Source organism: Leopardus geoffroyi, chromosome B4 (assembly GCF_018350155.1).
Source record: "Leopardus geoffroyi isolate Oge1 chromosome B4, O.geoffroyi_Oge1_pat1.0, whole genome shotgun sequence".
NCBI lineage: Eukaryota > Metazoa > Chordata > Mammalia > Carnivora > Felidae > Leopardus > Leopardus geoffroyi.
The window spans coordinates 115683340-115971697 of record NC_059341.1 but is presented as its reverse complement, the minus strand read 5'-3'; the positions used below and the strand labels follow the sequence as shown (position 1 = coordinate 115971697).

The 288358-nt window shown below is 41.7% G+C and overlaps 1 protein-coding gene, 3 long non-coding RNA genes and 2 pseudogenes across 5 annotated transcripts in view; 5 read left to right on the top strand and 1 right to left on the bottom strand.

Moving 5' to 3' along the window:
* Positions 1 to 49907: 49907 nt before the first annotated feature.
* On the bottom strand, positions 49908 to 226448 carry CRADD (CASP2 and RIPK1 domain containing adaptor with death domain). Of its 2 annotated transcripts, none has more exons than XM_045466899.1 (3): positions 226273 to 226448; positions 224649 to 224952; positions 49908 to 52107 (listed from the first exon to the last, which is right to left on the bottom strand). In XM_045466899.1, the coding sequence occupies exons 1-3, from the start codon at positions 226399 to 226401 to the stop codon at positions 51806 to 51808; spliced, it is 735 nt and encodes a 244-aa protein (XP_045322855.1). In that variant the 5' UTR covers positions 226402 to 226448; the 3' UTR covers positions 49908 to 51805. The 2 variants fall into 2 exon arrangements, with proteins under 2 accessions (XP_045322855.1, XP_045322857.1); XM_045466901.1 differs by lacking the exon at positions 226273 to 226448 and adding an exon at positions 225051 to 225240.
* Positions 117032 to 118106, top strand: LOC123592058 (annotated as a pseudogene).
* Positions 199098 to 212697, top strand: LOC123592059. The gene is made up of 4 exons (XR_006709569.1): positions 199098 to 199544; positions 204204 to 204309; positions 205926 to 206109; positions 212361 to 212697. It is a non-coding gene; the product is annotated as an uncharacterized LOC123592059 (long non-coding RNA).
* A 5046-nt stretch (positions 226449 to 231494) lies between the features above and the next one.
* LOC123590693 lies at positions 231495 to 233743 on the top strand. The gene is made up of 3 exons (XR_006708929.1): positions 231495 to 231714; positions 233169 to 233351; positions 233433 to 233743. It is a non-coding gene; the product is annotated as an uncharacterized LOC123590693 (long non-coding RNA).
* A 34709-nt stretch (positions 233744 to 268452) lies between these two features.
* Positions 268453 to 270834, top strand: LOC123590444 (annotated as a pseudogene).
* Positions 270835 to 287533: 16699 nt separating this feature from the next.
* The window catches only part of LOC123590730, an 8218-nt gene continuing 7393 nt past the window's right edge, over positions 287534 to 288358 (top strand). Inside the window, exon 1 of the long non-coding RNA XR_006708952.1 lies at positions 287534 to 287887. This is a non-coding gene — a long non-coding RNA (uncharacterized LOC123590730). The remainder of the gene's footprint in view (positions 287888 to 288358) is intronic.

Genomic DNA, 288358 nt, shown 5'->3' with positions numbered 1-288358 from the left:
CAGTGGGCAGATACCAGGGGCCCCAACTCCTCAGGTCTTAGGTTTGGTGGAAAACCCACACTATAAGGAAAGGCTGTTCTGATTTGTTGTTGCTGTGGAAGAATGTGAAAAATGCTTTGACCACTACTGAGCATGTGTTCTCTTTCTGTGTGTGACCAAGAGCAAGCCCAGGAGACGTTGGGAAACAAAAAGAGGTAAAAAGAAAAAAAAAAAAAACCTCAGGGAATTCAGCCTCACATTTGGAAATCATGTTCTCCTCTACCATCATTATTGACAAAGGCAAAGGTGCTGGGCATGCGTTATGATTCTGGCATTTGAGAGCAGGTGGGGCCAGGACAGTTTTCATCTGGGCATGCCGGCACATTTCTGAGAGGGCAGCCAAAGTAAGCCAGCCTTCTGCATCCCAGAGTCCTGTCTCCCCCACCCCACCCCCCCTCTTCCTCCAACTCCCTTCCTTCATCCCTCCAACAGCAATTAGCCAAGATCTCAGGGAGACTGAACTTTAGGCAGGGTGGAAGCCCCCCCCCCAAGCTTTTTTTAAATTAAGTTTTTATTGAGTAAAATATACGTGTCATAAAATTTACCATTTTAACCAGTTTTCAGTGTATAATTCAATGGCATTGAGTACATTCACATTGCTGGCGGCCATCACCACTGCCAATCTCCAGAACTTTTTTCATCTTGCAAAACTGAAACTCTATACCCATTAAACAATAACTCCCCATTCTTCCCTCCCCCAGCCCCTGACAACTACCTTTTTTTTTCTTTTCTGTCTCTATGAATTTGATTACTCTAGGGACCACATCTGAGTGGAAACAGGGTATTTGTCCTTTTACGAATGGCTTATTTCGCTGAGCGTCATGTCCTCAAGGTACATCTGTGTTGTAGCATGTGGTGGAATTTCCTTCCTTTTTAAGGCTGAATACCCCCTAAGCTTTTAGAAGTTATGTAACTATATTAGTCTGTTAGAGCTGTCATAGTAAAATATTACAGACTGGGTGCCTTAAGCAACAGATACTGATTTTTCTCACAGTTCTGGAGGCTCGAAGTCCAAGATCAAGCGGTCAGCAGGTTTGGTTTCCTCTGAGGCCTCTCTCCTTAGCTTGCAGGTGGCCACCTCCTTACTGTGTCCTCACATGGCCTTTTCTCATGTGTGCAAATCCCTGAGCCAAATTTCCTCTTATCAGTTCACCAGCCAGTTTGGATCAGGGCCCACCCTAATAGCCTCATTTCAACATAATCACCTCTCTAAAGGCCGTATCTACAAAGATAGTCAAAGGCTGAGGTGCTGGGGGTTAGGGCCTCAGCATATGAATTCTGGGGACACACACCTCAGCCCCTAACAGTAACCTTGCTGAGAAACTGATGCTTCAACTGGATGAAAACCATGGCGGCCACCTTGTAGGGTGCTGGTTCAGCTGATGCCCATGGAGCACTTGGCATAGCACCCGAGCCCAGCAACTTCTCTGTGGGATCAGCTAGCTTTATTGCTTTGTTTTCCCAAGTCTTAGCACGGGTCCTTCCAGCACATATTGGGTGCTCACCTACCGACGTGTGTTACTTCTTCCATCTTGGATTGGGCAGAGGCTGGGGCAGCTTGAGGAAGGAGACTGGGGATCACAGCATTGTGGGGAAAAGAGAAAAAATGGGGTGGCAAACACAGACTTCACAACCTGCTAACCCCCCTGCCCCAGCTAACCTGGGATTACAGAGCTGCCGTATTTTAATGACGAACAGTCATAGCAGTTACAATGGACTGGGACTGTGCCAGGCATTGAACCAGGCCCTCTAGAAAGTCTCATCTAATCCTCAAGTAGGATTATCATTCCTACTGCTCAGATGAGAAAACTGAGGCCCAGAGAGTTTAAGTAGCTGGCATCACATAGATGCCAAATGCTAGCGTCAGCTCCAGACCCAGAAGTTCTGTTAGGTGAGCCCCAACACTTCTGATGACAATTACATAAAAATTACATATGCCTGTGACTAAGGATGGTAAAAGTACTTATATAATAAGGGGGTATGGTTAGAGGCAAGGATACCGGCTAATTTTTCTTTCACGTAAAATTTTCCACTTCTTCAATAGTCTGTGGCATTTATTCTTTCTAATTTAAGTTGTTTTAGGAAAAGACGGTGCATGTTGGGGCACTTCTCTCTTAAGGATTAAAAGAAAACCACATATACTGCCTCTCGGGGATGTCTGCAGAGCTATCCTGTTCGTCCACACCTGGGATTTTAAGAACAGGCAGCCACCCGGCCCCTCACAGCTCCATCTGTCTCCAACAAGGATAGATTTTCAAAACACTCAGGGTTTTTTTTCCTCTTAGTTTTTGTGCCTTCTCTTTCTCTGCTCTTTTTTTCCTTCCTCACTTTGTTTTTAAAGCCACTCATGTAAGTGAGCTTGTGTCAACTTGGAATATGCGTGCTGTAAGCTCTGGGTCCCTCATGTTCCAACGTGAAGATGGATGTCTTGGATGTGAAGAGTTCTGGGAAGAATCACAGAGGGTTGGGTTGTTTTGTTTATTTTCCTGAGCTCTCAAGGCAGTAAGAAAACCCTAACCTCACCACACCCACCCTTCCAAACCAATGTCTAAGTTTTTCCTCTGAGAAATCAGTCAAGTGACTATAGGGCAGCAAGAAGATCCCTTCGATATATGTTGTCTAACTTCCTGGGTTCCGTTAAAATGACTGTCTTTTTCTTAAATAATTTCTGACATCTTTGTCCTAAACCTTAGACAGATTTTGATCTGGAATGATCAACTTCCTAGGAGACGTAGAACATCAGAAGTAACTAAGTATCCTCAGGGCTCCCTCCACCATGACCCAATCTTACTTTTCAGCCTCACCGAGATCTCAGGGCCATCTCCAAGTCACTCACCCGTGTCCACACCAGACTGGCCGTGAAGCCAGTTACACAGCTCCTTCTGAGAAACGTGGCTCTTCACACTGGGAGGCCGCCGTGCCTGCCACAACTTCCGTGCTGAGTCAAAGGCATCTGATAAGGACCAGACCTGAAGAGGAAACCGTGAGGTGGCCCAGGGTCAGCACACGGCCCCGTTAAAAGCCTGAATGCAACACACAGTGAATATAGCCACAGAGACAGGCAGGGAGAGGGAAGCTGGGAAGAGAGAGAAGCAGAAACAGAGGGTGTCTTGAGCAAGGGAGAATTGCTACGTACAGAACAGTGGTTTCTCTTCTTCAGAGGAGACCGCACTCCAGTAGCTGGAGTTGCTATGGTTTCCTGAATCGTTTTCCAATTCTCCATGAGGCCCGAATGTGTAGCTGCTGAGATGGTTTTCCTCGCTAACTCACTGCAAGTTAAGTCTATCTCTGTCAAAAAGCCATGTTTCCTGAGGTATCCTCAAGTTTATCATTGGTTTTTGGTTCGTGTGTGTGTGTGTGTGTGTGTGTGTGCACGCGCGCGTTTCCAAGTGGAAAGAGCTCAACGCTCTGGTCTAAAAACGGATCCATAATCTTGTCCCCCAGACCTATTCTTTCTCATGCGTCGTCTATGCCTACTTTTGGTATCACGGTCCCAATTCTCAGGTTTCTCCCAACACCTTACAAGAGTCTAGCCGTCCGTTTGCCAGCCCCTATCAAGTCTATCTACACAATACGGCTCCTAAATCTCAGGGTTGGTAACCCCTCCTCTCACATGGCACCACTTCCCCCACTTCACTCTTAGGTGTAACTGATCACTGCACTCTTTCCCACTTACCTAAGCAAGGCTAAAAGCAATAACAGCTCTGTTCTTCAGAGGCTTGTTATACACACCAGGTACTGGGATAAACATTTTGCATGCCTTATCTCATTTAATTCTCATAAAAAATTTTTTAAAAACCCTGTGAAAACATACTATTGGTTTTTCCATTGTACAGGTAGAAAAGAGGCTCAGAGGGAGGTGAGAAGCAGCCTGGCTTCTCCCTTCCCCCAGCCCTCTGGTGCTTCTCTGTGGCCTCCCACTTGCTGACTCTAGCTGCAGCCAGTCGGCAGGGCAGCCAGGGAAATGGAGTTTGCAGGAGTCAGCTCCTTGTGCTGCAGAGCAAAGCACAGGACAGGGGTTGGATCTGAGACCAAATTGACTGGCAAGTAGCCGCTCCTGATTTCACAGCAAAAAAGGAATGTGTTCTGACTCTGAGAGCCCAAAGCATTTGATCTAGAAATTTCCATCTGCCCTTAACACTTTTTACCATGTAGTTACATATTTGCATTTGTGTATAACATACATTTGCTAGTCTTGTCTCTTTTGGTCCATAGGCTCTATAGGTTTACCGGGAAGACTCAAGTGTGAATTAGTGTCACTCTTGTCGTGACACCTTACCCTGTGCTTTGCTCAATAAATATTTATTAAATGATGAATGATATTCAGTGCCTGTGTTTCTCCAGGCTGAGGTACGTAGCGGTGGATCAAGGGGTATGCCAAGCCACAAAACAAACACCTGACATTTCCCTGGAGAGCCAAGCTCACCGTATGGGAAGAAATTTTAAACATAATTTTTATATAAAAACAAAAAAAAATGTATCGTCAAATTTACGTGATATTTTAAGGATAAACTGCGTTTGGAAAGTAGGAGGCTCTTCACGTATTCATTTTCTTTAGTATTTTCTCTTCAACAAATGTTGACTGATCATTCTCTATACAGCACTCTAGGCAGACATGATTCCTGCCTTCAGGAATTTTATAAATCCTATATCAACAAAATTCTATAGCGGACCGGAGAGCAAATGTTTTAGGCTTTGTGGGCCAAACACCCCTCGTGGCATTACTCCAGCATAGGAAAGCAGCCATGGACAATAGGTAAACAAATGAGTGCCCTCCTGCTGCAGTAAAAGTGCATTTCAAAAACAGGCAGTGAGCTGGATTTGGCCAGCGGGCCGGAGTTTGCTGACTCCCGGCTAGTGGGGGAAGACAGACATTAAATCATTTCAGATGCTACGTTGTTAAAGAATATAGTACTATATGCTCCGTGGGCAAAACTAGTGTAGGTCACTTGGTCCCAGAGCAGGACCAGCTCCAAGGGTGTGCGGCCTGTGCAGCCACACAGGGCCCACTCAGAAGGGACCCCGTCCTTGGTTTAATGCTCTGTCGCCGCAGTCTTGAAATTCTTGATAACGTTATTTTTGAATTTGGGAAGTCAGCAGGGACAGTGGAGCATGCATGCACGAAGAGGCGCTGTGCCAGGTGCTGGTGAACGCAGCGGCAGGCTCAAGCCCACATGCACGGCCCGGTGCAGAGCGAGAAGCTGGCCTGGCCGTCTGGTGAGCATGCGCACACTTGGGGCTGTCGGAGGCCCGCGGTGTTCTGAGGGGCGGCCCCGCCTGGGACCTGGGCCTTAGACCGATGGCAACTTCAGCAGCAGGTGCAGTGGGTGGGGGTGCGGGGCAGCAGTGGAAGCCGTGGGAGAGGAGAGGGGTTCCCTTGAAGGGCAGCGCTGCGATGCACCCTAGAAGACCGGCTTGCCTGTCTTGTCGCCAGAGCCCGTCCCCAGAGCACCTGCAAATATTAACTGTCTACTCCGAGTACCAGGACGGGAACTGCTGGGGCTCAGCTAGTAAAGTCTGTCAACAAACTATTACAAAACAGATGTTTGCACTGACATTGCAATAAAGGATATCAAGGAGTTGTTAAAATTCTTCAAAGATTTTAGAATTTCTAAGTTTCAAAATTGGTGTGACATTGCAAACCAAATACCCACGGGCTTAGATGCGGATTTTTTAAAAAAACTCTTACAGACTGTCCTAATTAACAGAATAGAACAGTATCTTCACACAGTTTTAGATAAACCAACAATAACAAGGAAGATAATTTAAAAATTAATTTTCCTTGTATTTGAGGATACAGTGATCAAATGCACAAGGAGGCATTTTGAATTTATACAAAAATCATGAAGCTGCTTTTGGTTCTTGTATGACCTCCAAAAATTGCAGGAATTGTCAGAGGAAATATTAACATTAAAATATTAAATTTGTATATCAAAAAACCATAGAATTAGGGGCACCTGGGTGGCTCAGTTGGTTAAGTGTCCAACTTTGGCTCAGGTCATGATCTTGTGGTTGGTGAGTTTGAGCCCCATGTGGGGCTCTGTGCTGACAGCTCAGAGCCTGGAGCCTGCTTCAGATTCTGTGTCCCCTCTCTCTCTCTGCCTCTCCCCTGCTTGCACCCTGTCTCTCTCTCTCTCTCAAAAATAAATAATAAACATTAAAATTGTTTAAAAAATCATAGAATTAACATGATTTCCATAAGATAAATACTATGTAAATTGTATTTATTTTTTGCTTATAAATAATATAAATTCACATATTCAACTCAGAACATACAAGTGATTTGTATGAAGAGTTAACTCTTTTTGGAAAAAAAGTTCCATAGGAATCATTACCTCTGATGTACTAAAATTCATAGTTCAAAAAAATTTATGGAAAATGTATCCCAGTGTTGTCACAGACTATAAAATATGCTTACCTTCCCCAGTCATAGTAGATTTCAACTGTCAAAATTAAATTTATCAAAATGTTTTTGTGACCTTGCATTTACTGATGGCTACTAATATAGCTTCCAATTGCGTGAATTGAAATTGAAGTTGGTAAAAGTAAAAATGCTTACGACCTAATGAATGAATATGTATGAAAGTAAACCAGAAAAATCTTGATATCATATTAATCTATACTATTTATTGTCTTATATAAAATAAAATGATGACATCAAAACATGTTTGGGCCATTAAAAAATTTATATTGTTATTCATATGTCATTACCATTCTTACTACGTTTTATAAATAATAAAATATTTTCAAAGGAAAACTTTATAACTTGCCTTTAACTCTCCTTTCTTACCTACTTTGGGAACAAGGGGCCTGTATTTTCATTTTGCACTGGGCCTTACGGATCAAGCAGTCGGCGCTGGCCAGGAACGTGGGCAAGCTTTCCTGAGGAAGTGGGAAGGCCCAGAAGTGAGAGGGAGCTGCTTGTCCCAGAGCAGGTGCAGTTCTCAGAGTGTGGCCCCTGTACCATCAGGATCACTGTCATCTGGGATCCTGTTAGCATTGCAGACTCGCAAGCCCCCACACAGAAACTCTGAGGGTGAACCACAGCACTCTGGTTTTAACCCCCAGGGGATCCTGATGCCACCCCAGGTTTAGAACCACTGAGAAGAGTACAGCGTGGGCATTGGGAGGTGTGGGAGGAGGCAGGACCCGGTCCTGAAGGCAATAAGGAGGTGATGGAGGTTTTAAAGCCAAGTCCTCACACAGGTCACAAGGCCCTCAAGGCTCTGTAGGTCCCACCCCCACCCCCTTCCTGATCTTGTCTTCTACCACTCTCTGCCTCAGCCACACTGACATCCTCTGGTGTGCCAGGTACTGTCCTGCCTCAGGGCCTTTGCACCAGTTACTTCCTCTTCCCAGAATGCTTTTACCCCAGAGCTGTCTTGCATTCTTCGGATATCTGCTCGAAGATCACCTTCTCAGGAAGGTCCTCCCTACCATCCTATTTAAAAATGCCCCCCTTGGTGCCTGGATGGCTCAGTTGGTTGAGCATCTGGCTCTTGACTTCGGCTCAGGTCATGATCTCACAGAGTGAGAGTTCGAGTCCTGTGTCTGGCTCTGTACTGACAGCACGGAGTCTGCTTGGGGTTCTCTCTCTCTCCCTCTCTCTCCCTGCCCCTCCCCTGCTCACTCTCTCTCAAAAGAAAGAAACTTAAAAAAATAAGTAAAAATAAATAAAAGTTCCCCCTCAATACACACACACTCACACCCTGATACCTCTTCCCTGTTGCATCTTTCTCCATCACACATACCAATACTTATTATATTGCTTTCTTAGCCTCCGGGTTAATTATCTACCTTCCCCCATTTCCTACTGGAATGCTAATTCCATGAAGGTAATGGTTTTGTTCTGTTTCATTTACTGATGTATTCCCAGAGCCTAAAAGTGCCTGGCAGAAAGGGAACACTCAGTAAACACTGACTGCATGAACAAATAAAGAGGTTTCAATTCAACTAAACACACAACTATAATTAATAAGAAAAGGGTTCTCATGACCTGTTTAACAAAGTTGCTAACAGTTGTCCTTCACTTGGGGCCACAAGCTGGGTTTGGTCCTAGACCACTAGGGCTCTGGCAGGGGGCAGGGGGAATCCATGCCCTCACTTCTTCGCCCGCCATGGTTGAGGCCACGTGACTCTTCCGCCCAGTGGACCGTGAACACAAGAGGCGTGCGTCAACGCCAGACCATGGTAGTCAATGGGAGTGCTTCCTCCACTCCTTCCTTCTCAGTTGGCTGTGACCACGGAAGCCTTGTGTGGCACCCCAAAGTCGATGCCTGGAGGAAAATATCCCTCGACTTTCTGTATGGGAGAAAGAAGCCTTTGCTGCTTTATCATGGAGATTTCTGGGCTTATTGTTACTGCAGCATAGCCTCGCCCAGCCTGCTGAGCCTCACTACCAGTGTCACTATCAACAGCGACAGAGAGCAAATTCAGAAAAAAAAAAACGAGTCTTCTATTATGAAGGATAAGTATTTGGTGGCTGTAAGAAAGATCATGTACCTCGTTGACGAGTATAAGTATGCAAAAATGGTGCCCACACAATGCCCCAGTTGCAAAACACAGAAACAGCAGAATGAATGCATAGAAGTATACAGATTGGAGGTAGACTCTGCCACGGTAGGCTAGGAAATTAGCCCGTCAGAATTTGAATCTCAGCTCTCCCACTTGCCTTGAACAGGTTAATTAGCTCCCCTGGGCCTCAGTTTCCTCGTATGTAAGTAAGGATGATAACATTAGCTACTTCAGAGAATTCTTGAAGGATCGGGTGCAGTCAGGGAAGTGAAGTACCGGGTTCGAAGTGCTTGACATGTACCAACTCCTTAAACCCTCACAGCAACTCAGGGAGATAGGTCCTATTTTATCCCTATTTTACAGACAGTGAAACAGATGCACAGAGAGGTTAAGTAACTTGCCCCAGGCCACACAGCTAGTGAGTAATGGAGCTGGGATTTGGACCCTGCAGTCCAACTGCAGGGATGAATGGTGAGCTGGGAGTCAGGCACACTTGAGGCAAATCTCAGCCCCAGCACTGACTAATCGATTGACTTTGAGATGACAACTAAACTTTTTGGGGCCATGATTTCTCGTAAATAAGGGAAATAGTAAAAAAAATGTATTTATATATATATATATATACACACACACACACACATTTTATATGTATACACACATATATTATCTATATATATACACATACAATACACACACACACACACACACACATACACATACGACATCGTGCGTCAGTTGGGATAATGTATATAAGGTACCCCCACTCCCATCCACCTGACCCAGAGTAGACACTCAGTAAATGTCAGCTATTGTTGTAACCATTAACGTCCCACAGGCACACAGCCCGAGCGTGTGTGTGTCTGAATAGTCACAGAAAAGTAGAACATTTGGTCTCTCTCTTCCGCTCCCCACTGGAGATAATGGAAAGACCTATTCCCCTGTCCGGATGTTACACATCTAATAGAGCAGACCAGGTAACCAGAGGCAGCCCCTTAGCAATTCCTCCCATCGCAGGTGATGGAGAGCCCCTAGGCCGGGTCCCCCTCCTTCCTATCACCACAACCACCACTAGGGGCTTCCCCTGTGAGGCCTGGCTCAATGGCAGTGGTGAAACTTCAACAGGAATGTCTGGCCTCTGTAAGGGAAAAGGTCACTTCTGCAGCGGGGGAGGGGAAGGAGAGTGAATTACAAGATTTTTCTTTCAATGTCACATCTTTGCCTCTTATTTACCACATCTTCAGAGTGCCCGGGGAACAGTGCTGGGAGGGGCGGGCAGAAAATCCTGCCCCTTCCCGATGCTCCTTTGGCCCTATTTTGGGAGCGAGGCTGACCGGAGGAGCGCTGGCCGAGGCTCCCCAGATGAAGTGGAGGGCGGTCGCTTCGGACAAGGACTGCCTCACCTCCCAGCCCGATGGCTCGCCGCCTGCCGCTGTCTGAACAAACACAGCAGGCATGGGAAGGTCACGGACTTGCAGGAGGTTGGCAGGGCCCCGGGCCTTCCGCAAGGCGTGACCACCTCCGCTGAGCGCTGAGAACGTTTCCAGATGACTGCGGAAGCCACTGGGCCCCGCGGCCCAGCGAGCGCGCGCAGCTCCCCTGCCCCGGGGCGAGGACCAGGCCTGCAGCCAGGCGCTGCCATTTCTGAGCGCCGCGCTCCAGGCCGGGCTTTCTGCTTTCCCTGCTGGAGGCCCGCCATCCTTACTGAGTGAATTTCCAAGAAAGCAGTTGACAGGCTTGGCAGCGCTATTCCTGGAAATGTTCAATAGGCCATCTTCTGGCAGGGGCTGCCGCTGACGGATGGGTCGGAAGGGGAGACCGCGTGCTCAGCGCCATCTCCGCCGGCCTATTCCCAGGTGCCCCTGAGCCACTGCCGTCCCCAAATACCACGGGCTGGTGGCTGGCGGGGGGGGGGGGGGGGGGGGGGCGGGCCTCCGCGGAGCTCGCCTCCTCCCCGGCAGGGCAGGGAGGCTGCCAGCGGGCTTGCTGCTAAATGAAGACAGACGCCCTGTGACTATAAATTATAGAACACATCAGCTCCGGCTGATGCACTGCGTGTCCCGCAGTAAACCCTGCAGGGGACACTTGGCCACCGCCAAAGGGCACGCTCGACAGCGCCTTTAACTCTTGTAGCAGTCGCAGGGGAGAGGCCAAGCTCGTCGCTGGGCAGAGGAGACCTAGGCAACTCGCAGGGGTTGGAATTTCCTTCTGATGCGGAGCAGGGAGCGGACCGGGGCTTCTCGGCCTCCGCACTAGCGACATTTGGGGCCGGATACTGATTTACTGGAGCCTTACGTGCATCCTAGGATGTTTAGCAGCGCGCTTGGCCTCCATCCACCAGCTGCCAGTAGCACTTCCTCCTGTGCCGCCCCTCCCCCAGTTGTGACAACCAAAAATACCTCCAGACATTGATTGTTCCACGTCCCCTGGAAGGCAGGTGTAGGGGAAAGGAGATGGGGACTCTCTGCCGGGTGATGCCGGTGAAGACAGAGACGAGATCTCACAATTTGGTCTCCAGCTGAGCTGTGTTATGCCTGGCAAGTCACAGAATGCTTGGGCCTCAGTTTCCTTGTCTCTAAAATGGGTAGAGAGAGAAGGACAAACGCGAGGAGTGTGGAGATCAGTTGAGGTAACGTCTGGTATTGCACTTTGAGGTAAAAGGTGTCACATAAATGAACGTAGCAGCAGAATATCTGATGCTTGAGTCTTTCCCTACCTCAAAGGGCCTGGCTTCCTCTGAAAGGAGAAAAATAGCTGAATATTTATAAAATTCCCAAGACTCTTAAATTACAACAAACGAGTGTTTTAGAAAGCTTTTTTCTTTCCTTATTTTTCTTCCGAATTCAAACAAGATTAGGTATGCTATGGCTGCCTGAGGTTAATGAACATGATTTCCTTTTGTCCTCCTTGGAAGAGGATTTTTTTTTTTTTTTTTTAAATCAACACCCTAGGAATTGCATCCCTCCAGTGAGAAAATAGAAGGTAAGGAAGCGGGAGTGTGTGACCGGGTGCCCCTCTATTTTTTTTTCACAAAATTAGCATCTTTTTCTTCATAATTAGTGACCAAGACTGATCAATGAAATGCCACAGCCCTATAGAAAGATACTGTTGCTTTAAATGAGTTTTGCTGTTATATAATTCTCTGGCTGACTTCATCCCACCAGCTTTCAAGGAACTATAAAGAAATCTTTAAAGGCTAATGTTTCTCCTTTTGCACTGGCAGAAAAAACACAAAGGAAATGGGTAACCTGAGCTTCCTCAAAGAGCTGAGTCCTTAAGGACAGGACTACACGTGTCCCGCCCCACCTCCCCCTGTCTTGGTGTCCTTATCACGCTCCAGGGAGCCTGGGCCCTTCCTTTGCGGCTGTGCTCATTGGAAGACCCAAGGCCACATTCGCTTTGGGAAATAGGACAGCGTGATTAATCAAAGAAAACAAAAAACAGCTCGGTTTTCCATAATGGGCCCATCGAAGGGCTTTTCTAGGAAAAACCCTGATCAAGCTGTTCCTTCTGTTTCCCTAAAGGCTGACAGCCGGGAGTGGGGGCTGGTGGGTACAGGAGGAGGAACCCATGGAAGTTTATTCCCAAATAGTCCCTTCCCAGAAAACGACTTTATTATTCTAACTAGCTCAAAGCACTGAGCATCCACTAACAGCAAGGGCCCTGTGGAAGAAAGCAGGCCTCCTCTTCCTGAGGCATCATTGTCCCTGCACCAACCAAAGGTACTTGCTGACTTCTATGGAATCATTCTGATCAGACAGGCTTCCCAGAAGGGGACCTGGGGAGACGGGTCAGAAAAGGCAGCCATGTGGCACTGTTATAAAACCAGCTGGCACATGCTTGCTTCATTAAAAACACAGGGTAATTCTGGAACGAGGTAAAGACAGGGCTGGGACTAGGGTGAGGACAGTAAGGTATCACCCCCAGGGCTAAATTTAAGGGCACCAAATAACCCCAGCAATCACATAAATAATAGAAATAGTATTTTGATGCAATATTTAAAAACCCCAAGATGAATGCCAAAAAATCCATGATGGACAACACATCAAAATTTAAAGACAGGATTTGGTTTCACAAGCATCATGTGTCTCCAGTGAACAGCACTTGACTTCAAGTGGTCTCAGCTTTAGAGGGTCTCGGTGAAGCAGAGTAACCAGAAGCCGGGACTCAGAGTCAGGGACAGAATATCAGCCCATGGCTACATGGCCTGCAGTGTGTCCCCAGTCTCTCAGAGTTCTGGTTCTCACTTACAAAGTGGTCTTAATATCGGCCACGCTTTCCTCACAGGGGTTGTTAGGACCAAATAAAATCTTGTTCATGAAAGCATTTGATAAACCCTAACCTATGGTATTCTTGAAATGTGTAATAGAAAGTATAACAATAATACTGGTACTTGTAGTAGTAGGCAATATGGGGCGTTTTTGGCGAGGGAAGGAGAGAAAAAGCAGGAGGGAGGCAAAGGCTGTGCCCCTTGGCTGTGTGGTGGGAGGTGGGAGGAGCTAGAGTCTAGATTCTGACCCGAAGCCAAGTCTCAGTTCAGCTGGTCACGCTTGCAGAGCTCTGGCCCATTTTCCAACTTCTCTGTGTCTCAGTCTTCTCAGTCTTAAAATGGGGGTAATAATGGAATGACCATGAAGTAATGTGTGCATGGCACTTAATATAGTCTGGTACGAGCTACATGTTAACCACTTACACACACACACACACACACACACACATCTCCCTGCATTCCCACACCCCTACCCCAGGCCTCTCCCATTAAGATCAAAGAAAAGGAGGGATGCCTAGGCTACTCGGTCGGTTAAGTGTCAGACTCTCAATTCTGGCTCAGGTCACGATCTCACCGTTTCATGAGTTGGAGCCCTGAGTCAGGCTGTGTGTGTGTGTGTCCCCAGCCTCTTGCAGCCTGCTTGGGATTCTCTCTCTCCCTCTCTCTGCCCCTCCCCTGCTCATGCTCTGTCTCTCTCAAAATAAATAAATAACAACTTAAAAAAATAAGAGGAAAGGAGGAGAGAAACAGGAGAGGCAGGAAGAATATAACCCAAGATTGGAGGAGGCAAGAGAAGAGAATCTGGGGGTGGGGAGGGTGGAATACAGAAAGGAAGAAGGAAGAGAAGCAGGTGGGGACAATCAGGTCCCATTCTGAGCTGAGAGCCCTCACAGAGCAAGTCAGTTCCAGTTTCCCAGGAAACATCTGGAGAAAGAATCAAGCTCAACGATGTACTTAAGATTTATCTGTGATGACACACATAGCTCTGATTCATTTGTTTTACCTGCTGTAGAATATTCTAGAACATGCCTGCATTTATAATATCCTTTCTCCCAAAGGTGGACATTTAAGTTGTTTAAGGGGGCTTTGATCCTCTCTGGAAAGTTTGATTTCTTAATATGGGTGGAAGATACGAAGTTCAATCTCACGGTCTCTTTTTTTCCTATGTCTGAAACAGCTGAACTCATCTAGAACTCCTACTGATTCTGCCAAACTTCCAGGCCTTGTCCTTCAGTTCAAAGGCAGGTGGGATTTCTGGGAGTGGATGCAGGTTCCAGCCGCCACCTGCCCCACAGAAGAGACAGCTCCCCTAGTGGCTCCGCCTGCACTAAGCCACAGCTCGCAGACCTGTGGCTTCCCAGACAGACTCAGTGACCTGAGATCTGGCCCTGACCTGGAAGCCGCGGGGCTGGGCCCCACAGGCAGTTCCAGACCCAGAGCTGGGATTTCATGGAAGTCTCCGAGGAGAGATGCTTCAGGGGAAATAGTTTTCTCCTTGAACATCTGAGCTCCTCTGAATGGAATCTCTGTACCTTTCATAATGGAACAAAGGGGAAGGCTGTTTGCAAGTTCGGGGCGGCGAGAGTCACAGTTGATCCCCTGGAAATCAGTCCGTGCATTTCCTTACCAAAGAACTGGAGAAAGAAGTGCCAAGAATCCAAAAGAATAAATCTTCTGGACACAGTTCCTGTTTGCCTGTGGAATGTGTCGCTCCTCCTCTCCTCTCCTGCAGTAGCTTTGTTTCCTAGAGACTGTTTGCTTTGGCTACAATCAGAATCAGTCTGCATTCCCCAGAGTCCACCTGCTCCAGGCACTGGCCTCAGACAGCCAGCCTGCCGCATGGACAATCCCCTAATCCACGACTGGTCTGGGATTTCGGGCAAGGACTAGGGTGAAGGGAGTGACGTGCTAGACTTGGGCACAAAATGTGAGGGGACACCCAGAAACTCAGTAACTGACATACGTATATTTTAACGCGATATTTTAAAAGCTCAAAGTTAATGCAAAAAAAAAAAAAACAAACAAAAACTCCATGATGACCAAAGCATCAATATTTCAAATAGAGGCTGGGTCCATGTGGAAACTCCTGAGTTGAGTGCAGCCCGGAAGTGCTGGGGTCAGCCTTTCCTTTGTGAATCCTGGTCCCATCTCGGCAGGCCAGGGAAGAGAATGTTCCCACCACCCCCGGAAACACCCATCTACTCCACAGCAGGACAACAGGGTCCAACCTCTACCAACCACCGCAACCCACGATCCCCTGCCCATAGACCCACTCACAGCTCTGGGCCACTTCCTCCCTCCTGGCTGCTCAGCCTCCTGCCCCTCCCCCTCTAGGACAATTCAGCCTCATCTGAACCCCATCCTCACACGTGCTTAATCCCACACAGTACGTACCATGTATAATAGTGTATTAACTATTTACTCCAGTGGCCCCAAACTGACTGCTAGAGGGCATCTTATTTAGCTCATAAAACTTTAAAAAAAAAAATTAATTACTTGCCTACATTAAAAAATTAGGAGAGTCTCACAAAAAAAATCCAAATTTCTTGCCTGTTTCTAAAAATCCAAATTTCTTGGGGCGCCTGGGTGGCTCAGTCGGTTAAGCGTCCAACTTCGGCTCAGGTCATGATCTCGTGGTCCGTGAGTTCGAGCTCCGCGTCGGGCTCTGTGCTGACAGCTCAGAGCCTGGAGCCTGTTTCAGATTCTGTGCCTCCCTCTCTCTCTGACCCTCCCCTGTTCATGCTCTGTCTCTGTCTCAAAAATAAATAAACGTTAAAAAAAATTTTTTTTAAAAATAAATAAAAATCCAAATTTCTTGCCTGTCTTTAAAAATCCAAATGTTTGACAACTAACAACAATAATACCTGTTTGTTGAGAATGTGCTAAATGCTGAGCACAGTACTCGGTACCTGAGATATTTTTTCTGTTTTAACCGTCACTGTCATTCTATACTTACAATCCCCATTTTACAGATGATGACTGCGGCTCAGAAAATTGAAATAACCTGTCCTGAATCATACACCTAATAAGCAGGTTGACCAGACTCAAGTCAGAGGAGTTTGACTCTAAAGTCCATGCTCCCATGCTCCTGTATCATCCACTATCCTGAGGGCGTGGACTAAATGACTGGCACAAAAGTGTTCCAAGAAGCCTGGAAGCCGCTGGGCAGAGGGCCCTGGTGAGTGCTATCTGGTGAGGTGGCTGGCTCCGCCCCTAGGGCTCCTGCTTCTATCAGAGCAGCTCCCCCCCTCCCTTTTTAAAAACCATTTTATAAATTGGAGTCCCATTCAAGAATTCCTTGGGAAAAAGAATTCCACTGCTCAGAAACAAAAAGAAAACAAAGCCCTAAGCCCAAGTGATCTTTTTAAATCTCTTCTCCATTTACCATGCTTCCCTGGACCAACAGGAAAACTTTCTCTTCCCACCTTTTGAGCATTTGGGTGCTGGTCAGGCCACCTCTTACAACCAGTGAATGACCATGTGTCCAGAGCGTAGGAGCCACGGGGCCAAGACCTCTCTCCAAGACGTGCTGAGGGTAGAGAGGGGCCATGTGAATCTGTGCTGAGGCCAACACAGGCTGGGAAATGCTGCATTGAGGACAAGGGTGCGGGGTAAGGACAGCAGGAGCCAAGAGCCACTGAGCCTGGCAGAGGCTGTCCCTGCACTTCTCTTGGGTGAAATCTTTTAGCGGTAATCATGAACTGCAGTCCATCATGGCTGTCTGGGAATTGAGTGTATTCTTTATAAAGTGTCAGGAAGGGTGACCTCAAGGCAGTTGAGTGCAGTGGAAAGAGCTCAGGGAGGAACCAGAGCTGAACTCTGTCACAGCTTGGCACTTCAGGATCTTGGACATATATATATAAAGTGTGCGTTGCCTCTCTCTACATACCTTAACCAATAGTTCTAGGGACACAGGGAGACTACTTTAAAAAACAGAAAGTGACTTGAGAATGACTGTCTGTCTTAGTGACATGCATGTGGTCTGACAAGTGCAAACCAAGAAAAAAGTGGGAGCTTCTAGACCTTCTCTGAAGACAGGACTGCTGAAGGTAGCCTTGCCAATGTGATGTTAGCCTTGACTTCAACTGCCATCCATTTGCTAATGTCTCAAAAAACCCCTGTTCAGATTTCTCTCCTCAGATTCCAACCCATAGTTCTTACTTTGTATTGAACAGCTCCACCTGGGTGTCCCATACACTCCTTCAGCAATTCCCTAGATGGCATTCCTCCCCATCTCTCTGAAACCTGCTCCCTCAGCAGCATACAGTTCAGGAGATGGCATCCCCATCCATCCATCCCAGAAATCTGGGAGCCATCTTGGACTGCGTCCCTACCTCATTTCTTGTGGTTAATCCATGTCAAGACTCAATCCACCCTTTAAGGAGCTCTTGAGTCTACTTCTCTCCGGGTCGAATGGTGTGACTCTGGACTAGACCACCCCATCTCTGACCTAGATGATGACAATTGCTGCCTATTAGTTATCCTGCTTCTGATCTTGTCCTCCAACCTGTGTCTCATGCTCCAAATCACCAAATAGGTCTTTCTGAAATACATACACACAGAATGATGATCTTGCTAGAACATAAGTCTGATCGTCTTTTATCATGCTTAAATCCCTTTGATGGTTTCCCATTTTTCTTAGGATAAAGTCCTAACTCTTGACCATGGTATGCAAGGTTAGCCCCTGTTCATCTTTCCAGTCATGTCTACTCTCGGTACTCCGCCCAAACCGCATCTCTTTCAGTTCCCCAAACACACTCCACTCTTCACCTCATCCCTTTGTATGTTGTGTTCCTCCATCTGCTGAATATATAGCCCCTGTGATGGTCAATTTTATGTGTCAACTTGACTGGGCTAAGGGATGCCCAGAGAGCTGGTGAAACATTATTTTTCAGCATATCTGTGAGATGTTTCTAGAAGAAATTGTCATTTGAATCAGTAGACTGACCCAATGCAGGTGGGCATCTTCCAATCCACTGAGGGTCTGAATAGAACAAAAAGGTAGAGGAAGGATGAATTTGCTCTCTGCTTGAGCTGAGACATCCATCTTTCAACCAGGACTTACATTTACCCTGGTTCTCAGGCCTATTGAACTCAGACTGAATTATACCCCCAGTTGTCCTCGTCCATAACTTCATTCTTGGCCTCCGTAACTATATGAGCCAATTCCTTTGGTAATATATTCATATATGAATATATGTATGAATATGTATATGTATACATATATATACATATATAGTCATATATACATGTTCATATATGTATATTCATATATATATTCATGTATTAATGTGTGTGTGTGTATATATGTATATATATACAAATATATATATATATATATACACATATATACACACATATATATATTCTGTTTCTCTTGTGAACCCTAATATAACCCCATTAATTCCTATTCATCCTTTGGGCCTCAGCTTAGATGGCATTTTATCCAGGGAGCTTTCACTGACTTTCCAAGACTGAGTGGGATACCTCTCTCTTGCATTTCCACAGCACCTTGTCCTACTTTCATTTTAAGTCCTATAGGTTTTTTTAATTTTTATTTTTATTTTTTGAAATTTATTGTCAAATTGGTTTCCATACAATACCCAGTGCTCATCCCAAAAGGTGCCCTCCTCAATACCCATCACCCACCTTCCCCTCCCTCCCACCCCCCATCAACCCTCAGTTTGTTCTCAGTTTAAGTCCTATTGTAATGCACATGTTATAATTCCATGTTGTTGACTTAACCTCTTTTCCCACCAGGAAGCAAACCCCATGAAAGTTAGCATATATTCTATTCTGTTTACATTTGTATCCCTTGAATCTAGGTCAGAGACAGACACACAGTATATGCTCAATAAATTCTTATTTTTCCGACTAAAGTGATCAGACTACCAAAAGAATGAGTCACCTTTTAACAGAAACATTAAGAATACTACCAGGAAAGAGTATGCTTGCTAAGGAAAATATTTCAGTCAGATGTGCAAGTCAGACTGTGCTCTAACAGTACCAAGAACTGACTATTAATGCCTTGGCAATTTGCTAACTTCTCTGCTTCCTAGAAGTCCACATATTTTGGGAATTTTTTTGGTAAAAGCTGTGAAACAAAATAAATCTCTGTCTATGTATTTGAGAACTTCCTGAGCTCAATTTCTTCTTGCCAGACATGGCTTCAAATCCTTGTTTTAGGTCCTCTGTATCTTGTTATGACTTTCTATACCCTCCACTCATTAATGGCCCTAAATTGAAATCTCCCCTGAGGACAATGTCAGAAAAGGAGCTGTCATTAAAAGTGTATCTGTGCCTTGTATCAAGAGGCAGAAGTGTGAGGCTTTTTAAAAAAAATTTTTAATCAATGTTTTGACCTTGCTTTTACCTGACATTTCCAAACTCTGGGCAATTGGTTAAGCTATTTTAGTTACTGTGTTTCTCCACACATCTCTCATTTTCTTTTCAAAAATTTTAATATTTATTTATTTTTGAGAGGGAGAGACAGAGTGTGAGTGGGTGAGGGGCAGAGAGAGAGGGAGACACAAAATCCAAAGCAGACTCCAGGCTCTGAGCTGTCAGCACAGAGCCCATCGTGGGGCTCCAGCTTAGGAACCATGAAATCATGACCTGAGGCGAAGACAGATGCTTAACCGACTGAGCCACCCAAGCGCCCCTCTCATTTTCAAACACAAGTAAATAATAGATTCAAAATGATTTGGACTTTCCCTGGTGTGAGACTATAGAAGTGCAAAGACCTGGATTCAAGTCTTAACTCCACCATTTATAAGCTCGTGACCTTGGAACAACTATCTAACCTCTCTGAACTTCATCTTCCTCCTCTGGAAAGCAAGAATGACACCAATCTCACTCCTTACTCTCTGCCTTGAGTGTGGGAAGCACCGCATAAATGCTTATGTCCTTCCCAAACAGTTCTGCTATTAATTATACCCATGACCATACGCTGGTCCCTATGGAATCTCTGTGGACTGAAATAATTTCCTATGATAATAAATCTTGACTGTTGGCAGGAGCAGTTGCCAGTCAGTCTCAATATCTGTACTCAAGAAGCTAAAACTTTTTAGATTCCTATTAAATGATACGATTGTTAGCTTTTTTCCCTCCAAAGTAGTACTCACATGCTCTGCTCATTCTTGTGGTTGTGGGGAGGGGAAAACCTCATCCCACATAGAAAACAGAATCACTGACCTCTCAGTATTTGAACTCAGGGTTCAGAATTCAGCTGGACCACCATCAGTGGAAACAAGGAGTGGGGGGATACAATGCCTAAGAATGGAGAGTCAAAAAAATTCTGGAGGTAGTGAAATGTAAGAAGCCAGGGCATGGCCATTTTAGCTTGGCAACTGGACACCTTACAGATTTAGATTTCCAAACATTGATTCCCTACCTTTGCCTAATACCTACACCCTACAGAGATCTTTCACAAATAGTACTTCGTTTCATCCCTACAACCATCCTGAGAGGTTGGCAAATATTACTATACCCAGTTTTTAGAAGAAGAAACTGAGGAGAGCATGCCTAGATCATATACACTTATGCAGAATGGAGCTGATACTTCACATGGGGCTTCTGATCTAAGACCAGAGTTCTTTCTACCATACTCTGCACTCTTCTTGCACAGCTGGGGAAAAGGAACCAGTCTTGGAGGAAGCATACATTCAGGAACCCCTTCATAGTGCAGAAAGAGGAGAAAACACCAGACTTGGGGTGAAAAAGACCTAAGCCTCATTCCCAAACATTAACTCTTGGGATGGCAATTTCCTTACTTCTGCAAAGAACAGGTAGCAATAAATGATTCCAGGTTCTCTCCCATGTTTCTATTTCTCAAAAGTGCATCTTCAGTTATTTTAATGTAAAACCTAAATACCTGTGACACAGTAAAAATGACCCCCCCAAAAAGGAGTACATGACAAGATCAACAGAAATTATGGTCTCTTTGACCCAATATGACCGCTATGGCTGATTTTGAAAGTTGGGATTTTCACTCATGGCTTCTTGGAAATAGGCTTCATTAACTGCAGTTAATCTTTCTACATTTCAATTCCCTTATATGAATGACAGACATTACCCAATGACATTGCCTTCAGCACAGGAAATAAGAATTTTTCAATTCCTTCCTTCTTGCCATCTTGCCTCTTCCTAGACTCCCACCCCCAACCCAAGGGAAGAGGACTCACTAGTCTGAGTGGTCAGAGCCTGTGACCAGGGCAAGGGTGTGGTCCCTAGGCATGGTTCTCTCTCTTCTCTGTTTCATGCAGTTGCGTGGGCATGTGGGTTCAGCTCTCTTACTCTCTGACTCCTCTATGCAAGGGCCCAGGGAGATAAATCAAATCACTAGTTATTTTGTAATCTTTCCCCCCTGCATCCTTCTAGAGGGTACTAAGATGTCAAAATTTAGATTCAGGAAGGAGTGAGAGGTTCTGTTTAGGCCCCAAGGCCTAAGCCATGTGCTTCCATTCATTTTAAATCAAAACCTATAATGGGTGTTATTAGCTGTTGGCTCAGTTATTTGACTCATGTCCTCTGCCTACCTCTTTCTAGAGAACTGTGGTAGCCAGTCTCCATGACCATCCCCAGTGAACTCCTACTCCTGGTATTCATAACTTTTTGTAGTTCCTTCCCACACTGCACCAGGGTTGATCTGTGTGACCAATAGAATATGGCATAAATGACGATACATAACTCCTCAACTAGTTATAAAGAGCCCTCTGGCTTCTGTCTTGGTTGCTCTGTTTCTCTTGGATCATTTGCGTTGGGGAAAGCAGCTACCATGTCTTGAGAAACCCATGGAGAGACTTCTGTGATTCTTTCCTAGAACTTACCCCTCTCTTTCTGCTCCCATCCCCCATGGCCAGTACCACCCATTATATCTCATTATCCCTATATGAGTGCTTCTCTGAATTTCCCCAGCTCCTTGAGACCAGGTATGGGCATTTCTTACTTGTCTCTGAATCCTCAGTGCCTAGCACAATACCTGGAACATAGTAGGCTCTCAATAAATGCTTTTTGAATAAAGAGTGGAAGGAAATTTAGTTTTACATTTAGCTTATAGTCATACCTCGTATTTATTTATTTTTTCCCTTTTGTTCAAGTATCAATTTTTAACAGGTTTATTGAAATATAATTGATATATAAAGAAGTGCACATATTTAATGTGTACATTTTGGTGAATTTCAACCTATGCAAATACAGGATACCATCACCACAGTCAAGGTCATAGACACATCCAACACAGCATCTCCCAAAGTCTCCTTCTGTCTCTTTGTTGTTGTTGTTGTTGTTGTTGTTGCTGTTGTTGTTGTAGTTGTTGTGGCTTTGTTTGTTTATATGGTAAGAACACATACCATGAGATCTACCCTCTGAGCAGATTTTGAAGTGCACAATACCATAATAACTGTAGGCGCTATGTTGTACAGCAGATTTCTAGAATGTATTCATCTATTATAACTGAAAGCTGGTATCCACTGAATAACAACTCTTCATTTCCCCCTCCTTTTGGCCCCTGGCAAGCACCTATTATATTCTCTGCTTCTATGAATTTGACTAGTTTAGAAACCTTATGTAAGTAGAATCATGCAGTATTTGTCCTTCCGTGTTGGGCTTATTTTGCTCGGAATCATGGCCTCTAGGTCTATCCACATTGACACAAAGGGAAGAATATCCTTCTCTATTTAGGTTGAATAACATTCATATTTTACATGTCAAAAGTGTAGGGTTTGAATGTTTTCCAATAGAAGCCAAGTGTAGCCATCTATACTAGATTTCACAGACATTTAAGATCACTAAGTAAGTCTGTGTGTAGAAGTAAAAGACAAGTCTAAGAAATCTCTTGAACTTACATAGGGGTTTCGACTCTGTCTCCAGATTTGGCCTCATACTTTTAGTTCCAGTGTGTACCACAGAGTTAAGCCCCTCTTCACAATGGAGAACTATATTTTTTCCCTTCTTTGTCCTTATGCCTAATTAAATTATATCCAGTGTTTATCAAATTATATTTACTAAGCTGAATATTTTGGCCCCAAAGATGTATTAATTCCAAGTTTCTTACTGTTGCCACTTTGGGTCTGTTTTTACTCAATTATACAGTCTCCTGAGATTGGCAGATGTTAATTCCAAGGACTGAGTGGACCTCTAAGAAGAGAGAGGATGGAGAGGAAACCACAGAGGCCAGGCTGACATTTTGTTTGTCTCCTAAATCTAGATTCTGAGAATCGGGCTAACATTGAGCCAAAAGCCCCAGGAAATCTGCTTTCATCTTTCTGTGCACTCCTTCTCCTTCCCTCAGAGACAAAGCAGTCTTCACAAGTTGATCATTTGATTATATGTGGGTGCTCAAAGTTCAAAATCTTTAACTCCGAAAAATGCCAAATTTATTTTAAAGATGGATTATGAAGAAAAATTATCAGGAGGAGGACATTATATTCATGATGAATCTAAGAAAGTTCTGAAAGACAGTCAAATGTCTATATGCAAAGTTAGGTGAGTGTGTGTGTGTGTGTGTGTGTGTGTATAAAACCCCTTCTTTGGTATACAGTGCAGGGTTCTCTTATCTTCCTGTGATAATCTCCTAGAAAGCCATTTTACTAAGAGCACAGAGTTCCATTTATCCAGTTTCTGAGGACTAGTCTCAGGGGTAACAGATGTAATACATATTGGTGATAACACAAGGCTTCTCTACTTAAATCAAACATCCAAAGTAAGACAAACAGTAAGACAAACATACCTTCTCTTCTGCACATGCTGTGTCTGCATATGTGGGGTGAAATACTACTTTAGTAGTGAGAAATTCAGCTCTTTTGAAAGTCTTCACTCCCTTCCTCTTCCTAGATGATTCTGGGATTTAGATGTGCAACAAACAAAACAACAGAAAGAAGAGGAGAAAAACACTTTTTCCTGGAAGCCACAAAAGACCAATTTCTCTTTTTTTTGAGCTTTGCAGAACACACATAAGACAGAACACATCTCTAAACAGCTCTGACATATTTATCAGCCACGATGCTTTCTCTGTTAAGAGAGAACAGACACAAAACTATTGTTGCTGCCAAAAAAAAAAAAAAAAAAGTGCTGTTTGAATCCTTTGCACTTCCTCTTTGCAAGGATGACTTGGGCTTCATTAAATCATCACCAGAAGACAAGATCTCTGTTGCTTTGGGACAGACAGGCCAACGAATTAACTTTGCCACCTCAATGTGGTAAGAGGTATCAGATGTTGACCATGTAGCAATTGGCTAAAAATGATAATCATCTCAAAAAGTGCATTAATAGTGTTTATACTTTCTTGGAACTGGGGGTAGCTTCCCTGAGCCCTTCCCCCACCCCAGCTTCAAAAAAGAAATTGCTAAATATTTAATTTTGTGTTTGCCTAAGAGTGGCTAAACCAGTCACCCAGTGTGGTGCTTGTCCTTACTTCTGAGAAGGCAGCCTGTTACTCAGTTTGGTTCTAACAAAAACAAGTCTACTGAAACTAGTAAGGGAGAGAAGACTTGTCAACAAAGGTCAACTGGAATCAATATTGACTCTGAAAATAGGGTTTTCTAGAAAAGCCACAGAACAACTGAAAGGCACAAAGAAATCTTCTGGGTTCCAAAGGAGACCCAAAGACTCCACCTGTCTGGTTGGTCTCCAGATATCAGAGAGTGAATCAAAACTTGTAGAGTGCTTGTAAAAGCTTCCTCTTTAGAAGCATAGCTTGGGAAAAGGGTGGGCAGGGATATATGGGGGATTTTGTAGGGGTCAGATGCTCTGTTCTTATGCTCTGAAAGTGGCATGTTCTCAACCATATTTGTAAAGTCACAGTTGTTAAGATGATCGTGAAGGATGTTAGAAGAAGCAGAATGAAAAGCAGGATGTCAACTTGCACAGTCTCAACCCTAGGCTTGCCCCCTAACATTAGAATGTGATGAGAACTCTAATATCTTCCCCCAATCTCCAGAGACCACAAAGCTGGAGCCAGAGCCAATGAAAGAATAACTCTGTTCAAAGCATTGCTCTGGAGTGTGCAAACTATCTATTTGGCTCTGAGGCCACAGAGATCTGAACTCTACCGGCCATCCCTCTTCCACTTGAAGAAGAGAAAGGAGAGTAGTTTAGGATGGCGGACTGAGCCCACATAGCTACTTCCCTTCCTCCCAGTGAAACAGGATACATAAAATAAGACGAAATCCCAGGCCTTCCCTAGAAAATGCCAGCTGAGTGGAAACAGAAGAATTCCTGGGAGGTAGCAGACTAGCAAAACTACCAGAGAGTTAGGAAACACAACTGAAGAAGGGGGCTGCTGGGTGAATAATTCTATAGCCTGTAAGCTTCCTCAGGACAAATGATCATCGGTCTTATTCATGACTGTGTCCCCTCTGCTTTGGAGAGCTCCTGGCCCAGAGCAGGTATTCAGTAGTGACTGTTAAATATGATTATGTGGTTTTCCTAGGAGAAAAGTAAGTTTCAGGCCAGGAGGAGAGGATAGAAGTGTATTGTGGGATGCTTGACTGGGGAGTTGAAGCACTGACAGGCCAGTGCCCCCCAAGTTGCACACAGGCTGTTTGGTGTTTGCCCAGGCTCTCTGAGGAAAGTAAAGGGTCAGTCATGGGGACTCACAGAATAAGGATCAGGGCCAGAGAGAACAGAAGGGCATGGCGTACATATTATTGAATTGTTAATTAAGGAAAGGCAACTTAGAACAGGTGTGAAATCTCCTGAGGTGTTCCAAGGCTGGTAACTTTCCCTACTTGCTTATTTGGAAAGTGCCACCAACCTGCTGGCCTATTCCCCCTGCCCATTAACCTTAGAGCACAACACATCTGCCACAGTTGGTTGTCACATTTGGAGGGCAAGCCTAGCAAGGGATGTTGGAAGGTAACCTCAACAATTACTCAGGAAATGATGCCAGTTATCAATACTGATCCATTTATGTATGAAACGAACACCCAGAATCACCAGACTTTTGGACCAAACTCAAGTCCTAAAAACTGAATCAGTAGAGAATGGATCTCGGAGGAAAGAGCAAATGCAGGAAGCCAAAGAGAATGATGAAAATGTTTTATTTAGTATCTGAATACTCTGGATATTATATCACACAACAAGAGTAAGCTGCCATAGAAAAAGCAAAATCAGAGAAAAATAGAGGCATCTTAAAAATTAAAAATTTGATTAATAAATCATAAAACTCAATGCCAAGAACGAATTACAGAATAAATACAACCGAAAAGAGAACTAGTGATTTGGAAGACCCAATCAAGGTATTTTTCCAAGAGCATAAAGCAAAAAGTCAGAGAGAGAAAGAAATTATGAGGAAAAAAAATACAGATTTTCCCAAGGAAAAAAATATGTTTAATAGGAATTTAAGACATTATAGATAGGATAACAGGAAGTCATTAATAGAAAACTACTCTCTCAGGCTAAATAAGGACTCAAGTCTAGGTTAAATTTAAAAAACCATGAGGCACCTGCATGGCTCAGTTGGTTGAGCTCCCAACTTCAACTCAGGTCATAATCTCACAGTTTGTGAGTTCGAGCCCCACATCAGGCTTGCTGCTGTCACTGTAGATGTCCACTTTGGATCCCCTGTGTCCTTCTGTGTCTGCCCCTCCCCTGCTCCCATTCTCTCTCTGTCTCTCAAAATAAATAAAAACATTAAAAAAAAAAAAAAAAGAAAAGAAAAAGAAAAAACCAACAATTCTGGGCCTGCTATGTCCCAAGCAAGAATACTGAAAGGAGAGGTACACAGATATCTTCCACTGATGTTTCTGAATTCAAAAATTAAAGAGAAAATCCTAAGCATTCAGTGGTGGGGTAGGATGGAAATAGTTTCTTATAAAGAGATACCTTGGGTTAGACTGGTAATAAACATTTCATTTTTACTACTGAATGATGGACAACAATGGAATGTCTACATACTTTAAAGAAATAGGATTTCAAATCAACCAGCTATACTAGCTTTTAAGTGAGTGAGGAAAATAGAGACATTTTCCATGTACAAGGATTTAGAATACATACAATAGAAGTACAAGGTTTTCTGAAGCATTTCACTTACAACTAAGTAAAAGTCATTTCTTCAGTTGAAAAACCATTAGCTACTAGATACATGGAATTACTTTCCCTCCACTCAGGAAATTTTATAGTACATATGTGACCGAAAGAACAAGACAGGCTAGCAGTGGTGTAATTTAAACTTAGGCGAAGTTTAAAAAAAATTTTTTTTAATATTTACTTTTTGAGAGAGAGAGAGAGAGAGAGAGAGAGAGCGCGCGAGAGCTCGAGTGGGGGAGGGGCAGAGAGAGAGACACACACAGAATCCGAAGCAGGCTCCAGGCTCTGAGCTGTTAGCACAGAGCCCGACGTGGGGCTCGAACTCACAGACTGTGAGATCATGACCTGCGTGGGAGTCAGACGCTTTACTGACATGTTTCCTGAACAAAAATGACTTCCGGAAAAATAAACAAACAAACAAACAAACAGATAAATAAGTATTTCCCATAAGAAGACTTAAAAATAAATAGGAAGGTCTGTATCAGGTTTGTTTGTATTTAATAAGATGACTCAAAGCAACAGTGGCTTGAACAAAAGAGGTTGTTTCTCACATAAAATAAGCCTAATAGGTAGTTCAGGCCTGGTATAAAAGGAAGAGTGTTCTATTCTGTCACCCCCTAACTTTCTGTTCTGTCATCTTCAGGCCTAAATGACCTTCTTCAAGTCATCTGATGGCCCAAAAGGGCTGCTGGAGTTCTACCCATTATTTCCACATTCCAGATAGCAGCAAGGGCAAATGGGCATTCACAACTGAGAGAACATCTTTTATTATTTTTTTAATATTTATTTATTTTGAGAAAGAGAGCACAGGAGCAAGGTGGAGGGGGGGAGAGAGAGAGAGAAAGAGAAAGAGAGAGAGAGAGAGAGAGAGAGAGAGAGAGAATCCCAAGCAGGCTCCACCCTGTCAGCATGGAGCCCAATGCAGCGCTCGATTCCACTGCAAGATCACGAGCTGAGCAGAAATCAAGAGTCAGACGCTCAGCTGACTGAGCCACACCCCCTGAGGTAACATCTTTTAAAGACACTTCTTGGATCCCCTTCAACACTTCTACTTACATCTCATTAGCCAGAACTTTGTCACACGCTCATACTTAGGGCAAGAGAAGCTGGAAATTTAGTCTTTTATTCTGTATGGCAACGTGCGCTGAGCTGAAAATCCATGCTGTGTTTCAAAGGAGGAAGGCGAGAGCAGAGACTGGGAGGTCACTAAGCAGTATCTGCACAGAGCACCACTTTGTTGACTAGAAAGATTCAGTCTTGTAAAATTCAAATTTCTTCAGGTAAATCTATAAATTCAGTGCAATGCCAATGCCTGTTTTCCCTTTTAATTTAAAAACCTGAGGTAAGACCTGATCTAGTAATACACAGATCTTAACCATTACAGCTTAATGAATCCGGACAAGTGCATACAGCAGTAAAAACAACAGGCCTGTCACGACCCAGTGCCCCTGGGCAGGGCTTCATCCTATCAGCGGGGGTCTGGGTAGAGGAGGCCAGACCTGGTTCTCTCTGCCGTGCCTGCCTGGAATAGAACTCCAGCAACACGGGGCTGGGGACGAGTTTTAAAAAGCCAGTAGTCTGCCCCTCTGGGCCTGAAACCATAGCCCCAGACGGGAAGCCCAGAGAAGAGGGCGCCCTCCCAGGTTCTTAGCTCACACACCCGAGGTGGAGCTCTCGTTCTTGCCAAGATTTAGTAGATTTTCTTGAATAAATATTTCTCTATTTGCTGTATGCTTTTTGCCCTTGGGACAATTTCCAGAGACTTGGCATGATTTATTTAAAAAGGTATTTTTCACGAGTTAAATTGTTATTTTCCTGGCAGAGAGGGTCTAGGAAGGCCTGGCTCCACCCCTGCGACCCCATTCGTCATCGCTGGTGAACAATTTTCCGACATTCTTGTCTTTATTCTCATATATATGACGTATTTTTTATCTGGCTCTTTTAAAGATGTTTTTCTTTATGCTCAATTTTTAGCCATTTGACAATGAAGTGCCTTGATAGCGGTTTCTTTCTTTCTTTCTTTCTTTCTTTCTTTCTTTCTTTCTTTCTTTCCTTCTTTCTTTTTTTCCTGCTTGGGGTTTACTGGGCTTCTTAGAAATATTTCAGCCAAAACTTCCTTAAATATTCTTTGCCCCATTAATTCTCTCCTCTCCTCCTGAATAACACATGTGTTAGATGCTTATTTTTCTATAGATAATTGAGGCCCTGGTGGGTGTTTTGTTTTGTTTTTTCCTTTTTTTCCCCCCTTCAGTTTGGTGATTTTTGTTGACTTTTCTTCAAGTTCTCTGATCTTTTCTTCTGTCATATTCATGGTGTTAATTCCATGCAATATTTTTTCAGGTATTGTATTTTTATTTCAGATATTGTACCTTCCAGTTTTATGATTTACACATTTTTTTTTTAGCATTTTCATATATTTCCTTAAATCCCCATGTGTTCACATTTTTTCCCCTGTAAATTCTTTAACATATTTGTAACGGTAATTTTAAAATCCTTATATAGGGGGCAGCTGGGTGGCTCAGTGCGTTGAGCATCTGACACTTGGTTTGGGCTCAGGTCACGATCTCAGGGTTAGTGAGACAGAGCCCCCGCATCGGGATCTGTGCTGACAGTGCAGAGCCTGTTTGGGATTCTCTCTCTCTCTCTCTCTCTCTCTTTCCTCTCCCCAGCTCGCACACACATGTGTGCACACCCTCTCTACCTCAAAATAAATAAACTTTTAAAAAATAAACAAAATCCTTGTATGTTAATTCCAATATCTGTGTTGTCTGTGGATCTCCTTTTATTTTCTGGGTTTTGGGAGGTTTCCTCTTGTTTTATCAGGGGTCATATTTTGCTGCTTCTTTGTATGTCTGGTAATTTTTATTGTATACTGGGCATTGTAAATGATACATCGTGGAAACTCCAAATTCTGTTATCTTCCTCTGGTGAGTATTGGCTTTTGTTCCAGAAAGCAGCTAAATTTCTTGTGGATAACTCTAGTCCTTTGCAGGCTTGTTTCTTGGTTTTATTAAGTGAATTATACTTTATTTTTTGCCCTTAGTCCTAGGATACAGCTCATAGTCCTGGGATGTGGTCCTTACATGTAAAGCATGATGCTTTTGGTGCACCACAGGAATGCAAGAGATGTTTCTCAACTCCATCTAATTTGGTAGGCTTTAACTTCAAACTCTATCTCCCTAGAACCAGGCAGCTGATGAGGTCTCTGCTCAGCTCTTTCAACCGTCCAGCTGTTGTTTTCTACTATTGCTCCTTGGAGTCTTGCCCTGGGCATTTGCAGTTGGGAAGAGTCAGCCAAGGTTCTGAGAAGATTTTGTACATAGATCTGGGGGCTCCCCCACTGTTACTCCGAACCTTCTGGGACTTCCCTTCCCCCTTCAACTTGCAGTTGCTCTGGCAGCCCTGTACTCTGGCCTCTAACTCTTTAGTCCAATAAGTCTAAGTTCTACACATTGCTCAATGTCTGCAGGGGAAAAGCCAGCAAAATGTGGATTATATGTCCTCCAGTTTGTGTCTGTTTGTGGTCCTTTTCTAGGGCCTTGAAGTAGGTCTATAAGCAAAGTTTATAATTATTATCAATGTGAGATTTAGTCTAATCCAAACTACTCTGCCATTACTTGAAGCCGGAAGCCTTTATATTTTTTTAAATATAAAGGAGATCATGTTATATATTCTATTTGATAACACTTTTTAAATTGAATAACATATTTTAGATATTGCTATGGGTCAATATATAGTGATTGACCTTATTTTGCCTGATACATGGTGCTTCAAGTATTCAATTCTAAGGCCGTACAACAAGAATAAGCTTAAATGGAACTATGAGTTATGAGTTAGACCTCTTTCAGTGTTCCTTGAAAGATACTAAATTACTTTCTTTTGAGTACAACTCCTTATGAACACTGGACTGTAAGAGCTCTTTGCAGATCTACAAAATCATGAATTTAAACAATCCTCTATTAATGTGCATTTTGGTGGTTTCCAGTTTTTCCTATTCCAAGCAATGATGTAATAAACATCCTTATACATTAATTTTTTTTGTCTTTCCTACAGAATCATTATCCTAGGAGTGGAATTGATAAGTCAAAGTAAATTCATATTTAAAATTTTAACATACAATTATAAATTACTCTCCAATAAAAGCTATCTCAATATATACTCTCCAACAGTATATGAGAATGTTGTTCAACACTGGATATTATTAATCTTCTAAATCTTTCCCATAAGATTAACTATGCATATGACATTCATAAGATGGGGAGTATCCAGCCCTTTTTGCTGTTCTCTATCTTGATTTTGAGCTATTGCCCCATCCAATTTTCTGACATCGTGTCTCAGTCTTGCCTTTCCTTTGAAGGAAACAATCAGTGCTGTCTTCTGGGCTCCCCATCAAAAACAATTTGGATTCTTCCAGCCATGCTTCCTCTGACTATACCTGCAAAACCTCATTCCTGGTCCAACCTGGCCCAGAGCTTTATCCCCCAGTGCTGCTCTACTATGAATATTCACAATTGACCGCAATCCTTTCACATTCCCTCATTTACTTTCACAATTTACTTCATTTCTCAAAATTTTAAATAGACAATTTTGTCTTTGTGAATTAAGGTCACTGCAATTTCATTTTAACCTACAACAATTTTGCCAACTTTGTCAGTAAGAAATGCTTTAATATGCCTCCAAAATTATTGCTGTAACTTCCTTGTCTTTCTTACCTTTAAAAAGTAACCATGGGGCGCCTGGGTGGCGCAGTCGGTTAAGCGTCCGACTTCAGCCAGGTCACGATCTCGCAGTCCGTGAGTTTGAGCCCCGCGTCGGGCTCTGTGCTGATAGCTCAGAGCCTGGAGCCTGTTTCAGATTCTGTGTCTCCCTCTCTCTCTGCCCCTCCTCTGTTCATGCTCTGTCTCTCTCTATCTCAAAAATAAATAAACGTTAAAGATTAAAAAAAAAAAAGATATAAAGTCAAGATAAAAAGAGAATTGGAGGGGAAAGGATAGCTAGAAAACATTGCAAGTTAAAAAACAGGAGGAAAGGTAACCTACCTAGCAGACCCAGGAAATCTAAGTCCTAAGTGAGCAAACTTATAAGCTTGTATAAAACCCAAAGCATCAAGAATTAGAAGCAATAGGAGTCTGTAATTTGGGAATGAAGGGAGGACAGAAATCTAAGGGGAAGCTAGATACAACCCTCTTTCCCAGCAAAAACCCTCTTCCCTACTTTGTGCAATCAGGTGACTCACTCTCTTTCTACGTCAGCAGAAAATGAGGTTTATACCCTGGAGAGAGTATAAACAGGTCTCTGAGATGGGAGACACATGGCATAGTTGAGAGAAGCAACAATTTTGGAAACAGAAGGATTAAATAATAAATATTAAGACACTCCCCTATAGCTCCTCGCTCTCTTCCATCACTTGGTTCCCATAATACTGTGCAGGATATAAGGCAATTCTTCTCTGAAAAACATCTGACAAGCCAAAGGAAAGATCTAAAGACACTGACACTAGAGTTATCCAATTAAACAGCGCAGCCTGATCTGGTGGTCTTTCAGTCTCACCGACCAAACTGAGTTGTCATTAAGTTTTTCAGTGTCCCCATTTTTTTTTTTAAAAAAGATGTTTATCCATTTATTTTGAGAGAAAGAGAGAGAGAATGCAAGCAGGGAGGGGCAGAGAGAGAGAGAGAGAGAGAGAGAGAGAGAGAATCCCAAGCAGGCTCTGCATAGCCAGCATGGAGCCCAGTTTGAGGCTCGATCCCACAAACCATGAGATCATGACCTGAGCTGAAATCAAGAGTCTAATGCTTAACCAACTGAGCCAGCCAGGTGCCCTGCCCCTGTGATGTAAATGTAATTGAACAACCATAGATCACCAGATATTTGAAGAAAGACTTAAACATGAAAGAGATTAAAAACAAAGAATTAATTTGGAGAAAACAGAAATTAAATAATAAGATGAAAACTATCAGAGAGCTACAAGGGTATGCTATAAATGTGAAGCAGTAGGATTATGTTTTAAAAGGTGAATTCATAAAACAAAAAAGTCTTAGAAATTTAAAAAATGGTATAAACTAAAAATCCAATTAAAAGGTTGGAAGAAAAATTTGACAAAACATTACAAAGGATGACAAAATGACAGAAAACAGGACAGAAGAGATCAGAACATCTGAGGACCAAATCAGGAAGTTCAATATCCAAATAATATGAGTCATGGAAAGAGGAAAAAATTAAAAAATGGAGGAAATAAAATCACTAAATAAATACTTCAAGAAAAATTCTTAGTATTGAAGGCTATTGTCAGATAAAAGGGCCTATCACGTGTCCAGCAAAATGAATAAAATATATTAGTCAAACTATATCATATTTAAGAATATTGGAGTCAAAGAGAAAACCCTAAAAGCTTTGAGAGAGTAAAAAACTGGTTAAATTAAAAAAAAAAATCAGAATGGCTTCGATCTTTTCAACAGCAACTAAGGAAACTAGAAAAAAATCTGCAAGTAAGTGAATTTTATAGAATTTTATGTCAAATGAAACTAGCAAAAATTAATATTAAAAAAAGCAATAATTAAATAATGTAAAGCCTTTTCAGATAGGTAAGTTCTCAAACAACATACCCACTATGCAGTGTTCTCAGGATGCAACTGGAGGAGCTATTCCACAAAAATAGGGGAATGAAACACGAGAAAGACATGGGATCTAGGACAAAAGGAACCCACAAGAGAGAGGTGAAAGAAACCCCCTGCATGTTGGTGAAGGGAAATCTCGTGATAACAACCATACTGCAGGTGTAAAGAACAACTAGTCTAGATTGGAGCAAATCAGAAGACTCTGAGAAAAACCTGGGAGGACAAAACTGATAGAATGCCTAATGCATATGAACATTTTGAGAGGAGATGAAATAAGGATGAATTAGTGATAGATACATAGAAAATAAATAAGACAAATAACTCCAGGTAAAATCAAAAGTTCCTTAAGGAAAAGTAGTCGTAGTTCAACATTTATATTATTATATTAATTCTGATCCAATCAAAATTATGATATAAACATTGGAAGAATGAAGGATGGGAAGTGTGTATGTGGAAGAGAGGTAGCAATGGAAGGTAAGATGTCTCCATAGTGACTCCATGTGAGAAGCCAGTAAATAATGCCCAAAGCTTGAAAAATCAGTGACTCAGCAATTCCACTCCTAGGTCTGTACCCGAGAATTGACAACATATATCCACACAAAAACTTGTACACGGATGTTCGTAGCAGCTTCCTTCATAATAGCCAGAAAGTAGAAACAACCCCAGTGTCCATCAACTGTTGAATGGATAAACAAAAAAGTGGTATACCCTTTCAATGGAGCATCACTCAGCTTACAGAAAGGAATAAATTACTGACACATGCTGCAACATGGATGAACTCTGAAAACATTACTCTAAGTGAAAGAAGCCAGACACAAAAGGCCATATACTGCATGATCCCATTAATGAAATGTCCATAAAAAGCAAATCCATGAGATGGTAAGTAGATTAGTGGTTTCCAAGGCTGGGGACAGAGGACATGGAGAGTGGCTGTTAGTGTGTTTGGTGTTTTGTTTTTTTTAGGATATTGAAAATGTTCTAAAATTACATAGTGGTGATGGTTGCATAACTCCATGAATATATTTTTAAAAACCAATGAATTGTACAATTATTTAAAAGGGTAAATTTCATGGTATATGAATTATATCTCAATATAATTGTCATAAAAAATCAAGGGGTAGCAGCTATTAAGAGATATAGTGGATCTGAAATGAAACAGCTAAATAAATTGAAGTGGGTTCCCTAGTGGACTAAATTTAAATGAGGGAAGTGGATGGTCAAAGGATGTTCTTTGTAATCAGTCATGTAAGACTATCTGACTCTTTATAGGGTTGCATTACTTCAATGGAAGTAAAAATGACATAATCAGTGACTGAAGAGCAAGTCGAAAGATCTGGAAGTTCTTGCCAATCCCCTAAGCTGGCAGCACGGACTGTGGCTTTGTAAAGTCTGGACCACGTGAGTTGCCTTGAGTATGACTGTTGCCCCTTCACCAACAATGGGCAGCATCTCCATTGACGTCCTGATATGTTCATTTAACTTGGCAACAATGGACACAAGCTACATTGAACAAGGTGCTGTTCATGTCTTGTCACCATAGCCCCCTCACTGCCCCAGCACCTGACACATTGGCTTAAATATTTTTTTGAATTAGTGGAAAAATGAAACAAGTTCTAGGCAAACTAGAGGCAAATGAAATAATATTGAGGTCTTAGAATATTGGGGTCCTACACATAGGGCCTGGACAGTATATGCTGTCCGAGTGTGGTGAAGGGCCAGGTCACAAGAAATGGCACCTCATTACCAGTGTTGTAGAACCGGCACATAGAATTTACAGTAATATTTTCAGGTTACGAGCTATTGTGTCTCATGCCAACCTCTTTCTCACTGTTTCCATAGTCATTGACTAGCATTTGTAAAATAATCATTGATAGCTTTCGCCCTGTTATCTTTGACTGTGGTTCATTGAATAAAGGGGCATTACTGAAAGGTGACATCTTAGAGAGGAAAACTCAAAAGCAAAATAAATGGTCCAACAGAGCCACCAAAATGGAAGGCTAACCTATGACAGAGCTCAAGGACCAAGCCTGAGGTAATGAAGCAGAGAGTAGGGGACCAGAGCATCCTCATAGGAACCTTCTGACCCCCAAGTGAGAGTGGGCCTCCTTTCAGTATGCTCTCATAGCTCACTGATCTTTTTCTTCTTATCATTTGTTGTAGCTTATAACTCTTCACTGGATTGTAAGCTCCATGAGGACAGGATATATGCTTGTTTAGTTCACTGTGATATCCCTCACCAGTGCTTGGTACATCATAGGTACTACAAAAACTTATTTGTTGAATGAATGAATGAATGAATGAATGAATCAAGGAAGAGCAGAAAAGTCTGAGGTTGCATGTGAGATGTAGAGCCTAGGGAAAGAAGAGGAAACCATAGTGGCTTGATGTGGGATGCCAACAGCCTGGACATGGGAAGGAAGAGGTTCACAGAAGTGCCAACTGTACCAGGAGACTGGAGCAGTAAAGACGCACACACATGAGTTTGTGCCTGAAGCACTCACTATGAATCTTAAATACTGGGGCCATTACTGCCTGAGCAAGCCCTGTACTGCAAGGGAGGCCACCATGTTTGGAGATCTGTTTAGGTCACAGTCGGTGGGGCCAGGAAGGGAATTCCTCAGATTGTTACATGTTACAAACTTCAGGTTGACCAATATTGACTTCACATAATCTTTGCTGGAATTAACAAACTCAGATGGCAGATCATGTCCCAATCCTGTGAGTGATTTAAAAAGATAAGCTGTTTGGAAGGCTGGATGGCAGTCATAGTCAGCTATAAAGGGCAGGGCGATTGTTCCTCAGAGGGTAGAGTGGGCTAATGACATTTCACTTTGGAAACAGTTTTGGCGTCTACTCCTTGGAGACAGAAGGAAAGCTTTAGGGTGAGGACAGAGAGCAATGAGATTCTTTAGTGATGTCAAGGAGGAGCTCAGATTTCCTTTATCTAGATCAAGTAAGAATACTTACTCCCCAGAACACTCAGATATGATGATAACTTCTTAGTACTGTCCCCATAATTGTGGGAAAAAGAAAATTTAAACCATTTATCTAAATCATGGTTGCCAGGAATGGAATGTGGAATCCTCATGCTCAGAGAAAGGGAACAGGCCCCTTCTTGCTGAGAATCTGGCTTTTCCTACACTTTCTCGTGCAAAGGCTATCAGGAGAAGGTTATGAATAGAGTCCTTTTCCTTCAGCCAATGAGACAAATGCTCTATTCAAACCCAAGCTGTGCCCTGCCTGCAGACTGTCTCAGCCAGGATTATCTTGGCTTTTGATGAAATCCCACAGGGCAATAACCACAACCTCACTTTGCTGTGCCACATCACATGACTTTATGGTTGGCGCAGCAGGAGATATTAAAGACCATCTATTTTATGAACATCACTCACTTAATTTCTGTAATAATGACAGGAGAAAGGCACTGACACCAAAAATCCAGCAGGTGGACTGGAGACATGTTTAATATAAAGCTGACGGGGCCATTCTGGGCCCCTGGCTGTACCTCCGGAGGTTATAAACAACCACCACCACAACAACAACAACAAAACAAAAACTCAGGCAGACCTGAGTTCAGATTTTGGCATTGCTATATATCTTAGTGAATGACCTCGGCCAGGTTAGTTAACTTCCTGGAGCATCAGGTTCCTGACCTGTAAAATAAGAGAAGTGAGGCTAAAATCCTGGCTCCTAAGGTTGTCAGAGGATGAAATGACGCGAAACTTAGTTGAGATCACCTTCCATGTGCCTGGGTCATATGCCCCATCAGTGCTGCTTCCTCTCCTTTTCTCTCCTCCCACCCTCTGCTCAGGGTATGTGAATGTGGTGCTCTGGCAGAGTGAGTCCATTGAGATGGAGCAGGAATTTAGCTAAGGGGACGTGTTCTAGCATTGCCTTAAATAAGTAGCAGGACACAGTCTCTATGCAGCCTGTAATGAGGTAGGGGGAAAGGAAGCATATCCTGGGTCACCTGTTCTGGAGAGTTCTTTCTGTGCTGATGACTACAGCAGGTCCCCTCAGCGGAGCCTGGGATGCTGTGCTTCAGCAGCTGCAGCTGCCCCCGGGAACTGCTCAGCATCAAGGATGTGGAGTGTAGGAACATTTAGACCCAGCATCCGTTGACTCCCTCTTTCCACAAATATTGAAAACCTAAATACAAGACAGACACCATTCATTCATTCACTCATTCATCAAGTATTTCTATAACATTTATTCTATGCCTGACACTGTTCTAAGCACTTTACTAATACTATCTCAATGACTCCTCAGATCAGTGCTGTGAGGGTGACACTATTATCTCTATTTCACAGGTAACGAAAGTGAAGCACAGAGAAGTTCCAGAACTTGCCCAAGAAACATGTGCATAAGACTGATTTTTACTCAGTGACAGTTAACATTTATAGTACCTCATTGTTTGTCTAGCGGGGATGGGTAAGCATACATTCATTTGTTCACATTTTCATTCACTGAGACTCATTAATCATGAAGCTTGTGCCAGATTAGGAAAGGCAGGGTCGACCACAAGGTACAGGTCTGCCCTCGTGGAGCTGACAATCCAAGGAGCAAATGCCAAGTGAGCCTCACTTGTATCCTATGACTTTGCAACATCCTTGGGTCAAGGATGCTGTCGTTTCCAGTCGAACAGTCTTCTTTATATAAAATAAATGACTTTTCTGGGACATTAAACATGTGGCCTTTGCCCTTATAAGGCCCATACTAAGGAGTCCATCAGTTGTGCTTGTTTAAACTTCATAGTTTAGAAGAGAAAGTGCATGTAAGGCTAATGCACCCATCAGAAACCCAACAGAGTATAAGAAGGGCCCAGTGTTCCCAACTTCCTATGTGTATCACTAATGAAGAATATTTTGTATGAGGTGTTAGGTATTTATTTCTGTGTGTCCTGTAAAACATATATACGACAACAGTGACTCATATTTCAAACATACTATTGCTTAAAGATTTTTTAAAGTGAGTTGATTCAAAAAAAGTGTTAAATTAATAACGGCACAGGTGGTATATTCGATACTGAAAATTAACAAAGTGGCACTCAGCTGACCGGAGTTTGGGAAGCATACAGCAGCTCCCATTGGGGGATGATTGGCATTTCAGGCAAGGCAGCTCTTCACTGGGTGGGGCGACCTCCCACCGTGTCAAATGCTTACTATGGTACCCCCCACGCATGGGGACAACCCCTTCCAAAAAATGCCTCCAAACATTTCTAAATGCCACATGGTGAAGGGCTGGGGAGATGTAGTGCCACTCCGGTTAGGAACTACTCCTAAAGATTTTCTGGAGGCCCCTTTAGGGAGAAAAAAAAAGCTATTTTCAGATTTTTTGAAATATAGAAGGAAGAGAAGAAAAAGTCAAGTTCGATTTCCAAGTGGCAAGAGGTACCAGAGTAAGCAAATTGAGAACCCAAATGGGAAGACAGCAAATATACAGAAACTCCTGGCAAGAGTGGGGACAGACTGAGAAGGCCTGGGGCTGTCGACAGAGCCTTCTGGCTTGGGGCTGCTGTTATGGGGCAAGAGCAGTTCCTTCCTGCTTGTCTTACAGGTGCCATCTGGCATCTGACAATGACCAGAGAAAGTGCCCACTGACTGCTGAAGAACAGGCAATACAACCTATTGCCTGAACCAAATGCAATGACAGCAAGCCAGGAGGACATTTTGCAAGAATACAAGGATCATATGATAAAACAATGTGACAGACTCATCAATCATTAAAGCAAGAAAAGAAGGTCCTGGAAGACCACAAATCTCTTTCCAAGTGACCCACAATGTGCTGCTTACAGTGAGGAGGAATCATGAGAAGAGGAGAATAAATTAATGCTATTCGTATGCCACCCAGGAGACTATTCATGCCCTTTAAAAATCTTGATAATTTTTGGCACCTTTGAGCCACTAGTCTTCCCAGCACGCTCTATGTTTGAGTGTCCTCTGCCTCAGTGTGCCTATAGAATGAATCTTTCCAAAGATGGCAACAGGTGGTCTCATGGAGAAAAGTTTTCAATGTAAAAATAGGTTTGGGAAATACTGCCCGTTTCCATCTTGGAGATTCACAATGCATGTTAGCATCTTAAAGGTTTTGACAAAATTTCTTCTATTCCCTTGGTAATCAAAAAAGGTGAAATTCAAACGCTTCTGGTTTTAAAAGTTAGTGAACTTGTCCCACTGAACCCAACTGATGTAATCTTCTTGGGAAGCAAGCTCATCACCACTGTCCCTAGTCTCTGTCTTATCCATCTTCACTTCTGGGCCTCCTGTCGCATTCCTCCTCCCTCTAGAAACACCCTTCCCCAGCCTTTCTACTTATCTATGGTCTGTCAGGCCCCAGCTCAAAGATTCATGTTCTATTTATTGTACCCTACAATGGACTTTTTTTTACTATGAACTTTCTTAGAGCTATATCTGTGCAGGGCGGTGTCATGTCATGTTGCCTTGGGATTATTTTCTGGGTGTGTGATATAGAGAGTTTGTAAGCAGCTTTGCTTCTTTTCAACTTTTCAAGGGAGTCTGTTATTGTCCTATGAATTATAAGGGCCTTATTAAAAAAAACACTTCTTGATACACATCCTGGTGGATGTGCCAATGGCTGGCTTTGTTTCCTTATAAAACCACTTAGACTCTTTCTGTCTCTATGAATTAGCAGCCATTGCATAATGGTTGAAAATATGTATTCACATTTTGTATGTTTAATTACTCTCACATTCCTCAAATTAAATGAAATGTCTACTACAACAGATTTTATCTAAAACTGTATAATGTTGGGGAGTATTCAAAGCCAAAGTTAAGAATGTCCTCCTGGAAATGGAATTTGGCCTTTTACCCACATGAATCTTAAGAGTTTATTTTTATTTTTAGTATATTCCCTACCTTCCTCACCTCCCCCCCCCTGCCCCCCGCTCAAAACCCCTGCCTTTCCCATGGCCTTTCTCTTAACAGTAAATAGTGATTTCATCCTTCTATTTGTTTAGGAAAAAAATCTTGTCATTTCATCATTGATTTTTTTTTACTTTTCGTTTTTCTTTTTCTTTTACAGAGTTGGGGGAAGGGGCAGAGGGAGAGGGAGAGAGAGAATATTAAGCAGGCTTCATGCTCAGTGTAGAGCCCTATGCGGAGCTCAAACTCATGAGTTGTGAGATCATGACCTGAACCGAAATCAAGAGTCAGATGCTTAACCAACTGAGCCACCCAGGTGCCCCTGATTTTTTTTCTTTTAACATCACACCCAATCCATCAACAAATCCATTTGGCTCTACCTTCAAAACATTCAGAATCTGACCATTGCTCCCACTCTCCATGTAACAGGTTGTGTCCCCTGGAAGCTGACTCTGAGATGGAGTTAAGTGGACAGAAAGGTTATCAAGGAGTGCTCCTGGGATTAATGCCTGGGGAAGGGATGCAAACAGGCTTGGGCAGAAGGAAAAGTTGGGCTGTGATTTGGTCACCCCAAAGGCCTGTGCTGACTCCACGAGGAGCCCTGAGCTGGGACAGCCCTTAGGAGTTGTCTTGAAGTGGGGTGAGGGGCCACGCCTTTGTACCCCTTACTGGTCACAGGATGCAGACTGCCCTGGGAAGGGGGGATGCCACTGGGCAAAGCGCTCTCTTCAGAGGAGACAATCCTTGAAGACGGCTGCCAGCCAAAGGCTATTAGCTGGAGACCTCCCAGCTGCTGGAGAAATCAATCTACCATGCCCGAAGAAGAGCTGAACAGTGTATCTCACATTCACTACACTTTGCCATGACCATCTTGATCCGAGCCCCCATCTTCTCGAGAATGGTGCAATAGCCTCTCTACTGTTTCATTCAGCCCTCTTAAAATGTTAGCTAGCTCAATCCTTTGCAAATGTAAGTTAGATGATGTCATGCCTCTGCTGAATGCCATCCAGTAGCTTCCCGTCTTACCCTGAATAAAAGCAAAGTCATTACAGGGGCCCGTCAGATTCTCGGCCTCAGCCCCTAGTACTTGCCCTCTTGCCCACTGCACTCTAGCTGCTCTGACCTCCTTGTGATTCCCTGAAAACGTCTGGCAAGTTCCCATCTCAGGCCTTCACAGTCTTTTTCTTCCCTCTACCCAGAAGATTCCCTCAGGCCTCAGCATGGCTCCCTCCCTCACCTAGCAGACTTTACTGCTGTCACCTTCTTACTGAAACCTTCTCTGGCCAACTTTTTAAAAGACGACATCACTCCTTCCTCTGGCTCTCACTGTCCCTTTGTGTGTTCTTTTTCTCCATAGAGGAGAGCTCCACGAGGGCACGAGTTTTGGACTGGAGCATCGACTGCTGTAGCCCCAGCACCTGTACCCATGCCTGGCATTCAGTGGGTGCTCAAAAAGTACATGTTGACTGAATTTTTGTAAGTCACAGCCTTCCCATAACTGGTGCAAATTGAAAATCGTTCCATGTGTTCTCTGTGTCTCTAGGAAAGTCATAATAGCTTTGTTTCCTTTCCTTTTGTTGAGCTTTGATCGTGTAGGCCATTCATTTTTCTCTACCCAAATTAAATGAGGCGACAGCTTAAGTGTCTTTTATAGAACAAGCAGTCAAGACGCCAGAATTCTGATTTTACCTCATATCCAACTCTTATAAAAACAATTTTTTCTTCCAAATTTTGTTAGGCTCTTAAAAGCTAAAGAAGATACAACTTTTGACAGTGTTGAACTTTGTCTAAACCCTGTGCTCCCTGACAGCAGTGATTGTTGAGAAATCCCCCCACGCTTTTTTTGTTTTAAGAAATGGCTAACCACCACAATGGACAACTCAGCCTTCCCATATTCTAAGACCCACCTCCATTCTTCCTCATTATTCCCACAAGACTTGTGGATGACTCCCTTGTTTACTTGCCTCTATAAAATTCAGGCCTCCTTCCTTTTCTTTGAGACATTTCTCATTAATAAGTGTTCCTCCTATTGCAATAGCCTGAATAAAATTATATCCACAAGTGACTGGTCTATTGTCTTCCACACTATCATAAAGAGAGGACTTGTGTTGGGAGAGTTTATTTTTAGCCTCAAAGATAGTGTTGGTTGGAAAATCAGCAGCTGACAAATAGTAAGTGACAAAAGAACTCCTGACAATAGAATAGAGACAAGCCAAAGGGTCCACGCTGTCAGCAGAAAGCCAGCATGGAGCCCAGTTTCAGAGCTGGGAATAATTACTTTTTTCCAGAGGCTGACAGAAACTTGATTCAAGCAGATGGCTGGACAAAAAGATACTGTTGGAAATAATTTCCCAGTATATAAAGTAGACGAGACTGTATATAATTTGCCCCTGAAAATCAATGATCCCCAAAGTGCTGGGCACAAAAGTCTCAGTCCTCTCCTGTGTAAGATCTCTGGTTGTAAAGAGTTGGGGCTGAGGCAGAAAGCTCCTAGAAGCCGGAGATTGTCATGCACTGCATGTCTGCAAGCTCTTACCTTTCCAAGAGGTGAGTCTAGGAGGACCACCTGCCTGCCTTCCCATAGGGCAGACGGTCTATGACCAGCTGTGTAAAGATCAGAGCTCAGACAAATGGTTTCACCATTATTCCCATACTGTGGTTAGCCCTTCATACCAGGAACTACATGCTAGCAAAATCCAACAGAAACATTTAGCTTCATTCTGTTGGACACAAGGCTTCCAAATACTCTACAAAACCAGAAAATGACCAGTCAGGCCTAGATGCTAACGAAGTCTGATGCCAGGGACCTTTTGACAACCTAAAGATTTAGGGTTCTTGGGATGAATGAACTAGATGCAGGTGTGGTGGTAATCTCCTAAAAATTAAATGCCAACTGTTGTGTGTGTGTACACATGTGCATTTTTTAAAAGAATGATTCCTCAAAGAAGCCTGCATTCTTCTTGCAGATCTCACAGCCTTTTCACACCCTTAAAGGGATCTATGCCCCCTAAAAAGAACCACCACCTATCACAAATATTCTGAGCCTTCAAGAAATATTCCCTACACAGCTCCCCCAACCCCCCATCAACGGCCATGACAGCCAGAGGCACTAAGTTCACCACTCATCTATGAATGGACTTACTCACTTCATTTGTGGACACTTGGTCTCTTCCTGGGATCAGCAATGAGCCAATAAGTCATGCCAAAGACTGTGGTATCGGCAAAGTCCTGATTAAATCAATACATCTCCTAGAAGCTGATAAGAGGGAGGTTTTATGCCACCAAAAGAAAGAATAATAATTAGTTGATCTAATCCATTTGATATTGTCTCACTCTATTTGTGCTGCTATAAAAAAAATATACCACTGACTGGATAGCTTATAAAGAACAAAAACTTACTGCTCACAATTCTGATAGCTGGGAAGTTCAAGACCAAGGCACCACCAGCATGGTCATGTTCTAGTGAAGGTCCTCTTCTGGTTCAGAGCTGGGGCTTTCTCACTGTATCCTCGCTAAGCAGAAGGAGCCAGGAAGCTCTGTGGGGTCTCTTCAAGAGGGCTTCACCCTTGTGACCTCATCACCTCCCAAAGGCTCCATCTCCTAAGACCCTCAACTGTAGGGGTTAGAATTTCAACATATAAATTAGGGGAGGAGGAACACACGCATTCAGACCATACCAGATATTTTCCACGAATATTCTCCATGAAGAATGTCATTTGACACTGCAATCAGCACTGGCTAAAGACAGAATGTGAATATGAAATGGAGACATGTAAATATTATCAACACATTGGGTCTATGTTTTTTCTAAGTACTCAAACCTGGATTTCACGGCCTATGTTTTGAATTAATAATAGCTTTCAGAACCATTGCCATATATTTTGCATAATTTTAACAAACAAGGCTTACTTGGCTCACTGAACTATGTCTTTGTGAGACTTTAATTTTTCCTACAAAAACAGTAAATGCCAACAAGATAGACATCCCTGTTCTTCTAAGCCCTGTTTATGAGTCTAAGAAGTAAACAGGCAGTTATTACATTAAAAACATTCCCTGTATGCCAGCAACATCTAATTTTAATCTGTGGGTCTTTCAGGGGAAGAACTAAGGGCTAGAAATGGCACAGAGAACCCCCAAATGAGCCTGATATCTAAAATCTGAAGCCTGATTCCATTCTCCTGTGGATAAATAAACCACATGTTTCTCAATGTCTTGCTGTCTTGATGTACGGAATGGGATAATATTGGCCAACTTAGTCTATAAATAAGGTTCTCTTTATTTCTAAATCACTTTGAGGCAGCACCAGGGAGGTATCCTGTAGACCCATGGCAAGAAGTGCTATTTGTCAAATTGGGCATGAAATAAATTAAGTGGAATCCTGGTGTCCATACACATTAATGTCCCAAAGGAACCAACATGCCAACTTGGGCAGAACTTACAAAACCTCAGTTGAGGTGCCACCTCCTCTGTGGCCAACTTAATTGCTCCTTCCTCGGTGCCGGCCAAAGAATATCAGAATTGCTAGCTGTTACACTGGTCTCCTCAGCAGGCTGAGATCCTATAGGGCGGGAACTAGGTCTAATTTATCTTTGTATCTCTGGTAGCTTAAGCAAATCAGTAGCTCACTGTTTGTAGGGATTCATTTAATGATAGTCAAGTGTTAGATCAGAATCCCACCCCAATTCTGAATATGCTCTGAAGTGTGCCTACTAGTTCCTGTTTCTTATTTTTAGAGTCCTGCTAAAAGTACTGAGAAACCATGCACTTTGTTTCCATATTGCAAATCACGGCAGGAGAAGGTGATTCTGACCCTCGCACTTCTCAGGGCCCCAGCAGGGTGAAGAATGTTAGAAAAACCCTGATAGCTAAAATAATTCAGCACAATGATTTAGCGAAACATTTTTTCTCTACCGGACACTGTTATAAGCTTTTATCTTGTGGGATCCTCACTGTGACCACAGGTGGGTACTGTTACTGTACCTATTTTGCATATGAGGACTCTGGCACAGAAACGTGTCCAAGAGAGGGAGCCTCTGGAGAGTATTCCCCATGCCTCTCACCTCTGAATCAAGGCAGAATGAATTGCTTCCCCTCTGCATTCCCAGAGACTTGGTACTCAGGCATGGACCTTATTGAATCGTGCTGTGATTAGAGATCCATGTTTCTCACTGGCCAGTGAGCTCCTGTCGGACTGTGGACTTATTGGTCATCTTTTTGCTTCCCCACCCAGCACAGAGACAGGCTTATAGTAGCTTCTCAATACATGTCTGCTGAGTAACTGGATGAGGGGAGTCTCTCTCCAAAACTACCACTTCTGGGGAATTCTCCAGAGAAAGGGATGAAGACAGACTCATTCTACTGCCTCAGTTGCGTGTGTGTGTGCGTGTGTGTGTGTGTGTGTGTGCATGTGCACGTGCCCCAGCAGGAACTTCCGCAGTGACCACTGATGTTTGGGGGAATTAACTGGCTTAATATCTCAAACCAACCCATTACACTTTGCTCACGCAAATAGTTTTTAAATAACTTTTTAAAAGTTTTAGAAAGCGTAAGTAGCTTTTAAAAACGTGCAACGTTAAGCTGGGCAATTCCTCTTCTAGGAGTTAATCCTAGGAACCTTCCTGGCTGTACGCCCATAAATGTAAATGTCTGTGGGGGCTGAGCGGATAATGCAGCAGGCAGAGGAGCTGGGTAACAAGTGTGCATTCTGTCGAAGGTGAGGATGGTGACACTCTGCAACAGGTCTGCCCGTTAGTGCGATGGGACAGAGGAGATCCAGGGTAACCAAACTTTGTTTTTCAACAGGGCCCAGAGATCTCGATTTTAAAATACTGGTTATAGTAGACTGCAAAAAATGTACCCACGTTATTCCCCTCCCTCTCCCAACGCCCTTTGGGAAAGCCTTCCTACGTAGACTCTGGGCTGGCTTTAGGACTCACTTTAGCCAACAGAATATTAGCAAAAGGGATGCAAACAGAGGCTTGACAAGTGCTTGCACACTAGGGTTTGCCTCCTTGCTGCCCATGGGGACCCCCACCACCACTGCCAAGTGAAGAAGGCAGGGAAACCTTTTACAGAGATGAATGACCCAGACGCCTCTGTTGCTGCAGGCAGCAGCATGTCACTTTCCAGGCGTGCAAGCGAGCCGTCCCAGATCAGCCAGCCTCAGCCAGCCCCCCAGCCGACCACAGATGCAGGAGGGCCCACAGAGATTAGCTGAGGCGACCCAGGTCAGAACAGTCCAGCTGGCTCCAAGAATTGTGAGCCAAGTTGTAAGCCAACACACCTTGGGGTGGTTTGCTATATAATAAAACTAACTTATCTGGCGCTAAACAAAGGAGGGATCCAATTCATTGTAACTTCTGGTGAATGTAAAGATTTAGCAACAAGGAACTTCCTTGCATCACATCGCTGCTTACAACAGTCAAAAAGCAAAAACTACCCGAAGATCCATCTTGTATAATGGGAAATTGGTTAACAAATGATGGCACACACGTATGCTGGAATCGTATGCTACCACTAAACACGAAGGTGTAGAACAGCAGTCACACACGGGTCTGTCATATTTGGTGTGCTACCAAATTTGGATCAGCACAATATTACCGCTCCCTGGAACACATTCTACTCTTGTAGAAATGAACACTGAGCTGAGTGGATCGCACAGTGCAGTGGAGAGGGCTTCTGACTAGGGGAAGAAATAAAAAGCTCAGAATAAAGCCCAGAATGTTTACAGGAAAGTGCTCAACTTTGCTTTTTCAGGACATAAGTGTTAGGGAGGAGCAGCAAAAAGCTCTACCCAAGCAATGACATGGCCCTAAAAGAGGATCAAACACTGGGATAATGGTAGATGTTTTGACAGCGAAAGACAGTCTTACGTAGCTAGAGTCTTTTAATTTCTCCAGGCATGCTGCCAAAAATTATAGGACTTGGAAGTGTGCTCCAAACACAAAGGATGCTGAAAATCACTGGTATAGAAAAATCTTTAATGACATGGAAAGATAGCTATATGTTAAATAAAAGAAGCCAAGTGTAAAACAGCATGTACAATACAATCCTATTTTTTATTGAAGTATAATTGACATATAATATCCTATTATTTTCAGGTACACATCATAGCGAATTGACATTTTTACAAATTATGAAGTGATACCCATGATAAATCTAGTTAACGTCATACAAAGTTATTACAGTATTATTGACTATGTTCCCTATGCTATACATTGTATCCCCATGAGTTATTTATTTTATAGCTGAAAGTTTGTACCTCTTAATCCCCTTAATCTATTTTTCCTGCCCTCCCAACCCATCCCTTCTCCATCCTCCGTAACCAACATTTTATTTTCTGTACCTATGAGCCTGTTTATGTTTTGTTTTGTTTGTTCATTTATTTTTTAGATTCCACATATAAGTGAAATCATATGGTATTTGTCTTTTTCTGTCTTATTTATTTCACTTAGCATAATACTCTCAAATTTCATCTATGTTGTCATGAATGGCAAGATTTCCTTATTTTTTATGACTGAGGAATATTCCATTCTATATATACGCCACATCTTCTTTATCCATTTATCTATCGATGGCCACTTAGGTTGCTTCCATATCTTAACTATTGTAGACAATGCTGCCATAAACAGAGGGGTGCAGCTTTTCCAACTAGTGTTTTCATTTTTTTCTGGGTATATTCCTAGAATTAGAATTACTGGATTGTATGGTACCTCTATGTTTAGTTTTTTGAGGAATCTCCATACTGTTTTCCACAGTGGCTGCACCAGTTTGCATTCCCACCAACAGTGCACGAGAGCTTCCTTTTCTCCACATCCTCACCAATAGTTGTTATTTCTTGTCTGTTTTGATACTAGCCATTTTGATAGGTATGAGGTGACACCTATCTCACTGTGATTTTGATATGCATTTCCCTGATCATGGGTGATGTGATTTTCATGCGTCTGTTGGCCTTCTGTCTGTCTTCTCTAGAAAAATGTCTATTCAGGTCTTCTGCCCATTTTCTACTTGAATTATTTTTCTGGTGTTGAAATATATGAGTTCTTTATATATTTGGGATATTAACTCCTTATCAGATAGAGATTTTGCAAATATTTTCTCCCATTCAGTAGGTTGCCTTTTTGTCTTGTCGATGGCTTCTTTTGCTGTGCAGAAGCTTTTTAGTTTTGTGTAGTCCCAATACTCTATTTTTGTGTTTGCTTCTCTTGCCTAGGGAAACATATCCATACATACGTTGCTAAGGTTGATGTCTAAGAGATTACTGCCTGTGTCTTCTTTTAGGAATGTTATGGTTTCAGGCCTCACATTTAGGTCTTTAATCCATTTTGAGAATATTTTTGTGAATGGTGTGAGAGAGTGTTCTAGTTTCATTTTTTTTTTTTTGTATGTAACTGTCCAGTTCTCCCAGCATCATTTGCTGATGAGATGATCTTTTCCCCATTTATATATTCTTCCCCTCTCTATTGTAGATTAATTCACCATGTATGCATGGGTTTGTTTCTGGGCTTTCAGTTCTGTTCCACTGAGCTATGTATCTATTTTTGTGCCAGTACCATAATTTTGATTATTATAGCTTTGTAGTATATTTTGAAAACTGAGGTACCTACATGATACCTACATCTTTTAATTTTGTGCGTCCTTTACTTATTATAGTTATAGTTGATTTGACACAATCCCATTTTCATTATAAAAATATGCAGCCATAGGAAAGTAACTGGGGGTAGAGACTAAAACTCGGGTGTCATACTGGTTATCTTTGAAAGACAAGAGTAGGGGTAATGTTTATTTTGTTTTTATTCTTGCCCAGTGGTATTTTTCAAACTGCTATAATGAGCATGCATTATTTTTTATACAGAGAACAATTAATGAAAGTTATAGTTTTTAAAAACTAAGAGGGCATACTCATGAACGCACATGCATGTGTATCCCAAACCAAAGTGGAGCAAGACTTTATCTTTTTTCGGTCAGTGCTTGCAAATGCTCTGCCTCTTCACTGTACTCCTTCAGAATTCTATGGGGGGTAGGCAGCCTCTGGAACTGTAGAATCTTCCACCCTGCAAAAACACACAGACTCCTTGCAGGCGCATCGCCTACTCAATTCTCTTGGGAGGTGGGCAGAGGCATTCAGTATCACTTTTCACGGCCACAGGCAGAAATGAGGTAGTGATTTAGATGCTCTGTTCTTTCATTCTGCTAATCTTCTGCAAGAACGTGAGCAGGCCTAGCAGGCGCGACTGCTATTTGATGGTGGAGGCACCCTGCTCGTTAAGGGCAACAAGTCAGAGCTCTCTGATGGCCCTGGCAGCCCATGATGGGCAAGTTCATCACAAATTGTCCTTCACTGCTGACAGAGCACCAAGGTGTCTTTGTGCATGGCAGATTCCAAGAAAATGGTGGGAAGATGAGCTAGCTTATCATCAGACCCATTTCTAAAATGCCATCTAGTCAGAGGCAGCAGAGCCCAGCCATACTCCCTTGGCCATAAATGCGGTGAGAACAAAAGCCAAAGCAATTCTCTATTAGCAAACCCAGGGGACAAACAGCAACATAACAAGTCCAAAGTTCAAAATGACAGGCAGTTTATTGAAGATGCCATAGAGGTTCAGTCTATCACTAGCACAGTGATGGGGCCAGAAGTCTGAGAATTTTACAAGACAGTGAATTAATGGCTGGGCTACACAATGGAAAATTAAAGCTGATGGGGCCAGGAGACCATCCTTTTGAACTGCTTGTTGAACTGTGAAATAACTGATCTTTTTTAGTAAAGGGAATAGGGCTGCCAGACATCTGAGAGGATGTTATCGATGTGCCACGGTCACCTTGGTGAGCACTCATTTCACGTTCAATTCTTCCATTCTATATTCTCATCCCGGAACACAGCGAGGTAAAAAGCCTAATTTTTTCCCTTTGAAAAAAATCCTCGGTTAAGTTAGGATTAGGAAATAGATTCCCCGATTATTCAGAAGAACAGATCACAGATTGGGACTGTTCACCTGTCCTTCTCTTGATTGGACCCATGGTAGATTTAGTACGTTACATCACAGGTTCAAGCTTGGCAGGAAGCATGGTAATAGCACTTCCTCCTGCAGTGTCCTCACCTGTAGCCACTATTCGGCTTTGCCTGTGAACTTTGTCCATGTGCAGCCACAGCAGCAAATTAACAGCTCCCATTTTCTGAGAGCTGACAAAGGGCAAGGCACTAGACGAGCCCTTGGCAGACATTATCTCTTTAACCATCACAAAAATCTTGGAAGAGGGGACAATCATTTCCTCATCTGTAGAGGCTTAGGTTAGAGAAGTGGAGTGATTTGTCCAAGGTGATGCTGCTAGCAGGAGGACAGCAGGACTCAAGCTTCTTCGAGGGGCATGTGAGAAAGAGGAGAAGCAGCATGGAGCAACAGGAAAGGAGCAGGGCTCCAAAGACACCTATTCTAGCTCATTCGGCCCCGGAAAATCATGCAATTTCACTACAGAAGGAGGCTCACCTCTCTTGCCCAACTGCTTCATAGGATTTTTATGAGGTCCAAACGAGATCACATACATGAAAACTCTTGAAAACAGTGAACCATTTGACAAATATCATGTGTCATTAATAAAAAGACAGAAGACTAAATCGTACTCCTTTAGAGCACAACACTTAAATCCCTACAATTTCAACAGAAAGACCACACCCTCTTTTGTCCCCCAACTAATAAAGCCTTTAAACAAATGGCACAGTTATTTTCTTAAGCAATCTTTTAAAGATCAAGGGCTCAGGTGTGCATGCTGGTACCTGAAGTGGTCTTGCAGGGGAGCTTCAGTGTCTTAAATTTAATGCAGACACCCTGCCTATTTACCTTGACTGGAGAAAGTAAGAATTTTGTTATTACTTGTAATTCTGTTTCAAAACAAAAATGACTTCTGTAATTACGCACTTTTAAACTATGCACTACAGGAATGAGAAAAACAAACAAACAATACTCTCTCATGAAAGGGTCACATTATATATAGTAATTCACTTTTTATTATCATCATCATTAATAGCAAAGCGCACAGTTCAGTTCCCAGGAAATATAAAAGTGGATGCTTTATATATAGGACACCTGCATGTAATGTGATAACACAGTAGGTTTTTTTTTGTGTGTGTGTGTGTGTGTTTTTGAGCCAGTATGATTTACCAGTTTACTGAAAGGCAACCACACAATTAAAACCTGCACAATTAAAACAATGCAATCTTCAAGCAATTAAAAACAACCAATTGTCAATGTGGTAGAGCCACTGAGTAATCTGGCCTTTCAAGTAATATCAACTGGAAATCCTATTTTCTCCTTTTATCTAAGAATCTTAAAAAGAAAACAACAACAACAAGAACAACAACAACAACAAAACCCCCCGAAAACTACCTGCCCTGGGAGAAAGTCAGGATTCTGCACATGCAACTTGGGGACATGCTCCCCAGGGGTGGATGGAGGGAGACACCATTATTCCAACATGTGCTGGAGCACCGAGGGGTCCACCTCCACGGCCTGAAGGCCCCTCTGCAAGCTCCGGAAGGTGGCCTGCTTCCCGTAGCGCTGCCGCCAGCGGACGAAGGCCTCCACCATCTGTGACTGCACGTTGTGGGGGTGGTTGGCCTTACAGCGGTAGACATCCGTCTGGGACAGTCCCAGAGACAGCACCACGGGCTCCCACTCAGGGCCCAGCCTTTGCGCCAGCTGGTTAATCTGCTGGTCGGATGGGGAGCTGTTGAGGATGTGTGGGGGGATACCGGTCATCCGGTCATCTGGGGAAAAGAAAGACATAAAGGTGAAAAGAGCAAACACATCAGATGGGGGCAGACATGAAAACTGTGGGAGGACAGCCCAACACTTCCATACGGAAGGGCCAACTTTTCCTAGTCTTCCTGGGGGCTGCTCAGTAAAAGGCCATAAACAGGAGTTTACAAAACACCATTTAGCATCTATGAAAATGTTTATTGCAGAAAATGTGAAAATAAGAAAATGACAATACTAGAAATCCCATCAGAGAAACCCGCTGATAATGATTTGATCTACAGTAAAACCTTGGTTTGCAAGCATGTTCCAGAAACAAGCTTGTAATCCAAAGCATGTGTATATCAAAGCGAATTTCAAGAACCATTGGCTCAGTTGTGACCATGTGACATTCGGCATCACATACTACTCGTATTGCAAGACATCGTTCATCAAGTCAAAATTTACTAGAAATGTTTGCTCATCTTGCGGAACACTCGCAGAACAAGTTACTCACAATCCAAAGTTTTACTGATATTTCTTTTCAGTTTTTTTTGTATATAAAACATACATTTAGGATTACCTGGCACCTAGTGCTTTATAACATGATTTTTTTCACTTCCATATCCTTTATCAGAGAGGCCAAGCAGGGGTTTCTGTGGGGAATTAAGAATGCCAGCCTGGGCCCCAGGGGTGACACTCTCTCCTGCAGGAATGGCTAGTGCTGGAGGGTAATGGGCTACATGGAATAGCTACTCTCTCCTGATAAACTTGAACACTACCCAGAAAAGTTGCGGTTCCTAACAGAAGCAGAAGCAAAGAGGCCTGCTCAGGAAAAATAAAACTTAGGGGCCACGAGGTAGCAGGAGGAGAGTTACCACCCTGGCAGAGCCCAGTGGAGGAAGAGAAAGCATGTGCTGTGGAGGGGCAGTGAGAGAACCTGACCTTGCACCTCCTAGATCCCCGTCTCCCCGAGGCCAGTCTGCTAAGGAACTCTGACACTGAGTGAGTGACTACAGACGGGCTAGGCATATCCAGTAAGAAGTACCATCACAGTTACGATGTAGAAGGCCTTCCAGAGGAAGGGGCTTAAAGCTAGGCCCTGAACATGAGGGAAAGAGCCCAGTGAATGGAAAGATAAAGAAGTGTGTCCCGCACAGAGGGGACTGCCTGTGCAGAGGCCCTGAGGCAGAAAACCATGGTAAATCGAAGAAAAGAAAGCAGTTCGGGGTAGCTAAGCGCAGAGAGTCAGAAGGACTCCAAACATCCCAAGTTCTGGGGCTGCTTATTGGTTAGGCCGGGACTAGAAGTGAGGTTTTCATATTCCTGGCCCAAATGTGTGCACGACAGTCCTCTACTTGTACTACACTTTGTCACCAGTATTACAGGGATCTGGAGTCAATCCTACTTCACACTCACCAGCTCATTGTTTAGATTTATGAATTCAAGAAGAAGGCACAAAGCATCCTATTAGAACAGCTAATGTTTTCCACCGCATGTGCCTTTGGTCCCGAGGCACTTGCCAGTATCTTAGGCAAGTTGCAAGTTGCTGAGTTGCAAAAATACGGTTAAGGACTCTGGTGGTGTCGAGACTATAATTTTTTTTTTTTTTTTTTGGAAATGATTAAGAAGCAATTAGAATAATGATGATACTACTGATAATATTTTATATTAACAGTAATGATTTTATAGCTTTTATAAAAATATGGGCACTTTTATAAAAATGTGGGCTCATTGAAAAAAGCCCTTATTCCTTATTATTCAAGGAAAATAAAAAAAGTACAAAGAAGAAAACAAGGCATCCAGTATCCCACCACTAGACTTACAGTTGCCATACATCATTCTGGGCATTTCTTTATGCACACATACTGCTAAAAGGGTAATATAATAGCTTTTGTCTCATAAGAGTTATTGATTTTTGCTTGAATATAACAGAAAAAAAAAAGAAACAGAGATGAAACTAAATGGCTTTCTGACCTACAGTCAAATATTTAAACAACAATGACAACACGTACACCCAAAAGATTTAATGCTGAGAAAAAAAAGTATAACATAATTTATATATTTTCACATATAAGTGGTAAACTATATATTTTCACATTAACACTCTATAATTAACACTTGATATTTCCTGTTCATTCCCTCATGATTTTTCTTGCTTATATCATTTTTATTGTGTTGGGTGCATAACATTTTTACGCTTCTGTAGCAATAATCTGCCACCCTTGCCCCCCACCCAAGCTGTTTACTCTTAAAACTACATTATAATGGTTTGAATGTTCACCAAGGCTTTTTTGTTGTTGTTTGTCTTAAACCATGACTTTTCTACTTCTGAATCTGTTCTTTTGATTTGAGTCAGTTGGGTCAATTTCATCACAGGGTGATGTTTTTCAAGAAATGCTCATGGCCACCATATTCTTTGAGTTCCTTCAGATCAGGACTGTCTGCTTTCTGCTTTCACTGTTGAATAATATGCAAACAAATTTATATATTGTTTTACTATTACACTTTTAAAAGTTTTTTTTAATGTTTATTTTTGAGAGAGAGAGAGAGAGCAAGCAGGGGAGGAGCAGAGAGAGAGAGGGAGACACAGAATCCGAAGCAGGCTCCAGGCTCTGAGCTGTCAGCACAGAGTCCGATGTGGGGCTCGAACCCACGAACTGCGAGATCATGACTTGAGCCGAAGTTGGACGCCCAACCGACTGAGCCACCCAGGCGCCCCACTATTATACTTTTACATTATAAATATAATTCTATATTATTTAAATAATTTTATTCCTCTCCTAAGTTTGTAGACTGTGCTCATATTTTATGGTGGGGAATGTTGGTATGGGGAATTTGGACACCAACTTGACCATCCCCCATTTTGTAGAACTTGTTTTTTCTGTCCGAAGCTTATGATCCTGAAGCTTTAGACCAGAGTACATCTTGGCCATTCTCTATCTTCTTTTCTAGGTATGTAGGATGATCTTCTGACTGAAGATTTAGCCCTTCTTCCCTTTCAGAAAAATCTTCCTGTGTTGTATCTCTGCATTCTTTTTCTGTTCCAGATGCCGGATGGCTTTGCCAATCTGCCATGGCTATCACTTTCTGTCTTATTACCTTAACTCCCTTCCTGTGATTATCTCATGCCTCTGCCCCATGCCATTCATTTGATGTTTGGTTATTTTTATGCTGTTTTATTTTGCTTTGGGTTTTGTTGTTGTTGTTGTTGGGTTCAAATCTTATATTGTGTTTTTATTTCTCAATTTCTTTTCTTGGCTCTTCAATCTAGCTTTTAAAAATTCCATTCCACTTCATATCCATTAGGATGGATATTGTCAAAAAAAAAAAAAAAAAAAAAAAAAACAAAGAAAAACCAACTCCAGAAAATAACAAGTGTTGGTGAGGATATAAAATGGTACAGCTGTTATGGCAAAGAGTATGGTGGTTCCTTAAACAATTAAAAATGGAATTACCATACAACCTAGCAATTTTACTTCTGGGTCATAGTCCTGAAAGGATCGAAGCAGTGACTCAAAGAGATATTTATACACCCATCTTCACAGCAGCACTGTTCCCAATAGCCGAACAGTAGAAGCAAACCAAGTGTCTATCAAGGGATGAAGGGATAAACAAAATGTGGTAGATTATACATTAGAATATTGAGTCTTAAAAAAGGAAAAAAGCCTGACTCGTTCTATGTGTGTGAAATTGGAAGACATTATGCTAAGAGAAGTAAGCCAGGCACGAAAGGACAAGCACTCTGTGATCCCAGTCGTAGGAGCTACCTATAGTAGTCAATCCCACTGAGATGGAAAGAATGAAGGTCACCAGGGGAGGGGAGAGGGGAATGGGGAACTGTTCAATGGGTAGCAGGTTCTGCAAGATGAAAAGAATTCTGGAGGTTAGCTGCACAATATGAATGTACTTAACACAATGGAATTGTACACCTAAAAATGGAAAAGATGGCAAATTTTATGTTATGCATATTTTACCACAATTAAAAATAAAAATTAGGGGCACCTGTGTGGCTCAGTCGGTTGAGCATCCAACTCTTGATTTCGGCTCAGGTCATGATCTCACAGTTCATGGGATCGAGCCCTACATTGGGCTCTGTGCTGTCAGACAGCTTGCTTGGGATTCTCTCTCTCTCTGTCTCTTTTTGCCCCTTCCCTACGTGTGCACGCATGCATGCACCCTCTCTTTCTCTCTCTCAAAATAAATTTAAAAAATAAAAAGTAAATAAAAGGAGGGACTAATCTTATAAAAATAAATAAATAATGAAGTTTAAAAATCTCATTGTTTTATCGTAACTACACTGAGTTTTTATTTCCACTGAATCGATACTGAGCTCTCCTATAGCATGAAATATTCGTGAGGTTGAGTTTTCTTGGGTTGGGTTTCCACTCAGGCCACACTGGTGTATGTTTACTTTCTGCAAGCCGTGCTCCTTTCTTTTTTCTCCTGTAGCATTTTTGCACAGTTGTCACGACACTTATCTTCATCTTGCTCCCATTTAACATGAGCATCTCTATCCAGGGCTTCTGTTTGCTCTCTTATGGTAAGCCAAGGTACCCTTGACACTTTCTCCCTCTGAGCTACAACTTGGGGTTGGCTGTTGCCTTCTATGCAGTGTTCTGCCACGGAGGAGAGATAGGACTCACTAGCCTGCCCTTGCTGGGAGTGCGGTGCCCCGCTCTCTCTTTTGGAAGCCAGTTAAATGTCTTGTACCGAGCCTGCTTTGCCTAGCCAGGGTGCACTTACTCCTGTGGTCTCTTTCCTGTAGCTCAGCGTGGAGACTGGGAGATGGCCTGCGTTTGGTTGCCTTCCTGCCTCTGCTGAGGGTGCTTCTTGACATTTACCAAGGCCATCCACTCACCTCCTCCACCAGCTTCTTTTCATACTGATCTGAATTAACAGGAGTCCATAGGATTTTGTACACTTCCCTTCTTTTCCCAGGATTGCTTCTGAAGGGTCAGGGTCTGGTGTTTCTTTCCCTGCCCGCCCCTTTTCAAAGCACATGGCATAAAAGCCGTGATTGGGTTTTGTTGTTGTTGTTGTTGTTGTTGTTGTTGTTGTTGTTGTTGTTTGGCTGCCACTGGCGAATGTTTCTGCTTTTAACTTTTTTGGTTCAGTTTATCGGGTGTCGGGGAGGAGCCTGTGACTGCTGCACTCGGTCATCATTCTGACTCCTGGCCAACTATTAATGCAACATACGCTTTGGGCCAATTATTTGGGAGCGAGGGCGGTATTTGCTCTCATTCCTCTACACTTCAGGTCACATATGCCTTGTGAATACTGCCACATAACTGGGAGAGGGCCAGCAATCTGTGGACACAGTCTGGAGCAAAGATAACTGGCACACGAGCACGACGCAGCCAAGGGCAACTCAAGCCCTTCCAAGGAGACCTTACACACAGAAAGAGAGAACAACAGCTGTTTGTGCTGTCTGACCTCTATCAGGAAAAGAATCCTCACGAGGCCTTTCCAACTCGTGAGTTCTGCTGAATACGAAGTTATTTAAAAATGAGAGTCCTAAGGCTGGAGTGTCAACATCCAAGGATTTACTGCATAAAATCAGGTCAAGCTATAAATGAATCCACCGTGACCATCTGGACACTGCTCCTCAAAGCTTGCTGTGCGTACCACTGGGGGTGTACAAGATGATATCAGGTGGTACACGGGTGAACATTCTGTATTTGAATTGTCAGGTACCTACTTAAATACAATTAGAAAAGTATAAATACCATTTCAAACTCATGACTGCAAAAATCAAGACAAGCAAATGAAAGTACATTACAAAGTGGATATAGGATGACAAAACAAGTGATCAAAAAAGAAACATAAATGTTTAAATCAACAGTAAATTTAAATTAAAGCACGAACTTAGCGGCACCTGTGGTACAAAGATACAGCAAAAATTGTACAAGCAGAACCCCAATGACAGAAGTGTGGGGGACGTCGAGTGTTTCTACAAAGAGTGCTATTGGCACTTGAGGCAGGGAGATCCGCTCGGCAGGGCTGTCCCAGTGCACAACAAGGCCTTCAGCGTGCACTTACTAAGTGCGAGTAACACCCTAGCCTGAGCACACAAGTCCACATATCCTGGGCTGAGGCAATACTGTTCCTGATTGAGAACCACCAGATACCGTGGCATAAGTATCCACTAGTTTTAAGTACCCTAAAGCAGGGATTCTCTCCCTCCATACTGACAGAATGTTCTCTCTTATACAGATCCTAAATCCTTCCCGCAACTCTTCAATCCCATTTCCGGTGAAGTTCAAACTCCCATGTTTCAGAAGAAACAACATTCCCTGACAAACGGGTCTATCACAATGAAGCCATGCATTTGAAGGGATAAATGCCCCCCTCCCCAGGTCTGCTCCCCACCCTCACCCCGTCCCCTCCCATCCTTCCACCTCCCCCCCGCCATCTTTGTGGTCATGACATGAATAAAAACAACATAATGTTCCCCTCTCTTTCTCTATCTCCTCCTCCCTCACTCATACCAATCAACAGCTGTTCTGGCCTCAAACCAAAAGTCTCCTTCCCAATTCTTATTGCATTTAGAGTCAAGTACAAAGATTCACACTTCACTTTTTTGTTTCTTATAGGTCACTTGTCTCCCAAACTCATTATGGGCAGAGATCATGTCTTCTACTTCTTGCCCTCCTTCTCCAATCTTTAGCCCCTTGCTAAGCAGAAAATGGAGCTCAGTGTACAATAACTAATCACATTCTTAAAAAGTTGCTCCAAGTCAAGTTTCCAACTCATCATCTACACCAGCTCTGTGCTTCTGACTTTTTCATTCGTTACAGAAAAAGAAGTCATCTCTTCCAACAAATCTCTGTGCAGACAGCACCCTGTGGTCTATCCTGGCTGAGTATGTAATCTCTGAGTGAAGGAAAGCCCACGAGCCCATCCTCCCTGGTAGACCTCTCTTTTTTGAGCCGTATTCTATAATATGCAGCCACCTTAATGGTGACCTGCAAGGAGGAACTATACAGGATTCCAAAGCACAGTTCAGAGAACGAAGACTATGGAAGGTCACAGAAGACATGCAAGCAGCTGTTGGGAGACTCAGACACATCTATGCTCAGGAATCTACAATAACGGAAAGGATTTCAAGGATAAATTCCTTTAACTATAAACTTCTGTAATATAACCAGAGATGTGAGTACATAGGAGTTCCTTATAAGAGTGACTCAGCTGGACATAGGGTTGCAGTTTGAGAAACTATGTATGTCCCTTTGCAGAATTTGGTAACATATCCCTCTTGCCAACTCACTGCTGTAGTCAGCCGCTATCACTGCTGCGACTATCATTATGCTTTAGGTTTGCTGGACCAGAAAAAAAGTTGAGCTATGAGACTTCCCCCTTCTAATGTGGCCACTGTTGGAGTAAAAGGCTAATCCCTGCCTCAAGGACATGTGAGGCCTCTACTCAGGTTGCGTCCACTGATGTTCCACTGACCAACGCAAGGCATGTGGCCAGGACCAGTGTGACAGGGAATTAAGTCTTTTCATAGGGTGGGAGGAGTAAAATTTTGCCAAAAGCAATAATCTATAAACACTGACCCAGCAATTGCACTACCAGTTATTTCTCTAAAGGATACAAAAATGCTGATTTTAAGGGGCACATGCACCCAATGTTTATAGCAGCACTATCAACAACAACCAAATTAGGGAAAGAGCCCAAATGTCCATCAATTGACGAATGGATAAAGAACATGTGGTGTGTATATACGTGTGTGTGTGTGTGTATATATATATATATACACACACACACACATACATACAATGGAATATTACTCAGTGATTAAGAAGAATGAGATCTTGCCATTTGCAACAACGTGGATGAACTAGAAGGTATTATGCTAAGCGAAATGAGTCAGAGAAGGACAAATATCATATGGTTTCATTCATATGTGGAATTTAAGAAACAAAACAGAGGAACACAGGGGAAAGGAAGCAAAATAATATAAAAACAGAGAGGGAGGAAAACCATAAGACACTCTTAAACACAGAGAACAAACTGAGGGTTGCTGGAGAAGAGGAGGGTGGGGGGATGGGCTAAATGGTGATGGGCATTAAAGAGGGAAGTTGCTGGAATGAGCCCCGGGTGTTGTATGTAAGTGATGAATCACTGGGTTCTACTCCTGAAGCCAATACTACACTGTATGTTAACAAACGTGAATTTAAATAAATAAGTTTTTAATTAAAAAAATGAAAAAAATCCACAAGTGTACAAATACATTTTTTTAAACCTAGATGAACTGATACTGGGATATATAAAATATGAAAATCAGTGGCGGAAAAAATAGAAAACTCAAATGGGTCAAAGTATTAATGAAATACATTGAAATGGCAATCAAAGCACTTCCCTGCTAAAGAGCCCTAGGCCCAGACAGTGTTCTGGTGAGCTCTATCAAATGTTCATGAAACGTTTCACTTCCTAGCTTCTATAAGCGATTCTAGGAAATAGAAAAATAACAAAAGTTATGTAGCCTATTTTAATTAGGCTGCTTTACTTTTTGTTCCAAACAGAATAAGGAGAATACGAGAAAAGAAAGATTACAGGTTCTTTGCAATTATTATTTTAGATGTAAAAATCCTAAATATTCACTGAGTAAAAAAAAGAATCTATTTAAAATAATATATTGTGAGCAAGTAGAATTTATCCTGGGATTACAATAATTTCAATATTACAAGGTCTATCAATTAATTCAACATAGCAATCGTCCAAAGTGGTAAGTCATTATTATCTTACTAGATGCAAAGAAGTATTTGATAAAATTTGATAAAATTATGATTCCTTAAAAAGATATCTTTAATTAGGAATGTGAGGAACCTCCTTAACTTGGTAAAGACTGTAAAAACCTTCAATAAGTATTTGGTTTAATTGACAGCTTTTAAACATTTTCCTTTTAATGGCAGAGACAAAACAAGGATGCTCGATGTCACCACTACTGTTGCATATTGTCGTGGAGGTCCGAACCGGAGGTATAAAGAAAAAGAAATTAGGTACAAACATTTGAAGAGAAGAGGTAAAACTATCACTGTTTTCAGGCTAGTTGATCTAATATGTAAGAAAAGGCCAAGATCAACAGATAATCCATCAGAACAAGTGAGAGGGTTGAGTAAAATTGCCAGAAAACAAAAATAAAAACCAACAAACCAGTATTTCTGCATTCTAGCAATAATCAAACACAAAATATAATAATAAACAGTAAAATTAAACAATAAAATTGTAAAGTATCTAGAGATTCAATTAACAAAGATCACACAAGACCTCAATGGGGTAAATCTTAAGCATTTATTAAAAGACATAAAGCAAGATCTGAATAAATGGGGAGTCATTCGTGTTCTGGGTGGGAAGGCATATAATAAACATGACAAGTCTCGTAATGACAATTGAAATTTCATAATGGGGAAAGGAGAGGCTATTTCCAAACTGGGGAGAGCTAATTATACAGAAAAAAATAAAACTGTACTTTTGTATCACACCATAAACAGTGATGGATTCCTTGTGGATAAAGGTCCAAACATAAAAGGTAAAACTACTAAGTTAATAAAAATAACGGCGAGTGTCTTTATGACCTGCAGTGGGAAGATCCTTTTCAAAAGATAAAATTTTTTTTACATCAAAATTAAAGATTTCTGTGCAATGAAGGAGACCCTCATCCAAGATGACGGAGCAGAATGGGTCTACACCCCAGGAGGGAAGACTACCCGGACGGTAAACGGTAGTCCCGAAACCAAGAGAAGGAAGACAAGCACCTCCACGGGGAAAAGGATGAAGGTGGGACAAGGCGATTCAAATAAGAGGGAACTCAAAAGAGACAGAGATGCTCAAACACAGAAATTTAAGAAATAACAACAGAAATAACCATGGCAGATCACTTTATGTGCCTGGAAATCTAGACAATGCCAAGCTCTGGCCGAGATGTGGAGACGCAGGGACTTTACTGGGCACTGGGCAGCCAGCCATTCTACAAGCCAGCAGCAGGTGGGCAACTGGAACGCAGTACACGATCTCGTTCTCACGCACGTGTACCCACGAAAAACCCTGAAAAAGCCCCCTCAGGGACATGTACAAGGTTGTTTATACAAAGTTGCATTATTTGTGCTAGCAAGTACACATATGCCTTCCAACCCGGTTCTCCTGTTTGGGGGTTTATAGATCCCAGAAAAATTCTCGTACAGACTCGTGAGGAGTCATGTACGAGGCTGTTTATATCAGGTAACGCTGTGGGAGGAAAGGAGCTCGAAGCAATGTCAGAGCTCACTACTAGGGGAAGAGGCAAACATGAGGGAGTACAAAGGAAATGCTGGACAGTTAGGATAAAGCAAAAATATAAGAAAAAAGAAGGAGACCTGTAACAATGGAATACTTAGAATGTATGTTGTAAAACACCACCACTGGTGAAAACACACACAAATGAAAGAACATATCCGAGACAGAAAAAAATGGTTTGTCGTGGGAGGGAAGGGAATGGAGAGGCTGGGGATGCCAGACTGAGAAAGCCAACCTGACCGGGCACCTCCCAGGGCCTGCGTTAACCTGGGTCCCTGAGTATAGCGTTTCTGCAGAGACGTCCCTTTGGCTGAGGCGCCGGCTGCCTGGAAATGAAAGAAAAGCACCTTAAAAAGAAAACTAATTAGAACCACTTGTTCTGATAGATAATCACAGAGAACAATGTGGTCCTCACAGAGAGGTGGAGAAATAAACTGGTCTTTCTAAAACTGATTCCTGGATAACGAAGTGACCGCCTACTCCAATAACAAGGCTGTGTTGCAAAATACAAGTAAATCAGACTTATTGCAATGGAAAACTTGATTTGACTATAGTCCACGGAAGGTCAACAACAAAACTACTAGCAATAACTGAGTTCTCACTGAAATAAAAGAGGGAAGGGAGGACGGTGGCCACAGCTCTGGCTAAGAATTAGCAGGTGTGGGTCCTATCTAAATTTGAATCTGCCATCAACTGGCCACATAACATGGGGTAAGACACTTAGCCTCTCTCAGAATGTTTTCTCATTTGCAAAAGGTAAAACCAGATGATTGCCAAAGCCTCATTTAGATTATATTATTATACTATTATTATATTATTCTTAGCTAAGATGATTGTCAAATATATAGGTAAATCGGTAGACATCTTATTCTTGAACATAGAAACAATTCAAGAACTTGTTCTGAGCCTTTCTATAAAAGTCTTGGCAATCTACCTAGTTGGTGTAATGAATAAAATAAAGATACCAGCAGTGCGATACCAAGGGTGAATACATGGAACCGTCTGCTTCAGATGCAAGCAAAAAAAGGATGCACTGTTTCTAGAGAATTGAAAAACAATAATAAAACCACTAAAAATCTGTTTTTCATATCAACATGTGCCAAAAATTCTAAACAATGCAAATGACAAAATATCTCTTTTCTCTGGGGTGGAATGCTTTCCTGCCGGGTAGTCTGTCCTGATCCCCTTGACCCATTTCTTGATATCAGTTACAGGAACGCCACAGTAAAAAGATTAGTACAGAACACTGAATTCGTTTACACATAAAACTAATTTTAAACAACTGAACAGAATCTAATGTTATATACCCCGACTATATCAAAACAATACAAGTGATCAGAATTAAAGCTAGATTCTAGAACAGAAGATAAATAGTGTATCTTGACTTTGTGATGATAACAACGTCACTAACAAAAATCCAGAAGGGAAGAAGGACAGACTGTGAGAGCACCGATGATCTCATTTATCACAGTAGGGAGGAAATCAACACTTCCTAAAATGGAGAGGACGGCAGTCAGGATAGACTATTATCTATGGTAGGAGAGAAGCCCTGAATCTCAGTGAGGCCCACATGGCTCTTCAGGGCATCACCTGCACGACCTGGGTGCGCACTCTATGCTGCATTGATATTATGCTCCTCCATATTCACAGAAGCGTCCATGCTCACCAAGACGGAAAAGAAAGGCTAAGAGATAGGAGATCTGGCAATTAAATACATCACTCCATAAGTGACCTGCTCACTTCTGCTCACATTTTGTAGCTAAAGCAAGCCACAAGGTCATACCTAACTTGAAGGGATTGAGGGAGTACTCCTATATCCCTGAGGAATTCCTATAGGAATTCTCCTATGTCCCAGGATGGGGAGAGACCTGGGTGAACAGCATTAATGTCTCCCGAGAAACATAATTGGGGGGAAAGAAAATACAAAAACATCAAGTTCTTCATCATCTCTTAACCACAGACGAAAAAAAATAACATTTCTTACTATGAAAAAAAAATGTTTATTCAAAGTTCAGTAATTTCTTCTCACTTCATTTCTTTTACTCTAGTTAAATTCAAATAAAATTAAACGTAGTGGTTCTTAAATTTAAAAATCAGCACGTATCATATAACCATACTTTTCTGAAAGTATTTCTCCTTCCTCCCTTCCTCTTTCTTTCTTTCTTTCTTTCTTTCTTTCTTTCTTTCTTTCTTTCTTTCCCATCTCTTTCTCTTATCCACCCATCCATCCATCCATCCATCTTCCCATCTATAAACATGCTTAAAGAGATGTCCAACAGGATGTTCACTTATTGTTGAGGCTTACTTCTAAGTGATAGAATTTGTGATCTTTTCTTTTTACTTCTCTGAATTCCTGGGATTCTTTATATAAAGTGAGCATGTATCATTTTTATAAACATAGCAAGAGTCATTATTAGAATATGAATGAATGAGAGGAAACACCGGACCTTCTATCACTAAGCCTTAAAACCACTAGAGAGTGAGAAAGAGATGAACATGGCTTTACATTGCTGTAGGAAAGGACAGGGGATTTTAGGAGCAGAAAATGTGGTATTTCATGATCATTATATCTCGTTTGAAATTACAAAATGGGTAAATGCTGATAGCTTCAGGCCATGTAGCTGGTTTGAATCGATTATGTAAAGGACATACATTTCTCTGTTTTATCAATTTCTTGAAAAGCCCTTTATATTTTATTCAGAATAGTTGTTGATATATATTCAAGGCTGATACATGTCATTCCCACTAAATATGCAGTTAGTTGCTTATTGAGTTTAAAAGAGATGTTCTTTGGAAATGGAGTTGGTTTTTCCCATTTAAAAAATAATGGACATTAAACACAAAAGAACGATTAATAAACTGAAAAGGGAAAATCATAACTTCTAACAAGAGCCTATTTACCCATTACACACAGTGGGGACGGGGATGAGAGCCCATGAGAGCCCACAATACTTCTGGAAGCCCATGGAAATGTTTTAATTTCTTTTAAAATGAGAAGAAAAAAGGAACTTTAGGTCAAAGAAAATATTTGAATGTATAATATTAATATACACATCTTTATAACAAGAGTCATAAAATGTAACTTTTAATATTTTTTTATGGAGGAATGGGCCACAAAGGCAAGAGTGCCTCCAGCCCATTCAAGTCATAATGCAGCCCTGCTTCTAACATCTCTAAGTTACAAGTTCATTGGCAGGTGGCAAAAAATTACTTGGTTTATTGAAACATGCTTAAAAACTACCTTTGGAAATTAAAAACAGAGTGTGATTGTTGAGAGACAAAATTCCAGAGTGCCTTGTAGATTACCCAGAGTGCGCAAGTGACTAATGCAAATTCTCAATGTTAATGACAACACTGCTTTTTCGTAGGTAATAAGCAAATGACATTAAAGATTCCTTCATATGGAAGCTCCACTATATGGATATAAAGTTTTGGGTTGTCACCTTTTTCTAAATAGGCAAAATGAGCTCCTTAATCACATTATTTTCCACAGATGATTGTTCTTCAAAATTTTCAAAATCGTTTAAAAATGTTTGTAACTCTATTTTAGTCCTCAAGATGGAAACATCAATATTTAAACTGATACCCAAACTACAAGAAGCAAGCTGCCCCCATGGTCCCTTGATATTATCTTTGTGGCTGATTCCCAGGCAGGAAGGGGTAACGGGAGTTAGTTTAAGAAGCCTCAACTGCATATTATAAATTATAAAATAACTCTGATAGCTATGTGTTCCTTATCAGTATTAAACCTGCCTGGAAGAAGCGTAAGATCACTGATGAGTGCTTACAGGCAGCTGACTCCAGGCATCAAAAGTACATTCCTTTGACAGTTCCACTGGGCTGAGCGGCTTGGCGATAAGACCAAAGAAATAAAAGGGGATGGAGACCGTGTAAATTTGCCAAGCGAAATCTTTCAAAGTTATGACACAATAACCTTAAAAGTGAAAATTTCAGTCCTCATACCAGCAACTGAAGGAGGGGCACGAAGTCAGGTTTTTTAAGTTGCTGCTTTCCCGCAATTGTAAGAGACTATTCGTGTGGTGAGTGACATAATCAAGAATCAAAATCACTTGGATAGATCGATGGAATGATACTAACAAGATTTAATTTGTGTTGGGATAAATGTGACATCCTACCAAGCTTAGAAAATCAATCACAAAAGTACAGAATGTTTTCAGCTTGTCTTAAATGCAGTTCAAGGGAAAAGGTTCTGATGTTTTCATTGCTGGCAAAGGGAATAGGAACCCAGCACACGCACAACACGCCGCATACAAACAACAAAACACCTCAGTTTGGAATCAGAAACGAGAAGACGATAGTCTCACAGAATTAACACGAGTCAGTCACACGGACCACTTCCAAGGTCAATGATCTGGCTGCACACTATATGGACAGAGATGCGGGACCCTGAATCTCAGAGATTATACAGACCTTGAACACCGGGTCTGCCCAAAGCCAGTAACCTGCAAGCACACAGGAAGTCAGGCACCCACCACAGTGAACCACAAGTGTTAGCAAGACAGAAACTGTGTATCAGTCTTATTCACAGTGAGGACCTCGCACATGTCTGGTACTAACAGCTCCCAAGAAATTTCTTTTAAGTCTTTAGTTAAAAAAAAAAAAAAAAAAAGTATGGAGGAAGTGCATTTTATGGAGGGGATGCATTCCAAACATCTCACACAACGCCAGACTAAGCACAGGGGTACTGCCATGGAGCAAGAGCTAAGCACAGTAGAGAATTCCATTTGGCTTCAGAACTTTGTGATTCTTCACAAAATTGGAATTCTCTAGGATTTGCAGGACTTCAAATTTTGTGCCTAAAGTACTACTTATCGATGATTTCAAATGTGTCTAATTTCACGTAAGATGGAACGGTACTCTGAAAATAGATGCGTTAATTTAGCAAATATTAACTGCGGCCTACAATGTTCCTGGTCACCTCTTAGCGCTAATAATGCAGCAGGGGGCAAATTTAGCTATTTATGCAAATCATTTGCAGTGTGCTTAACACACCTCTGTGGAACTTTGGGAGTGAAAACGACCTATCTGGATGAATTCATTTATCTCACCAGGAAAATAATGCAGGAACTAAAATCAGAAGAATTAAAGTCACTTGTTCATTCTCACAATTAATAGGTGACAGAGTTCAGTCAGAGCCATCCACAGATACCTCTCCTAGCAGGTATTCAGTGTCTACTTAACAGTCACAATCAGCAGCTGAAGTTAACAATTTATGGCAGGATCTCAGAAATAACATGGGGTAATTGTTAATAACTATTCTTTTAATCTCCTTGTTCTTCTCAAAAAAAAAAAAAAAAAGAATATTTTTCCAGACTATGCTTTTCTGTTTTTTAACCTAAAATTTTTTTTATTATTGTATTTAAAAAAATTGTTAAGCTTATTTGAGAGAGGGAGGGAGAGAGAGAGAGGGAGGGGCAGAGAGAGAGAGAGAGAGAGAGAGAGAGAGAGAGAGAGAATCCCAAGCAGGATCTACACTGTGAGCACAGAGCCCGATGCGGGACTTGAACACATGAGCCGTGAGACCATGCCATGCCATGACCTGAGGTGAAATCAAGAGTCAGCCACTTAACTGACAGAGCCACCCAGGTGCTCCTTTAACCAAAAATTTCTTTTAAAAAAATATGTATTAGAAGCATGTGCATGTATGTGTGTGTAAAACTGAGTGAAAAGTTTAACAAAACAAAAAAATACTTACCTTTTACTATATGATATCCTATTTTATTTTAGTCCTGATTCAACCATTAAAATGATTTCATGTTCCACAAACAGGTAGCAACAGGAAATCTGCTGAACGCTGTTCTACAATATATCCAGCTGGCTAATTTCTAACTCTACATTCAATCATTAGCTTGTATGTCACCGCCTCAGAGAAGCCTCCCAGGACTCTTCCAAGTACAACCAACCACGCCCTTCTTCGAAGCCTGAAATGAGTGACAGTGAGAATACAGGCCAAGACGCAGGGTTCAGGAGAGAATGGGAGGTGACACTGGAATGAATGTCTAGGCCACGCCTAAGCCCCACACTGGAATGGGAGCCCCTCGAGCACAGGGACGGAAAGGGTGCCTCCCATCGCTGATCGATTTCCTGGCCACCTGAGCACTTCCTGGCACATGACGAGTACTCAATAAGCAATTGTTGGAATAAGTCCTTTAGGGAGCTGATGAAACAGCTGACCCCGAAAGCAAATAAAAAAGCCCATCCATCAGAGGCTGCACACTGGTAGCCAATGGACTTCATTTGGCCCGCAAACATGTTTCATTTGGCCTATGCTGTTCAAAAAATACAGAGACAGCATTTGAAAATCGGGAGCTTTAGCAAAATTCCAGATTTGTGGCTTTGCTGGTCAGCTCACCAGTGTCATCCTCATGCTGGATACCCCCCAACATCCACTCTCTCCCACAATGCACGTGAAAGTCCAGTTCCTGGGCTGCTTTCCCTTGTCCTGGATCGCTCAGGCTCTACAGGTGTTTAATCTGTGACTCCTATACCAAAGCCATAGTCCACGACAGTCTACTGCTTGGCGAATGAGCCTGCAGCCATCTGGGGAAAGAAGAGCATAGCAAAAGGGACCCTTCTCACCCAAGAAAGCATAGATCCTCCCAATTATCTATGGTCTTTGCCCGGTGGGGGAAATCTGCCCGAGATAATTGTCGTCTTCTCTGCCTCTGGGAGGAGATTTTTTAAAAGGGTGAATTTATAGGAAATAGGGACCAGAATTAGAACATTTTATTTTTCCTTGTATCCTTTGGCACTGAATAACACCATTTTGCACAGGTGGGTTTTCAATAAACTTGGAAGTGAGGCTGTGGAAAATTTTTTAAATGCTGTACTGGTCTCAAAATTCCAGTTGTTCAGATTATAAAAGTGATGTTTGAATACCTTCCTCCCATGGACACAGCCTCATGAAAGTCCAACAACTCCCAATTGAAATCATGCTCCATCAAAATCCCAGCATATTTTTAAATAGGAAGTGAGAAGGTAATTCTAAAACTTACAAGGAGATGTGAAGGAACTAGAACAGCCAAAATAATTAAAAAAAATTTTTTTTACTGTTTATTTATTTTTGAGAGACACAGAGAGACAGAGCATGAGCAAGAGAGGGGCAGAGAGAGAGGGAGGCACAGAATCTGAAGCAGGCTCCAGGCTCTGAGCTGACAGCATATAGCCCAATGCGGGACTCGAACACACAAACTGTGTGATCATGACCTGAGCCAGAGTCAGACGCTTAACGACTGAGCCACCCAGGCACCCCGAACAGCCAAAATAATTTAGAAAAAGGACAAAGTTGCAGAATTACACTGCTTGATTTTAAGACTCGTTCTAAAGAAATGAAGACAGTGGAATGTTCGTGAAAAGACAGAGAAACAGATCGCCGCAACAGCCTGAAGTCCAGAAATAGATCTACAGCTACGTGAGCCATGGATTTTCAACAATGGTGTATAGGCAGTTCGGCAGAGAAAGGAGAGTCTTTTCAAATGATGCTGAAACACCTGGGTATCTGTGTGCACACACAGAAAGGGGAGGACTTCAGCCAGCCAATTACAAACTTGAACTCAGAATGGCTCAGAGTTCCGAATGAAAAACCCATAACTAGATAACCTTCTGCAAGAAACATTAGGTGGGAAACACCTGCAACTTTAGCTTAGGCAAAGATTTCTTAGAAATGAAAGCATTTCCATAATAGAAGAAGATCATCATCAAAATGTAACACTTCTCTTTGAAAGACACAACTCGAAGAATGAAGAGACAAACTACAGACTGGGAGAAAATGTTTACAAATCATATGTCTCATAAAGGCCTTATCTACAGTACATACAAAGAATTCTCTACACTTAATAAGGAAACAACCCAATTTAAAGATGACAAAGACTTGAATAGTCTCTTCAGCTAAGAAGATATATAGGTGGCAAATGAATACATGAAAAGATGCACAACACATCATTAGTCATTAGAAATATGCAAATTAAAACCACAGTGTGATGCCATTATATACCTATTAAAATGATAAAAATTAAGAAGACATATCCGATGTTGGCCAGGATGTGGAAGAACTCAAACTTATAGGCACTGCTGGTGGGAATGTATAGTGGGGACAGCCACTTTGGAAAACAGTATGGCAGTCTCTTAAAAAGTTAAACATATACCTACCATATAATCCAGCCATTCCACTGCTAGGCGTTTACCAAAGAAAAAAGAAAGCCTGTGTCCATACAAAGACTTGTACGTGGACGTTCACAGCAGCCTTATTTGTAAGAGCTAACGATACGAGTGTCCATCAACAGGTGAATGGAAAAACAAACTCTGGTATATCTATACAATGAAATACTATTCTGTAATAAAAGGTCATGAAATATTGATATGCGCATCAACATGAATGAATCTAAAAATGATTATGCTGAAAGAAGCCAGGCAAACAAGAACACTGTATAAATCTATTTCTATGAAATTCTACAAAATGAAACCAATACCAGAAAGCATGTCTGCCTGGGGATGGGGTAGACAGGAAGAAGAAGGAATTACAATCAAATAATGAACGTATCACCCCAAAAGCTTCCTTTTGGGGTGATACGTTCATTATTTGATTGTAGCGACGGTTTCGTGGATGTACACATGGGTCAAAACTTAACAGACTGTACACTAAGAATATGTGCAGTTTACCGCATGCCAATTATCCCTCAATACAGTGATTTGTTAAAAAAAAAAAAAAAAAAAAAAAAGACAACAGAACAAGACAAAACACCAACCCTTCTTGTTCCCTGGCCCCACATCATGGTGTGAGGTCCTCCTTCCTAGGCTGCCCCATAACACTGCACGCTGGCCCCACTGCTGTCTTCATCACTGTGGATAGCTATCATCTAACTACTGGACTGAGCCATATGAAACTGCCAATATTCTACCATTTCTGGTCTAAAAAACGGCAGCTTCACCCGGTTCAACCTAAGTGCTTGCTGTCCCCCATACCTGATGGTGAATTCTCTGAGGTCCGAGGACAGTCTGGCCCAAGGATGTTTGCTAAGTGAATGCACCACCACTTTGGAAATCCTTTGCTCTCCAGCCAGCCCCTCTCTGTTGGGTCATCACAAGCAGCTGAGAAAAGGGGCCCTGGGGGAAGGGGGCTGCCTTTAATCCTCATCCCTTTTATCCATTTAAAATCACTCGAACACTCTGTACTGTGAAACCTCCTTTTTGCATAATTTTAAAGCTTCCCATTTGAAAACGATCTTTCAAAGCAACAGAAACACACCCCTAGGTGCTGGAAGCAGAGGATGTAGCTTTGAAAATGTAAAAAGTGTTAAACATTTAAAGCAACCATAAATCAAAGGAAAACTCTGATTCCAGACATCTCTCTGAGGAAAAATTCCAGAGGCTGCAGTATTTTAAAATAATATCATGTGCTTTGGCCCCAGCCTTGGCTGCTTCTCCCTTGGAACAACAAAGAGAACCGCACCAGCCATCACAGGCGGTCTTGTTATATAATGCAGTTAATCGCACATCCTCTCCCCTATGGGATTTAACCTAAGTTTCACAGTGGTCTATTTTATTTAGCATTGATAGTTTTATTCGTTTCATATTAAAGAGATCTTTCCACAAAATTGGCTGCTCTCTCAGCCTTGGCTTGAGAAGGAAAAATATCTGAATTAAAAATCTGTGCAACAGATGGACCTCAGTTACAAAGAATATCTCTGGCTTCAGAAATTCCTCACAGAGGCAGGTGTGAAGCCTGTTAATAAGTTCCTGGCTTTCAGATTTTCCTGAAGACGATGTAGCCCTTCCATTTATGCATTCTGTAGGCAGAACAGAATGTAAAAACACACAGCTCTATAAACACGTGTCAGATTCTAGGGATGTATTTGCCTCGCTATTTGTTCATTTATAAGGCACTGTACTTTTACTAATGGGAAAAACAATACCATCAGGCAGACCGGAGGAGGAGGGAGAGAGGGGAGGTGTGGGGCCACTGACAGGCCCCCTCTCCTGTGTTCAGGGTCCCGGGGCCGCGAAGGGTCCGAGAGGTGGGGAGTGATTCACCTGGCATCTTATCCACTCCTCCTTGCTGCAGTGGCTCTTTTCCAGGGAGGGGTTGAGAGAGGGCTGCACCAAAGAGGTTCTCGTGGCCTCCTGCTGCTGTTCATCCTCCCCTTAACCCAAATCTCCCCTCCAGCTACTAAGTGGATGACAGAGAGGAGAAGCAAGGGAAGCCCTTTCATTCTCTAGTGTGACTAATATGACAAATGCCCTGCTCCCAACTTATAAACGGTTTCGAACACGGTCCTGGGCGGTTTCAGAGAGTTCTCCTATAGAAGTGTGTTCCTCCTTGTATCATTTTAAAACAAGGAGAAGGGACGGCAATGGCAACACTTTTACTCTTGAGCCGCCATCAGGAGATAGGTGTTATCATCATTCTCTTTTTATAAAGAGGGTGTTAATATTAGGAGAAGCTGAATAAGTCTCTCCAAAGCACTCAGCCTAAGAAGTGACAGTCTGGTTTCAAAGCCGGGTCTGTCTGGCTCTGGAGTCTGCTCTTCCGATGAGGCTCTGTGCTCTGCTGTCTCTGTCGGATTAGATGTGTGTCCACAGATCCCTTGCGAAAGAGGATTACTGGGCAGTAATTTCGTGCTGGTTCAAATATGGTTCCCAAACTGTTCAGATGCCCAGAGACACCTACTAAATGGTTGAGCCTGGAGCCAGCGAGGAGGTCGCCTACAGAGAAGGAATTATTCATTTCACAGCCTGAGTTTCAGGGGCAGGTGTACCCTAATAGATACTATAATACAAATAATAATACATATTTATTTAATAAATAATACATGATTGATTTAAAACAAGCCCCTTATAAATCCACATTGGCAATGTCCATCTGACTGAGAAGATAATGTGAGCATTTAGCTGACAAGTAGACGAATGGGCCCAAAGGAACTTCCTGTAAAGTGTCCCCACCAACATGTCCCATTTGTGTCAGGGGCAGCTTTCACCTCCCGCTGGTCAGTCACGCTTCTTGGACAGAGCAGCGCCGTCTCACCGATGCAGGAGACACAGATGCCACAACCAGCATCTAAAACTTTAATAAATGAATACAGTGACTTCCCAGAGGGAGTGCCTTCAGGAATACCACTCAGCAGAAAGCTAGGTTTTAACTTCAGCTACGATAGGACATTCCGAAGTATTCTTGGGTGTTAACACAATAGTTCCAGAAGTAATCTGAGCCCTGGGAAATACACTCAAAGTAATTTTTTTGACTTTCTTTCCCCAGCAGCAAGGTATTTCCTTAAAAAAAGAAAGGAGAAAAAACCCAAAACAACAACAGAAAACCACATGTAATATTCTTTTAGCTTACTTACTGGCAGCATTGTGTGTGTGTGTGTGTGTGTGTGTGTGTGTGTGTGTGTGTGTGTTCCAAAGAGCATAGAAGCAGCTTTTATGGTTAGAAAATTGAAGTGCTATCAAACCTAGCAAATTATAGGGATGAAAAATAAAACAGCTTATCTACATATGTCCCATCTGCTTTTGGTTTTGTGTTTTGCACAATCAATTACTGGAAGCATTGGAAAGTATGCCGAGACACTGAAAATGAGACCCAGGGTGTGTCATAAGAGCGACCTAGAGGTGAGGGTGATGTCGCCTCAGAGCCTGCACCAGAAGGCAGAGACTCGCAGTCGAGTTTCCAGGAACCATCAGTGCAGGGTATTACAAACAAAAACACAACTCACCCCCTGGAGCCAGTGTTTTGGGATATAGTAAAAAGCAAATTTCCATCCACTGGGGAATCGCCATCCATTTCATTATGTTGTCAGAGTGGGTCACTGTGTTCTCCACAACTCGGTATTTTTACTGCCGAGAGCAGTTGCCCCCGAACTGCTTGGATGGCGGACTCTTTGCTATTTGGTAATTTCCCAGACTTGTGCAGCTGGGTTTTTATGACGGCAGCCCTTTAAAGTAGGGTCTCTTTGGACCACTCCGTTCCAACAGCCTGCTTCCTTCTCCTGTGACAATCCCCCCTTCATATCCCACTCTTACTAATTACCTGGTTCTATGCTCTCCCCCTTGCACCCCTCCTCTTAACTAGATCCTTCTCTCTACTTCTGCCTGAACCCCAGGCAAGGAAAAAGGCCTCACTTTTAAAAAGACAAGCTTAGGGGCGCCTGGGTGGCGCAGTCGGTTAAGCGTCCGACTTCAGCCAGGTCACCATCTCGCAGTCCGTGAGTTCGAGCCCCGCGTCAGGCTCTGGGCTGATGGCTCAGAGCCTGGAGCCTGTTTCCGATTCTGTGTCTCCCTCTCTCTCTGCCCCTCCCCCGTTCATGCTCTGTCTCTCTCTGTCCCAAAAATAAATAAACGTTGAAAAAAAAATAAAAAATAAAAAATAAAAAGACAAGCTTAGACAAAGATGAGAATAGCAACAGATTTTACACTTCGAATGAATAAAGTCAATGCCTCCTGAACTGAAGAAGTATTGTGACAAACTAACAAACATTCTTAAGCTGAAAGAACTTGGTGGCAGAGAAGTCTTCGTGGAAAAAGAAAAAAGTTTCTTACTCCTGTTGATCCAACCAACTAATGGAAATATATCATTAGTGGAAGTAATTTAGTCTGAATTTCGAAAATTACTTTTGTCTAAGAGCAGGGAGTGGAAGACTATTAGTTATTGTTTAATTTTAATTCCAGTGTAGTTAATTCAGTGATATATCAGTTTCAGGTGTACAATATAGTGATTCAGCAATTCTGCACATCACCCAGTGCTCATCAAGCTAAGTGTACCCTTGGGGCACCTGGATGGCTCAGTCAGTTGAGCATCTGACTCTTGATTTCAGCTCAGGTCATGATCCCAGGGTTGTGGGATCAAGCCCCGTGTTGGGCTCTGCAGTGAGCAAGGAGCCTGTTTAAGATTCTCCCTCCCGTTCTCCCTCTGTGCCTCTCTCCCAGTTGTGTGCTCTCTCTCTCTCTCTCTCTCTAAAAAAATAAATAAAAAAATAAGTGTACTCTTAATATCCATCACCTATTGCACCCATCCCCCGCCCCACCCCAGTGTTACTTATTGATCCATTACTCACTCTTTTAAGTATAGTCTCTATGGGGAAAGACAGAGGCCCCATGGATTCTAGAAATAAAATCAACAATGTGAGCCTATTCTTCTATGAGCACATTTTGTTTGTGTAAATCACTATGTCCATTAGTCGGCCATCAAAAGGAGAGGACTATGAAATTATAAATCTGACTTCCATTGTTGAGCAATGGCTCAGAGATCTGAAAGAGAGGATTTGGTTTCCACATCTAGGTCTAGAGGAAAATATTTCTCTTACTGATAAAATATTCTAATTGCCTTGGCTTAATTATGAGAGAGTGTTAATGTATGCATGAGTTCCAAGATACACTTGAATACAGATAAAGGAAGTATAATTAAGTACCATTAAACATTTTTAGACCCTAATGAGAAACAAAAAAGAGAATAATACAAGAGAGACAAAGCCCAGAAGGTGAAAGCATGTCACACTGTACCCCCCTGCCCCCCGCCCATGGCTTGCCTTTGGAGACAGGTCCTGTCACTCCATTTTCCCCCTTATACACAGCCTGCCTCTTTATTAGCTTAGGAGAAAGGAGCCCAGGGTTGCAATGAGGATGAGGTCTTGAGTCACTCAGGACTCAGAACAGCTTCATGGCAGTTTCCTGACCATGATTCACTAGGGAACAAAGAGGATGCAGTATCCAGGAGGATCTGGTAGCTGTCGTGGCTAATTTCCCTATGCGTGATGTGGCCTCTTTCCTTAAAGAACACAGGACGACTTTATCTGATTCGAGACTCTGGGGCTATGTTTCATCCAAGTTCCTCTTGATTGGTCAAGGCTATTGTTTGCCAAGTCAACTGCAAATTTCTCTTTTTGCAATCATCGATTTGTCCATGGTAATTTTCAGGATGTGACAGCATGGCATGGGGCACTGAGCCCACAGATCTGCTCTCTGGTCCTTTTCCTGCCACTCACTCCTGTCTGTGTAACAGACTCACTGCTGTCTACACCTCGATCTCCACATCCCGGGAAAGGTGGCAGAGCCCAGCTGGCTTTCCACAACTCCGCAAGGAAGAGGCCGTTCCTGTCTCAAAAGCTGTCCGGATTTTATTTTCCCTGTCCTTTTCAGTCCTCCCTATCTCTCCACTTTACTTATTCGGCCTAGAGTCTCAAGCAGTGTAGGTGATATTCATAGAACACCATCCTGGCCCTCCAGACTGTATGTTCTAATTTTCACATTGCTACAGATATAAGCAAAACTAAAGGACGCGTTGGTTAGCAATCACAGCAGAAAGAATAATTAACCCAGTTGCATATTGTGTCTCCTTTCGGTCTTCAACTGAGAGGCCTCTGTGATTCAGTAGAGACAGCAGAAGCCACGAGATGGTTCAAGACCCAGAACAAGACCTGGAGACTGATGTGCCACCTTTCTAGCCTCAGCTTCCCTCCTGTCAAATGAGCTTAGGGGCTGCAAATTCAAGTATCTGCCAGGGCCTAGCAGGGGTCACAAGTGAATATAAAACGTGGAGCAGTGGCAGCGAGGGAGAGAGCGCCGCTCAGCGCCAACCAAAGCCCTAGGAGGAGGGGGAGACAATGTCTCCACATCTTGTAAACTTTGGGAAGCCAAGAATCCAGGCTTTAGGTGAAATCTCGATTTTAATTAGGGTCAACTAAACATTGGTTTTACATGCTGTGATAGCCTATCTGCAGGCTGGCTCCAGACTTAAGTGTCCAGCCTATCGCCTCTGTACTAGGCAGAGTGCCCCTCAGCTCTATCTTGGAGCTAAAGTTCCTGATCTACCCAGAGCTAGTTTTTGCAGTAAAATCTCTTATTAGTGGCTATTAATGCCAATTACTATACCATTGTAGATGGAACCCAGATTTGATTTAGAGCTCAAGGGCAACAGGAAGCCATGAAAGACTGGGGGTCTGGGTGATATTAGAAAGAAGTATGGTGAGATCCAATTTACATTTTAATAAAATCACTCTGCTGGAAGAATGAACTGGAAAGAAGGGCCAGCGCACATGGCTGAGCAGGTGTTGAGGCACAAGGACACCAGCCACCCGAGCACATGATGGGGGAAATCCGGCCTCTGTCTGCTTATAAATACCTGGTCCCAGTTGCAACTTCTTATGTGGTCAGTATATATTTTTTCTACCCCAAGCTGCCCTGTAGGCTTGCTGGCCTTAAGGCAGAGGTAAAACAATAAGGCCAGTTGGAAAGTTACTGCAGGGGAGAGATGATTGTTTGAACAAGAAACCAGTCACCAGGCAGTGACCATGGAGAAAAGTAGATGGACTCCATATTGAAGAGTAGAGTGGACATCTGTTGTTGGCTGATTAAATATAAGGACCAAGATAGAGGCATCAACAACAAGACCGGGGGTGCTGGTCTTGCCACTGCTGGTATCGAAATGGAGAAAGATGCAGGAGAAGCAGGTAGACGCAGGACCCAGAGGGCAGCTTTTTGAACATGTTAAGCATAAGATGCCTAGGGGACATCCTAGTGGAAATGCCAAACAGACGACTAGATAGATATGCAGAACTCAAAAGGGTCTGGGTTAGAGAAGAAACCCCTTCAAACTCTCAAGTTTTCTTTGCTCTTTATTTTTCAAGGTCCCTGCTGGGTAACTCTAATTTAAAATAAGGTAATCCATACACTGAGGCAGATTTTCCATCACTTTGTCTCCTTTGCATACCAGGTGCAACCCACTGTCTGCTCCCTGCCTTCTTAGGCATAGCAGCAAATACTCGAATGGTGCTCTCTCGCCCTGTCACAAGTGCTTACTGTGTATCAACCTGCTCAGTTCTCCCGTCAGCCCAATGAGATAGGTACCATATTGTCCTCGCTTTCTTAAAATGGAGAAAGAGAAGCACAGGGAGGTGAAATGGCTTGTCTGAAGTCACATAGGGGGTAAGTGCCTTCAGAAGTTGGCTTTTACCTACCACACGTTAAGTCCCACTGCCTCTCCAACATCCGAGATGGTGTTCACAGCTTCTTTTAGTTACCGACCCCCCGCCCTCCTTCCGCACTACATACCCCTCCCTGCTTCCTCACCTGAACTGGCGACCAGAATCCCTCACTAGCTTTATTTGCCTCACATGAGCTGGTTTCCAGACACCCCCCATTAGTTTTATTTTCCTGTTCTTGAACCACCGAAGTCTGCTGCCACGGACCATGTGTATGAATGAGTCTTCTCTTCTAGACGAAGGGCAGGAAGCAGGCCCTGTGTTTATTCCTTCCGAATCCTTTACAGAGCTGCCAAGTGTAGGCACACAGAGCAAGCCCTCTAATAAGGACAGGGCCAGACCAAGTAGGGATGATAGGTCTGCCCATGCGGATAACAGGGGTTGGCTGGGAATATATTTTTATCTGTCACAGCCCTAATTAAGGGAAAAGGCCTTATCTTGTGGCTAGAAATGTCAACATAATGGATTGGCTAATTGTTCCTTCTGTAGACCTTCTCCGGTGCTGTCTCCAGGTCAGGACGCTGGAGCTGGAAGGCACCTTACTTGGCTGATCTGGGGCCAGGTTGTCTCTCACAATGTTTTTGGTCCCTGCCCTGTCCCTTTGGGGTGTTTTCCTGGGGCAGGGTTGCTGCCCCCTTCAAGACAGTGAAGGGGCAGAGCCCCCCTTTGTCTCTCCCACTCTGGGGTTTTCTTTCCTGCCCTGTTCCCCAGAGGCTGGGAGTGGTTAGAGAAATACCCACCACCCGTCCACTTCCTGCCAGGGGCCCGGGTACACTCCTTTGCACTGTCACCAGATCTCTTCTCACTCACCCCCCACACCCTCCCCGGGACAGTAGAGCTCTTCCCACTCCACAAGCCCTGCGTGCCCCTCTCCCCAGCTGGCCTCTATCATCTCCACGCTTCCCACCTCCCGACCCTCTGATGTGTCAAGAAAAAACTGGTCCAGGGGCGCCTGGGTGGCGCAGTCGGTTAAGCGTCCGACTTCAGCCAGGTCACCATCTAGCGGTCTGTGAGTTCGAGCCCCGCGTCAGGCTCTGGGCTGATGGCTCAGAGCCCGGAGCCTGTTTCCGATTCTGTGTCTCCCTCTCTCTCTGCCCCTCCCCTGTTCATGCTCTGTCTCTCTCTGTCCCAAAAAAATAAATAAAAAACGTTGGAAAAAAAAAATTAAAAAAAAAAAAAGAAAAAGAAAAAACTGGTCCAGGGAGGGAGACCACCCAGAAGACGCAAGTTACCTGCAACGTAAGTAACGTTGCAAGAAAAGCCTGTGTAGTGGGCACATCCCTATTCAGGAAATACAGCCTCAGACAATCTAACTTGTGGAAGAAATTGGGAATACGGGTTGCCTCTGAGGAAGGGGCTAAGGACGGAGAGGCAAGGCCTGGAAGGGAGGCTGACCTTTTTCACGAAATGCCATTTTGTATCACATCCTCTTCAACTATAAATACTTAAATGTTTCAACAATAACTCTCCTAGTTGTGATTCCAGGTGTGGTACACAACTTCCTGATAAAAATCTGGCTCCTAATGCAAGGTTTTTCTGTGGAAATAAAAATATGCTGGCCTGCAGACATAAATATCTGTGCCTTCCAGCACATTAATGAACAGGTGTTCTGATTTATACATTAGTCTCTCCTAAGACTGGGTGTCATGAATCAGCTTCTCCCACGCCATCTCCCAGCCTGTTCTGCCCTCAGTCTGAGATTACCCTTGACGTGCAAAGCTGAGGAACAGACCTGGAGGGGGGAGTTCTGGCAAGGCTCTGCTCCTCTGCAAGGCCCTGCCTAAGTGGCCAGGCAGCCCCCTTCTGGTCTTGGGAAGCAGCTTTTCTTCCTATGGATCGCGAAGGCTGCTCTCATGTCTGGATCCCTGGGAGATGACAGGCGAATGGGATCCCCCATTGGCTGAATGGTGACCTGACAGAAGTTGAATGTCCCACATTCCCAGCTTGAGCTTCCTGAAAAAGGAATCTGAGCCATCAAATGGAAAACCAGTTTAGAAGTCTGAGGGCCACATATAGTGGAGTAGAAGCCCTCAACATGTTTTACGATGAGGGACTCCCACCTGAAGCACATTTGTGGTGGAGGGTGAGGGGTGGGGAAAGAACGTGGCATGGAAAAGAAAGATGAGCACACAGAGGCAGGCAGGTTACTGCCAAGAAAGAAAATTCTGCCTGGCAACCATAAATATAAAGATGACAGCTACTGGGACCTGGAGGAGGTTACTTAACCTCTTTGGCCATACTTCCTTTTGTGGAAAACGAGGATAACTATACCATCTACCTCAAGTGGCTGTTCTATTGATTCAGTAGGACGATATAAGTAAAGCACTTTGCCCAGCCAGGCTCCACGTTCTCTGCCCCCCATACCCTCCATCCCTACACACACACAGCCCTGAACATAACTCTTAGGAATTATGAAAACACATTTCAAATACCTCAGGGCCAGGCAAGGCCTGGCCAGGAACAGTCCTTTGAAACACCAGGTCAGAGGCTCTGATGGGCCCCCTTACAAAATGAGGGGGCAGTAACCTGGACAGGGAAGGGCCTTCGACGATCACCTGGTCTGATTCCTTTTGTACGTGCATTGCATAAATGAGCCAAATGAGCAGATGAAGATGAGAAGAAAAAATAAATTACTTAAAAAGTAGTAAACCTGTGACATTCTGTAGTCAAGTTCTGTATACTGAGCCCTTGAGCGTCTGGCACTCAACCACTTCTCCAAATCCCAACCCCGGCTTCCAGGTCATCAGCCCTCCCTTCCTGGGCTGGCTCTTTAGCACACTGAACTATGTGAGCAAGACTTCGCAGAAACCCTCCGTACTTTTAGCGCCTTTGACGCTAGCACAGGGAGGAGGTGGGTGGTGGCAAACGCCACTGCGGTACCCCCAACCCCAGCCGTTGTCATCTCACGGGAGCGCATCCTCTAGATGGGAGTCACTGCGCGGGATGGGAAGTCATGGATGGGGTGCCTACGTGGCTGAACTAGGTGGAGGCAGAAAAGGCGCTGAGAGCCACTTCCCTGGAGCTGCACTGTCCAGTACAGGAGCCACCAGCCATGTGTGAAATGAGCCTTGCACAAATTGAGGGCTGTGTGAAGTACACACCAAGATTTTGAAGTCCCAGTGAGAAATAGAGTGTAAAGTATCTCATTAATACTTGTTTGCCATTCCTTTCCTGTTGAAATGCTAATATGCTGGGTATATTTGGTGAAACAAACTATATTATTCAGACTAATTTCACATTTCTTCTTACTTTTTTAAATGGAGCTACTAGAAAATCTAAAATCACGTTTGTGACTTACGTTGCAGCTTGCATTATATTTCCACTAGAGGACGGCGCTCTAGAACCGGCTTTCTGTGCCCCCTCCCCTCTCACCATTGACGTCCTCATGTCAATTCTTACCCTCATGCATGAGCAGCGGTATGGGTGGTGAGCTAAATAGCTACTCCTGGGCCTTTGTTACTCGGAAAAAGAAAGTAAACTAAAATCACGTTCTATTAGTTGGTGGGATATTGCCTACCTACCCAATGATCAGAGCCAGAAACATTTCTGGCCTTATCATGCCAGGCCCCCGCTTCAGGCCCCTGGAGCACGGGGCAGGGAGAGAGAACCAGCCCTCACAGCAATAGTGGGTTCTAGATGCAGCTGAGCTACTAACCAATTACTGGGTTTTCTTTCTTTCTCTTCCTCTTCCTTTTCCTCTTTCTCTTTCTCTTTTCTTTTCTTCACTTTTTTCTTTTCTTTTCTTTTCTTTTCTTTTCTTTTCTTTTCTTTTCTTTTCTCTCTCTCTTTTTCCTATTTCTTGGCATATATCTATCTCATCTTGGCTACCAGACCCAAGGCTCCTTGTAGACAAGGATCACATTTTTTGTGCATAGCACACAACTACATGCCCATCTCCCTAGGAGACCATCGGTAAATCTCTGTTGAATGCAATGCATGAAAGACTTAACGGCCTTCAGTTTACTCACCAGTAAAAATGAAGGCATCAGATTAAATAATCACATATGCTGAGAGAATTTTAAAACTAAAAGGGAGCTTAGGATCCTCTGGCCCAGTGGTTTTCAATTCAATCAGATACAATGCCTTGTTAAAAACTTTTTATCATAGTATATTTACTGATAAAAAACCTACCAATATTTTTAAACAATATGCAAATTATAATACAAAGGAGCAATGAAAAGAAAATAACTTCTAGGGGCGCCTGGGTGGCGCAGTCGGTTAAGCGTCCGACTTCAGCCAGGTCACGATCTCGCGGTCCGTGAGTTCGAGCCCCGCGTCGGGCTCTGGGCTGATGGCTCAGAGCCTGGAGCCTGTTTCCGATTCTGTGTCTCCCTCTCTCTCTGCCCCTCCCCCGTTCATGCTCTGTCTCTCTCTGTCCCAAAAATAAATAAACGTTGAAAAAAAAAATTAAAAAAAAAAAAAAAAAAAAAAGAAAATAACTTCTATAAAATGATACATATGTCAATATATAAATACTCTGCATGACTCTTCTAAAAAGCAATTTTGCCTCAGATTCATACACCTGTGGAATCACCACGAATGTGACATCGATAACACAGACTATTCTGTGTTATTGCTGTGTTTTTGACTCAAACATCATTAGTGTTTGCTATTGGTGATCTGATTTTTCTGAAATGATGAATAATTCTTGGTAAAGTTTTGAAGAAAACAAAGTACAATCTTACCTCTACTTGTACATATTCCTGGAAAATTCAGTGTATATTTTCAAACGAGAAAAATACACATCTATACGGAAAACAAAGTTACATTTAATATCTGGCAGCAGATATGAAAGCCGTGCAAGTTGTGGGATAATTCTTTGCAGGATTGTCCAGAGTACTGTTCAACAGCTGGGCTCCTGCCCATCAAATATCACCCACACCTCCCTGCCCCTAATCACTGTGACATCTAAAAAAACACCCCTGCAGACTGCTAAAAGCCCCCAGGGGGGTGATTCCAATCTCTGTGGAGAAGCCATGACAAGCCAAACTTTTGATCACTGGCATAACTTGAACAAATGTGGGGGTCACAGATACCAGATCGTCATCTCGTTCATTTTCTATTTTGAAGACACAGTTGCATTGATCCACTATCAGAGAATGAATGGAACCATGAACTTAGGTTTCACAATTTGTGTGGCTGATTTCATGCACCCCTGTGGGTTCTATCATGTTGCAAGTTAGAAAAACGACTTGTCCTCTGAGATGTTTTGCCCATGTCCTTACTTGACAGAAGAGGCCCTGGGGTTCAGGCTGAGCTGGAGAACCCAGGCCTCCTGGCTGCCAGTTCCACGTTTTCAGGCTTGTTTCCTCTGGCATACTCCAAAGTTTCTAGGACGTCACAGCAGAAGTTGTACTAGTTGCAACACTTCTGACTCCAGTTCCAGTGTTTGCTTTCAGGGCCTTGGTCATTAGCACTTACACATGACTCTAGGATTCATGACGAAGGGAGATTAAATATTTAGATCCTCCAAGCAAGTCGAAATGCACTTGCACTAGATCTCTACTGGGTAATCCCACTTGAACCTTATTTATTCTGGGGGATGGGGGGGGGTGGAGTGTGGGCTCTACTCATTTTATTCAGAACCTGCATAAACAGAAGGTGAAGTCAGCTCCTCTCCACCCCCTTCCTTATCTCAGAATGAGATATCCATCCAGGTCCTCTGAGGATTTGCCCGGACTTGCTCACAGCACAGTGCGTGTGCTCAGTGGGAACAATCTGCTCATGCCAGGAAACTAGATCCTGTTTGAATGACAGTAGTTATGAGAAAACAGTATGTCTACAGCCAGCACCAAAGTATGGCTTGTACTTGGTGGCTGGCACTGACCCACCAGAGAGTCGCCAGGCAGCTGAGAAACCTCATATGACCGCCAGGCCCCGACTACTGACTTTGCTTTCCCCTACCTGTCCAACCCTTTGATTTGAGCATTTATCTGCAGGCAATATTCTGTGGCTTCAAGTCAGCTTCTTTTCTGTGACCCCCTCAGCAGGTGGGGGAGGGGGTGGTTCTGGCTTGCCCTGAACTACAATCTGCTCTCAGATTCCCCAGAAATACCTCTTCTTCAAACACATACTCTTTCCCTTTCCTGGGTAGTTCTGAGCTCACCCTGCCTCCCACCCTGGCTCAACTCCATACCCTTCCACAGTCCAGTAGTTCCCCAATATCCACAGAACCCAGGGCAAGCCCTAGTTCTGCCGGCAAGTGACTCTGTTGCTGACGCTTGGACCACTGAGGTCCCTTTGGCTTTGAGATGATCTGTTATACAGACTCTGGTACATGAGCTAGAGACCTCAATCTAAAATAGTTACAGAGGTGGGACAAAAGAAACCAACTAGGGGCACCTGGGTGGCTCGGTCGGTAAGCGTCCGACTTCGGCTCAGGTCATGATCTCACGGTCCGTGAGTTCGAGCCCCGCGTCGGGCTCTGTGCTGACAGCTCAGAGCCTGCAGCCTGCTTCGGATTCTGTGTCTCCCTCTCTCTCTGCTCCTCCTCCACTCACACCCTGTCTCTCTCTCAAAAATAAATAAACATTAAAAAAAATTAGAAACCAACTAGACTGGTCATTAAGACTTTTCCAACAGGCATGGATAACGTAAATGTGAGAGAAGGTATAAAGGCACACATATGTGCAGGAAAAAGAAAAGGACAAGAGAGAGAGCAAGTTTCTGTCCCAACTTCCCCTGACTGCTTGCAGTTCCATGTCTCTAAAATGAGCCAAGAAAAAGCTGCCAAGAGAGAGGTAGAGGACAAGGACATAAATGTAACATTTAGTTGCAGCGCTCAGTAAAAACCCAAAGACTATTTAGTGCATGTTCTTGACAACTTCTCTGCATTGTTGTACTGGATTCTGTGGGATTTGGCCACTTTGGACATTTTTGCATGGCTAGATTCTTAGCATCGACTGAAAAAAGGAAAGAGACTCGGACACATTCGATTTTCAGTCACAGAATAGGTGTTAGTTCTTATTTAATTATGCAACCCCTTGTATTCTATCAGATGTCGGCAAATTTAAAATGTGCACCATTTTAATGCTTTGTCATATAATTCTTTTATGCTTAACATGTGTCACTTAAATTTATATTTCCTGCCTATTCTTCCCACACTAATTTGAACCATACAAAAAAAACTTACAAAGAGGAGAAACTTCATGCAAGACAAATAAGGATATTGTATCGGGGCAGTTCTTGATTAAAGGCAGAATTTTACATAACAATACAGGATATATGGCAAAATCAACTCAAGACCTTATATTGCAATCGCATTATATAACTAAGCAAATCCAGAACCAGAGTTTACACCAACCGTAATTCACGGACTGAAATAAAACTCAATGAAACTTGTGCCTGAGCCAGAGTTTGCTTTGCTTGGGTTTGGCAACAAATTATTAACTTAGCATAGGATGGGTGGCAGGGGGAGAAAACAGACGCTTCTTTGAACCAATCCATGATTATAAAAGACAACTAATTCTCATTTGGTAACCAGCTGGATTTTTAAGTAATATTATCACTTTTAATTACAACTGATACATCTAACCCAGACAGAAACTATGTCTAAATGATACTATTGGAACTTAGAATAAGAATAGAAATGATAACAATATCTATCATTTATTAGAGCCTAGCATATACTAGTTAGTAGCTTAGGTCGTTTAGATACATCCTTTTGTTTGATCTTTTGAGGAAACTTTCTTTGCGTGTTTATTGAAGTCCACAGTTTACATTAGGGTTCACCCTTGGCACTGTACGTTCTATGGGTTTTGACAGGTGCTTAATGCCATGGATCTACCATTACAGTATCATACAAAATAGTTTCACTGCCCTAAAAATCCTCAGTGCTTCACCTCATCATTGCTTAGCCCTTTACCCCAAACCCCTGGAAACCACTGAGGTCTCTACAGTTTTGTCTTTTCTAGTATGCCATACAGTTGGAATCATACAGTATGTAGCCTTTCCAGACTGGCTTTCTTCACTTAGCTATATGCATATGTTTCTTCCATGTCTTTTCATGACTTGATAGCTCGTTTCTTTTTACTGCTGAAAAATATTCCATCACGTGGATGTACCACAGTTTATCTATTCAATTACTGAAAGGCATCTTGGTTGCTTCCAGTTTTTTGGCAAATTATGAATAAAGCTGTTATAAACACTAGTGTGCAGGTTTTTTGTATGGACATAAGCGTTCAACTTCCTTGGCTAAATACCTAAGAGGAGGGCTTCTGGATCATGTGGTAAGACTATGTTTAGCTTTTTTGTTTAAAGCTTATTTATTTATTTTGAGAGGGTGAGAGAGGGAGCAGGGGAAGGACAGAGATAGAGGGGGAGAGAGAGAAGGAATCCCAAGCAGGCTCTGCACTGCCCGTGCACAGTCTGATGCGGGGCTGAAACTCACAAACCTGAGTTGACCTGAGCTGAAACCAAGAGTCAGATGCTTAACCAAGTCACCCAGGTGCCCTATGTTTAGCTTCTTAACAAACTGCAGAACTGCTTCCCTAAGTGGCTATCCTCTTTTGCTTTCTCATTACTTAATCTTTTAGCAATCCTTCAATGTATGTATTTTACATCTGTTACTCAGATGAGAAAACGGAGATTCCAAGAAGTTAAATAATTTGCCCAAAGTCACACAGCAGAGTAAGGGCTAATGTTGGGATTCACACTTGGGTTGGTCTGGCTTTCGAGCTGGTGACCCTTCTATCAAACTATGCTGCATCTCCAAGCAAAACTCACATTCAGCCAGGGCAGGGTCCTTCAGTGGTGCTTGTGTATGTAGCCAGTTTCTACTGGAAATATTAGTGTCCCTGTCCTGAGCCTAAAGCCAAACATCAGGGAACTGTCTGATTGCACAAGTCTTATAACTTTCCTCCTCTGCTGAGCCATGGAGTCACTCTCCCTTTCCTCCTTGGCCACAGCTCCAAAGAGGGGCTACAAGGCCATGTGAACAGGGCAGAGGGCAGGTGTTAGAGGTAGATACACCTGAGTACAATTCCAGCTGTGGACAAAGACAGTTTGCTATCATTAACCTTTGCATTATCACTCCATAAAAGTACTTTCAGTAATGCAAATACTAACCAACCACCCCCAACTCCCCGCATCAGATTTCTGAATTCAAGGCATCTTTCAAAGATCTAGAAAACCAGCAGCTGGCTATTCTAAGATGCAAGACTGGGGGAAAATGTCACTGGCTGCCATTTGTAAGTTGTTTTGTCAGAAAAAAAAAAATTAAGACCTATAAGCTAAGAGATTTAGTCACTTAAAAATGTTTCTCTATTTTTAGCTCAAGACAAGGGAGTTTTACATTGCATTCTTGAAGTGTGATCTGAGATATTCCTCATTCTCAAGCAGGGCAGAAATCCAGACACACTTGTACATCAGGTAACTGATCACCATAACATACAGTGTAGGTGTGGGGAAGGAGTGACAGGCAGTGATGATTGAGGGAAGCAGGGGCTATGGCCAGCCTATGTTCACTGTTAGGTTTGAGGTCTAGCCGTCACTTACTTAGTATGACCTTGAGGTGGAGACCATTCTACCACATAGAAGTAGGGGATAGTATTTCCACATAATAATACACATATCAGCCACACTGTATTCTGCAAAGAGCCCGGTGAAATTCCCTGTTCTTAAGGCACCTCAGTTATCTCTCTTTCTCTTCTCTTTTTGGCAATTCTAGCAATGTTAGTCACACCAGCTTGCAAAGGGGCACAGAATGTCCTACTTTAAGAGAAAGCACAATTTGGTAAAGCCTGGAGAAATAGCTTAGTAGCTTAAGAAGAGGGATGCTTGCTCTCATGGATAGTACAGTTTGGTTAGTTTAGAGAATGTGCTTTACATAGCAATTTGGATGAGCCTAGAAGTACTGCCCTTTGATGGCGGTCTTTATTTAAAAAGTTTATGTAACGTTTTGGCTATTGGTAGAGGTTACAGGAGAATATTTCTTTGGCTAGTACTTGTATTAGTGGCTAGGTTTCTATCAGGGAGGATACAGGTTGAGGTGAAGGGATGAGACTGTTGAATATGAAAGCAGACTAAATTCATGAAAACCTTATGTCCATTTCTTTATTTGCCAGATAAGGGCTCTGGACTTAATTCATACATATTTCCATCTGGGTAGGAAAGGGAAAGAAAAATGTATAAACCACTTATGCCAAGATGCCCACTCATCTTTATTCATTCAATAATCAAAACTGAATTGTAATCATGAAGTAGTGAAGAAGGGCAAAAAGTTGTACAAATTGGATCTTATGTCTATAATGTGCAACCAACTGGGCCTGAGGTCATGGGTCCAGCATGCCAGAGTCTATGTCATTAGAGAATGACAGGAGGAAGGGGATTTATGATTATCCAGTCTGGCCACTCAACTCTCCTCATTCATATAAAGGAAATGGAAACCAATAGCTTCAAACGATTTTCCGAAGGTCACACAGCTAATTTATGGCAAAGATGGGGCTACCCAAATACTTCCATCCCCAGCCCAGCCAGTGTTCTTTCCCATACATCCAGTTCCTAAAACTGAGGTAGAACCATTCCCTGGGGTACAATGAGTGTGCAAGCAACAAGATAAACATGGCGTATTTTCCTGGAGGGTCGATTTTATTAAATGATAAACATTTATATGTCAAAACAAATATGAATATATTCTGGAATAGAAATTTTAAAAAATGTTTAAGATAAAAAGCTTTCACAAAGATTTTGTGCTTGAGGTGACCTACTACAGTCTACCTTCCAAGACCCTCCTAGTCTGAGGCAGAGGTTCTTCAGAGAAACTTGGGAGAAGCATTTTAGAGTATGCATTCATGGTGTTTAGCTATTCGATAACATTGGTTCACTCCGAGATGAACAGGGACTGGACCTGTATTAACTAAAATCACAAAGAGCTGAACTAAAAGGATACAATTGCAAAGCAGTCTGAAATACTGTCACTTGCCAGAACCTTCTTGTCTCACTGGCCTTCTTGAGAAACTGGGTAGCAACAGTATTGGAATAAAGGGGAGAAGAATAATTTCAAGATACAATAAAATCAGACAAATCTACAAATGGCATGACATCATTTCCTCCACGGAACTTCATACTTACACTGGCCAGTCAGGATACCCTGTCCCTTCCCTTTATGACAAAACTTCTTGAATAATTTGTCTAAATGAGCTACGGTAGCCCCCCCTTAACCATGGTTTTGCATTCCATGGTTTCAGTTACCCCTGGTCAACTGTGGTCACACACTGTCAGAGGGTCAAGAGTCACCTAACGCTAGGTCACAATGCCTATGTCACTCGCCTTGCTTTATCCCTCATGTAGGCATTTCATCCTCTCACATCTCAAGAAGGGTAACTGAAGTACAGTAAGATATTTTGAGAGAGAGACCACACTCACACAATTTTTATTATAGTATACTGTTCTAATTGTTCTTTTTTACTATTAGTTGTTAATCTCTTACTGTGGCTAATTTATAAATTAAACCTTATCGTGTGCAGAAGAAAAAACATGGCATATATAGGGTCCAGGACTATCTGTGGTTTTAGGCATCCACTGGGGGTCTTAGAATGTATTCCCCGTGGAGGAGGGACTACTGCCTTTCCTAGTTTTTCCACTCCTCCTTCATGAATGTGTCACAGAAATGAATGAATAATTGATTTAAAATGGCGACTTTAACCAATAAATTTATAAATAAAATAACTTTAACTATACTAGATACAATATCAGACATAGTATATTATTTCAAATTCCTTTCTGAGTTTTGTGAACCAACCCAGTTCCATGATGGAATTTGGAAAATAGCCAATGACACTAAAAATGACTTTTGAAAAGTTTTCTCGAAGGTTTTTAAAAACTTGGTTTCCAAATTATGGGGCTATAGCCTGTTTAGAACCTAGATACTGAAGGGGGTGACGCGTTTAACCCTAAAGACTCCACACTACATTGTACCAAATTCAGAGAACATTTTTTTTTTAATTTTTTTTTTTAACGTTTATTTATTTTTGGGACAGAGAGAGACAGAGAATGAACGGGGGAGGGGCAGAGAGAGAGGGAGACACAGAATTGGAAGCAGGCTCCAGGCTCTGAGCCATCAGTCCAGAGCCTGATGCGGAGCTCGAACTCACAGACCGTGAGATCATGACCTGAGCTGAAGTCGGATGCTTAACCGACTGAGCCACCCAGGCGCCCCCAGAGAACATTTTTAGATAGTGAATATATACTTTATTTCCTCTTCATTTTCTTGAAAGACAATAGTATAGTATACTACAAAAGTTTCTGGGTCCTATTCTGTTATTAAAACTGAAATTACCTAGGCAGAATGTTCTATTCATATAGAATGGAATAAACAGTTCATGTGTATATGTCTTAATTCCTCACTTTTTACACAACGCACCTGTACTATTAAGCGCAGGTGACCAGCTCGTACATCTGTGCCCGGAAGTCACTAAAAGCAAGAGTCACTCTGGTTTTCAGAGCCCTTTCTTTCCTTTGTTCTGGATTTGCCTCTTCCATTCCAGGTTCTACCACATCCAAACTCTGTGTTTCCGCTGTCAGTGTTTTTGAATAATCTTGGTTTCCCCATCTTGATCCCCTGTGCCCTCTAAAAGACTATGGCTGTGTTCAACCCTGTGGCTCTCGAGCTGCGCTGGATGGGTTATCTAAAACCCGACCAACACTCCTTATATTCCAGCTTCTCTCAAAGTAGAATACAGGCCTCAGAAATTACATCTCTTCTATACTGACACAAACCAAAGATACTCATTAAATAATTTTTATTGTCTTAATCAACGGCTAGTAATCGTATTTTCCCACATTGATGGGAAGCATCAAGTTTATACCAAAAGGTCGTATAGGAAAAAGGGAAGCTGCAAAACCCAACTTTAATGACTTCCACACAAATATTTCGGAGAAACATTAAAGTTTCTAAAATTCTAAACACTGAATTCTCAACAGTAAAATCACTAAAATCAGTGAGGACAAACAATACTACTCTACTTTAACTACTGGCTTCCTGGAATATATCAAACTTGTATGGGAAAAACAAGCTTGACCACTATGAGTAGTTGAAATACTCTCCCAAGAGCAAAAGCACTTTCCAGGGCATCCACTTGTTACACCATCCCTTAATCTCATGGTTTCCTGTGTTTGGTCAGGATTCCTTGGTATAACTTGAGCTTCAATTTTACTCATGTTGCCAGAGCTAAGAAAACAGAATTTCACTGTACTTAATCGAATCTAGGAAATAAAGAGATACATCTCCTACCATTTCTTCCTGGAGTTCTACAAACAAAATTACTATAAAATCTGAATCAAATTCCATAATAGATAGTATTTCTGCCACCTGCCTTTATATCTGGTCACTACAATGCAGTGTCCACAGTTTTCAAATGCATTGCTAAACAGCCTTGAAAACACACAAAAACCCTAAAACATTTAATATATTTAGTATACTTAGTACCCCTAAGTTAAAACAAGCTTAAAATAGCAGAGAGTCAAGAAGATATTTAACTATTTAACTATGTACTTAATTATAGCGTATTTACCTATGTATGTGACATTCCCCCTGTGATGTCAAATAGGAACCTTAAATTTAACATGACCTAATCAGATGTATTTCTCTCTCTCTCCTCTCTACCCCAAATCCAGTTCTTGACACAAACCCTGCTGCCCAACCTTCCTCGTGTCAGCAAATGGTAGTACCTCCTACCCATTTCTCAGACTAAGACTTCTTTGGTTCCTCATTTTGTTCAGTTTTTTACAGACCATATTTTCTTGTCCTTCCTTTTAGTGAACTAATTAAGTTTTTGTTACTTTTCCCACTGCCATCTCTTAACAGTATACAGTCTACTGATAAATTTTAAACACACGTTTAAATTAAAACTTTTAGCACACAGCTACAGTATATTTACATACTCCCCTGAACAAAACAGTACCTGTGGAATACCTTCTACCCCCCTCTATCTCCTTGGCCTCTCTTTCCCCCGTTTCTGCCACTCCCTCATTTTAAAAATCATACAGTTTCAGCCCCAGGTGATTTTTAAGCGCAGAAAATTCAGTAACAGTTTTTTAAAGTACAAGTGGAAGAATAAAAAATTCTCCTTCTGCCTCTGTGCTTTCCCCGAATCTTCGATCCAAACCTGCTCCACGACAGCTTTCCTGATTCCATCTCCCACTCACTCAGGGCACAACCTTGGAACCATCCTGTGTCTTCTCTTCGTGCCACATCCTGGTCCAATCCGGAAGGAGATGGTGCCGCCTCTCCCTTCAGTACACAGCTAGTCCCACCACATCCACCACCTCTTCTCTGAAACACCTGCTCCGGACCATCTTCACCTCATACCTGGATTATTCGGCCCACTACACCGGGCCCTCTTCCTCTTAATCCTGAGTATCTACTCTTTACACAGCAGCCACGGTGACCTGTTGAAATCTAAGTTGGCTCGAAACTCTGCAACGCATCTCCATTTTGCTCAGAGTGAACACAAAGACTCCTCCCAGGGGCCTATAAAGCCTAGAGGGCCTGGCCTCTGGTGACACCTCTGATCTCCTGTCCGAACACTAAGTCTTTCATTCACTCTGCTCTAGCCGTCCTCTTGCTGTTTTCCACACGTATCAGCCATGATTTCCACCTGGGGCCTTTGCTCTAGCTCTCCTTTATGTGGTCCCTTACACACAGCTAATTTCTTCGCTCCTAGGTGACTGGCTCAGTGTCGCCTACCCCAACCACCCTAAGGAAAGTTACGTTTTGTATCAACAAGAGCCAAAGTATGGAAAGAGCCCAATTGTCCATCGATGGATGAATGGATAAAGATGTGGTATATATATATACAATGGAGTATTACTCAGCAATCAAAAAGAATGCAATCTTGCCATTTGCAACTATGTGGATGGAACTGGAGGGTATTACGCTAAGCGAAATTAGTCAGTCAGGGAAAGACAAAAATCAGATGACTTCACTCATATGAGGACTTTGAGAGACAAAATAGATGAACATAAGGGAAGGGAAGCAAAAATAATATAAAAACAGGGAGGGGGACAAAACAGAAGAGACTGCTAAATATGGAGAACAAATTGACGGTTGCTGGAGGGGTTGTGGGGGGGGGGAATGGGCTAAATGGGTAAGGGGCATCAAGGAATCTACTCCTGAAATCATGGTTGCACTATATGCTAACTAATTTGGATGTAAATTTTAAAAAATAAAATGAAAAAAAAAAATGAAGGTTACATTTTGTTCCCATCCTACCCATTTTCCCTAGCCTTTAATACACCTTGTCTTTCTGCATAACACTCAGCACCTTCTAATATACCATATAATGTACTTATTTATACTACTTACTATTTATGATGTGTCTCCCCTGCTGTCCAAGGTAGAATGTAAGATGCTCAAAGATCTTTGCCTGTTTTCCAATATAAACCAGGTACCTAAACAGTGCCTGGCACACAGTAGGCACCTAATAAATATTTGCTGATTCTGGATGTACTGATTGATTTTTCTGTAGATGACTTTAGGTCTCAACATGAACACCACTTCCTCTGAGAAGCCATTTCTGATCAGCCAAGCTAGAGTTGCCATGCCAGTCATAACACACAGGTGATTTTTGTCATGGCGTTATCCTGTCTCACATGTTCTCACAGATTTGTGTTCCCTGTCTCTCCATCTCCCTGCTCCCCAACTTCACAGAGGTACCACTTTATCCGTCTTCATTACCAGAGTATTTCTGGTACTTAAGACAATGCTTAGCACATAGCAGACACTCAATAAATGCCTCAGATCGTAAGTTGGAGGACTAGTTACCTGTTTCTTCATCTAGCATAGCAGCCTGCACGAACTTAGGGGGCTGAGGTCATGAGTGATCTGAGGCTGCCCCTTTGGGGGAAGCCCTTCTGTCTCTTCTGTCACCTTTTGTTGGAGGGAACTGCCTGCACCCAGAATGAGCCTAGTGCACCTTCAAATGGACTGACCCATGGCATCTAAACTGATCTAAATGGAGCATCCCTATTCTTTCCCTCAGTCTGTCTTATCTGTCTCTTCCATATGCCTCTTACTACACAGCCTTCATCAGGTCCACGGTGAATCCCAGCAGCCTTTATTCCAGCACTCCTCAAATGGACTTTCCAAAGGGATAGTTTTATGGAAATGAGCTCCTATATCCTCAGCTTCCATATGTACCCTTTTCTAAAACTGCCTGACAGCTTTTCAGCAGTAACAACATTTTTTCTCCCACCCTACAAGTCCTGCTATTTATAGATCTCAAATCTCACCATGGTGCACCACCCTAAATGATTCCAAATATTGGTTTGGGAAAACCTCCGGGCTTTTCTGTTTCTCTCTGTCCTCTAAACAGGTCTGTTGAGATGAGCCTGGCCAGTGTTGAGAAGTTCTGAATTCAGAATAAAGTAACAAAATAGTGATGTGGATTATTTTAAAGTAACTGTAATGTTAAAAAAAAAAAAAGAAAAGAAAAAAGAAAGAAATCTGGAACCACCAGATGTGCTGGATATAGTCTGCATATGTTTTTTATTGATTCCTTTCAGACTTAATATGTTATTCGGTGAGGTCATTAAAACCTATTTTATCGGGGCGCCTGGGTGGCTCAGTCGGTTAAGCGTCCGACTTCAGCTCAGGTCACGATCTCACGGTCCATGAGTTCGAGCCCCGCGTCAGGCTCTGGGCTGATGGCTCAGAGCCTGGAGCCTGTTTCCGATTCTGTGTCTCCCTCTCTCTCTGCCCCTCCCCCATTCATGCTCTGTCTCTCTCTGTCTCAAAAATAAATAAACGTTAAAAAAAAAATTAAAAAAAAAAACCTATTTTATCAAATCATGTCATGAAATAATTTACTCCATGCATGATCAATCTTTACCTTCTTTCAACTTATGAAATGTATAATGTTTTCTACCTTCTATTTTTAAAAATGACGAAAACATTTAGATGTCAAGATAAAAACTCAAGAAAAAATGATGTTTTAAAAAATCCTAGGGACAACTGGGTGGCTCGGTTAAGCATCTGACTTCGGCTCAGGTCATGATGTCACGGCTCCTGAGTTTGAGCCCTACGTTGGGCTCTGTGCTGACAGCTCAGGGCCTGGAGTCTGCTTCAGATTCTGGGTCTCCCTCTCTCTGCCCCTCCCCTGCTCACGCTCTGTCTCTCTCAAAAATAAACATTAAAAAAAAAAATCCTTGTAGGGGCTATCCAGCAAAGAAGTTAGAAGACCACTGATCTACACTTACTTCTCTCACGGCGACGCTTCCGTTTTGTGAAGATGAGTTGGAAATGAGTTCTCTGGAATCAGCTTACTGAATCTATCAGAAACTCCTTCAAGTTTCTCACACACGGACAGCACCCTCCTCTGACGTCCAGCACTCAGCAAAATATTTCTTATTTTACATATCATTTAGGATAGGAGAGAGTGTCAGATGACTATATTCAGGCACTAACTACTATTTAAAAACTAATCTGGCCTGCATGGTGAAACTGTCAGCAGCCCAAAAGTCTGACCTTGATCTTTTACAAACATCACATGTCATACTCTGGGATAAAGCAACTACTACGCTTTGCCTTCACAGCACTTCTCAATAAGGAGAGTCAAGGTGTGGAGTGGGGGAGCAGAAGAGAGGCAGAAGCGGCTCATCCAGTGGGTAGGAGACACTTTGTTAGCATTCAAGCCACCAGAGGACAAAGAATGACAGTGTGTCAGTCCACCTCCTTTGTTTTTGTAAAGAAGGCCAGCTACACCTGTCTGATGGTAACTGACGTTTTTGGCAGCCGAAAGAAAACAGAGGTGTACCCGGAATATTTCCCAAGGCAAGAAAATATGCTGAAATACCCAATCAGCTCATTACCAAGCATGCCGCCCTTGCCAATGTCTAAGAAGACAGCAACTCACGCACACGGTGTTCTTTCCTTTATCAGGCCGGAGAAACCACAGCATCCTTCAGGGACATACACTACTTTGCCCAGCCAAGCATTTCTGGGTAATTTCTGAAGGAACCAAGTACTATGCAGCATTAATATGATCCGTGTTCTCCTCTTTCCCTCTGGCAGGCATACCATCATAAAGACACTTGTTACACTCTGTCCCAGAGCCAAGAAGCAGGCCGCTGTATGGGCAGTAAGCAGCTGGATATGGCTGTAATGTCCTAATTCCACATAACAAATCAAGGTGGGTTTCTGGCCATCTTACTAATATATATTTCTTCAGGGAATTTGTGAGGGGTTTTCCTATATTAACTAGCTGTTGGTCTTTTTTTTTTTTTTTTTTGCATGTATACAAAATACTGTTGTTGTTCCTTTTCAGTGAACGACTCAATGTACTGGGTAAGAGAAAAGGAGAAAAGCGTGTTCCGCTCTGAGGACTAGCTCAAAAGAAAAAAGGGGGGGGGTGGAATGGACTATCAAGTGATGTAAAATCTCTGTAATAAATATAAATTATTAAAATAATTTATTAAAACTTTTATTATTTTTTTTAACATTTATTTATTTTTGAGACAGAGAGAGACAGAGCATGAATGGGGGAGGGTCAGAGAGAGGGAGACACAGAATCTGAAACAGGCTCCAGGCTCTGAGCTGTCAGCACAGAGCCCGACGCGGGGCTCGAACTCACGGACCGCGAGATCATGACCTGAGTCGAAGTCGGCCGCTTAACCGACTGAGCCACCCGGGCGCCCCTAAAATTTTTAATAAAATAAATTATTTTGACCCTATGTAACCCCTCCAAAGGAATTTCTATGCTTTCATAATTTCCCATTTCTTGTTACTTTAGTTATATCACATATTTGTCAAGAAAAGAATGACTTAGAAATCTCTTTCGGATCCAATCAACTTCAGTGTAAGGCTGATACCTGTATTGCAGGATGGCAAGAGAGGCACACCTCAGAATTCCTAAGCACGAGGATGGCATGATTTGATCTTCAGAACTGCTTTACAGCTCTAGCAAGGGAATTCCTGCGGCTTTAAGAATCTTTACCACAGAAAGATAACCAGTGCCCAGCTCAGCAGTGACTTCTTTTTATTTTTTTAAGTTTATTTTTATTTATTTTGAGAAAGATACGGGGGAGGGGCAGAGAGAGAAGGAGACAGAATCCCCAGCAGGCTCCACACTGTCAGCACAGAGGCCCACGTGGGGCTCGAACTCACGAACTGTGAGATCATGACCTGAGTGGAAATCAAGAGTCCAACCTTACCCAACTGAGCCACCCAGGCGCCCCAGAGATGACTTCTTGAACTCATCACAGTCCTTAAAAAAGCAACATGAATATATTCTGAGAAATCTTAAAAGCAGGAGCTGTTATGTGGGCTGACTCACCATCCTTAACTACCATTTATTAGGTCTCCCCACCCTTATGTGGCAAGCGTTATTAATCACTTTTTAGAGTTCCGGGAAGTTAAGGGTCAAGGAGGTCGATGCAAGGTCAAAACGGACTCCATGGCCAAACAAAGACGTGACCCAAATCTATGAGTCTTTCATTTAGCTTTGGGTTCCTAGTTGTGTGTTTCCTCCCTTTCCTCCCTCTCTCCTCTCCCCTCAGCCCAGCCGTGAGGTTTTATTTTCCTCCTGTCCTGCTTGGTGTGACTTAGAAGGTTGACACCCTGAGAGATGAAGCAGCTAGCCACATTTCAACGGTACAGGAGGGGTGGCGATTTAGAAGGAAAGAAAAGCTCAGTGGTGTCGCTTGCCCAAGGGCTGACCACAACACTCAGTGGCTTGTCCTGATGAAAGCACCATGAGTCCAGCGGACATCCAGGGCCACATTTCATTGTTCTCCCACCACACTGGAACGACATTAGTTCCAGCCGGATCTCACACAATCTGGATATGTCAATGCTTGCCAGATGTCCAGACGAAAACTAAAAAGATCCCCACGGCAGTAGCTGGTCTACACCTGGCTATACGGTTCCAATATCCACATATTTGGAATCATACATATTGACTAACTAAATGTTTACATTTTCCCTGGAACGTCTGGCATCATTTCCCCAGCCTAAATATATTTCGGCTACTGAGGAACATCCTCATTGACATCATGCCTGTCAAAATGCACTAATTAAGCATCTATGCTTCTAGAGATAAATGCCAGGCATTAAGGACCTCTAAGTGTATCTATTGTACAGAGATACATTAGACAGGGAGAGAAAGAGATAAAAATGTAAGGGCTTTTTGGTATGAGTTTTCTATTGCTGCCATAGCCAATGACCACAAACTTAATGACTTAAAACAACATTTATTTATCTTATGGTTTATTATCTTACTGTTATGTAGGTCAGAAGACCAACGTAAGTCTCGCTGAGCTAAAAATCAAGGCATCAATCAGCAAGGCTGTGTTCCTCTTTGGAGGCTCTGGGAGAAATTCCATTCCTTTGTTTCTTGCAGCTTCTGGAGATGGCCCACATTCCTGGGTTCATGGCCCCTTCCTCCGTCTTCAAAGACTGCAACAGTGGGTCAAATCCTTGGGGTCGCATCTTTCCAACCCACTCTTCTGCCTCCCTTTGCCACTGTCTTTCATGTGATTCGACTGGGTCCATCTAGATAATCCAAGATAATACCTGCATCCCCAAATCAGTCCCTTTTGCCACATAAGGTACTCATTCCCAGGTCCTGCAGGTTAAGATGTGTACATTTTGGGGGGGCCATTATTCTGCCAACCACAGATGAGTTTTTGTTTTGTTTATTTTCCATTTCAGCTGGAAGTAATTTGAGACCTCTGCTTCTCAGAACGCCAGGAGAGACAGATCTCCTGAGTTAAGACTTGTTAACAGCTTATTGGCAAGGCAAGGCACTTATAGTTTTTTGGATGGTTTTAGATGCTTAGTGCCAAAAGGTGGATGTCGAATGGCTTTAAGAGAGAAACTATATTCGTTAAGTTCTTTTAAATACAGCAGATATTTCTTTTCTTGCTCACAAACAGTACTGGGTGGGCAGACAGGTTGGAGAGCTGGCTCCTACGCATTACAAATGGGACTGCCAAGCTTTCTGCACCTCTTGGTGTGATACATTTGTGAGCTTACACTATCATCTATGAAGTATTCTTGCCTGAAATATTTAGCCTGAGTTTAATCAAGCCCCTAGATCTAACTACTCCGCTTACGGGAAATACAGGGGAAGGAAAAACACACCAAACACCACCACAAGAATAAAATCACCCGAATCTACAATGTGTGAAACTGTACAAGTTAAACGACACATCCACTTTAACAGTGTGTCCCGAAACAAATAAAATACGGACTTTAAGTTTAATGAAGAAAGCACCATCTACTTGTTGCCGCATTTTCTGCTAATGAATTGCTGTAAGTTGGTATATTCAGAGAGAGGACCCATATATACACCTGCTGGCAAAGTAAACAAAACGGCCCGGGAGGCCGTGGCAGAGGCTATCATGCTGCAGCTGCCTATGGCCCTGTCACACAACCTCTGTTCCCGTGGCACAGAGACTCTGAGTTGGCCTTTTCTTGGTGTGGTCATTCTAATCCACAGACTAAACCACCTGGGTAGTACTCTCAGTGATCCAGAACAAAAGAGTCATTACTTCGTACCTTTAGTTTATTCTCATGATCTCAAAGTGAAGGACCCTAATTCATTAAGTAACTGAAGAAACTGAAGACGTATTCCATAAACATGTCTTTCAGGGGCAACTTTCCACTGCAAGAGAACTTAGCAGCCTGGACACGCTCACTGCTCAGCGCTGTGACCCTCTAACTGAAGTCGCGGTCGTGACTAGCCAGGGAGGGTCGGGAGCGACAGGGCACTTCCCGGTTAGAAAGAGCACGTGACATTCCAGGAAGTGTCTGGTTGCACGCAGATTTACATGGATGTGTGTGCTGGGTTATAACATAATGTAAATTTCAAAAAGGCTGACGCTTCAGATGACTGACACTTGTTGTCACTGACGTCACGGTGACCGACACGACTTCAGAAACTGAAATCAAGAGGCAGGGGGTCCATGAGAAATGATCCCAAATAAGGCAATATTAATTTTTGTTTGAATGTTTAAATAAAACTACCTAGTACTCATGGGACTCATAGATCCCCTGAGTCCTGAGACCCATTTGGAGAAAGAATAATGTAGTTCAAGTCCCTCATATTAAGGTTAGGATACCAAACTCAGACAGGTAGGAATACGTGCCACCTCTCCCTGCCCCTCACTCTGTTTGCTCAGAATTCTGTCTGGGATCTCTCTCTCTTCCACAGGCTGTAGGAGGGATGGGCCCCCAGGCCTGCAGGGCCAGGTTACCAGACTTGCCGTGAGCTGGCAGCCGACGTGGGCAGGTTTTCCCAGGACCACGGCGAGAAATTCCTCAGCATTCCTCGCCCAGCCTTTCTGGGGCTCACCTGTCCCAGCTATCTGAGAGCTCAGCAGGGGTGCATCTGGAGGGGGTGGGCTTGCGAAAGGAGTCAGCCACACGTTCAGCGTAGCGCTTTAATAATATTACAGTAATACCCAAATTACTATTGCTATCACACTGACAGTAATTACAATAATACGGCAACAGGAAAGTAACAGTACAGTAAATCTGCAACCACGCAGATCTCACATGTCCAGGATCTGAGCTCTCTCAGTGTCTTCCAACCTTAGAGAGGAAGGATAATGGCTAAAAGCCCAGCCTGTGGCGTTCAAATCCCAACTGTCAAGATTACTAGCTGTGTGACGTTGAGCAAGTCACTTGACCTCTCTGGGTCTCTGTTTCTTCCCCCATCAATTGAGGGGAGGACCTAATAATAACAACTGCTATGTCACAGGGTTGTTATAAGGGTTCAATGAGTTAATCCCTGCAGTGCTTAGAACAGTGACTGACATAGCTATTATTAGCATCGCCAATATTATTTCTCCCTCTGCCTCTTCATTTGTGCTTCATACCAGCAAAAAGACAAAGACAGTAAAGGTACATCTTTACTCATGCCCCAAAGGCATTCATTCAGCAAATATCTGTGGGAAGCCACCAAACACAGACAAGACACACTTTCCTGCCTTCAAGAAAGGTATAATCTCCTGGGAAACAAAGAAAAATTCATATGACCGGTTGCAAATACTGTGCCAAGTGTAAAAACCGAAAAGCATACAAAGCGCTGTAGGACCAAGGAGGAGACAGCAACAGAGGTTACAGGGGTGGGGTGGGGGGAGCCTCGGTGAAGCTTAAAGCCAGAGGCCAGGGGGTGATGCTCCCAATGAGGCCTCAGCGATGGGGAAAGAGACTCTGTCCCGTCTTGAACAAAACTTCACTGGTTCCCCGTAATCAATTCCGCAAAGCCTGGAAGACGCTACTGGGCTGCGAAACCAAAAACAGCTGATGCACAGGATGCGGAAACTGTGAGCTCAATAGGGAAAGCTGCTTAAAAACAGCAGTTGCCTCCTCTTGGACTTTCTCTTCATGCAGCTCCACCCTGACCACCTGTCTGCCACACATTCTAGACACATTTGGCTGAACGTGTCCCTTTGTCTTTTTAAGATTGTTCCTGGTACACAGTTATGTAATATCCTTTGTGCAATGAAAACATTTGTAACAGAATTACGGACAGAGCACACATAAAATACAACATCAGCAGCGGAGCTACCGAGGTAGCTGGGCTCGTGTGTTAGCTGGAGCTCTCACTGTCTTTCAAGATGTAGGGAAAATTGGCTCAACCCTCCACCAGGTCTGCAGCCTCTGGAAACCGAAAGGCCTTCTCCACATTGTGGCGAGATCATGTTCTCAGGGCCTCCTTTACTTCCCGGGCCCCCGATGGCATGGATGCCGTCTCCCCGCTGCCCCGCACCGACTGAGATGTGAGCGTCTGCATCTCGGGTGCCCTTCCTGAGATCCACTCGGCGCTGGATGTGCACCAGCTCAGTACACTGCACGGAAAAGTCAGGGGGCCACCCGGAACAGTGCCCTCGGGGTCCTCCCCACAGTCTTCTGCACTTAGCTGGGACCCCGTCCCTCCTCCGCCCTCCCCTCTCCTGTTCTTGCACATGTCCCCCTTGCTCTCTGAACAACAAACGCTTTCCCTTGACTTCGTGCAGAGTAGTTGTGCCGACATCCAGACCTTTGGGGCCTCGTATTCTTCCTCCAGCATTCATCAAGGAGTTTTTCCCAAGATTATTTCCTTCATAAAACAAATTCTGATGCCAGATGTTCAGATAATAGTGTATCCATTTCCCCCTAACATTTCTATGGAAGAGGAGGGGCGGATACCGGCAGAAGCAGCAACAGTGCCAGGCAGATTCGGCCGTGGCCAGTGCAGACAGCGGAGGTGGCATCAGGACATGTCACGTGACCTCAGGCCTAAGCTGCTCACGAGCATGGGACACATGCCGAAGGGGAAAAAGAGACTTGCAACGGAGCTCTGTTAGAGCAGAAGTGCTAAGAACCGGCAAACTGAAAATTATTAACGTCAAAGAGACCCATTAACCCTAAGACCTCAGGAAACGGGCTGCAAGGAAAAACTCCTACGAAAAATTGTAACCTTGACACGGAATAGCCCCAGAAATGGTTTCATTGGTCTACAAGTAAATACTTAATATTTATAAGGTATAAGTATTATTCAGATGACTTATATGGGAGTTCATAAAGAATGATCTTAGCAAAAGAACAGATTTATATCTATACTGCAAAAGAATGTCAATAACAAAACTGTTAGCTATGGCAGAAGAGAAAATCCCAACAGCTTAATTTTACCTCAAGTTTTCCCTTAAGATAGAATTCTTTGAGAAAGAACCCAAAAGTCCTTGAAAACAGAACGTACCCTCCTACGCTCTCTATCAAATAAACACACATAGCTATTATTACACCCATTAGAAAAATAAATAAAAATTGGTGATTCCAACTCATCCCCTGTCTAGGAGATTCCTGAAGTACTTGCTAACCTACTCTGAGACATGACAACGGATTTCACTTTTGTCAGAAATTTCCTTACGTCCTCCTCAGAGAAGACTAAAATTTGTTCAGATCCCTGGGTCAGCCCTGGCCTGTCCCAGTCTAACAGTCAAACTGGTAACAACGCACTGGCCCAGTTATTTTATACAAGGCTGTTCAATTATCATATTAAAATTAAGACTTGAGCATAGTTTTTAGTTATACAAATAAAACTGGGGAAGGACCTTTCCAGCAGTTGATCTCACTAAACTAGAAATTTGTGAGCTGTTTGCTACATGAAAAGAAAAATAAAGGGGAAAGAAAGGAAGGAGCAAATTGACAACTAAAGACAGACAAAGAAAGATAAGAAGAAACAAGAGTGTCTTAGATCAAAGAGCAAATGGAGCTGGTGAATCTCTGTTGCTCTTTGCTCAGACCTAGCTCTGCAGATGAATGGTCTGAAGCTCAAATACTACCAGAGAAGAAGACGTGGCGAGCAACTATGAAATATTACTGTCTTTCGGAGAAACTGGGAAACTAGACAAGCCCCCTGTGGATGGGGCCCCCGACAGAATCTGACAGCTGGAAATGACAAAGAAACCAAAGTACAATATGTCCTTAACCTGTTTGAAAATGTCGAATAAGGTTTTTACCCAGTACGCAAGAACAGAGTCCAAGTGAGCAGGTGACAGAGGATGGGGAAGAAGTATGGGGTAAGACTGCACAGATTGGTCCTTGGGAGCGAAGTTCTTTGACCCTGAATCAGAAACACAAGTCTTTTGTTCCTTCATGCAAGAAGTTCTAACCTCCTATATGTCCAAGATATTATTCTAGGTATTGGGGAGACAGCACACACAAGACAGACAGGGAATCTGCTTTTCTGGAGTTTACAGGCTAGGAGCAAACAATAAATACACAAACACACAAGCACACACATGCTTTTGTATAAATTAAAAGAAAACAAGCTGTGGGCAGGAGTATAACCTGGGATCACGTGGGCACTTTGGATGGGGTAGTTAGGGAAAAGTCTCTCTCAGCTTACTGAGCTGAGACCTAACTCACGAAAGGAAGCCAGCCTTCTAAAGTGATCTACATACCAGCAAGAGAGAAGAGAACTGCAAAGACCTTGAGGTTGGTCACCCACATGGTGTATCTGAAGAATAAAACAGGGGCCAGTGTGACTGCAGTAGTGAGCCATGGGAGAGGGATGGGAGGTAAGGGACAGGTATAGGCAGGAGCCACATCATGAGGGAGTTTGTATTTTCTTCTAAGAGCAATGAGAAGCCAATGGAGGATTTTAATCAGGGGAATGACATTTATGTTTTAAAAGACTGCTCTGGCTGCTACCTGTGGTTGATGGCAGGGGCGAGCACAGAAGCAGAACGACAGGTCAGGAGGCAATCTGGAAGTCCAGAGGCAGATGTCAGAGGTTTGGACCGGAGTGGTAGTTTAAGAGATGAGAGAAATAGATAGATGGATGTGGGTACATGCGGAGGTCTTTCAGCAGGTGATACTGATAGACTGGATGGGGGAGATGAGAGGAAAAAAGCAAGCAAGGATGATGCTCAGGTTTGAGGCTCAGTTAGGTGTATATAATGGGGTTCCTTGTTGAGACGGGGCTAACAAGGACGGGCCGGCCTCACAGAGAAAGTGGAGTAAGAGTTGTAATTTGGGTGCATTAAATTCAAACTGCCTCTCAGACATTCCAGTCTGGAAGTCAGGGTTAAAGACGTCAGCTGGCAAACAGAAGATACATAAAGCAATAGGACCCACTGAAATTATCCAGAAAAGGAGAAAAAGAAGTCCAAAGACTGGGCGTTAGAAGCTTCCTAATAGAGGTCAGGAGGAGGAGGAACATCAGTGAGGTATAGAAAATAACAAGAAAGTGTGGGTTGACATCAGCCAAGAAAAGAAAATATTCCATAAAAAGAGTGACCTATAATATCAAATGTTGCTAAAAGTCAAGTAACATGAGAAAAAGGCACGGACTGTCATAAATCATCACATATGACAAGATGGAGGTCAGCAGTGCCCTTGACAGAGGTACAGCCAGGGGGCTGGAAGCCTCATGAGGTGGCCTGAGCACAGGATGAGGAAACAGAAGCAGAGATACAGAGGGTTCTTTCTAGAAGCTCTGTAATGAAGGAGAGGCAGAGAAACGAAGTAGGTAGGACAGGGGTCAGGGAAGGTGTTTTGCTGTTGCTGTTGTTGTTAACTTTATTGTCAAAGATGCAGAGCAGAGAGTAGAATGAAGCCCTAGTGTCACAATCTCAACTCCTCATCACACTTTTTTCACCTAGTCCCCCACTCATTCCCCACTCTCCACCCACAGGGTTATTTTGAAGCAAACCCCAGACGTTATTTCAAGGAAAGGTTGTTTTGGGTTTAAGTGAGGAAGACTGTTCTGAAACACAGAAAACCCCATTAAACAATTGTTTCATGGAGAAAATTCCAGCTCTACTGCTTTAACAGACTGACTTCAATAAAAGGTATGAACTGTATCTTTCCTTTAAAGCAAGAATTCTCAAACTATGGCCCACAGCCAACCATGCAGCCATGAGGGGCTTACAGGTGAACAGCAAACTGATGGGAAGACCTAAGCCCTTCCATCGGTTCTAATGGTGGAAAAGGAAGTCCAAGATCATGGTCTTTTGTTTGCTTTTTCTATTTTTGGTTTTCGTTTTGTGCATGAATAAGTAGTATAACTTAGTAAGTAAGTTGTCTAGGATTACTATAATTAGGACATTCCTAGAATTTGCAGATGACTCTCATTCAAAATTATGCTAAGAAGTCTGACTGCCACACAATGCCTAGTACTGTTGCAGAATATATACGTATGATTGGAATTTCTATAAATTGAAGGAATTTCACCCTAATCACCCATGCATGTCTTGAGCTGCTTACTGTTTGCAATTCTTCTATTCTTGCTTTTTGGCTACAAATTACTTAGCTCCATCAGCAACAATTTAGTGTATTGTGGGTTGTTTGGGTAAACCCTCAGTATATAGGGATGCATATTTATATCATTGATATTAATTTGCCACTTGTTCATTCATTGGTTATCTGCAGTACTGGCTACAAATATTTGAGACACAGAACTTAAAACAGAAAATTCTATATACTCTTAACCTCTGTGGATCGAGGGGAACTTGATCATTTTATTTCAGTTGTGGAAAACCTTAATCCTGTTGAGACGTATAGCAGTTAAGATCACAAACTAGAACTCAACAGACTCTAGGTTCAAATCAAGGCTTTGCTACTTAGTAGCTGTGTGACCTTGGCAAGTTAAGTCACATAACTTTTCTGTTCCTTAGTTTCATTATCTGAAAAATGGGAATAACAGTACGACACAGAGTACTCAAACAGTGTAACTTGTAATGACAGTGACAACTTGTATCTTTAAATGAGTGGGATGTCCATAACTGGAACACTACCAGGCACACACTACGCTCTGTATTTTAACATACATATTTTGCTACTACACCTGCTACCACAAGTGGTACCAGTATTATAGTTTACGACACCAGCGTTCCATGAGAGGATGCTGAAAATCAGTAAAACCTAACTTGAAATCTATATAAGTGATAGACATAATAGCATAAGTGTCAGGTTTTATTACCAAACCGATTTCACCCACAATATAACCAAACTACTCACTAAGAGTCCTAGTATCATTCCCTTCATGAAGACTGGACCAGCCTTGGAGCACAGCAGAAAGCAGAGGAAGGGTCTTCAACATCCTATCACATCTTTCTGCAAGCCTCCCCTACTTCCGAACTACGTGCTCTCCAAGCCCCCAAGTACCCTTATTTTGTCCTAAGTCCTTTACCGTAATACTTGCCAGTATTTACCATGATAGTCACCCATGAATTCTTTCTCTAGGACCTTCTACCCCTAGCTATGTGTAAGGGGAAAAAATTGACAATTTTATTTCTTTTACAATTTACAATTACTTGTATATAGCTATTAACATCTTAAGAGTCTCAGAAGTATTTCTATTCTCAAAAGAAAGTTTTTATCAAAAGTTCTAATTACTGGAAATTTAGGCAGAGTAAGAAAACTAAGTAAAAAAAAATTAAGCAGCCTAGAACACCATAGCGCTTATTTTGGAAAATGGCCTTAACTTAAGGAAAAAAAAAAAATCCATTAGCACTATTTTCATAGTTTGTTCTGTTTTGAGACAATGCAGTTTTGTTTGACCTAACTTTTCTCTACAACAGCTCCTGTGGTAGCAGAGACCCCAATGTTTGAGTGAAAGGAGGAAAGAAAAGGAGGGGAGAGGCAGAAATTAGCTCTGTATGCCCAGAAAGAGAATGTGTGTGTATAACATTTTACTTTGGAGGAGATGCTGATACTCAATAATCACTATTAATTAAATGACTGCCTTCTTGGGGGGGGGGGTATAAAATATGATTATTATTCATAATGAATTCATACCTAGTCAAAATTTGAGACCTAGAGAGACCATTCCTAAAGTCCAGGGCAAACCTGAGGACTGAGCATGCTTAAACCTGAAGAACCCTGTTAGTATTTCAAATTTACCATAATCTTTGATTTTTCTAGCACAAATATCCCTTGCCCAAAGAAAAGTTACTGGATTAAGCCACAGATTTCATCTCCTAACTTATTATAAGAAGAATTTTAGAGGATTTCTATCAAGGTCATAAAATTATCAATATTCATAAACTATAGTGTCTAAGTCAGGAGAATATAAATAAAATAGAAATTCACAACCCATGAAAATATAAACACAGTTACACAGACCCTGATTGTTATGGCTAAGCTTTAGGTCTATCTCTGAGTTGCTTGGGAGCCAAAAGAAGAAAGGAACAGCATCTGCTACAGTTATCAGAAAGGATAATAGATACTATTTCCACCCAGAGAAGCAAAGCTCTTCCTGCAGCTGGGCTCCACAAGAAATTTTTGAAGTGGACTTTGTGGCCTTGAGTAACAGAGCGGACAGGATCCTTGGCTCCAGCACCTCAGGCCAGGGCCCACAATGCTTGGGAGTTTCTGCAGAATTCCATCAGATCACAAGTTCCCCGGGTGGGCTTATATTCAATTTACAAAATTTACACAAAATTTACACAAAATTTTGTAAATTGTAAATTTACAATTTACAAAAGCAACACATGAACATGATTTTCTAAACCCACATCTGCTACCTAGATGACAAATTCAAATGAACTTTAAAGAGTTCAGACTACTTTTACATATTGAAAGAAATCCAATTAAAGGCTCAAAACAGAGAATTTGTGGGAGGGGGAGGGGGAGGAAGGAGAGGAGGAGGAGGAGGAGGAAAAGGAGGAGGAAGAGGAGGAGGAGGAAGAGGAGGAGGAGGAGGAGGAGGAGGAGGAGGAAGAGGAGGAGGAGGAAGAGGAGGAAGAGGAGGAAGAGGAGGAGGAAGAGGAGGAAGAGGAGGAGGAGGAAGAGGAGGAGGAAGAGAAGGAGGAGGAGGAGGAGGAAAAGGAGGAAGAGGAGGAGGAGGAGGAGGAAGAGGAGGAGGAAGAGGAGGAGGAGGAGGAGGAGGAGGAAGAGAAGGAGGAGGAGGAAGAGGAGGAGGAGGAGGAAGAGGGGGAGGAGGAGGAAGAGGGGGAGGAGGAGGAAGAGGATGAGGAGGAAGGGGAGGAGGAGGAAGGGGGGAGGAGAAGGAAGAGGAGGAAAAGGAGGAGGAGGAAGAGGGGGAGGAGGAGGAGGAGGAAGAGAAGGAGGAGGAGGAGGAGGAAAAGAAGGAGGAGGAAGAGGAGGAGGAGGAAGAAGAGGAGGAGGAGGAGGAAAAGGAAGAGAAGGAAGAGGGGGAGGAGGAGGAGGAGGAGGAAGAGGAGGAGGAGGAGGAAAAGGAGGAAGAGGAGGAAAAGGAGGAGGAGGAGGAAGGGGGGAGGAGGAGAAGGAGGAGGAGGAGGAGGGGGGGAGGAGGAAGAGGAGGAGACAACGACCACCCCACGAAGAACCTGAAAAACTATGTTTGGTTTTTCTTTCCAGAAGGCTATTCTCTATAGCAAACATCCTTCCAAAATTTCCCTCCTTGCAGATGATAAAGCTATACAATTTTTAACCACTTTTTTCATGTACGCCTGACATAAAATAAACTGTACGTATTTTAAGTATGGAATTTGGTACAATTCGATATATATATATATATATATACACACACACACACACACACACACACATATATGTAAAACCATCACCACGACCGAGATAACATACATATCCATCTTCACCTGAAGTCTTTGCCTGCCCCTTTGCCATCCCTTCCTCCCACCACGCCTAAACCCCTCGCCCCAGCTAGCCACTCACGTGCTTTCAATTTCTAATGCTACGTGATTTAAAAAAGCAAAACACACACACACAAAAAAAAACAAACAAAAAAACCCCACCTGTTTTTTAACCAAAAACTAAAATCTATACTTAACACTATTGTTTTGCATGTGTTCCATAGTCATGCCCTGGATCTTCCAGACCAACCCATCACCTTATGTTCTCTCTAAAATTATACACTATAGGAAGTCGAATACCATGACTTCCGGTTCGTTCTCGCAGAGGAGGCTGTATCAAGGTGGCATGCAGAGTTCACTCGAGAAAGATGGAGCGACCACCCTGGAGGCTTCACTTTCCGGGGCAATTTTCTGGAGATAAAATAGCCACATTCTGAAAACAAGTGACTGCACCGGGTACTTCTTAGCCTCTGTTTGGGGAGAAACATGAACCCAGACTCTCAGACAAGAACTTTGGCCACTCTGAGAAATCAGGAGATTCTGTCAATGTAGGATGTGTGAAAATAGAAGGAATGGGGGCGGGGCTGGGGGGGTCCACCAGCACCGTCTCTGACCTTGAGAAACTTGGCTACTCAAGTTAAGACATGCAAATAACCCACAGGAGGAAGAAGAGATAAGAGCTAAGGGCTGCGAAACAAAGTCTCAAGAGCTCCCAGGGAGAGCTACGTCTGTCTCGGTGCAGCTGAGTCGTCATCATCAGAAGGACAATAACAGCAACAAGGCCTAACATCCCCCAAATGCTTTCACACACCCAGGCCCCCCGCAGTGCCCCACAACAGTGCTGTGAAGAAACAGGGTTACTGATCTCCCTCGGAAGGTGAGGAAATTGAGGTTTAGGTAGGTCAAATGACCCTGAGGAGAGCAGAGCGGGGACCGGAAAGTGTTGTCTTCTGATTCCAGGGTCATTGCTCTTTCTCCTTCCCCAGACAGCATCATCAAGAGGTGATGGAACATGGCAACAACCTCGGAGCCTCCCCCGCAGAACCAAAAACATCATTCTAACAAGGGCTCAATGACACATTTGGGTAAGAGGTGCCCTGAGATCGATCCTTGGACCTGGGGGACCACACACGTGGTGACCAGGTGCCGCGGCAGAGTATAGACATACTCCAATGGTCCTAAGGTGAACAATATTTCAAATGTACCAGAGATGCTCACCACTTCATGAAACTCCAAATTATCCTTTAAGAAAAGAGTAGGACAATTGATAATACTACTATTAATTATATTCAGGTTACTTATCGAGTAAGTTTACATTCTCACATATTAAGGCTTCCCTGGGGTGAAACGTATCTATCATCACCATCATCATGATAAGTGCCTGATAATGCCTGGCATGCAGTCAGCCTCAAAAGATATCGGTGGAATGAATGAATGAGGTCAACAGGCCACACCACAGAATTCTTTATTTCTACTGTTAAACATTCTGACAGGAAATTTATTTGTCCCCAAATCATGGTAGAATAATCACGGTCAACAATGAGGCAATCCTTTCCAAATCAGATAGCTTTAAAGAACTTGTTATAAACATGTATTTCTTTCTATTAAATTCTTCTGAGAATGGATCTAATTTGTTTTATTTTCTTGGAGGAAATCTATCCCTGAGCTTGAGAGAATGCTATACGATTTTAAAGGGAAAAACAAAACAAAATTCAGTCTGCTAAGAGGTTAAGTACAAGGATCTTTAAGCAGACATACTACACAGGGACAGATGAACCCTGCTTCTTTCAAAGCAGCCCTGTTGGGAAGCTATAAATATATTCCAGTGATACTGGTTTTGAGCAGCACACCTGCAGAATGCCTCTTTTGGAACTACCCTTACCTCTGTGATCAGTTTAGTGACATTAAAAAAAAAAGAAAAACTTGTCATATTGCTTTACGGTCCTGGCCATCTTTTAACCAAAAATGATTCTAGCCAGTTTGATTACCACCTGTGTGGCAGACTTAGTCATGAAGTGTTCTTGGCCAGAATCAAATCAAACCCACCTTCTAAGGATGAATACCATCAGCATGAAAATCTTCAGCAAAATGCACCAAGGGCTCTAAAGACAAATTCCAAAGGGAGACTTCAAAGATACCTTGAACAACATCACGGGATGGCCTGTGTAGCCTCTCGAGGCGAACTCATACACAATTCTGTACAAACTGGAATCTAAAGAGTCAAGACAGTCTTGTACGTAAGTAACAACTGCATTAGGTCTTAGCCATCTTTATATTATTCCCTTGGAATAGTGCCCTGTACATAGTAGGACATGTAGCAAATTCTTTCCAAAATAGATTTCCCTTGGGAATAATCAAACTATGAAATTACCACCAGTAACAGCAGGGTCTCCAACCACTAGACATTTTTTTCTAAGAAGGAAATGCAGTGTTATATTTCATCACTGTCAAAAGTAGTTTTTAAGAGTAACAGACCATCCTATACTGCCTCCTATACCCACTGGCAAATAGGAAAAGTGTCCTTCCAAAATGGTGTCTTTTAAAGACGAAATCTTTATTTTTAAACCACTGAAATGTAGGTTGAAGAGATTTCAAAATCTACGAAAAAGCACTGGCATCGACAGCATTCTTTTGTAAATTTTGAGCAACTCACCATCAAGATAAAAATGAAAAAATTACAGGGGATCTTCCACCATGACAAAGGTAATGGAATTAACATTTAGAATGTGGCTACGGTGTGTTAAGTACCGTGCAACATGTAATCTTCAGGAAACCCAACAAACGAGGTACAGCCATTCTTACTTCTACAGATACAGCAGCTTGAAACTCTAAGAAGTTAAATACAGATATACAAGCGAACACATTAGAAGGCAGAGCTAAGGTTCAAACTCAGGCTTGTCAGAATCTAAAACCTTGTCCTTTACCCCTTAAGTTTGAAGTCCATCCCAGAAGTCTAAAGCAGAAGGCCCATTGGCCAGCTGTGTGTCACCAAGAACAGTGATTTGATAAAAATGAAAAAACTTGACAATGTTGGGGTGGGGGGATGGGTGAAACAGGGGATGGGGATTAAGAAGGGCACTAGTTGTGATGAGCACTGGGTGTTGCAGGAAGTGCTGAATCACCATATTGCACACCTGCAACTGACATTACACGGCACATTAACTAACTGGAATTTAAATAAAAACTAAAAAACTAAACTAATTAACTAACTAAATAAGTGAACAAATAAATAAATAAAATAGAACCACATGATCTAACAATTCCACTTCTGGGTATTAAAAAAAAACAAACAGAAAGGACTTGCCAATGTTCAAAAATAAGGGGTTTTACGGGGCACTTTGGTGGCTCAGTTGGTTAACCGACTCTCAGTTTCAGCTCAGGTCATGATCTCAGGGTGTGTGAGATCAAGCCCTGGGTCGGGCTCTGCACTGACAATGCACAGCCTGCTTGGGATCCTCTCTCTCCTTCTCTCTCTGACCCTCCCCCCACACTCAAAATAAATAAACTTAAAAAAAAAATTAAAGTAAGGGGTTTTACATAAATTATGGATTTGTACTTCTCGTATATCAAATTCACTTCACTCATCTGCCTACACAGGCCGGGCAGATAATGCCTTTAGGTCTGTGACCCCTGCCATTCTCCGTTGCCTCCCCAACACTTTCTTTCAAGGCAAAAACCAAAACTAATATTCCACCCATATCTTACCTGGGTATTTCACAGGAACTTAGAATCATACCACTGTGATGAAGTAGACCATAACTACTGAGGTCAAGTGCAAGCCTTTCATACAGAAGTGAAGGCCAAAGAGTTAAGTGACCAGTTCATCGTCACAAGAAATAGGACTAGATCTTGAATGTTCTTAATCTTGTCTGCTCTGCTACCCAGCTCCTCTCTGATAGCCAAACATATGTCTGAGTTAATGACCTACGAAGTGGGGTATCACTATTCCTCCGAAATTCTGTTTGATACTATTAATGCATGAGCTTGCGTTTCTAATAATCACTGCTCGTACTGCCAAAACTTCAAATCTGTTTTCTTTTATTCGCCAAAGCGCTCCTATGCACAAATCGCTCTGCTTTTATGGATCCGCTCCTTGGCCTCCCTTCCTGTTCTGCCAGAAGCTGCCAGCAGCACTTGTGGTTGAATACCGCAGGGTAAAAGAAGGTGTGAAGGAAGCTCCAAAGAGCACCCTTCACTTCTCACTCACAGGTCGAGGACTGGAAGATGATACCAGTGGGTAACTCAAGCCTGCTACCCTCCGGAGAAGACATCGTTTTAATTCTGAAGTTTTTACAGTTTTATTAGAGAAAATCAGTTTGAGTCATTCTCAATTATGACATAAATGCTAAGGCATATTCCAATCATATAAGCTGGCAAAGCTTCCTGTCCTTACTTGCAAAGGTACTGAGTTGATCAAATTTAAGTTTTAAAACCTTGTCTCCTGGACCAGGAGAAGATACTAAAGAGACAGCTTGTCAAACTGCAAGTTATTTTTAGAGGTGTTTGTAGCATATGCATTAGCAAACATAGTTCCTATTTTTTTTTTTAAAGCGAAACGTCACGTTGGACTCATTCCAATGTTTCTATATGTGACTGAAGCCAGAAACAGCATTTGTGAAAAGACCACTCTTGAGGGAAGTACACCACATTAATAATGAGTTGGGCCCGAAAAGATTTTAGGATTTCAAAGTAAGCAGTTTCCATGCTTCTCTAATAAATCAAGAGAGAATAGACACTCACTTTACTAAGCAGGAGAAAATTTTAGATTTCTACCAAAATGCTATTTCTTTGCCATCTGTCTTCATTCCCGACCTGATTTCTTTCTGGTCGTCTTGAATGAATATCCATTCTTATGGCCTTAACTGTCTTGCAAGGTAGCCAGGCCAACTGGCTTTCCCACTGGACTGCAAATCACTCTGGAACCCTGTGTTCTAGCAACAACTGCGTATCTGACATCAAATACCAGAGATCTGCTACAGGTGCTTTGTCAATCTCTTCATCTCCTTCTGTTTGGCTTCACGTGTCTGCAGAACTATAAAATGGCACTCTGGCACATAACCCAGCTTTTGAAGGTGCCCTCATGTCCACCAAGGGACAAGCCATGGCAGTGTGGATTACTGGGTGGGATTACTTCCTGCTGATGCTCTGAGACTGTACAGGGGTTGACAGCAAAGTCTGGGGACTCAGAAAGCCTGACTCCAGAGCTCTGCCATTCTCCATTCTCTAAGTGTGCAACCTTGGGAAAGTCACTTAACCTCTCTGCGCTTTAGCCACCTCAGCTCTAAAACAAAACTGCTAAGAGGGTTAAACATTAGTAGGTATTTAAAGGACTTAGCACAGCTCCTGGCATACAGCAAGATTTAATATTTATTATTTATCCATTTTTGGTGCCTTCACTGGCATGCCCCGGATATGAGCAAAATTTTGTCAGTTAGCCTGACTACATTTAGTGCCTTGATTCTTGAAGGAAACAACAATGTCAAACCCATTAATATAATTTTCTAGGCTCTCAGTCAGACATCTCTAGGGCATAAATCACCGTGTGGGACCAGCCAAGAAGAACCACACTGCAGGTGCTTTGGAAAGTCACACTAAATCTTACAAAGCAGAGGTTATGATTCCCGCACGCCCTGCAGCAGGAATTCAGTGATGTGGCTTGCTATCATGCCCTGACTGATGACTGCTATTGCTCACATCCAGAGCGTCGCATGTGACAGATGACAGTGACATGGCTGCACGTGCCCATGGGCACGCCTGGGTTTTACAAATGCCAAAATACTTTTGCAAGAAAGTAAAGCAAACCATGGCTTGGGGGAAGTTCAGGATTTTACTTGTTTGTTAGTTTTTGAGGGTTTCCTTATTGCGATAGTCCTAAACGTATTTTACAAACACAAGAGAAAGGAAATCAGCCATTTTTCTCTGGCCTCCATTTCTAGTAAAAAGATGATTCAACATTGCTGTTGAAGAGCAAGCATAAATTAACCTTATTTGGGGGCTTAAAGTTACAATTTATAGACTTTTACTTTTTTATGAGTATGAAGAAAGTTGCTACATCTCAGGCTCATCATGCTTTGCCTTTGATCAGGTCTTGGTAATTATTCCAATAAGGAAGACACTTTGTGTCTTTCTCATACACAGATGCTACTCCATTTGATTTACTCAGTGTTTAAAATGTACTAATAAACAAAATTAAAAATAAAATAGAAAAATTATAAAATCAAAGGCCCATTTCTGAGAAGCAGCATAAAATAATGCCTAAGAATTCAGATTTCAGTGACAGACAGATGTGGGTTTGTGGACAAGAAACTTCACCCCTCTATATTTCAGTTTCCTCGCCTGTATGGGGACAACAGTAGTGCCTAAGTTTTGTAAGGCTGGCAGCACCAGAGTGATGCCTGGTGCAAAATGTGGCTGAGTAAAAGACAAGTGAAGCAGAAGGAATGGAAGAAATGGAAAAAGGCAGGGAAGCAGGAGAAAAGGGAGTTAGCCAGGACTCCCCGAATTACACAAATACTGGCTAAAATCCAGGCTTTTTGCCAGGATTTGGCCTCTAAAATAGCACAACTTGATTTTCTTTATTAGGTAGATTTTCCATATTCAATAAAGGGGAGAGAAAAGTGTAAAGAATCCCCTTGACATACCACCAAACTTCAACAACTGTTACTTCCTACCATTCTGATTTCATCTACTTCCCTAAACACACTTTTTTGTTTTCTTTTGATGGCATAGTTTTAAAGAAAATCTCAAGGCATAATATCAACTCAACAGTAAGTGCTCCTGGAGGTAAAGACTTTTAAAAAAATAATCACAGGGGCACCTGGGCAGCTCGGTCGGTTAAGAGTCGACTCTTGATCTCAGCTCAGTTCTTGATCTCAGGGTGGGGAGTTCAGGCCCTGCATTGGGCTCCATGCTGGGTGTGAAGCATACTTTAAAAAAAAAAAAAGCCACAATACCACTATCAGATCAATAAAACTATCAATAATTTCTTAAATAACACATAATAGAGTTGTGTTTCATTTTCTCCTATTGTTTAAAAAAAAGAAAGGTATTTTTATATTATTTTTCTTCAAATCAAGTTCCAAACAAGGTTCACACCTGGCATTTCGTTTATAGGTCTCTAAGTTTCGCAACATATAACCATTCCCCCTTCCTACACCCTACTTTTTTCTCATACATTTATTTGCTGAAGAAATTGGGTCATTTGTTTTGTAGAACTTCCCACACTCAGGACTGGGCTGATCGGTAGCCTTGTGGTGGTATTTAACATGTCCCTCTGTCTCCTGTATTTCCTGTAAACTAGCAGGTAGATATGGAAACTTGGTAAGATTCTGGTTCTAATATGTGCCGAAGGGATGTGGGCAGAATACTGCACAAGTGGTATTGTTTCTTTTCAATCAGATCACGTCAGGAGGAGTATGATGTTTGGCTATTCTACTTTTAGTGATGCTGAGACTGATCAGTGGGTTCAAATGTCGTCAAGCTGATTCTCAATTACAAAGCACCAATTTCACTTAAGATTTTAGCATCCATTAATGACTGTTGCCTAGCTCCATCATTTCATTAGATGCTGCAAGACGGTGGTTTTCTATTTCTAGCTCCCTTCTGCATTTATTAGCTGTCATTCTCTATAAAGAACTTACCTGCCCTGGCACTTCCTTTTGTGGGGGGGCGATGAAAATGGAGGGTGCGCCCTGAGGCGTCAGGCACACCGCGGGCATACAAGGTGGTGGGGTGCTGCCTGCCCAACCCCAAATGCTGCACTCTGCCCCTCTACGGCACATGAATCTTTGCACCTAATCATGTTGTCGCCAAGTCCCGTTTCTGGTATTTTGTGTTTCAGCCGAAGAAGATGACGTCTTCAGGGGAAACCGTCTACTGTGGACAGGTATTCGAGAAACCCCCTTACGGGTGAAGAACTCTGGTACCTGGCTGTCCTATGGCTCTCGCAGGGGCACCCACGCCAGGGGAGCACCGGAACCTGACCACTGCAGGTGCTGTCACCCAGTGCCAGCGAGGCATGGGCACCCCGCACCGCACCCGGGCCCACTCCATCCAGATCATGAAGGTGGAGGAGACTGCGGCCAGCAAGTGCTGCCAACAGACAGTCAAGCAGTTCCACGACTCTGAGATCAACTTCTGGCTGCCACACCGGGTCCCACCGTGCCACCACAAGCCCCACTTCCCCACCAAGAGGTCCGACGCTTTTTTTCAGATGCAGAGCCTCCTTGTCCCCAGGTCTGCCCAAATTCCCTGGGAAAACCAAGAAAAAAGAACTCACCCTGAAGTACTGGCTGTGTGTGCATGTGTGTGAACACTCGTATCTTCCTTTCTTCCTTATACCGCAAGGACCATACTCTGTAAACACCTCGCCATTTTACTTGTATAGTTAACAATGGATCCCGAAGATGACGTCATGGCAAGATGTAGACGTTTTCCTGGTTCCTTCTTATAACTGCATATTATGCCTCTTTATGAACGTACCATTTGGTTATTTCAACCATTCCTCTATTGATGGATATTTGGAAGGTTTCTAATATTGGACTATTACAAACAATATTGTATTAACTTGTGTCTGTACCATTGTAGATTTGGGGCACAACATTTAAATGAACTGTTCGATCCTCTCTTAAGTTAAACATGCCATCTTAAAAATGGTATTTTCAATGCACTACATTTAACAAAAAGAGGCTGAAACCCAAGATACAATATGGCAGAGAGTAAAGCTTTTCATTTTTTGTTTCCTTATTTTTAAATGTTTCTTTCTTTATTTTGAGAGAGGGTGTGTGCAGGCATATGGGGGAGGGGCAGAGAGAGAGAGAGAGAGAGAGAGAGAGAGAGAGAATCCCACGCAGGCTCCACACTGGCAGTGCAGAGCCCGACATGCAGCTCAGTCCCACAAACCATGAGATCATCACGCCTGACCAAAATCAAGAGTGGGACGCTTAACCAACTGAGCCACCCAGGCGCCCCAGAGAGTTTTATAAAGTGCAGTCCATTATACACCCGCATCACAATCAGTCTCCTGGAGTATGTGACAAAAATGTGAATTTCTAAGCCCACCTCCAGGCCTTCTGAACAGCCGGGTGTGAGATTCCCTGATATAGTGGGGAAATTGCTGTACTCAGAATGGAAAGACTGCCCTCTGGGTTCAGTCGTGAGATCTGAGCCAACAAGACCAGCCCTGGGTTCTTTAGGAATGATTCTTCATATGCTGGAGATAATAAATAACTTCCCTACCAACTTCACGGGATTTCTGTGTAGTTCAAATGCAATTATGTGTGAGAAATCAGTTTGAAAACTAAAGTAAAATTAAAATGTTAACATCTAGCAATAGGAAAGGCTTTTGCTCAAGCAATATCCCCATCTTCTCCCTCAACAAATATCCTACTTACACATTTAATGTTAAAGACCCATAATTTTCCCCAAATGCGCACTTTCCTTCCTTGATTCATTTTTGAAAGTTCACGTAAAATAACTTGGCCAGTTGGCATCCAAAATGCATTCTTTATACAAGACACACTACTCTTCAGGAATACCCACTCACCTCTGTCTAGGATACCATAAGGCAGTCATGACAAAACCTTGATCCAACACGGAGAGGAAAAGTAACTCAAGGCCACCACGGGTCTGCCTTTGATTAATTTTATACAAAGGTGGAAAACGCCTGATGCTTCAGAAATCATTGCCAGTAATGAGACACACAAAGAAAGAAAGAAAAGCCCAACCTACCATCAATGTCCTAAAGAAGAATTTGTTCTGCCATAATTTGGTGCATGGTGTACTTTCAGTCTGGTTCTATGAAGCCAATAAATCCAGACAGGTTCAGAGTCTGTTTATTTTTAAATGACAGGCAAAACCGCTATAATTTTTGTCTTCTTTCCAAAGGAGAAGACTATGCACTGTTCAGTAGTAGTTTTTTCTTAAGGATCCGGAACAGTTCCTACCATGTGACTGTGAAAGTCATTCCTCCAGTACAGGGCTTGAAGTACAAGGTATGGTCAAACAATGTGCAGGGGTAAATATGAAAGCTTTCAAAAGAAGAGGGGGGGTGGCTGGGAAGAAGCACTGGTGTTTTTTACATCTACCCTGAGGGGGAAAAAAAAACTTTAGTTAACACCTATTGATGAGTCAAAGAAATAAAAAAATACCCCTGATGCAAGACGAGAAAGCTTTAGACGACTTTTCAACTGTTGGATCCGAGTCAAGCATTAAACATCCATTTTCAGAATGCACGTTAGGGGTTCGGTTTTTGGTGGATAATTGATTTTAAATGGCCTACTCTCCGAATCAGGAATTTACTAATCACAGATGGAGGTACTACTGGGATAGGGGTGTGTCAAACCAGAGCCCCTCTTCTCTATGAGCTGTGGCCTCAGAAACAAGTATCCCTTTCTATATGAATGTTGATCTCCCGAGCACACGTTCAGGTACAGAGCAAACAGTGAAATCAAATTATTTTCTTTTCAGAAACACACTTCACAGTGGTACTGTATTTTGGTGAGGTGAAGTGTTACGTTCAGAAAAGGCATAAGCAGGGGAATTATTCACTTTTCTCCCTCTTGGTGAGAACGCTTTCACGAAGGGAAGGGGACTTCAGAAGGCCCTTAAAGCTCTGTAAGTGAGACCAGCTGACAGAACCGGACAGGGAAGATCGGCCCAGCCCAGACAGTGGGATACGGGTGGAGAGGATCCAGACTTACCGGTGGACAGTGGTGACAAAGCCTGCGTCACAGATCGACCCAGACCAGAGGGACAGGCAGGACACACACCAGAGTGATTAGAAATGAAAACATCGGGAAAACCCAAACAGTCTGTGGATGAGCCTGAAACTATGAGTGAGGCGCTTGGCCTTTATTCAAAATAACACTTGACATTTATTGAGGATTTGACTGTGGGCTTTTTACTTTAAGAACTTTTATCTGGGTGAAATTCATAATCAGCAATCCTGTGATGGTGGTACTTTCTCATCTGCCCTTTTCAGGTGAGGAAACGGAGACACAGGGGTAATTTATCCAACATGACATGGCCAGGAAGAAGCAAAAGCCAAGATTGGAGGCCTGGCATTCTGACTCCAGAGCCCATGATCTCAACCACCCCTCAATGCTGCCTCTCTAGAAGAAAACAGGGAGAGTTCCCATAGGATACATTGGAGAAGAATGGCACAGTTAGCCTGGTAGAAAGATGAATTCTTCCGTGGTGTTCAGACCTGTTGTGGGAAGTAACAGAAGACACAAAGACTAAGGTCTGATAGGCAAAGTGGGAAATGGCCTAGCACTGACCAAAGAGTTAAACAGGGCCGAACGCTGAGGATATCATGTAAGATGATCACAGTTTCAGTATCCTTTGAAAAGTGGGATGCCAAGGATCCACCTCAGTCTGTGTCTGTGTTCTGGGCGAGGGAACAGCAGGTGACAAAGGGCAGGGATGTCAGGGAGAAATGAAAGAGCAAAGATGCGTGCAGTCCAGGGAGGCTGCCTAGTGTGACAGCAGGAACGGGAGATTTGGACCCAGGGACAATTGGGTTGAAACCTGGCACTTTCTCTTTATTTCTATGTGAGCGCATGTAAGTTAGCTCTCGTGTCTTTGTTTCTGTACCAGCAAAGTAAGAGTTGTTGTTGTTGTTGTTGTTGTTGTTGTTGTTGTTGTTGTTGTTTTTAACTGAGAGCATTATATAGGATTAGATACATGCTATATGCAAAAGTATTAGCATAGTGTTTGACATGTGTGAGGCATTCCAAAAATATTGGAAGGGAAGGGAAGGGAAGGGAAGGGAAGGGAAGGGAAGGGAAGGGAAGGGAAGGGAAGGAGGGAGGGAGGGAGGGAGGGAGGGAGGGAGGGAGGAAGGAAGGAAAGAAAGAGAGAGAGAGCGAGAGATAGGGGAGGGAGGAGGAAAGAAAGGGAGACCACCCACCAGCTGCTACATCTTACAATGGGGAAATTGGCAGGAAAGGCCTCAAAAGTAGCCAGAAAGGGAAGCAAGACTGCAGCCATATCACAAGTCCTATGACACAGTGCCTGCATGCCACATTCGCCACATAGGATACCAATGCCTGTATTGGCCAGTCCTATTTCCAGAAGGGTCTGCCGGCACATAACAAAAATGGTTTGCCTGTTCACTTATTCCTCCCTTTGCTCATTCAACATTTGTTATAGCCACAGAGCTTGGCTAGGAAGAATGCACAATTGAGGAGATGCGAGAGACAGGACCATCATGATGTAGTGGTCCCCCTGCAGCTCTGTGATCATCCACCTAGTGGCTACATACAGCAGAGGGATCCAGGCAAAACACAGTGACGACCAAGACATAATCTATAATTGCCCCCAATTCACTTACGATCTACTAGGAAAGAGACACACGAATACATTTTTACAACACTCATATGATCACTGCCATGAAGTAATTTGGAACGGGGAGGGAACAGTGACAAAATCTTATAAAAGATTTCATGACTGTCAATACTTTCATATCAGGGTCCATAACTGTTACAGTCAGACAAGACCATATAATGGTTACTCCAACATGACTCTCTATGCAATTTATTCAACACTCATACGTTATCAGTCCCTTGTTCATTTCATATTGTTAAGCACAAGTGTGCACTGAACATCATAAAACTATTCTCTGTTATATTCTTTGGGGGGGGTGAAAATATTTTACATGCACTTGATCAAGAAAAAATGGTTGTTTGTTTGTTTGGGGGGGGGGGGAACTGTTATAGTCTTAAAACGCTGATGTTACCACTAAATTCACTCAAAGTCTGGTCCCGAATACCAGCTATAACTTCCAGCAATGTTTCGTTTCAACAATAAAACACAGTTAATCCCATTACTAAGTTATTCATTACTGTGGAGAAATGAGCTATTTTCAAAGAACCACTGCTTGCTTTGAAAAAGTGAACATACAGCTCTTTGCCCTGGCAAAAATTTCAGAAGCGTTGCTTCCAATCTACCTGTAGGGCAAGATAAAGTTCATTTTATTTCAAACTTCCGCAAGATTTTAATCTCAGCATAATCAGGTTATATGCAAACAGTTTCCTAACCAAAATTTGACTTCTCTTCTTTCAAGATCAATAAAAACCACATAGAATAGTGCTATTGGAAGTTCAGGCAGTGGTGACAACCAATCATTTCACTGGAATAAACTGAAGGGACCATAAAATAGATCCACTGCCCAACCACCCATTCCCTTTGAACAACCAAGGCAGCAATTACTTTTCAGAACTGGAGACTGCACATGCTTTTCTTGGATAATAATGGAGCCACAACAAAAGAGTCTTTGATTTTTAAGATTTTGACAGTACCCAAAGGCTATCCTCTTTTTGATTACGTACGAGACAGAAATGTCTATAATCATAGAATATTAGAGTCAGAAGGTCATCTTCTCCATCACCTATCCAACGTCTGAATCTCCTCTTTATATCTCTAACAGATATAATATAATCTCTTATTGAACCTTCCAAATTATTAGAAAGCATTTCGTTATATTGATATGAAATCTCTTTATTTGTAACTTCAACTTACTGCTCCTACCTTAAGCTACTGGCCACTATACACACTATGTCTAATTCCTCCTTAAATCTCAAAAAGTAAGGTATAAATAGAGATTAAAGCCTAAAACAAGAAAAAATATGCCTAATTCCTTTAAAGGAGTCCAAGTTACCAAGCCAAGATGAATTCTATTTAGGATACTGAATTAACTGACAGATGTATTAAGATGTGGCATACTCTGAAAAATTAAAGAGAGAGCAAACAATCCAGATTTTGAAAAGGATGGATGAATCTGATTCCCTAAGTCATAGATTAATGAACTTAATGCCTATCCCTAGCAAAATTTAACAACAAATTATTATACAGATCAGCATTTCTGAAACCGTGCTCTCATGAGATGACACCTATTCTATTAATTTTTAAAGCATCTTTAGAGTTCTTCAGAAAACAGCCTGAGGAAAGCTGAAACAGAATGTTCATACTCACTTAGAAGGCAAAAAATACCAGGAACCTCAGGGGTTTACCATGAACAACTTAAGTCAAAAAAACTTCATTTCCTTTTTTGATAGAGTCGCTATCCAGACAGATAGGGGGACTGCCACAAACATGGTATTTTGATTTCAGTAAAGCTCATCTATCTAAAGTCAATAATCTGTATAAAGTGGCTCAATTAAATATGAATCTGCCTACTGAGTCTACATTAATTCAACTTGTTTACCGGCTTTCTGGAATCCTCTATCGAATGACAGGAAGAAAGAGAAGGAAGAAGGGACGAGTCTAATTTGGCGTGCTTTGTGAAGCTAGGCCACTTTTTGAGAATCCTTACTTTCATTCACAACCATCTGCTTGCGTAGCACAGTCGCAAGCGTGCTGAGGGTCAGTATCAAGCAATTTGTTCTAGACAGTCCAAAGTGAACCTTTAAAAAAGTAATCAAGGCAGGCCTTGTCTGTGTTTTATCATTTTGATGTTCCATTTTCCTTGTTTTCCCTGAAATTACACACTGTGGCTCTTGGCTAACATCTACAGGGTACTGTTTGCTTGTTTATGTGTCTTACAATATAATTTAAGCTGCAAACACAATCCTGTTTAAAACCACTAGGTACTGATAGGCATGGGAGTCAGGGTGTCCAGTCAAAAGAGCCAGACTTTGAACCTCGTCAGGCATGGATCTGAATCCTAGCTAATCACTTAACGGTTGCGTAGCTTCAGGCTTGTTATTAAATCTTCCTGAGCCTCAGTGTCCTTGCCTATAAAATAGGGTTGATGATAATACGTGCCACCCACAGTGGTCATAAGTAGTAGAAAAAAAAAAGTAACTAAATTCTCCTTCCTCATACTCAGTCCTGAGTGGAAACTCAACAAATTGTAGTTGTGACTATTATTATCATCACCAATCTTGTGTGCTTCAATTTATTCTGAACCATGTTTATGTTCTACATTCCAGTTTGAAGATCACTTTCTTTGATAGAGAAAGAGAGAAGCCAAATAGTTGAGTGGGTCTGCTTTTCGTCATGCTAACATTAGTCCATCCGCCCCAAGCAACTAGCTTAGCCCTCACTTGTTCTTGTTTTGCACATAGCTTTTCAAGAGGCTTTTTCTGCCGTCTTTAGCGCTCTCTCCAGCCTCACCTCGGTCTGAACTTGAGCGCTGCAGGTTATTTTCTTACGAGTTTTAGGCCACTCTTCCGAATTGGTCCTTGAGCATGTGCTCCACTTTCAATCTTGGATACATGTTCTCTTAATACCCAACTCACTAAAAACTTCCTTGTTCTTAGAGTGGTTCCCTCCCTTTTCTCCTTCACCCCCCAAAATTGTGATTTTTGCCCTCAGAATTCCCCTTCCCTCCTTCCTTTCTTCCTTCCTTCCTTCCTTCCTTCCTTCCTTCCTTCCTTCCTTCCTTCCTCCTTCCCTCCCTCCCTCCCTTTCTCTTTTTGTAGTGCCCTCTTTTCAAGTCTCTGGACATTGAAAAATACCTATCCTTTCTCTATATTTTCCTGAAGTCACCATTACTGTTTGGTTATGTCCAACTTTCCTTTCTTTGGCAGTTGCAAAACATTACGATCACAGCCATTCCCTCCCAAGGTTTTAGTCATTTCTACTTCAGTTACAGTTGGTTAGAACTAAGTTCACAGTAATATTTCCATCTCCTTGCTTCCTCGATCTGTGGTTTAAAAAAAGAAAATGGCAGAAGGACTTCTGCTCTCCATGGACTGAAACATTTATCAGACATGGAGAAATTTCAAGTCCTCATCAATGACTGTATCTCGGCTTGTGGCAATTTTGACATTTTGCTAAATCTAAGCATGTGCAGTATCACCAACCAGCCAAGTAAGACTCTCACTCACTTGTCTATACTGACCTATAATAGTTATTCAGGCATAATCAAAATGTTTTGGTGCCACTGTCAAGAGAACAAGCTGTGCTTTGAAGTTCAGTCATGACAGTTCACGGTCACAATGTGAATGGGGTTGGAAACAGATGAAAGTTCGTACCCCCAACTCTGTACGTGGTAGAAACCTTGCTCTCACATTCTTTGTTCATTTTGTGTGTTTTCGCTATTTTTTCTAATTTAGATATAATTGACCCATAATTTCTTACATTGTTGACTTCTTCTATGAATTCATTACAACTTCCAGAATCCTAATACAAGAAGGAATTCTAATACAGGCCATAACTGACCACCCTTAAAATGTATTTAAGAGAAACAACCCCCAAATCAAACAAACCCAAACCAAGCAAAAACTCTGTGTGGCTACGTTAATGGTTAAGATTTAGCTAATAGCCAGAAATAAAGAGCAATTTTAATTTCCTTGCAGTTTAATCTGTCTTATTAATTGGAAGTTTTATTCTTCATTTATTGAATGTGAGGGAATTCCCTAAGAGAGGGTTTGCCTTTCAACAATCAGCTAAACATACTTAAGTTCCCCCAGAGGTCTAGATATTGACATATCCAAATTAAGATCACCAAGCCTGATAAGTGTAACTGAGCTTAGTTACTTCCCAGTTAACTGCAGGCTGGAGACTAAGAATAGAAATGCATATAAAAATATCTGCCAGTTATTCAACTAGTACGCATGGGCCAGAATAGCTCCCTTCCCTTCCCTCGTGCTCTGAATCACCAACCAAAGTGTCTCTCACTGCTAAAGTTTCTTCAGCAAGTCAAAATAAAATCAGAAGAAAATTTATTTCTTATAAAGGTTTAAAAGTGGGTAAGGTTCCTATTTACATCCTAATCGAGCACAAAGGCTCGTGGTTTTTTATCCATGGTAGATTCTTAAATGGAGTTTTAGAGAATAAAGTGTATTCCAGGTAGTAAATCAAATACAGTGACCAAGAAAAAGATTTCTTGTGGAGGCTGCTTTTAGGCAACCAACTTGAACAATGGAAACCTGAGGAAGGTAGAAGGGCCCACAGTGACCCCCCCACCCCCCTGGCTGAATATAAACAGGGCCATTTGGCAACCCGCCTCAAAATATCCATAGGCCCTAGATGACCACTGAGTTACTTACACCGGATACAGGTGCCAAAAAATGAAAATTCCATATGTTCCTAGAGCTCCTCACCTTCCCCCTTTAACTACAGCCTCCCACCACCGTCTCCTGGCAGACAGCCTCTGCTTTGCAGTCCTGTCTGCTGCTCCTTTGTGCTGGATTCAGTAAATTTCTACCTCCTTTGTTCTGCCTTACATGAATTCTTTTACCACCCATGCCGCCAGCCTCCACCCATTCAGGAGACCCCACACTTCTGCCTGATACAAAATAATTTTGCCATTATGTCAATACGGACCCACACATGTGCCATCCTAGGCTTCTAAAGCAAACCGTTGGTAAGCAAGGAGTAGCCACCTAAAAAGATTAACCTCCAAAATGTAACCACGGAGACCTACCTGAGGCTCTTTCTGAGGCTAACCTGAGACCTGAGAATAATAAGAAAGTTTTGGATGTTACAGTTTAACCTACTCTGTGCTACAGAGCCACAGTGATGGGTAATGAGGACACAAAAGGGTAAAGAGTGTTAAAAAAGCCCCAATTATAAGGAAAACTGGGCCTTCACAGAAAGGTATGTTGATTTGCCCGTAACTTTCAGCGTTTGCTGTTAAGTTTAAATCTCTTTCCCTTAAGCTAAATTTTATCAATCAGTACAACTCAGAGGCCACTTAAAATCATAACTTCCTTTTAAACATTCTTATCATGATAGTTGCTGGCAAACACATTCCAAAAGAACAGTCACTTCCACTATGTAGAAAAAGCTTAATTGCTGAATTTAAAATGGACAAGTTGCTCTTATTCACAAAGGAGGGCCTCACTGTCCTTTGTGACCCTAGGCCTTCCTCCCCTTCTCCTTGACTCAGCAGCTGAGCTCAGCTTCCTCTCCCTGACCTTCCTTTTCCAAATGCTGGAGCACAGCAGGCATTTCTAGGTCAGCAAAGGAAAGTATTACTGCCTTCCAGGAGAACAGTATCTTCTGTGTATTCAAAGGACTGAACAAGGACAAGGAGTCGGTAATTCAGCGTACTAACCCCCATTCTCACCCTAACTAGGGCATGGCATTACCTGCCCCTTGTCTCCATTCTGCTAGGGGAGAAACCCCACCAACCAACTCTGTAGCTGCCTATCATCAACCACCTGAACACAGCTCAGCTTTGCATAGAGAAATACCTTCCCCATCAAATTCCCTGCCACACTGCTGTAACATTGTCTTCCTGCCTGTCCCATAAGCCCATGGTAATGGCCACCTCCTCATCCTTTCCATCCCATTCCATGAATTCCGCCACCGCTCATTTTTTCAACGGCTTCACTGACAAATAATTCACATACCATAAAACTCCACCATTTAAAATATGCAATTCAGTGGTTACTCACAGAATTGTGCAGCCACCAGCATAATCTAACTGTAAAATATTTTCATCACCCCCTACAAAGAAATCCTGTATCTGTTAGCAGTCACTTCCCAAATCTCCCCTGCCCCCACATCCCCGCCCTGAGCAACCACTTATATACACTCTGCCTCTATTGATTTGCCCATTCTGGACATTTTACATAAACATGTATGGTGTTTGTGACTGGCTTCCTTCACTCAGCATAACGCTTTCAAGGTTCATCCACATTATAGCATATATCAGTACCTTATTCCTCTCACTGCTGAGTAACTTTCCATTGTGTGTACATACGACATCTGGGTCATCCATTCAACAGCCAATGAACATTTGGGTTGTTTCCATTTTTTGGCTGTTATGTATAATGTGGCTACATACAAGTCTTTGTGTGAACACGTTTTCAATTCTCTAAGTCATCACTGATTTTTAGTAGGCTCTCTCCTCTTTGCCTGTTCTTATCTGACCCAAAGTCCAGGATCCTCTTTAAAATGAAAAATATTGGGGGGAAAAAAGGAATCCACGTACACTGTGGATAGAATGAAAATAAGTGCAGCCTTTCTGGAGGACAGTTTACCAATATCTATCAAATTTTTAAATACATGTACTCTTTGGTCTAGGAACTCCACTGCAAGTACCCTACCAAAAAATCTCTCCGTAAGAAGTTTGTGGATGGCTACAAAAATGTTCTCTGAAGCAGAGTGTGCAATAAATAGCAAAGGATTAGGAAAAAAACCTTAAAGACTGTTCATTAAGAGTCATGGAAAAGTCCTACAGTGGATGACAATGCCATGGGTTAAAATAATAATAATAACAAGATAGAACTATGTGGCAGTATGAAAAGCTGTCTTACATAACTAAGAGACTTACAGAAAAATGCATATATTAAATGAGTCCACGTATATAAAAAAGGATACATCTGCATGTGCTTCTTTGTCCACATGTCTAGAAAGATAACATTTATTTTCATTAGAATCAGAGGTTTCGGGAAGAGGGACAATGACTTTGCACTTCATATCCTTTTTGTACAACTCGAATTCTTTCTATAAGACTGCTTTCAGAATTTAAGGTGTATGTTTTAAAACAACACAAATTCTCTTTCCAGGAGTCCTCTGATACTCTACTATGAGAATGTTAGGGAGAGTGTGAGAAAATGCTCGCCAAAAAGAGAAGAGACGCACCAAAGAGGAGCGGGGTGCTGAAAACAGACATCTCTTGCTTGCTGACTGATTCCAGGTAACCCTCAATCTAACCATCGAAAGCCGCTTAGATTCTGACTCCTACCTGCGTTCCCAGGGAGACAGTATGGCACTAAGGGAGAAGGACAGACATCAGACAAGACTGGGTCCCAAGCCATATATGCTGCCACTTACTAACAGTGGAACTTTCACTACACCTGTCCTCCCCCAAATCCTCTTGGCCAGACCACAGAATAACCCATGCTCTTTCACTATGATGTAACAGTAATGCCAACTCCCAAGCATTCCCATCAGTCCTACAAATTTCGGCTCCAAATAGTACCTGTCAGAGAAAACTTTTGAAGATCAACTCCCAAATTCAGACCTATATACGTGTTTGCACATCCTCTGCAGTGGGTGCATGTGCTCCCCCCTCACACTGATTCAGTCTTCTGGTATTTCCGGCCTCTATAAACTCTTCTAAGGGTCTGTACCTAACCAAAAATTATGCAAGGCCCATTGGGCCTAGAAGGATGGTATCAAGGACTTGTGGGCTCACAACAGAGTATTTGTTTTTGATGATCGATCTGTATCCAAAGGTTGTCTTATGCAATTGTTTACTTGTAAAAACTCGACAAAATGATAAATGAATGGTAAATATAAGTGCTCAATGCTCATCTTATACAGGAGACTTGATCAGGATTTTGATCTGTTTATTTGCATTTTTCTCCCCATTTTTCCCAGGGTATAGCCACCACCGGCCAAAGTTATCCACACAGATTACAGAAATACAGATGTGTCTGTTTCAGAGCAAATCAAACTCCCAATAAATGAACCCATTCTTTAAGATCCAATTCAAGTACCCACCTCCTCCAGGAAGCTTTCTTTACTCCCTTCTCCCTCCCACCCCGGCAGCTGGTCACTTCCACCTCATTGCTTCCAGGGCACTCTCATTTTATGTAGTAATTAGGGGGAAAATATTTGACCCCCTCCTTAGGCTGTGAATGTTCCTGTCTTAATCACTGCTCCATCCACACTGCCTCACATAATTCAATACACATACACGGGGAAGAAAGAAAGATTGCTCAAACACAGGAGTGGGTGAGTGAAGATTAATTCTCACCCTCAGTATAAAACACCCACTGGCTGTGGAGACTCCAGCCCCTGCAGTGTCTATCCCACCACCCTAAAATACCAAATCCTCCTTCCAAGGAAAACTGAAGTCCAACAATGATCAGAACAACATGTTTTTAAATCTCCATCTTCATATGCCAAAAGGCAAGGGCAACCCTATGGCAAAAAAACAAAGAATAATGTTTAAATAATTAAACGCAGAATAAATAGCAGGATTTGGGAAAAGTGGGTTTAAGTTCTAGTCCTGTCACTAATAGCTGGACTAAATTCTCCAGGTCTTCAGACTCTTCATCTAAAGAGAGTAAAACTTGATCACTGCTAAAGCCCTCTATCAGCTCTAACACTCTAGGAGTCCGTGGAAAAGAAAATGAACAGAGAATCCATTCTTTCTTTCTTTCACTTACATAACAGATGTTACTGGATGCTTGTAGTGGAGGACTATGTGTTCACCAAACAAACCCATTTTGTTTTCCTCCTAAGACAGACATTTCGAGGGCTAACTTGAAAGTAGGTGTGTCTATGGAATTGAGTTCCGGCCAGTGTGAAATGAGTGAAAGTGACATACACCAACCCCAGCCTGTCCCACAAAGCCTCCTGTGCGATCCACACGCTCACAATCTTCCGTCACCTCCCGGCCAGAGACAGATGACCCAATGAAGGTTCCAAGGTCTTGGGGAACGCCAGGAAGTCTGGGTCACTGAATGGCTGCATGGAGCAGGGCCCTCCCTCCCCACAGCAGAAAATGAACCAGTGAGATTTGGGGGTTCTTTGATATAGCAGATAGCCTGCTCTAAGCAGTACCTTACATACATGATCACCTTTAACCCTCCCAACAACCTGAGTGGTAGATATTACTATTTACATTTTACTGGTGAGGAAATTCTCGGAGAAGGAAAGTAATATGTCAAGGTCACATAGCTTCAGAGTGGCACTGGCAAGATTTGAACCAATGAATCTCTAACTCCAAAGTTCACCTTCTTTATTTTTTTTTTAATTTTTTACTTATTTTTGAGAGAGAGAGAGAGAGAGAGAGAGCAGAGGAGGGGCGGGAGGGGGGGGTGCGCAGAGGATCCAAAACTGGCTCCTCGCTGACAGTAGAGTGCCCAAGCAGGGCCTGAACCCACGAACAGTGAGATAATGACCTGAGCTGAAGTCAGATGCTTAACCAACTGAGCCACCCAGGCGCCCCCATCTTCTTTATTCTGTATCACATACCAAAGCCCCTCTGTACCCTCCTCCTTGCTCCTGGGTACCTCAGACTTGTTGCTAATAGTTCACAGGTGCTATTCCAACACAAATAAACTTGTTACTGAGAAGTAGTGCAGAATATGTCAAGTAGACCTATCTAGAAACTGCAGGCAATGGAAGGCCAGAATCTGGCTTTGCTGCAATCAAATATGGAAGTAAGTCTTGTATCTGACTCAATTTGGCCTACAAACAGAAGATTACAGCATCCAGTAAGACCAGATAACCAGAATTACCAGTAACATGCTCTAGGAAATAATCAAGAGATAACCATACCATTTTGATTTTCCCTTCAAGGAGTCAATTTGACATCATTAAGAATGACATTTAAATGCTAATCGAAAAGCAGTGTTTCTCTAGACAAGCACTTGCATGTTAATTAATTCTGAGGATAAGAAGACCAGCTTCCAATATGAGGTGTCAAAGGAGACAGAGCTCCTTTGGGGAGGAAGATAAAAGGCTATGGCAAAGACATAATTAAATTACCTGGTTTCAAAAGTTTTAAAAAGAAATGTTATCCTTTGCAATGCAAATTCATATTGCTCTTTTGTGAGGACTGCATTTTAATGAATGGACCAAAGTACAGATTTCCAACATCAATGCCCTTTTAATGTAGTACCCTTATCACAGATCAAAACTTTTACCAGAACAGTAGCTAATGAGCTCACAGAGAATGTCAATACTGGAGAGAGAAGCCTAGTGCCCTAGAAGCCAATATACCACAGACACACTTAATTGTCATAAAGAATATCAGCCTCAATTTTTTAACATTTCTTTTTAGAGGAATCATGTAAATAAGTACAATAGCCACAAACCACAGACTGAGAAAGATGTTAGGTTGAATATTTTATGTTAGGTTACCTCAAAAGGTAAATTTTTTTTAAGATTTTATTTTTAAGTAATCTGTATACACAGCGTGGGGCTTGAACCCACAACCCCGAGATCAAGAATCACACATTTCACTGACTAAGCCAGCCAGGTGCTCCTAAAAGACAATTTTAACAAAGCATACATTCAACTTGCTAAAATTATACCATACTTATTAGCATATTATAATTTGTATTGTGTTAACTTTTACTGTTTACATGTAAATGTATGGATCTCATCTTAGCCCTGCGAGATATATGATATACACTGTGCTCTGTACAGATAAATGAAGGCCAAGGGAGAGTCTATGGACTAACCGAGATCTCAGAGGTAGAAACTGGTCTGGCCAGGTCTAGGACCCAGGCTTCTGACTCTAATTTCAATGATCTTACCACTCTATTACATTATCTTTCTTCTATCTAGTTGCTACTAGTCCCTCCTGTCAAGCACATTATTGCTATGATATTACTAAATATGTGAAGGACATAAAGATTTGGGGAATCATCACAATTTGAAACAGGGTTTTCTTTTTGCTCTTCAACAAAGGCCCATTCTAGTAACAAAAGGATTCTGGTTAACTCATGTGTTGTACAGATGTATATTTTGTAAATATATGTGACAAAGGGTTTTTACCTAAGGTATAAAAAAAAAAAAAAATAGAAAATATGCAAAAGCTATGAACAGGCTATTCACAAAAGAACTACAAATGGCTTGCTCAATTCCATTAGTACTAAAAAATGCAAATTGAAAGAACAATGAGTTATTATTTTTTCCCATCAAACTGAAAACTATTTTTTTTAAAAATCACAAATTCCCTAGGTTGACAAGAATGGAACCTATTATAACAGTGGGTGAGAGTTTAAAATGATACAATTCACAGGGGAAGATAAATTCCAGTTTTCCAGTTTTCCAGTTTCAGGAGTTAATTACAAGTAAAAAGGTATTGAAAATGGATATACAGGGGGACACCTGGGTGGCTCAGTCAGCTAAGCATCTGACTCGATTTCAGGTCAGGCCATGGTCTCGTGGTTTGTTGAGTTCGAGCCCCACACTGGACTCTGCTCAGAGTCCAGCACAGAGGCTGCGTGGCAGCCAGCTCTCTTCCTGCCCCTTCCCTGCGAGTTCTCGCTTTCTTTCTCTCAAAATAAATAAATAAACTTAAAAAAAAAGTTTTTAAATGTATATACATGAATGCTCATACCGTTTATAACAGTAAAAGAATAGAAATAAACTATGTTGTAACATAAAGTTACTGATTAAATTTTGATGTTAACCACAAAATTCTATAGCCATTGAAAAGAATTAGAAAACCAAACAATTAACATATGAAACACTGAGTAAAGAAGACCAAATGAAAAGATACCCCATGCATACAAACTGAGACGCTCAATACTGCTAAGATGTCAACTCTCCTATAGATGTGACTGTCAAAGCAATGGATCTACAAGTCCAAAGCAGTCTTTTTTATTCTTACATTACCTTTCTTAATCCAAAGCAATCTTGATCAAAATCCCTGAAGTTTTAGTATGTCTCTGAGTATGTTTGTGGAAACTGACAAGCTGGTTCTAAGCTTTATTTGGAAACGGAAAGAACTAAAGAGTATCATCAGGAATTGGTACAAAGAAGACTTGTCTGCAGTTTATTAAGCTACAGCAATCAAAACTTGCATTAGCGCAAAAGAAATGCACCAATGAAAGAGAAGAGAAAGTCCAAAACCAGATCTGTACATAGATTCCTACTTTATTTACAGAAAAGATTGCACTGCACAGCAACACAGAATGGATGGTCTTTTCAACAAATGCTGCTTGATCAACTGGATATCAATGTGCTATAAAATGAAACTTGAGCCTAACTTCTCACCATACACATAAATTAAATCCAGGTAAGCTGTAGATCTAACTACGAAAAGTAAAACAATAAAGCTGATGTAAGATAACCCAGGAGGATATCTTCAGGGCCTTGGGGTTGAGACAAAGCAGATTTCTTAACTAGGACTCAAAAAACACGAATAACAAAGGGGCAATTCGTAAATTGGATTACACTAAAATTAGGAACTTTCACTAACCTCTATCAGAAGAATAAGAAAACCAAACCACAGAGTGGGAGGTGATATTTTTTTCTTTGAGGTATTTTTAACACATGTAACTAACAAAGGAACTTAATATCTAAAATATATGAAGTGCTAATAAATCAGAAAATGTCTGGCAATCCTACAGAAAAAATGGGCAAGACACTTAAGTAAGTACTTCAAACCTCTTCCACCCCCACCAAAGACACCCAAATGGCGAATAAGCACGTCAAAAAGTGTTCAACCTCATTAGACATCAGTAAAATGCAAATTGAAATCACAAAATACTACCATACACCTATCAGATTGGATAAAATCAACACAACTGACAATACCAAGTGTTGCCAAAGATACGGAGCAATAGAAACTCACATATGAGTTGGTATGAGGGGGTATAAATGGGTGGGAGTATAAACTGGTACAGCCACCAGAGCGGTACCCCCTAAAGTTGAACACAAACATACCCTGTGACCCACTAATTCAATTCCTAGATACGCAAACAACAAGAACTAGAACCTTCCTGGGTATCCCAAAAGCCATGTACTACAAGAATGATCGTAGCAACATTTTTCCCAACGGCCCCAAACTGAAAACAACCCCAACGGCTATCAACAACAGACTAAGTACGTATCTGGCATTTCATTTCAATGAAAAAATGTTCAAAAGCGATAATGAATGAATACATGATACACATTAAAAACACGGATGAAGCTCACAAAAAGTGTGGAGTAAAAAAGTAAAAAAAAAAAAAAAAAAAAAGGTACAGATGCTTCTTTTATACTAAGTTTGAAAACAGTGAGAAGTGGCAATAGCAGTTATCTCTGGCTGGGAAGTGAAGGCTATGGGGGGCTCCCAGGGGACTGGCAATGTTTCTTGACCTGGGTGGGGGCTCCACGGATGTGTCTGCTTTGTGATCATTCAAGGATCTGTGCACTTTTCTGAACATATGTTATACTGTCATAAAATACTTTAATCTGTATTTATTGGCTTGGAAATGTGTCTACGATGTATTAAGTGAAAAAAAAAAAAGTAGCTCGGCAGATTACATGATTCTTTTGAGTTATATAGAACAGAAGCATGCTTCTCTAACACATGTGGGAGCAGAAGTTAATCGCTTGATTTCAAAAGGTAGTGAAAGTGAGGATTCACAACAATAAAATAAAATAAAAATAAAAACACCTGCTGCCCACAACATCTCGTATTTTCACTTAACACTAAGGACCTGAGTATTTGCTTACTAGAACTCCACGCCATCTTTCCTGCATAAGTCATATCCTACCCCATCTTCTCCATTTCAGCTTTAGTTTTGTTAACATCAAACAAAAATGTAAATACACTTGTGAAGCAATACGAATGTGGACTCCTTCATGACTTCTAACATTTCTTCTCAAATCTTTTATAGCTATTTCACCCACTGTGAATTCCAGAGCAATTGTTGTAGAGATTGCAATTTGCTAAAGCATTCAACCTAATTTTGGTGGAGAAAACTGTTCTATTTTTATACTCATATTTCACTGGTTTATGTAATATTTAGATTACGTAACTGCAACAGTAACTTCAACTGGCATGAACAGGGCTAAAAAAAAGCACAAGAGGCTCTTAGCAAGCACACCATTTTGGGTACACTAAAGACACATTTGTTAGCAGAATGCATTTAGCCTTGGGGCGCCTGGGTGGCTCAGTCGGTTAAGCGGCCGACTTCGGCTCAGGTCATGATCTCACGGTCCGTGGGTTCGAGCCCCGCGTCGGGCTCTGTGCTGACAGCTCAGAGCCCGGAGCCTGTTTCAGATTCTGTGTCTCTCTCTCTCTGTGGCCCTCCCCCATTCATGCTCTGTCTCTCTCTGTCTCAAAAATAATAAACGTTAAAAAAAAAAAAATTAAAAAAAAAAAAAAAAAGAATGCATTTAGCCTTGAGAGTACTTCACTTGCTCTCTCTCTCGCTCGCTCCCCCCAAAAAAGGGGGGTAGCCCCTGGGTGGCTTAGTTGGTTAAGCATCTGGCTCTTGGTTTCAGCTCAGGTCTTGATCTCTCGGGCTCACAGGTGTGAGATTGAGCCCTGTGTCAGGCTCCATGCTAGGCATGTAGCCTGCTTAAGATTCTCTCCCCCTCTCCCACTGCCCCTCCCCAGCTCACGCTCTCTCTCTCTCTCCCTCTCTCGGGGGTGAGGGGGGGAAGTGCTTCTTATATATATACTTAAGTCTTTGCATAAGAAATATAGAGTATATATTCCAAAATGTTAATACTGGTTTATCTTCATTGGAAGGGTTTCTGGTAATGTTTAATTTAATTTGCTTATTTCTTCACAGAACTTGTATTCATACATTTTTTTCCAAGTCATAAGAACCTTGTTATGAGAGCGGTTTAAGAAAGTTGGTGGGGGTTGGGGGAACTAGATGACATGAACCCTGCCCTCCTCTAAGCGAGTGTGACATGTGATGATTACGGCCATTGAATCAAACAGATCAGTTGAAACCCCAGTTCTGTCATGTGCTAGGTGTACATCCTTGCACATGCTCCCCCTCTAAGACTCAGACTTCTTTTCTGTAAAATGGGGATCATCCCACCTACTGCAAACAGCTGCTGTGGGAATTAACATGATAGTGTAAGACCTACAGTGAAATCACAGTGCTTCACACATAGTAAGCCTCAATAAAAGTTACCTTACAAAACAAAACCAGGAGGGAGGGACCAAGATGGCAACATAGAAGGCTCCTGAACTCCCCTCCTTCCCCAGACACATCAACTGTACAGCTATACAGAGCAATTCCCTTTGAGATAAATCCAGAAACTAGCTGAGTGACACCTAAACATCAGGCAAATGAGAAAATCCCCACATTAAAACTGGTAGAGAAGGCAGAGCCACATCTTGCCATAATCCCACCCCCAACATCTGTGCCATACAAACAGGAAGGAACTTCCAACTCCCAGCTTCTCCCCGAGCAGTGAAGGATTTGGACTATACACCTAGTGCCCCAACTTTTAAGACTCTCACCCAAGGGACAGGCTCCCGAAACACTCTGCTCTGGCAGCCAATAGGGCTTGTATCCATGAGACTCCTAAGTAATATTATAGCAAACAAAGAAGTAGTTCTTAATGGGCACAGAAGCACTCACCAAGGCTATCCCCCAAGGGTTCAGTGCAGAGAAATCAGGCAAAAACATCCATCACTCAGTCTTTACCTAGAAAGGATCTGAGTGCATACTTTACAAGCTGCTGCCTGAGGGTCCAACTTTAATTTGGAATGCATCCAGGGGCTGGCTGCAATCCGCCTAGAGCCTGGGGAGCTAGCTGGAAGCCACTTCCCCCACCTTCCCCCTCTGGCCTACTACTGTGATAAAACCAGGTCACCTGCATCTCTCTGGAAGGAGCTTGAATACAGGTCTGGCAACCCAGCTTCTGGGACTGCCACCTGACACAAGCCCCCAGACTGCCCAGTTCAGGGCTTACATTCCTGAGTCCCGCAGGACTATAGCAAACAAGGAAGCAAAGAAGCAGTTCTTAACAGGCACCCATGAGCACTCGCCGTGGCTATACCCCCAGGGCTCAACACAGAGAGAACAGGCAAAAATGCCCATCTCCTAGTTTTCACTGGAAGGGGTTTGAGTACACATTCCCTGAGCTACTGCCTGAGGATCAGCTTCTAATTAGCATGCTTATAGGGGCTGACTGCGATGATCCTCGATCCTCCCGGGAGTCCAAAAGTGCCAGTGGGCACTTCTTCCTCCTCCCTCTGGTTCACTCCAACAATAAAACCAAGTCACTAGTATTTTCCTGGAAGGAGCTTCTCTACACTATCTTGCGCCCTAATTTTATGGCTGACTGGAGGAATGAGCCCCCAGATCACAGAGCTCTGACAGTCAAAGGGACATGCATTCACAAGTCCTTTAAGACTATGTAAATAGAGAAGTAGTTTTTAAACAGGAGCAGGAGTACCCACCCCCCACAGCTATACCCAGAATCAATGCAGAGGGAGCAGGCAAAAGTACCCATCTCCCAGTATCTCCCTGGAAGGGGCTTAAGGTACACGTACTCAGAGTATATATACTTTCCCACCTGCTGCCTGAGATAAGCCTGCATCCAGGTGCTGACTGCAATCCTTCCCCCCTTTAAGACACTGATGGGTCTTTACACATACTCAGCTACTGGGAACCACTAAGAACAAAGATGGCAACTTGGACAATCACAAAAGTTTGAAAGACAACCAGGAGCTCAGGCTAGGCTGATTAACAAGGTTCATCTTCTACATAAAACCAGTCTGTCAAGAAGGGGAGAGGTAGTTTTACCTAATGTGCAAACACCAACATAAAGAGTCAAGGATAACGAAAAAAGAGGGCAATATGTTAAAAAAAAAAAAGAACAAGATAAATCTCCAGAAACTAATCTTAATAAAATGGAAGTAAGTGATTTATCTGATAGAGAGTTCACAATAATGGTCATTAAGATGCTCATTGAGGTCAAAAAAACAATGAAAGAACAAAGTGAGGATTTCAACACAGATAGAAAATATAAAAAAGTACCAAACAGAAATCAGAGACCTTAAGAATATAATAACTGAACTGAAAAATTCCATAGCAAAGTTCAACAGCAGACTAAATCAAGCAGAAGAAAGGATCAGCAAACTTGACAGGGCAGTGGAATTCATCCAGAGGGGCAAAAGGAAAAAAGAATGAAGATAGCTTAAGGGACTTATGGACACCACCAAGTGGGCCAGTATTTGCATGATAGGAGTCCCAGGAGAAGAGAAAGAGAAAGGGGCAAAAAGCTTATTCAAAAAAATAATGGCTAATAACTTCCCTAACCTGGGGAAAGAAACAGACATCCAGAGGCAGGAAGCCCAAAAAGTACCAAGTAAGATGAATCGAAAGATCCACAAATATTATATTTAAATTGTCAAAAGTTAAAGACAAAGAGAAAGACACTTCAAAGAAGCAAGAAAAAAGCAACTCGTTATATACAAGAGAGGCCCCCATAAAACTATTAGCAGATTTTTCTTGCAGGCTACAAATAAATAAAATGATATATTCAGAACTGAAAGAAGAAAAACTACCAACTAAGAATACTCTATCCAGCAAAGTTATCCTTCAGAATTTAAGGGGAGATAAGAGTTTTTTAAACAAACAAAAGTGGAAGGAGTTCATGACCACTAGAATGGCCTTATGAGAAATGTTAAAGAGTATTCTGAAAAGAAAGGATGCTAATTATTAACAGGAAAATAAAAGTACAAAACTCCTTGGTAAAGGTAAATACATAGTTAAATTGAGAATACTCTAATGATGTGACGGTGGTAGGTAAATCACAGCTCTAGTATAAAGGTTAAAAGACAAAAGTAATTGTAAGTACAATAATTTGTTAATGGATACACAATACAAAAAGATGTAAAATGTGATATCCAAAACATATAATGTGGGGGGAAAGGGAATGTAAAACTGTAGAGCTTCCATATGCATTCAAAGTTAAGTTGCTATCAACTTAAATTAGACTGTTATAAATATGTTTTATGTAAGGCTCATGGTAAACCAAAAAGCAAAAGCCTATTCCAGATACACAAAAGATAAAGAGAAAGGAATCTAAGCATACCGCTACAGAAAATCATCACATCACAAGGGAAGAAACCAAGAGAAAAGGAAAGAAACTACAAAACAGCCAGAAAACAATAAACAAAATGGCAATAATAAGTCTATACCTATCAATAACTCCTTTAAATGTATGACTAAATTAGGGGCACCTGGGTGGCTCAGTCAGTAAAGTGTCTGATTTCAGCTCAGGCCATGATCTTGTGGTTTGTGGGTTCAACCCACACGTCAGGCTCTGTGCTGACAGCTCAGAGCCTGGAGTCTGCTTCGAATTCTGTGTCTCCCTCTCTGCCCCTCCCCTGCTTGTGCTCTGTCTCTCTCTCAAAAATAAATGTATGACTAAATTGCCCAATCGAAAGACACAGAGTGGCTGAATGGGTTAAAAATCAAGATTCAATCATATGCTGCCTATGCCTATTAAGAAATCTACCTTAGCTTTAAGGACACATATAGACTAAATGTGAAAGGATAGGAAAAGATATTCCATGAAAATGAAATCCAAAAGAAAGTAGGGGTAGCTATAATCATATCAGATAAAATAGACTTTAAGTTAAAAATTGTAACAAGAGGGGTGCCTGGCTAGCTCAATAGGTACAGCACATACCTCTTGATCTTGGGATTGCGAGTTTGAGCCTCATGTTAGATGCAGACATTACTTAAAAAAAAACAAAATCTTTAAAAAACAAATGTGTAACAAGAGACAAAAAAGACCATCATATAATGATAAAAGGGTCAATTCATCAAGAGAATATAACAGTTGTGGGGTGCCTTGGTGCCTCAGTTTGGCTTCCGACTTAGGCTCAGGTCATGATCTCTCGGTTCATGGGTTCAGGCCCCACGTCAGGCTCTTTGCAGACAGTTTGGAGACTGGAACCTGCCTTGGGTTCTGTCTCTCTCTCTCTCTCTCTCTCTCTCTCTCTCTGCCCCTCCCCTGCCCATATTCTGTCTGTCTCTCAAAAAGAAGTATTAAAATTTTTTTTTAATTAAAAAAAGAGAATATGATAATCGTAAATATTTATTCATTTAACATAGGAGAACCTAAATAAAGCAAATATTAACATACCTGATGAGAAATAGTCAGCAACACAAAAACAGAAGTCTTCAGTATCCCACTTTCAACAATGTATAAAATATCCCAGACCAAAACAAACAAATAAGCAATGCAGAAACACTGAACTTAAAATTACATGTTAGACCAGATGGACCTGACAGACATATAGAGAAAGTTCCATCCAATAGAATACTCATTCTTCTCAAGTGCACATGGAACATTCTCCAGGATAGATCATATGTTAGGTCACAAAACAAGTCTTAATAAATTTAATAAGGTTGAAATCATATCAACCATTTTTTCTGACCACAATGGAATAAAATTAGAAATGAATTGTAAGAAGAAAACTAGAAAATTCACGAATATGTGAAGACTAAACAACATGCTCCTGAACAACCAATGGGCTGAAGAAGTCAAAAAACAACAAAAATCAGAGCATAAATCAATGAAATTAGAGACTAAAGAGACAACAGAAAAAAATCAATGAAACTAAGAGCTGATGTTTGACAAAATAAATAAAACTGACAAACCTTTAACTAGATTAAGAAAAAAAAAGACAATGACTCAAATGAATAAAACCAGAAATGGGAGAGGAGATATTACAACTGATAACATAAAAGCACTAAGGATCATAAGAAACTACTATGAACAATTATAGTGCCAACAAATTAGATTACCTAAAAGAAATGAATAAATTCCTAGAAACATACAACCTACCAGGACTGAATCATGAAAAAAGAGAACAACTAAACAGACCAATTACTAGTAAGGAGACTGAATCAGTAATCAAAAAATCTCCCAGCAAAGAAAAGTCCAGGAGCAGATGGTTTCACTAGTGTATTCTACCAAACATTGAAAAAAAAAAAAAAAAACCACATTAATTCCAGCCCTTCTCAAACTCTTCCAAAAAAATAGAAAAGGAGGGAACACTTCCAAACTCATTTTCTGAGGCCAGTAGTACCCTGATACCAAAGACAAACAAGAACACTATAAGAAAAGACAATTACAGGCCAATATCCCTGATCAATACAGATGTAAAAAAACAAAAAACAAACAAAAACCCAAAACAACAACAAAACAAACAAACAAAAACTCAACAAAACATTAACAAACTGAAGTCAACAATACATTTAAAGGCTCATACAACATGATCTAGTGGGATTTATTCCTGAGATGCAAGGATGGTTCAATATACGCAAATCAATAAATGTGATATACACATTTTATCCTATAAAATGAAGGATAAAAGTTATATTTTCATTTCAATAGATGCAGAAAAAGCATCTGACAAAACCCAATATCCTTTTGTGATAAACATTCTCAACAAACTGGGTACAGAAGAAATGTACCTCAACATAATAAAGGCCATATATGACAAGCCCACAGCCAATAACACACTTAAAGGTGAAAAGTTGAAAACTCTTCCTCTATCATGGGAAACAAGCAACAATGCCCACTCTCACCACATTTATTCAACATAGAACTGGAAGTCCTAGCCAGAGCAATTAGAAAGGAAAAGAAATAAAAAGCATCCAAAATAAAAAAGAAGAAGTAAAACTGCCTGTGTTTACAGGTGGCATATTATATATAGAAAACATGAATGCCTCCACCAAAAACATTGTTAGAATAAATAAATTCAGTAAAGGTACAGAATGAAAAGTGAATATACAAAAATCAGTTGCATGTCTATATGCCAACAATAAATTATCAGAAAGAGAAAATAAGAAAACAATCCCATTTACAATAGCATCCAAAACACACACACACACACACACACACACACACACACACACACACACAGGAACAAATTTAACCAAGTAAGTGAAAGACCCATACACTGAAAACTATAAGATTTTGATGAAAGAAACTGAAGAAGATGCAAATAGAAAGATATTACGTGTTCACAGATTGGAAGAATTAATATTGTTGACATGCTAATACCACCTAAAGTAATCTACAGACTCAATGAAATCCCTATTAAAATTCCAATGGCATTTTTCACAGAAATACAAAAAAAAATCCAAAAAGTGTATAGAATCACAAAAGACTCCAAATAACCAAAGCAATCTTCAGAAAGAATAAAAGTGAAAACATCACATTTCCTGATTTCAAACTATCTTACAATAAGCTATAAGATGCAATAATCAAAACAGTGTGGTCATTGACACAGAAAACCCAGAAACAAATCCATACATATATGGCCAATTTATTTTTGAGAAACGGCCTAGAATATAAAATGCTGGTAGTTTCTTCAATAAACGACAGCTGAAAAACTGGACAGCCACCAGCAAAAGAATGAAACTGGACTACTGTCTTAACAATATACAAAAATCAATTCCAGATGGATTAAAGACTTGAACATAAGGTCTGAAACTCCTAGAAGAAAACATGGGTAAGCTCCTTAACGTTAGTCTTGGGAATAAATTTTTCGATTTGAAACCAAAAGCAAAGGCAATAAAAGCAAAAATACATAGGTGAACTCCATCAAACCAAAAGGCACAGCAAAGAAACCACGAACAAAATGAAAAAAGGCAACCTACCAAACGGGAGAAAATACACTAAAACCTTGGACTGTCAGCAACTTGTTCTGTGAGTGTTCTGCAACACAAGCAAACATTCCTAATAAACTTTAACTTGGTAAACAAGAGATGTCTTGCAATGTAAGTAGTACATGATGCCAAATGTCACATGATCACAACTGAGCCAATGGTTCTCTCTCTCTCTCTCTCACTGCAGGATTGTGGGTGATCATCTCCCATGCTCAGGCTACGGTGTTTGGCAGAAATCAGTGGTGTTTCACAATGCTGGAAGGTGCCCACAACTGGCACTAGTGTATTTCTTGTCACTTCAAAGCACCTATGGATGGTCCTTTGCTTTTCCATACAAGGGTACGCTTGGGAATGCTTTGCTTCATTCTAGGTTAGGCTGCCTGCAGATATAGACCCTTCCTCTGCTGCCTTATCACCAGTTACATTAAATACAGTACATGACAAGAGTTTATTAATACTGTACTGTAGTCAATCCATGTGAGCATATACAGCGGCCCCCGTGCGGAAAAAAGTTGAAAAGAAAGGTGGTAAGAAGAAGATGATTACAGTGGAAGTTAAGAAGGAAACCATCAAGAAGTATGAACAAGATATGTGAGTGGCTGAAATTGCAAGATTTTATAAGAAGTCTATGTTGACCTTTTGCACAATATTAAAGAAAAAAGAAGAAGTAAGGGCACTAGATGCAGCAAAAGGAGTCACGAGAATATCAAAGCAACGGCCATGTGTTCTGGAAGGTGTAGAAAAGTTGCTTCTGGTTTGGATAAATGAGAAGCAACTAGCAGGTGATACTGTGACTGAGAACTTTATCTGTGAGAAGGCAAAGGCCTTGTACACTGACCTCGTAGGCAAACGGCCAGGTACATCAACAGAAAATGAAGAAGGCTTCAAGGAAAACAGGGAATGGTTTGATAATTTTAAGAGGAGAAGTGTTCTGAGGCACAGAAAGGCTGTGAGTTTGGACGCTACGGCAGCTGAAGCAATTGCTACCAAGTTCTAGAAGCTCACGGTTTCTCAGTGTTACCTGCTGGAGCAAGTTTTTGACTGCGATAAGACAGGGCTTTTTTGGAAAAAGATGCCAAAGAGGACCTACATTACAGAAGAACAGAATGCAATGCCTGATTGCTAGCCTATGAAAGACCTCTCACCCTCTTGTTTTGTGCGAATGCAAGTGGGGATTTCAAAGTGAAGCCCTGGCTCGTGTCTCATTCCAAGAATCCACAAGCCTTCAAGAAATACAAGGTGCAGAGCAGCTAGTTCAACATTATGTAGAGGTCCAATAGCAAGGCTTGGGTCACTTGTATCTTGCTCTTTGAGTGGATCAAAGAGGTCTTCTGTCCTGCAGTGAAGAAATACCTTTTAGAAAAGAATCTGCCACTCAAAGCCTTGCTGGTTATAGATCATGCTCCTTCTCATCCTCCAGGCTTTGAGGACGATTTACTGCAGGAATTCAAGTTCATTAAGGTCAAGTTCCTTCCTCCCAACACCACTCCAATCCTCCAGCCCATGAATCAGCAGGTCATTTCGAACTTTAAAAAGCTTTACACCAAAGCACTATTTCAGCAATGCTTCAAGGTGACTGAAGGAACAAACCTTACCCTCCCAGAATTTTGGAAAAGTAATTTCCACATCATGAACATCAACAAAGCCTGGGATGGGATCATCAAGAGAACCCTCAATTCTGCTTGGAGAAAACTGTAGCCTGATTGCATTCTTGGACATGACTTAGAGGGGCTTGCTCATGAACAGCTGCTGCCAATTGTTGATGAAATTGTGTCCTTGGAGAAGACCACAGAATGGGAGGTGAATGAGGAGGGCATTCTAGAGCTGGTGGAGGAGCATGGCCAGAAGCTGACCACCGACAAACTGACGGATCTGCATTGTGAGCAACAGCAAGCGGTGTGGAGGAGATCTCGTCTGCAGAGGAGGGGGAGAAAAAGGCAGAGGAGTCCCTCACTTCAAATGAGATAGGGAGATGTGTAAAATGCAGGAAACAGTGCAAAATTTTGTAGAAAAGTACCACATGAATAAGACTGTAGCAGTGCGAGCGATGAATCTTTTTTTTTTTTAATTTTTTTTTTTTTAACATTTATTTTTGAGACAGAGAGAGACAGAGCATGAACGGGGGAGGGTCAGAGAGAGGGAGACACAGAATCCGAAACAGGCTCCAGACTCTGAGCTGTCAGCACAGAGCCCGACGCAGGGCTCGAACTCACGGACCGCGAGATCATGACCTGAGCCAAAGTCGGCCGCTTAACCGACTGAGCCACCCAGGCGCCCCGCGATGAATCTTTTTAAGGACAATGTAATGTCGCCATTTCCACAAAATCCTCAAAAGAAGGCAAAAGTAAGTGTCTTTGGATAGGTTCCTTGTTAAAGTTGCACGAAAAGGAAACGATTTCATTGAGTCAGTAGATAGCAGTGATTCCGTTAGTGATGGTGAAAGTTGTCCTACACAATAACTCTCCTCTCTCTTGTCTCCCTCACACCAGCCACAAAGGTTTTCAAAAGTAAGTACAGGTTAACTTGTTTATGTTTCTTTATATTTTGTATTTTCTTTATTATTTTATATATTACAGTATCGTAATCATTTTTATATGAATATTTTTGTTGTAGAATGAATTATCTGAGTTCCCATTATTTCTTATGGGGAAATTCGCTTTGATATTCAAGTGCTTTGGATCACAGGCATGTTTCTGGAACAAATTGTGCTTGCAAACCAAGGTTTTACTGTATTTGTAAACCATATATACAATAAGGAGTTAATATCTAAAATATATAAGAAACTCAACTCAATAGCAAAACAACCTAAACAACCCAATTTTAAAAATTGGCAAAAGACCTAAAGTAAACACTTTTCCAAAGAAGGCGTACAAATGGCCAACGGGTACATTAAAAGGTGCTCAAGCATCACTAATCATCAGTAAAATGCAAATCAAAACCACAACGAGATATCACTTCACACCCGATAGGATGGCTATTATCAAAAAGACAAGAGATAACAAATGCCTGTGAGGATGTGGAGAAAGGGATCACTTGTGCACTGCTGGGGAAAAGGTAAACTGGACAACATGGAAAGCAGTATGGTAGTTCCTCAAGACACTGAAAAGAGAAGGAACACATGATCCAGTAATCCTACTTCTGGGTATATACCTAAAGAAAATGAAATCATTATCTTGAAGAGATATCTCACTCCCATGTTCATTGCAGTGACATTCACAACAGTGAAGGTATGGAAACAACCCAAATGTCTGTTGACAGATGAATGAATAAATGGTAAATTTATATATAAAGGGAATATTGTGCAGCCTTAAAAAAGATGAAAATCCTGCCATGTGAAACATGGATGAACCTGAAGGACGCTTATGCTATAGAAATAAGTCAGAGAAAGACACTACTGGATGATATCACTTGCATGCAAAATTTAAGAAAAAAAAGTAAAATTCAAGTAAAAAAGTAGAATGGTGGTTGCCAAGGGCTGGAGAATGAGGGGAAAGGGGAGAGGGAGGCAAAAGGGTAGAAACTTTCAGTTATGAGATGAATGTGATCTGCGGATCTAACGTATAACATGGTGACTATAGTTGATAATACCGTATCGTATAATTGAAATTTGATTTGCTAAGAGGGTAAAACTTAAGTGTTTCCATAAAAGAAAAAGGAAAGAAAACAGATTTTAAAAAAATAAAATCTCAAATTGTTCTTAGTAATCATTTTGTTGGTGGTAGTATCAGTGTTGTTACATTAAGACTATTGTATGTATGTTGTAGAATAAAGTAAATGATTTTTTTTAAATGAAAGGTGGGGGGGGGGTAGAGAGAAACAGAACAAATGTATACATAATGTAACAAAACAGATGAAAGGCAACACAGCACAACCTACTGGCAACACGCTGAGGAAACACAAGGTGAGGTATGAGGGACGTAAGGGAGATGAGGTTAATGAGGGAAGGCTTCTTAGGTAAGAAGGGGCTCCAGTTAAGGCTTATAGGAAGTGAAGAATAGAAACCAAGAGTTTAACACTTCACCTATCTCTAGAAGGGGAAGGATATAAAGAAATCACAAATAAATTTGTTGAGACCCTTTACATATGTTTGAAGCTTGGAACATATAGATAAACCAGAAGAAATTTTTTTTATTCTTTGTGAGTGTGAGACTTAGTATCTTGGAGAGCAAGGCGATGGGCTTTCTGCCTAGAACCACAGAAAGGACAAGGACTTTGTCTCTGGTTGGTACAAGTGAGAGGAAGAGAATCATGGAAATGGACCAAGCTCATTCTATATCCTTCACTTGCAACCACGAGACCTGATGCGCACATCTCTAAACTGAGCCAGCTGTCTCTAGGGAGTCCCCACAGGAAAGTTTCTCTCCTTCAACTGGCCAATCTTCCTCTATAATGTTCCAGGCACTGTCCTGGGTCCCTGGAAGAGAGATGGATAAAACAAGTTCACTGCCCTCGTGGAGCTTATATTCTAGGTTTGATTCTCTACTACCCAGCAAAGGATAGTTGATGGCATTTACACTTAAAATATCCATTTTCTGAGAATGGGGAATACCCAAGAAAGAATGAAACATGACCACCTTCACCAGGATCAGCTTCATTTTGGAGTTAGTTTTAACCTTGGCCAAAGGTAGAAGAGAACTAGAAAAAAGCATTAGGATCCTTGCCAGTTCAATAAAGGGACTGGAGGACAGTAGCCAGAAAAAAGTCCCAGAGTGGCCACAGGGAGGTGACCATTCAAATCAGATGATACAGCCCAATGGACAACTCCAATAAAAGTATCTTGTTACAGGTGACAATTGGGAGTCTTTTAGCTTTTGGTTTTTTTTTTTTTGTTTGTTTGTTTTTTTAAACGTTTATTTATTTTTGGGACAGAGAGAGACAGAGCATGAATGGGAGAGGGGCAGACAGAGAGGGAGACACAGAATCGGAAGCAGGCTCCAGGCTCCGAGCCAACAGCCCAGAGCCTGACACGGGGCTCGAACCCATGAACCGCGAGATCGTGACCTGAGCTGAAGTCGGACGCCCAACCCACTGAGCCACCCAGGCGCCCCTTAGCTTTTGTTTTAATCAGAAAAAGCAGTATCTGTAATTATACTGAGCATTCCCTTATTACACCCCATTAAAAGACTGCATTCTTGGCTAAATTGTGTGCAGCAAAAGGCACTGTAATAGGGAAGGGGCGGGGGCGGGGGTGGGGGTGGTGGGAGGTGGGATACGGGGGGCGGGGGGGGGGGAAGACACAGCATGGGTGCAATCTATCCACTAAGCTTGGCCCTAGAATCTTTAGATTCGCTAACAAAGGCTTATAGTAAGTCTCAAAAATAACCAGAGATTAGTAACTTAGCTAGTTTAAGCTGTCAAAAGATAAAGGATGTCAAGGGCAACAGGCAGGCATTCAGAGTTTTCCATTAGATATTTACTAACTGTCTCTCAAAAATTATATTTCTTTATAATGCTATTATTTCAAATATGAATGATTTAAAAATCTATACAAATGTTCCTCAGAAGGCATGTCTACCTTTTCAAGTCATGTCCATTTTAATCACTTTTAAAGTGTTTATGTGGTTCTTAAACTATGCCCCCAAGGATTACTGGTTAGAGTTTCTCAATCGGGACCAAGATATTCATTCATTCTGCTAATATCATACATAGCAGTCTTTTACTAATTCACAGAAAATAAGTTAACAAATAAAACATTCTCAATGTAAAGGAATTTGCACGTATTTTTTTCCCTTAAATTTATGGCACTACTTAATGCTCTTCCTAAAGAATCCTAGAGAAAGATAAGGGAACCGAAAACAAATTTTATTGGGAAAAAAATAAGGACCAGCCCATCACGCTTAGTCCAGCATCTTTTTTGTTTCCATTCACGTGTGCGATTGGAGTTGTGTGTTTTATATTGCAAATTTTTAAAGCAATCCAAAGAGCACGGCTAGGAGACCATACACTACCTCACCCTCCCTAAAGGGGCTCCCCTTCTCCACACTGATGCACTATGGACACCATGGGAAGGCACAGAGAATACTGGTGCTTACTGGGAAAAGTACCGCTCTGGGAATCAAATAACCGGAGGTAAACCTTGGATCTCAGTTTCCTCATCTCTAAAGTGGAGAGGATATTTGTCCTGCCTACTTCCCAGAAGGCTAAAAGGACCACGCATTTTATTTTATTTTTTTTTTAATTTTTTTTTCAACGTTTATTTATTTTTGGGACAGAGAGAGACAGAGCATGAACGGGGGAGGGGCAGAGAGAGAGGGAGACACAGAATCGGAAACAGGCTCCAGGCTCCCAGCCATCAGCCCAGAGCCTGACGCGGGGCTCGAACTCACGGACCGCGAGATCGTGACCTGGCTGAAGTCGGACGCTTAACCGACTGCGCCACCCAGGCGACCCTGAAGGACCACGCATTTTAAAGAGCAGTGTAAACTGGGAAGGGCTACACAAATATAAGACATCATTAATACTATTATTATTAATTTAAAACTTCATTAAGGGGGCGCCTGGGTGGCGCAGTCGGTTGAGCGTCCGACTTCAGCCAGGTCACGATCTCGCGGTCCGTGAGTTCGAGCCCCGCGTCAGGCTCTGGGCTGATGGCTCACAGCCTGGAGCCTGTTTCCGATTCTGTGTCTCCTTCTCTCTCTGCCCCTCCCCCGTTCATGCTCTGTCTCTCTCTGTCCCAAAAATAAATAAACGTTGAAAAAAACAAAAAAAAAGATGCTCAGTCTTTATCAGTCTCTAGATTGGACCTAGACTAAATCTTACATTTCTAATTTATAACCACACTCATGATTTAAAATGTCCATTGAGTCATATCTCAATATCTGAAATTCTGAATTAGAGAATTTTACTGATCCCTTATGTTCATTTGCCCATGGGGGTTTCTTTCCCAAATAATTCAAAACTGGATGAGTGCCTTTCATTTATATGAAGTACTTATCCCCTTTTCCACATTCATAGAAAGAATTCCACAAAGATACTTTCCTTGCACATAAAATTACATCAAAAACTTAAGAGATAAAATGAACTTTTATATACCAATGATCTCCATTCCAGTCCCTGTAGTCAAAAAAAACAAAAACAAACAAAAAAAAAAAACAACAACAACAATAACAATTACCAAATATCACAAAGAAGTCTACAATTAGGAAGAAAATTGTTCTATACCACAGAATCTTTCCTAGCATGAAGGTGATTTCTTGAGCAACTGAGACTCAGACCCTCCTCCCAAAAAAAATTAAAAAGAAAGAAAAAAAGGAGACAGAGACACAGAACGAGCATGAAGAAACATGATAATTCAAAAGTCTGAGATGACTTTATTAAAATCCATTGATAAAAGAAAGACTACGAAGCACCCCTTCTATATGCTCTTTGTCATCAAAGAATACCGTTACACAAACCAGAAATTCCCAAGCTACTCAAGTCCTTCTTCTCCTTCTTTTCTATCCCTAAACATTTCTAGAATTCTGTCACTTCCCTCCATCCACACAGCCATGATCGCCACTCACTGGGGTTACTGTGATCGCCTTAAACAGGTCTCCCTGTTTCCAGTCCCATCCTTTCCAATTCACTGTTCACAGAGCAGCCAGTGATTTTTCTTAAGCCAGAAACCTGATCATGTCTGATCCTTCAATCAGAATAACTCAGCAGGAAACAAGTCCTAAATCCATAATGTGGTTTACAAAACCTTCCAAGTCTAAGCCATGCAAATGGCTTCAGTGTCATCTCTCAACCCTAGCTGGTCCCTCACACTCTGAACCTGCTAACCTTACTGAACTCCTTAAAATTCCCTGCACAGGTCATATTTTCTCTCTGCCTCTGGGCTGTAGAAATAACAGAGCAACTAAAAGAAATAAGGCTTATTTCTCTCACTTAACAAGGCCACAAGTAAGTGAGAGACGGGTGAACATCTCAACGCTTTCAGAGCCAGTGAATCTTTTATTCTTTAGGCCTCTCTCTCCTTCAAGGTCCCAGACGGAAGCCACAGGCACTACATTCATATTCTAGGCACAAGGAAAGTAGGAAGAGAAACTAGAAAATGGGGTGGGACTAAGAAAAATAATAACAGTAGCCAAGAGCATGTTTACTTTGGGTTAAACACTGTTCTAAGTGTTTTATTTATACTCATTTACTTCATTTAAAGCTTTGAGGTAGATATTCTATTCTTCGCTGTGCAGGTATAACTTGCCCAAGGTCCCGTGACTAGTAAGTGGGAGATCTAGGACTCAAACTCAGAGTCCCTGTGCTTTAACTAGACCCACTCAGCCTCCTCCAAACAAACAAAACTAGCCTGTCAAGGATCTGCTATGAGGGAGCTCTCTCTCCAGCCTCGGGTTATAAAGTCCACCACTCTGAACACTGACACTAACTCATGCATCACTGCTGAGACGCAGCAGTCACACGAGCCTGGCATCACCCCTGCCACAGAGTGTTGGCGTTGTGCACGAAGCCTGGGACCAGTTACACATAAGCACACTAAAAAAAAAAAAAAGTGCAAAACAAGCAAGAAGACAACTGTCCTCCCTATTTTATTTTTTTGACAATATTTTGTCAAAGGAGATGCTGGACAAAACGAAAAAAGAAAAAATTTCTAAACTTGAATCCAAAATGCTAATTAGAAGAAGGTACTTGTTATTCATGAGATTCTCATCTCAAGTTCAAAAAGTCAAAATGAGAGAGGCGGTTTATCCACATTAAATACACACACACACACACACACACACACACACACTGCTTTGACTCACAGACCCCTGTAACAGAGCTGTGAATTTGCCGTTTTCCTGCTGGCAGACTTTTTTTAATAGAGAGGAACAAAGCTTCTGCTCATTTTCCCTCTCTTGGGTCACCACAAGTTCACATCAATGTCTCAGAACTTAAGCCTCAGAAGAAAGACTGGCAGCAGTACTCCAGCTCAAGTCAGCTCCCACCTTGACTGCACCTCCTATTTGCCGTGTGGCCTGAGTCTCAGCTTCCTAATCTGTAAAAGAAGGAAAAGGCCCACTTGGTGGAGTTGTGGTGGAAATTAGAAAAGATAATCATGAAGTTCAAGCACAGCATAGCACTCAAGACAACATTATCATCATTCTCCAGGCAGCTGAGGGTTCACAGTTGCTTACTTTCCAGTCACTGAGATTCTTTTTTTTTTCATGTTTACTTATTTTTGAGAGACAGACAGCATGAGTGGGGGTGGTGGGCAGGGAGAGAGGGAGACACAGAATCCAAAGCAGGCTCCAGGCTCTGAGCTGTCAGCACAGAGCCCGACGCAGGGCTTGAACCCATGGGCTCCGAGATCATGACCTGAGTTGAAGTCAGATGCTTAACCGACTGAGCCACCAGGTGCCCCGAGCTACTGATATTCTAGTGGGTGTGGAAGCAAACATCACATGGAAAGCAAATCTCACTCACATGTTGCTCACCACCAATGGATGAGAGCGGCACAGCTGGGACCTGCCAACAAGGAAACCGTTTGTTGGGTTTCTTTTGGTTTGGATTGGGGGTTTTTAGGTCACATGTTCTTTACTATTTTAGCACTTGGGAAAGGGATACATTTAAAAAATGAAACTAATCAATTCAAATAAGAAATGATATATATATATATATATATGTGGGAAAGTATTACATTGTATCTGGAAGGAACTGTTGAGAAATGACTCATATCACTGCCTCTGGCTAGGGCACTGAGGGACTAGAACACAAACGAGGAATACAAAGGAGACCTTCAGCATTTGTAACCTGTGTACCTGTTGACAGTTCAAAATAAGTAAAATGTGAGATATTAAATCAACACTGAATAAAGTCCTACGTATCATTTAAGGTCCAGCTCAACTTCCACCTTCATTCAACCAAACATTTGAGAGCCAAGCCTATGACCTAGAAGGCCTCTACTGACCTCGTGGCTCTTCCTGCTGGCCTCCCCTTTCTCTGAATGTCCATTCTTCTCATCTCCATCATTTAGCTCCCAATTACATCTCATATACTTATTATCTGGTTCAAGAAAGTCAGGCATAAACTCATACTAAGCGGTGTAAAACTGAGAACTTTTCCCCTAAGGTCAGGAACAAGACAAAGATGTCCACACTCACTGTTATTCAACATAGTACTGGAAGTCCTAGCCACAAAATCAGACAAATAAAAGGCATCCAAATTGGCAAGCAAGAAGTAAAACTCTCACTATTTGCGGATGACATGATACTACAGATAAAAAACCCTAAAGATTCCACCTGGCTGTGGATGCTAGAACTGATAAATGAATTCAGTAAGGTCACAGGATACAAAATCAATGTACAGAAATCTGTTGCATTTATATACACTAATAATGAAAGAGCAGAAAGCAAAATTAAGAAAATAACCCCATTTAAAATTACACCGAAAACAACAAAATATCTAGGAATAAACTTAACCAAATAGGCTAAGTACTCTGAGAACTATAAAACACTGATAAAAGAAATTCAAGATGACACAAAGAAATGGAAAGACATTCCATGCTAATGAGTTAGAGCTAATATTGTTAAAATGTCTACAGTACCCAAAACAAACTACAGATTTAATGCAACCCCTATCGCAATACCAACAGCATTTTTCACAGAACTAGAACAAACAATCCTAAAATTTATACGGAAGCACAAAAGGCCTCAAATAGCCAAAGCTATCTTGAAAAAACAAAACAGAACGAAACAAAACCGGAGGTAGGTATCATAATTCCAAATTTCAAGTTATATACAAAGCAGTAATAATTAAAATAGTATGGTGCTGGCATAAAAATAGACACACAGATCAACAGAATAGAACAGAAAACTCAGAAACAAACCCACAATGATATGGTCAATTAATCCTTAACAAAGGAGGAATGAATACACAAGGAAAAAAGACAATATCTTCAACAAATGGTGCTGGGAAAACTGGACAAGTACATGCAAAAGAATGAAACTGGACCACTTTCTTTCACCATACACAAAAAATAAACTCAAAATGGATTCAATACCTAAGTGTGAGACCTGAAACCATAAAAATCCTTGAAGAGAGATAGGCAGTAATCTTTCTGACATCAGCCACAGCAACATTTTTCTAGACATGTCTCCTGAGGCAAGGGAAATAAAAGCAAAAATGCAGTAGTGGAGCTACACCAGCATAAAAAGTTTCTTAACAGCAAAGGAAACAATCGACAAAACTGAAAGGCAACCTACTGAATGGGAGAAGATACTTTCAGACAACATAGCCAATAAAGGGTTAGTATCCAAAATGTATAAAGAATGGATACAGGGGCGCCTGGGTGGCTCAGTCGGTTGATCGTCCGACTTCGGCTCAGGTCATGATCTTGTGGTTCGTGGGTTCGAGCCCCACGTCGGGCTCGGTGCTGACAGCTCAGAGCCTGGAGCCTGCTTCGGATTCTGTGTCTCCCTCTCTCTCTGCTCCTCCCCGGCTTGTGCTCTGCATCTCTCTCTCAAAAAATAAATAAACATTAAACATTATTTAAAAAAAAAAAAAAAGAATGGATACAACTCAATACCCCAAAAAACCAAATAATCCAATGTAAAAATGGGCAGAAGACACAAATAGTCATTTCCCCAAAGAAGACATACAGACACATGAAAAGATGCTCAACATCACTCATCATCAGGGATATGCAAATAAAAACTACATGAGATATCATCTCATACCTGTCAGAATGGCTAAAATAAAAAACACAAGAAACAACAGGTGTTGGTGAGGATGTGAAGAAAAAGGAGCTCTATCACACTGTTAGCAGGAATGCACACTGGTGCAGCCATTATGGAAAACAGTACGGAGATTCCTCAAAAAATTAAAACTAGAACTACCCTATGATCCAATAATCGCACTACTGAGTATTTACCAAAAAAATTTACCAAAAGGAACAAGACTTCTTCTTTATTGCTCTCAGCCTTAACCCAGAAATGATGGCAATAAATATTTGTTAATGGCTTGCCTAACATAAGCCAGAGAGTAGTAGTTACAACTGATCACACCATCTTCAAATTTCTTTATTCAGTTATATATCATGATGGAACCCAGAAGAGGCAGACTATCACTTCAAAGACTATGAGTCCTTTCTTGAGCTAAAAAAAAAAAAAAAAAAAAAAAGCTTCAAGTTATTAACCTTTTCAAATTTATTTTAAGCTTATTGGTCTTTTACTTTCTGCTGAGTTGAATCTTTGTTCTAGGTTTTTATTGCAGTAGGGTAGTGCTTCCTTTATTTATTTTTTTTGTTTCTTTTTTTTTTTATAATATATGAAATTTATTGTCAAATTGGTTTCCATACAACACCCAGTGCTCATCCCAAAAGGTGCCCTCCTCAATACCCATCACCCACCCTCCCCTCCCTCCCACCCCCCATCAACCCTCAGTTTGTTAGCAATCTCTTACTCGACACATCCCCAAAGGCAAGGGAATTAAAAGCAAAAGTGAATTACTGGGACCTTATGAAGATAAAAAGCTTCTGCACAGCAAAGGAAACAACCAACAAAACTAAAAGGCAACCAACGGAATGGGAAAAGATATTTGCAAATGACATATTGGACAAAGGGCTAGTATCCAAAATCTATAAAGAGCTCACCAAACTCCACACCCGAAAAACAAATAACCCAGTGAAGAAATGGGCAGAAAACATGAATAGACACTTCTCTAAAGAAGACATCCGGATGGCCAACAGGCACATGAAAAGATGTTCAACGTCGCTCCTTATCAGGGAAGTGCTTCCTTTAATATTAGGAAGAAACAGCACAGAAGATGGAAGGAAAGCAAAGCTCATCCTCCAAAAAGACACTGTAATTTTTTGAGTTCACAGTATTTATCTGCCACTCCTTTATATGAAAATGCGACAGAATTTTTCTGAAAATCAACAAGAAATACATCAGGACCCAAAGCATACTGAGCAACAGAGAATTAAAATTGGGGAAATTACTGAGAATTTTTCCTCTGTTCCTATTTGTCACAAAATGGAACCAGTGCTCTTACGCCCAATTTGGTCCCATAGTGAATTTTGCTGAAAATATGCAAGTCCACACTAGGCGGTACAACCCGACAGTGCGGTAATGGAGGCATGAACCTGAAGAGTTGTAGCAAGTCAAGGCGTGTCATACGAGCTATGTCCTACAAGAGCAGATGGAGTTGCCAGAGGACAAAGGGAAGGGGATCACAATCCAGGCCAACTTCCCTCTCCCTGCCCCACCAAACCTGCCCTTCCTTCACTGCCCCGACTCAATTAACAGCCACTCCACCAACCCAACTGTTCGGGCCCCAAACTAGGAGTGGCCCCTTGACCTCTCTCATAGCCCCGCACCCCACTTCCTGAGAGTAACCACTTCTCACGGTCACCTCCCATGCTGCCTTAGTTCAAGCCACCATCATCTCTTGCCCAGGACATGACTAGAACCCCCTAAGTCATCTTCCTGATGACACCCTTCATCTCTTTCCTCCCTTCACACTACACACAACCCCAAAGTGATCTTTTAAAGAATGACAACCTGATGATACCACTCTCCTCCACACACTCTCCAGGACAATCAGAATAAACCCAAACTCACATTAGAGTTGCCCAGGGAGTTTTTTTTAAAAAACGCTGACGGTTGAATCTCACCACATAGATTCTGAGCCAGCTGCGGGACCGCAACTGTGCAGCCAGGGTTAACACGCTGCCGACCTGCCCCATCTCCTCTCCCGCCACTTCTCACCTCGCTCCCTGAACCCCAAACACAGCAGCCTCCTCTCCCTTTCTCATACGCCCGGCTCAGCCTTACGGCCTCTGCACCGCAGGCCCATCTGTTGGGACCAATCTTCCTCTTGCTCATTACTTAGTTTTCAGCTCAACTGTCCTTGGCGGGGGGGTCTTCCCGACCCTGTCAAAAGCCACCCAACACAGTGCATGCTATCCCCACATCCTCACTAAAGACACCAGGAGAAAACAGCAAGTCACATGGAAAGTACGGAGCCCCCTCACACTCGCCCCAGATAAACAGCACCTGCAACAGGGCTGGTGCTCAGAGGATGCTTGCTGAATTAATGAATAAACAAACAAACCAGCCAAGACATGGATGCTCAAATGTAAGTTCCTACTGAGGAGCCACCATCCTACATCTGGGCTCTGGTTCGACCCGCTGTGAGTGGTGAGATATTAAGTGCTAGCAACTACGGAGTAGAGGAAAGTCTATAGACTCTCAGACATCTCATGTTTTAAAAACAGACAATAAGAACTGCTAGTCTTAGGTTAATTTCTCTACAAACGTGAGAACTAGAAGACTTCTCACAGCAAAAAAAAAATGCCTAAACAAATAATCTTCTAGATGTATTAGCCAAACTCCTAAAAGTGTGGCCTGGTATCCAAGACCTTCTATTATAAGGCAGACCTTCCCTTACATGCACTCTCCCCTCCAGTCATACTAAGTTGGTCCTTTTCCAAACTCACCTCACGCCTCTCACCCTCCATACCTTCATCATCCTACCTCTGGCTCTAGAAATTCCCTTCTCTCCAAATCTCCATTTGTCCAAACTCCAACCATTCTTACAAGTCCATATAAAATATCATGTCCACAACATACTTCTCAATCACCTAAGTCCTCAATACTCTGTTTTGTCCCTTGTAGTATAGATCATATTGTGGTTTCCATGCTTCCACTCTGGCCCCCTAAAATATATTCTCTATACATCAAACAGATCGGACTTTAAAAGACAAACTCCCACCAAGCACTCTCTTTCGGCGGCTCTCCAGTGTACCTACAACCCCAACTCCTTATGGCTCCAGGCCCACCTCCGTCTTGGATCTCATCTTGGACACTCCTACCTTGCTCACTCCAGCCATCCTGACTGTTGCCAGTTCTGCAGAGTGGCCCGTTCTTCCCCTCAGGGCACTTTCCCCTTTGTATTTACTTCTCCCTCTGACCAGGACACTCCTCTTGGCTCTCCCCAAGACCGGCTTCCTCTCACCCTTCAGACGTCTCCTGAAATAGCCCTCCTCAAGGAGCCTGCCCAGTCCTCCCTAGGAAGGCAACTTCCCCCCTTCGCTGTCTGTCACTGCAAAGAGTATTTGTTTCCTTCACAGCCCTTTGTACAACCTGTAACTCTTTGCTATTTACGGGCTTGTTTCCTGTCTCTCCATTAGCATATAAGCTTCTAGGAGATGGTGATCATGCATATATTGTCACCACTATTACACTGTTCCCTCAGTTCCTGGCAGGCAGGACGCCTGGTATATGGGGGGTGGCGGAGGGGTGTCAACGAATGAATGAATGAACCATGAATGCAAAAAAAAAATCATGCCTAATTATTAGCCTCCACAAGTAGATGAAGTCATTTTTCTCAGAACCACCACAGAACTTTGTTTTCTATCTCTCGAGTAGAATTATTCTCACTGAGTACCTCGTACAGTTATTTGTGTGTGAATTTGTTATCAACCAAGCTAGATTTGTTCTTAATCGTCTTTGTTTTCACCACAGCACCATCCATATTAAGCTCAAAAAAGAAGGATAAAAGGAAGATCAGGAGAGAGGAAACGAGGAAGAAGAGAGAAAACAAAGGAGAGGATGAAAGGGAAGGAAATCAGAAATCATAAGAAAGAGATAAGGAAGGAAGGAAGGGATGATAGGGAACACGAATATAACACATAGATTAGTAAGGTGATGGTTTGCTTGTAACTGTAATTATTTGGCCAACACTTCTATATTTTTCCCTAGCCTCTTTTCTACCTTCTTTCCATTTCAACTGAACATCCTCCCGTACCCTTGTGCTGCTTTCACCTTGGGGCCTAGATGGACGAGCGACTATCATTCTCCACTTCTTTCGCGGGGGGGACTGTTAGCCGGTTATATCTGCAATCAGCACACTGACTTTGCAAGGCCAACAAGGGTGGCTGCCACTCCCAGCATCCGGCATCTGGGGGAGTAACTAACAAGGCAGTCTGCTCCAGGTCAAAGTTTATTTTGAAAAGAGTAGACTACCAACAATTTCCATTCCTGGAAACCAAATGAACAGTCTTCGTTGTTCTCACATTTTCCTTTGGCCACTTCTTTCTATCTGCGTGGAGTCGAGCTGCGTGTTTTCCTGTACTTCCTGTTGTTTGTTTTTCTGGGATCAGACGGAGGGAGGGCGCCTGTGAATGTATCGTACCAAAGGGATTTTTCAGTAGGTTCATAAAAGAGAAAATCATGGTTAACAAGTTCCTTCCTTGGCTATAGTAAAAGAGGTGGTGATGAGGCGAGCAGCGGGCGGAGGAAAAGGAAGAACGAGATGAGGAAAGGCTCTCAGTGGGCAAAGTGCAAGCTAAGCTGGAAACAGAAATGATTTCAAAACAGCCAAACAGTATTCTCTGGTGACTAACATGAAAGATGAAGAGCTTCAGAAAGCAAATAGTGGAGTTAGTTTTTCATCTAAAGAACCCAAGAGGAATTTTTCCCTTTATCAAGTACCTAAGCAAAGAAATACGGAAGATGTTTGTAAATGTTCAGAAAAGCTAGGTAAAGGTTTTATTGTTATTCCTTCATCTATGCGATTCTGTTTAACTGTAAAAGATTTTTTTCTCTTCTTGTGCAATACTCCCCATTCCCTGTGCCCCCCCCCCAACTCCTAGGCAAGATTATATCAACAATTATTATTTCTTTGGTTTTTTTCCATTCCAGTTACATCATGTGCAGTAAAAGTAAACATACTTATAACACTGCATGTTGTGTAACACAATACAGTTCTGCATTTTGCTAGTCCTCAAAACTTAAAAAGTAATAAACACTCTGCACTCCCATAAAATTAAATGCCTTGGTATTTCAAGTTCTTAGTATAATGTTTCTTAGCCCTTGCATTCCCAGAAACCTGTAAGGATAGCTCAGAAGAAACAACTATAAAAGCACAACAAAAAATGGCTGTAAAACGATTATGAGAACTTATCTGATTTCATAAGAGTGAGCTGTGAACAGTCCCAGCCTAAAGGTTCCATACTTTTCTTTCTTATAATAAAATAGTATAATAAGATTGGATACTTAAACGGTGTACTCCCAGGATCTTAATGAAGCTTTTGAATATAAATTGATATACAGTGGTATCACATCAAAATCTGCCAAATCTAAAATTAATGATAAATCAGGTAAATCAAACTAAAAACAAATCAAACAATTTGAGTAATGCCAAATGTAAAACCCCCAACTGTATCTAAAACTCTGAAACACTGAGGCGATCTTATTTTATTTAGAAATGTCATGAACTATAAAAGAACCACAAAAATTTTAACTAGAAGAAATGAATCAAATTGTAAATTATATTTCTTAGTATCCTGTGAGAAATATTTCAGTCATTGAGTTGAAGATTTGTGTTCACTTCCTGAAAAATTGTGGAGTTTCTAGAAAAGCCTCCAAATTATCTTTCTTTGGTAAATTATATAACAAGAATCGCAAGGGGCAATAAAATCTCATGTTTATTGCTAAACGTACATTCTGACAACTCTTTAGAACCAAATTCTAATTTCTAATCTCAGACACCTGGATTGCTTGCCCACAGGGTAGGGACTGGTCTTCATTCTTCATTCCTTATTGGTAATGCACCTTTCAGAGCAAACCAACCATGGTCCTAACAGTAGCAATGAGGATTAACTGATACACCTGACTCCTTAGCAAACACCAGTGTGGGGTATGAACACACATTACTAAACTCTAATAATAGGAGCGATGTACCACAGAATCTGTTCTACCTCAATTACATACTGAGTCCAACCACCCTTTACTACCTGTACCACTTCTGCACCTGCCCAAGTCACCATCTTCCCTCACTTGGACAACTGCCACAGCCTCTTGACTGGCCTCTTTGCTCCTTCCTGATCCTCAACAACCCATTTTTCCACTCCAAAGCCAGAAGAACCTTTCAAAACTATCTACTAGAACATGACACTCAGTGCGCCTGGGTGGCTCACTTGGTTATGCGTTCGACTCTTGGTTTCAGATCATGATCTCATGGTTGTGAGATCAAGCCTCACATCAGGCTCCATGCTGGGCATGGGCCCCGCTTGGGATTCTCTCTCTCTCTCTCTCTCTCTCTCTCTCTCTGCCCCTTCCCTGCTTGCATGTGTGTCCATGTGCACATGCTCTCGCACTCTCTCAAAATAAATAAATAAATAAATAAACATTTAAAAAAATCCTACTTCCTGCACATTTTCTCTTCCCTTCTTCCTCCTCCTTATCCTTCTTTTCCCATAGAAACAGACTGGGTGAACAACATCCTATGGTTGTTTTCTCCTTTTCAGGCTCTGATGAGAATGGGGCTAAGAGAATTGGCCCCTAAAATTGGCACATTCTTAGTAGTGATATTACTGGAGTCATTAACACCTCACTTACCCAGAAGCCACATGTCTGATGAGCCAAACTTTCTAAAACACTACTGGAGAAGAACCAGAAATTATAGAAATGGGAAAGAAGACTCAGAGATATCACAAAGTCCTCACATCAAAGTTCCCTCATATTTGGGTGCCTGGATGGCTCAGTCTGTTGAGCATCTGGGACTTCGGCTCAGGTCATGATCTCACGGTTCCTAAGCTGGAGCCCCACGATGGGCTCTGTGCTGACAGCTCAGAGCCTGGAGCCTGCTTCGGATTCTGTGTCTCCCTCTCTCTCTGCCCTTCCCCTGCTTGTGCTCTGTCTCTGTCTCTGTCTCTCTCTCTCTCAAAAATAAATAAAATGTAAAAAAAATTTTTTTTTTAAGTTCCCTCATATTTTAGACAAATCTAATAACCCCAGGCATCCCTTTTCCTACATATAACCAGAGAGAATATATTGTTGAGGATGGACCTCTTGAGGCAGGCACACGGCAGTATCAGAAAGTGAACACTATGGGGCGCCTGGGTGGCACAGTCGGTTAAGCGTCCGACTTCAGCCAGGTCACGATCTCGCGGTCCGGGAGTTCGAGCCCCGCGTCAGGCTCTGGGCTGATGGCTCAGAGCCTGGAGCCTGTTTCCGATTCTGTGTCTCCCTCTCTCTCTGCCCCTCCCCCGTTCATGCTCTCTCTCTGTCCCAAAAATAAATAAACGTTGAAAAAAAAAATTAAAAAAAAAAAGAAAGTGAACACTAATAGCCTGCCATGGAGGAGATAACAAAACTATGAAAAATAAACATGAGAATTTAAAAAACCAAACGATAATATATGGTATTCAGTGTAATGGAAAAACTCCACCTGGAGTAAACCCTAAGTGTATCACTATTTACAGCACAGTATTTCCAAAATGATCCTGAAATAACAGGAAGACGTTAGATGGTATTCCAAATATTTTCTTAGGAAGATGGAGAAATGCACAATATGTTTTAGTAAATTTTCCAATAAAATGGTTGCAACGGTTTTAAGAGATGCTGTTTAAAAGGTTATAATTCATTCATCCCTTAGACGAAAAATTCACTCTTCTGTGACAATGGTAATAACATGAATAAAATATTGACTGGCAAAGAAATTACTCTTGTTTAAGTTGAGTTCCCCTGCCAGTGGTGTGCTTATCTCAAGAGGGCACTCAAGGCTTCTCCCCTGCCAGTGTGCCAGAGGAGGGGGCATCCCGGTACAGATGAACGCCAGGAAGCTACGAGTTCTCAACAGCTTGCAAGCTCCCCGGATACCTGACAAGCTAAGAGGTTGAGGTTCTATGCCTGTCCGGCATGTTTTCATCAGCTTTTCCCCATTGGACTCACTTCCTCTTTAGATTTTCCTCCCTCTTCCATCCTGTATACAGAAGCTGCCTACTACCTGGGAAGACTTAGCCGTTCTTCATTCAAAAAATATTTATTAAGTACCTATTACAGATCAGGCCTTGTTTTAGATGCTGGGGATACAGCAGTAAACCACGAAGGCCCCACAATGAGTAGCTGATGCCAGCTCTGCCCTAGGCCCTCATTGTCATGTAGGGTACGGGATGAAATTAGGACACAGAGGAGGGACCTTCCAAATCAAAAGGAGATAAAAGCCTGCACAGAGGAAACGCTGGACTTCTCTGAAATGTGGCCTCCTAAGCCCACCACTCTCTTGTGAGGGATAAGGCCACATTCAGGAGCTGTATCCATTTACCATCAGATAGAGTCTTTGTCCTGACTGGTTAGCATACATCTTTTACCCAAGATAAGAAAAGCTACAGACCTTAGTACATGTCTGTGTCCAAATGTTCCATGTCTGCTAACCCACTAATCCACAGGGGACTCTGGCTCTCACAGTCTAAACTCACAGAGTTAATGTGACCAGTCTATTTTTCCTTAAGACTTAACAGGAGATACGGTCTCAGTAGTTGGCAAAACAAGGTATCAAAATTCCTCAGTGATCACTATCACAATCTAATATCCCTGCCTTTAATGTTAACATGGCTGATATCCTTTTTTTTTTAATGTTTATTTATTTTTGAGAGAGAGAGAGACAGACAGAGCACGAGCAGGGGAGGGGCAGAGAAAGAGAGGGAGACACAGAATCTGAAGCAGGCTCCAGGCTCTGAGTTGTCAGCACAGAGCCTGATGCAGGGCTCAAACTCATGAGCTATAAGATCATGACCTGAGCCGAAGTCGGCCACTTAACCAACTGAGCCACCCAGGAGCCCCAACATGGCTGATATCCTTATCTAGCAAGTCTAAATAGAAAGACCTTGAACCCAAAGGACCTCTACATTATGACTTAACTAGATAGTCACCATCCCCAGTCCTTCATGCTAACTATATGCCACCTGGAAACTGTCAGCAAAAGCCCTGCCTTACCCTCCCCTGTAGTTCAGTGGGAATAAGGGCCTAGGAAAAGTTATGGCCCACACTTAGCAAGTAAAGATGCTTTCAAGAGTTCCTCAGCATAGGGCAAGCAGTTACTTGCCTGTTCCTCTCCTGCAACCTTCTGCAAAACTATCCTCCACTTCCTGCTTTTTCACTACCTTCTCCAGAGTCAGGTGCCTACGTGGACTCTACTGTTGTCAGATAGTCAGAAGTTCCTGCTTTGTTGCTATACCTCTTTGGATAGAACTTCTGAGATTAATAGTAACCATAGTTTTTATACAAATATACAAAATGATTCTGTTATCAGTGGAAACTGAGAACAGCAACTAGATATGGGTATACTTTATAAAAAAAAAAAACAAACAAGCTTTTTTGTTAATTTGTGGGTAAAAGGATCTCAGTTTTAGGATTTAAAACATCAAGCCTTAAAAAACTGTTTTAAAACACAGAAGTCTTTTTGTGATAGCCAGCCTGCAAAACGACCCAATAATTCTTGCCTCCTAATATTTACACCCCTTTGTAACCCTCCCACCCCACCCTACTCAGGGTGAACTGTGTAACCAATAAGATATTCCTGAAACAACAGAGGAGTGTGACTTCCAAGAGTAAGTCATAAAAAAACATTCTGGCTTTCACCTTGCTCTGTGAGACTATTCGCTCTGGGGGAGGCTGGTCTCCAGGCTGTGAGGATACTCAAGCAGCTCAGGAAGGAGCTCAGATGGGAAGGAAGGAAGACCTGTCAACACCCAGCCCCATGTGAGTTGTGTGTCAGTAAGCCCATTGACAGTGATAGCATGGGCAAGAAAGGCATCCCCTGGGCCCAATTACTTGTGGTGAACCCTGATCAAAGCCAACGTTCTGGCCGGACCAGCCCTTGTGGTTCTTATGACTGCAGGATACACACTTCAGCAAACTATCAGGGAACTTCAAAGAATAAGATTCTTTACTCACAAGCCCTGGAGGATATCCGACACACCCAATGGCCACACACCAAGATGGCAGGTAGAGAGGAAGGAAGAAGAGCTTGAGGCTCTGCCTTTATCGGGTCTAAGGGCTGGGTGCCTAGGAGTTCATGGCTTCACTCCTTATTGGCAAATTTAAAGCATTAAGGCATGAGAAGGGAGAAGCAGAGTCACCCAAGTGGTCAGCTATCCAGGTTACCAGGGGCTTTCTAAAAGGGGAATTTCATGAATGGGGGCAGCCTGGTTCCTTATCTAGTTGTTTTGCTAGTAGCTGTGTTACACAGCTAGAAATACGTTTATTCAAGATGGATGTCTTTGAAGTAAATGCCTCAGCAATGAAAAACATAATGCCAAGCACTTACATCACAATAAAAAAGCCTAATGCTGGACACTTACGCTACATGAGTGGACCATCTGGGAAGTGTATTCTCCAGAAGCATGCCAGCCTTCACATCACTCAAGTCCCAGTTGACGTATTGAGATGTCATGAGAGATCCCAAGCCAGAGCTTCAGCTAAGGCCCTTCTAAATCCCTGACTAAAAGAAAATGTGTGACATAATAAACGCTTACTGTTAGCTGCTGCTAAATTTGGGGGTAGTTCGTTATGCAGCAACAGATAACTAATATAAAACTTTATACCGTGAAGTTTCCAGCTGACAAATGAACCATTCGATGTTAACTATCAATTCATACCAGATCCAGCTACTACATACATTTGAATAAACAATACACATACACCTGTAGTCAACAGCAGGAACTCAAAAGTCAGACGAATTGGGTTCAAAGGTATGTTCTACACTGTGTGGCCCGAGACAAGTTATTCATCTGTCCAGTCTTATAAAATGGGGATGATAATAACAGTACCTGTCTCATAAGATTGTTGTGAGTAATCCTAGTAAAGAACTATGTCAGGAATGTAGTGAGTGCTCAATAAATGCTACTTACTATGATTATGAGTAAATGAAGTTATTCTTTTTAAAAGGGTAAGAATGACAGTAGAATGAATTGGGAAAACACATTCACTTGGCTGCTGATTCTTTTTTTGGCTTCTGCAACATATAGGAAAGGGGGAAAAAGGAGCCAAGAGACCAGAGAAGGCAAACAAGATTTGGATTAATAAGCCTTAATCACATCTAACCAGGGAAAAGGAGGTTGACCATATAGTTTGCCATAAAAACAGGGATAACTCTGAGAGTGAAAAGGAACCCTACTGAGAATAAAATAGGACGGTCCCTAACAAAGCAGGTATGTAAACATCCTTCAGTGACTACAGTGTGGGAAATAAAACAAAAACTGTTGAAGATGAGAATAAAGCTCTGGACAGGAGATTCAAATTCCAGAGCTATCCTGAGAGGAGCAGTCAAAAGTAAAAATTTAGAGCCAAGCATGTCAATAAAGCATTATGCTAGAGCCTTGACTGAGATCAGTTCTAAGATTCCTTTGAGCAGCAATGGAGAAGTTAAGAGTTTACCAAAAGGTACCAAATAAATGTTTTATGCCCTTAGTTTTTCTCTCACTGTATCATATGTTCAAAAGAGTCAATCTTCCTTAGGTTTTTAGTGGGGCGGAACACGTACTAATGTAGGTTTCAGTTAATAGCGACTTTAAGTGAACTTCCAGTTTCGACAAAGAGGACAGGAAAACAGCATCAGGTCCTGACAGCTTGCCTTCATTGTCGGTAAAGAACCCTTGAGGAAATAAACACTAAGCATGCTGAACTTCCAAATGCAACTGGAAGTGACTTCCTATGCTTTGGGTCTAGCAATTCTTTATGGTAAACAATTCAGACTCTACTTTTTCCTATAATTATGTTCATGCTCTTTTTTTTTTTTTTTTAAGCAAAAAAAGCAAGACTATATTTGGGGAAAGACTCTCAAGCTTACTTATTTATTTTGCTACCATATAAGAAAGAGTATGGTAAATACAGGCCCATTCCCAGGGTCAGTTCAATGAGAGCTCTCCCTGAGACTGGCTAAAATTAAGATTATTTACATTGAACTTGAACAGGGGCAGATGCCCTCAGAGAACCTCTTAAAGTACAGCTTTTCTGGAAGCAAAATTTTTAACTATGTATCACACTAGAATTCCCCTTATTGTGACATCTATAATGTTTCTATTCAGAAGTTATGTGGTAACATATAATTAGGTAATTTGGATAATGACATGTACGTTCAGGTCTAAGGACTTTACTGAATGTGAATGCCAAAATATATTTTCTAAAAGGCTAAAAATACAGTCGATATATAAATATGTAGTGAGCACATGTCAAAGACCTATGTAACTTATTAATGGGGAAAACAGCAAGATGGTAAAAAAAATTGTTATAGCGAAAAAAAATAGTTATAGTGAATTAAAAAAAAAAAAAAAAACAAGATCGCTAAATTACATACAAAACCAGCTAATGTTCTATAGGTCAATAAAACTTAACCCTCAGGTTATCTCTTCTACCTAACAAAAATCATTTGCATCACAACAATCTTCTGTAAGTTAACTTCTAACTTTAACAGAGTCCGGGTACTAATTAATAGCAGTTAATACATAAAACAAAGTTACATTGTCTAGAGAATGAGATGACCCACAAATTTACATTCTCTAGAGAATCTCCGATGACCCTTAGGTCTTACTGTAGAATGCTCTAGTATGATTTTAAAAGGTTATTACTTTTGTCTTATTAACTTATTACCAAGTTTCAGAACATTTTCCTTAAACTGAACAAACTCCTGATTCAGTTGTCCATTATGATAACAACTATACTTTTTTCCCTGAAAACCCACCTAATTAAAAAACCAGAACAGAGGCTAGATCTGAGGTTCGGGTGTCAAATTTATACCCCGAAGTTCCTTTCCACATTGTACTTACCTCCCATTATCAGGGTCCTATGCCAAACAATGACATTTAGTTCTTAAGTGGCCCCACTTAGACAACAGCCCATTTAAGGTCATAAATAGGACATATTCTTGCTCATGTTCACCACAAAAGCCCAGATCTTGCTATTTTTTTCATTTACATAACAAAACTTTACTGAGAACCTACTATGTACAAGAAGTGGTACCAGGTCTGTTATTTTTTTTTTTTTTTACACTGAACCAAATTCTGTATAAGAAATCAGCATAGCCAAAAGAGAATGCCCCAGAGGTCCCAAAAGAAATGGACAAACACAAAAAAAATCTATCATAAGTATAAAACCAAGGGAGGAAAAGAGGAAGGATTAAAAGAGAAAACATGTCAATGCTGGCAGCAAAGGATGGGTGTGCTGGACGATAAATGGACAACAGACAAAATCCCCAGTAGGAATAAAAACAACAGTAACAACAGGTAATAGGAGAACTGCTCAATATTACAGAAGTAATTGCTCATGCATTCTTTCACCAAAAAGCAATTTAATGACAATCATTAATTGGATTTGAAGAGAAAATATAAAAAATAAAAGAGGGGCAGATGACATCAAATTATTTACATTTGAGTTAAAAACAAGGGAAATACTGGAATATTGCCAAAAGAGCCTAACCCTGCCAATTTTTAATATTACATGATGTCCCACTGAGAGGCAAAGTGGACTCATGCAAACCATATTCCTTCCTTGCTTAAAAACCTTCAGGAGCTTCTTGTTCTTCAAATGAAATCCATATTCTTGTTCAGAGCTTACAAGGCTCAGCAAGGTCTGGCCCACCTGCCTTTCCCTCCATCCCTGATCCTCTCTCCCCTTTGGTCATGAAGCTCCAACATGGCCTCTGAAGACCCTAGGAAGAACCAAGCTCCTCCCCATCTTAGGTCTTTCAAACTTGCTGGCTCTCTATCTAGGATTCTCCTGACATGGCTAACTAACTCTGTCCATCCTTTGGAACCCAACTTCCATACCACTTCCTCAGAGAGACCTTTCCTAACCACCCCAACTCAAGGAGCCCCATCTGCCTGCATCTTACTATTTCCTAACGTAGTACGCTCACTTGTTTCCACGACAGCAGGGATCTTGTCTACGTCACTAACCATTACATCCCCAGAACAGTACCTAAGCACTTAATATTATTGAAAGAATGCATGTGGTCAATATGAAGAACTAGATTACCACCCAACAGGTCCCACATCAGAGCCCTAGAATAGGTAGACTCTATTCCCTAGAATAGGTAATGCAACTTCTTGTCGCTTCTTGGAAGTCCTCCTGCTACTCCTACTAGGCCCCAGCCCATGAAGCAATATCAGCCCTCATGGCTGCAAACAGCTTCAGATAAGCCCTAGAGACATTTGGTTCCATCCCAACTCTCAGAAGGGCACACAGATTATTCCTTCTTCCAGAAGCTTCCGAGTCTGAAGGGTTACCAAGCCAGGATCAGGCTCTAAAGAGAGACTGGACACCCTGGTCAGGCCAGATACAAATGCTCACACTGTGGGGCCTTCACGCCTCTGCAGACCACTTCTCCATCAGTTGAGAAGAGTCTTCCCTCCCCGTTTCTAGATACACTGCAACTCCACCCAGGCCCTGGTTCCCTGCACCTCAGCCAAAGTCGGGAGAGAATTACTGGAAGGTATGGGAGGGGACAACAATGCTGGTAGATACTACTATTTATTGAACACTCATTCTGTGTGAGGCACTTTCACATAACAACATCACACTGACCTCAGAATCTAGAATTTTCTCAACCACCCTAGGAAGCAGATCAGATTTTTTTTTTTTTCCCATTTTGTAAACTGAATAAACCATCTAAGGTCACATTGCTAGAGGGGAGGAGAGGCAAGATCTAGACTTAGGTATAACTACCTTTAAAAGCTACATTATTTCTGGCACCATCTGATGTCTTTACAGGCAGTTGTGGGAAAAGGATGGGAGTAGAGGGGAGGGGAAATGCCATCCTGACATCACTGCTCTGCTCCCCACCCTAACATTAGGAGGAAAGGAAATCTGGGGGGAGAAGGTAGAGTAATGAATAGTAAGAAGAAAGAAAGAAAACCTCCCACCCCGGCTCTACCCACTCTCCCCTGATGCTTCTTACCAGCCCCCCCCAACCCCCCACTTTGGTCTCGCACTTTCACCAGCACCTGCCTGACAAGAGCCTCCCCTCTCTGATTCTGGCCTGATTGAAACACTTCACTCTTGCTGCAGGGCTATAACAGTGTGATGGCTTACTAGCTTCCCTAATTGGAATTCAACACATTTTTCCATAAAATTACATTACATTATGGTTAGGGTTTATAATAGCAGCAGCCTTTTTATTTAGAAGAAGAAGAAGAAGAAGAAGAAGAAGAAGAAGAAGAAGAAGAAGAAGAAGAAGAAGAAAAAGAAACAAAAGAAAGAAAGAAAGAAAGAAAGAAAGAAAGAAAGAAAGAAAGAAGGAAAGATAATAGAGATCCACTAATCTGAAATCCAAAATGCTCTGAAAACCATAAGTTTTTTCATAACTCATTTGGCAGCAAAACCTGACCTGACCTGAACTCATTTGGCCTGAATTCATTTGGCGACAAAACCGGACCTGAACTGACATGTGGTTATTTATAGTTTTTATTTATCCCACTGAGTGTGAATATTCATCAGTTTCACTGCAGAAGTATTAATGTGTCTGATTATAGGATCCTGCTCCAGACCACACTGCAGTGCTATGTAATAACTGGTATATACACAATATTATCCTTTACAAAAAAAAAAAAAAAAAAAAATCTAGAGTCAGCAAAATCTGGCCTCAAAGGTTTTGAATACAGAACTGTAGACCTGTCTTTATTCAGATTTAACCTCTTTGAACCTTGGGTTCATCGCAAGTCTGAAATTAGGTCACAGACAGCATCATTTCTTTAGGAAAATATATTCTTAATTTCAAACAAGCAACTTAAAAATGAACTTTTGGGACACCACTAATTCATGGGTTGGAAACTATATAAAAGTATACAATAAAGAAAAATTCTTCATGATAAAAGGTTTCCATCCTGCAAAAAAAAAAAAAAAAAAAAAAGATCCGACCCTGCTTCCCATTCCCACACAATCTTCAAGGAAGTCTTCAGCTTCAAAAAAAAGGCCAATCTTCTTGCACTTCTCTATACACTGAGGAGTGTTGGAATATTAGAACATGGACCAAAGAAAAGAGAGGTAATACTAGAAATTCTGTTAACTGCTTCCATCCTGTCCTTCTGTTCATTTATATTTCTGCCAAGTTATGTTTATAAGACTTTTATTGCCAAAGTTTACCTTTCTAGCAGAAGGAAAGCATCAAATGCCCTTTTCAACACAAGATACGTTCAAAGGAAAATGCCAATCTTCTTATAATCATCTTATGAATGTGATGAATCCTGTAGCTGATTATTTTTCTCCCATTTTGTTTGGTAGAAAAACCAGAGCCAAATTTATAGCCTTCCTCTAGCTCCTATATAGAATTTTACACTGTAAAGTTATACGAGCCTTGTTGTTTTTCTCCTATTTTCCTTTGGCCCAATTTCTTCATCTATTTGTTTTAGGCGGTGGTGGTAGTAGGGGAAGCAGTGGATGTGTTTGTATGTGTAAATTTCCTCAAAATCTTCTTTTAATAAGGTGGAGCTTGGATAAATAAACAAATAAGTAATTGTAAACTTAATAATGTACTGGCATGGATCCATTTACTCCCAGCTGTAAAGACTTCAGTAGTAACAGAACTCTAAATCATTCTACTTGATTAACTGCAGGAATACTGAGCCATAATTAAAACCTTCTATACCAAAATGCCCATGGCCATCATTCATTATATGATCATAAATTAGGGAAAGCAAAAAAGCATCTTAGCTATGTTGCGTGTTTTGAATATATATATTGTCACCCGAGCTATGTGATTGAGATTTGACCATCACTTTACCCCAAAGGCTGGGGAGACACGAGTTCCAAGTCTCAGCATTCAAGCTATCTCTCTACTCCATATCCCCAGACCATCAGTTATTTCCCACAGCACCACATCTGAGCCTGAAATTATGAAATTCCCACTCTTTGCAGCAGACCCCCTACTTGCTGGAGTTACTGGAAGACAATGGAGTTACTGAAAGATGGGGAAATCCCAAAGAGTATTCACAAAACCCCTAAGAGCCAAATGCTTTCTGTTCTATGGCTGCATCTGGTGATCAACCTTTTCTTTTCTTTTGAGTGGTTCCAAAGCATTCGAATTTTTCCTTATAGAATCCATACTTCTGAAGAGTTATCTAGTTAACATTTCTGAAAGGAAAAATTAGAATTTAAGTAACAAATGGTGGTGAAGATCCATAAATAGTAAATTAGGATACATAATGTAAGCCTGCCCGCCCCCGGCCCAAACTGTAAGAAGCTCCATAAGAAGTGAAAAAGGTGTTTATATGTGCCCTACGACAGAAGTCACACAAACACATCTTAGGTATGAGTAACTGGTAGCTAGGTCAGTTTCTTATCCCAAATTGGATGCTGACTGAATTCTATTTGAATAGATCAAAAACTCACCAAGGCTGAAATCAGGCTGCAGAGGAAAACTATTCTTTCTAAAATGCAATTATTAGTACTACATATGATATGGGTACTATAAACTGAAATCTAGTTGATGTTACCGCATATGATGCCAAAAACAAAATGAAACAAGAAGACTCCTGGAGATTTTGCAACATAAAAGTCTAAGTTGAAAAAAAAAAACAAAACTTAGAGGTGATGTTTTATTAAACCTCGAAAAAGTCTTAATATTTGATGTTACCTGGCCTTTTTAAATTTTAATTTTACCTTGCAAAATTCTGAGACTTAAGGTGCTTAAAATCTCTTTAAGATGATGGATTAGGACTATTACCATCACAGGAAAGCTGTACCTGGAAGGATGTGGTAAGCAGAATTCTAAAGATGTGCCCCCAATATTCCCATCCCCTGTGAGGTAGTGTTGTGAAGGAACTTCACTGTGTAATTAAGGTTACTAACCAGTTGATTTGAAAGAGATTATACTGAATTATTTTAATTACACAGGGAATTCAATTTTATACAAGGAATAATGTTCTAATAATTAGAGCTCTCCAGCCACAAAATGGACTACCTCAAAAGTCAGTCAGAAATGTTCTAGGATGCTTACAATTCCATAGGAGGGAAAAAAAAAAAAGGCCTGAATGAGCTCCACCTCCAACTCCAAATTCTGTGATTTCATCCACTTAGTAACAGAGTTACATTGGCTGCTACAAGAACTCTGGCATTCTCAGAGTCCTGGTTAAGGTGCTATCATTCTATATACAGACAGGCACATGAACTTAAACTCCAACATTAAGGTGCACAGGGTCATTCTCCCAGCAACATAAATTCTTACCATTCTAAGTTTCTAAATAAGAGTAACATACATGAGTATACAGAAACAAAACTATTTTAGAGGGCAGGCTTTTGTTTTTAATTCTACAGAATTCCTTTTCACAAGTGAAGTTTGGATCTCTCCTTCTGGTTCTGAAGTGGAAGATGAGAAGGTGAGAGGGACCCAGCAAACCTGCCCTGATAAGAAGGGACCCAGAACACAACGTGTTAATGTCCCTGGGTCACACAAACACCTGACTACTAGTACGGTTTGTCCCTTCACAACAAAATCTGCAGAACCTGCTCATCACACAAAAGCAAGAAGTTTCCCGGCAACCTGTGATTGCTAATTTACTGAAGCAGCAGGCTGCTGTAAGGAATGCCAATTTTCCCTGTATTCTCTTTCCCAGACACAAATGCAAGTGTTCGTACAAGATTCACATTTCACTCAGGTTCGCGTTAGGTTTGGTTTGTTTCCTTGAGATTGGCTGAGATTCCCTGGTTTTGGTGGAGTGAGGACAAGCCAGTCACTTCATATTTACCTTTCACTAAGGCCAAATTGGACGAACGCAAATAAACACGTCTTTCAAGTATACCTCTGTCACGCCGGGCGCTGCCTTTGCGTAATAGGCTGAGAACGAAGAGAAACTGCCCAGTCACCCGCAGATCACACCCAGGGCGCCCTCGGGACGACGGGGTGACTCTCCGCCTCCCGGTCAAGGCTGCACTGGACCGACGAGCGCCCCGAGCCAAACTCTCGGCTTATCTGCAGTTCGCACAGCGCCACCGCACTCACCAGTTCCTAGAGAAGGCATTCTGAGAAAAAAGAAAGAGCCCGGTTCCCTAGAAACATTAAATTAACACAAGGGATCTGGAAACAAAACAGCAGATGCCTGAAAGCTTTCCCCTTCACTGTTTCCTGCCTTCTTGGAAAATCTTTGCATTAAAATAGATTGGATTACCCTGCAGAGCCAGATGCCGCTTGAGAACTTCATTTTGGGTTAACACAAAAGCAAAGTTTGCCATCTTTTAAAAAGATTTTTCTTTCTGAGGTGGTTTGAAATATCGCCTTTGGGTTGTTGATATCGGCTAGGACCTGAGGCTGAGATTTTTCTGCATCACAATAGAGAACTTGCCATAACATTGACTTGCAAATCAGATAACAAAAATCATGGCTTGCATGAAAGGTGAAGCATAGAATGATTACCACGAGTTCAGAATCGGAGATTCACGTCTCTGGAAACAGCCTAGAAAGAGCACAGTCCAGCCCCTTATTTTACAAAGAAGTAATACGTTTGATTTCTAAGCCTGTTTACTTCAACCACAGCTAAAGGCATACAAAACAGTAAAACTATCTAACAGCATTTCCAGAGAGTCAAAAACAGAAGCAGAAAGGCTCATGAGTATTATTTCGCCAGCCTCCTCATTTTAAACCCCATGAACTAACTTCCATCTACCCTATCTGCAAATTAATCTCAGACTACATAATTTGTAAATTCAAACCAAGATTAATAACTGCACACCTTGAGAACAGTGGGCCTTCGGCACAGAATGTCTTACACTTTCACGTCACCTTTACTTTCATATTTAACCATTTTTGACAGCTGAGGACAGGATCCAAGGCCTCCTGTGAGGTATCAGGGTTTTACGGAGGAAATAAAGTTTTTATTGTCACAGCACTGTCTTTGGCATTTTCACTTTTTTTCTTGATAACCTTTAAGTAAGGACTCATAATCCTTAGTCACTATTTTACATGAGTCTTGCTTTTCAGTAAAAAGTTACCTGTAGTCCTAAAAGGATTCTATGCTTATCCCAAACTTGGGAGCCTGAGATAGGGGACAAGTATACTACAGGAAACTCTCAACAAATATAAAATTAAATATCTTTGCCTAAGCATGAAAGCAACAAAACTCATTTGAAGCAAGGCAGTCAGACAAAATCATTTCATCTGTAATAAGACAAGTAGACCGCTCCACGAGAAGAGCAGCCCGAAGTATTTTTGTTTTAACAACTCACAGGGGATACACAAAATCTATCTTTCCTCCCTGATGTATGAAAAAATAAAGGGCAATTTTATAGTAACTTCAGTGCTTTCTAGCTTAATGGTTGGACTTACGGAAAAGCAAGGAAAATTTTTAAATGTTTATAAGAAAGCAAAGGAAAATACTGCAAAAATTATTTAGCTGGCAAGTCACGGAGAAAGCCAAAATCTTTGCAGGAGTCACCAAACTACAGAGCAGTTTTAAAACCGAAAGTCAATCCAAACAACTCTTAACAGGTATTAAGTCTTCTACACAACAAAATTATCAAATGTACATACTTTTTTTTTTATATCACAAATAGACACATTTCTAACTATTAGGAAAAAGCTATAGGTACACAAAAATCACTCAACTGCTGTGCCAAGAATAAATAACTAGCCACACAATGCTATTAGCCAATACAGGCTTTAAAAAAAAAAAAAAAAAAAAAAAAAAAGATCAGAAAATTTCAAACTGATTACAAGTGATCAAATGTTGCCTCCTGCATTTCCTAGGTAGGTACTGATGTTAGGACTATAGCTTTCACAGAAATCCATTCCATTCTAATTTTCATGTATTAATCACAGCAACACTAAAACAAAAATGAACTGACTCAGCTTCTTTAAAAAAATTTTTTCATTGTTTAAAATAAAACCTTTGGTAAATGCATTTGGGAAAATTAACAAATTTTAAAATCCCTCTGCAAAATTATTTTTAGAAAAGAAAAAATCTTCATGACATAGAAAACTGTGGACAGCTTATAACTCTCAGAATTCCTTTCACACAGCTAATGGGTCTCTAATTTGGGGGATTTCTTCACATTTAAGTGAAATGTTAAAAAAATGCATATTTAGATATTCATTAAAAAGTTATTCTAATTATCCTGCTTTGCTCTCTAACTTCAGCTCAACCAAGTTAAAAATCTAGTAAATACCTGGTCAGCTTCGGTAGATTTTTTTTCCCCCTGTTTTAAAAACCATTACTAAACAGATGAGGTTGCTATAGTTAAAACTCTGAATCCAAACGTCACATGCTGTATTGTACAAATGTGCACAGTATTAAATATACTTTCCCTTCTATATATCTTTGTATCTTTGGCCAAACTCCCCACATAAAGTTTTGGTTTATGATTTTGTATCCTAAAATACAAATGTTTGTATTTTATGCTATAAAAATCAGTAAACTCTTTCTAAAGTCAGATGCTTCAAAATAAATGATTCAAGTGTTTTAATGAAAGCCCTCTTGTAATTAAAGAAGGCAGTTGGTAATGAGGAGGAAAATTGAAGGCATATTTACAATAAATCAAAAACAGTGTTGCAATTAGTAGCCTCCACAATGATTATTAATGTTCATCCATAAAACACCGGTCTTTGCATTAATTCACAAAGACAAGCTCATTTTTGTTCTTAATATATGAAAAAAAGATTTCTGTTTTTTTTTCCATTTTTAAGGTGAGAATGACTAATTTAAAAACAGAAAACAACTGCCAGCATCTTTCCTTTTCTCCATTTTAAAACTACAAGTTTTATTTTTATTTATCTTTTGAATTCTTGAAATTCAAGGACATTGTCACAGCTCTGAGAACCGAGAGAACAGAAACCACCAACAGTAGGAGATAGCCTTGGTGCTTCTGATTATATTTTCCTAGAAGGATTTATAGGATACTGATATTTAATCTTAATAGCTTTTACTTAAGAAAATCTTGCAATGCCAGAAAAAGTTAGATAATCTAAAATCTCAATAGTTCTGGCAAATTTAGCCTGTCGGCATACCCTGAAAACAGGATAATTCAATAAAACCTAAATAAGACATTGTATTTGATTTCAAGTAATACATGCTTTCAATATGTATGTCCTGTTAAGATTAGTGACACCAGCCTCAAACCTGTCGGAAATGGGCAGTGTACGCATTTTTTAAAGGTCAACCACGGCTTGAAGTCTTCCCAGTTGGGCGTAAGAGAAGGACAGAAAGAGTGCACGGCCAGCCTCGCTCTCCTGCGGGGAGCTGCCTACCCCGTCGCACCACACTTCCCACTACATCCTGATCATCGTCAAAGTCAGTCAGAAATCCTCAGTTTAAGTGTCTCTACAGCCAGCTATCTGTCTGTTCTGCTGTAAGAAAAAGGGAAAAAGCAAAGAACATAAAACTCTCTATTCCCAAACTCCCTGTATCCTTTCAAAATCAAATTTTACTACCATAAGTTAGTATGAAAGAACGAGAAACCACCCATAACCTAAATGATTTCCCCTTAAGACACATTTGAAGGCCAACAAGTAGGCACATTCTTTTCTTCCCTTTTTTTTTGGTCCCCTTTTTCCTTTTTTTAAGTCAGACTCACTTAATGATCTTTATTCGGTTTGAATCTGGTCCCTGTTATCTTAGGTGATTTTCTGGAAAGAAGTAAGATTTCCGTTGCTTATAAAGATGAAATAGGAGGGTAACACTTTACGCACACAGAGGCAGAGACAAAGGTTACAGTGACGTCAACTTCAGTTTCTGCTGAGGGCTGCTGGGGTGTCGGTGGGGTTTTCTGGCAGGGCGGGGTGGGGGGTAGGTGTGAAGAAGTGAGTGTGCTTTCTTAGCAGAGAGAGGATTTTCACTTCGTGTTGGTGTTATCCTCGTTCTAAGGAGGGGGCCTGCTTTGCCAGCCCTTCCGGGCAGACTTCACAACAGAGTGAGCAGGCTCTATTCTCTAGGAAGACTGAAGTTGGCAACTGCATCTCATGGAAGATTCCACAAAAGGCTAAGCTAGGATGAGATCGTCAACAGGCTTCAAAAAAGGCAGAGTTCCAGGCTCCATCCCCGAGGCCAACGGGCCTCCTTCAGGTCCTTGTCCCCACAGTCTGACACTCTTGGCCTCTCCTCTCTCCTCCAGCTTCCCACCCCATTCTTCTGCCAGCCCTTCCTTTCTCCTCTAACCCTGCAAAAAATGAGCAGCGCTGTTGTTTTGCTCCAACTGACAAAACAGCTAAGAAACACCAGAGGAACATGACTGCCCTTTGCAAAATGGGCCACGTGACCACACTGTTTAAATCCAGCTCTTACAGTAAAAATGAATAGAGAGGGAGCTGTTTACGAAACTCTCCTGCTTGCCTTCATAATACTGTCATCCCCTCCCCTCTCAGCCTCCTAAATACCCACATGAAATTATATAATGAGCTTTATTTTCTCACTCTGAAACTCTTCCTTAGTCCAAATTGCTAATGCGGCAGGTTCCAGCTGCCTAAATTCCCTAAACAACATTCCCTGTTCCATAAAAAGCATGCAACTGCGAGCACAGCAGTCCTGCTCCAGGGCTCAGAACTAGGAGGCGACTCCCCAGTTCCTCGGCCCGGGAAGGCCGTGAAAGAGGCAACATGGCCGATGTAAAGACATATAATATCCAAGGGGCCTTTTCGCTCCTAGGCAGCCAAGAGTGGACAAGGAGGGGCCGCCCTCCATTATTTCTTCAGACTCTTACATCGATTCCATGGGAACTACCTCTGCTCCAAAAGAAACCACCCTCCCAGTGGAGAAAGGTTGACACTAAATTTGAACTGTTTTTTATGAACACGCATTTGTTTCACCGAGAGGGAGCAGAGTTCTGTACAACAGAGTGCCTTAGTGGGGCTCTGGGGTGGCTCAGTCGGTTAAGTGTCCGACTCATGGTTTAGGCTTGGGGTCATGATCTCACGGTTTTGTGGGTTCAAGCCCCGCATCGGGCTCTTTCCTGGCAGCACGGAGCCTGCTTGGGATTCTGTCTCCCTCTCTCGCCGCCCCTCCCCGACTCACGCTGTCTCTGTCTCTCTCAAAATAAATAAATGAACTTAAAAAAATAAAAATAAAAAAACAAACAACAGCCTGCCTTAGGTGACTTGAAAACTGTACATACAAAACAGGTAAATATAGCAAAGTGCAAATTTTGAGGCCATTCTTTAAATTAATTAATATAATTACAATGTTTACATAAAAGTCATTAACATATCCAACACTTACGGTCATGTGCCTCTACCTCTGACAAAAATAATACCCAAACCATCCTAAGCAGATGTGAATACTTTCGTGTGATTTTTAAGACTCCGAAGACAGAAATTCCATGACCTACCTTGCGTTGCCAGACTTCACAACAGCCTTTATACTTAACAGTCGAGCAATCTAATTACTTGGGAGTTTCCTGCACACACACTATGCTAGCTCACGTCTCCTGTCTCTCCATACACTGTTTCCTCTACTTAGAATTCCCTCTCCAGCCCTATCTGCATAGCAAACTCTAATTTACTCTTCAACAGCTGGCCCATGTCGCCATCTCTCACCTGTCCCAGACCTAAGTCATCACGGCCCCCTTTGCTGCTTGTACTGGTACCTAGATTACCCCTCTCAGACAGCAGCACATTTGTTCCTCCAGGGGAGGGACAGGGGAGGACGTCTGTCTCCCCTGCTGGACTCACATTCCTTAAGGAACGAATTGTTTTTATATCTCTAGTGCCTTGCATATTTTGCACCAAATAAAATAAAATTAAGAGGGGCGCCTGGGTGGCGCAGTCGGTTAAGCGTCCGACTCCAGCCAGGTCACGATCTCGCGGTCCAGGAGTTCGAGCCCCGCATCGGGCTCTGGGCTGATGGCTCAGAGCCTGGAGCCTGCTTCCGATTCTGTGTCTCCCTCTCTCTCTGCCCCTCCCCCGTTCATGCTCTGTCTCTCTCTGTCCCAAAAAAAATAAATAAACGTTGAAAAAAAAAATTAAAAAAAAAATAAAATAAAAATAAATAAAATTAAGAAAAATTTAAAGATAAAATAAAAATTAAAAAGAGAGAAAGAACTAAGCTAGTGTGGCTGTAAAATGATTTGTAGCTTTTAACCATAATGAGCATAATGAGCCTCATATGCTCATAGAGACCATGTTGGTTGATCTTAAGTCTGTCACATTATTGTCTGAAACCATTTGTTCTTGCTCTGTCCTCAAAGGAAAAGAAAAAAAAGCCTGGCCACACTTCTCTGTGCTCTTTGGTGGGGGCAGTGGGGCGCTGGGTTACTGGAGAATAACTGGATTACCTAGTCGTATCCTAAAAGAAATCAGTGCAGAACTCAAGGAAACCAGTGGATCTATCAACATTTAACATACCCTCCGCGCTACCCGTCATAACAATTGGAATTGGCATGGATGGAAATAAAACAGAGAGTTTACTGTTGCGAACAGAATAAAACTACCATTGAGAACAAATAGAAGCAATAATCCACGGAAGAGCTGGGATGAGGCGGTATCCGGAAGAAAAGATGGGAAAAACAGAACGACGAATGTCAAAACAGAAAGTTTTGAATGTGAGGGCTTTAGGGGTCAGTTTGGTCTCTCTTTTCTAGTAATAGGCTGCCCATAGACAAGAATAATAGGAACATCATTCCCCAATTCCTACACAGTGCGCTGCACTGCTGTTTAAGCATCCCAGCGGCTTGCTTGCTTTGACAGACACAAGGGCTGCGTACCGATTCACGTCATAGCTCTGTTGCCATTATTATGCTCTCAGATTCTCTTTCTCTATTTTAACAATGTACATACCATATTCCTCAAAAACCTTCTGGCACTAGACCAAAGGGAGAGAGGCAGAACAGGAGAGCTAAAAATCTCTTGAGGACCTGTTATATCTTCCTGGAACTTGCTAAGCACTTTATATACACCATCTATCCACCATTCTCCCAACAAGTCCATTTAGTAGGCATACTTATTCTCATTCTCAATGCAGTCTTAAACCCAGGTGTCTCTGGTTCTAAATCCAGTATTCTCTCCATAAATCGTACTATTCCTGTTTCTAATATCAGCAGTGAGAATACAAGAAGTCAGCTTCAAAGGTAAGAGGTGTATCATTCATTCATTCATTCATTCATTCAACATTGATTCAGCAGCTACTATGAGCCAGGCACTTTACTCTTTTTGAGGATATAAACACAAACTAGTTCCAGTATTTGACTTCAAACTACTCAATTTATTGGGAAACAGACACCGAAACAAATGACTTGGCTTATTCTTTTCCCCCAGGCTCTGTATTAGGTTTTGTTTTCCCCTTTTGTCACTTTTTACTGCCACTTTACTAACTTTCCAAATCTTAGGAGTTGCTTTCCCATTCTTTATTTAAATATTAGTAAAACATGGGAAACCTCCACCACCATTTCATAAACTCCCTCCATTGCTAGAATGACATTCTGGAGGGAGCCAAAACTGAACAAACCATAATCAATTTAAATTTGCTCATGCCACTCTCAGTTCCATGCTGCTTGAGTAATCATTCGTTTGTTCATATATTTTTAGAGCATCTACTATATGGCCCGGGGCTAGCTGAGGTGACAGTAGTGAGAATTAAGATAACCGGGATCTCTGCCGTCATGGAGCTCATCTTCTAGCCATTCCAAGAGGGGAGGAAAGCAGTAAACAAAGCCATGGTTTGGGGCCAGCATGCTGTGAAGGAAAACCACAGAGTGCTGTGAGAAAGCATATAGGGCTAGGGATCTGACCTTGGCTGGGGAATGAGGAGGGCCTGCCTTTAGAAGTGACATTAAAGGGACACCTGGGTGACTCAGTTAGTTGAGCATCCGACTTCAGCTCAGATCATGATCTCACAGTCCGTGAGTTCGAGCCCCACATTGGGCTCTGTCCTGACAGCTCAGAGCCTGTAGCCTGTTTCAGATTCTGTGTCTCCCTCTCTCTGCCCCTTCCCCGCTCATGCTCTCTGTCTCTCAAAAATGAATAAACATTTAAAAAAAAAAAAACAAGGTGACATTAAAGCTGAGACCCATGAACTGAGTGAAGCTTGATGAAGATAGGGGTGGAGGGACAGGAAGGGGAACAGAGAAGAGCATTCTAAGCAGAGGGAACAGCATGTGCGAAGGCCTGAATCTGGAAAGAACACAATGCTTCTGAGGTGAGGAAGAAAGGCCAATGTATCCAGAAGACAGGTAACAGAGGGAAGGTGTCCCACGTTAGAGCTGTGAAGGTGGCATAGGCAGTTGATGCAGGGCATGGCAGACTCCCTTTTGGGTTTCAAATCTCACCCTAAGAGCAACGGGAATGCACTGAAAGGTTAAAGCAGGTCCACTGAACTCACTTAATGTTCTTTCAAATTCCCTTGGCTACCTGAGATCAATGTATTAAGAAAAACCAAACAGTGTGAAAAAGCATTTTTAATGATAAAAAAACAGATTTAGAATAGAAAGCAGAGTGTCGGGGAAGAAAGAGTGCTAAACTAAGAATGAAAAATAATGGGTTCTATTCATAGCATTATTACCCTGAGTAGGTTATTTAGTGTCAAAATATCTCCATTTCCTCAACTATCAAAATACTAAAAAAAAAAAAAAAAATCCAAATTCACATATGTGTTTTAAAAAGCAAATACATTATTCATAATAAATAGTCAAATTATGGAAGCAACCCAAGTGTCCACTGATAGATGAATGGATAAAGAAGACCATATATATATATATATATGGATATGGATATTACTCAGCCATAAAAAAGAATGAGTTCTTGCCATTTGCAATGACAGGGATGGCACTAGAGAATGTTACGGTAAAATAGGTCAGTCAGAGAAAGACAAATACCATATGGTTTCGCTTATATGTGGAATATAAAAAACAAAACAAACAAACAAAACCAGAAACAGATCATAAATATAGAGAATTGGTGGCTGCCAGAAGGAAGGGGGCTGGGGATATAGGCAAAATAGGTGAAGGGAATTAAGAGACACAAACTTCCAGGTACAAAACGAATTAAGTCATGGAGATGAAAAGTACTAGAGAATATAGTCAGTAGGATTGTAATAAACATTGTATAATGACAGATGGTGATGACACTTACCGTGGTGAGCGCGGAGTAGTGCTTAGGATTGTCAAATCACTATGTTGTACACCTGAAGCTAATATAACATCGTATTGCAACTATGCTTCAAGAATTACAAATAAGTGAATAAATAAGTAAATAAAGCAAGCAAGCAAATGAGATAACACACTCGAGAATGCTTTAAATCTCTAAAATGGAAGCTCCTTAAGGCAAGGGCCTTATCTGTTTTGTCCACTGTTATTACTAGCACCTAAAGGGTGGATGGAAGGAAGGAAGGAAGAAGAGAGGGAGGGAGAAGAGGGAGGGAGCAGGCAGACAAATGGATCCCATCAAGCACCGAACTGTACACATATGAAGCCAGAGGTGCCACGTGTGGACAAAGCCCACCCAGGAGGGCAGCCTCCACAGGGGAACGAGCTAGTACAACATCACAGACGCTTGCGGACGAGCCAGGCCTCTCGGTGCCGACGCACCTCCAGCAGCTATCCTAGAGGCCCGGCCAGCAGGCCAGCCCGCACAGGATCAGAAACTTGTGCCACCCACTCCTTCAGTGTAGTAAGCGGAGGTGATGTGAGAAATGAAACCACTGCCCTTCATGCTGCTTCTGCCCGAGAGACTGGTCCCTGACATGGACCCCAAAGTCAGGTCTTCTCTACCAATACAACCCATCACTCCAGATTCTTATCCTTTCTCTTTGCCAAATGTCGTGTTATGATAAATTTTTATATAGCTTCTTAAACTTTTCTTATCTTGCATAGTCATGGCCGCGTGCACTCAATTTCTTAAAGAATTATAACTAAAAGGTAAAAAACAAAGATAAGAGGGATAAGATGTTCTTTGATATTTATTAGCTTTATAACAATGATAATAGTAACCATTCATTGAATACCTACTTAATTCCAAACATACAGTTTGATACTTAGCCTATTGTTTCTAATTTTTTTTAATGTTTATTTATTTTTCAGAGACAGAGCGCGAGTGGGGGAGGGGCAGAGACAGAGAGAGAGAGAGGGAGACACAGAATCCAAAACAGGCTCCAGGCTCCAGAGCTGTCAGCACTGAGTCTGATGCAGGGCTCGAGCTCGGGAACAGCAAGATCATGACCTAGGCCGGTCGGACACTCAACCGACTGAGCCACCCAGGCGCCCCAACCTACTATTTCTAATCCTCAAAACATATGAAAAGGTAAGCATTACTGACCCCATTTCACAGAAGAGAAAATTAAGGCTCAGAGCGTAAGTGACTAGCCGAGGATTACAGGGTTATTTTTTTTTTTTAATTTTTTTTTTTCAACGTTTATTTATTTTTGGGACAGAGAGAGACAGAGCATGAATGGGGGAGGGGCAGAGAGAGAGGGAGACACAGAATCGGAAGCAGGCTCCAGGCTCTGAGCCATCAGCCCAGAGCCTGACGCGGGGCTCGAACTCACGGACCGCGAGATCGTGACCTGGCTGAAGTCGGACGCTTAACTGACTGCGCCACCCAGGCGCCCCGGATTACAGGGTTATTAAGAGGCACATGCAGGGTTCAAATCTGGGTCTTTTAGATAATACAGTAAACATTCTTTCCATTATACCACGTATTACTATGAAAATGTTCTAAAAGAGATTGAACTATATATTGGAAGAGCAACCTGAGCATTTACCGTGTACCAGATGCTATTAAGCTCTCTACAAAAATTCTCTCATTTGGGGCGCCTGGGTGGCTCAGTCGGTTAAGCGGCCGACTTCAGCTCAGGTCACGATCTCGCAGTCCGTGAGTTCGAGCCCCGCGTCGGGGTCTGTGCTGACAGCTCAGAGCCTGGAGCCTGTTTCAGATTCTGTGTCTCCCTCTCTCTGACCCTCCCCCATTCATGCTCTGTCTTTCTCTGTCTCAAAAATAAATAAATGTTTAAAAAAAAAAAAAATTCTCTCATTTAATCCTCTCAACAATCCTATAAGGCTGGTACTTTTGAGATGATGAAACCGAAGCCTCAAAGACTGGGGTAACTTTCCAAAGGTAAAAACACTGCTACGTAGTAGAGATTGGATTTTAACTCAGGTCTGTCTGACTCCAAAATGCACCCTCTTAACTGCTACTAACCACTTCCTTAGTCATCTTGTTCTGTTGCCCCAGATGGCCTCTGGAACAATCCACAACCAGCATTTTCACTACAAGTGTGTTCCTTCTTCATTTGATAAGCAAGTTAAAAATCTCTTTCTTAAACTACCAGTCCAATCGAATGCACCTCCCTCCTCTGCATCCAAATCTTCAGAGATGCCACCAAAATGTACACTAGTTCCCCAGTCTACAGTTCTCATCATTAAACAATGTCGAGTGGTTAGGAAGATGTTCAAAGCCACTATGCAAATTATCCACATGCCATATAGAGTATCAACTTTCAGAGTTTCGTTATCAACTCTAGGTAATGTATCAAGCCTCCTACGATAGTCCCAACATGGCTACCTCCCTATCAGAAATAATACTTTTTTTTTTAAACCAGCAGGTTCCCTGGGCAGGACTCCTTCAGCTATATTTAGGACTAGGTTTAAAAATTCCATTTGTTATTAAGAAGGTGTCAGCCTGGAGCACCTGGCAGGCTCAGCTGGTGTGCCACATGTGCCTTCTGATCTCAGGCTCTTGAGTTCAAGCCCCACGTTGGGAGCAGAGATTACTTAATATATAAAAAAAAAATAAAAAAAAAAATAAAAAGAACAAAAAAAAAGGTTAAAGAAACAAACAAAAAAAAAAACGGTGTCAGCCCAATAAAGAAACCTGACCTTGTGGACCTACTGATTAGTCAAACATGAATAGGACTCCCTTATATCTATTCAGAAGTTTACTCACATCAGTTTCACACTGATTGGATTTATAAACCAAACAGCAGGCAAACCATTACTTTAAACACAATCAGTAAAAAAGAAGTCTGGCAATTCTTGGAAAAACGTGGGAAGCCATGTGTATGTGTGAACTTATGCCTGTGTGAACTCTCAAAGAGTAAAATGTAAGTACAGGAAGTACCTAAATACTCTCTAACAAAAGCAAAGTAAATATACAGACCTGGATGAAATCCTCAAATTTGTGCTTAATCTTCACGTTGGAATGTTCCGTGAGTATGGGAAAATTATAATAAGTATTTTTAAATACTTTTTAAAAACCAGAGTATATTTGTACAGCAAAAAGAAATCAATAAATACTACAGAAAAACATAAAGAGGAAAATAAATCACTTATAATTACCCCACTGTCAACACCGTGTCCCACTTTTTTCTTGGCGTGCATGGGTATACAAATAAACACTGAGTTTTCTCAAACATAGATAGGGTTGCGCCACACGCACTGTTTTGCAACCAGCTGTTTTCTTTTTCCATCCAACAGTAAATCAGGAACAATATTCAAAAATAAATATAGCTGTACATCTTCAACTCTCCTATAACTGATTTCGCCAGTCTTTCATTAATGGACAAGTTTCTTTCAGCCTTTGTGCTTTTATAAACAATACTTAATTGAACATTCTTGTACATGTAGTACTTGTCAAATTAATCCTTTCAAATTCCTGGAAGTCGAAATACTATGTCAAAGGATGTGGCTCTTGATACATATTGACAAACTGCCTTCCAGAAAGATCATGTCAATTGACAGTCTCACCAACTACAGAAGCGAATACAGGCTTCTCCACACCCTGACCTTCCCTAGCAATGAGTTTTCTTTTTTTTTTTTTTTTTTTTTTTTAACGTTTATTTATTTTTGAGACAGAGAGAGACAGAGCATGAACGGGGGAGGGTGAGAGAGAGGGAGACACAGAATCTGAAACAGGCTCCAGGCTCCGAGCTGTCAGCCCAGAGCCCGACGCACGGCTCAAACTCACGGACCGCGAGATCGTGACCTCAGCCGAAGTCAGCTGCTCAACCGACTGAGCCACCCAGGCGCCCCAATGAGTTTTCTTTTTAAACCATTGCCAATCTGATAGACAAAACAAATGGCAACTTCTCGTTGCTTTCACCTGCATTTTCTTTTCATATGCATATCGATATATAGAGGCGGTAAGTCAGTGTCTACCGAAGACCAAGAGCATTGGATGCAAACAGTCCTGGGTTACAGAAGCCCTGCTAAATGTGTGACCTGACCGAACTCCTTAAACTGGACCTTCCTCATGGCAAAATGTGAATAATTGCACCTGTCTCGGTATTTTCTTAAGTCCCTTAGCTCAGTGTCTGATGACATACAATAAACACTTGGTAAATCATAGGGCTAGTTTTAGTCGTCATAACGGTCGTCAGAGTAGTAGCAGAGGATTAGCAGCCATTTGTATGTCTTTCTCTTGCTAACTGCCTTTTCATGTTCTTGGTCCATTTTTGGGCTAAAGAATTCATTTTTTTGTTTAGTAACCTATAAGAGCTCATTCTAAATTATGAGTTATAATGATTCTTTGGCTGCCATATATGTTGCCAATATTTTCCCCAGGCTGGCATGAGTTTTTAACTCTATTTATGGGGTTCTTCGTTATCTAGAAGTTAATCTTCACATAGTGAAGTCTTTTTTTTTTTTTTTAATTTTCTAGTTTCTGCCATTGGTGTCATGCTTACGAAGATCTTCACTATCACAAGAAAGTGAAGTCTTTATAAATAAAGATTGGGTATATATTTCATTCTACTGCTTTTATAGACTTCAATTTTTTAACAGTAAAATATTTAATCATCAGTAATCTTGCTACAAAGTAGGGATTTAATTTTATCTTTTTTTCTCTCTTAAATGACTACTCTGTAATCCCAACACCTTTCAGAAAAGATTTCAGAAATCCTTTCATCACTGATTTGAAATGCCACCTTGATATCAAAAAGTTGCTAATTCCTTATCTGAGATTCTGAAATCATAAAGCTCTGAAAACAAAGAACTTTTTACCTGTTTTTTTAAAGAGTGGTGCCAAAATTCCTCTGGTAGCAAAGTCTGACCTAAGCCAACATTGAGGCCATTTCTATATTTATTCCATTTCATGTCACTATTAATGTGTTTGGCTATGGAAATAAACACATATATGACTAAGGGAAGTTGCTAAAAACCCTGAATTCTGAAACACTGCTGGCCCCAAATGTTTTAAAGAATGGATTGTGGACCTGTACTAGGTTTCCATACATACTCAAGCCTGCTTTTAGACGTCCCATCATAGCTATGCCATTCTAAATTCTTCTATTCTGTTACTATGATGAAGTACATTGACTTCCAAATGCTTCTCGAGAGGAAGAGAGAGAGAGGGAGAGTGAGCGAGAGACCAATCTTGAATTTCTGGGATAAGCCAATCATTTGGTGATGACATATTATCATTTTTCTGTTTTACTGTATTTAACTTGCGAATATTGTGTTAAGGATTTTTGCATCTATGTTAATGAAGTCTAATTTTTCTTACAATGTCTCTGTCACATTTTGGCGTCCAGGTTATACTGGCCTCTATGTTCTGAGTTTATATGCTATTTTACTTTCATTTACTATATTTTATAATATTTTAAAATTTGATGGGATAAAATCTTCCATTTTTATTCTTCACTAGTCTCAAACAATATTTTTTCTAAACTTGAGAATTATTCTATCAAATTCCATAGAATAATCCTATTGCAAGTTTTGTTGGAATTGTTTGAAATTTTAGATTAATGTGGACAAAAGCAATACTGATATACTTACTATATTAACACTTCCCACCAAAGAACATGATATGTTTCTCCATTTATTCAAGTGTTCCTCTATATGGGTCAGTCAAGTTTGGAAGGGTTCTTCATACATGCCCTGCACAATTGCTATGTATTTTATGATCACCTTTATTTTTCAACTCTGTTCATGTCCATGGTGCTATTCTGATTACTACTGATCCTACTGATACTACTATTCTAAACTAATGCTGACTACCAGTTGTGGGTAACTGGTAGGATTTCTGGTATAATATTTGTCCTTGGAAGGGATGGAGGACCTTGTGGAAGAAAGGAGCTCAATATCGCCATTTCACTTGCTTGACATTTATTGAATACATAGTGCGCCCTAGGCATTCAGTTTCCAAACTACCCCTGTCCTCAAGGGTTCACAGTTTAGACAGTGAGATACACAAGGACACAGATCAGCATAATATGACAGCATAAGCTCTGTGTTAGAGGAGAGCTCAAGAGATCAACACAGTCTTCCTCCACAAGTAGAGGGTATAATTAGAAAAAACTTCCCAAAGAACTGACCCCTGATCCCCGAGGTGGGCCCCTGTTTCACCCCTTAAATAGACCTGGCAATGAGTAGGCACATCTAGAAGCTGCATTAAATCCTCCAGAACTAATGAGTGCCATTAAGGCAGAGCTGAGTATGTCCTGTCTTCCATGTCTAAACATGGCAGCAAAGCCCTTCAACTTGCTGGCTTCACCCACTGGCTCAGCTACGCTGGCTGCCTGTCATTGAGCTGGACCGTAAGAACACTGTGGGTCAAGGAGCCACACTTCCCATAGCCCCTCTCTTCAGCCTCAGGAAAAGGCCATCAGTGTCAAGTTGAGTCATTACAGTTTCAGTTACTAATGGGCCTGGCTCTCGACTCCTTAGAATCCCTAAAGTACTTATTTCTAAGCAGAGACATTGTGTTCTGGAGAAAATGGCTCCATTTCAGGCCTATAATGGTAACAAATCAAATGAAAGCGAAATTGCCGTGTGTCTCCTGGACAGTGACAGGTTTTGGTGCCAAATAAGCAGACCTAGTCAAGCTCGGGGACTGGCTGCTTGAGTGAACTATTTACTCCTCCTCCTCAGTTCAGTATGAACTGTGGAATCATCCCACAACTACAGAGCCCTCTGCAGTGTGACTGCAGGAAGATGGGCAGAGAGGAAGGGGAGAGAACACACAATCACTTGTGTTTTTCCTGAAGAGATCCCAGGGATCTGTCCAGTTATTCCAAAGCACATCTGGAAAAAATTCTCCTGTCTTGAACCCTGCTTACTCAACACAAAGCAAGTGAAAGCACCACAAAATGCTAGATCATAGTGATCTTTTCAGTTGCTGGGGCTGAAAGTTTTCCCACCTGAGCAGCATAAATGTGACAAATTGCATAATAGGATAATAAGAGCTGCTGCTGGAAGATGCAATCACAAAATAAAAGGACCTTTCAAAATCTTGGTATAGTTGGTAATTAGCCAGGAATGGAATATACGGAAGAACAATCCCAAGGTTCCTGCTTCTTCATGTTATCGTGAAACTGAGATGGCCCAATGCCAAAGATCACTCTCACTTACAGCAGACCTTCTTCCTCTTCCGTCTTCGTCTTCGGCAGCAGCTCTATTCGTTTCTGTTAACTAGTGTGCTAGAGTAGTTCTGTCTATCAGTCAAATCTCAAATGCCACAATTCACCAAGTTGCCATTTGTTCTTTCCTGCACTGAAAACGAAACTTTAACCTTGTAACATTCACAGCAGAAAATAAGGAAAATGCAATAACTTGCAGTTCTTTGTGCTTCAATCATCATGGCATAGATTTATTTATATGAGTAAGATTTTTGCCTGAGAAGAGATGTTCCTGTCCAAGAAGAGTACTAGTAAACTTTGGTTCCCTCATACAAAAAGCAAGATCTGAAAAAAATCAAATGTGTAGTTAAATGTAAAAAATACATTTATTGACCCAAATAAATAATATGTGGTCTCAAATAAATAAGCCCAATCAAGTTGAGAGAGTCATTAAATAAACTACTTGTTGCCAGTTCAAGAGCATCAACTACGAAAGCAATTACAGCTGCAGACTTTGCATTCGGACTAACTCAGTTGGAGAATCACAGGTCTTGGGAACCAGTTCTGAGTTTAAATAATAGTGCCATGATGTGTAGCTTTGAGGCCTTGGAAAAATTCATCTCTCTGAGCTTCCTTCTCTGCAAAATGGGAAAAATACCTACTTCATACGGAGAGGTTTTGAGGATTGAAGAAAGGTATATAGAAAGCCCAACAATGAATAGACAGAGGAGGCATTTCACCCCACTAGTTTCCTATTCAAATTCTCAGCCCACTAAATGGTCAAAATAAATGTCTCTAGCTTTTCAACACACAATGGACACTTACTATTTAATATACGGATCTTTCTTGCTTTACAATTAGGTTACTTTCAGATAAACCCATTTTAAGTTGAAACCATCATAAACTGAAAACGCATTCAATACACCTACCCTACAGAACATCATAGCTTAGCCTTGCCTACCTTAATAGTGCCCAGGGGCACCTGGGTGGCTCAGTTAGTTAAATGTCCGACTTCAGCTCAGGTCATGATCTCACGGTACACGAGTTCGAGCCCCTCGTCGGGCTCTGTGCTGACAGCTTGGAGCCTGGAGCTTGCTTTGGATTCTGTGTCTCCCCCTCTCTCTGCCCCTCACCAGCTCACTCTCTCTCTCTCTCAAAAATAAATAAACATTAGAAAAATAAATTAAAAAAAAAAAAACAGTGCCTAGAACACTTATGCTTGCCTGCAGCTGGGTAAGGTCATCTCACACAAGACCGATTTTATAAGAAAGTATTGAATATATCATGTGATTTACTGATTCCTGAAAGTGGGGAACAGAATAGGTATACGGATGGGTTCAGATGGTCGTGAGGGTAGGGGTTGTTCACACCTGATCTTGTGTGGCTGACTGGGAGCCGTGGCTTCCTGTCGCTGCCCGGTGTCACCAGAGTGCTGCCCCGTGTATTGCTAGCCCAGGGAAAGATCACAACTCAAAATGTGAAGTGCGGTTTCTGCTGAATGTGTATAGCTTTCACACTATTATAAAGCTGAAAAATCAAGTCAGGGACCAGCTGTTTTGACTGCTTTCCGTTAAAGCACACCAAACTCATTTTGCATTACAATACTCCACAAGTCCATTCTCTTCAGCAAAACTTGAATTTCTTATATATTTCCAACCTCTCATTTTCCTGTCCTTACAAATACCATTGTACCACCACCATTTCCCATAGTAGTTCACAAGGGATTCTGCTGGGAGGAGTGGGGCAGGGTACAGTGGAGTGGGAGCCTTTAGTCTTCAAAGGCAGTACTGGCATTTGGTTCAATTTGTATTTTTTAATCAATCAACATTTTTTTCTTCAAAGCAGAACGATTTGAGAACATGCAAATGATTATCTAAGGAGTATGTGCAGCAGGTGGTGACAATCAGAAACTCAGCTGAACACTGCCAGTAATCATGGTGGTTTGAAATTGTTTTATTCTTAGACATACATTGTTCATACATTATGATACCCGTAATGGGCCAGTGGTGAAAAAAGAGAGGCACAGAGAACACTCATAGGCAAATACAACAAGTTAACGAGGAGGTTAACATAAAAATTGTAACTCTGCTACTCATCGGATAAGACTACTGAAAATTCCTTTGTAGTAAAACAAAATGTCCAAACCAATGTTAAAAAGATGGAAAATGGTGACAATTATATCCAACTTGCCTTATCATTTTTCAGGAATACATTCTTCTTGCTAATGAGGTTAGAAAGGTAGAAGGAGATAAAACGAGAAGCCTTACTTTTACCCTACAAGTAATTTATCTAAGAATCAAAGGCAAGAACATCTCTGGTCCTCAGTTAACTCATCTCTAAATAGGAGTTGTCTAATAAAACTCAACCCAGGGCACAGCCCATCAGTGGCAGCTAAAATCACTCCAAAGAATTTTTAACAATAAAAAGGGCATTGGATGATGTTCTCTCTTGACTGCAAAGCACTCCAATGTGACTTGGAAATAGTATCCCCAGTCACACCTAAGACTACCTGTGACAAACTCCATTCTTTGGGCTAACGTAACTATCGTTGCCAACCTCTTTCTCCTGTACCATCTCTATTCTAGAGGCTGGAAGAGCAAACATTCATGTTGCAGCCTCTCTCGCAGCAAGGAGTGCCCATGTGACACTTTTAGCCAATGAAACAAAACAGGAAATGTGCTGAGGATTTCTGGGAAGACCACTGCTTTTCCTGATAAAAGTGACAGATACATCAGGAGTGGCCCCTTCCCCGCTAACTTCCAGCCTTATGGAGGCAGCCATCTTGCAACCACAAGGAAAACCAATTCCTTCAACTCTCCCTTCTGAGAGAGGCAACAAGTTCTAATGACACACATACGATAATGCAAGCCACACACAATTTTAAATTTTCAAGTGGCTTAGCAGCCGCATTTCTAAAGAGAAAACCAAGCTGAAATTAATTTTAATAATGTATTTTAGGTAACCCTGTATATCAAAAATAATATCACTTCAACAGATATTCAAAACAAAATAAATAATGATTAAATATCTCACATTACTTTTTTTATACTGAACTCCAGTATGCATTTTCCACTTCAGAACACATCAACTTGGAGTTATCACATTTTCCCTATTCAACCATCATATGTGTTATATGGGGTAGAGGCTGCCATGTTGAACAGCACAGGTGTATTCGAAGAATATATGCAGTTTTCTGCAGACGGAAGATAGATAGTGTTCGGTTAATCATATAAACTGGCCAAATATCATAGTACCAAGGTTCTTGACCTAGAATACCACACAAACCTCTTTTAAAGGAGAGGAAAAGGGAATTAGAACTCATGGATCTCTGAGAATATGTCCTTGAACTTCCAGGGATCAGTGTTCCCCAACTGAGTCTTCAAAAGGCTTTCAAAAGTGGCTTTTTTTTTTTTTTTTTTTTTTTTAGCTTATCCTCGAAATAACAACATACAAAAGAAAAGATTCTATTTCGGGGGCACCTGGGTGGCTCAGTGAGTTAAGTGTCCAACTCTGACTCAGGTCATGATCTGGCGCTTGGTGAGCTGGAGCCCCGCATCAGGGTCTGTGCTGACAGCTCAGAGCCTGGAGCCTGCTTCGGATTCTGTGTCTCCCTCTCTCGCTCTCCCTCTGTCCCTCCCCTGCTCATGTTCTGTCTCTCTCTCCAAAAATAAATAAAACATTAAAAAATTTTTCTTTTAATTTTTTTTAATCTTTTATTTCTTTTTGAGAGAAAGAGAGACAGGGCAAGCAGGGGAGAGACAGAATCCGAAGACAGGCTCCAGGCTCTGAGCTGTCAGCAGAGCCTGATGCAGGGCTGGAACTCATAAACTGGGAGATCATGACCTGAGCTGAAGTCAGATGCTTAACCAACTGAGCCACCCAGGCATCCCTAAAAAAAAAAAAAAAAAAAAAAAAAAAAAATTGTTTTTAATTAAAAAAAAAAGAGTCCATTTTGTATAAAATTTGAGGAGCTCTAGATCCCAGTTTGAAAACACTGTTGGAAAAGAATCAGGAGGTCTTTATTTTTATTTGATTCTACTACCAAACTACATGGTGACCGGGGTTGGAGGAATCTATTTTTCCAGGCCTCTTTCTCTAAGGGTGCCCCCACTTTCCCACTAAACAACAACACTGTTCAAACATCCACAAACCATCTGTTAATAATCCATTCTAGAACTCTGCCACAAGGAGTTTAACACTGCCTCTCAGTCTATAGCTTTTGAGCCATATTCCTCACTACTGAAAATCAGGACTGCATTTACCTACCTTCATAATTCTGACATTTTTCCATTCTTCAAAATTCCAGGAAATAATACTTAATAATAATATATTATCCTGAAGTTCTTTCAGTGTCCTGGAATAGAATTCTTCTGGATCAAAAATCTTAAACTCATTTTGAGCAATTAAACAATGTCTTCCTATCCATTCAAGTTTCTCAAGCTTTAATTTCATGTTACCAAGGATTTTCTGGCTTGTTCAGGATGACCATTCCTGCCTTTCATTTATTCATTTTGTAAGTACTTATTGAAGATCTACTGTATATGCCAACATAATGGGACCAGAGATGGGACATGCACAAGACAGGCAAAGGCAGTCCCTGCCTGCAAAGAGCCAACAGTCTAATAATGGATAGAAGTCAGTAAACAAGCAAATAAATAAGTATGACAATTTCAGGTAGTAGACAGTGATAGAATAACACAGTTAACGTTTGGGGGCACATCATGTAAATACTAATTTAATCCTCATAACAACTCTGAAGGATTTTCTGTTGTCACCAACCCCATTTTATCTATGAGAGAACTGAGAAACAGAGATTCAGTGCTAGAAAGAAAAGACAGAAACAGAGAGAAAGGGTGCCTGGTGCACTGCTCTGGTCTGGGAGGTCAGGACAGGTCTCTCCGAGGTCATCTGGGCAGGGCCTGGAACGAAGAACCAGCCACACAGAGATCTAGGGGCAGACTATTCCAGAGAGAAGGAAAAAGTAAAAGGCCCTAAGACAGGATGAACTGGCAGGATAAATCCAAGGGGCTCCAGAAACAGAAAGAAACAAAAAGTGGTTTGGAACATAAACAGGGAGGGGAGAATCATAGGAGGGGAAGGGTAAGAGGTGGAGCAGGAGCCAATTTATGATAAGGAGTTGGTATTTTATTACAAACACAACGGAAACCCTTTGGCATATTTTACGCTGAGGAAGGACATGATCTGATTTACATTTTTAAAAGATCGCTCTGGTTGCTCTGTGGGAAATGAACTGTAGGAGGCAAGGATGGAATCAGAAAAACCAGTTGGGACAGGGAAGACAGAAGCCAAACAGCAGTTGAGTAGCTGACATTTTCCTCTGCCATCTGTTAACATTATAGCATCAGCCCAGGGCAACAGGCTTGTTGTTTCCTTTTGCTTCTTGGCCTGTGCTTCCCTGCCCTGCAGATGGAGTCACTCGCTCTAGGTTACACTGAGAACTAGAGAAGAGCCCAGGACCACCTTTCAGATGCTTTGGCTTTTGATTCCAATCTCCACTCCAACCAAGGGAACACAAACAACACTATATAAACGGCAAGTAAAGTAGAAAACAAGGGCAACACAGTCAATTATGGAAAAATAGGTGCTGCTTACATAAATGGGTTAGAAAAAAGCTAGGGCAGAAAGCCGCCACCACGGGGTGAAAGTGCCCAAGTTTAGCTAGCGAGATATCGTAATGGGATCATGAGAAACTTGTTATATCACCTGCAGGAAATTACTTTCTATCTGGTGCCAATGTACCTGATCACAAACACCACTTGCCCCCCAGACCTTTTGCTTTTTTTTTTTAATGTTTATTTATTTTTGAAAGAGAGAGACAGAGGGAGAGAACAAGCAGAGGAGGGACAGAGAGAGAGGGAGACACAGAATCTGAAGCAGACTCCAGGCTCTGAGCAGTCAGCACAGAGCCTGATGAGGGGCTCGAACTCACGAACCATGAGATCATGACCTGAGCTGAAGTCGGACACTTTACCAACTGAGCCACCCAGGTGCCCCATGAGACCCTTTGCTTCTTACACATACAAGTTAATGATTACTGTCTGATTGTTTTCTCCACATTCATGTGTGTAAGGTCTTGTTGTCTTCACGTTCACCATGTGGGCACTACCTTGTGAGCTCAATAAATACAAAGACAAAACCCCTGTTTGGGGCTCTTGTCTCCTCCCAGACATTAGCCTCTCTCATATTCAACTCTGCATCCACTCTCTCGCTGGACAAGAGAGAACTCCAGACTCATAGTCTGCAACACTCAATGATCTTCGGCTGCTGCTCAATTCAGCCCAAAATGCGCACAGCACTCCTCTCTATAAACAATTCACAATGCAAAAACAAGGGGTTCAAATAATACTCAAAGACATGTGACTTCACTAATAATGCTCCCCTTTGCATTGAAAAGATACTACTACTAAATATCTAAGCATGCTGGCATGTACTGTCTGCAAACATTGCCACTAATAATTGCTCACATCCCTATTACATGCATGTTACCCAACCCACCAAGAGGTGGAGTTTACTTCCCCTCCCTCCAAATTTGGGCTGGGGCTGGCCTTGTGACTCACTTTGACCAATAAAATGTGGTGGAAGTGATGTGGTGCCAATTCCAGACCTAGACCTCAAGAGCACCTTCCATATTTACCCACTTGGAATCCAGTGACCATGCTATAAAGAGACCGGACTAGATGCCAGAGGAAATGAGGCCTTAATGGAGAAGAACAAAGAGGTCCCATCTACAACCAACACAAGACATGTGAGTGAAGCTCTCTTGGACATTCCAGCCCCAGCCAAGCTCTGAAACTGAAAGCATCTGCTGCATTAGTGATACTAAGTGACACCACATGGAGCGAAAGAACCACTCAGCTGAGCCTAGCCAACTTAAAAAATTGTGAGGAATAAGCTATTATTGTTTTAAGCCACTGTATTTTAGGGCAGTATGTTATGCGGCTATAGTTAACTGATATAAAAATGTGTGAGTTGTTGATTCACAAGGCCCTGTGCAAATCATGAAGTCATCCAAGGATGTTAAACAGATCAAACCAACCAGAAAAGCCCATGGATTACTTTATTATTGTTTAGTTACTTTATTATTGTTTAGTTTCCTGGGGAAATTCGCATTGCCTCTTCTGACTTCTAGGCATATGTATTTGTTTTACATTAGAAGCTAAAGTACTCTAATTTCTCATGCTCAAGTAAATTTAACATGTTTTGTTAAGAATCATTTATGTACTGTACTGGAAAATAAAAGATAAACTAGACCCAGGCTCTGCTCTCTAAGAGTTTATATTTAAGTGGAAGAACTACATGTACATAAATATTTCCGATTGAAGCAGAATGTGCTTATTTGATAATCAAATCACATAACTAATAAGTACAATGGATGAAAGAGGTCATTCACATGGAATTTCAATAGGTCAAGGCAAAAACCAGGATACTCCAGACAGAAATATGAACAGGAGCAAAGACAAAGAAGCACTGTAGTACAGAGTATTTTTTAGGAATGGCAAGTTCTCTGACAACTGAGACCCAGCATGACACAGCTATTCTAGTCCAAGTGAATCACTCCCTGTGCAAGCCCTGTGATGTGCTTACCACATGAAGCTATGAAGAGAGGGGTCTGAAGGACCCAAAGTTATAAAATGAGGACCCCTGATGTCAAGGTGTTAAAACAAATTATCTATGAATCTATTGTGTATATTTCTAATTCTCTTTCACTCTACCTTGCAGGCAGTCAACAACACCATCTGTTCTCCACTTTGCTAAATCCTTCCCCTGTCTCAAGTTCTACATTTGCTTACCCATTTATTCATTCAACTGTTTTTTATCAGGCACCAAGTATTTGTCAGGCACTGTTCTAGGTGCTGAGGATACAATAATGAACAAGGCAGACAATGGCCCTGCCTTCATGAAGATAAACAGGAATGAAGGATAGGAGGCAGATACGGTAGGTGGTCAGAGAAAACTTGAAGAGGGCATATTTGACCAGAGGTGTGATCGAAGTCAGAAAGCAAGCCATGGGACCATGTGGGGAAAGAGCATTCTAGGCAGAGGAATGAGAAAATGCAAAGGTCCTGAAATGTCTGCAATATTCCAGGAAGGAGGCTAGTGAGTAAGGAAAAGAGAGGTGGAAAAGGAGATCAGAGAGGAAGCAGGGATCCAGTTCACAGAGGCACTTATAGGTAATGACCAACACTTTGGATTTTGTTTTCAGTGTAATGGGAAGCCTATCTCCTGATGCCCTTTCCCAGCCCTAACCCCGCCCCAACAAGCCTCTACTGATCACTTCTCCTTCCTGTGCATTTATCACCTGTCCTTTTATTTGCCACCCCGTCTATATTCAATGGATTTCTATTCATCTCTAATGCATCAATTCTATTTCCTCAACTATGTCTCAAGGACGAGAATTGTATCATATTCTCCTCTGCATTTCCAGGGCTTGGCACCTACCTACATGGTGCTCAATAAATCTTTTTGGAAGGTGATAATGATGATGTAATCCCTTGAAGTCCTTTCCAACTGTAAGATCTATGTTTCCTTTGAACTCTTTTGACAAACTAGTTTGCGCTATGACTCAGAGGACTGACATCTTTCTAGATATTTTGAGATTACAGTCATCCATTAAATGACTGAGATGAGTCACATCAGAGTTTTTATTTAAATGAAGGTTGTACCATTTGGAATGGGATCCTCTTAAGTGGAACTACTTATTAGTATTTGTACTTTAAGCCATTTGAACCTCAGGAGAGGCATATATTGCTATTAAGTAAATGCTATCCTGATGTGATCCCAACACCTGCCATTAAAGATGGCCTCAAATTCTTTGTTGCTTCTCCTAATGAAAGGTGGAGGATAATTCCCCTCACCTGGAGTCTGGGTTGGTCTTAGCAACTTATCTGACCACTAAAATGTAGGAGAATTAGTGTTCTGGAACTTATGGGGCTAGGTCACAAAAAGCCTTGAGCCTTAAAGTTTCCACCCACACCTTTTGGAGACACTCCCTCTGGAAACCCAGCTGCCATGCTGTAACTCAAGCACAATGGAGAGACAGTATGTCAGTGCTCAAACCAACAGCCACAGCAAAGTCCCCTGCCAAGAGCCAGCATCAACAGTCGACCACCCCAGCCCAGACACAGGAGTAAAGAAGCCATCCTAGAAGTGGATCCTCCAGCCCCAGCCACTTCAACTGACATCCTATGGATCAGAGACAAACCACACAGGTAAGTCTTTTCTAAGTTCTTAACCCACACACTAAAATGGTTCTTTGAGGGGCGCCTGGGTGGCACAGTCGGTTAAGCGTCCGACTTCAGCCAGGTCACGATCTCGCGGTCCGTGAGTTCGAGCCCCACGTCGGGCTCTGGGCTGATGGCTCAGAGCCTGGAGCATGTTTCTGATTCTGTGTCTCCCTCTCTCTCTGCCCCTCCCCCATTCATGCTCTGTCTCTCTCTGTCCCAAAAATAAATAAACGTTGAAAAAAAAATTTTTTTTTAAATAAAATAAAATAAAATAAAATGGTTCTTTGAATCTGCCATGTTTGAGGGCAGTCTGTTATACAATAGTTTTTTTTTTTGTTTTTAGTTAAAAAAAAAAAAAAAAACATAGAACATCACTACTCACAAAAGCGCCTGTCCCCCAATCATTTATAAAAATGACAGATACACACAGTCCAAGATTTGTCCTATGTCCAATGAACTGCTCTTCCCAGAGATTTAACCCATAGACATAGGGAAGACAAATGAGGTGATTTTGAACGAATACTCTGAATCAATCTCACTACTAAAATTGCAGGCCAACAAAAGTCACCTGAAATGCATCCAATGTAAAAGCCACAGCATCCATTTGGTTATACAGGTCACAGAATTATGCTATTGACCAAATTATACATATTTTCACTCAGTCACCCAACAGGTAAGAAAACAACTTAGAGCTGACCCTTGAACAATATGGGTTTGAACTACGTGGATCCACTTACACATGGGTTTTTTTCAGTAAATACAGTACAGTACGGCAAATGTATTTTCTCTTCCTTGTGATTTTCTTAATAATACTGTCTTTTCTCTAGCTTACCTTATTGTAAGAACACAGTGTATAGTAAATAAAAATACAAAATATGTGTTAATTGACTGTTTATGTGATTGGTAAGGCTTCCGGTCGACGATAGGCTATTTGTAGGTACATTTGGAGAAGTCAAAAGTTTTTTGCGGATTTTTGACTGCGCAGAGGGTCAGCACCACTTAACCGTCATGTTGTTCAAGGATCAACTGTATTATACTATTTAAAAACATGGGTGGGACTTAAAACAGAAATTAAATGCACAATTCTATCATGCAAATAAAAAGATCCAACTGCTAGACAATGATTACATGCAATACTAGGAATTTGTGAAAATTATTCTCAGACGCTACCAGAATGGAAAACACTCAACTGCAAATGGTCCCTCTCTTTTAGAACATCCTTTTGTTTGTGCAAAGAAGTTCTATTATGAAAACAAAAGCTCCTCAAAATGGGCAGGCATTTTTAGCCCCATCAGTATGAATATCACTTTTCCCCAACAATAGTCATTTCAGACCCTGCACGTGAGAGGCTTCTGGGAAAGCAGCCTGCTCATTTTATACCCTCCTCCTCTTCCTTCCCCCACTACCTTCTCCAAGTCATGTTTGGTTCTTCAAAACACACACACACACACAACACAATACAGAACCATTATGTGGTGCCAAGGGCAGGGAGGAGGGGTAAGATGAAGAGAACAAATTTTGGTAGTAAATGCTTTAGAGCATCAATGTTTCACATAAACTACTACCTCGTAGTATGTCTAATCATATTCCACCACGGTTTTCATAATATGAATTCACACTCACCACTGGTATGCCATTTTTAAAAATCAACGGAAGAAAATAAGTTCTCAAGAAAACCCCCTACAAGCGAGAGGCATAGCAATGTGAAAATGGCAAAATGCTTTTAACAGAAAACATCACCTTCCAGATTTATAAGCATGTGTGTTTGCTTGAAAAATAATTCATTATCAATAACAACAATAAAATCATAACAAAAGGAACCAAATGTCAACATTTATATCACTAGCAGCTACGTGGGTACATGCATTTTTCAAAAGAGAACTCCAGAATTTAATTAGAGAAAAATGTATTAACCTCTGATAAAAATACTTAATGAAAGACTAACGATTTCCTTCACACAGAAACCATTCCTTCAGCAGCAGTAAATCATTAGGTCAGCAAAACACGTGTCTAAAAACACATGTATTTATATTCCTACACTGCATTGTATTTCTAAAACTGCTTAAAAGGCACAAGTAGCTAGTAACACCATCAAAGCACACACAGTGACGTTTTGGTTACGTGGCTCTCACTATCAATAAAATGAAAGTTAAACAGGAATTTAAGAAATGTAGCAGAGGACATAAATCATGCTCTTTTCATTTCAGTGAGAACATTAGCAGCTCTGTGTCTTCCAGCCTCGGGAGCCATTACTTATATGTGAAATTCAAAAGAAGAGGAAGGCGTTTAAGCCAATAATGAAAGCAAGTTTGGCTAAATGTCAAACCACATGATACTAAGTTTCTTGCACCTTATTTATTACCAAGAAAGCTAAAACCTGCTCAATGGTCTTCTCTAATGCCAAAGCACCACTGATGGGGGAAATGAATATATGTCAAATTTACCTCTTCAAATCACTAATGTGGCCTGACATGTTCAGGCAGACAGGAGCCTGTCACCAAGGTACAGAGGATTTACATTTTCCACCTCAAATGGCCCTAACTCAGAAATAGACTTGTTATTAATACACGGGTACACAAAAGGGAACGTACAGTACCTAGGAATTGAATCATAATGCATTCCTCAGAGTCCCAAATACAGAAAAATTTAATAATTTGAAACATCAGATTATTTCATTCAATCAAGTAATTTTTTTGGTTTCATGAATCTCTGTGATTACCTGGCCCATTGATGGACCATTGATGGTCCAATGATGGCTACTCAAAAAATAATTACTGATGGGGCAGGCACTGCCCTAGGGGGCAGGGGCTGTCCTGGGCACTGGGGCTACAGGGTAGCAGCCCCACTTCTCAAGGAGCTTCCAGTCTATGGAAGGGTAACTCACTGGTCAAGTAAAAACAAATTCAATCAAGTACAGGGATAGATTCCGATGGTGTTGAAAGCTACAGAGGAGACAAAATAGGATCACACGATAGAAGGTGACGGACGAGGGCTCTAATTTGGACTGCCCAGGGAGGCCTCGCTGAAGAGGCCCGACACCTAAATTACCAGAGGAGCTAATCATTGCAGGAAAAGTAGGAGCAGGGCACACCGGAGGAAGGAACAAGCTAGAACAAAGGCCTCGGCAGAAACTGCCCTGGGCACCAGGAGAAGCTGCTAGTTGACCTGTGTCACTGTGGCTGGAGCACGGTGAGGGACAAGAGCAGATGTGACTGGAGCAGCCTTCCGACCACAAGGGCCTCATGGGCTCTCATACGGGTTCGGACTGCATTTCAGTACAATGGAAAACCACCGGAGGAGGGTTTGCTCAGAGGAGTTGCACACTGCTGTGTGGAAAATGGATGTACTCCCGTACATGTGGAAGCCACTGTAATTATCCTGGCAAGGGAAGGAGATAAGTAGACAGATCTGAAGAACATTTTAGAAGCTTGGGTAATGGAACAGATGTTGGGGAGGAGGGTTAGTGCGGGAAAAGATGAAAGCAAGGATGATGATTCCCAGGTTTTCAGCTGGAACCATGGGAAATCAATATTTCTGTCCGGGTTAGGTCCCTCATTCCTTCTCCAGTTGGACAGCTGGAATTAGAACCTGACCTTCTACTTCGTAATCCAGAAGTCTTTTAATTAAGAGTATTAAATTGAGATTTCCACATTAAATAATACCCAGTTTTTCTATTTTGCTATTACTAATTATTCACACAAAGGCTCAGAATAATTTCAAGGTAAGTGTGCATTAAAAATCAAAAACATACACAAATCAACATGTGATAGAATTTCACAGAACGAACATGCACACGCACACACACACACACACACACACACACACGAAGTACATGTTAAAACTATCCCAGTACGGTCTATATTTAAGTTAATAGTACCAATGTCAGTGTCCTGGTTTTGACAATGTATTATGGTTGTATATAAGATATTTTTGGTTGGTGGGAACTGAGTGAAAGATACCTGAGAACTCTCTGCACTACTTCTGGAACCTCTTGTCTTAAATTATTTCAAAGTAAAAAGTCATTAAAAAAAAAAAAAAATCTTGTCTAAGGACACAGAAGCAGTGGGAAACAGCCAATATCTGTCTAGATCACCTGATTTCTCGTTCTTTTGAGTGTACCATATTTTTTATTCAAAACTTCTTTGAATTAGGGGCGCCTGAGTGGCTCAGTCGGTTGAGCAAACCAACTTCAGCTCAGGTCATGATCTCGCCGTTTTTGAGTTCGAGCCCCGCGTCGGGCTCTGTGCTAACAGCTCAGAGCCTGGAACCTGCTTCAGATTCTACGTCCCTCTCCCTCTGCCCCTCCCCTGCTCACGCTGTCTCTCTGTCCTTCAATAATAAATAAACGTTAAAAAAAAATTTTTTTTAACTTATTTGAATTAAAAGAGCCTTAAGATAAAAAAAAAAAAGCAATACCTGATTGGCATCTGTTTTCTTGCTTTCTAAAGAGAAACTGCCTTTTTGCCCCTTTTGAAGGCAAAAAGAATCTTTGGTTGTGATCACTTCTACCAAGAACATGGGCAGCATGCAGTCAGCAGCCTTGGAGGCAAAATCTACATTTGGCTGGTCTATAGTAGGTGCAAAGAAACACTCATTCTAAAAACAATTAAAATGTCAGTTTTGTGTCTGTTTTCATTTCCCAAGTGAACTGAACAAAATAACCTAAACGATGGAAGCCACTGGTGAAACGAATCCGGACGGAGCTTATCAAATGTGAATGGCCCAGAGTGTGGAAAACCAGTGCCCTTAGGTGGGTGATTTTCTCTCATTTTTCCAGGGCCACTGCTCTCTCAAGAACTATCAACAGTGCCAAAAGACCAACAGCTGTGCCCCCATTCACAGGCTCACCACAGCACCTACAAGGTGAATTTTCCTGGAAAAAGTTGCAGGGGTTGGTTTGGTTGTTCGTTTTGTACAGGGTAGAGAAAGGATGGAAAAAATGGAGATACAGTTTCCAGGTGGTGGCACAGCGTGACCCTGAAAACCAGGTTGAGATACTTCCCTCTCACAAGGGAAACTGCAAGGTTGAGCGTCATGCCAAGCAGAGCCACAGTCAGTTACCACCCGGGACATGGGATTCTCGGTTTTCCCCCAGAGCCTATCGCTACCAGACCTAACAGCACCGACCTAAAGCCAACTTAAGTTAAAATGAGAAACAGAATGAAAATTTCTGTCTCTGCTAAAATCTAGAGAAACCTGGAAGGTATGGGGCAGATAAGTCAGCCCCAGAAGATGGCAGATGGAGTGATGTTCTCTCTCCCTAGGCCAGTTTCCTCACATTCAAGGCTCGACCTCTGCCCCCAAGCCCAAACATTAAGATTATCCGTCAGCTCATCTCTCTCTTACCTGCCTCTCTCTTTTTCTCTCTTTTTCTAAACACATCAATTCTTCATTTGAGCCAAACAATCTATTTGCTATCCTTCCCCTCACAGAATCCACTCATTCAAGGACCTACTTTGTAAAAAGGGCAGGTATATAATTCAGAAAGTGAAATGACACTGACGATACTAAAGGCGAGAGGAGGAGCTGGGGAGAGGTCATTCCATTTGCAACATGATAGGTTTAATGTTCCAGCAAAACATCTTGGGAAGGTATCTTGGAGAAAGCACTCAGCATCTACTCTGGACTGGCTTCTCCCCTAGTAATCATGACTACCTTCCCCCCGACCCAGAGCTGCCCTAGAAGCATTCCGTACTTTACCCTTCTTCCCACTGAGATTGCTCAGTCATGCTTCATGCTCTGGTGCCACTCTATTCTCTGTAGGCCACTGTTAAATGTCCAGAAATTCACATGTGTGTCACCCCTCTATCACCATAAAGACTACAAACTCCTTGAAGGACCTTCCATTTCTGATGTAATCACTTTGACGCCTTTTAGAGCCCACAGCACTTTGTGAACACTCAAAATGTATTGTTAACAAATGCCTCAGGGGATTGAGAAACCTCATACAGCCACACTTCTGAATAACAGACAGAAATAGCACAATGGCTATCTCAGGAAATGGGAAGAAATTTCTTAACCTTGCTTGGCATTACTTGTCAAGAGGTTTGAATTTCAGTGGTAAATGATTTCCTTCAAAGGAGGTGAAAACAGAGACAAGATAGGGGGTTGTAAAAAATACACTAAATACGTGACAGATGAGAACAAAAGCCAAATCCTCATGACGGCAAACCTTGCTTAACTCTTTTTGTGGTTAGTACCCAAATGCTAACATTATCTCATCACCCCAATACTTCATTTTGAGACTAAACCATGAGTAAGTATATGGGATAAGCTGAAATTAAATCCTCGTGTGAATGTGCAGAGCACAAAGGAGTTTTATCTGTTTGGTTTACCTAATTCTTTTTCTCTTATGTACAATTTTAGAAATGAAAGAAAAGGTTCAATGGCCCTGGTATGATGAATCGCTTCTGGCAAAATTTAATTCTAAAGAAATGGCAAAGATAATAACATACTTTCACAGAAAAAGTCTGTCCTGAAGAAGGGCCTCTCCCCTTTTGACTCTCAAAACAATTTTAGAACCAAGCATTAGCTTTAATCCAGCACTCTGGTAAGCACAAAGAAAAGAAAGGTAAACAAAACTGATTCCTGTCATGCAAAGCTATTTTCTGTCCCTTCTAACTCTTTATACGAAGTGTGGGGCAGACCTTCTCTGTAAAGGCCCAAATAGTAAATATTTTCTGGACCTTCTAGGCCAAAAACTCTCTATTGCAACTACAGAACTCTGCCGGTATAGTGTGAAAGCAGACACAGACAACATATGGACAAATAAGAATGGCTGTGTTCCAATAAAACTTTATTTATAGACGCTAAAATTTGAATCTCCTATAATTTTCATATGTCATGAAATATTCTTCTTTTGTTTTGTTTTTGTTTCAACCCTTTGAAAAGGTAAAGACCACTCTTAGCTCACAAGACACACAAAAGCAGGTAGTGGACTGGATATGGACCACAGGGACATGGCCATAGTTTGCCAACCCCTGCTTTATACCAAAGGCAAGGTGGCAGCAAAAAGTCAAAATTAGCTTGGAAACTTCAGCTTGCTTCTAAAAGAAGGCTGTTGGGGAAGGAAGAGGAACAGAAGGTGAATAGAGAAGGAAGAAGGGATGCCCATGAGAAACCAGGAAACTGCAGCCTAAGGGAGGAGAAACCCAAGTAAAAGAGGTGAAAGCTTGGGGCTGCGGGAGGAGGGTAGAAAAAAGGAAGCAGGAGGCCAAGTTTCTAGGGCATCTGTGGGAAATGAAGGGATGAAAGGGAAGTCAGCTAATGAGTAGCCCAGGGGAGGGGCTGTAGATTAAACTGTGAGAAAGCTGAACATCATAAAAATGCAGATTAACCGAGCAGCCCAGAATTTAAGAACTGAGGCTACTATGTGTACAAAATTATTCTCTTAGCAGGTAAGGACAATTCTCCTTACAAGTCTGTTGGAGACGGTGATTTTCATTTTGCTTTTATCTTATGCAATTGCTCCTAGGAATATCAGTTCAAGAAGGCCAATTGTGAAAGCCTCAAGTCTTCAGTCTTAGAATTTCCCTCATCCTTTTTTTTTTTTTTTTTTTGAGAGCGAGAGAGAGTGAGTGGGGGAGAAGGGCAGAGGGAGAGAGAGAGAGAGAATGAGAATCTTAAAACAGGCTCCACATTCAGCATGGAGCCCAACATGGGGCTTGATCCCATGACCCTGGGATCATGACCTGAGCCAAAATCAAGAGTTGGACACTCAACCGACTGAGCCACCCAGGCACCCAAGAATTTCCTTCATCTTTAAAATGATTTGGCCCTGGGAAGAGATGGGCTTCAGGGGTTCTAACTGCTGCACCCACTCTTATACCTAATCTGTACCTCTATGAGACAAATTTTCACCAGTGAGAAGGTAAAAAACACACTCATATGTGAGATTTCATTGTTACAACAGTTAAAAATAAAGCTGATAAAATGGTTTAATAACCAGACAGGTTAAAAACTGCGTTGCACAGAGACCAGAACAAAATGCTTTAAGTTTTATAAAATGAAAGGTTAAAGGCTGGCACCCAGCAAACATTAAATAGCAACTTTTAAGAAATGCCAAAGAGTCAATTTCATGGAGGATCAAAAACCAAAGGGTTATTATCTACTGACTACTGAGGAAGACTGACAAATAAGATAAAGTTAAAAAAGCGATAATAGTGTCATGGGCTAAACTGTGCCTCCCCAAAAGCCGTATGTTAAAGCCCTAACCTTACCCAGTGCTTGGGAATGCAACTGTATTTGGAGTCTTTAAGAAAGTAATTAAGTTAAAATGAGGCCATTAGGGTGACCCTAACCCAATATGAGTGGTATCCTTGTAAGAGAAGGAAATTAGGACACATGGAGACACACACACACACACACACACACACAAACACACACACACACACACACACACACACACACACGGGGGAGACGATTTGAAGAGGCAGCAGGAGGGCCGCCATCTGCAAGCCAATGGGGCCTCAGAAGAAACCAAACCTGCTGACAACTTAACCTGGGACTTTCAGCCTCTGGGACTGTTAGAAAATAAATTTGGGTTGTTTAAACCACCTAGTCTGGATACTTTATTATGGCAACACAAACAAACTAATATAAACAGTTATGACACCTAGAGATTAAGAGGAAGGTGAGGGGAGCAAATAAGGCTATCACAGATTCATACACTCAACCAACATTTATTGGTCCCAATAAGTATTTCTGCAATGTGCTAGGTTCTGAGTCTACAAGGGTGAAAAACTGAGTTCTTGCCTTCGATGAACTCACAGTCTACTTGAGGACAAAATTTTCTAACATAGTATGGACGTGCCATAACAGAAATATTCCCATGACACTTTGGAAACACAGAAGAGGGGTTTCTCAGTCAGCCATGAAAGGGGTGCACAAAGCTTCAAGAACAAGGTAACGTCTGGGCTAGGGGCTTTCAAAAAACCAAACAACGACAACAACCACAACACCACTTTCTTCTGGTTGTTTGAATAGGAATATATTTTCGAAGTGGAGAAAATAAATATCACTGAGGAAGAGGAAGTGTGATGTGAGCGATGGGAGGTCCTCCTTTGGCCATGTGGAGTCAAGGTGGAGGACCGAAGTGCAGCTGGCTATTCGGCCAGGAGACAGGGATTTGGAAGAGTTCACTTTGAGGTGGTCATCGAGCCAGGAGTGCAGATGGGCTCTGCCCTAGGAGAAGGTTGCTGGGAAAGGAAGCTGAGCCTCCAGCCAGGGAGAAGATAAGAATTGAACACATCTCCAGAGAAGAGAAGCGTTTAAGAGACAAGTAGAGCAAGGAGAAGCGGAGAAATAATAAATGGAGGGGCAGGAGGAAAAACAACACCGAGGAAGGGGGCAACACCAAGAACGAAAGAGAGAGCGGCCCCCATGTCAGATGTTGCCAAGACAGCAAGCGGCAACCTGAAAAATGCCAATGGACTTAACCAAAAGTCCCTGGTGACCTCTGTGAGAACAGCTACAAGGAGCAGAAGTGCAATGGCCACAGCTTGAGAAGTGAATCACTGTGTTCACGTGGGAGGACATTCATGAAAACTCAAGGAAATAAAAGCCGCTTGAGTCATCTTCTGGGGCTGGTACGAGAGGAGGAGATGGACGACACAGAGGCAGTTGCAACAATAATGTTGGGGGTTGAGGCTGTGGGGGGGGGGGCAAGGGGACTCTCGTTCTGTTCTTCCAGTCTTCTGGGGGCTGCTTGAAGAGAGTGGAAAGGAAAGAAGTGAGGCAAAGGAGAAAAATGGCATTTATTGACTACCTGTGAGGCACTCGCTGACCTGAAAAACACTACCTGCATGAACACAGCACTTTTTGTTTTGAAAGATTCATTCATATACCCTCTCATTTAACCTCAACAACTACTCTCAGGGAAGAATACCAGCAGCTCTGTTCTACACATGAAGAAATTAACATTTAGAAGAAAAAAATAAAAACAAAATCATCTACCTGACCTCACAGAGCAGATAAAGGTAGAAGCAGGACTTCATCCAGAGCCTAGACCCAGGATCTCCAAACGCTCACCCAGCCTTTTCACAGAACGAAGTGCTCGTGGCTCTGGGCTGGGTCTCAGCTTCCTCCTATGAAAAATGGGACGCCTGGGTGGCTTGGTCGGTTAGGCGTCCGACTTCGGCTCAGGTCATGATCTCACGGTCCGTGAGTTCGAGCCCCGCGTCGGGCTCTGTGCTGACAGCTCAGAGCCTGAAGCCTGTTTCGGATTCTGTGTCTCCCTCTCTCTCTGCCCCTCCCCTGTTCGTGCTCTGTCTCTCTCTGTCTCAAAAATGAATAAACGTTAAAAAAAAAAAATTAAAAATGGGAACGATAATAGCCTGTACCTCACACTATTAATAAATGTAAGGCACCTAAGGGGCTGGCTCACGGTCAGTGCTCGATAAATGTGAGCCACTGTCAGCCTGCATTCAAGGAGCAGAGCGTGTACACAGAGCTTACACAGCACGTGTCCACTCTCGGTGAGCAGGAAGAGCTGTCCAAACCAGAAATCCAGGAATCACGCCGGAATCCTCTTTCTCCTTCAGCCCACAGTTCAACCAGGCAATGAGTCCTTCTAACCCTGTGCTTCTCAACCTTCGTGTTGTCACTGCCTCTCTAAGAAGACGTCCCTAATAGCGCCGCTCCCATGAAATTCTAACAGCATGGATAACTGCTTATCTGTTTATGTACTGTGCCCTTTTGAATCTGAATATCGAGGATTTTTTTTTTTTTTTACACCATTCCCCCAACCAATTTTCACTTTGGGAAAAGATCCCCTTGGTACCACCGCCCCCCCCCCCACTGCCCACCCCATGAAGAACACATCTGATAATCCTCCCTCCTAAATCTCTCTCAGCCCATCCCCTTCTTCTCTATCCTCAATGCCAGTAACTAGCCCTCACCATTTTTCATCTAGATTGTTCCAACAGCTTCCTAACTGGGCTTCTTACCCCTGTTTTGCCCAGCTCCCCATCCATATGTCACCAGAGTAGGCTTTCTAAATGCAAGTCTGTTCGTGTCAATCCCTTTCTCAAATTTCATCAAGTTGTGCTCCATCACGGATTGAACCTTTACATGGCACTCAAGGCCCCTGTCGAGCAGCACTGGGCCTGAGCCTCCAGCCTTAGCTGCCGTCACACCACCCCATCCCATCCCTAGACACTAGGTGCATACAACGTAAAGCCATTGCCTCCATGCCTTGGCACTTTCTGTCACCTCTGCCTAGAATGCCCTTCCCCCCTGCCTTCTTGTGAACTCCTACTTACCCTTCAACACTCAACTATACACGCTCTCTAGAGCCTTCCCCGGTTCGGTCTTACCACAGGCTAGGTGGAGCCATCCCGTCCCTTGCACATACCTCTCTGCGTCACAACTCTTCAGTTACCTCTAATGGTAATAATGACAACTAACATTCACTGAATGTTAAATAGATGCCAGACTCTATTCTAAGCAGTTTACACGTATCATCTCATTTATTTGGAGCAACCCGAGCGCAGGAATTATACTTTATTAATTTCCGTATCTAACCTTCCGTATTCCCAGCCAACAGTAGAAATTCAATAAATGCTCGCTGAAGTAATGCAGGAAGCAAAGTTTTGGAGATGCTCAGATCTGCTCTTTCCTCTGACTTATACAGCCCCTCCTACAATGATTTATAGTGTTTACTCTGATAATAAGGAGAGGGATGAGATATGATTATTCCGCCAAAGGTTTTAACAGTTTCTTTGAAATATACTCCATGATTTAGTGAAAACAGTCATTAGGAATGCCTTTCCAAGTGCAAAGGGAGAAAAAAAATCTCATCTACCATCCAGAACACTCACATATTTACAAATCTAGTCAATGTGAGGGATATAAATAGATCTTAAAAATGCCGCAGGCAAGAACTTAATCACCTATAGTGGAGCAGCTTGAGAAAAACAATGAAGAGAAAAGATTTAGAAACATAATATTTAAAAACATACAAACAGGAGACCTAGAAAAAAAAATCAGGTTATATAATATCCTAGTGAAACACTTTGAAATAGAATACTCATAGAAAGATAAACAGAAAAATACTTGAAACAACAGAGTGAAGAATATTCCTCATAGTTCCTTAAGGGTAACTGGAGAAGGTCATTTAAGTCCAGCGCACCCCACCCCCACCCTCTGCTAACTGAAATGAAACAACGAGTGACTAGCCTCAAGGATAATTTAACAGACTACGTCAAATTGATTCCGAAAGTTTTACTCTCTGGAGAAAAAAAAGTATATATATTTTTTTACACACACACACACACACACGTATAATCTTCTGACTTTTATTCTTTAGTTGGCATCACAAGAAATTCCAGATTTAAGTGTTAGTATCAAGTAAATAATAACGTTCTGGAAATGACTGCAGTTGAGAAAAGAGAGCGCTTCTAAAACAATGTCCTAGAGTAAAAACCCAAATACTGCATTTCACTACTCATTTGTTATAAACCGTGATTATCTCTGGGCAATAAGATTATGGATGACTTCCATTTTTCTTGTATCTTTCTAGAGCCTTTGCTTTTTAAGCAACAAATTGCCTTTATATTTGGGGGGGAAAAAAAAGAGCTATTTTCACTTTTTAAAACATTTTTTTTGTGAAACTAATAAGAACATTTGTTATTAATTTACAAGTCACTTTCACGTATGGCAGCTACATTTCCATTTATGATAACAAATATACATACTTTAAGTCACTACATCTGGTAAGTGCAGTAAGGCCCCAAAATGATTTGACATACTTCCCAAGAAAATGTGAGGTTTCTGTTTTGACTCTTTGAATCTGGCCTCTAGGACAGCTGAACCAAAGAATACAGTGAGAGTTAACACTATGCCAGCATCTGGGCCCAGGCCTTAAGAAACTGGCAGTTTTCACTTCCTGTCTCCTGAAACTCAACTACCATACTGTGAGGAAACCCCAGCCACCTGCAGAAAGGCCTCTGTGGAGAGGAACCAACAAGCAGCACCAACTTGCCAGAAATAGGAGTGACACATCTGGAAAACGGCTCCTCCCACCCCGGTTAAGCCACTCCAACTGACAACAGCTACAGCAGAAATGAGCTGCCCCTTCTGAGCCCTGCCCAAATTGCACATGCATGTAAAAACAAATAACTGTTCATGATCCCAGGGTCGTGGGGTTGAGCCCCATGTCAGGATCCACTCTGAATGTGGAGCCTACTTAAGATATTCTCTCTCTCTCTCTCTCTCTCTCTCTCTCTCAAATTAAAAAAAAAACAATCATGGAAAAAAATAAACAACTGTTATTTTAAGCCATCATGTTTTGAAGCAGCTTGTTAATAAAATATAACTAGAATACCATATTATATTTTGCCTCTACCTTTCCCCAGTTATAATTTAAACTCTTTGAGGGTATGATTCCATCTTTACATCCATCTTTGTAGTCATTCCTTCGTTCATTTGATAAACATGTGAGGACTAATGTGTACCCAGCACTATGCTAGACAGGTTATGCAGGTACAGAGATAAAAACAGTCTCTGCCTTAGATGTGATGAGTCTGTATCTTCAGAGACAAACAAAAATAGACGATGATAGCCATAACACAGCCTTTGCTGAATAGCCAGCCAACGGTAGACAGTCAATAAATGTTGGCTAAATAAACGACTGACTAAATCAGGTTCTTAGAACTACTTTGGGAATTATATACTCTCATCATTTTATAGATGAGATGCACCAGTTAGCGATGTATTACTTCTTAGTTTTAAATTCGCTCTCTTTGCCCTGCTTCATGACCCTGGGGCTGGACCCTGGGAACATTTGGCCTTTGCCAGATGGTGTAGTGTTCGTTTCCATCAAAAGAGGGCACTGGAGGGACACTGAAAGCCCATGGCAGAGGCAGGGGCTTTTCATTCGGGTTTGGGATGCTTTATTCTCTCCCACCCCCAAAGTGTACTGCCAGTGGCATTTGGGAAACGCAAAGGTGCTTACTCTCCAGGGAATTTCTCTGCCACTCAGCAGACTGCTAAGGATCAACTCTGGCCCACCCACATGCTCTACCAAGATTCTCGGCCAAGTGGGCTTACAGACCGGTCCAGCCAGTTCACTGGCCACCAGTAGGCCTCATATTCAAGTGGCAGTCACTCATCTCCAAAGGGAACTGAAACTCAGCCTTGGGGGTGGCGAGGGGCCTCTTGCGAGCTCTTGGTGCCTTCATCCTGTGCTCTCCTTCAGCCCTAGAAAAAATAGCTCCTTCCATCTGCTATTCCTATATTCCTTAGAGACCTCTTTTACCCCTTCAGTAGTTAACCACAGTTAACCTTTTACTAGTTAATAACTCTTTATATTAAATTTTCCTTGTTCAAATTACTGTGTGGTTTTGTTTCCTGAATAGATCCAGACTGGCACAAAAAGGAATAAAAGGGCTCAAATACGAGGAGGCCTGAAAAAGGACAACTGCCCACAGCCCCATCAAAGGGCTGATTGAGAATAAAAAGAAATTGAAAGGGAAAAGATAAAGACTCAAGGAACAAAAACTGCTGTGTCAATCTCATTCGAAATCTTTATTTTTGTCTAATCACATTTCTTAGAAAATATTTTTTATCTTCTTTGGTATTTTTTTAACTTCTCATTTGATAAGCTATTTTTAAAAACACAATGAAAATGTTGGCTACATGTGAGACTCAAGGGAAGAAAGGGTCAGAAAATGAAGAAGCTGTAGCAAGCCCAGGTCAGGTACTCTGAGACACGTGACATGGACCAGCACCAAGAACTGGTATTGGGGACAGAATAGCCTAGCAATTAACAGCATGGACTGGAGGGCCAGACTATCGGTGTTCAAATCTCAGCTCTGCTACTACCAAGTTATGTGACCTTGGGCAATTCATCTAATACTTTCATTTGTAAAATGCAAGTAACAATAATAGTGCTGACCTCAAAGGATAAAGTGAGTTTATGTACGTAAAGCCCTGAGGCCAGAACCCAATCCAAATTCTCTTTCTACCACCTCTCTACTTCAACGTTCTCAAATCTGTTTTTTCCGAACATCTTCTCATTTTGGAAAGGTTTCAGAAGACCTACCTTGCTCTCAAAATTGCTCTCCTCTACTTTTCCTACCACCTCTGGCCTTCGACCTCAGCCTTGCTATACTAAGACTAAGATGTAGAACATTCTCCTTCCTTTAAAGGGCTTTCATTTTTTTCCAGGTCCACAACTATAGAATGGGTTCAATATAAAAACAATGGGAATGATATAGTACGGTGGACATGTCTTCACCAGCTTTCACGTCTTCCTTTTGGATCTGTCCCTTTCCCACTCCAGGTGACTCTGGTGTCCTAAACGAAGGGCTCACGACTCAACCTAGGCCAGTCAGTCCCTGAATCTTGAGAGACGGCAAGGTGGAGGGACTCAGAGGAGGAACACCAGTGGCCAGAGCTCCCCAGAGGTGCCCCATTCCCACCTTACTGGGCCCTGAAATTTTAGCAATTCTTTCAAAGTTGTGAATAATCCAGTATACGTCAGAGAAATTCCTATTTTTGCCTACGTTAGCAAGAGGTCTACTGCTTGAACCAAAGAGTTCACATACATGCTGTCAGACTGACTTACATCTTTGAGTTTCCTCATCTGTACAGTGGGGGTCTCTGAGGTCCCTTCCGGCGCTAACCTTCCACAGTAGTTCGAACAATGGGGCAAGTCCCAGCAGACGTGCTCTACTGCCTCTGCAAGTCTCCTAACAACTTGGTCATTATCACTCAGCACCTTACACCTTATATACAAATGGTGGGACTGAGAGGTGCTTTAAAAGTCTCATATTTAGGTTATGAAACCACAAAGCTCTCCTTTGCCACTTACTACATCTCAGCAGTATTATTTTGGTAACAGCGTCACCACCCTCTCTGAGCATAAATAGAACATGAACATTTCCAGGAATTGTCAACTTGGCACTTCTTACAAGGAGTTAAGATTTCTTTTATAACATTAACAAAAATAAAGCCTAGGACTAAACTTCTTTTAGAGGTCACATTTCCTTCTCAATTAAAATTTACTGTTTGGAAAAGTACAATGTACCCTTTTTCCCCCCTCTGGGGGAAAAGTCCTCCAAAGAAGCATATACATATACTCCTTACTGTTCAAACTGAGCAACAAGTATAAACACAGCTGCCTATTAAAATTAAGCAAAGGCAAACATTCCTGCAGCTAGCTACAACAACGGCCTACAAGTTTGAACGACACCCGTAAAAATAGAAAGCTACCTTGCTAAGCACACGGTTAAACTCTGAGGTTGTGCCATCGGAAAAGCTGGTTATTAGAACTGATGGCTTTCGCCTTTCAATAGCAAGATTTAAGAGCTGCAAAAGTGGAACCTGATTCCAGTATCAGGAGAGCCAATACACCATCTCCTAATCACAGCCAAGAAGATTTAGTCTTTTTTTACTCTCAAGGTAGCCAGCTGGGACAGGAGCAACCCAGGGGCTCTGTTCCTTGACCCCATGTGGCCTCACATTAGACCTCACCCCCCAAAAAAGAATAAAATAAGAGACGGGGGAGAGAGACATACCAGCCAGAATTTAGTCTTCTGACAATAGGCAGTAAAGAGAAAGACAGAGAAGTCCCTCGGGCTGCACGGGAGTGACTGGAGTAGGGGAGGGAAGAACACTGGGGGCTGGCAAATGATGGGCTCTAGAGCAGCCACCGTTGTCAGAATTAGGGGGGAGAGAAAAGCGTACCTTGAAAATGTGTTTTTATAGGCCATGAATTGGCAGGCTTTAAAGTGCCTGGATTCCAAATTTGGTCCTACTGGGTTGTATGACCCTGAGCACATGACTAAACATCTCCGTGCAATAACAGTAATAATACCACCACCTGTCTCACCACGTTACTGCCAGAATTAAATGAATTAATAAATGCAAAGGACCTGGACCAGTTCCTGGCACAAAGTAAAGCTGCCAATAAATATTATGGTAGTTATTTCACTGGCTAAGCCATTCCCAGTACATCAAGCCTGTATATCCCCCCAGGGTTCTTCTAATGGATTTATATGTTGGCAGCAGAGTCACACCTGTGTAGGGTCTAAGGTTCTGGAACATTCTTGAGCAACGCAGTTCAAGAAATTCAAAGAATTAAAAACACTTGTTTTTAATCAAAACAAAACTACGTATCCTTCTACATCTCCATTCCTCCCACCTTTCCACCTCACCTCACCAGAAAACAAGAACAACTCTTCAAGCAAGTACACAACTTTGGGAAGTTCATACTTGGGGAACAACAAGTGACAAAGGAGCCACGCGCCTAATCAGCTGGTCTGATTTCAAGGTTCTCAACCCTGGCTGCATTCTACAATGACCTCACTGAGGCATTTGCGCATGTCCCTGTGCTTGCTTGTGTACACACGCATGGGTGTGCAAATGCGTGTGCGCGCGCGTGTGTGTGTGTGTGTCTTACTACCACTGCCCAGATCACACCTCCACAGATTTTGGCACGAATTGGCTTGCGTCAGAGTCTAGGGATCAGTAATGTTTTAAAGCCAGGGCCGAGAAACAACAAGCTAAATCAACCACGATAGTCAATAGGGTGATTGATGTAGCCGAGTGGCCCATACATCCACAGGAGGGAGAAAAAAGTCACGATGAGAATTTCTAAGAGAAAAGAACATAAAATCCATTTTTTAAAGTGAAATGGAAGCATCCTGCTGGGGAGAGGCCTGTCACATGGTTTGCTATTCCTAGAAAGAGCTACAATTAGCTGCCAACAGATGCATTATTTCATCAGTCCCATAAATACTCGATAAAAGTCTTCCACTCTCCCTTTATGTCAGCCTTGCAGAAGCAGGGGGAGAAATCTTCTGATAAAATGCAGTACTAAACTATCAAAATTTCCTTTTAAATGATTAAAATTAGCATTAATAAAAATAAAATATTTTAGCAAAATCTTATCCCAGTACACCTCTAAAAGCCCTTGAAATTTTTCCTCTTAAAACAAAAAGCATTACTATAATTTTTTAAAAGCTTATTTCAATTATTAACACAACAGCATAATACAATTCCACTTGAAACCCAGTGGGGAGCCAAGAATAGCAAAAAAAATCCTAAATCAAGAGTTGGGAGGCCTGGATTCTAGTTTGACAATAAATTACATTAACTAGCTATGTAATCATGGGCAAGCTGACTTAATCTCCCTAGGCCTCAGCTTTCTCAGAGAAAAATTAGATGATCTATGAGTCCCTCCCAGCCTAAAATTCTGGAATACCAGAATATGTCTCCAGCTTGCTGACTCTGGTACACTAGCAAATGAACATGTTTAGAACTTAGAAAAATTAAAATTCAGTCATTCTGGCAATTCTACTAATAAATTTAACCAATTCCCAGCCACTCTGCATAATCTGAATGAGAAAAACAATAAAGTGCCTTGAATATGGTACCATCTTCTATATGAACTATAGCTGGAGCCTTCCTTCCCCAACTACACGACCAGGGGATGGTTTCTGCCCCAAACTCCTGTCTTTTTAAATAAGAAAATGTGTGGAAAGAATCTTTACAATTTTTTGCCACATCTTCAAACCATTATTTCATAGTATTTTTCTTCAAGTGACTCATTTTTACCTAAATAAAAGCTATATATTTTTTTTTTTTAATTTTTTTTTTTAATGTTTTTATTTATTTTTGAGACAGAGAGAGACAGAGCATGAACGGGGGAGGGTCAGAGAGAGAGGGAGACACAGAATCGGAAGCAGGCTCCAGGCTCTGAGCCATCAGCCCAGAGCCCGACGCGGGGCTCGAACTCACGGACCGCGAGATCGTGACCTGGCTGAAGTCGGACGCTTAACCGACTGCGCCACCCAGGCGCCCCAAAAGCTATATATTTTTTAAAGTAACTTCACGGGACGCCTGGGTGGCTTCGTCAGTTAAACGTCCAACTCTTGATTTCGGCTCAGGTCATGATCTCACGGTTTGTGGGTTCGAGCCCCACGTTGGGCTCTGCACTGACAGTGCACAGCCTGCTTGGGGTTCTCTCTCTCTGCCCCTCTTCCTTTCACTCCCTCTCGTCTCAAAATAAATAAATAAACATTTAAAAAAAATAAAAGTAAGGGGGCGCCAGGGTGGCTCAGTCAGTTAAGCCTCCGACTTCAGGTCAGATCATGATCTCACAGTTTGTGAGTTCGGGCCCCGCCTCGGGCTCTGTGCCGACAGCTCGGAGCCTGGAGCCTGCTTCGGATTGTGTCTCCCTCTCCCTCTGCCTCTCCCCCACCTGTGCTCTGTCTCTCTCACAAAAAAAAAATAAATAAATAAAATGTAAAAAAAAATAAAAGTAAGTTCATAGATAGAAGACAGTTTTACTTGCCACAAATGGAAGGAGACCATGAGATTAATATAAGGGAAGAAAGGCAACACAACTCAAATCTAGCTAAATACTGTTGTCCACAGAAGGCTTTAGGCGTAAGGACCTCTTTCTCTTTGTTAAAAAGAAAAACTGGCAAGTGTCAAGAGATATATTACAGCAAAGGGAGGCTTTCATTTGGATATCCTCAGGACTGAAACAGAAAGAAAAAGGAAATCACTCTCTCGCCATGAGATTCACTCCCATATCTGCACATCACCTAAAATCATTTTAAGAACTACCCAACATCATGGCTGTGCACGCATCTCACATTTGGGGAAGCACAACAACAAATGACCAAGACTGGGCCTTTGCTGACACGCAGCCTGACTCATCTCTCCGTGAGGGAGGTTATTATCCCAGACAGGCCTGGGCTGTAGCCACACTGTCACTGAGGGCTCCCACTGGAGCTCCTGCGCCTTTGTGGTCCCCTTTATCTGAAACGTTCTTCCTCTCGGTACCCACTCTGTTGCAGAATTCAGGTCTCTGCTCTGTGTCATCACAGCGGAGAGACTGTCTCTGACCACCCCACGCGGTCTGCAAAGCCCTCCCTCACCACCACACACACACACACACACACACACACACACACACACAGCATCCCCTCATCTGCTTGTTGCCTATCCGCGTCAGAATACAGAATACAGTGAGCTCCAGAAGCACACGGGCTTTGTTTCCCATAATATCCTAGCACCTAATGTCAATGCTCAATATTTGTTGAATGAACAGTGAATCCCCTCAGTTGATGTGGAGGTCCTTCACGTGACTTTATTTCCTAGCGCCTGGTATCTAGTTGGCCCTCAGGAAGGACACGATGGTCACGATGGGGCTCTCTGTAGACTCCGCCCTCACCACAGCGAAGGGTCTTACCGTGGATGCTGACCCACCACTCCCTCTCGAGCACACAGGATGCCATAAAGTGAACTCTACTCAGCCACACAAGTGCCTGGATAGACCACAAGCTGGAAAAACTGAGATCAACGCTGAACTTACATATTCAGAGTAGGGCTCGTTCATGGTAACGACCGGAGAATCCCAGGCTAGAAACTGTTCCAAAAAACCTACTACAATCCCTGAGATTTTTGCCATTATTGCTCAGTAACTTCAGATGCATCCAAGCATACATCTGAAAGCCAGAGTATATCTTGAGAGGGTAGCCGATGTGCCTCTGCATGGTCATATTCCAAAAGGGACAGACAGAGCCCTGGAGCCCGTGGGTAGAGGAGAAACAGGCCCGTCCTGCGTCCTGCAGGGCAGGGCGTGAGGGCGGCCACGGTGTCAGGGCATAGGGTCAGTGGCGAGGACCGGCTCAAACTCAAGCAAAGCTGAAGCAAATAGCCTCAGGAGGCTAGAGAGTTGAAGCAGCTGATGCTAACATATGAGGCACCGAGCTGTGTTCCAAGACTGCTGTTCTTCATCCTTGCCAGTGGCTAAGAGGACATAAAGCAGGAATCTAGCCTCCGGACGAGGGGGGAGAAAAACACTCCCAAGTCTAACAGAAGATTGGAGTTAAAGGCAAAGTTGCCAGGCTGACTGTTAAGTGAGAATCACAGCAGAGACCTAGTCCCACAAACAGGGCCAACACCTTGGAACAGAGAGTCCTGGGGCCCAGGAGTCCCTCCCACCGTGACTTAAGCTAAGTCCTACCAGCTGGTGAGACTGGGGCTGCCCATAAACCTCCTTTCCAGATCCAGATTAGCTCAAGCACTAGAGACAGCTTGTCAGCAGACAGGGCCCATGAGCAGTAGGAAGCCAGGCAGGCGGGCACATGCTGTCTACATCCAGATTCAGCCCTGTTCTCATCTCCTAAAAGACCAGACAGGAGCCCAGGGAGGACTGCCAGCTGATCTACTGTCTACTGTGTGACCTTGGCTAGCAAGGGACACACTATGAAGTGTCCCTTCCACGGTGCCAAGCTGGATTTAGTAATTTTATTGCCAGAAATCCTTTTTTAAAATATTAAGAGTCCTTACAAGGTGAGAAAAACACAAAATCAATTATCCATTAACATCTTAGACTTTTTTTTTTTTTAACAGAGATAGGAAAACCTATCATCTAGGCAGACTGAAGGAATCAAAGCTTTAAGGTATTTCTTCATGTTCCTGGATTTGATAAGGGTGGGATTTAAGAGACCAGAGGGGATTAAGATACAACTCGATTTTTCTCTAAAAAATTACACCCAGAATATAAATAAAAACCAACTAACTAGGATCAATCACCAAATAAGGACTTCTGAGGCAGCTCAGAATTTACAGCGAAACATAGAAATTAAACAAGCAAAGGGAAAACCAGGATTCCTGGAGAAGACCAAAACAAAAATGCTTTTTAATCAAATGAAATCAGTTCTTTCTTGGAGAAGTTGCAGGCTCTTGGCCAAAGAGAAATAGGTATTTCAGCCCATTTGTTCTCAGGCCTCCTAAGAGGAGACCACCAAACCTACACAAATTAATTACTAACAACAAAGTGATCAAAAGATCAGACGAGGTTAATGTATGCACAGAATATATAAGCTCCACATTTTCCGACAGTTTAATCCCTCAAAATTCAAAAAATGCCTTTACAAGATTTAAATGGACTCTTTAAAAGTTTATTAAAACTACTCTCTTACAACACTGGAAAAGCACAGGGTCCGGGGGAAATAGACCTCTGGGTCCATCTGCGTTTTTGCGGGAACATGAAATTGAAGGCATCTCAACTCTATATTTTATGTGTGTGTGTGTGTGTGTGTGTATAGGTTTTCAATTAATTAAGTCCCAATTAACTATAGAATTAAAATATTGCCATCAACTTAATTAAACACTGAAAGTTTAAGCTCCCAAATAAGAGAAGGCTATTAACTAACAGCTCCTTTAAAATATATCATCTCTTCCATCTTTTACCCTCCCACACACATTTTATATATTTTTTAAATTTGTATCTTTATATATCTTGCTAAAACTTTTGGTATAGTGGACTTTCCATAACATGTGGATATTAAAAGTGATTTTTATGAGAGGGAAAACTACAAAGTAAAGAAGGGAGTGATAAATTCCAAATCTAGGATTTATCAGTAAGTGGGCTTTGGGGCTGAGCTAGGACTAGGAGGAGCATCCAGGGTCCTCAAAGGCAATGGTGATTTTTTTTTTTAATGTTTATTTTTGAGAGAGAGAGAGAGAGAGAGAGAGAGAGAGAGAGACAGCGTGAGTGGGGGAGGGGCAGAGAGAGCGGGAAACACAGAATCCCAAGCAGGCTCCAGGCTCCAAGCTGTCACACAGAGCCCGACGCACAGGCTCAAACTCACTAACCGCAAGATCACGACCTGAGCCAAAGTCGGACGCTTAACTGAGCCACCGGGGCGCCCTCGTGATATTTTTTTAAAAAACTGAGCGATGGGGAAGCAGGTGTTCTCTGTGCCGTTTTTCTCCACACCTTACTTATATTTTATAATCTTGCTTAAAATACTCAATAATTAACAAATGTTATTTTAAAAGTGAGTTTATGGGGCGCCTGGGTGGCGCAGTTGGTTAAGCGTCCGACTTCAGCCAGGTCATGATCTCGCGGTCAGTGAGTTCGAGCCCCGCGTCGGGCTCTGGGCTGATGGCTGGGAGCCTGGAGCCTGTTTCCGATTCTGTGTCTCCCTCTCTCTCTGCCCCTCCCCCGTTCATGCTCTGTCTCTCTCTGTCCCAAAAATAAATAAACGTTGAAAAAAAAATAAAAATAAAATAAATTAAAAAAATAAAAGTGAGTTTATGTGATTATCATTGTAGAAGATAAAGAGAAATACATGTAAATCAAACTCTCCCTTCAAAACATTTTTCAATAGCTACATTGCTCAACAAAAAGTAGGACAGTTAAGAGTATTCAATGTCTACAGTAGCCAACCTATCATTCATTTGAACACTTCCACAGAATTAACAAATCGATATTATTTTTCACACAGACACATTCAATTTTTTCTCACGTTAAACTGTTTCATTCTGCTTACTTTAAAAAAAAAAAAAACCTATCTTGCTCTCGGCTTCTGTGTAACTTTCACCATTTGGTAAAAATAAATCATAATTTTTTTTCTTGTTCTCTGAATAAATCTGAAGAAATGAAAATAGGGTCACACCTCTATGAACAACATACAACAGGACAATTTACATCACCTCACATCACTTACATCACCTCATATGATTATAAAATTAAATTAAATATTTTGGTAGCAACAGGCTCTCAGTTTGCCTGTTTTGTTGTTTCCAACTGTTTAGTGCAAAGAGGAATCTCAATGTCAAATACCAGGAAAAGACACTGGATACCCTATTTTTCTTCACGTGTCCCCAGTTCTATGTTATTTATTCTGTTTTCAGTAAAGTGGTAGATACGTCTTAGACACTTTAGCTTCAATTTGTTCACATACCTGGAGTATTTAATTTTGTAAGGACAGTCGAATTTGAGAATTCCTGTGGTCCTCAAAGGACAGCTATTTTCAGTATTTCAGAATGCCTAAAACATACATTTACCTATAATTTGGTCATGCTAGAAAATGAAAATATGTTTGCTGTTTCCACTAGGATTCAACCAAGCCCTCTTACATTAAGCGGTTATCTCATGCAGAGCAGATATTCAGACATATGCCATTAATAAAAATAGAAGAGTTAATCATGATTACTTAGTATGCGTGGTCTGAAAAATCATTCAAAATATGAGGTCCATGAACAAAAAACAAAAATTAAATATGAGGTCCATGGGGCAAAAATAATAAGATCGGTCTTTTATTCCTTATTTGTTTTTTAACCAGTTAGGTTGGTATGTTTAAAACTGCAACAACAAAGTCTGAGGACTACCGTCTCAGAGGAGTTCTATCACTGCTTTTAAAAACTAAAGAGAAGGTTGACTTCCTGTTAAAAATTTGCAAGTCAACTTGAAACTTTTTATTTATTTTCTTTCTTTTTTAATTGATTTGTTTTTATTTTATTTATGTATAGATTTATATATTTTTATTTTTATTTTTTATTTTTATTTTTTTGCCAGTGCAATTCTCTGCTCCTCCTTCTTTGTAAAACAGTAAACGTCATGGAAGTGTTAGAAGGAAAGTGTTTCATAGCACATCTTCCTGCTACAAGCCATGCTAATAGCACCAGGACTGTTTCTCTTCTCCATAGCTTCCAACTTACCTTAAAATCAAAATGAGACCCTCTCCAAACTACTGACCCTCTAACATTAAATACTCCGGGTGTCTGAACAAAGCCAAACAAAAAAGAACGACTTTAAATCGTAACCTTTAAAAGCTTACTTAACCAGCTTTCCAAATAATCCCCTTTGGCCATGTAGGACAGCTTAGGGAACAGGTGCAAGGCGTGCCTTCCTAGAGGCTGTCTCCTCCTTCCCGAAGCTGACCTTTTCCAGCCAGCAGCTCTGGCACCCCACGAATCAGTTATCAGTGGGCCCAATGCCTGCTTTCCCATCTGCACTTTCCAAATGGCTCCCAATGCCAAGGGCTGAGATATGACCTGGCTCTCAGATGAGAACATGCCTCCCAAGTGACTTGCCAAGCTTCCCTGGAAGCATTTCTAAATGTATTCTCTGACCTCCCTTCCCACCCTCGCAATCATGGTTCATTCTTCTTCCCTTCCCTGCACTTCCTAATTCCACTTCCTCATCCTGTGCCTCCAATACCATGTGCCTTCAGTCCAAACTCCTTACCCACTCCCAGCCTAAAACCCCAACTTCACATCCAAAGGGCAGTTTCAACAATTTTGGAACTGAAATCAAATGATCTTTTTGAGGCCTACCTGCAGGCAGCTCAGTTATGGCTTCTTCCCTTGCCTTCTCCAGCTTCTCCCTAACCCAGGGAAATTCCTGCAGGGACTCTAGGAATGCATCAAATGCTTTAGGACCTCTGGAAGGTAGGATATCCAGCAGCAGCATTGTTTTCCGGAGGCCTGTGGCTTGAGCTTTGATTTCCTGAACATGGTTTTCCGTCAAGACTCCTTCCTGGTAAAGATATTGAAGAACCAGTCCCTCCACCAGTACCTCGGCACCCAGCTCCAGGCGAAGGGAGCGAAGCACCTGCTTGTCTCTAGCCTCCATCTCTCCCTGGGAAAAGACAGAATAACAGCTCAGATTACAGGACCGCTGACCAACCCCTAAAGACACTGTCCTGCATGCAAGGCAAACTCCTTAAGGTCAGGTACCTCTTTGAATCTTAGCTGAGTGCCAGACCACGGTGTATAGTCCCTGGCTGTTAAGTCAAGGCAAATTAATCTTGAACGTTTCCGAACATAACGAACAACCCTGAACATGAATCATCTTTTCTGTTTCTACTTTCCTCACAGTGGGGTCCTAGCCCGATTCCTTGCTTGATAAAGAGATTTGGAAAAACGTGGGTCAGAGACCCTGCTTTAAATAAAAAAGCAACTTTGATCGGAGAATTACAGAGCAGCATTTCATTTTAACATACTTAAAAAGAAACAGTGGCTTTATTTTAACATTGCCTTCATCAGAGATACCCAATACCAGAGTTAACTGCCAATACGCATGCAAGGTGCCCTTCTGACCACGGGCATTTGCTGAACCTGTACCACAATGGGAGTGAGCACCAGAGCCCAGTAGGTACCAGTGAGTCTAAGGTTCTTTTCCCCTAAAAAAAAAAAAAAAAAAAAAAAAAAAAATATCCCTATACACCATCAAGAAAAATATTGTGTATGCCCAGTCTATGATAAACCTTACATATGGTCACAGACTCCACCCCTTCCCTCTAAGAATTCCGAATCCCTATGATTACACTGCCAGGACCACACACGCATGGGACATTTAATGGGGATCTTCTTTTTCTCTACAAGAAAAAAAATGTCCACACGCCACTCCTGGTCAGTAGCCATGCACGATTTAAAGGCCACTGCCCGTGAACTCCAAGGCGCCGGTGCGGAAGCCGTGGATGTAAAGAAGCGGCGGGGATGGGGGAGGGGAGGACGCGGCACATGGGGCTTCCAGGCGCCCCCAGAAAGTACCACCGGCCGGTGACCCGACCCCACCCCGTCGAGTAGCTCTCGGTGAAGTCTGAGAGGTGGCAGGTGAGGGGGAGGGTGTGTACTTTTGGCTGCCAGAGCCTATTTGGAACTTTTATTCCCTGCCTCGCCAGCTGAAATCCTGTTGTATTACGAACGGGAAGAACTATGAGAGATTCTCGGGGCAACCTGACAAGCTAAAACGAGGGTGCTGGGAATGAACTTGACAGCGGACAGAAGCGGGAGCGGCCCCGGCACCCCCCACCGCCACCCCAACCCGGTCGGGCTCGGAAACGCCGCCAACAAGTTACGTGGGCGGGGGAGCCAAGCAGTGCCCAGGCCGCAGACGTCACAGTGCGGGGCCTTCGAGAAAAAAATGGATACGGGTTTCTGGTTTCCTGTTACTTACGTCTGCAAACACGTATATTGAAAGGAAAAAAAAAAAAACGCAACCGGAATCCAGACTGTTAGGGAACCTGTACCATAAGCACCATCTTTGTTGCAGGCGAAAGCCCTGAACAGGAAGTGGTATCGCCATCTTTGTTGAGGGCAAACACAGGAAGCGCTGTGAGCATTTTTATTGAGGGACCCAAGCGTCAGATTGAAGCCTTTTTCGCCATGTTTACTGTGGGTAAACAACATAGCCTCTTGAGATGGAAAAATAGTAGCATCATTTAGCGGGTTATCTAAGGAAAGGAGTAATTGGATAATTGCATTTTAGTCCTAGAACTCCACCAGGGCCTTGTACACAATTCGCGTACCTTGTCAGCGAAGGCTTCCATGACCGTTCTATTTTAAATTGCAACATTGGGGCCCCTGGGTGGTTTAGTGGTTAAGCAGCAGACTGTTGATTTGAGCTCAGATCAAGATCTCAGGGTTGGTAGGATCCAGCCCCTCATCGGTGCCTGCATTAACAGCGCGAAGCCTGCTTGGAATTCTCTCTTCCTCTCTCTCTGCCCCTACCGGGCTCACATTCTTTTCTCTCAAAATAAACAAACATTTAAAATTGCAACATTCATCTCCTGCACTCCCCGTCTCTATTCCAACTTTGTTTTTATCTGTAGCACGTATTACTATCTTATTAAAACTTTCACTTAATTGTCATCTTTTTCCCTCCTCTAAAAATGTAGGATTGTTTATATCATTTTATATCAGAGTACCTGCCCACAAAGAGATTACAAGTCAGTCAGTCATGATTCAGTTGTAGCAATCTGCTACTCTAGACAGTAAGGAATTTGCCACAGAAAATTGGGAACATTCACAAGAAAGGCTGGAAAAGTCCTGGCCGTCCAAAAATGACTCCCTCAACAACATTGCCTAACTGACTCATGGCCACAATTTGGAAGGTGTCGTCAGGAAGCCACCACTCCACAGTCCCCACCTCTTCTCAGCACTGACAGAGCAAGTAACTGGACATTGAAACACTGCTGCAGAAAAATCAAGGTCTCCACAGCCGTAATTGCCAACAGCATCAAAACAGCACCTGCAAATCTTACTCTGATGCATGCAATTTGTAAAACCTACTTTGCATGCAGAACATTAGCAGCAAAGGTGTCTGGGGCATGAAGTTTGGAGTTTTCCAACTTCTGAAACGCAAAGACATTCTAAAAAGACAGCAGCTGATACTGGGGGGTGATCTTCTGAGTTCACCACATTTTTCATTTGGAAGGCAAGACAAATGCATGATCCAAATATAGAAAGATGGCAGAATATCAATATCAGGGTCCTTCCTGAATTCTTTTATGAAATGAGGCAATCAATAAATACATTCATTGATTCACTTTTAAATCAGTTGGGTGATATATGCAGAAAGTCATATGCCTGCTAAAAATTCGTTGATAGTAACAGGAAAAAAACCTCAAATATCACTATTTCTATAAAGGTTTTCTCAACCAACACCTCTAGTGGAAGATGAAAATATCTTTGTAAGCAAGTCAGCGGAAAGCAATTCTAAACCTCCCTCCTCAAAACCTTCTAATTTTTGTAACCAGTTTAAAGTGTTATTATAGTAATATACCATTTTATTATACCAGCAGTGACAATTTTTTTACATAGGTGACAAGTATTATTACTAGCATTTTACATATGTGAATACTGTAGAATCAAAATGCCCGAATGTCCTCGCCAAAATTTCACAGCTATATGTAGAAAAACCTGAATTCTAACCAGGTCCTTCCAACTTCATGCCCTTGCAGTACACAGTATGCGTGGTGAAGAGTCTGTTATTCTAATGACAGCCAAAACATTGGCGGATCATTCTGGTGCCACCTCCTACTCTTGATAGTCCTGAGTTCCTAGTACTCTCTTCACCCTCTTCCTCTTTTTTTCCTTTTTTTACCCTCTGGAATTGCTTTCCTTTCTTGGGCAAGATTTATCTTTTGTATGTGGACAAGTATTAGAAACATCCTCTGCCTTCAGCCAGATAAAGTGCAGACCTCTCGTGATACTAGCAATAGCTGAGGTTACAGACTTTTGGGTGTAGTTTTTCCAACTATAAACTTTGATCATTTTCAAACATGTACTAAAGTTGAAACACATGGCACAAAGCACACCCACATAAAACTACCTAGTTTAAAACACTTCCTAATGACTTGTTCTACTTGGAAAGACTTGAGATCTTCTGGGATCTAGAAGGAGACAGTGATGATGATGTCCAGGGGAGGTGGGGAGCCAATAGTGAGTTCCATGAAGAGTTCACAGAAGAGAAGAAAAGAGAGTAAGAGACAGCATGAGATGAGTTAGTGCAGGAGCTGAGGGGTGTGGAGTCCAAATGGTGAACAATGTAAGAGGTTGGCTATTAAGAATTTGACTTAAATCCCGAAGGTGAAGCCCTTGACCATTAAATTCATCTTCCTATGGCAAATTTAGATGAGCATTCATGCTGCCCCCTAAGCAACTAGGCTGGCTTTCTGATTACTAGCCAACTGCCATCAGTTAGCCTATTGACGGATCACCACCCCACATCAGCATACAGTGATACTTCTGAGCAGCACGCCAAAGATTCAGTTTCACTCATATAAATACCTAAAACCAGCAGACCCAAAAAAATCAAACAGACCAGAATCTCTATCACGGATGATTCCTCCTCCACTCTGTTTATTCCCTCTCCGTAGGCTGGAAATGTGCCCCCACAGAGGATTAAGCACCTGTTACTCAGTGGTAACAAATCTATTTTCAGGAAGGACAGATATTTTCTTTTTTCTCTTTCTCCTACCATGTTTACTTGTGTCAAACCCATTGTTAGTTTGCAAAACAAAGAGTCAAAAAGAACAAATGTATTATTTTTCTGTCTTTCAATTTGGTCTTTGGTTCTGCAACTTTCAAAACAAAAATCAAAGGAGTTGGACACTTTTGCTTCTTACTGTTTAATGGATGTGGAAATCAAGTCATGGAGAAAAATAGATTCTCTTCAAGCACACTTGAAACAGTCACAAAAATAGATCACGAATTAAGTCACAAAGAAACTTTAATAAATTCCAAAAAAAATCAATAGCTTACTATGTACTCTACCATTTTACAATAAAATTAGAAATTTTAACAACAAGATAGCTTCCATCAATCCCATAAGCTTAGAAACTAAATAAAATAACTCTTAAACTCTTGATTTAAAAAAAAAGTCTGTTAGTACATCAAGATGGAAAACAGTATGGAGATTCCTTAAAAAAATCAAAAGTAGAACTATCATATGATCCAGCAATCCTATTTCTGAGTATAGATCCATGTTCATTGCAGCATCATACATGATAACTACATCACGGAATCAACTTAAGTGTCCATTGGCAGATGACTGGATACGGAAAATGTGAGATTATGTGTGTATGTGTGTGTACGTATAATTCTAAATATGCACATATTTGGCCTTAAAGCAGAAGAAAATCACACCTGTTAGAATGGCCAAAATCCAGAACGCTGACAATACCGAATGCTGAAGATGTTGAGCAACAGGAACTCTCATCCATGGCTAGTGGGAATGCCCAATGGTAGAGCTACTTTGGGAGACAGTTTGGCTGTTTTTTACAAAACCAGATATACTCTTATCATATGGTCCAGCAATTGTCCTCCCTGGTGTTTACTCAGAGGAGTTGAAAACATGTTCACACAAAAACCTGACACAAATGTTTATAGGAACTTTATTCATAATTGCCAGATTTGGAGGCAACCAAGATGTCCTTCAGCGGGTAAATGGCTGATTATACCATCATACTTCTGGACAGTGGAATATGATTCATCCCTAAAAAAAGAAATGAGCTATCAAGTACGAAAAGACATGGGGGAACCTTAAATGCATATCACTAAGTGAAAGAAGCCAATCAGAAATGGCTACCTACTGTACGTCCCAACTCTATGACATTCTAAGAAAGACAACACTATGGAGACAGTAAAAAGATCACTGGTTGCCAGGAGATTGAGAGGGGAATATGAATAAGGCAATCACAGAGGATTTTTAGGGCAGCAAAAATACTCTATGCAATGCCATAATGATGGATCCATGTCATTATACATTTGTCCAAACCCATAGAATGTAAAACACCAAGAGTGGGGGCACCTGGGTGGCTCAGTCAGTTAAGCATCTGACTTCAGCTCAGGTCATTATCTCACAGTTTGTGGGTTCAAGTCCCACATTGGGCTCTGTGCTGACTGCTCAGAGCCTGGAGCCTGCTTTGGATTCTGTATCTCCTTCTCTCTCTGTCTCTCTCTCAAAAAAAAAAAAAAAAAAACATTAAAAAAAAAAAATAAACAGTGAGCCCAAAGGTAAATTATAAACTTTGGGTGATGATGATGTGTCAATGTAGGGTCATCACTTGTTACAAATATACCAGTCTGCAAGAAGATGTTGATAACGGTGAAGTCTCTATATGCATGGGGTACAGGGTATATGGCAAATCTCTATACCTTTCCCTCAGTTCTGCTGTGAATCTTAAACTGATCTAAAAAATATCCTTAACAGAAAGAAAGAGAGAGAGAGAAGGAAATCTTGTCGTATACTACAACATGATGAACATGGAGGATATGCTAAGTGAAATAAGCCAGACATAGACAAATGCTGCATGATCTCACTTACACGCAAAATCTGAAAAAGTCAAACTCATACATACAGAGAGTATGATGGTGGTTGCCAGGGGTTGGGAGAGGGGAAAATGAGGAGATGTTGGTCAAATGCTACAAAGTTTGAATAATGAAGGATGAGTAAGTTCTGGGGATCTAACGTAGAGTATGGTAGCTATCATTAGTACTATATTGCATACTTGAAATTTGCTATCAGAGTAGATCTTAAATGTTTTCACCATACATTAAAAAAAATAACTATGTGACATGATGGATGTATCGATAAGCTTGATTGTGGTAAACAACTACAACGTATACATATATCAAACTATCACATGTGCTCCATAAATGTAAACAATTTTTATTTGTCAATTATATCTCAGTAAATCTGGGTACAACAGCACTTCTAACCAATATAGAAGAAAAAAAAAAAAAAACTTCATAGCAGAGAAACCTGGCAGGCACCACCTGAACCCAATGATCAAGGTTAAACCTCACGAGAAACCAATCATATTGACATCACGTGTCCCAACATGACGTGACAAGAAGGACATACCACCTCTGCGGTCCTTCCCCAAAGTTCAAAATCTCAGTCTTTTCATGAGGAAACATCAGGCAAACCCAAACTGAGAGACCTTCCACAAAACATCTGACAATCACTAGTCAGAGTGTCACAGTCATGAAACTGTCACAGATCAGAGAAGACTAAGGAGATAGGACAACTAAAGAAAGAGAAGAACAAAGTACAGAAGAGAAGAGGAAAGAAGTAGAAAAGGAAGATGGTGAAAGGTTTGCGCATCATCAAGTAAATATGAAGACTTCTGAACCTGAATTCTTATTTCTCATTTCATGTTTGCTATTTTCTGAACACGCAACAGGAATCTCATGTAGCTACTCTTCCCCATACCCTCCCATCCCCCCAAAAAAGATTTAAAAACAGAATTTGTTAAAGGAAATATAAGCCTCTATCTCTCTAACTGTAAATCTTAAAACTATACTTGGAATCTGCAGCCATGCTATCCCCTTTTCTGTATAACTCTTGGTAAAATGCTGTAGATAATATTACATGAATCATGTGTACTAATTGATACCTCTTTTACTAAGTTATGGATTCTAATGATTCCTTAAATTCTCTAATATTTTGTTTTGATCTTAGGTTAATTATTGCTTATTATAAAAATTCTGGGACAGTTTATAAAAACCTAAATTGTAAACCTTTTAAAAGAGCTGAATACATTATCATGCAAATTATCATGTACTTATGTAATATCCCAACAACATTTCTAGATGTTCGAAGTATGTTAAGGCTTGATAGTCTAAGTGATTGATAGTACTAGGATTACTACAATTCATTCATAATTTCACTGCAAGTTTTTATTGAGCATTTACTACATGCTAGGATCAGGTAGGGCTAACATACTGAAAGAGAGATATGGTCTCTGTCTTATGGAGCTTAGAGTCTAGAGAAGGAGACAAACATAAACAAGGACAAATAATAATTAATATTTACAAAATATTACAAGTTCAATGAAGGAAGAGTGCTTTGATAAGAAAACCCGGTCAGGGGGCCAGGGGAGGGGAAAGCCTCCTATTTTTCTTCAAAAAACTTGCAATTATTATAAACCTGTACTACACACATTTAAAAGATGGATAAGCCAATTAAAAGTTTAAGATATTAGGATACCTAAAGATATTAGGACATGCTAAAATAAGTTCTTAGTTTCCTGGCATTCATGATAGAAAGAGAAAACCATTTGTACTGTGGTTCCCATCTCAGAAAATACACTGAGTCATCTAAAAAGACCAACATTTCTCTGATGCTGGTTTCAAGCAGGAATTTTTCCTGTGATTCTTTATATAAGGAACACTAGATAAATTAATACTATGATTTCTCTGTGTTATCTTGTATAAGATACCAAAATGTTCTTCAAGTGTACCTTCCCGGTATTAACCCAACTTAAAGCACAAAATAATACAATATCAGAATGACTTTCTGGTGATATAACTAAATGCAGTGACTGAAAAAAAAGTAGTAAATGAGTGTCATTTAGACTCTCAAGTACTAGCTAACAACCAAACCGAAGTCTTCTGAATGGTAAAATTTAATAGCTAAATTCTCTGCTGAATATCTACTGGGCTCAGATCATGTATCATTATTTGAGGAGAAATCCATACACTTCCAATAGCAGACATAAGGAATTAACGGAATTAACGTTTGTGATGAACAAATTAGTAACTAACCTTCTATTCTTGTTCAAGGAAAGTGACAAAGAAGCAAACTATATGGATATCAGGGGACAAGGGTTAAGACGTTTCTCAATGAACAGCAACAACACAAATTTGAAATTGTTTAAGCGTATGGCCAAGCATTTGGCTGAGATGACAAAATCTGACATCATAAGGCACCAAAAAATTATTTTGACCCTATCTCCCCCCAAAAATGTAAGTATTTCCATTACCAATTGACCACACTGACCACAAAAAACTTCCCATGGAACTCACTGAGTCTTTCTTTCCAAGCAGAACTTCATCATCACAATGGGTCTGCCAGGATGACTTATCAGAAAATGTACCAGGTATTTGAGTGAACTAAGCTTTTATCTGGGTTTATTTAATAAAGTCCATTTAAAAATTAGACAATGACTACTAAATATAATGATTTTTGTTTCCGCATAATTGATGCTAGGTTGTTCTTTCTGACAACAATCCACCAAAACATTCAGCTGCATCTTCATAGAGCAAATACAACCATTAGCCCAGAAGAGGTGCTTCCTTTCCTTTCCATTTTCACTGATAAGTGGGCACAGATCCAATCCATCCACTAGCAATGGAGGAAGTATAGAATTCTGAACAGTGGATATCAATATTGAAAGCATTAGAACTGTTCTTCAGAGAGACTGTGCTTGATTTAATGGGGAAAAGAATTCAGCCATTAAAAGTGCTGATGGATTCTCTATGTCTCTTGTCCCCAGATAATAAGGATGTGAATGCTGGGGTGCTTGGAGCACGAGTCAACCACAAGTATGAGATGGGCTGAAATAAGCTTCTTTCCACTCATGGAAGCCCTCCCACAGACAAGAAGTAGAAAGGAGGGAAAAAAACAAAATGGGTTTTGTTTATTTTATTATTTATTTATTGACTTATTTATTTATGTATTTCTAATATGAAATTTATTGTCAAAGGGCACCTGTTGGGATGAACACTGGGTATTGCATGGAAACCAAAACGGGTTTTAGACTGTGGCCTACTTCACCAAGTTCATTTGGCCCACATGGACCTCCTAATGGCCAATGACCAAAGGCCATCCATACATAGAAGAAAAAAGAAACACACTTTCCTTGCGACTTTTGAGGGGTTTGTTCTCCTCTTGAGCGGCCATGGTAGACTGTCTTCTCTTGGGAACAGAGAATTGATTTTTCATTTTTGTGGTCTATACTCAAATCATCTAGTACAATGCACACAGCATGTGTTCAGCAAATATGTTTCACCAATAACATGATTGGTTTCTTTTGATCTCATTTTGTACATAGTCCCTAACAAGGCACCTGGCAGTAGGCACTCAAAAACATGGGTCAAATGAATGCAAATATAAGACAGGTGTATTAAAACCAGACTTCTTTTTGGCCCCCAAAATATATCAAAGAATGTAAGAAAGTCAAAAATTCCTTTCAATTCATTTTAATTCTATAAGAGTGTTATTACTCTGAAGTTTTGTTATGAGTCATAAGTACCTGAGATTTTAAGAATACTCCTACAACCTCTTCTCTTTTCTAACTGTACTCATTTCCCTAAGTACTCTCATCCAGCTCAGTCCATTAAGTATTATCTAAAGGCGAAAAAAAAAAAAAAAAAAAAAGAACTCCCAAATGTTTAATTCTGGTCTCATGTACCCAGTTGTCCACTTGAAAACTCCACTCAGAGTTCAACAGGCAACTCAATCTTTCCAAATCCAGACTTCTGATTCTTCTTACCCCAGCCTATTCCTCCCCAACCTGCTCGCTTCTATAGATGTACTGCTAACTCATCAAGCCAGAGACCATGAGTCATCTCTGATTCCTCTCTTGCCCTCACACCTTCCCTCCAACCCATCAATAAATCCTGTTGATTCTATCGTCACATCTCCTAACCTGGTCATGTCTCTCTCCACCCTCACCACTACCGCTATCTTATCTTTCTCAGACTCTAGAACTTTGCTCCATCTTGTCATTCACATGACATTTTAAATGTCACCTCTTCAAAGAGGCCTTCCCTGAACATCTGATCTAAAACTGCTCCCCAGACTCTATCACATCACCTTGTTTCATTTTTTTCTCAGCATTTATCACTATCAGTTAACTTTCTTCTTTGTTGCTTGTTTATTCTTACTTATTTGTTTCTTTCTTTCTGTCTCTTCCCATTAACATGTGGGTCCATAAGAGCAAGGACCTTTGCTATCTTGTTTGCTGCTGTGTTTCCAATGTCTACAAGAAAGTCTGACACATAATAGGTGCTCAATAAATAGTTCATTTTCTTCCTTTTTTTATCGTATTTAAAAAAAAATTCAAGTTTATTTCTATTCATTTTGAGAGAGAGAGAGAGCAAGAGTGGGAGGAGCAGAGAGAGAGAGGGAGACAGAATCCCGAGCAGGCTCCATGCTGTCAGCGCAGAGCCCAATGTGGGGCTTGAACTCATGAACCCCAAGAACCACAAGATCCTGACCTGAGCCAAAGTCAAGAAGTCAAGTCAACTGACTGAACCACCCAGGGGCCCCTCTTTTTCTTTTTTTTAAAGTAGGTTCCACACCCAATGTGGGGCTCAAACTCACAAGCCCTAAGATCAAGAGTCACATGCTTTACCAACTGAGCCAGCCAGGCACCCCTAAATGGTTCTTGAATTAAGAAGTCAATGAATCAGGGCATCTGGGTGGCTCAGTTGATTAAGTGTCTGACTGTTGATTTCAGCTCAGGTCATAATATCATGGTTCATGAGATCAAGTCCCACGTCAGGCTCTGTGCTGATGGTGCAAAACCTGCTTGGGACTCTCTCTCTCTCTCTCCTCCTCCTCCTCCTCCTCCTCTGCCCCTCCCCTGCTCTCTCTCTCACACACTAAATAAATAAATAAATAAATAGTCAATTAGTCAGTAAACCTAAGACACAACTGTATATGGAGAATAAGCAGAATGCAAAACAACACAGGTTTGTATGTAAAATAACATACTCACTGAGACCCACTTTGGATGATCCAATTGCCCTCAACAATTCTAACCTTAATTTTTTAAGCTAACAATTATTGAACACTTACTTCCTCCCAGGAACTGTGGGCATTCTTTACACATATCATGTCGTTTAACTTTTTTCAATCCTTGTACAGCCTTAGGAAGTAGGTACCACTAGCTGAGTGGCAAAGCTAAGATTCAAATATAAGTCAGTCTTATCCCAAAATCTTAAATCCTAATTACTGCCCTCCTGATACCCTATTCCCTTCAAAACCAGTCAAGTTCTCTGGAAATATGCAACCCCAGAGAGTATGGTCATGGCAGCTTAGCCTCAATTTAGAGCTCACAGATCTTTCCTGGAATGTCGTGGTTCACTTTGAGAACACATAGAAATCAAGGCATGGCCACCCAAAAATATGCTTCTTATGATGCACATCCTGCAAGGTCAGCAAGACATTACCCAAAACAGCAGGTCCAGAGTCAGTTGGTTATTAAATGTGTGAACCTTCTGCTGAACCCTATACAATGATTATTACATGCTTTCTAAGATTCAGGTCTCCAGTACAGAAGGATTGTGTTCTCATAAAAGTCAAGTGAGCTAGTACATATGATATCTCTCTGAAAAGAAATGAGATCTTTCACAGAATGTGCAGTATCATCCAGTCACAGAATTCTGGACACGGAAAGGAATTGAGAAATGGCCCCTTATGTTACAAAAGTATTACAGGAGGCACAGGAGAGGTGAAGTGACTTGTCACAGAGCTAGTAGCTGATGGAATGAAATTACACCATTTACCAAATTTAATTCTCTATATGTAGCTGAGCAATGACCTTTTCAGTCATTCTGCCTGAGTTAGTACCCATTATTTCAAACTTTCAAAATGATGCCGAGTTTCATGATATTGATGTGCACATATTTTTTTTCTAGACTTCTATTTTGTTTCATTTAAAACCTTTCAGGTTGCCAATCTCCATTGTTATAAGCAATGGACATCATTTCACCTTAATGTCTCTGGGGAGAGAAAACAAAGAAATTGCTATATATTCTCAGTAAATGATCTCTTCGGTAACTGACTGCCTGTAGATGTACCTACCTGGTGAAAGGTGTTTACAAACGGCTCCAATTACAGCAGGGCATAAGTGTGGTCTGCCTTGAAAAATCTCTTTCATTACGTACGCTTTTCTCCCTCTATGGTTATTTCCTGAATTAATTTCTTCCCCAGTTCAACATGGTTCAACAGTTCCACAGTTATTCAAGATGATCCACTAGTACGAAACTGAACTTAGCCCTTTGCTATCTACTTTGACATGTCTCACACAGTAATCCTAACTCTCTATGTCCCTGGTATCAAACTTTAAGGGTCATTAGAATCACCAGGTGGGCTACTGAAAATGGGGTGCTGAAACCCCAGGGTTTCTGATTCAGAGGGCCCAGAATGGGGCTGGGGAATTTGTATTTCTAACGAGTTCCCAAGATGATGCTGTCTGGAGACCATTGTTAAATTATGCCAACAAACACTTTTGCATCAAGATTAACTAGAATTGAAATTACTTGAGATGTATTCTTATAGTCCTGGATTAAACCTAGGCCACAGATCCATACCTTCCACAAAAAATGAATGTCCAAAACCTTGTTGAACTCCTTCACTCAGAGAACAGAAAATGTAAGCTACTGTCAGAGTCTCCTGTGAAAATTAGTTATCAACTGCTGATTAGTGCTCTGAAAAATAACGAGTGTTACTGTTGCAGGTAAGATTCTATTAAGCACTTTCCATTTAATAATTCTTCATCATCCTGAACAAAGAAGAATTTTCAGTCCTGGGCAGTCCAGACCTGGTTCTGTTGCTTAGCAATTGGCTTCACGTACCGCTACAGTATTGTGTTTTCCTCTTCAAAAAGGGACAGTGTGCCACAGGAACTTTTTAACTTTACCAGAGTGCTCCCATGAAAAAGGATTAATAATCATTTTGTATTTAATCTAGCAGACTAAAAATTCTCAAGTTGAGAAGCTTTCTTTTAGGATGTTTAAATACACTTTGCTCTTTCTTCAAAGTGAAGCTTTATGATTCACAATCACTGAAGTAACTTCTGGAGGGATTCATCTTTCTGACAAAGAGCCATCAATCAGTTCATATATGTTGTAGAGTGCCTTGTCCATGTTCAGCTGTGAGCTGAGCAAGTGCAAGGTTCAAAAGATGTGCAAAAGAATACCTGTGGACACATTCTGTACAATGTAAGGGAGCCGGTCTAGATATTATTAAGACAGTGTCTCCTTCATGAAATTTATGATGCATAGGAAAGATATGATTAACTTCGAAGAAATAGAGCAAACTATATAAGACAGTACGCGATTAGCTACTAAATTATGAGGCACTCCACCAAAAGCCTTTTAAGGATTCAGAAAGGGTATAAATGAGCTAGCATTTATCCAGTGCTTCCTATATGCTAGGCACTTCAAATGCATTATCTCTTTTAATGGTTGCAACAGTCCTGCGAAGTCAGAATTATTATCCTCATTTTCAGATGAGGACACTAAGGTTAATTAGCTTGCAAGTAAACAAACCCAGGTCTGGGTTAAGTAAAGGAGAGCTTGGTGGAATGTATCTAGACAGAGAGAGACTCACCCATCATACTGCCCTTTTCCCTGGCATCACTCTGCTTTATTCATAAATGCAGGGCCTAATTCCTACTTCCTCAGGGAAAAGACCTATGCTCTAATTCATGCCTATAAACCACTGTGAATACCTTTCAGCCACTAGAAGGTCTTCTGGGACAAAGGTAAAGGAAGAAGGATTTCTTTCTATATTATCTTTGAACAATGAGTTCTATAAAGTAATGTGTGATTTGCATGGAATTAAGTACGTTGACCTGTAAATGCCTGCCCCATATTTTTGTAACAGCAGAATCACAACAGCCTTCCAGATTTGAACTGTTCGACATCTCTGTCAAAACTACCTTTCTTTTTTATTGCATTAACAATAACCTAGACCTATTCTGATGAACTTTTTCAATTCAACTATTCCTTGAATTTTATCTCTAGCTGTGTCTTAAAAGGGCCCCAACTCTCCAAATGATGGCATATCATACCATCCCCAATGCTCTGCCCCTATTTCCCATGTACACTTAGAAAAACACAGCAAGGTAAGTGGTCATGTTTTCCATGAGGCTTTTGAAATGAAAAGTAAGGATGGATGCATTTCCCTACTGCTAGACAGGTTGAGGGGGGTTATAAGGCAAATCCAAATTCCAGGCCCACAACTATGTCAATTATCTTAAAATTTGTAGAAAGTAGAGATACAAGGCCATAAATGGTTAATATTTAAACCACTACTGAGCCCTGGGTTGGGAATAAAGAATCCTGAGTTCCAGAACTATTTTTGCCCAAGTTCTGAGACTTCCAGAGTTTATAAAGTGTGAAGGACAAGAATGAAAAAAATCTGACACTACTCAACCCTGTCTAGGATACAAAGAAATGAGAACTCTCATAATCCAAAGAGTTTCTTCTATGGACAAGGAAACAATCAACAGGGTGAAAAGACAGCCTATGGAATGGGAGAAAATATTCACAAGCCATATATTTTACAAAGAGTTAATATCCAGAATAAAGAACCCCTAAAGCTCAACAACAAAATAAGCAAACAGTTCGATTTAAAAATGGGCAAGAGACTTGAACAGACATTTCTCCAAAGAGGATATATACAAATGGCCAACAAGCATACAAAAAAATGCTCAAGGTCACTAATGATGAGGAAAATGCAAATCAAAACCAAATGAGATATCAAACCTCACACTCATTAGGATAGCAAACATCAGAAAAGAAAAGAAAAGAAGAAAAGAAAAGGTAATAAAAGAAAAGGAAAGGAAAGGAAAGAAGAAAGAAAGAAAAAAAGAAAGAGAAAGAAAGAAAATAACTAGTACTACTAAGGATGTGGAGAAATTGGAACCATTGTGCACTATTAGTGAAAATGTAAAATAGTTCAGCTGCTTAGAAAACAGTAGAGAGGTAATTTTTTAAGGTTTATTTATTTATTTTGAGAGAGAAGAGAATTCACACGTGCACATGGGGGAGGGGCAGAGAGTGAGGCAGAGAGAGAACCCCAAGCAGGCTCTGTGCTGACAGCCCCAATGTGGGGCTTGATCTCACGAACTGCAAAATCATGCCCTGAGCCAAAATCAAGAGTCAGACACTTTTTTTTTTTTTAATTTATTGTAGTTAGCTAACATACAGTATAGTCTTGGCTTCAGGAGTAGATTCCTGTGATTCATCACTTACATACAACACCCAGTGCTCATCCTAACAAGTTGCCTTTCTCAATGCCCATCACCCATTTTCTCCACCCCCATCTCCCACCCCCATCAACCCTCAATTTGTTCTCTGTATTCAAGATTCCCTTATGGTTTGCCTCCCTCTCTGTTTGTATCTTATTTTTCAGTCCCTTCCCCTATAGTCTTCTATTAAGCCTCTCAAATTCTATATATGGGTGAATTCATATGATATCTGTCTTTCTCTGACTTATTTCACTTAGCATAATACCCTCCAGTTTTATCGACATTGTTGCAAATGGCAAGATTTCATTCTTTTTCATCACCAAATTGTATTCCATTGTATATCTATACCACATCTTCTTTATCCATTCATTAGTCGATGGACATTTGGGCCCTTTCCATACTTTGGCTACAGTCGATAGGGCTGTTATAAACACTGGGGTACATGTGCCCCTACAAATCAGCACTCCTGTATCCATTGGATAGATTCCTGGTAGTATTATTGCTGGGTCATAGGGTAATTCTATTTTTCCTTTTCTGAGGAATCTCCACACTGTTTTCCAGAGTGGCTGCACCAGTTTGCATTCTCACCAACACTGCAAGAGGATTCCCCTTATCTCCATATCCTCACCAACATCTGTTGTTTCCTGAGGTGTTAATGTTTGCTATTCTGACAGGTGTGAGGTGGTATCTCATTGTGGTTTTGATTTGTATTTCCCTGATGATGAATGATGTTGAGCATTTTTTCATGGGTCTGTTACTATCTGGATATCTTCTTTGGAAAAGTGTGTATTCTTGTCTTTTGCCTATTTCTTCAGTGGATTATTTGTTTTCTGGGTGTTGAGTTTGATAAGTTCTTTACAGATTTGGGATACTAACCCTTTATCTGATATGTCATTTGCAAATATCTTCTCCCATTCCCTCAGCTGCCTTTTAGTTTTGCTGATTGTCTCCTTCTCTGCGTAGAAGCTTTTTATCTTGATGAGGCCCCAATAGTTATGAATTTGGTAGTGTGTGGGTATCTGAGAATTTGTCCATCTCTTCCAATTGTCCAGTTTGTTCACATACAATTTTTTATACTATTAATAATTGTTGTATTTCTGTTGTGTTGGTTGTGAGCTCTCCTCTTTCATTTGTGGTTTTATCTATTTGGGTCCTCTCTTTTTTCTTCATGAGAAGTCTGGATAGGGGTTTATCAATTTTGTTTTTCTTCCAAAAAACTAACTCTTAGATTCATTGATCTGTTCTACTGGGGTTTTTTTTATTCTATATTATTTATTTCTGCTCTAATCTTTATTATTTCTCTTCTGCTGGTTTTGGGCTTTCTTTGCTGCTATCTTTCTAGTTCCTTTAGGTGTGAAGTCAGGTTCTATGTTTGGGATTTTTCTTGCTTCTTGAGATAGGCCTGGATTGCAATGTATTTTCCTCTTAGGACTACATTTGCTGCATCCCAAAGGGTTTGGACTGTCGTGTTTTCATTTGCTTCCATATATTTTTAAACTTCTTCTTTAATTTCCTGGTTGACTCATTCATTCTTTAATAGATGTTCTTTAACCTCCATGTATTTGGGGGCTCTCCAAATGTTTTCTTGTGGTTGAGTTCAAGTTTCATAGTGTTGTGTGATCTGAAAATATGCATGGTATGATCTAAGAGTCAGAGGTTTAACCAGCTGAGCCACCCAGGTGCCCTTAGAAGTTCTTTTAAAAATTAAAAATAAAATTACTATATGATCCAGCAATCCCACTTCTGGGATTATCCAGAAGAATTGAGAATAGGATCTCTGTATGACTCCACTCACATGAGGTGTAAAGTAGCCAAATGCATAGAAATAGAAAGTAGAATGTGGTTACCAAGAGAGGAAATGGGGAGTTGTTCAACGCGCCTAGAATTTCAGTTTTGCAAGATGAAAAGTTCCAGAGATCTGTTGTACCACATGGTGAATATAGTTAACACCGCTGTGCTGTACAATTAAAGATGGTTACGATAGTCAATTTTATGTTATACATTTTTTACAATAGTCGTTTTTAAAAGCATCCATGAAAGCAAACTGGACCTTAGACTTTATTAAAATTAAAAATCCTTTAGGGACGAAGATTTTGTTATACAAATAAAGTTGGAAAAACCAAAAAAAAAAAAAAAAGCAAATAGAACAGGTGAAACTAAATATGCTTAAAGAAGTAATTCACGTAAACCACATACTACAGTGCCTGACACACAGCAAGTCCCAGTAAATAATGACTGTTATTTTATGTTGTTACTGGCAAGGTTCATATAGCAATTTGTGTTCCAATAGTGAAACAATTTCCTAGGTTAGAGCAACACTTTCTTGAAATGACCATACTGTAGTCTCAGCTCCATTTCTAGGCATCTAGAGGATGATCTTTAGTGCACATGAGATACGTATATGAAAGTTTATTCTATTATTGATACTGCCCCTCCTGAAAAAGTGGCAGATCAACCTATCTAGATGTGAATAAATCTCAAATGTATATGCTTACCTGAAGATGGCAAATTTTAGAAGAATACTGTGATGTGCACTTTGAAAATACATGGAATAATTCTATGTATACATACTTACTTACCTATGCAGGAAGCATCGCAACATTTGTATGGTGATACCCAGCAATCTCATGCTATATATTACTTCTGGATAAGGAAAAAATCAACGGATGAAGGATAGAACTTACGCTGTAACTATTGCATTTTATTTCCTAAAATTAAAACAAATGTTAGGAGAGATATCTAAAACAAAGCTCACTGTATTACACTTGGGTCATGGATATGCAGAAGTCTGCTACAGTATTTTCTGTGTTTTGTGTATGTGTAATATGCTTCATAGTTTACAGCCTATAACATTAGAGTGTTAATATTAATTTTCACACGCATTTTCATTACTCAGTAAAACTCATAAGCACCCCTCTTGAAAGCCTCCTCAGAATCCTCTGGAAGTTTCTCTTTCTGGACTCCCACAGCATCTATTTTATTCCCTATGGTCAGTTCCTTATTTATGTTTTTTAAAACTCAAGGGTAAACTGTTAGATTCTCATTTTCAGTGACTGGCATTTCTTCACCTTTGTATCCTATCCAAAGCTTAAGGCCAAATTGGCTATGTTAGCATATTTTTAATAAACATACAATAAAATAATGAGGTTAAATTACATATTCCATAATTGTTGATGAAGTATGATGTGGCTGCTTACAAAAATGAGGAAAGAAGTTAATACAAAAAAAAAAAGGAATAGTCATGAGACAATACACCTGAGAAATCCAATTTATTCATCAAATCCTCAGAAGCCTAAATCTCTGTCTTAGCTCAGGCTACCATAACAAAGTACCATACACTGGGTGCCTTGAACAACAGACATTTATTTCTCACCTTTCTGGAGATTGAGAAGTCCAAGGTCAAGGTGCTGGCCAATTTGATTCCTGGTATGAGCCCTCTTCCTGGCCACCTTTTCACTGTGTCCTCATATGACACAGACAGAGTTCTTGTGTCTCTTGTTCTGCTCGTAGCAGCACTAATCCCATCATGAAGGCCAACATTCAAGACATAATTACTTATGGAATTTACATTCCAATAATCTCCTTAAGGCTGCGTCTCCAAATACCATCACAATGAAGGTTAGGGCTTCAATATACAAATCTGGGGATAAGCGGGGGTGAGGGGTGGATACAAACATTCAGTCCATAACATCCATCCAGATGTAACACTCCACCTGTGAACATTATCACAAAGTGAGCAGGCAGGGTGTGGGCACTGGGGGCTACTACCCATGCTCAGAGTCTCATGTCTGTGTGAGGCAGGGAGAGGACAATGGTGGCAGAATTGTATGGCTTTTCTCCAGGTCACACATTTCTAAAATCTCTTCCACACCTGAGTGCCAATGAATTTTAACACTTAACACTTCGTAATTGGCTTCGTAATGCTCATCAGCTTTTCATTGATTGCCTTCATGTCTAGATGATGGAGGATTATAGAATTTTGCATTCAATTATCGAATTTCATAATCAATTACACAGCCCTTGAATGGTCCACATCTCCTTCATGCAAAAGTCATCTCAATGTTAAATTATTGAAAAATCCAAGGAAAGCAAAGAAAAAATGATTTGATGCATCCATTTCCTGTGGTTTAAAAAAAAGACCTACCATAAGCATAAATTGTTAGCATTAGATTTAGATAAATTATTGTAAAAATCAATTTAATAGAATTATCAATAATTACAAATCTAAAGAACGGTTTCTACATGAAGGTTGGTTATGTTAACATAACCAGGTAGTTGTTTATTGATGGACAAAAGGGTGCGTAATTATTCATTGTCTTGGAGATAATGCTGATTCATCACTCTGTTGATGGGCGACATTAACCGCATCAGAAAAGGAAATCTGGTTCATTTATCTAAGGCTCCATAAAAGTCAAGTGTTAATTTTTGTCACAAAATTAAAAAGGTTCTTTTCCTTATTTTTAATCATGAAATAAAAAACTGTGCACTTTCCTCGTTTAGAACTTGAAGCTCCTGGGTTTGAAAGATAAACTTCCAAGCCTCCCTTTGCCAAAACGAGGTTCCAGGAGATCCCCCCACCCCCTCTTATTCATTTCCTATAAACCTAGAATTCAAACCAATGACTCACCATATTAGTTTCTCAGCAACAGACTGATATTTCTTGTTATTGCTCTCCTGAGTTCTGCACGTCTAGCCTTAAGAGACCATGATAATCTCTCCCAACTGCAAATTCATTCTCATAAAACTGGATGAGAATTATATGAGGAGTCATTATAAGAATCACTATCGAGGTGAGCAGTTCTATAATTAATATGTGGGTTGCTTTTTTTCTTCAGGTGATGAAATTTTTTCTCCATAGCCCATCAAAGTACTTTCAGCTGAAGTAATGATGACATTGTAATGGTCATTGTAAAACTGGCTCAAAAGCTAGCCAATGGAAAATACACTGAACTAACAGGAAGTAAGCTGAGCTTCAGACATGACTGCCTGACTTATCCTGGGAAAATCTCTTATTCTGTTCCCAGGCTGCCTTAGGTCTCTAACCCATAACTTTCCAGTCTCTGGAGGTCAAGTGCACTGAGAACTATTCTCTCACCTATTCTTACTTATTACTACAATACACACACCAAACTGTATGTAGGCGCGTGTATATGTGGGCATTCATTCATCTGACAAGCCTTTATTTTGGGCCAACTATATGCAGACACAGTCTCAGGCTCTCCAGCATTCAGAAAATAAAACACAGTTCGCTCGGAAGGATGTACTTATGTGCAGTGTACGAAATAATGTGATTCAGCAAATCACAATAGAAATACAATGACCAATAAATACTTGAAAAAATGTTCACTCCCACTGGTAATCAAAGAATATTACATAACAATAGGGAACTATTTGCCACCTATCAAATTAGAAAAGGCTTTTAAACATTTTAATATCCTGTACCAAGTAGGGAAGGAACTTGGCTCCTATAAAAGTTACTCTCAAATCTTCCTTAATAACAAAAAAAATTTTTTTTTTTTTAGGTATTGGATGTGATAGGATACATTTAAGCCAATCACAGAGTCTTGCTGCCCTTACAAGCACCTGGTTTCTGCATTTGCATATGATGCAATTCTGTCTGTCAGACCTAAGGGGAAATTTTCTGGGAAGAGGAGGTTCCTGGGAAGGTTTTCCTCTTCCCCTTTCTTTCTTTTTTTTTTTTTTTTTAAGTTTATTCATTTAGTTTGAGAGAGAGAGAGAGAGAGCAAGCACAAGCAGGGAGTGGGGCAGAGAGAGAGGGAGAGAGAGAATCCTAAGCAGGTTCCATGCTATCAGCACAGAGCCTGACTCTGGGCTTGATCCCAGAACTGTGGGATCATGACCTGAGCTGAAACCAAGAGTTGGTCGCTAAACCGACTAAGCCATCCAGGCGCCCCAAGGTTTTCCTCTTTCTGTGAAAGGGACCCAAGACAGTAAAATTTGTTGCTTTCTTTCCTTTGGATCTTGTTTGCACACCCCTGAACTCAGCAACTGTATTTCTAGGTCTTCATCCTTAAGAAACAATCAGAAGTATGCAATGATTGACATCCAAGGCCACTCATCCCAGAATTATTTACTACAATGAGAATTAGAAACGGTCATAAACAGTAGAAAACTGGCATAATATACATGGTGCTCTATTTTCTCCAAGGATTACCCCACTGAGGGTCAATTGGTTGGGAAAGAACTGCTAATATTACATTGCTCTGAATAAAGAATGTTTAAAATTGGAGCGGGGGGGGAGAAATAGTCATAAACATCTGACAGTCCATTTTGTTAAATAAAGTATGGGACGTCCATCCATAAGGTATTACATATTTTTTTTTTAATTGTATTATAGGGGCGCCTGGGTGGCTCAGTCGGTTGAGCATCTGACTTCGGCTCAGGTCATGACCTCATGGCTCGTGAGTTCGAGCCCTGCATCGGGCTCTGTGCTGACAGCTCAGAGCCTGGAGCCTGCTTCCAATTCTTTGTCTCCCTCTCTCTCGGCCCCTAACCCACTTGCATTCTGTCTCTGTCTCTCTCAAAAATAAAATAAACATTAAAATTGTATTATAGATTGGGGTGCCTGGGTGGCTCAGTTGGTTAAGCGTCCAACCTCGGCTCAGGTCATGATCTCTCAGTTCACAAGTTAGAGCCCTGCCTCGGGCTCTGTGATGACAGCTCAGAGCCTGGAGCCTGCTTTGGATTCTGTGTCTCTCTCTCTCTTTCTGCCCCTCCCCGCTCATACTCAGTCTCTCTCTCTCTCTCTCTCAAAAATAATAAAACATTAAAAATTTTTTAATTGTATTGTACATGTATAAGAAATTCCTTGTGACGTGTTGTCAAGAGAATAAGTACAAAATGAAAATTTTGGGGAAATTATCTGTATATGTACATGATGTGTGTGTGTATATATGTTGTACATATATACCTCCTGGAGGGTGCGATGATGGGAGATTTTTATTTTCTCTCTTTTTTGTTTGTTTGTTTTGAGACAGAGAGAGAGAGTAGGAGCAGAGGAGGGCAGAGCAAGAGGGAGGGAGAGAGAATCTTTTTTTTTTTTTTTTTTTATAATATTTTTTTTTTCAACTTTTATTTATTTTTGGGACAGAGAGAGACAGAGCATGAATGGGGGAGGGGCAGAGAGAGAGGGAGACACAGAATGGGAAACAGGCTCCAGGCTCTGAGCCATCAGCCCAGAGCCCGACGCGGGGCTCGAACTCACGGACCGCGAGATCGTGACCTGGCTGAAGTCGGACGCTTAACCGACTGCGCCACCCAGGCGCCCCGGGAGAGAGAATCTTAAGCAGGCTCCACACTCAGCACAGAACCTACCGCAGGGCTCAATCTCACAATGATGAGATCATGACCTGAGCCAAAATTAAGAGTTGGACGCTTAACCGACTGAGCCACCCAGGCGCCCCTATTTTCTTTTTTGTGCCTATTTGGACTTCCAAAGTTTGTAGCATTAATATTTTTTTGGTTACTGCAATTAGAGGGAAAAAAATGTTGTTTACAAAACCAAAGCATCATGGGTAGGTGTTGTGACAGAGCGTAAAGGAGACACAGCCTAACCCTAACTGTAAGTGTGCTGGAGCTGAGTTTTGAAATTAGCCAGGATTATTTGCTCATAAGGAGGAAGGGTTATTTCAGGCGGGGGGGAAAGTACACCTTGAAAACTGAGCCTTTGGGGAACATAGCCCTTTCAGGGAAACACTCATGGTTTAACCTGGTTAGAGGCTGGTAAATAGAGTGTGTGATAGGACCTCGTGGCAGATCACACTGGGGAGTGGCTCTCACAAAGGCCCTTGCAAGATGGGCCATGCTCTGAATCTTAACTTATCTTTCAGGCAGTGGGATGTGACAAAGACACAGAAAATTACTTACGTGGAAAAGCAGACATTTACGTGGCCACTTTTTTGTTTTGTGATATTTCCTCCGTGCTTTTGGGGGAGTCAAACTCCTATCTATCTACCATTTGCTGCAGCACCATCCTAAGGTCCCTTTCTGGACTTTCCTGCATCACACTTGAAGTCCAATGCACAAGATAATAATCCCCACCCATCACCTATTGCAGACGTCAGTGTGATCACCATGTCCGGTGTGGCCCACAGGCCAGAACCTGCAACTCCTACACCAGTGCCTCACAACCCTGGAAGGGCAGTATTGTTGCATCGTGCCGTTTAAGGGCAGTTGGGAAAGGCTACCCAAACCCAAGAAGTAAATAATTACCTGATGACTAAGAAGCCAAAGCCATCCTTAGAGATTCATTCTCCAGAGGTATAGAAGAAAGAAAAGCGTGTCTGCACTCTGCCCACGTTCCTTTTCATAAAACGTCAGCAGCAAGTATGGGGTACTGGGTAAATATGTTTTGAGCTGGCAGCCAAGCACCACCTTTCTGGAATGTCCCCCTCTTCCTTATCCCACAGATGTCATAGAGTGATGGTTCAGAGACTGACACCTATCATGAGCTGGAATTAACCCAGTTCTCTGAAAGGAATGTGAAATACGAAATACAATTTTTAAAATTTTTTTAAATGTTTTTATTTATTTTTGAGAGAGAGAGCATGCAAGCAGGGGAGGGGCAGAGAGAGAGAGAGAGACACAGAATCCGAAGCAGGCTTCAGGCTCTGAGCTGTCGGCACAGAGCCTGACGCGGGGCTTGAACTCATGAACCGCAAGATCACGCGTGACCTGAGCTGAAGTCGGATGCCTAACCAACTGAGCCACACAGGCACCCCTGAAATAAATGTTTTTAGTTGCAATCAAGCTGTTCTCTTGAATGGAAGAGAGGTCACCTTGGTTGCTATGGTTGGTGGCCACTTTCCCTCATGCTGAATAAGAAGGCAGAGGAAGCTGGTATGCAGCAGACAGACAGAAGATGAAGGGGGCAGGCAAAAGCAGACTCAAGGTATGGTGCATTTGGGTAGACCACTATAAGAAACAACCCCAAGTCTCCGTGGCTTAACACAATGCAAGTTTATTTCTTGCTCACACAAAATCCAATGTTAATGTTGTTGGCTGGGCAGTTCTCTGGTGCAGCTCTCTCCAAGAGGTGATTCAGGGACTCAGGCTCTTTCATTCCATCTCCACAATCTGGTGGTTTCAAGATCCCCCCAGCATCATCCCCTCCCATCCAGTACTGAAGAGAGAGAACATGAAAAATCACACGGGATATTTTGTAAGCAGGTCTCGAAGAGGCATATATCACTTCTTCCCACAATCTATTGGCCAGAACTCAGTCGTGTAGCTCCATCTAGACACGAGGAGGGCAAGGAAATAGAACTTCACTTTGTGTCTATGAACGAGAGCGGAACCAGATATTGGTCAGCACTGGAAGGATCTGCTGCATATGGAGAGAAAGAGAACCTCTTGGTTTCCCATAGCCCCTCAATCTTGCCTCATATATGAGGCTTCATTAGTCAAATCCAGTATCTTACTGATGCTCACTCAGTTGACTTCTACTATTAACAACCCAAGGAAAACACTAACGAATAATCAAAACACTTTTCAGATCGTAAAGCAGTTCAACCACTCACAATCTCAATTAAATCTCACATCAAGCCTGTGGGATAAATATTATTACCATTCTCATTTTCTTGACGAAGAAACAGAGTCTCAGAGAAATTGTATCAATTGCCCAAGTCCCATACCAACATGTCCCGTCAGGACTGGAATTAAGGTCTTCAGACTCCAAAGCTGAGCTCTCTCTTCACTTCATTGTGAGGAAGAACCTCTGGGAGGATGGGAATTACACTCCTGACTCCTTACTGTGAGTGGTTTTTATGAGACTAGTGAGAACGCTGACAATAACTCCGGAGGGAGAGTGAAAGATGGTACAAAGCCACCAGATCTCAGGGGGAAGGGTAGATAAGGATGAAACAGAAGGACTTTCCTGTAGAACGTCCAGGAAGAGCAGGCACTCCACTTGCTTTCCAATTTTGCAGAGGCTGTGCTGGGAATTCAGAAAGAAAATCTGATCAGAGCCGAAAGGGTAGGAGCCGTTGCCGTATGGAGACCCACATTTTGCGTTCGGTGCCGGAACACAGTCCAGACCATGACCGTGAAGAAACACTTAAAGAAAGCCCTGAAGGAAAGCAAGACAAATGCAAAGTCCTTGAGTCGTGGCACCAAGATGAAAGGCATCCGTTCCCCCAGCCTGGGTGAGAAGAACAAGGATGCGGGAGAGCTATAAATCCATCTTGGTGCACAATGAATGATGAGATAGCTCTGGAACGACAGCGAACAGCTGCCTGGTTTCCTCCGAGCTAACAGCTGCCGCCTCTGCTGGGCTTTCTCCGCCACCAGCTCCTTTGACATCCAGCCTAACAGAATTGATGATCAAGGCTCTCCGGTGTGGCAGCGAAGCCTCTGCCAGGGGGAAAGGCGTTTGAACTGCCGCTGAGTGAGAGGGGAAAGTGCCAGGTGGGAACAACCTTGACAAAATAAGGATAACAGAAAGTGCTCAAAGCAAATTGGTAAGAGGGAATGGATAGGGCTCTTAAGGTAGCCGTTCTCATGTGTCTTTGTAGAGATTTTCACTGGTCCCAGGCAAAAAGAGAAAAAGGACAATGTAGCAAGTATTCCTTTTTAAATGCATTCCATTTAAAGGACCGTCCTTTATTGCAAGATTACTTCCTTGCTTGCTTTGATGTTAAAATGTCCTTTTATGAAGTGATAATAATAGAAAATGGTATTTTTAAAAAGGTGTACTCCCGGCAAAATAAAATGTTGGCAGAGGATTTCAGTTCTCAACTTTTTTCTCTTTTGTTGGTCCATGAAATTGATAAGTCTGGTACCCATTCAAAAGTCCAAAACTCTTTAGGCATTATTCACAAAGAAATTGTAAAAAGGAGAAAACTTGGCAAACACCCTTACAAATCAGAAGGTTAAATCACACAAACTTCAAGGGTACATCAGTGCTTATAAGTAGGATAAATAATAGACCTTTGAGAAAAGTCATAACTCTAAACAGAAATGAATTAAATAGTCAGCTTCTATCAGCCTCAAAAATCAGAATTCTGGGGGTGCCTCGGTGGCTCAGTCACTTAAGTGTCCCACTCTCAATTTTGGCTCAGGTCATGATCCCACAGTCGTGACATCAAGCTCCACGTTGGGCTCCACGCTGACAGCATGGAGTCTGCTTGAGATTCTCTCTTTCTCTCTCCCTCTCTCTCCCTCTCTCCCTCCTAAAATAAATAAGTAAACTTAAAAAAAAATTCAGAATTCTGGGTGCCCCTTCAAGACATGTGAAAAAGGGTTTAGATGGCCCAACCAGTCTCAACTATTACTCATAATTATCTCTAAGACAAGAAATGTTATGCACATGAAAAACCAGAGGCTATTACATTTTGCGGAATGAATTACAAATACCACCAAGGAGCCAGCTGCAAAGACTTTGATAGCAAAATAGTCCCCAGTGTTCACAAGGAGGCTGGGAAGCACTAACAACAGCAGCTGTTTTACAAACATGCAAAACACAGGTAAAAGAACAAGAGGAAAATGCACCACGTAATGCTTGGAATAGAAGCCACAAGTGTTTCTATATGAAGGGGACTACCTCTACCTGCCCCCTGCTTGCATTATAGGACCAGGGCATGTGACAAAATGAGACAGGTTGGGAAAGGCAAAGGCTTGGGGTGCAGTGCAGAGGAGCAGGGTAAAAGAGTAAGGTATCTTTTCCTTGACTGGTTTTCCATGAATTTCGGATACCCATGCCTCAGCTTTATTCAAGGTTGTGTTCCTAGCTTGCAATAACTTAAAGAAATATTGAGTGCTTTATAAGTAGGAAAAGAATTGTAAATGGAATGTCAAGACATTCACATTCCCTGAAAATTATAACAAGCATTCCCTTGTCCCGTGTTTTTAACTTTCCAATGGAAACAGAAGTGATCGAGAAGGGTTTTGGGGAAGGAACTAACATTTATTAAACACCTATTATGGACCAGGCATGGTGCTTGAAACCCTCTTTATGTATGTTATCTCATCAACTTCTAACAACAACATTCTGAGGTATCATGGCCCCATTTTTCAGACAAGAACTCTGAGGCTCAGTGACAATGAGATGCTTGCCCAGCGGTCAATAGCTAAGTGTCAGAGTCAAGCACGTGTTTTCGCCACTACTGTCCACATCCAGCTACTCTCTCTGCATGGGGGCAGGATGAATGGCTATGGTAACTGAGATGAAGACGACCCCTTCTCTCAGAATCCCTCTTCCTACTGTTGCCCCCTTTGTCCTCCACAGCGTCAGTTTCACACTCCACTGTCTGCCCCACCTAATGCTGAACCCTCTTATTAGCTCACATCAAAGTTAATTTACTTTTCCTTTCTGGTAAGCACAGAAAATCACTTTGGTGCACCAATTTAGAAGAGCATTTATCTGGTCAAATAATACAAATAATCTAACAGAGGAGGACAAAAGAACAAATCCCCTACAGGGTAGAGATACTGGACCTGTCTTTATTAGCAACCGATTACAGATTCCACTGGGAGGAATTTCAAGTCCACTAACAGGATTGCTCAGCAGAAATCTGGTGGGGTTTTCTACTTCCACTATGCAAAAAGCATTCCTTTTGTAGTAATTACCAGTTCAAAACTACAATGGCTAAAAAAATATATGCAGGTATCCTGTTCCCAGCAGGCACAAAGACATGAAAACTGAAAGACTTGTTATGCTGGGTTGAACACTGCCTCTAGTCTGTACTCCCAAATGCATGCCCACCAGAAACCTGTAAATGTAACCTTATTTGAAGATAAGTCTTTGCTAAAATGAGATCATACCTGATTAGGTGGGCCCTGATCCAATGGCTGTGGTCATTATAAGAAGGAAATTTAAACACAAACACATACAAAGGGAAGATGGCTGTGATGGAGACAGAGTTTGGAGCAAAACAGCTACAAGCCAAGGAACACCAAGGATTATAGGCAACCACTAGAAGCTGGAAAGAGACAATCTTCCCTCGAGCCTTTTAGAGGGACCAAGGCCCTGCCAGTACTTTGATTGCAGATGTCTGGCCTCCAGAACTGTGAGAGAATAAGATTCTGTTGTTTTAAGTCATCCTATTTGCAGTACTTGGGTTCAGCAGCCCTGGAAAACTAACACACTTAGCACGTTCCATCAGTGAGAGTCTTGTGTAATGTAAAATGGCTAATTCTGTTCAAATTCATGTTTGCTGCAACTCCAAACAATACCTAAGTCCCTCCATCCTAATCAAAATCTCAGTGGGATTAGTGGAGGGGACAATTTAACGAGTTGACACTTTGTGTTGTCTGGAGCTAACTGGATCCTAGCAAGATGGCTAACTACCAGAACAGTGTTCGTGGGGCATGCCCAGAGATGCTCTCACTGAGCAGAGAATGAAGGAGGCAAGGAAGAAAGCCCTGAAGGCAGAAGACTCCTCCAAGCAGAGGAGCAAAATGCAAAAGCACAAAGACTCTTGGAGGGAGTGTGTCTGAGGCCTCAAGGAACCAGAAGGGCCTGGGGAACAGGGTCTGGTGAGCAGCAGGAGATGAGTTTGGAACACCCAGAACACGAGGAGCGCATGCAGCTCTATGAGACCTGTGTGAACCCTGCGAGAAACTTTTGGGGAATGAGGACAGTTGGAAGAAGAGAGGATTCTTTGGGAGCTATGTTTTTCTCCCTCTCTCACAATACCCTGGGGTTGATTTTCACCTGCCTCTAGAGAAGCAGAAAAACAATGGCACCAGCCCCACAGTGCCAGCGTAGGCAGGGTAACACATTGGCAGGCGGCCCTGGAGCTGGGTGGGTGAGAAGAAAACAACAGGTGCAGGTGGACTGGCCAGCACAAGGTACTTCATCCTGCTCTCATGCCCACCCTTAAGAGAGAAAAACTCTTGGAAAAAGCTCAAATGTAGGGCAGAAGTGATGGAGGTTCCCTAAGGGACAGGTGACTTGCCCTATGTGTGATGAACATGAGACAGCAAAGATGGCTCAAGCCCATACTATGGGGCTGAGAGTGGGAGGCAAGGAACTCTCCATCCTGGGGCAGGAGACCCTCTGCCTCCCAGGACCTGACCCCACCACACCCCAAGACCTGACAGTTCCCCAGTACAAGTGCATATTGTCAAATACTGAAGTTGATTTCCCAGGGGAACAGAAACCCAAAGAGAGGAGCATTACTATTTAAAAAAAAAAAAAAAAAAAAAAGACAACAAAAAGAGAAGAAACAGTTAATGGAGTAGTTAAATAATGCTAAATGAGCATCAAAATTTTCAAACACGTAAGAGACAATATTGGTAAGATGACATCAGAACTAACAGAATAAAGCACCAGGTTGAATACCTAATTTGCTTTGTTGAAATAACTCAATAAATGAGATTAATAACTTGAGAACTACACCCAAAGAACAAGTTGCTGAGCTGGGAGACCAAGTTGGAGGAACTCTACCATATAGATACACAGAAGGGATAGGATGATGAAAAATGTATAAGAAAAATTAAGAGACAGGAGAATAGACATAGAAATGTCAACATGTGTTATAATGGGAATCCCAGAAAGAGAAAAAACAAACAGAGGGGAGGAAGTGTTTGAAAGGGTAACAGAATTTACCAGAGAGAGGAAAGCTGTTTTAGATCAAAAGACCTTACAGAAAGCCAAACAAAACTAAGGGAAAGACAACACCTGGATGTATTATGCTGAAACTTATAACCCAGCTAAAGTATCTTTTCTATGTGAGCATACAATAAAAAAGAAAAAAAAGACCCAGAAAGTTTACCATCCTGTGGCTCTGTTTGAAAAAAACAAAAACAAAAACAAAAAACAACTCTTGAAAGAGAAATACAGAAGGCTGCTACCATGATAAAGGAAATAAATAATTTGGAAATATTCATTGCCAGACAAGATGGAGTTCAAGACCAAAAGCACAAGGGATAAAGAGGGACATTATGCATGAGAGAAGGAACGGAGTTCAATACAAGATAATGGCTAAGGGGGCAACTGGATGGCTCAGTCAGTAAAGCATGCAACTCTTGATCTTGGGGTTGTGAGTTTGAGCCCCCCACTGGGTGTAGAGATTACTTAAAAACAAAAAAATCTTTTAAACAATCATTCCCCATCCCCCCCAAAAAATGTTAAAAGAACAACAAGATGACTGTGGACCTCTCTTCACTAAATAAAACAACAGCTGGCAGAACTATGGGGAGAAACAGAGCTATGAATGTTGTTGGTATATTTAATATATGCTTGTCAGAAGCTCTGTGATCAAGCAAACACCACCTCCCTCCACAAAACCCAACAGGCACACACATACACAAATATATGGATTGTTTGAAAAACCAACTAATAAGCAAACATGCACCGAGCAGAGAATATACATTCTTTCCAAGCAAACATAGAACACTCACAAAAAGTAATCACAAAGGCCACCTTAATAAAGTACAGTTGCTGTCTTACCAATCATGTTCTAATAAATAATAACAAAAGGATATTTAAAGTTATTCTTTATGTCTGAAAACTAAAATATATTCTACTAAACTAATTCTTAGGTTAAAGCAGAAATTGTAAGGAGAATTTAAAAATGCTTAGGGTCACCTTTGTGGCTCAGTTGGTTAAGTATCCAACTCTTGATTTTGGCTCAAGTCATGATCTAATTGTTCATGGGGTTGAGTCCTGCACTGGGCTCTGCACAGCATGGAGCCTGCTTGGGATTTTCTCTCTCTCCCTCTCTGTATTGAACCTCAAAAGACCTGAATAGCCAAAGCAATCCTGAAAAAGAAAAACCAAGCTGGAGGCATCACAATTCTGGATTTCAAGCTATATTACAAAGCTGTAGTCATCAAGACAGTATGGTGCTGGCACAAAAACAGACACAAAAATAGATCAAGGGAACAGAATAGAAAACTGAGAAATGGACCCACAACCATATGGTCAACCCATCTTTGAAAAAGCAGGAAAGAATATCCAATGGAAAAAAGACAGTTTCTTCAACAAATGGTGCTGGGAAAACTGGACAGCGACATGCAGAAGAATGAACTTGGACCACTTTCTTACACCGTACACAAAAATAAATTCAAAATGGATGAAAGACCTAAATGTAAGACAGGAAGCCATCAAAATCCTAGAGGAGAAAACAGGTAGCAACCTCTTTGACCTTGGCCAGAGGAACTTCTTTCTAGACACATCTAGACACAAGACAAGGGAAACAAAAGCAAACATGAACTATTGGGACCTCATCAAGATAAAAAGCTTTTGCACAGTGAAGGAAACAATCAACAAAACTGAAAGGCAGCCTACGGAATGGGAGAAGATATCTGCAAATGACATATCAGATAAAGGGTTAGTATCCAAAATCTATAAAGAACTTATCAAACTCGACACCCAAAAAAACAAACAACTCAGTTAAGAAAAGGGCAGAAGATATGAATAGACACTTTTCCAAAGAAGACATCCAGATGGCTAACAGACATATGAAAAGATGTTCCACATCACTCATCATCTGGGAAGTACAAATCAAAACCACACTGAGATACCACTTCACACCTGTCAGAATGGCTAAAATTAACAACTCGAGCAACAACAGATGTTGGTGAGGATGCAGAGAAAGGGAAACCCTCTTGCACTGTTGGTGGGAATGCAAACTGATGCAGCCACTCTGGAAAACAGTACGGAGTGTCCTCAAAAACTAAAAATAGAACTACCTTGCAATCCAGCAACTGCACAATTAGGCATTTACCCAAAAGATACAAAATTACAGATTCAAAGGGATACACGTACCCCAATGTTTATAGCAACATTATCAACAATAGCCAAACTATGGAGAGAGCCCAAATATCCATCAACTGATGAATGGATGAAGAAGATGTTGTATGTATATATAATGGAATATTACTCAGCCATCAAAAAGAATGAAATCTTGTCATTTGCAACAATGTGGATGGAGACAGAATGCATTATGCTAAGCAACAATAAGTCAATCAGAGAAAATCAAATATATGATTTCACATACGTGGAATTTAAGAAACAAAATAGATGAACATATGGGAAGGGGGGACAAAAAAGAGAAGAAAGGGAAATAAGCCACAGGAGACTCTTAATGACAGAGAACAAACTGAGGGCTGATGGAGGGGAGGTGGTTGGGGGATGGGCTAGATGGGTGACATGTATTAAGGAGGGCACTTGTGATGAGCACTGGGCCTTGTATGTGAGTGATGAATCACTGAATTCTACTTCTGAAACCAATATTGTACTATATGTTAACTAACTAAAATATTTAAAAAATTAATTTAAAAAATGCTTAGAATTGAAAACATCAGAAATGCTACAGGAAAGAAATATCAAGAAAGTACCAAGAAGAGAATTTAGAGCTTTGCATACATTTATTAGAAAATGAGAAATTGAAGGAAAATGAGCTAAACTCTTCTTAATCTGTGAATTTAGAAAAAAAAAATGAATAAGCTCAGTGAAATAAGAGGGAAAGAAGTAATGAAGGTAAGGATAGATAGAAAGAAAATAGAGAAGACTAATAACCAACAACAAATTACTTGAAAAGATGAACAAAATAGGCAGAACGATCTGTGGGATTTTACACTGAGTGTGCATTTTAAGCACACACAACAAACAATACATATCTTATAAGGGTGCGTATGTTATTTGAAGACCTACATCAACCATACTAAGGTGAATGTCGATGCATAAGAAATGAGAGTAGAATCAGTGATGGAAGTAAAAACATAAATCAAGAGATGGGTCTCACATGGATGAATGCGAACAGAGTTCTGTGACATTGGATACAATGAGCAAAGAAAGCCATTTGGTAACTTGTAGGAGAATAATTTGGGGGAAAAATAATAAAGTTAAATCCTTCTTCACTCCCTAAAATACTTTCTTCAGGTGGATTAAAAAGTTTAATGTTGGGGCGCCTGGGTGGCGCAGTCGGTTAAGCGTCCGACTTCAGCCAGGTCACGATCTCGCGGTCCGTGAGTTCGAGCCCCGCGTCATGCTCTGGGCTGATGGCTCAGAGCCTGGAGCCTGTTTCCGATTCTGTGTCTCCCTCTCTCTCTGCCCCTCCCCCGTTCATGCTCTGTCTCTCTCTGTCCCAAAAAAAAATAAATAAACGTTGAAAAAAAAAAATTTTTTTTTAAAAGTTTAATGTTAAAAACGAAACCAAATAGCTAAATAAATGTCTGATTATTTACCTTAATTTATCCTATCTATCTTATCTTTAATTTACGGTAAGTATAAATGCAGTAAAAGAAATATCAAAAGAGGGAAAAATGAATGCGTTGACTTCATTAAAATAAAACCTTTAAAAAATAAAATCATTTTGTCCAACAAAGAGACATTAGAAAAATTAGGTACCGGGGCACCTGGGTGGCTCAGTCAGTTAAGCGTCCACCTCCTGAGTTCCAGTCAGGTCACGATCTCGCAGTTCATGGGTTCCAGCCCCACACTGGGCTGTGTGCTGATGATACGGAGCATGCTTGGGATTCTGCCTCCCTCCTTCTCTGCCCTTCCCCTGCTTGTTCTCTATCTCTCTCTCAAAATAAATAAGAAAAAGAAAAAGAAAAGAAAAATTAGATACCAAAAACAAGTGGGAAAGAATATTTGCAACAAAAAGTACAAAAGAAAAATATCCACAGTGTATTAAATGGTTATATAAACAGGAAAATAAGCCTTACTAAGAGTTGGGCAAAAAAATTCTTAATACACAAAGAATATACAATTGGCTAATAAACATGAAAAATATTCTATCTCAGTAGCAATATAAAAAATGTAAATTAAAACAGAAATTTTCCATCTACTAAATAAGCAAGCTACTACGCTCATACACTCCCCTTGGGAATATAAACTGGTCCCACTTCCTGGAAAGCAATTTCACACTGCATGTCAAGAGACTTTTAAATTTTCATATATTTTGACTAAGTAATTCCTCTTCTAAACATCTGTCTTTAGGAGAATATCTACACATTCATCAAAATGGAATACTAATTTTGGTACATTCATACTGTCACAGTGAAGCTCCATGAGAACATAGTCTCTGAATCCCCAGGGCCTGCCACACAGCAGGAACTCAACAAATGTTTGTTAAATGACTCTGAAATTCTATGTGACAGTTAAAAAAAAAAGAATGAATTCAAATTATTAAATGGAAATATCCCTTAGACATATGTTACATGGTAAAGAAAACAAGATGAACAATAGGACATACAGGATGATCCCCCCGATGTAAAACTAAAACCAGCATCAAAATAAACAAAAAACATGTGTGTGTGTGGGTGTGTGTGTGTGCGCGTGTGTGTGTGTCTGAGTGTGTGTGTGAAAATGCACAGACAAATACATTAAAAAGTGTACACACTAAGCTGATAAGAGTGCTTATGTCTAGAAGGAGATGTGGATGCCCTATGAAGGGGACTTCGTGTTACTGAATGGTTTCAGGTATAAGCATATTCTCAGATGAATTGCCTACTTTAAAAATGAAGGTGTCCTTTAGGATACATACATACATACATTAACATACATGCAAAGATGTTAATGATAGCATGATTTGTAACAGTGAAAAGTTGAAAATAAACCCCTTAGAAGAATAGTTAGATACATGTTAGCCATGAAATATCATGTAGGCATAATAAGTCATGTTTTCTGAGGAAGAGTTGATAGGAAATGTCATGGTACATTATCAAGTGAAAACAACAGCAGCGACAACAACAAAGATTCAATGCAAAAGATACAGACTCACCTTTCAGGAAACACCAAAGAAAGTTGTTCAAGCTGAACGCAAGTAAGTCTGGAGAGTAGTTTGACTCCAGACACAAAATACATAGAAAACCCGGGAAGGTAATTATGTAGGTAATTATAAGAGAAAGGCTAAATGCATAAAATGTATATTTCTTTTCTTAACTTATTTTAATAGCAATTATATAAAACAGTTTATATATAATCCTTGGGCCCACAACATATAGGAACATAATATATTTGAGAGTAACAGCACATCGAAGGAACAAAGCTGTACTGGAGTAAGGAAATGACACTAGATGGTAATGCACATACACAGTAACAATGGAGAGAACTAGACAGAATAAATAAGAAGGCTAATATAACAAACAAATATAAACAAACTAATACATACTTGTAGTATAAATGTATACTACATAATATGTATATGTATATATTATATATATAACCTATATATGGTATATACCCAACAATCCGTCATTATTACTATTATTTTATATAATTTTATGTCTTTTAAAGAAATTGAGAGAAGAAAGGATATATATAACAGCACAAGAAGGGGGAAGAGGGAATAAAACTATGTAGGAGAAAATTTTCTATATGTCATTGTAATTAAATTTGTATAAATCTTAAGTCAATTCCAATAAGCTAAAGTGGATATGGTAAGGCCTAGAGCAACAACTAAGAAAATAACGCAAAAAATGTAGTGAGAAAAATCATTTGAGGAATTAAAATGTTATACTAAAAAATAGCCACTTAATGCAAAAGAAACAGCAAAGGAGACTAAAGGAACAAAAAAGACATGAGTTGGGGTGGGGGGAAGGAAAATGGCAGACATAAATCCAACTATTTCAATAATAATGGTAAATGTGAATAGATCAAACAATCCAATCAAAAGGAAGAGATTGTCAGACAGAATCAAAAAAATAAGAACCAAATACATGCTGTATATAAGAGACACAATTTAGATTCAAAGATACAAATAGGCTGAAAGTAAAAGGATAAAAAAAGTTGCATCAGGCAAATGGCAACCATAAGAAAGCTGGAGTGGCTATACTAATATCAGACAAAATCAATTTTAAAACCAAAATAAGTATTACTAGAGATAAAGACGGATGTATTATAATGACTATAAACTCAGCAGGAAAATACAATAATTATAAATATATCTGTACGCTTAACAACAGAGCCCCAAAACACACGAAACAAAAACTGACAGAATTGAAGGAAGAAATAGACAATTCAATACTAATGGCTGGAGATGTCAATACCCTTCTTTCAAAAATTGATAGAACTAGGCAGAGGATCAACAAGGAAATGGAAGACTTGAACGGCACTGTAAACCGACTATACCTAACATCTATAGAACACTCCATTCAACAACAGTAGAATACACATTCTTTTCAAGTGCACTATGAAACATTCTCCAGGGTATATATTAGTCTAAATAAATGTAAAGAGGATTGGAATCATACAAAATATGTTCTCTGACCATAGTGGAATAAAAATAGAAATCCATAACAGAAAGAATAACAGAATTTTAGGAAAATTCACAAATATGTGGAAATTGAACAACATATTTCTAAATAACAACTCAAAGAAGAAATCACAAGGGAAATTTAAAAATATTTTCAGAAGAATGAAAATGAAAGTCTTACATACCAACATTTATGGGATGTAGCTAAAGCAGTGTTTTCAAGGGAATTTATAGCTATAAACACCCATACTGGAAAGGGGAGAAAACATCTCAAAGCTGTAACCCAAACTTACACCTTAAGACATTGGAAAAAGAAAAGCAAACTAAATCCAAACCAAGTAGAAGGAGGGAAATAATTACAATTATAGTGGAAATTAATGAGATAGAGAATAGAAAAACAGAGAAAAATCAACAAAACCAAAAGTTGATTCTTTGAAAAGATAAACCACATTGACTAATATTTAGCTAGACTTACCACGGAAAAAGAGAAGGCTTGAATTACTAAAATTAGAAGTGAGAAAAGGGACATTGTTACCAACATTAGAGAAACAAAAAGGACTGTAAGAAAATACTATGCACAACTGAATGCCAACAAATTAAATAACATAGATGAAACAAACACATTTCTACAAACAAAAACTACCCAAAGTGACTCAACAAGAAATGGAAAATCTAAAGAGTCCTATAATAAATAAAGAGATTGAATTTGTGTATTAATCATGCATTTTTATTTTCTGTATTTCTGATGCGTTGATATCTGAAGTCTTGTGGAACCTGAGAGACTGCCCCTTCCAGATTAGCCAATTCCCATAGGTAGTAACCTACTCACCTGTGAGTATACCTTTCATATGTAAACTAACACATCCAAAGCCCACCCCCCACCCCAGCCCCCACCATCTCTGTTAATGGGCTCTTATCCTCTGGGCCACTATTCCACTGCCCTAATCATCCCAGCTCCAAGTGCCAGGCAACCAGGAAAAATCACTATGCCCTAGAGCCTGCTGAAACCATTGAATTAACCATCCTAAACCTGATGACACTGCTTTCCATGAAAACCATAAAAAAAGTCCTTGCCAATGTGTTCCTTCCCCTTGATCTCCTTGCCTCCTCACTGATGATGTTGTTTCCCCATGTGTGTAAGACCTTGGGAACTTCGAGTAACAAACTATCTTCTCAACAGCAATTATCTCCTCATCTAATAGCTTTACCACACTTGAATGACAACAAAATAAAAAATAATTGTTTTAAAACAATTAGTAATTTTGAAACTATCCACAGAAAAATCTCAGGTACAGATGGCTTCACTGGTGAATTCTACAGATAATTAAAAGAAGAATCAAGGGGTGCCTGGGTGGCTCAGTCGGTTAAGCCTCCTACTCTTGATTTTGGCTCAGGTCCTGATCTCATGGTTCATGAGACTGAGCCCCACATCGGGCTCTGTGCTGACAACTCAGAGCCTGGAGCCTGCTTCGAATTCTGTGTCTCCCTCTTTCTCTGCCCTTCCCCCGCTCATGCTTTGTCTGTCTGTCTCTCTCTCAAAAATAAATAAACATTAAAAAAAATAAAAAAAATTAAAAACAGAAATATAGATGCAAAGATACAGAAAAGCATTTGACAAAATCCAACACCATTTCATTAATTAAAAAACACTCCACAAACTAAGAATAGAAACTTTCTCAAGCTGATAAAGGGCATCTATGAAAAACCCACAGCTAACATCAGACTTAATGGTAAAAGACTGAATGCTTTCTCCCTAAGACTAGGAACAAGACAAGGATGTCCATTCTCACCACTTGTATTAAACATTGTACTGCAGTGAATTAGGCAAATAGACAAGAAAAGAAATAAAGGCATTCAGATAGGAAAGGAAGAAGTAAAACTATATTTGCAGATGACACAATCTTATACATAGAAAATCCTAACGAATCCGCCAAAAAACTATTCAAACTAAAAAATGAGTTCAGCAAGGTTATAAGATAGAATATCACTATATAAAAGTCAATTGTATTTCTATACACTTGCAATGACCAATCCGAAAATGAAATTAAGAAAATGATTCCATTGGGGCGCCTGGGTGGCTCAGTCAGTTAAGCGTCCAACTTTTGGTTTCTGCTCAGGTCATGATCTCACAGCTCAATTTGAGCCCTGTGTCATGTTTTGTTCTGACAGGGCAGAGCCCTCTCTCCCCACCCCCCCTCTCTCACCCTCTCTCTGCCCCTTTCCTGCTCACATGCTCTCTCTCTCTCTCTCAAAATAAATAAACTTTAAAAAAAGAAAATTATTCCATTTATAATAGCATCAAAAGGAATAAAACACTTAGAAATAAAAATTAACATAGAAAGTTCAAAGTATATACCCTGAAAGTTATAAAATACTGCTGAAAGAAACTAAAGAAGACCTATTAAATGGAAAGACATCTCATGTTCATTGATCAAATGACAACATTGTTGGATAGGGCAAGTCTCATCCAATTGATCCACAAATCCAGTGCAACCCCTTTTGAGATTCTAGCTGACTTATTTGCAAAAATTGACAAGCTGATCCTAAAATTCATATGAAAATTCAAGAGACCCAGAATAGCCAAAATAATCCTAAAATAGAAGAATGAAGTTGGAAAATTCACACTTATCAATTACAAAATAGTACAAGGTACAGTAAGCAAGGTAGTGTGGTTATTGGCACTAGGACATATATATAGAGCAACAGAATAGAATTGAGAATGAGAAATAAATCCTTTTTTAAGTTTATTTATGTATTTTAAGAGACAGAGAGAAGGTGGGGGAGGAGCAGAGAGAGAGAGAGGGAAAGAGAGAATCCCAAGCAGGCTCCACCCTCCACCTGAAGCCCAACGCAGGACTCCATCTCACAACTGATCTCATGACGGCAAGATCAGGACCTGAGCCAATATCAACAGCAGGGTGTTTAACCAACTGAGCCACCCAGGAGCCTCCAGAAATAAATCCTTACATCTACAGTCAATTGATTTTCAAGGAGGTTGCCCAAGCAATTGGAGAGAGGAAAAATAATTTCCTCAACAGATGTACTGGAACAACTAGATATTCACATGAAGGAAGTAGGACCTCTATCTCACACCATTTACAAACATTAACTTAAAATGGATCAAAAACCTCTTAAATATAAGAGCTAAAATTACCAACCCCTTGGAAGAAACTATAGGTGAAAATCTTCAGTATCCTGGATTAAGCAATGATTTCTTAGATATGACACCAAAAAAACAGCAACAAAAGGAAAACTATATAAATTGGGCTTCAAAATTTAAAACTTTCATGCTTCAAAGGACACTATCAGGAAAGCGGAAAGACAGCTCACAAAATGGGAGAAAATATTTACAATTTCTCTAAAAAAGAAATTGGACTTGAAATATATAAAGAATTTTGACAACTAGATAATAAAAATAAATAAATAAACCAGTTACAAATAGGCTAAGGATCTGAATGGGTATTTCTCCAAAGAAGATATATGAATGGTCAGTAAACACATGAAAAAAATATTCTACTTCATGAGCCATCAGGGAGGAAACACAAATCAAACCCACAATGAGATACCACTTAAGACCTGCCAAGACAGTTATAATCAAAAAGGCAAATAATAATAAGTGTGGGTAAGGATGTGGAGAATTTGGAACCCTGGTACATTGCTGGTGGGAATCTAAGCTGGTGTAACCCCTTTGGAAAAAAGTCTAGCAACATAAAGCTGGAGAGGTGGGCCATGCTAAGGAATCAGGACTCAGCATAGTCTGCAAAGGTATGTCCGCATTCAGCCGAGCCTTTAAGAAGCCTTCAAGGAATACATTGTTAAGACAAAATGGCAGCTGTGGGATAAACAAAAAGAGGCTCATTTTACTTTAAATACTCCCTAGGAAGACTTAAGCGATGATCTCAAGCTGCAAAGAGCCAAGTCTGGCAGAACAGTTTAACAGCGGGGCTAAGTATTCGCTGTAGTGTCCACCCTGGGTGCCTCTCACATCGCTTATCACTTTCATCAGGCCTTTCTCTCTTAGTTACTGAGCATCCTATATTTTCAGGGCTTTTTGAAAATCATAAAACAGGATTGCACCACTGACTCTGCTAGTCTCTTTACTGAATAATTTCAGACACAGGGTTGGATGCCAGAAGAGTGGAAGGTAGCAAAACAATGGATCCAATGGGCGAAAGAATGATGATATGCCCTTCTTTTTCATCAAGGAATTCTTAAGCTTCTTGAAGCCGAATCCTGAATTTAACACTCTTGGCTAAAGCTGGGACTTGGTTAAAGATTAAATAATCCAATTTTTATTTCATCTGTATGAACCAGAAAACTACAATAACCAGTGAAGACGTGTACTGAGAAAGTAGAGATTTGGTATTAGATGACTGAAACTCTTTTTGAGAGTCTTACTTTGCATGTGCATGTGACCCATCAACAAAAATAAATAAGAGAACTAGTAAGGATACATGAGGATGTTTTAAACTATTTGGCTCCCCCAGGAGATGGCCGGAAAGCTGGTGCCCGATTCAGCATGGGAAATAACCAGTAAGAGCAAATGCCAAATAACCAGTAAGAGCAAATGCCAACAGTGAAGGGATCTGAAAGCAACATCAGAGGTGGGGAGAAGTGAGACCTTCCCTTGCTGCTGAGAATTTTAAAAGGATGAGCTTAAGGGATTAGTGAAGGGCTGGGCCCTAATCTGCTTGTTTCAATGGTAGCTTATAAGATACAATTGGAAAAGAACAGTAAGTTGCATCAGTCACTTTCATTGCTAACCCAACAAGATTCTTTCCACCAAGGAACATCTTGCCGGGTCTTGTTTTGGGGTTCTATCATTAGCATGGCATCAGAAACAACTTTATCTATGTAGCTTCTACAGAACTACAGCTTCCCCCCCCCCCCTTAGTTTATGAAATGGCATGCAAGTCCTGTTAAGAAATTCTAACAATCTAGGCAATCTCCAATGCCTGCAACATTCACATGCTCTGCTCTTATAAAATAACACCCTCCGTGGGGCACATGTGTGGCTGAATTGGTTAAGTGTGTGACTCCTGATTTCAGCTCAGGTTATGATCTCATGGGTTGTGAGATCGAGTCCTGCATTGGGCTCCACACCGGGCATGGAGCCTGCCTAAGATTCTCTCTCTCTTCCATCTGCCTCTTTCTCTCTCAAAATAAATAAATAAATTAACTAATTCATTCATTAAAATAATAAAACAATGCCCCGCAAAGTTGTTTGGGAGGGCACACATCCCTGTATAGTATCTTTCTTTAAAAAATTTTTTAACGTTTATTCATCTTTAAAGGAGAGAGACATGGAAGTGATTTGGGGAGGGGCAGAGAGAGAGGGAGACACAGAATCCGAAGCAGGCTCCAGGTTCTGAGATGAGACATAGGGCTTGAGCTCATGAACTGAGAGATCATGACCTGAGCCAAAGTCAGACACTTAACTGACTGAGACACCCAGGTGCCACCCACTCCCCCATAGTATCTTCAGTGGCACCTTATTCGTGTACCTGGAGATCCAATAAATATGGCTTGGTGCTGTTGATTATCCAGGCAGGAGTAAGTATCTTAATTGAATTTCAAACTCTAAAAAGTAAAGTCATCATGGCATTTGCAACCTCTGTAGGCCTTCTTCCTAAAGAACTCAAAGTGATTATTAAAACAAAACAAAAAAAAAACTTGCTTAAAGTAATCATACCTCAAACCTCTCAGAAGACAGAAAATTAGTAGCTATTACTTGTTGAATGCTTATCATGTGGCAAGCAGTCTTCAAAGCATGCATTAGTTGTATCACTTTGGGCAAATTCTGTATTCTCTATGAGCTTCAGTTTATCTGTAAAATGGGGCAAACAGTCCTCCTCAAGAATCATAAATTCGGCTGCCCCCGGGTAGCTAAGTAAGTAGCGGGAGCTGGATGTATGCACTTGAGCTGTTACCAGGTGAGCTGTACCTGGCATTCTTGAGAGAGCCTACTCACCAACCTTGTTTCCTTCCTGTAGGCAGATCCTGCCTTCCCACTTAGAACAGCAGGAAGTGTGGGACATGCTTCCCGGCCCCCTTGCCCCCCCTCCCCCCCCCCCCCCCCCGGGGAATTGGTAATATGATCCAGTCCTAGCCACTGTGAGCTCAGGGGGAAGTCAGCTAGGGTTCTGTTTTGTTGTTGTTGTTTTTTAAGACTTTCCTTCATAAGAAAAAGAAACCAATGCAAGGGCATGCTCTCCTCTTCTGGACACGTGTGTTTTTGCATGCGTCCTATGAGCCTTTGGAGCGCTGGAAGAAATGAGGAGGAACATCATTGCTGACATGCTTGAAGATATCAGAGAGGAAAGGCAGAAGACCTCAGCGCTGGGGGAGGAGCAGTCCTTAACAGTGCTTTTGTGCCACTGTATTAACCTTGGAACTACCCCCACCTCGGGCTTAACTGAGGTTATAAATCCTCGCCTGAAGCAACCGTGTCACCACTGAAATCAACCCATTGTATGGTGGCGGGGCTAAGGGCACGCCTCCTCTGAAGAAGCCAGCAGCATGGAGCCCCTGCTGGTTGCTGCCAGATGAGGATTTTTAAAGAGCCAGGAATCCAGATTTTTATAGAAAAGTCCAGATTTTTAAATATTGGCTCATTTGAAAGAAACGTGTGCAAGCCAAACAAAACACGTTTGGAAGCCAAGTTCGGCCCATAGGCGGGCAGTTTTCAACCCCTGCTCCACCTCAGAGAGTTGTAGGAACTAAATTAAATGAGTTTAAAATAAGATCGGTAATAATAATGGCAAACACTCACATAGCACTTAATACGGCCCAGGCGTTATTCTGCTTGCTTTACCGACCCAGTCCTTGTATGTAACCACGTCCTGCAAGCACCTCATAGAGATATTTTAACAGATAAAGAAAGTAAGGAAAAGAGAGCCCCCTCACCCTGCCCCTTCAGGCCTAGGGGCAGGGGTGGCTTTCCCTGGGAGCTGGTTCCCTTAGCCCTGTCCACATTTCTGTACAAGTTCCCTTTGTTAAATTCTTCTTGGTTATACTCTTTTGAGTATGCCATCCACTGCCCTCCGGGACACTCACTGACTGATATGAATGATGAAGAAGGTGGATGGGTCCTTGCCCTCCTGATGCGCACATTCTGGTAACAACTACATAAACGAGATAGCCACGGGTACCGTGAAGAAAATAAAAGATGATGCGACTGAAGAATGGCCGAGAGAGGCTACTTGAGGGGGAGACATCTGAGCTGAGACAGAAGGTCCGAAGGGGAGCCAGCAGCCCCAGGACCTGGGAGACCCCTCTTCAGGCACACGTGCCTGTCTATGTCAAAGTTTTGGGGCTAGAACAAGCATGGCGTGCTGGAAGGGTGACAAGAGGCCAGGGGGCTGGAAATTGGTGAGGTGGGGGAGAGTGGTGGGACGATGGTCAGGGAGACAGAAGGCACCAGTCACTGCTGGGCGTGCTGGGATCTGGGCTTTAAGACTATTGGCAATTCTTACATTTCCTGTAGGAGCCACAGGGATGAGAGGAGGGTGGCTGTCTCCTCTCCCCACGATGGCATGTATTTATTCATTGATATCCTTATACTCCAAAAAGGGGGAATCATCTGGCAGAAATGCTACTTTGCCTGCCATGTTCAAGCCTCCAATTCGACCTGATGTCGTGAACTTTGTTCACACCCACTCGGCAAGAACGACAGACAGCCCCATGTTGTCAGTGAGTTAGCAGGCCATTGAAGCAGTGCTGAGTCTTGGGGTGCTGGCAGAGCCGCGGCTCCAATTCCCAGAGTTCAAGGCAATGGGACTCACCGTTCTGGCCAGGTGCCTTTGGAAATGTGTGTTGTGGGGGCCGCGTGTTCGTACCAACCGAAACCTGGCGTCGTTAGCACTGCAGAATGAGCACGACACAGAGGCGGTGCGTCATCTGCTCTGCCTGGCTGCCTCCGCCTTACCAGTGCTGGTCATGTCTGAAGGTCATCGTATTGGGCCCCTGGGTGGCTCAGTCAGTTCAGTGTCTGACTCTTGATCTCAGCTCAGGTCATGATCTCACGGTGGTTCGTGAGTTCGAGCCCCCCCCCTTGGGCTCCGCACTGACAGCGCTGGGGCCTGGTTGGGATTCTGTCTCTCCCTCTCCCTCCCTCAAAATAAACAAACTTTAAAAAAACTAAGTAAATAAAAATAAAGGTCATCGTATTGAGGAAGTTCCTGAACTTCTTTTGATGGTCGAAGATAAAGTTGAAGGTTACAAGAAGTCCAAGGTGGCTGTTTTGCTTCCTAAGAGACTTAAAGCCTGGAATGATATCAAAGAGTTCTATGCCTCTCAGCAAATGAGAGCTGGCAAGGGGCAAAATGAGAAACCGTTGTCATATCCAGTGCAGGGGACCCTGCGTTATCTCTAATGAGGACAACGTTGTCCCCAGAAACATCCCTGGATTTACTTTACTTAATGTAAGCCAAGCGAACATTTTGCAGCTTGCTTCTGGTGGGGATGTGGGACATTTCTGCATTTGGACTGAAAGTGCTCCCCGCAAGTTAGACGATCTGTATGGCACTTGGCAGAAGGCTGCCTCCCTCAAGACTAACTATAAGCTTCCCACGCACAAGATGCTTAACACAGACCTTAGCGGAATCTTGAAAAGCCCAGAGATCCAAAGAGCCCTCTGAGCACCACGGAAGAAGACTCGTCGCAGAGCCCTGAAGAATCACATTTGAAGCTAACCCTGTATGTCAAGACTATGCCCCAGAACAGCGTTCATCGCCAGGCCAAGAATCACAAACTCTGGATGGACAGAGCAGCCGCAGCCTTAGAAGCCAAATCAGAGAAGACGGTTCCAGGCAAGAGGTCTGTGGTAGAGAAGAAAGGAAAGAAGCCTGCTGGTGTGAAAAAGCAGAAGAAACTTTGGCGGGGTTGGGGGGAAGGCTGCAGCTTCCAAGCAACTGAGAAGAAGCCTGCACAAGAGAAACCCACCTTGGAAGAAAAGAAGGCTGCTGCATAAAAAGTTAAATTTGTTTATTCCATAAGAGTCAAATCATTTCGGACAGCTAATTTTGAATAAAGACCTGATCAAAGGCAGGAAGAAAAAAAAAAAAAAGACTTTTAGGAATTCTTTGAAGGTCTTCCAGTAGGGGAGTTATTTGAGCTGTTTTTTAAGTCTACAGTCTTCTCCTGTGTGGACAGCGGATTATACATCAGCGAGAGGTTATTGCCACAGTCCAGCCTAGAGTTGTTGGTGCTTTGAACAAGAGTGGTGGCAATCGGGGCACCTGGGCGGCTCAGTCGGTTAAGCATCTGACTCTGGATTTGGGCTCAGATCATGATCTCGCGGTTCTTGAGTTTGAGCCCCGCAGTGGGCTGTGAGCTGACATTGCAGAGTCTGCTTGGGATTCTCTCTCTCTCTCTCTCTGCCCCTCTCTGCTCTTGCTCTCTCTCAAAATAAATAAATAAACTTAAGAAAGAAAAAAAAAGAGTGACGGCAATCAAAGTGGAGAGAGGTGAACGGGTCTGAGGTCCATTTACACTGATTCTGAGGTATCTTAATATTCCAGTTTTTTCCATCCAGCGTCCTGGACCCCTGGAAGACAGTGAGCATGCTACGAGATTTTTTCTTTTATATTTTCATTTTTATTATATACTTTCAAATTAATATGAACATATTCTGAATCATTTGTGTGCCCACCTTACAAGAGAAGAGTATCATCACATAATTTCAGTGGCCTCATTTGACTGCCTACAATGACCAGCATTTAACACACTGTAATGTTTTTATTGAAATACAACACACAGACAAAAGTATATCACCCATAAGTACATAGCTCAAGAGATTTTCACAAACAGAACTTTTGCGGGTAAACAGCACACAGTCGAAGAACACAACGCTCCAGAAAACTCTCTCGCACCCTCTCCAAGACCCTCCCGGCCCACCTCCCAAAGGTAGCCATCGTCCTGCTTTCTAACGCCATAACTTACTTTTGCTTATTTAAAAAAAATTTTTTTAACGTTTATTTATTTTTGAGACAGAGAGAGACAGAGCATGAACAGGGGAGGGGCAGAGAGAGAGAGGGAGACACAGAATCTGAAACAGGCTCCAGGCTCTGAGCTGTCAGCACAGAGCCCGACGCGGGGCTCGAACTCACGGACCGTGAGATCATGACCTGAGCCGAAGTCGGACGTTTAACCAACTGAGCCACCCAGGCGCCCCCTATTTTTGAACTTTATATGAATACAGAGAAGAGAATTACATTAGCAGGATGAATCCGACCTCTAAAAACTCCATCCTGGTGTGTGTGGGCAGTATGGGTGGGGTTCCCACCAGGGACAGACCCTCCATTTTAGTTCATGCATCCTGGGCATTGTGATGAAGATTTGACCTCAGAGACTAGAAACCAAATTATCACCAAGGCGGGAAGCCATCTCATTAGCATATCTTGCCTGCAACAACAGCATGGCCCAGCACAGTCATATCAGTGGTGCCGGGCATAGAGAAGGTTCACTTGTCGTGGCTGTGGCCGGTCTGTGGCACAGAGTTTCCCACACTTAGGGGAGTCATGAGATATTAAGGGTAAAATAGTGATGTCTTGACTTTTGTCCTTGCCTTTCCAATCTGCACCCCAGCAACTTCCCCAAGTCCAGACCAAAAGGTCTTTTCATTAATCTAGAAGAAAAGCCTGGCTGAATCTGCTTCTAGTCACATATATGCCCCCACCTCTAACCACCCTCCATAGCCCCCCACCTCCACCCCGTGTCAAAACAGGAAAACAAGCAAAATTTGGTTTTTAGCTACTCTCTTTTTCGCTCCAGTTCTAACGCCTCCTGTTACCCCAGTGACCTCCCACTAGTCCCCAGAGTCCCTCACTGGAGACACATCCCCTACTCATCAAAATGTAGCCCTGTTGTCTCCCATTCCCTCCCAATTCTACTTTCTCTTATGTGATGATGGGTGGCGTAGGGTTAATTGGAGGAATGCCCAGTGTGGTTCAGTGGAAAGAGCACTGCATTTGGGGGTAAAGAGGCCTGGTTCTAGTTCTAACATTATATTAGATTAACTGGTTGAAAGGGACAGAATTGAACTTAAAAAAAAAAAGCCACACATACACAATAATTAATGAGTTCCTACAGGAATCAGGGATCAGACACATCTGTATCAGGGTCTCCAATGATGTCATTAGGACAGACTCACTCTCTTCATCTCTTGGCACTGTTTTCCTTGGCTCTCCACTCATGGTGACAAGATGGCTGCCAATGGTTGGTCCTATCTTCTCAGCAACCCCAATGGGGCATATGAACTTTTCTTTTCCAATGTTCTGGAATCAAGTCTCATCACCTTTGACTGGCCTCCTGGGAACACATGTTTTGATGCTCTCATTGGCCAGACCCAGTTCATATGCTCATCCCGGATTTGGGAGTAAACCCAGCACCACTCAAAATGCTATGACTGAGAGTGGAAAGGGCTGGTTCCCCCAAAGGGACTGAGTTAGGCAGAAGCAACAGATGTCTTCAGCTATTAATTGATCGTGAAAGCTTAACAAATCTTTCTACCCTTGGGCCTGGTTTCTCACCTGAAAAATGAGAAGGATGATCCCTATAACCTCTAAGGTCCCTTCTACTTCAACATTCTATTATTCTACCTAATTTCTCATAAGAATTCAATATCGTGTTTTCATCTCTCAGAGAATAGCTCCCTTAATCCAATTAAAAGGGGGAACAATAAAGACATAACTGTGTATATAATAAGCCTGTTAAGAAGGGCAAATCCCACCATATATGCATGTCTTCCCCATCCACTCTCCAGGATCCCTGCCCAGTGACCCTTAAAGAAGGAAGCAAGAGGCTGGTGCCACTGGAGAGGGAGGGGGACCGCATCGGAACTAGCCACTCATTAAGTGATTAAATCGACCAATAATTATTATGCGCATCCTAGACCCCAAGCACTGTACAAGGCTCTGGGAATGCACAGTGAACAAGATACAGCCCCTGTCTCTAAGACAACAGTCTTGAGCTAGGCATAGACATGTAAGCCACTGATTTATCATCTAGAACGTCAAGGGCTATGGCAGGATGATAAAGCAGCTCAGATGGGCACCTAACGAGCGGAAGACAGGGTTTAGGGCATTAAAAGATGAGGGGATAGTCAGAGACGTCGTCCCTAAGATGAGGATCCTGAACAGGGTCTGGAAGGAGAGAAGTTGGCGTGATGGGAAAAGCAGAGAAAGAGCATCCTCAAATGTACCTAGTCGGGCATGCTCGAGGCACTGCGGTTTGTTCTGAGTGACTGCCATGTGGAGTTTAATCGGGGCAATGGCAAGAGGGGAGGCTGGGCCTGACTGGGAGGGAAATGAAGGACCAAACCAAGGAGACTGAGTGTTATCACGGAGGCACCTGGGAGCCACTGAAGGATGTCAGCAGGATACAACATCATATTTGCACACGATGTACATATTTGCATGTAACACAATATCATATTTACAAAGGATCTACCAGTATGATGTGGATCAGAGAGACGGAAGGCCAGATTCCAGTCTTTAAGAAGTCTATGATCACGCCATTCCGATGGTAAAGGGACTTCCTGTGCAGTATCTGTCCACTTGCTTCGTAATTTCCATGTTGTGTATGTCTGTTTATTCACACTTCACCTTTCCACATAGAACATAAAGCTCACCCTTCAGAAAAATTCCTGCACCTGAAACAAAGACTTAAAAAGCCCATTCCCATTCCAAAAATGGTCATAGGTGATCTACAAATCTCTGCTGAAAATTTGACCACACTCCAGTCCCCAGATCTCACATCTGATTGCAGAATACCTCGAGATCTCTGCAAGCCGCAGATATTATAAGGATTTCATAATCCATCAGCATTTACGGGGCAGACCTGGGACCCTCTGCTGGCTGCTCAAAGAACCTCATTGGTCTGCCTTCTGTCGAAGGGAGAAGGTCCAATTTTCTACAGAAAGTTGCTCTACACAAAGGAAATCATGGGTCCCTGCCTGCCTAGGCTTGAGGGTAGGAGATTATTCCTGGTGGCATAAATCCTCAGAGCATATGTATCTGGAGGAAAAGCAGAGACGCGCCTAAATAGCAGCGCCTCCCCGGACAGGAGAGAAAGAAGGAAAAGTACTAACTGATCTGTGAAAATACCATGAACCTGACCAACCCAAAACCCTGGTCTAGAGAACAGGTGGCTTCCCAATTCTGTCATGAAATGACGAATAACTGAAAAAAGGGCTGGTTTACACAGAATGATGATGCTCTCAGTGCACCGTAAGGCCAGTCCATTCGGAATCATGTGGGCCAACCACGGGGCGAGCAGACTTCCTTAAAAACTTTTATATTTGGCTGTGAAGTGCATGTTTTTGGTACTAGCTTCAACTCTCAAGCTCTGTTCCCTCCAGCTTAAATGACAGTGACAATGACAGTTGCTCCTTAGAGTCGTCCCACCTTCACATCTCGTTCGTATCTGTTGTCTCGCCTGGGCTCCTCAAGGCCCAGTTCTGTGAGCTCCCTAGCAAACGTCCACCTTGCAGACAAGGGACACAGGCCACAGCCACCGCACAGCGACCACCGCAGCAGGGCTGGGTGGTTTTCTAGGAGGGGTGGAAAAAGCCAAAAAGAAAATGAAACCAAAGACCAGGGGGCGGAAAATAAAGCCTCGCTGCCCAGGCTTTCCAGGCTCCGCACAGGCTCCTGATAGAAAAGCTGGAGTTACTAACTTGGCCTCTAAACTGAGTTAGCTCTTTCCCATCACCATCTCTCAGCTGCTTTCCCAAGGTTTTCTCCTCCCTCCTCAGTGACAACTAAGAGTGTCACTAGAAAGGGAGGGGTGGGAGGAAAAGGGACTGGAAAGAGAAAGGAAGAGGAAGGAGAAGGAGCAAAAGAGATCCCTGGATAGCAACTCAAGAAAAGTTAGGTTCCCTTTGAAGAAAGGAGACGTGGCGGAGCATAAAACAGAAATTATTAATGATGTTATTGGCATTCATTCCACAAACATATGCTGAGATCCTACGGGGTCATGGATCCATGATCATGAGCTCATGAGTTCAAGCACCGCATCTGGCTCTGTGCCGACCGTGCAGAGCCTGCTTGAGATTCTCTCTCTCTGTGTCTCTCTCTCTCTCCCTCCCTCTGCCTCTACCCTTCCCCTGCTCGTGCTTTCTCTCTCTCTCAAAATAAATAAACTTTTTAAAAAAGTATGTGTGTGTGTACATATTTATCTGTTGTGTCCACTGCAGAACTCTGGTAACGATTGGCCAGAAACCCACTTCTCTAGGGCACTAGTATACTCTCGTAGAGAGAATTCATTCCAAAGTAAGGGAGCTGAGCACAGACGTCTGTGGCTTAAGGGGGTAGGATTGAGAAAACCTGTTTCCGTATCAGATCTGAGTTTGAGTGACTTCCAAGTTATATGACGTCAAGCAAATCACTAAACCGTTGCTAAGCCTTAGGTTTCTTGCCTATTAAATGGGGAAGAAACACCAACCTCAGAGAGCTGTGAAGACATCTGGGAAGCTATAAAAGTTGAGCAACTCTCAACTTTTAGAAACAGAACACCAAGTATAGGCATTAATAGGATAAAGGGCTCTAAGCCACAGCTTCTCTAAGTGTGGTCCTTACACTCACAGCAGAAAGCCTGGGAGCTTGGTTAGCAGTGCAAATCTTCAGGCCCCATCCCACCCAGGCCTGCTGCATCAGAATCTCTGGAGTCCAGGAATCCAAGTTTAAACGATTCTCCAGGCAGCGTGCCTAACCATACAGGTTTGCCCAGGACCGAGGAGCATCTCAGGATGAGGGGCTAAAATCAGAAAGTCCGGTGCAATCTGAGATGAGTCGCTTGCTCTCTCTCCATGTGATTCTTAGTTCTGCTTGATTCTGAGAACCACTGCTCTAACGTACGTATGTGTATTTTCAAATTACTATAATATAGTGGGCAACACGTTTGAAGATTCTACCGGAGCGTTCCACAAATCCCTCGGTTTGAAGATTCTACCGGAGCGTTCCACAAATCCCTCGGAGACAGTTAGGAATTACTGGTTTAAGGTAAACCAGTATTTAGTCAATCTCCTTGTTAGGTCTGACATTTGGATAGATTCTGTTTTACCTGTTTGACCTTATCGCATCTACTAGGAGGTAGGTACTTTTATCCTTACCTAGGAAACTTACATTTAAAGAAGTTTGTAATCTGCTACAGGGTCACCAATGAAGCCAAAGGGCTTGTGGTTCAGAGTTGACAGTTTGCAGAGCCTCTGCTGGTTCCATTCGATTGATGGATGTTTCTCCAGGATTGGGATGCGTCTCACCAGGAATGAGAGATAATTTAATGAAGTACAGGAGATTTTAGCAGGTAGAGGAGACAGAATTAAACAGGACATCACACTGTAAGAAATAATACTAAAAATTGGTAATGCTGGGGTGCCTGGGTGTCTCAGTCGGTTAAGCGGCCAACTTCAGCTCAGGTCATGATTTCGCAGTCCGTGAGTTCGAGCCCCGCGTCGGGCTCTGTGCTGACAGCTCAGAGCCTGGAGCCTGTTTCAGATTCTGTGTCTTCCTCTTTCTGACCCTCCCCCATTCATGCTCTGTCTCTCTCTGTCTCAAAAATAAATAAACGTTAAAAATAATAATAATAATAATAAATAAAAAATAAATTGGTAATGCTTATTTTATAGCCCTTCTTATCTGCCAGGCACTGTTACAGGAGTCTCATGTGTATGAAGTAGGTAATATTATTACCGTCAGATCTCCAGATGAGGAAAAGGAGGCACAAAGGTCACACGGCTAGTAAGTGATGTGGCCCTGGAATTAGAACACAGGCATCGGGACACAGCATCCACATCTGAGCTATTTGCCTCCGCCTTGACACTCCTCTTTCAATCTGTCTGATTCCATGAAAAGTAGTTCCGGGTTAGAGCTGGCTTGTCTTTTTCACCATTCCGGGATTTGTTAGTCTCCCTTTGTAACTGGGAGAGCAAACCTCAGGTTCAGAACTCTCTGTTTTATTGACATTGTATGTGTTCTTATGGATATCTTCTATCTATGGTGAATGATACTGGATTTTCACTAAGACAGAAATATAAAGTTCCTTTTCCTTTAGGAAAAGTAAGTTATTGAAAGAAAAAAACCTAAGTCAGTAATAATCACACTGAGAGAATTAAGAAGGTGGAACGTGGTAGTGTGTTCCCAGGATGAGGGAAGAGGGGGTAAGGTTAGTGACTGGGGTAGCTGAATTTGGGGAGGTCCTGCATTTCCGCACATGCTCCCACTGTCTCAATCCTCAAGCTGTTTTGGTTCCCTAAATTCCCTTGTTATGTTAAGGAAAGCTGAACCAAGGAAAGGGAGGTACCCAGCATTCTTTTTTTTTTTTTTTTTTTTTTTTTTTTTAGTCCAAGTTAGTTAACATATGGTGTAATAACGATTTCAGGAGTAGAATTTGGTGATTCATCACTTGCATATAACACCCAGTGCTCATCCCATCAAGTGCCCTCCTTAACGCCCATCCCCCATCTATCTAGCCCATCCCCGCTGCCTTCCCACAAGCAACCCTCACTCAGTTTGTTCTGTGTATTTAGGTACTCAGCATTCTTAAGAAAATACTTTCCCTTTTCATGAGAGGCTCTCCACATTTCCTTCTGTTCGGACTTTCAAGCCTCCTTCAGATTTTTCTCGCTAGCAGCCCTGATCCAAGACCAGGATCTCTGCATTTGAAGATCTCTATTTGAAGATAGAGGAGGAGCAGGGACTTCTGATCCTTCATACTCCGTTCTCTCTCTTTTCTGGGTACTTGGAAGAACCACGTATCTCTCTCTCCTTAAACTTAGGTGGGTCCACGAGACCTGGTTCTGCACTGACTCGTGAATGCAAGTGCCGTGTGGCATTTACGAGGGAGAGTGCATTCCCCATGCGTCCTTCCTCTGTCCCAGTGACCTGGGAACTCCATGCTGGGGTCACCCGACGCAAGTAGATTCTGTCCCTGGGCTCCCACTCAGACAGAAGCTACCCTAGAGATCCATCAGGCCTGCAGTGGGTCCAGAGCCGGAGGGCAAAAAAAGAGCTTTTCTGTGCTCCCCTGTGATTTCCGGGGTTGGTTTGCCTTAACCTAGCCTATCCTGACCTATACAAGTACATCTCGTCATATTGTTCATTACCTTAGAAAGCACTTTCCACTACTGAGAGTATAAAGGAACTATCTAAAATGCTCAAGAGGATTTTACAAACAGGGATTACTTGAAACTGTAGGACCTAGGACTTCAGCAAGTGGCTCCATGTGCAATGGGACCCCTGGCAGGATTGGGTGCGGCTGATGAGGGATGTGGAGGACACAAACAGAAGGAGAGAATCCTTCCAATTCTATTTCTGAGAAACCATCCCTCCCCCAGAGCCAGCCCACCTCCAGGTCCGTGGTTGATAGAAGCACTCAGCATGACTCTGGTAGATCAATGTGGGAATTCTTATCCTCCTCTGAAACCAGGGTCAGGAATCATTCGCTGCTCTGGGAGGGTTTCTTTTTGTTTCTGTTGCCAGAATTAATCCTGCTGCCTTTCACGTAGGAAGAAGAAGAAGAAGACGTTTCTCCCATTTGTGAGAGTACATTTCCTTGTTATTGTTTTTTAAATCACGTGGAAATCTCTTACCCAAAGTTCTATCCAGTTAAGGCTTCTGCAGAACTAAGAGGTAGCATAATTATGAGAAAACACTTGCAGATGTCTTTATTTTATAAAAAATAAGGCTTTATATTCACTCAGTGATTTTGTGCATTCTCAAACGCATATGCATCATAGGACACTTAATTCTGACGACAGCCATCATGCACCAAGCACACTCTGTATTAAGCACTTGACTTGCCCTCCAGAGACTCCTCTCAACAGCTCTACAAGGTGGATATTGATACTGTTCTCATTTTAGACACGAAAGAGGGTCCAGCACCTTGCCTAAGTCCCATAGCTAACCAGTGGCCGCAGAGGGATTCGAACCCAGGCCTATCTGATTCCAAAGCCTGTGCTATTCGTGAAATCACAGGCACTGCTACAACACTCTTTCAAAGGAGGAAAAGACACAGGGAGTTTCGGTGTTTTGCCGAGCATCCCGTGTGAGATCAGGGAGAGCCTTGCAGCATCAGTGGTTCACAAAGCACTGTTCTGTTGGGGAAATGTTTATTTAGAAAACCACTGGGATGGAGAGAGAGAGAGGTGATGGCTTCATTTGTTATTCAGAGCCTTAGATGGTTTGAATGGCTGTTCCCCCTCCAATCCCAGTGCCCACTGGAACCAGACTGCAGCCCCACTGCAATGCCTGGCATGTCCCCGGACACACTAGGAGGAGGTGACCAGCTCCAGGGCAGGAGACCCCGGTGGTAGTATCTGAGAATGGAATCATCATCATAGCCAATATGCCCATAGTAATGCACTTAATTCCCCATAATGACCCTGCAAAGGGGACTCTCTAAGGCTCAGAGAGGTAGGTTAGGGAACTTATTCAATGTCACACAGTAGGAGGGGCTGAGCTTTAAAGCCAGGCAGGCCAGCTTCAGGGCCAGCACTCTTAATCACCACATGGTATACAAAAAGTGGAGTAGATTGGGAGCCTTGAGGGTTGGTTCTGGGCCTTGCTGTACCACTCACTCTATGTCCTTGAGCAGACATAACCTTTTTAGGTCTTATCTCTTCATCTGTGACTAAGGGGGTTCATAAGAGTCTATTATGATGATTGTACCAGGGTCAAAAGAATAACAAAGAAGAAAGTGTGCTTCCTTCTGGGAGATATAATGGCTCCCATGTGGAGCCTGAGTATCTAGAGATGCTGAGATACTGCTTCTTCTCATCCTCATCACCATATCACCCCCATCATCATCATCATTTCACTACTCATGCTTTCTATGCGTTATCTCTAACCCTCATAAACAACCCTAAGAGGTTGTGTGGTGGCCATGATTCTGTCGGCCTGGTATCTCTGCATTTGCTGGGAAAAGGAACTCCCTTCCTTGAGGAAAACCCCTCCACCGACTCCCACTTGTGCTTCTACAGAAGGTTGTCAATCACAGGAAACCACCCACCCTTGCCAAAGCTGACTGCTCCAATGGTCAGCATGTGATCCAACTTAGGCCAATCAGGTCCTTCCCAGGATTTTTCAAGTGAGATCGCAGGGAAGAAAACCAATCTCCCTCTGGTAGAGAAGCTGTGAAATAGGAGGTCATGTTTCCCACCACGAGAAGAACCACCACTCCCTAGGAACTGCAATTTTTGCACGTAGGGACAAGCAGAGAACAGAGACAGAAAAGAGTGTCCTAACAATGTTGCAGATCCTGGTTCCATCTGTCACCAAAATCTAGCTACACCCCACCCTTTGGGGGCTTATAAGAAATAAACCAGATAAGCACCACTGGTCAGTTCCCATTTAGGCCATTTAAGTTATTTACACCTATTTAAGTTCATTTGAGTTAGGTGTCTGTCATGTGTACCCAAGAGTTCTGAGTGACAGAGTATTACTATTATTGTCTTTCCACATTCTCAATTTCAAACTGAAACTACCAGGCTAGTGAATGTCATTCTGGGACTAGAGCCCAATCTGTCAGATGCCAATGCCAGGGCTCTTTCCTTCACTATCCTTCCTCTTCCAACCTGAGAAGACAGTCCTAGAAGACAGGGACTCCTTGCCTGGTCTGGTGTCTACTGCAAAAGCATGACTTGAGTTGGCTAAACATTTTGAACCACTGGCCTCCTCAAGGAGGTAGCTTCTAGATTCCTCTGATACTATTCAGAAGCTTCAAAGAGAAGACACTCAGAGAAGACAGTGAACTGGGGCATGGAGGCTTTGCTGGCTGCACAATGGTGTAGTGGATGGGGCTGGGCTCTGGTGTGAAGAGGTCTTTGCTATAAGGGTTCATGGTCAGATTTAACCAGTGGGCAGGGCAGACCTAAAGAAACCAGGGGAACTTTGGGTTTCAGGAACATACTCATGATCAAGGACCTACACGAGAATAAGGATGAGGCCTGCTAGACTTTTCAGGGTGAAACCCAGCCCATTATACCAAAGGCATCCCGTTCTCTTTTAGAGTTACCGGGCCTCCTGGTTCCTGACCCAATGCTCTTTCCACAGGGTCAAACTGCCTTTGCAATACCGCCCTTCCAGACATTGCGAAACATCACTTGAAATGTAAGAGTAGTTGTCAGGTAGGAGAAATACGGCTTATTCAAGACCTAACTCAAAACGGGAAAAAGGGATTTATTTCATTGACATTTAAAGGCATTCTTGATTTTTTTAAAAAATCCTGTAGCATCTGGGGCGCCTGGGTGGCTCAGTCGGTTAAGCATCCCACTCTCTATTTCAGCTCCTGTCATGATCTCATGGTTCGTGAATTTGAGCCCCACATTGAACTCTGTACTGACAGAGTGGAGCCTGCTTGGCGTCTTCTCTCTCTCCCTCTCTCTCTGTCCCTCCCCCACTTATGTTCTTTCTCTCTCCCTCTCTCACTCACTCTCTCTCTCAAAATAAATAAACTTTGAAAAATAAAAAATTTTTCAGTTAAAAAAAAATCCTGTAGCATGATTACCGATAACATTTATTAAGCACCTGAAGCTTTACTTATAATTTTTATCTATTAAGAAGTCTGTATGAGGGGTGCCTGAGTGGCTCAATCAATTAAGCGTCTGACTCTTGATTTGGGTTCAGGTCATGATCTCACAGTTCGTGAGTTCAAGCCCTGCCTCGGGCTCTGCACTGACAGTACAGAGCCTTCTTGGAATTCTCTCTCTCCCTTTCTCTCTGCCCCTTCCCAGCTCTCTCTCTCTCCCTCTCTCTCTCTCTCTCTCTCAATAAATAAATAAATAAATAAATAAATAAATAAATAAATAAACATTTTTTAAAAACTCTGTATGAATCCCTACAATATGTACACACTATGCTAGGTCCTGAGGGCTGAGTAATTAGCCAAATAGATATGTTCCCTGCCCTCAAGGAGCCTGCAATGTAGCAGGAGAGATAGATGTGAAATACACACACACACACACACACACACACACACACACACACACACTTATAAATGGGAATCAGGATTAAAACAGGAGAGAAAAAAAGAGGAACCTAATTTATCAAGGGAAAAATTGAGGAGATAGGGATCAGGGGATTTCCAGCATAGGTTAGATGATATTAACGCATATTTAGACAGACAAACTAAGCAGAGACTTCCATCCAGTGTAAATGTAAAAGGCTAAGTGGCATGGTGATTAAAGGGACAGCAGTCGTGTGTTTAGCCAAATGGTCTCAGAGAAAGAACCAGTTAGGTTTCTCAAGAGTTTAGAGCTCCTGTAGCAACAGCTCACTTAGCATGAAAAGCTGGGTTCCCAGAAGTCCCGAACTTCACTGTGGAGCCATATTGGAACCTGAGACAAAGGGAAAATGTACACTCCTATATACACTCATCAAAATATCCCCAAAATATTTTGAGCCTAGTGAGAAAAATTAGTAAAAGCTCTATAATAAAAAATTATGACCATGTATAAAGCCCCGCATTCATTGCCCAATCTGTTCTCACACATTGTCAACCCTCGTAAACCCTCCTGGTGGCATCTGAGGACTTTGGGGCCAGGAATGTGGGGCTAATTGGAAATGACTGCTCCCATCCCACAACAATGCACCATGGTAACCCAAACAACGGCCTATCTTCATTTAAAATTTTGATATGTGTTCAACATGATTTTTTTCATTTGTTTTTACATTTAAAACGTTCATTAAAATATTATTTGTCTTGATTACTAAGTTTTTTGACACTTGCCAGAAGTGAGTTTTGCTGCCAGAAGTGAATGCCACGCTTGTCTCACCCTAATCCTGATGCTGGTCCTGAACCACACAAAGATTTCACCTTTTAACATTTCCAAAGGCAGAGATCTACAACAGGTGACTGCATGCCTTATCTAGGGTATTCCCTTCTGTTCCAGCACGAACTTGAATAATGTCAGATGTGAACTTTCAGGAACCAGGCTTCCCACTTGAAATTTTGGTTTTGGCACAGGCCAACTCTTGGAAATTGTGATCAGGGTGAAAGAACGGGGTCACCTGCCAAATGTCGTTGCACGGAAGAAGCTGCTGGTTGGATGATGTTGTAAAAAAGCAACATATGGTGTCAATGCTACCTGTTGCTCCTTAAAAGGAAATCATTTCCGGAAAATTTGCTACTTTTTATTTAATATTTAGGAGATAGTCCATAGTCTTAACATTGGCACAGAAAAAAGATGTTAGAACATATATTCTATGAAAGCATTTCCTTCTTATTAAAAAGATAATAGAGGTGCATTTTCTAGCCTAACCAGAAGCCAGGTATGACCTGAACCAAATTAAAGAATAACATTTCCCTGGTATATGTTCCCGGTTTTGATTGGGCAACACCCAAATGTACTACCCATTGCTCAATAAATGTCACAAAATTCCTTGGACAAAATTAAATGGGTGCTTGCTTTCAACTCTGAAGTACAGGGCACACACTTCTTCCTGGATGATTGTTTTGAATGATGTGATGAAATCAAGCAAACACTGACAAGGTGTGGCAGTCCCAAGGAAGCTGAAATTCCCCGCTCAGTTCCTAGTATTAGAACTTCTCGGCAAACTAGATGCAAACATATGAAGAAACAAAAATACAGCCGCACCCAGCCCTACCACATACTAGCAATGTGACCTTCAGCAAGAAATCTAATCTCTCTTCTTCTCAAGTGTTCAGTGAATCAATTTGGGCTTGACTCCTAGTGTTGTTGTAAGGTTAAATAGAAACTATTCACTGGGGCACAGATTTCTTATGGCTTCCCCAATGTGCATCTCCTCTTATTCTATAGGAATAGAAGCCCCAATATTTACAGCTGCCTTACATGGCTATGCAGAATAAAGACTACATTTCCCAGCTTCCTTTGTAGCCAGATGTGCTCACGTGGTTGGATTCTGACCAGGGAAAATGAGCAAGAACTAGTGAGAGAGAGCCAAGAACCATCATAGACTATGAGTATAAAGGCAATATTGTAGGACTAGCAAAGCAACAAGACAGAAGGAGCTTGGGTACTTGACCTTCGTGGAGCCATCCTATCAGCCATGGATTGCGTATGTCCAGACCGTTATGGGAGTCACAAATAAAATGATATCTTCTTTAAGCTACTGTTACTTCAGGTCTCTGATACGGTGAACAAAACTGTATCCTCACTAATATCCCATGTACAGTATTCGGCAAGTGACAAACACATCGCAAGGCTTGCAATAAATGCCAGCTATGGTGATGACAGCAGTGGAGATGAATTCTACCTCTATCACCCTTCAGAAGAGCATCGGACAATTGAAATAAAATCCTGAGGGACCCAATGTGAAGCCCATTGCCCTTTCTTCCCTTTACTCAGTTCTCTGACTCAAGTGACAGTCATACAGTAGACACGTTTACAAAGGACATCTACCCATGATCATTTCATGTAATTTCCCTTTATTAATTACAAATGTGCCTGAGGGGAAGGAAAAACATTTCTAAGGAAAAACATCTTCTACTTAAAAAGTCAAATTGTCAAATGCCATATCCTGAAAACCTCCAAGAATCAACATTTGTTAACATTTTCCATATTTGCTTTAGACGACTTTTTTTTTTTTTTTAACTTTTTTTTTTTTTCAACGTTTATTTATTTTTGGGACAGAGAGAGACAGAGAATGAACGGGGGAGGGGCAGAGAGAGAGGGAGACACAGAATCGGAAACAGGCTCCAGGCTCTGAGCCATCAGCCCAGAGCCCGACGCGGGGCTCGAACTCACGGACCGCGAGATCGTGACCTGGCTGAAGTCGGACGCTTAACCGACTGCGCCACCCAGGCGCCCCTAGACGACTTTTAAAAATAAAGCATCACAGATATGGTTGAAGCCTCTGACTTCACCCATGCAATTTCCAATAGGTAATGACCCTTCAGAAGTAGTTGAGTACCCTCCTCACTGTATAGTTGTGTCTTAATAAGTATATGTATCATAAGAAAGACAGTGTAGCTTTAGATAATTTCTAATCTTATATATTATTTATACACTACATTAACACTTGGCAATTTTCTCATTTGGTAGACTATTAGACAACAATCATCCTTGTTAAATGTGGGGGAGGCATTAGTATCATTATTACCTATGTTTTTTGCATGTCTAAAATATATTATAAACATAATTTTAAATAAAAAGTAAGAGAATTTAAAATAAGTACTCAGAAGTTATAGTAACATGCACATCACCAAAACCATTCAGGTTGGGCCAGGTGTTATGTGTGTGGGGTGAGGGAGACAGTTGGTCATTTTCTAAACGTTTTACCCTACATGTGTGAGCAATCAACTTTTAAAAAAAATGCAAATACAGTAAAACCTTGGTTTGCGAGCTTCTTTCAGAAACATGTTTGTAACCCAAAGCACCAGTATATCAAAGCAAATTTCAAGAACCATTGACTCAATTGTAATCATCTGACACCTGGCATCACATACTACTCTTATTGCAAGACATCACTTGTTTATCAAGTTAAAATGTATTAGAAATGTTTGCTCGTGGGGCGCCTGGGTGGCTCAGTCGTTTGAGCATCCGACTTTGGCTCAGGTCACGATCTCACGGTTTGTGAGTCTGAGCCCCGCGTCGGGCTCTGTGCTCACAGCTCAGAACCTGGAGCCTGCTTCGGATTCTGTGTCTCCCTCTCTCTCTGCCCCTCCCCCACTCATGCTCTGTCTCTCTCTGTCTCAGAAAGAAATAAACATTTAAAAAAAGAAAAAGAAATGTTTGCTCGTCTTGTGGAACGCTCTCAGAACAACTTACTCGCACTCCAAAGTTTTACTGTATTCTGAACTTACCCGGATGATGGTTATGTTAATAGGTGACTAATCACTTTACAAATGTAGGTCTAACCTTCTAAAATACCCATGAATAGAAGCGCCTGGATTTCAACTCAGGTTATGATCTCAGGGTCATGAGATGGAGCCCAGCATCAAACTCCATGCTGAGTGTGGAGCCTGCTTAAGATTCTCTCTCTCTCTCTCTCTCTCTCTCTCCCTCCTGGTCTTTCTCTCTCTCTCTCTCCCTCTCTCTCTCTCTCTCCCTCTCTCTCTCTCTCTCCCTCTCCCTCTCTCTCTCGGAGCACTGGATGGCTGAGTCGATTAAGCACCTGACTTTGGCTCACGTCATGATCTTATGGTTCATGAGTTCAAGCCCCACATTGGGTTCCTCTGCTGTCAGCATAGAATCCACTTCAGATCCTCTGTACCCTTCTTTCTCTGCCCCTCCCCTTCCTGTGCTCTCTCTCTCTAAAACAAACATTAAAAACAAAAGATGCTCTCTGTGAATCCACTCTGTCCCTCCCTTGCTCTCTCAAAACAAACAAAAACAAAAAAGAAGTATTTCGGGGTACCTGGGTGACTCAGTGAGTTAAGTGTCAGACTTCAGCTCAGGTCATGATCTCATGGTTTGTGAGTTTGAGCCCCCTATCGAAGGTTCTGTGCTGACGGTATGGAGCCTGCTTGGGATTTTGTGTCTCCCCTCTCTCTCTCTCTCTGTCCCTCTTGTACTCTCTCAAAATAAAATCAAATAAATAAATAACCATTTTCTTAAAAAAAAAAAAAAAAACCCAACAGTAAGTTTTCCTTAAAACACTAAATTCAGGTATATTTGATAGGCATAACTACCTATAAAATAATATGTCTGACAAAATTCCTTCTCTATTATAGTTATTATAGTTAATTTTGATAGGTGATCAATAAAACTCTTTTAAACGTAAAAATATTGGATCAGGAAAAATGAATCATTTCTTCTTGGTCTGAGGAATATAAATGCAGATTTTGGGGGGGTATCAGTTCTTTAAAATAGGCCTTCCCCATATTGTACTGATATATGGCCTATTTGTGCAAGGACAGCCTCTACTACTCACACTTTTAGAGGATTAACAGTGACCCAAAACATCGACTTTTATTTTTATTTTTATTTTTTAGAACCTGTGTGTTCAGAAGAATAGAAAGAAAAGGATGTATTTGGAAACTGGCCCTTCTCACATAGGCATAGCCCCCTAACATCGTGTTTGAGCCCAATTCCCGCCCCCCCCCCCCCTCCCAGGCCAGAGCTGACCTGATGTGGTCTGGGTCAGTTACATTCTCTGACCCTGAATTTGGACTTGAAGGACGGAGGCAAGGTCTTCTGGTTACAGAAGCTGAGGGCAGATGACATTGTGAGTTGTGAGGCAATCATGCACAGAGCAGGAGACGAAGGTGACCCACAGAGAATGAGAAGAGAAAAGAGAAGGCAGGGAAGCAGGGACAAGGAGCCCCGGGTCCAAGAGAGGAGGTGCCTGACGGGACAGCTGCCCCGGACCAAAAGCGTTCTGGTCTTTCCTGAAGCCCCCAAAACTCGATCCTTGGAGTCCACGAGGTAAGCTTGTATCCCCAGAGTGGCACGCCTGTCCTATTTCTGTGATCTCATGTATGGTTGGATACATGTATACATACGTGTGATGTACACATACGTAATGTATACACATCATGTATATGTATTATTATTATTATTATTTTTGCTTAAGCCAGTTTGAAGTAGATTTCTGTTACTTGTAAGCGAAAGAGGCTTGACTCTTACGCACACAGCCCCCCCCCCCCCCCCCCCCCCCCCCCCCCGGCGAGCAGGCATTCTGTGAGGCCACCACCTGCAACCTGACCTCGCCACATAATTAGCGGAGATCTCATACAGGCACGCACCCTGCGAGGACTCACCAGGAAGTGGCCGGCCCCACGGTGTTTTCCCTCTGAGAGCTGTCAAATTAGAAACAAGTATACTGTCTCCATGTGGGTGTTCCCTGAACTCGTTTTAAGTAGGTAACCGAACCAACGCCTTGCTTTCCATACGCCA

Bases quoted from the DNA above. Each gene is read 5' to 3' on its own strand.
- CRADD (XM_045466899.1), bottom strand. From the start codon at position 226,401: ATGGCGATACCACTTCCTGTTCAGGGCTTTCGCCTGCAACAAAGATGG. The intron at 224,953-226,272 runs GTAAGTAACAGG...GTCTTTTCCCAG, and splicing joins CAATATACGTGTTTGCAGAC to GGAGAGATGGAGGCTAGAGA. The intron at 52,108-224,648 runs GTAGGCCTCAAA...TCTTTTCCCCAG, and splicing joins CATAACTGAGCTGCCTGCAG to ATGACCGGATGACCGGTATC.